The sequence below is a fragment of the Schistocerca nitens genome, chromosome 5 (assembly GCF_023898315.1).
Source record: "Schistocerca nitens isolate TAMUIC-IGC-003100 chromosome 5, iqSchNite1.1, whole genome shotgun sequence".
NCBI classification, from domain to species: Eukaryota; Metazoa; Arthropoda; class Insecta; order Orthoptera; family Acrididae; genus Schistocerca; species Schistocerca nitens.
Genome location: NC_064618.1, coordinates 447,325,889 through 447,614,246, shown reverse-complemented (window position 1 = coordinate 447,614,246; position 288,358 = coordinate 447,325,889). Strand labels below are relative to the sequence as shown.

Below are 288,358 nucleotides of genomic sequence, written 5' to 3'. Positions count from 1 at the left end.
ATTCAAAGAAAAGTAACCAACAAATTCGCAAGGTGTTGAACGTTAGCTTGTTCATTTGCTGTTACACAGCAGACGCCAATGGAGATGATCACAACGACACCGGTAGTTCTTGAATTACTTGCAAACTGTCTTTTCAAAGAACCATTTCCGTGTTCCAGTGGGATCCAAATGAAAGATAGGTGCCGAAAGCTTATTATCGAAGACAGGCATCTGTCGTTTGCAAGAAATTGAGATAAATGCATTTACTACAAATTGTGGAGGTAAAATATTCCTATGCTGTTTTAGGTACCATTGACATTAATACTGCAGGAATGGTTCTGCAAAGCACCCAATATCAATTTAACTAGATAAATCAGTTAAAATTGTCTCTGAAAATACAGATGTCCATCTTTGGACTAAACGTATAGATACCGACTTTTGATGGGAGCATATTTGCAGGTGTCCATTTTTTATGCACAGGGCTTTACTTTATAATGCTGTAAATCATTTACAAGAATATCAGCTGGGAAATTGTAGGAATTTGGACATAAAGTGAAACAAATTAAGTATTAAACTCTATTTTATTACAGAAAAACGTAACAAATACAGTAATCAGAGTGCTACCTACAAAATTAGATTCAGATTTTAATGATGTTTGAAATTTTTTTCTCACTTACAGGATTTTGAGTAGTAATGTTTATATTTTAACGTACTTGCATTATGATAAAATAGTCAGAGGAACTTAAAATGTTAACTTACATTTGAAAATCCAAATCCAAATAGGCATGAATCTGATCTCAAATAGATTTTAAAACGAGATCACTGCCAAAATCATCCTGCTGTGTTTCATATTCACATCGATCATCAGGCAAATCTCAGTCATGAGTTGGTCTCTGTAGCATACTTTTGTACCACTCCAAAATGTTTGACTAGCAGTGTGTCAACATATCTAACTTTTTCTGTCTTGCTTGGTGTACCAATGGGAATATTCTGGCAGTTTATCTCTTCCAGCTTGCTGTTGACTTTAGAAATTGGTCTCTCTGCTTCCATATCTATGTTGTAAGCAAGTTCTCCTTTGACCACCGCTTTGCCTGACTTGGTTTAACGAAGAATTAGGCGATTGCATGCTGATAGTTTTAAGTGGAGCTCACATGTTGGCTTCATATGCCACTTGGCTTGTGCTTTCCAATCTTGAGATATCCAATATCCTCCTGTCAGTTTCAGAGTTCCATACTTCTCAAACTATGTGTTACTCACGTTTATTAAAGATGGTGTCTTTTTTCCTTAGACCTCTGTCTATTAGGAAGGTAGGAAAGAGTGGCCAATAACTGGGAAGACTATTTCAATCATCATTATGCTTCTGGTGCATAGCTAGCCAGGAACTTGTTCAATATTGTTAACATATTGATATTCTTGTTTTGTCCTGCACATCCATCCGCCACCAGGAAGATAGTGTTATAGCCCGAGAGGTCAACAGCTTTCAACACATTGAATATGATGCAAGCCACCTCGTTTGAGAATTTCTTGCCTTGATATTCTGTTCAGCTGTATATTGATACGTCAGCAGAATTCAGACAATCACTTGACAAGCCTTGAGTAACTGAAAGTTTGTAGCAATACAGCTCTCTGGAGGTTCTTTAGACAGTCGAAACTCAAGAGGTAACTGCCTGGTGGTTCTATACGCAAATGATGGAAAAAAGCTTGTGCTTGTTTTTTCTGTAGCTCCAACTTAATTTCCTTTCCTGACTTTGCAGTCTCATTTTGTTCAATTGAGATTTTATTTCCCAGTTCATTACATTTGCTACACTCATCTACACTTGGGTAAGAAAATCCTATGTTAAACTGTGTGCAGAAAACGTTTCTGAAAACGGCTTGAATGACTTTCTCTTCATCAGCTCTTTCTGTATTGAACATTCTCCATAATTTACTATTTACTGAAACTGAGGTCTGTTAAACGCAGGACTTTACGTCCCCCCCCCCCCCCTGAATAATGCTGTTCATTGACATTCAAACTGCAAATGAACGTCTTCACTGCATATCTTGTTTTGTTGTTGTGGCCTTCAGTCCAGAGACTGGTTTGATGCAACCTACATCCTTCTGAATCTGTTTAGTGTATTCATCTCTTGGTCTCCATCTACAATTTTTACCCTCAACACTGCCCTCCAATATTAAATTGGTGATCCCTTGATGCCTCAGCATATGTCCTACCAACCGATCCCTACTTCTAGTCAGGTTGTGCCACAAATTTCTCTTCTCCCCAATTCTGTTCAATACCTCTCCATTAGTTATGTGATCTACCCAGCTAATCTCCAGCATTCTTCAGTAGCACCACATTTCGAAAGCTTCTATTCTCTTCTTGTCTAAACTGTTTACCGTCTACGTTTCACTTCTATACATGGCTACATTCCATACAAATACCTTCACAAACGACTTCCTGACACTTAAATCTATACTCGATGTTAGCAAATTTTTCTTCTTCAGAAATGCTTTCCTTGCCATTGCCAGTCTACGTTTAATATCCTCTCTACTTCGACCATCATCAGTTATTTTACTCCCCAAATAGCAAAACTCATTTCATACTTTAAATGTCTCATTTCATAATCTAATTCCCTCAGTACCAGCCGATATAATTCGACTACATTCCATTATCCTCGTTTTGCTTTTGTTGATGTTCATCTTATATCCTCCTTTCAAGACACTGTCTATTCCGTTCAGATGCTCTTCCAGGTCCTGTACTGTCTCTGACAGAATTACAATGTCATCGGCGAACCTCACTGTTTTTATTTCGTCTCCATGGATTTTAATTCCTACTCTGAATTTTTCTTTTGTTTCCTTTACTGCTTGCTCAATATACAGATTGAATTACATCGGAGTAGGCTACAACCCTGTCTCGCTCCCTTCCCGACCACTGCTTCCCTTTTATGCCCCTCGACTCTTATAACTGCCATCTGGTTTCTGTACAAATTGTAAATAGCCTTTCGCTCCCTGTATTTTACCCCAGCCACCTTTAGAATATGAAAGAGAGTATTCCAATCAACATTGTCAAAAGCTTTCTCAAAGTCTACAAATGCTACAAACGTAGGTTTGCCTTTCCTTAATCTTTCTTCGAAGATAAGTCGTAAGGTCGGTATTGCCTCACTTGTTCCAACATTTCTACGGAATCCAGACTGATCTTCCACGAGGTCGGCTTCTACCAGTTTTTCCATTCGTCCGTAAAGAATTCGCGTTAGTATTTTGCAGCTGTGACTTATTAAACTGATAGTTCGGTAATTTTCACATCTGTCAGCACATGCTTTCTTGGGGTTGGGATTATTATATTCTTCTTGAAGTCTGAGGGTATTTCGCCTGTCTCATACATGCTGCTCACCAGATGGTAGAGTTTCGTCATGGCAGGCTCGCCCAAGGCTGTCAGTAGTTCCAATGGAATGTTGTCTACTCCCGGGGCCTTGTTTCGACTCAGGTCTTTCAGTGCTCTGTCAAACTCTTCACGCAGTATCGTATCTCCCATTTCGTCTTCATCTACATCCTCTTCCATTTCCATAATATTGTCCTCAAGTACATCGCCCTTGTATAAACCCTCTATATACTCCTTCCACCTTTCTGCTTTCCCTTCTTTGCTTAGAACTGGGTTTCCATCTGAGCTCTTGATATTCATGCAAGTGGTTCTTTTTTTTCCAAAGGTCTCTTTAATTTTCCTGTAGGCAATATCTATCTTACCCCTAGTGATACATGCTTCTACATTCTTACATTTGTCCTCTAGCCAACCCTGCTTAGGCATTTTGCACTTCCTGTCGATCTCATTTTTGAGACGTTTGTATTCCTTTTTGCCTGCTTCATTTACTGCATTTTTGTATTTTCTCCTTTCATCAATTAAATTCAATATCTCTTCTGTTAACCCAAGGATTTCTACTAGCCCTCCGGTAGCGTTCTCGCTTCCCACGCCCGGGTTCCCGGGTTCGATTCCCGGCGGGGTCAGGGATTTTCTCTGCCTCGTGATGGCTGGGTGTTGTGTGCTGTCCTTAGGTTAGTTAGGTTTAAGTAGTTCTAAGTTCTAGGGGACTTATGACCACAGCAGTTGAGTCCCATAGTGCTCAGAGCCATTTTTCTACTAGCCCTCGTCTTTGTACCTACTTGATCCTCTGCTGCTTTCACTATTTCATCTCTCAAAGCTACCCATTCTTCTTCTACTGTATTTCTTTCCCCCATTCTTGTCAATCGTTCCCTAATGCTCTCCCTGAAACTCTCTACAACCTCTGGTTCTTTCAATTTATCCAGGTCCCTTATCCTTAAATTTTCACCTTTTTGCAGTTTCTTCAGTTTTAATCTACAGTTCATAACCAATAGATTACGTTGAGAGTCCACATCTGCACCTGGAAATGTCTTACAATTTAAAACCTGGTTCCTAAATTTCTCTCTTACCATTATATAATCTATCTGCCACCTTCCAGTATCTCCAGGCTTCTTCCATGTATACAACCTTCTTTTATGATTCTTGAACCAAGTGTTAGCTATGATTGTGTTATGCTCTGTGCAAAATTCTACCAGGTGGCTTCCTCTTTCATTCCTTAACCCCATTCCATATTCACCTACTACGTTTCCTTCTCTTCCTTTTCCTACTATCGAATTCTAGTCACCCATGACTATTAAATTTTCGTCTCCCTTCACTATCTGACTAATTTCTTTTATGTCATCATATATTTCATCAATATCTTTGTCAGCTGCGGAGCTAGTTGGCATATAAACTTGTATTACTGTGGTAGGTATGGGCTTCATATCTATCTTGGCCACAATAATGCGTTCACTATACTGTTTGTAGTAGCTTACCTGCATTCCTACTTTTTTATTCAATATTAAACTTACTCCTGCATTACCCCTATTTGATTTTGTATTTACAATCCTGTATTCACCTGACCAGAAGTCTTATTCCTCTTGCCACCGAACTTCACTAATTCCCACTATATCTAACTTTAACCTATCCATTTCCCTTTTTAAATTTTCTAGCCTACCTGCCCGATTAAGGGATATGACATTCCACGCTAAGACCTGTAGAACGCCAGTTTTCTTTCTCCTGATAACCGTGTCCTCCTGAGTAGTCCCCTCCCCGAAGATTCAAATGGGTGACTATTTTAACCTCCAGAATATTTTACCCAAGAGGACGCCATCATCATTTAACCATACAGTAAAGCTTCATGCCTTCGAGAAAAATTACGGCTGTAGTTTCCCCTTGCTTTCAGCCATTCGCAGCAGCAGCACAGCAAGGCCGTTTTGGTTAGAGTTACAAGGCCAGATCAGTCAATCATACAGACTGTTGCCCCTGCAACTACTGAAAAGGCTTCTGCCCCTCTTCAGCAACCACACGTTTGTCTGGCCTCTCAACAGATACCCCCCCCCCCCATTGTGGTTGCACCTACAGTATGGCTATCTGTATCGCTGAGACACGCAAGCCTCCCCCCCCCCCATGGTTCATGGGGGGGACTGCATATCCAAGTGGGCAAAATTTGATCTCTTGGTTATTGCCATCCTGTGTTTCTACTGGTAAGTGAGAGTTACCTTTCTTGAAGTTTTTGAACACCACTGTGATCCTATGCTTTGCTGTTGGTGTCAACGCCTTGAAGAATATTTCACAACAGAGTTGCATATTATTAGCGCATTGGTTGACAATACCGTATTTAAAAGTGATGGATTTTTCTGCAAGTCCTTGGTTCTACTTACTTTAAGATCGGGTCTCTCAATATGACAATATTTGAGAGTGACTGCATCTTGCTTACTCTTTTCAGGAATGGCGTAAAATGCATTGTGAATGTCTTTGATGTCAGACATCATTAGAAATAAACACTGATAACCAACTATGTGGTTATATGTCGAATCTGTGGGAGGCCTTTAGCGGAATACCTGGACACACAAAACAATGAAATCACTGCAACAACTGTATATTGTCATATAACGATAGCAGGTACATTTAACAGCTGAACCAATTATACAAAAATGGAGACAGAGTCATATAAAAATATCAGTAAACATCTGCATTTATCCATGAACATTACTAATTATAGACCTATATTGACAGTACTGACTCAGGAAACACATTTGCTTTTTTGTTTCAAGTTTTGCATTTTAATATTTGTTTTTCTTGTATTTTAGTATAGATTTTTAAACAGTGAATCTCTCATCCCTTCCCCTACATCCCTTCAACCAACAATTCAACCCACAACATCAGATTTTATCTACAGAATAGCAGAAGCAGTCAGTAATGATTAAGAATTTGTCCATCTCTCAGTCAGTAATATGGCCCATACTACTACTTTTCATAGCCCTGTATCTGAGAATTTCTTAGCATAAAGTCAGCTGTGCTCCCTATATACTCTGACAATATTTTGGACATCAACATTCTTTTCCTCAATTGAAGGGCTGTACCAGAGATAGTCACAAGCCACACTCCAAGCAATTTAGAGTTTTGTGAGTGGTTATGTTTTTAACCATTACATGTATCTATCTACAGATTTTTTGTGACATCTGGTGACTAAAAAAGTAATTATAAAAAGTCAGTCTTATTGTCTACTATACCATATCAGTCATAAAATTCTAGAAAGATAATCACAAGCCATAGTAAAATAGGTTTAGTTTAGAAGAAGCTTTCGCTTACATCTAGAGAAAATGAAGATTTAAGCATTAATTATTAATCAACAGAGAGTGATACTGATTTTTCTAATAGTGGAAGTTCATGGAATCATGAAACAACTGGATTAAATTTAGAATGTGAACCGGTACAGTATATTTTTATTACTTGTTTGAATATAACCTTAAGTGGCCTGTACCTTTGTTTTCAAAAATATGTGTTTCCATTATTCAGATGCAGTAAAATAATACTTAACAGAAGTAACAGACTAAAATTGTATACATATGTGTATATATAGACTGAGACAAGAAATAACTTGAAGTATTAACGTTAATATACTTGAAGTAGAGACTTCAAAAATCATACTACCTTTTTGTGAGTTTTGATCAAACATGGCAATGTGGATTTTCTTCTGCAGGTGGCTCCAATAATCATATAAAATGAAGTAACTACATCTAAACTTCCAAAAAGCAGAAAAGAAATGAAAATGTCAAAACTTGTTCTTAGGTGAAATACAAAAAGACAAGAAATGAAGGAAGAGCTTACGTGCCAGATAAAACCCATAAAAAAGATAGGCGATGTTCTTGGAAAAATCTGCTTTTGTTCAAAGAAGTGCTTCGAAAAAACTGGAGACACAGACACCATTTTTGATGCATTTTGGGATTTGGTTGATCCTAATTGTCAAAATGCATACCTTACGCATTCTAATGAAAATTGCTGAAGTAAAGAGAAGGTAAGAAAGCTGAGCACAGAGAATTTGAATATAATATTATATTTATTGATCACAAAGAGATAATTTAAACAATACAGTTTTCATATGAATAATTAATGCTTTCAGTTTATTTCAGGTACACCAAACAGAGAAAGACTGAAGTTTCTGGCAGGCGAGTTACAATTCAGTACAAAATTTGTAGTAGAAGTGTAGTAATAGATGTTTGCAAATAGGCATTCTTAAACATGCATGGTGTACAGGGTCACAACAGAAGAATTCGGAATCTACATCTACATACATACTCCGCAATCCATCATACGGTGCGTGGCGGATGGTACCTCGGACCACAACTAGCATCTTCTCTCCCTGTTCCACTCCCAAACAGAACGAGGGAAAATGACTACCTATATGCCTCTGTACGAGCCCTAATCTCTCTTATCTTATCTTTGTGGTCTTTCCGCGAAATATAAGTTGGCGGCAGTAAAATTGCACTGCAGTCAGCCTGAAATGCCGGTTCTCTAAATTTCCTCAGTAGCGATTCACGAAAAGAACGCCTCCTTTCCTCTAGAGACTCCCACCCGAGTTCCTGAAGCATTTCCGTAACACTTGCTTGGTGATCAAACCTACCAGTAACAAATCTAGCAGCCCGCCTCTGAATTGCTTCTATGTCCCCCCTCAATCTGACCTGATAGGGATTCAAAACGCTCGAGCAGTACTCAAGAATAGGTCGTATTAAGTGTTTTACAAGCGGTCTCATTTACAGATGAATCACATCTTCCCAAAATTCTACCAATGAACCAAAGACGACTATCCGCCTTCCCCACAACTCCCATTACATGTTTGTCCCACTTCATATCGCTCTGCAATGTTACGCCCAAATATTTTTTTTTTTTTTTTTTTAATGCGACTTACCTTCTGAGGTCATTAGTCGCCTAGAACTTAGAACTAATTAAACCTAACTAACCTAAGGACATCACACACATCCATGCCCGAGGCAGGATTCGAACCTGCGACCGTAGCGGTCACGCGGTTCCAGACTGAAGCGCCTTTAACCGCACGGCCACACCGGCCGGCCCCAAATATTTAATCGACGTGACTGTGCCAAGCGCTACACTACTAATGGAGTATTCAAACATTGCAGGATTCTTTTTCCTATTCATCTGCATTAATTTACATTTATCTATATTTAGAGTTAGCTGCCATTCTTTACACCAAACACAAATCCTTTCCAAGTCATCTTGTATCCTCCTACAGTCACTCAACGACGACAACTTCCCGTACACCACAGCATCATCAGCAAACAGCCGCACATTGCTATCCACCCTATCCAAAAGATCATTTATGTAGATAGAAAACAACAGCGGACCTACCTCACTTCCCTGGCGCACTCCAGATGATACCCTCAACTCCGATGAACACTCGCCATCGAGGACAACGTACTGAGTTCTATTACTTAAGAAGTCTTCGAGCCACTGACATATTTGGGAACGAATCCCATATGCTCGTACCTTGGTTAGGAGTCTGCATTGGGGCACCGAGTCAAACGTTTTCCGGAAGTCAAGGAATATGGCATCCGTCTGATACCCTTCATCCATGGTTCGCAAGATATCATGTGAAAAAAGGGCGAGTTGCGTTTCGCAGGAGCGATGCTTTCTAAAGCCGTGCTGATGCATGGGCAGCAAGTTCTCTGTCTCAAGGATATTCATTATATTCGAACTGAGAATATGTTCGAGAATCCTGCAGCAAACCGATGTTAAAGATATTGGTCTATAATTTTGAGGATCCGTCCTTGTACCATTCTTATATACTGGCGTCACCTGCGTTTTTTTCCAGTCGCTCGGGACTTTACGTTGGGCAAGAGTTACGCGATAAATGCAAGCTAAGTAAGGACCCAGTGCAGTAGAGTACTCTCTGTAAAACCGAATTGGAATCCCATCGGGACCTCGCGATTTATTTATTTTCAACCCATTCAGCTGCTTCACAATACCAGACAAGCTTATCACTGTGTCCTCCATACGGGAATCTGCACGAGACTCAAACGGCAGTATGTTTGTACGATCCTCCTGCGTGAAAGATTTCTCAAATGCTAAATTTAGAGTTTCAGCTTTCGTTTTGCTGTCTTCCGTTTCCAGGTCAGACTGATCAGTGAGTGACTGGATGGAAGCCTTCGACCCGCTTACCGATTTTGCGTAAGACCAGAATTTCCTTGGGTTTTCAGAAAGATCTTTTGCTAAGGTATGACGGTGGTAGTGGTTGTATGCATCGCGCATCGCTGTTTTTACAGCAGCACGAATCTCTACTAACTTTTGCCTGTCCTCATTCTTCCGATCTTTCTTGTACCGCGAGTGCAACTTGTCTTTGCTTCCTGAGCGTTCTCCGAATTGCGCTGTTGAACCACGGTGGGTCTTTCCGTCCGTAACCCACTTTTTCGGCATATACTTGTCCAATGCGTGATTTACAATGTGTTTAAAATTTGCCCATAATTCTTCCACGTCCATCGTACCGGAAGTAAATGAGGTCGATTCATTTACTAAGTGGAACTGCTTATCAACTCTTTCTAGTAAGAAGACTCTCCTATCTTTCTTGACCGACTTTTTAACTTTCGTAACCATAGTCGTAATGACAACATCATAATCACTAATCCCTGTCTCAATACTGACACCGTTGATGAGGTCTGGTCTGTTCGTGGCTACCAGATCTGAAATATTTCCATTACGTGTTGGCTGTCGATTTAGCTGCTCAAGACAGTTTTCGGATAATGTGTTCAAAAGTAATCCACACGACGGCTTGTCTGTACCACCTGTAATGAATCAATAGACATCCCAGTCTCTACTAGGTAGGTTGAAGTCACCTCCGACTAATATAGCGTGATCCGGGTACTTCTGCCATACAGAGTGTAGCCTCCCTTTGAATGATTCTAGAACTGTCACGGTGGAACCTGGTGGCCGGCAATAACACCCAACAATTAACTTTATTTCTCCTAGCCCTGTTAAACATGTCCAGTAACTTCACAATCACACTTTACTTCGACCTCAGTAGAGACAATACTTTTGTCAACTGCAATAAAGACACCACCTCCTACGGTGTCTAATCTGTCTTTCTGATACACGTTGCAACCCTCACTAAATATTTTAGAACTTCCTATCTCAGGGTTCAGCCAGGTCTCAGTCCCGAGAATAATTTGCGCGCCACACGCTTCCTGGAGGGCATTAAATTCAGGAACTTTATTCCGAACACTCTGAAAATTTACTGCTAATATCTTGATAGCTGATGTGTCTTTACACTGAGTGCGTCCTGATTTCCGTGCCTGCACGTCGACTGGTGAGTGTTCATCAGGACATCTCACACCACTGCCTAGCCTAAAAAAACCCCATGTGCACGCCACAAGTACTCTGCTACCCGAGTAGCCGCTTCCTTTGTGTAGTGCACCCCTGACCTATATAGGGGCGTCCTACAATTCCCCACCCAATAGCGCAAGTCTAGATATCTGCAGCCAAGACCGTCACAGAGTCGACGAAGCCTCTGGTTGAGACCCTCCACTCAGCTCCAAACCAAAGGACCCCGATCCACTCTGGGAACGATGCTGCAAATAGAGAGCTCTGCTTGCACCGCGCGTGCGAGGCCAACGGTCTTCACCAAATCCGCCAGCCGCCAGTACAAACTGAGGATCGCCTCAGAACCCAAGTGACAGGCATAATTGGTTTCGACGTGAGCAACTACTTGCAGACGACTGCACCCCGTATGCTCGATAGCGACAGGCAAGGCCGCCTCTACACCTTGGATGAGGCCCCCCGGCAGACAAACCGAGTGACCATTGGAATTCTTTCCAGCCCTGTACGCTATTTCCCTAAGGCGCTCCATCACCCGCCTAGCGTTGGAGCTCCTAATAACCAGCAAGCCTTTACCCCCGTGTCCCTGCTCAGGCCCTGCTGAAGGAGTGGCCACCTGCCCACTGACAGAATGAACGATCGAGGCCAGCCGGGCCGCCTCCACATTGGCCCTCCGCCTCGAGCGACGCGAACTCGTTGCAGTCCGCCACTCACCCTGAGGTGAGGGCAGCCCCAATGCGCCAGGTACACTAGAAGGTGCCTCGGCGGCTGAGTCAGGGGACGCAGCAAGTGACACCTGGGGTGTCTCAAGCGACGCGCCAGACCCTCCGCCGTCGCTGCACCTCGAGGCCTCAGCCTGAAGGCAGCTGACCTTGGCCAACAGCACAGTCAGCTGCTCGCGAACCGTGGCCAGTTCCTCCTGCGCCCGCACACGGCACACACACACTCTATCCATCCTATTGCTAATATCTGGACGTATAGAGTTGCGAAAACTGAAACAGCAATATGCGACTGCACAGTTGCATCACCAGCGCCAGATTGAGCTGCAATATGTGAACAGTTACTTACGAACTAAGCAATCAAATGACCACGACTACGCTACTATACAGATATTACAATGCGATCCTACCGCTGTCTTAGTACAAATGACAACCGCCTATGTGATGTTACACTCTACTGTTATTAAAATTTGATACTACCCCTTTCTAATACGCAAAGAATCGAAAAATTTCACCACACAAGCAAAAACACACAAAGTAATTTGAATTAAGCCTGCGGAACTAATAAGAAAAACTGAATATATGACTAGTTTCTACAGGAAAATCTAGGTCCAGAGTACCAGGGCACAAACTTTTTCAAGCCTAGTGCAGGTCTGGGTCAGGTAACAGAGGATGTAGGTGCTTTATGCAAGGATTTCACAAAGGAGGATGCCGTGGTTATAGTGGGTGGTCTGGGAAATAGCATTGACAGAGACTCTGAATATTCCATAAAGAGTGACCTGGTGAAGATAGCATCAGCAACGAAGCACACAAGAGTGGGATTTGTGTCTGTGTTGAGACGCCATGATCGGCCTCATTTGAACTCTTCCGTAGGGATGGTGAACTTGGAGTTTGAGTGGCTGCTTAGGACGGATATAGGGTCCCATATTGGTTTGATTCCTGTGGATGCTATCGATAGGTGGGACTACACTAGGCATGGCCTTCACCTCAATGGGAAGGGGAAGGGAAAACTGTCAGGGTTGATTGCAGAAAACTTAAGGGGGGACACTGGCACAAGTGGTAAAATACCAGTGGTCACAGGTGTCAGAGGGATGCCTTTTTTAGGATAGGGAAGGGGGAAAGAAAACGAGTTTTAAGAGAGATTGGCAGACACACTCAGTTTGAGAAAACAGATGAACAGGAGTCAGATTTTATCATACAGCCTCCATTTAAACAGTGTTTAACAGAAAGTAATCAGAAACTGCCAGTTCATCTTCGCCAAAGCAGTTACAATCCCATTAGTATGCAGTATCAGTTATCTTTATTACACCAGAACATTCCGGGACTTAGAAATAAAGCTGACGAACTACTCATTTTTATCGATGCAATGAATTCATCTAACCAAATTGACATAATCTGCCTCTCTGAACATCAAGTGACCACTGATATAGATATGTTAGACATTTCAGGACTTAAGCTAGCTTCCTACTTCTACAGAGTAGATATGGATGGAGGAGGAGTTGCCACATTTATCAAAAACTGCCATAAATTCAAGAACTTTGACATTAATAAATTCTGTTTAGAGCAGCATCTAGAAGCGTGTGCAACAGAAGTAGAGTTCCATAACAGATCCTATATAATAATAACTATTTACCGAGCACCTGCAGGAAATTATAATTTATTCTTAGATCATCTAGAAGCTCTTTTGGGTTATTTAACAGCAAGAAACAAAGAAATTTTGTTTGCTGGTGACTTTAATACAGATTTTCTAATGCAATCTTCCAGTAAACATTCACTGTAGTTAGTAATGTTGTCTTTCAATCTAACTCACAATGTAAACTTTCCAACTAGGATCACTAAATCCTCAAGGACAGCCATTGATAACATTTTTATAGACAAATCAAAGGAACAAAATCATATCATAAAACCTGTTATAAATGGACTATCGGATCATGACATGCAGCTCCTTGTTTTAGATGTAAATTCTAAGCAGATTATCAAGACTGCTAAATCTGAGTACAGGAGAGGAGTCAATCAACCAAAAATTGAGTGTTTTAGAAAACTGCTCAAAGATATGAACTGGAAAGATGTTTATAGTGCTCATGACATGAATGAAAAATCTAACACATTCATGAACAATGTCAGTACCATGTTTGAAAACTGTTTTCCTCTAAAAGTTACTCAAATTAAACAGAAGTCTATAATAAAACCATGGATTACACAAGGAATAAAGATTTCCTGTAAGACAAAAAGGAAAATGTATCTGTTGACCAAGAATAGCTCCAATGCTGATGATTTAGCTAAATACAAGGAATACTGTAAAACATCAAAAAAAGTAATTCAGACGTCTAAACAAATGCACTACGAGAAGAAGATAGCAATGTCAGGGAACAAAATAAAAACAATATGGGATATAGTGAAAGAGCAGATTGGTAGAACCACAAAGGACCAGGAGCAAATAGCACTAAGGGTAGATGACACATTAGTAACTGAAGGGCATAGTGTGGCAAATCTATTTAACAAGTACTTTATATCCTTTACTGACAGAATGGGACTTTCAGGATCAGTAAATAATGCCCTTGAATATCTGAAACTAACCCTCACAAATAGCTTCAAGTACATGAATATATCACTCACTTCACCAAAAGAAATAACTTCCATAATAAAATCATTAAAAACAAAGCATTCTAGTGGATACGATGAAATATCAGCAAAGTTAATTAAGGCATGTTCTTGTGAGTTTAGTACAATTCTAAGTTACTTGTGTAACCAGTCAATTATAACTGGGACATTTCCTGACTGGCTAAAATATGCAGATGTTAAGCCTCTATTCAAGAAAGGGGATAAAGAGATACCATCAAACTACAGACCGATTTCACTTTTGCCAGCATTCTCAAAAATTTTAGAAAAAGTAATATACAGGCATCTGACCACAGGTAACATATTATCAAGAACACAGTTTGGATTTCTGAAGGGTTCTGATATCGAGAAGGCTATTTACACCTATAGTGAAAATGTACTTAATTCATTAAATAACAAATTACAAGCAGCAGGTATTTTCCGTGATTTGTCAAAGGCATTTGATTGTGGAACCACAACATCCTTTTAAGTAAATTAGAATTCTATGGTGTCACGGGCAGTGCTGCAAAATGGTTCAAGTCATACCTTACTAACAGGAAGCAAAGGGTGTCAGTGCAAGGGACTAGTAAATTAAGTCATCAGTCATCATCAGAATGGGAAGAAATTACATCTGGTGTCCCACAAGGATCCATCTTAGGGCCATTGCTTTTTCTTGTGTACATTAATGATCTCTCATCAGTTACACTGCCAGAAGCAGAGTTCGTTTTGTTTGCAGATGACACAAGTATTGCAATAAATAGTATGTCAAGTGTAGTTCTAGAAAGATCTGCTAATGACATTTTCATGGATATTAATAAATGGTTTAAAGCCAACTCACTGACATTAAACTTCGATAAGACTCACTATATGCAATTCAGAACCTGTAAGAGGTTTCCACCCAGCATATGCATAAAATACGAAGAAGAGCAGATAGAAGAGGTTGACAGTCTTAAATTCCTGGGATTACAACTTGATAATAAATTCAGTTGGGAAGAGCACACCACAGAACTGCAGAAACGCCTTAACAAATCTGTATTTGCAATTCGAGTGTTAGCAGACATAGGCGACATAAAAATGAAAAAGCTTGCATACTTTGCCTACTTCCATTCCATAATGTCGTATGGTATAATATTTTGGGGTAACTCTTCAAGTCAAAGAAAAGTTTTCAGAGTCCAAAAGCGTGTAATACGTATTATTTGTGGAGTAAATTCACGGACGTCCTGTAGAAACCTCTTCAAAGAACTGGGTATACTAACTAGTGCCTCTCAGTATATTTACTCATTAATGAAATTTGTCCTAAATAATATATCTCTTTTTCCAACAAACAGCTCAGTTCATACATACAATACCAGGAACAAAAATGATCTGCACAAGGACTTAAAAGCACTTACTTTAGTTCAAAAAGGGGTCCACTACTCAGGAACACTCATCTTCAATAATTTGCCAGTAAACATGAAAAATTTAGTTACAAATAAAGATCAGTTTAAAAGGAGCCTGAAAGACTTATAGTGGCCAACTCCTTCTACTCCATTGACGAATTTTTTAATAGGGACAAATGATGTATTGCATATATTCATACTATTAGGATTGTTATTTCAGCTTTATATATATATATATATATATATATATATATATATATATATATATATATATATATATATATATAAGACATGTTCCACATCCACTAGGATCTCCTCAGCATGGATCTATGGAACGAAAAACTAATCTAATCTAATCTAATCTCCTACTGCTGCTCGCACACATCACTCTGCAAGCACAGATGAAACTGCATTGGCCTCTGTCTGCTGCTGACTGACTCTACGAAATAAACAGAAAGCACTGGCTGTCCTAAACAAACAACTGAATAATGACTCCACGAATTTATACTTTACAGCTATCAATAAGCAATATAACTCCTCTCAAATACGAGAATACGCAAGGATTTTATGTAATTAAATATGCAAGCGCACAGACACTCGGAAAGAAATTAAGAATCAAACTACAAAACAAATATGAAAGCTAAATCTGTGACTCACTACTGCACTGCTGCTGCACTATGGAAACAACTGAAAAGTGGCTGCTCTACTTCAATACTAAATCAGAGAGGTGAAGTAAATATTTATAACATTGCAAAGTATAAATACCTTCTGTGTTGCTAGTTAGTAACCTATAAATATTGCCTGTTTAGAAGGTGTTATTTTATATTTTGTTATTTCCTTGTCAGTATTCCAAAGTATTCCAGCCACTACAGTAGGTAATAAAATTCCAGAAAGCAGTATTTTGACTGTGACATGAATGTTTCTGTCCTGTACAAAAAATTATACTTTTATTATTGCAAGCAGAAGAACATCAGTGTCGTTCCAGAAGGGATGTTCAGAAAGATCATTGAAGCTGAATTCAATATTGGCTTTAAATTATGAAGGTCAGACACATGTGGTAAGTGTGACCCATAAGAACAGTGCAGGTCATAATAGCATACTTGGCATGTCTATACGGTGCTGCAGATGATGTTCCACATGTGGTGCAGTAGGCTCATTTTCAGTCATGTAGATGATAATGTAGCCTAACTAAAAATTGGCCTCTCTAGTCGTGATGATAAACAGGTCATTTGCAAGAGTGGGGTTGCAACCCTGCCATACTCACTCTATTCACTGAAGTGAGATAGTGAATGGATGAATATGTGTGTGTATGTGTGTGTGTGTGTGTGTGCATGTGTGTGTGCATGTGTGTGTGTGCAACAGTATGACCCATTTGTGGTACTGTATATACAGATGAGCTAGCTGTTAGATGTATTTTTCATACTACTGTATGAGTTAACTGCAAACTGTGTGTGTGTGGATTTGCTTTTATAAATCAGGATTACTTATTGGTTATTTTCTTTTTTTAGCAACTGTGCACATTATCAGGATGCTTCTGATTGCTGCCGGTGTGTTCTCAATGAAGAAATTTTTGGAAATTTGTGGTAAGGACTATGGGACCAAACTGCTGAGGTCATCGATCCCTAGGCTTATGCACTACTTAATCTAACTTAAACTAACTGATGCTAAGGACAAGACACACACCCATGCCCGAGGGAGGACTCGAACCTTCAATGGGGGGACCCTTGTGAACCATGGCAAGACACCTCAGACCGCATGGGTACACCACACGGCGTCAATGAAGTTTTAAAGTGAAGCACATCATCTGTTAACATATTTCATAGAAGAGAAACATATAGTAACATACCTTTACTTTAACAAATTGTTAAAGTGCAAAAATGTACTTGTTACTTTTGTAGTAGTGGTATGATGTGAATTCCTATCTAGCTCCCTGTGTGCCAAGTCTCTGATTACTACAGAAGATAGTTACAAAATCCCCTACAGCAACACTTTCGACTGGAGATACTGCTTCTCTTTTCTGCAGATACTGTAGGTATAACTAAATTTGTCAGTACTGAATCGTATTTAATTATGAAAATTTCACTATGATTGTAGGTCCTCAGAGAATACCATACTTGTAAGATGTAATGTAACAATACATTAGTATTCTTCAGCTTTTACTACTAGGAAAGCAATATGTACAAGATCATGCTAATTCTCAGCTTTCTTTGATGAAATGCTTATGCCTTCAGCTGTTGCAAATTATGTTTTCTTGAAATACTGTGTGGATATAATTAAGATGCAGCTTCTCATGGAGGTGCAGTTTGGGCTGTAATTATTACATGGCAGTGAAACTTGGTAGATATTCTAATGTGAAGTGCGGAGCCGATTTATGCAGGAAAAAATTAGTTCCAATTTTTACCACCTGCTCCTAATCTGGCGCTGTAGAGCATCCCCTCGACATCTCCAGTGATCATTTTGAACAAATTGTGTAAGTAGCATTTAATAATAAAATTAACATTATATCTTTCTCACTTGTTTGACCTTTTCTGCCCATGTCTCACTTCTAATGCACTACAAATGAAAACAGTCCTGTAAGTCTTTCTTGCATTCATAGCGCCAGATTTGCACCTGGTTGTCAGAATTGAACCTAATGTTTTCTAGTGTAAATTTATTCCACTTTAATGCATTAGAATGATTACCAAGTTTCCCTGCCATATGATATTTACAGCCCACACTTTACATCTATGAGTAGCTGTATTTTAAATATAATCACCTGGTACTATCTCAAATATAGATCTGTTGATAATTTTACGCCAAGCTCGTTTTCTTGTTACTCCACATAGCTGTAAGGCAAAAAGCAATACCGCTCAATAAGCAGAGATGATACATCCTATGACGACTCGCTTTGTATTAGAATGTCTTTTCTCTCTTTCTTCACAAAATATTTCCCTTCCATAACTTTCTTTCTTTGTATTACCACATGACCGTGGCCGATGTTTCTCGTCTCTACAATTCTCTTCCAAGTATAATCATTTTGTTATAAATTGAAGTACATAGATAGCTGCTTTTAAATATGGCTGGTGAAGAAACCAATAACGTTTCTACAGGGTCAAACTCCTATGAAAGTAAGGAACAATTAGACGAATTTCTGGTGTTATAATAGTGAAATGCGGACCTTTATTCTTGGCTAAGTAGTATATTTGTTCTAAATGAGTTCAACTTTGTCTCCAAATCTTATCATTTTATCTGCTGTAACAAAACGAATTCTCTAACTGCCACCACCACTTTCTCCATGTCCTTTCATTTATTTATCAGTTCTCGCCCTGTTCATTCGCCGGCCTCTACTCTCTGATTTTTTTATGTTATGGGAACTCGGTCCAGCAAATTGCCAAGTGTCTACAACCACTGTTCTCTGGCTCTCTATGGTTCCCTTCCATCCTGGTTTGGGGTGTAAAGGGACCAAACTACAGCGTCATCAGTCCCTTTTTCCTCATGCAAACAAGACCCAAGTTGACACCATTCCCAAAACGAGTCAGGAAAAGGAAAAGGGCGGAGAACTAATGGGGAACCACGTGGAAAAAGAAAACGAAAGAAGCTAAGCAAAAGGGGAGAAATGTACAGTAAAGGGAAAAGCAGTGGAAGGTACCAAAATAAAAAAGCAGATGGCCAAGCCTGTCTCATTACAAGAATAAAAAAGGATGAGGTAACCATTCTGCAATACACTAATACCTCCAGCTTAAATGAGAAGGCGAGATGAACACTCATAGAGGCAAGAAGAACACTGAGGCGAACAATAAAAGTGATGAATAGTTCAAATGGAGGGAGGGTCGAGGCCTGGCAGGGAAGGACAGATGCCCACCGTTAGATTATGTGATAAAAACACTCCTTACGAATAAAATGTAAAACAACATGAGCCACTGGGGCATTGTCGCCCAACACTGGAGGCAGGGCGCTGGAAAGGTTAAAAGTACGCCACAGCGCGGCTAAAATTGGGCGACAGTCATGTGGGTGCCACAGCGACACTGAGGTGGGTCCCTACGTGGAGGAGGTGACTGTGTATTAGCCAAGTATGGCCGATGTGGTGCCAGCAAAGAGCAATAGAGTCCCTGCTAGTGGCTTGCATGTATGACCGCCACACATTCTTGTTTCCTTGGTAACATGTAGTTTAATTGGTGTACTCAGGGTGCGCCATTCAATATCGCAGGTCTCGGAAACTTTGTGGTGGAAGACCAGTCTAAAATCAGTCATCGACAGGGCAATCTCCAAAGTTGGTTGACTGGTAGCCTGTTTGGCCAGGTGGTCAGCAAGTTCATTGCCCATGATCCCAACATGCCCTGGGATCCAAATGATGGTCACTGAACGTCCACTATTGACAAGCATATAAAGAGACTCCTGGATAGTCATTCCCAAAGGATGGCGAGGGAAGCACTGGTCGAGAGCTTGTAGGCTGCTTGGGGAGTCACTACAGATGATGAGGGGCTCACCAGCACAGGAACAGACATGCTCAAGAGCACAATAGATGGCTACCAACTATACAGTGAAAACACTGCAGCCAGCTGGCAATGAGCGCTGTTCAGTATGTCCAACGTGAGCATAAGCAAAGCTAACAAGATCGTCGACCATTGATCCATCAGTGTAGACTATTTCCGAGCTTTGGAACTCGCCGAGAATAGGGAAAAATTGTCGACGGAAGGCCTTAGATGCAACCACGCCTTTTTGGATAGGTGTTGACGAAGCTGTGGCCAAGGCAAGAGACCATGTAGGTGTACGTAAGTGGACCCACAGTAAAGGTGGTACAGGGAAAGTGTCGAATTCAGTAAGAAGCGACAGGACACAGACTGCAAGGGGATCCCTGTTCTGGGCTGGCGTTGTGGGAGATGGATCGCCATATTAAGAAAAAGGAGATGGTAATTGGGATGGTGAGGTGAACTATGAATGTGGGCGGTTAATCTGCAAGCAGTAGTTTCCACAGAAGCGACAATGGGGGAACACCAGCTTCCACAAGGAGGCTATTCAGTGGGCTCATTTGGAAAGCTCTCCTCATAAGACCAACTCCACAGTCGAGGACAGGGTCTAGTAGCTGCAGTGCAGAGGGCGATCTTGAACCTTACACCAGGCTGCCATAGTCAATACAGGACTGTACGAGGGCTTTGTACAGCTGCAGCATTTTAGGGCAATCAGCGCCTCAGTTGGTGTGGCTCAGGCATCAAATAATATTAAGATTCCGCCAGCACATTTCCTTAAGATGACGAACATGGGGAAGCCAAGTTAAGTGGGTGTCGAAGACCAGTCCTAAAAAGCGGTAAGTCTGCACTACATCAAGTAGTTCGTCATTGTGGTAAAGTTCTGGGTGGGGGTGGACAGTACAACAACGACAGCTGCTAAAAACTGAAAGCTGTGAGTGAGAGCCCACGACTGCATTTTTCGTATGGCTTCCTGCCACATCAATAAAAGAGGAGCAGAAGGAAATTGAAAAATCGTCAGCAGATAGGAGAGGAGATACTGAGGACCCCACTACTAGTAAAAAACTGTTAGTGGTAATTAAAAAGAGTGTGATACTCAGGACAGAGGTCTGTGGGCCTCCACTCTATTTGATATGGAACGCACTGTGGGAGGCACTGAAGCGAACTCTGAAAGTGTGCAGCGACAAGACGTTCCATATAAAAATCGGCAACAGGCCCCAGAGACCCCACCCATGCAGAATAGCAAGGATGTGGTGTCGCCAAGTGGTATCTTAGGCTTTTGTCAGATCAAAAAAGACGGCAATAAGGCGTTGTCGCCGGCAAAAGGCCGGTCGAATGGCTCCATGTGGACCAAGCTGTCGGTGTTGAAGCGCCCTTGGCGAAACCCTCCCTGGGACGTAGCCAGAAGGCCCCAAGACTCTAGAGCCAACACAACAGCTAGCTCACCATACATTCGAGCAGCTTCCACAGAACGTTGGTGAGGCTGATAGGACGATAGCTATCCATGTCGAGCCGATTCTTACCAGGCATTTGCACTGGAACGATGATACTTTCCCGCCATTGGGAGGACAATTCGCCATCACTCCAGATGCAAATGAAGACACCAAGGAGGTGAGGCTGGAAATCCGCTGACAGATGTTTAATCATTTGTGAAGGAATGCAGTCTGGGCCAGGGGATGTGTCTGGACAGTCGGCAAGGACACTGAGAAGTTCTCACTAACTGAAGGAGCATTATGTGGCTCAGGGTGACATGGAGCAAAAGATAGGTGTTGTCATTCCACCAGCTGTTTGAGGAGACAAAAGGCGGGCTGGTAATTCTCAGACACAGGGGTGCTAACGTAATGCTTGGCAAGATGCTCTGAGATTATGTCTGGATCGGCAGAATACAGCTCCATGTGTGGAAATTGCAGATACACTTGCAGGAATCTGATAGCTGAAAAGACATTGGAGCTTGGTCCAGATCCAGGAAGGATAGGTTCGTGTTCCAGTGGTTGATATGTATCGTTCCCGACAATCCTGCTTCCGTCGTTTGATGAGTAGGCGGACATAGGCACAGAGCCATTTGAAAGCAATGAGATTATCGAGGGATGGGTGGTGCTTAGGACATTGTAGGGCCTGCCTATGATCTCTAATGGCCACAGCGATTTCCGGCGACCACCAAGGCACAGACGTCTGCCAAGTTCAGCCTGGAGAAGAAGGTATGGCCAATTAAGCTGCAGCAATAATGGTAGTAGTGATGGTGTGGATCACCTCATCGATATTTCCAGGCAAAGGAGATTCAGTGGTGGTAGTGGAGGTGAAAGCGTACCAGTCAGCCTTGGAAAGAGCCCATCTGGGCAAGTGTCCAGATGAGTGATGGTGGGGTAGGGACAGGAAGAGTTGAAAGTGGCCACTACCACACAAGTCGTCATGAGCTCTCCAGGGGATAGATGGGAGAAGGCTAGGACTGTAAACAGAGAGTTCAATGCCATGTGCCATGTGACACTCTGAAATGTGTAGGGGCACCTATATTTAGGAGGCGAAGGTCAAGTTGAGTTAGTAGGTCCCTGATGTCTTCACAATGGCCAGTAAACTTGGTTCCACCCCACAAAGGGTTATGGGTGTTAAAATCACCTGGAAGTAGAAAAGGTGGGGGGGGGGGGGATAGTTGGGAAATTAGTGCAGCCAATACATGGAGCTGCGCTTCACCATCTGGAGGGAGGTAGATATTACAGATTGTAATTTCCTGTATTGCACTCACCCTGACAGCCAAAGCTCATAAAGATGTTTGAAGGCGCACAGGTTCGCTAGAGACAGAGGTAAGGTCATAGATACAAACTCCACCTGACAGTCTGTCACAGTCAGTATGGTTTTTGTAGTACCTCCGATAGCCGATTGCTGAAGGGCATTGCAACAAAGCAGGTGTAACGCTGAAGAGTTGTCGTAACTCAGCCAGGTGGGAGAAAACACTTCAGCAGTTCCACTGGAGGATGATGCTTTCTGGAGACGGGGTAGGCATGAAGTGACCAAGGAGGCAGATTGCCCTTCAGCATCACATGCTGCCACTGGTTGAATATTTGGATCCATTGCCATTGCAGGTGAGGCGTCAGCAAGAACCAGGTCCTTGGGGGATGCTGAAATCTCCACCTCGTCTTCAGATGCGGAACTGGTAGGGAGAGATAGTGTTGGGCGACCAGAGGGATCTGCTTCTTAGCAGACTTCTTCTTTGTCTGCTTGCTCTCTCGCTTCTCTTTAGGGGCTTGCTGGGAGGAGTACTCAGAAGTAGCTTTAGGCATGGAGGACGACTGTGAAGCTCTTTGTACAGCAGCTTGTGACTCCATCAGCCACTGGCGAGTGTCCACTGTGGCATTAATGGAGATCTTGAAAGGGAGAGTTGTGAGGGACCTCTTCTGTGTGAGAGGAGTCAGAGGAGTCTATGGCCTCTCTGACTTTGGGGAGGCGACTGATGTCCTCACGTTTGGAGGGGTATTGCTCACAAAGTAGGTGCTTTGGGAGCAATGGAGGAAGAGATGCTCCCAGCCACCAAGGGGGCAGATGTTATCGGGTGGCCCGGAAGCCCCACTGTATGAGGCAGAGATGTCGAAACTACCATCACAACTGAGGGTGATGTCAACGTAGCTGCAGCATATGCAGATGTCAAGCAAATAGTTGAATAGCGATGCAGTAAATAAAATGTAATATATAATGGAAACTGATTTATAATTACTGTTGAAATAATTTAAAAAAGAAATTGGGAAAGAATAATTGAAAAAAATTGAAAGTAAACATATCCTGAGTGAACTTTAACAGGCACTAATATCAACAGACCTTCAATATTCAATACATACATTCAGAATTTAAATTTATGTACTTCTTTTTCTTGTTACCGCATTTGTGCATAGAGCTTGGTATGCCAATACTGGTTCAGGATCTCCCCTCACCTACTCATGCAAATTATTCTTGTCTGCTTCGATCCTCTTGATGCAGGATTCTACGCCTGTCATGGAATGATGAATAGTTGGGTATGGTCATCATGAATGTACGAACAAACTTTTAAATGCTTTGCCTTTAGATATGTCTGCTTGTGTCTGTATATGTGCGGATGGATATGTGTGTGTGTGCGCGAGTGTATACCTGTCCTTTTCCCCCCTAAGGTAAGTCTTTCCGCTCCCAGGATTGGAATGACTCCTTACCCTCTCCCTTAAAACCCACATACTTTGTCTTTCCCTCTCCTTCCCTCTTCCTGATGAAGCAACCATGGGTTGCGAAAGCTTGAATTTTGTGTGTTTGTTTGTGTGTCTATCAACATACCAACACTTTCATTTGGTAAGTTACATCATCTTTCTTTATATATATATATATATATATATATATATATATATATATATATATATATATATATATATAAAGAAAAGAATGAGGAAGAAAAGATGTTACATTACAATTGCCCTCCACTGTGCACTGAAATCATATGGAGCTGCACAGAGTTTGCTTATTTCTCAATTTATGGGTTGATAACCCTGGCCAGTATGGGCATAGCCGTTTTCGGCCATTGGAGTTATCCTGTATGGTCACCAATTTATCTAGGGATATCAACTCCCTTAACACATACATACATAAGTTTTCCCTCGTAACAAATTGCTTGCTGTAGGCGCATAGTCCCATTATTATCAGTCAGTATCTGTCCAGTGTTTAGCTTGCATAGCATGTACGCACAGCTCGAGGTCCGTTACCGTCCCTGCTCTCTTTTACGTGTTTAACACAAAGTCAGAGTGCCCGTGCAGTGCGTTCACATCGTCTTCACTGCACAAATTCATGAAGCTCATGTTCAGGGCGTGATCCTTTGTGAAATCTTTGATGCAATAACATCTGGATTCCATATCAGCTATATTGTGCCCGTATCACACAGAGCAAATGTTTTAAGAAAGTATTTTTTTCGTTTTACCATTCGATGACATAGTTTATCGTAGAGAAATTGGGAAGAATGATGTATGTTATGCGGTTGAAATATATTTCTTACATTGGAATATTAACAGCACTACATTCCATACGACTAATAGGTCGGAAACTCAAGCGATCTAACATTAAAGGCCGTTTTTAAGTGCAGAACATTGTAACCTTAGGTGCGCATGTGTTTATGTTCTCTCTTAACAGTACCTTCCAGATACTGATCTTAGACTCTGGACTAATTCTTTAAAATTCATAGCTTGGTTGATTTACGGAAAAAATGCTTCGAACTCCATCCATCTGGAGCTCCATCGCACATAAAAATCACCCACTTCTTATTCATCTTAGCCATCCGCTACTACACCACAACACTTTCAAGTCTGCTACTATACATCGGTAAGGAGTGCTAACCTCCTCGACATGGGCGCATCTCGAGAAATCTTGTGCATTTGGATGGGCGAGGACTCGGCACGCTCCATCCATTCACGAGACGTGATATGTAGCGGTCTACTTCTGGTCGGTTGCAAATTAAATAGGTACCAGAGCTGCAGGATGAGTTGGTCAACGACAGTGTGAGGGGGATCTTTCAGTCTCTAATTTTACCCTAAGACAGCGAGAATGCTCTGTGATTCCCATCAGCATGGAGATAGATCATGAATTAAGCACTATGCTCGAGGTGTTAGAAATATGTAGAGCACTGTATGATATATCTTGATGATGCATGTGTTCGAGAATTAGCAATGAATGGACATACTGCACAGTCATCTATCCACATTCGCGATGGTACTCGCAAAGTGGAGAAGGGGTGGTTTAGCTACGATACTGTAACTGGGACACATGCTGTCACATCATTGGTCTGTGTTGAAATTACTGTAAAATTACTAAAATTGTTCACATAATCAACTGTAATGTTTGTTATCTCAGTACACTGGCAGTGTCTTTTCCATCCCATCTGTCAACTGGCGCACTGTTGGTTACCACATAATGATTGACTGACAACGCTTGTTTGAGTTGGAGAAGGAGTTTTGTGGAGGGGTGGCACCTTATGGGGATGGCTAGCACCGAAACAGTGATCGCATAACATGACTGCAATATGAGGAATCAGTCGAAAGGGAACATAGAGCCATCAGCCATTGCATCACAGATGAGTTTAAATGTAGATCTCGTGAATCACATTCGGACTGTAGTTTGGAAACCGACGCCAACGCCACAAAACTCTTCCAATTTCCTCACGTGGTAACTGACTTTTATTGAAAATCAAACAGTGTGCGTGGTGTGTTATAGCAACAGCACTAACAACATGACTTACACCGTGCGACGTTTAAAGGTAGCCCAATTGACCTACCTTCCCTCCAAAATTCAAACTTCCCGCCAGGGGGACTTGACAGAGGGGCTTAGCACTTTCCCCCTTTCTTGAGTGACGTCAATCGCGTCATCATCTGACGTCATGGCACCCATCTTGAATGACGTCAGTCGCTTCATCAGCTGACATCAATTGCATCACCATCTGAGGTCTAGTTTTCTGCGAGAGGGCGTGGATCAGAACGTGTTAACGTCAGTTTAGAATCTGACACAGACCTCGAAGTCGTGGCTGAAAACCAAAATGTTTGGCGGTGTACAAGGCGTATTAGAGCAGAAAAAAACAATGTTTCAAACAACGAGACATGGTCACAGGGCACGTCTCTTGCGACTTACAGAATAGTCCTCAGGATGCGATCATCCTCCTACAGTACATGTGATGAAACTTTAAACTCGTCTGTGTAGTTGATCAAAATCTGTATATTTAATAGGATCGGCACATGTGATCGATGTCTACATGCATGCAGTATTTGTTTTCGATATAAGTGAGGAGAGAATTCTCGATCGGATGAACTTAGTGGAGTTTTTATAGTTGGTAATTTTTCTCTGTTGGATAGTACAGAATAACGAAGATAGCTTGTTGGGAAGATAGATGTGAATGGACACGGATCTGTAGTAATTGTATGTAGTTTGGGAATGCAGTAGCTAAAATCGTTGTCCTTCTCGCAGTTCCCATTTCCATCGAATGGTCGAAACACAGTTGTGTCACAGTAACGCAGCATAGCCTGTTTCTAGATGGGTTGTAGAATGTGGTAGATATATTTTCCCCGACTCCTATTCATTTCCGACTTAAATTGGAACGATCACATGCGTAAAGCTGGAGAAATGCTTTGGGGAGGGGGGGGGCTACCTAAAACGAGGATAGAATTTTACTGTGGCAGATAGGTTCGAGAAAGGTGACTCGTTTCGAGATATGAGAGTGCTAGAAATATGATTCACTAGTAGCTCTAATCAATAAAGGACTTCTCCATAGGATGCTACGCGGGTATGTGCTTTAATGGGAGGACTTGTCTCCAAATCCCAGCGATCATCCACTATATTCAGTGTCACAGTATTTGTCTGGGCAAATAGCACCTCATTCAGAGGTAATGTCGTACCACGATTTATAAAGCGAGTATAGCTTTTGACATGGGTAATTGTATGCACCTTTAAAACCAATACCACTTGGGATGGTAATACGGTTGTGTGCTTTTTAACATTTTATGGTTTGTAAGACGATTACGCCTCTCTTTCTAAGACACAGTGGTATCACTCGCAAGAAAAACGTATGAGACATTATGAGACATGCCCGCCAATCGTTGATTTTCGGTCAGTATTATTTCGTCGTCAGCAGTCAGTTATGGAGGATGTATTATACTTAGTGGTAGGTTCGTCATGAGAATCAGGTTTATAAAATATGAGTTTGTGCTCTGACATGTGTAAAGGAGATGACTATGTCCAGTCGTAAGGAAGGTATAATTGCTGTAACGTAATATTTGCGGCAGTTCCCAAAAGATGTTGCTTGACGATATTTAGTGTTATTTTAAATCACCAAGAACACACGCCACTTGGCCTGCTTCTTACTTAGCAGCTATCCCAGAATCATCACATCTTTGCTACCAAAGAATAAACAAAAAATAAATAAAATTTTAAAGATATTATATCATGTTATCAGTAATGAACTATAACTATTAACAGTCTTGGCAACTTCATAAAATATAAAAATTCCATTTAGATTCATCACTGTTGCCTTTACACTACTCCCCCACCAGTAACATGGTTACGAATTAATACATGGTGATGAAGGAATTTTCTTAAAAAAGTCAGCACAACATTAACATAAAACAATTAAAAAAACATATTGGAATGACAAAAGATACACTCCTGGAAATTGAAATAAGAACACCGTGAATTCATTGTCCCAGGAAGGGGAAACTTTATTGACACATTCCTGGGGTCAGATACATCACATGATCACACTGACAGAACCACAGGCACATAGACACAGGCAACAGAGCATGCACAATGTCGGCACTAGTACAGTGTATATCCACCTTTCGCAGCAATGCAGGCTGCTATTCTCCCATGGAGACGATCGTAGAGATGCTCGATGTAGTCCTGTGGAACGGCTTGCCATGCCATTTCCACCTGGCGCCTCAGTTGGACCAGCGTTCGTGCTGGACGTGCAGACCGCGTGAGACGACGCTTCATCCAGTCCCAAACATGCTCAATGGGGGACAGATCCGGAGATCTTGCTGGCCAGGGTAGTTGACTTACACCTTCTAGAGCACGTTGGGTGGCACGGGATACATGCGGACGTGTATTGTCCTGTTGGAACAGCAAGTTCCCTTGCTGGTCTAGGAATGGTAGAACGATGGGTTCGATGACGGTTTGGATGTACCGTGCACTATTCAGTGTCCCCTCGACGATCACCAGTGGTGTACGGCCAGTGTAGGAGATCGCTCCCCACACCATGATGCCGGGTGTTGGCCCTGTGTGCCTCGGTCGTATGCAGTCCTGATTGTGGCGCTCACCTGCACGGCGCCAAACACGCATACGACCATCATTGGCACCAAGGCAGAAGCGACTCTCATCGCTGAAGACGACACGTCTCCATTCGTCCCTCCATTCACGCCTGTCGCGACACCACTGGAGGCGGGCTGCACGATGTTGGGGCATGAGCGGAAGACGGCCTAACGGTGTGCGGGACCGTAGCCCAGCTTCATGGAGACGGTTGCGAATGGTCCTCGCCGATACCCCAGGAGCAACAGTGTCCCTAATTTGCTGGGAAGTGGCGGTGCGGTCCCCTACGACACTGCGTAGGATCCTACGGTCTTGGCGTGCATCCGTGCGTCGCTGCGGTCCGGTCCCAGGTCGACGGGCACGTGCACCTCCCGCCGACCACTGGCGACAACATCGATGTACTGTGGACACCTCACGCCCCACGTGTTGAGCAATTCGGCGGTACGTCCACCCGGCCTCCCGCATGCCCACTATACGCCCTCGCTCAAAGTCCGTCAACTGCACATACGGTTCACGTCCACGCTGTCGCGGCATGCTACCAGTGTTAAAGACTGCGATGGAGCTCCGTATGCCACGGCAAACTGGCTGACACTGACGGCGGCGGTGCACAAATGCTGCGCAGCTAGCGCCATTCGACGGCCAACACCGCGGTTCCTGGTGTGTCCGCTGTGCCGTGCGTGTGATCATTGCTTGTACAGCCCTCTCGCAGTGTCCGGAGCAAGTATGGTGGGTCTGACACACCGGTGTCAATGTGTTCTTTTTTCCATTTCCAGGAGTGTATGATACAAAATAATTACAAAAACTTTTTACAGTGTCTGGTATGATATTTGATTAATTCTCCACAGAGAGAACTGCTCTAAGAATTCAGGTGGGAACCTTACAATCTGTCCTGACTTCGACACTCTGATATTTGGAGATGGTTCCTCTGTGGGATGTTGTGGTTCAGTGTCCTTGGAAAAGTATGGAAGTTCCTTCTCTGATTCCCATTTTTCTTGCAGGAGTTAAGCTGGTTTAAGTCTGTCCACTGACACATTTATGTGTTTGCACTTCCTTTTAATAGTGAAATATTTTTAATGTCTTGGAATGACAGGAAAAGGACCATCATATGTAGGTTCTAATGGTTTTCTAACCCTTTCACATTTCAGGAAGATATGGGAACAGGTTTGCAGATCTTTTGGAACAAATACTGATCTTGCTTTGCTTTGTGCGGGCCTACTAGGTCTCAGATAAAGCATTTGCTTTTGCAAATTAGATGCAAATGAATCAAGGTCAATCTTTGTAGTGGGCTCTTCAAAAAATTCACCAGGAAGTCTTATAGTTTTTCCATATACCATCTGTGCAATGGAATGGTTCGATGTTTCTCGCACTGCAGTGCGCAACCCCAATAGAACAGTAGGCAGAATTGCTGTCCAATTAGAACTGTTATGGGCCTTGATTGCAGACTTCAGAGTTGTATGTAGTTGCTCAATTTTACCATTACATTGAGGATGATATGACGTTGTGTGCTGAATTTTCATTCCACATACTACGCCCAAATTATTAAACAACTGCGATCTAAACTGTGTTCCTTGGTCAGTGATTAACTGTGATGGTACACCAAATCTTGCAATCCAGTGCTGGTAGAAGGCTGTTGCCACTTTTTCAGCTGAAATATCTTCAAGTGGTATGACTTCCATCCAAGATGTGAAACGGTCAGTACAAGTTAAACAATAAGTCATGCCATTAGAAGGAGGAAAAGGTCCGATGAGGTCAATGTGTACAACACTGAAACGTTCATCAGGTCCTTCAAACTTCTCTAGCGGTGATTTTGTGTGGCGAGTGACCTTGGTTTTCTGACAACTGACACAGGATTTAGTCCACTGTCGCACATCACTTTTAATGTTTGACCAAATGGCTCTGCTACTCAACAGTTTCACTGTTGTCTTTATGCCAGGATGAGCTAAACCATGAAAATGAAGAAATATTTGATAACGAAAAGGTTTGCAGTGGATGTGTCACACCACAATGCTTTCCCTGATGGAAGTTGATATGACTTGAAGTTTAAGGAGTTGTTCCCTGTTCGGAGTTGTTATAGTTCTTGATGTTGTTGCTGGTTTTTGGCAATTTCATCATAGTCCAGTATTACTGCAGTATTACTGCAACAATATTGTCATGGCCACTGATATGACGAATATCGGTCGAAAATATTGAAATGTACTGTAACTGACACACCTGTCGAGGAGCTGCCTTCACATTGATTTGCTTGAAAGCAAATGTAAGTGACTTATGATCAATGAAGATTATGAAGTCTCTTCCTTCCAGTAAATGCTTAAATTTTTCTACAGAAAGGTAAATTCCCAATAATTCTCGGCGATGGGTACTGTAACCCTTCTGTGATTTACTCAGTTTCTGTGAAAAGAATGCAACAGGTCTCCAATTTCCATTTTCCGGTTGCTGGAGCACAGAAACAACAGCAATATCTGATGAATCTGTACATAATGCTAGGGGTAACTCTGAGTTAGGAAAAGCCAATAATGCAGCATTTGCTTTATCTTGTTTGGATTTCTCATTTTCTTTGCTTCTTCAGTCCACTGAATTTGTCTATTATCCTTCCTTCTTGCTCCCTTAAGATAGTCATGCAAAACAGCTTGAGTTTGTGCCGCATCTTTAAGGTAGCGACGGTAGTAGTTGACAATGCCAAGAAATCTGCGGAGCTCATGCAGTTCGTCAGGTAACTAATACTCTAAAATTGCTTGCACTTTCTCAGGTAGTGGACGGGATACCTCTGATGTTATCCAGTACCTCAGGAATTCAATTTTATTTACTCCAAAGGTTGATTTTGATATGTTGATTCGTAGTACGTAATTAGACAATCGCTCCAGGACTAGTTTCATGTGTGTTCGGTGTTCTTCAATACTGGATGAGGCGATTAAAATGTCATCGAGGTAAGGAAACACAAAATCTAGCCAAAACATAACTTTATTAATGAATCGCTGGAATGTCGAAGGTGCATTCCGCAGGTCAAAGCTCATGACATTAAATTCATACAGTCCAAATGGTGTGATTACAGCTGTTTTGTGCTTATCTTCTTCAGCCATAGGTATTTGATAATAGGCCTAAAAGAGATCGATTTTAGAAAATATGTTTTTGCCTTGAAGAATACAATGGAAATCTTCTATTCTAGGTACAGGATAACCGTCTGGAATTGTTCTTTAATTTAACCGTCTATAATCTCCACGCGGACGTATTAAGCCATCCTTCTTAGATACAATATGGAGAGGAATTGCCCATGCAGATTTAGATGGTCTAAGGATGCCACTGTCTAACATGAATTTAAATTCTTGTTTTGCCATCGCCATGCGCTTTGGGTCTAATTGTATTGCCCTAGAAAACACAGGCGGGCCTTCAGTGGTAATATAGTGTTTGACATCATGTTTAATTTCACTAGATACCAAATTAGGTTTAGCTATGTCTGGATACTATAACAGTAGATCTGTATATTTTGTGTTTTGACTCATGGTGCTCAGGACGTTTTCCTCTGAGATTGACATAACTTTACCCTCAGCATTGAGCTTGGTTGCATCATCTATTAATCTTTTATAATGGACATCTACTAATAATTGAAATTTATTAAAAAAATCGGCACCCAATATAGCTTTATCGATCTTCGCAACTATAAATGGCCATTGAAATTGACGTCGCAGTCCCAGATCAATAGTACTAAGTTCGATTCCGTATGTAGGAATTTCGGTACCATTTGCAGCATAAAGTTTATATGGTGACTCACCATTAACATTTGCGTGAGCAGGAGTAACAGAAACATTCGCCCCACTGTCGACTAAAAATTGCAATCCCCCTTTTTTGTCGATTAAAAATAAGCGGGTTTTGCGGCAATGGACTTGTGCACAGAACTTGCCGCTAATTCATCTGCTGGGTCGCGTTTCCCTTTTCGGCCCAGCTACATGTAGGTGTGTATTTTTCAGGCTTGCAGTTCTGGCCAAAGCGAAAGTGGTAATAACAGTACTTGCCCTTGGGGTTGTATTTATTTCGAGACTTACTACGACTTCTTGTACATTGACGTTCACAGCTTCTGTTACGAGACCTGCCTTGATAACCAGTTGACAGTGAGGCTATTTGTTGCTCTAGCCCCAAAATTCTTGTCATCAAGTCACTCATGATTATCGAAACATGTTGTTGGCTACAAGCACCACTTTTTGTGACGAACAATTCGTTACGGGGATTGTGGTGTCACTGCCAGACACCACACTTGCTAGGTGGTAGCTTAAATCGGCCGCGGTCGGTTAGTACATGTCGGACCCGCGTGTCGCCACTGTGTGATCGCAGACCGAGCGCCACCACACGGCAGGTCTCGAGAGACGTACGAGAACTCGCCCCAGTTGTACGACGACGTTGCTAGCGAATATACGGACGAAGCCATTTCTCTCATTTGCCGAGAGACAGTTAGAATAGCCTTCAGCTAAGTTAATGGCTACGACTTAGCAAGGCGCCATTAGCCTTAAATAGCTTGTATATAAAGAGTCACTTGTATCGCCACAATCTCCAGATATCTCATCAAGAACGATGTATACAAGGATGTATTAAAAGTTAAGTATATTCCAAAGATACGTATTTTCTTTATCACATTCATTAAGTCTCCTGTTTCAGACCTCACTCCATCCTTCGTGAGTTAGCGCGTGCATCTTGGCCGCCTCTTTCAATTAGTGTGCGTAGTGTTGGCAAGTCTGCCGACACTACAGGGATTTATTTTTGTTATTCTATCAGCCATTATAACCACCTTTTCGAGTCCCTCGTCACTGACAATTAGAATGTTCCTTCTAGAATCCGAAAGTTTTTCTAGCCAAAGTGTCTTTAGCACTTTTTCTGGCACATCTACACCTGCCAAAGCTTGCATTTTGCGTAATAACTGCCTAGATTTTTGGTCTCCCCAAATCAATTCCAGTAAGTAATCTCTTAATACGCTTATCTTCACTTTCTTTGAAAATATTCAGTAGACTTTCTTTAGCTAACGAATATTTATTCGCATCTGTGCCGCAAATAATGTCCCAAATATTCACTATGTATTTTGGTTCTAACTGTGACACTAGGTGGTTAAATTTAGTTTTTTCTGTGACTATTTTGCAAATGTTGAACTGTGCTTCTACTTGATAGAACCAAATTTCGGGTTTTTCACTCCAAAAAGGCGGAATTTTGATGCTAACCTTGTTTGCTTCCTGGCGATCTTCGGAAACGCTCCCGTTTGTCGTCATATCTTCTTATTATCACGTCGGGGTCACCAAATATAATTGCTGTAACGTAACGTTTGCGGCAGTTCCCAAAATATGTTGCTTGACGATATTTAGTCTTAATTTTAAATCACCAAGAACACACGCCACTTGGCCTGCTTAACTTCTTCATTGACTTCTTACTTAGCAGCTATCCCAGAATCATCACATCTTTGCTACCAAAGAATAAACAAAAAATAAATAAAATTTTAAAGATATTATGTCATGTTATCAGTAATGAACTATAACTATTAACAGTCTTGGCAACTTCATAAAATATAAAAATTCCATTTAGATTCATCACTGTTGCCTTTACAAAGGTATTGATTTGACGTGGAATACTGTGATAGCAAAGTCATAAGAATGGTAGAGATATTTCTATTTCCAGAGCCACAGCTGTCAGCAGGGTGTATTGCCGGTACTTCGCTTATTGTCGAATGTGATTCAACTGAAACCACAATAGTAATATTTTAATTGTAAGTATAATGATCAAATATATATACGTGGTCGAATTCGTAGGACGATTCTGTCTATGTATGGCCTGCGGTGGGATTGATTCACATTCCCCACCAACAGTGGGGACCGTCCAAATGAAGAGGGCTGTTGCAAAGCACGAATGTAGTTGACTTAACTGTGTAGTCCTCTAGACGACCAAATAGCGAACTAATGCTTAGTATGTGTTGGGCAGGATTCGTGATTATGTGGAAATCTGACAAGATTCAATATGGACGTGTGTTTGTGCTGGGCCATTATTCCCCTATAATGTAAATTGTTCGGTTGACTGCTTCTTCACATTTGCCTTCTTTATTTAGTTGAGAGGAGATCGATTTTGTAAATTATAGGGGGTGATATTGAATCTGCTAAATCACCATCTGTATTAGCGAGTGGAAATTTCGGTTTCCACGTAAATGTCTTCGCAGATGGGACAAGTTTCTCTGTCGAACATGAAAAAACTACACTCATAAAATTAAATCAAACTGGACTTTGTCTGTTTTTGGTGGAAAGAGGACATATATCATGGTCAGAAGAACCTCTGGAGACCTGTGACAGCGGCTCTTTGTAGCCATTAGAGACAGCTGCCTCAGTATACTTTTAGACGAACAGGATGCATTTGGGGGGGAAAGCAAGAATTTCGCCTTGGCACCGCGGGGCATTTCTGCGAGGCCTCCGGCTGGGAACCGCACGGGCCGTGAGACTGTCGGCGTACTAGCTCCATCTCGTACTTTGCCATTGTATATGTGTCAAATGTCTGCGAAGAATGTAACTGAGGTGGGACATAGGGACCAGCCCAGTATTCACCTAGCGAGATGTGGGAAACCGCCTAAAAACCACATCCAGGCTGGCCGGCACACCGGCAATTGTCGTTAATCTGCCGGGGCGGATTGGATCCGGGGCCAGCGCATCTATCCGAGACCAGGAAGCAACACGTTAGTGCTCTCGACTACCCTGGCGGGTTTGATTTCCCCCTGGTACTGTGATGCTTTTTTCTGTGATAGTGTGTATTGGCTTCGGTTATGGCGATTTTTTTTGGTAGGCATGTGTAGTGAAATCTGATGTCAAAAAGGGATAGATGCTATATGCTCGCAGGTAATACACGTTTCTTAAACTCACCAGGATCTAGTCGGTTGTACGTTTTTTCCCCTAACTTGTAGGTGTAGGGTAGAGTCTGAGTGTTTCTGTCGCTGGTTTCGAGTGATATTACCTTTTTTTCCCAGCAGGATAAGACTAGTTGTTAGTTTTTGCGGAGTACTGCCGTTCTTGTGCAGTGCTATGCATATAGTTGTGTAATTAGGGCGGATCTTTGTCATTAATTACGTAATTAGGATAGATATTTGCGTCAGTTTCAAGTGGTATTGGGAATTTTATTTGACAAGCCAGATAAGGCAAGTTGTATGGTATAGTTAGTTTTTGCGATTTTAAGCCGTTCTTGTGCAGTGCTATGCATATACTTGTGAAATTACGACCGATCTTTGTGATTAATTAAGTAATTAGGATGGATAATTGAGTCAGTTTCCCAAGCAAATAAATCAAGTACACTAACTATGCGAGGTGCCGGGGCTAGCAATGATTTAACACTAATTCTCCTACAATCTTCATATGAAAATGATTCTTTAAGCCCCCCCCCCCCTCATCTTCTAACTCCGACATTTGCTGTTGCACATGGATTAAGAAGAAACGCGAACTGACGGTAATCGACCCTGCAAGTGGAGTAGAAAAGAGTTTGGCACCTGCAATAATTTAATTTGATAGAAATTAATTTGATAATGTAAAGTTTCATTAATGTAGTGAGAAATGAAAGGGTTGCTCTACCGATCAAAAGAATGAAAGTGCTGTCCAAAATAAGAATTTGATTTATTATGACTAAACTCAAAATAATAAACAAAACACATTAAACATTTACAATACGTCGAATTGGATACTCAAATAAATGCTGTGAAGGTGAAGTTGTCCATAAACTAGATTGTGACATTTATGATCAAGTGGTATGTGGAACCAATTCCTTGCAACTCAGATCTTAAGAGAAACACCTAGCTAACCCAACATTAATTGCTGCTACCTGTAATGAGAACTCAGACAATGAACACCCAAGACAGAACCATGTTAGAAAAGACGGGAACAGGCGCGCTCTGCTCAGCTCTGATTGTCACATAGCTAAATTCCCTAATCTTCCAGTGCTGCGGACATACATTACCAAGCTGTCTTCTTAACTGCAAGGACACCATCTGGCATACCGGATGCGATGGCTGGTTGCTTCGACGTCCCGTCGTGATGATGATAATGTCGCGAGTATAGCCTGAAACAAATTATCCTGGTCTGGTTGTTCCAGACTAAAAACTTCCTAGCAACCCAAATGCGCCTCTGAGGGAGACGAAGAGGGCTCGCTACACAATCACTGACAGTACAGTGATTGAGTTTAACAAGCGAAGTCACACAGTAACTGCGATACAGTCAACTTTAGCCAAAACTCTTTAAGACGGACGCTTGTACGCAGAACGCTCAATTGCCAACTGTACTCAGAAAGTTACCTTGAAGTCGAAACTTCAGCCACTTCGTCAAACAGTTACAATTAAATGAAAGTATATTAGACAGCCAACGGAGGGCAGGCTGTCCAGAGCAGCGAGAGCTCAGTCTTGTAACCCACTGCGACCGAAAGGCGAGAGCCGACTCCCTCAAGAGCACCCGTACAAGCTGAACACAGAACAGTCCCGCCCCAACGACAGTGGCCGTGGTTAAAACGTGCCAATCAACAACTCGAAAACCGGCGGAAAATTCCAGTCTATTGCCGAAGCACCACTATTCCACCAACGGAGATACTTGGCGCCAATTTCTGTGCCGATTTTGCTACGTCACGGAGCTATCCCGTGAGCAAGCCAATCACAGTTATGATTTTGCAGAAAACGCGGGGATTTGCCCTCCAAGACTGCCTGGGAACACAAGTCATTCCCACGCCTCGCTGGAAGTCCGTCAGAAAGTGTATTCAACTAAGTTTCTGCGAAGTAACGGAATCTCTAGCCCCAGCCGCTCCTTCAGGCCCCTGTGGGCGTGTCGCTCCCACTCTTATGACAATGTTGGCGTCTGGAAAGCATCCACTCTTCTCCCTCACACCCGACGGCATAACCCTTTCAAGGTCGGCAGAATCCGCCTGTCACTGGACCACCCGGGTGACGAGAGACACTGCGTTGCAAGTCCGCGTGTGAAGCAGTAGCAACTTTTCACCACATGCAATTAGAGAGGAAAATATTCACATCTTCTGAGTTCTCAATACTAGCCTTGTAATGACAATACTCGGCCATACTTCCCCAAATCGAATTACTCAGAGTAAGATATAAATATGACAGGGGTCAAGTTCAAGTGGTTCAAATGGCTCTGAGCACTATGGGACTTAACATCTGTGGTCATCAGTCCCCTAGAACTTAGAACTACTTAAACCTAACTAACCTAAGGACATCACACACATCCATGCCCGAGGCAGGAGGGTGTCAAGTCACTGTGTGCATCTAAATGCATGCCACCTCTCAACTTAACCTTCCTCTACCGCATCTGGACAGTTTCCATGTGTTAGGGGGTGGACTTAGGCTTTCCATCCAGTAGAATCAGGCTGATAAGTTGCGATTTTTTTATTTGCACTGAGTGTTTGTATTGAATTATTTTCGGGTATTTAAGCATTGTGAGCGTGATTGAATGCATTATTTTGGTGATCTACAAGTAGTTTGCACGTCTGCATGGTTTGTACTGGGTTATTTGAGTAATTTGAGTCTCTGCACATCAACATAATGTGTTATTTATGAGTAGTTTCCAGGTCTGTAAACTATATATTGCGACTCCAAGCACGTCAGAGTGTGTGTTTTGCATCAGCGTAATAAATTAGGAGAAATCCATGGCTAAATAAATTCTTCAAAAATAAATAAAGTACACTCCTTCTTCACTCCAAGAAACCAGAACAGGCTGATTCCTTTTTCACACCAATTTTCCTCCTCTAGACTGCTGGAAGGGTGAGTGTTTTATAATAGCTTAATAAATATATTCAGTGACAACCATCCCTCGATGCATGTAGGAAATGTGGTTGGATGACCTTGAAAAGTAGTTGAAACTAGGTATTTGAAAGCTTAGCGAACACTTTTTCCTACCTATGTGATAAGTTGCGTTTTTGTACTTGCACTGAGTGTTTGTGCACTGAATTATTTTTCGGGTGTTTAAGCGTTGTGAGAGTCCTTGCATGCATTATTTCGGTGATCTACGAGTAGTTTGAACATTTGCAAGGTGTGTACTGGATTATTTGAGTAATTTACGAGTTGTTGTGTCTCTGCACATTAGCGCAACGCATTATTTAGGAGTAGTTTCCAGGTCTATAAACTACATATTTTTGTGAGTCCAAGCACGTCAGGGTGTGTGTTTTGCATCAGCGTAATAAATAAATAAATTAGGTGGAACCTATAGTTAAATAAATTGTTCCAAAAATAAATAAAGTACACTCCTTCCTCTCTCCAACAGCCCGCAACAGGCTGAGTCTTTTTTCACACCAATTTGCCCCCCTCCAGACTGTTGGCAGCCTGAGTATTTTGTATCAGCATAACAAATAAACTCAGTGACATTTGTCCCTCGGTATATGTAGGAAATGTGATTGGATGACCTTGAAAGGTAGTTGAAACTAGGTATTTGAATGGGGAGCAAACCCCTTTTCTTACCTATATGAACACCGACAGCTCAATAAGCACTGATATCTCAGCCTCTTGTGGTAATGTCGAACTAAGTTGCTATTGCTGTAGGTAGATAATAAATTTAAACAAATTATATTAGAACTGAATTATCAGCCTCTAATATTAACTCGCCTCAGTGCAGGAGTAAGCTCTTAGAGCAAAATTCACACCCATTTTCCAAGAGGATGGTGAACACACTTGATGGTAGTACTGGATTTAATTGTTTAAATAAAGATGTATGTCGATTTCCTAGAAAGAGGTGACTTAGGTTACCGTAGGTAGCCCAAGTGCCCATTCTTTCTGGCCATTTTCTTAGGTGACTGGAGGTAGCCCAATTGACCTATCTTCCTGCCAAAGTCCAAACTTCCCAACATTTCCTAGGAAGAGATGGGGTCAGGCGATTTAGGTTAGTGGAGGTAGCCCAACTGACCCTTCTTTTCTGCAATTTTTTAGGTTAGTGGAGGTAGCCCAAGTGCCCTTTCTTTCTCGCCAAAATTCAAACTCCCCACCACTTCCTACGAATAGGTGGCGGTCAGGTGACTTATGTTAAGAGAAGTAGCTCAATTGACCTATCTTCCTTCCAAAATTCAAACTTACTGCCATCTTGATTGATGTGAATCACGTGACATCACGTACTTGCGTCACGACCGCCATCTTGGACAATGGTACTTGCGTCATCAGATGACGCCACGGTCGCCATCTTGGATAATGGTACTTGTGGTGATGCCCTCCCTGGGGTGACGCCTTCCCTGTGGTGATGCCACTATCTTGGATTATGGTACTTGGGGTGACATGCAGTTTGCCCTACTACTTACACCACTTGGCTATCCGTCAGTGTAGCAATTTACAAGTTAACAAAAACGATAGGGCTCATGGTCACAGTACCCTTCTGTGTGTTTACCACAAAGGAATTATTCAAATTTTTTAAAGGACCAAATTACAGCCAAACCCTCTAACTCCGTGACTGAATAAGAATGTTCCACTTTGGGTAAGGTGCAACTGGTGAAGCTAATTACTTTAGGGATGAGATTTCCCTCTTCTACCATTTGTTAAAGGCATGCACCCAGACCATGAGAAGACACATAGCTGCATAAACAAAAATCTATCATCATGTATGGTGGGGATAAAATATTAGTATTTAATAAGGCTCCCTTGATGCTTTCAAAATCTGTCTGACATTGCTTGTCCCACACCTGAGCTCTGTTTTTCTGGAGAAGATTGAGTAGAGCATCATTGTTCACAAGTTTGTTATGGATGAATTTGCTGAAAAAGATACTTGGTCTAAGAATGCCTTTAATTGTCTCTTGTTTTGTGGAATAGGTCAGTTCCTAATGGCATCAAGTTTTTTAGGATCTGGCAGTATGCCTTCTGAAGAGATTACGTGTCCTAAAAATTCTACTTTTTTCTGTCTGAAACTAGATTTCTTGAGATTTGCTGTTACTCTGTGTTCGGAAAAACTGCTCAATACTTGTTCAATTAATCTTAAATGTTCTACCTGTGGGTGTAGTGACTAAAAGGTCGTACACATACAGGGTGTTACAAAAAGGTACGGCCAAACTTTCAGGAAACATTCCTCACACACAAAGAAAGAAAATGTGTTATGTGGACATGTGTCCGGAAACGCTTACTTTCCATGTTAGAGCTCATTTTATTACTTCTCTTCGAATCACATTAATCATGGAATGGAAACACACAGCAACAGAACGTACCAGCGTGACTTCAAACACTTTGTTACAGAAAATGTTTAAAATGTCCTCCGTTAGCGAGGATACATGCATCCACCCTCTTTCGCATGGAATCCCTGATGCGCTGATGCAGCCCTGGAGAATGGCGTATTGTATCACAGCCGTCCACAATACGAGCACGAAGAGTCTCTACATTTGGTACCGGGCTTGCGTAGACAAGAGCTTTAAAATGCCCCCATAAATGAAAGTCAAGAGGGTTGAGGTCAGGAGAGCGTGGAGGCCATGGAATTGTTCCGCCTCTACCAATCCATCAGTCACCGAATCTGTTGCTGAAAAGCGTACGAACACTTCGACTGAAATGTGCAGGAGCTACATCGTGCTTGAACCACATGTTGTGTCGTACTTGTAAAGGCACATGTTCTAGCAGCACAGGTAGAGTATCCCGTATGAAACCATGATAATGTGCTCCATTGAGCGTACATACTGATGAAACTAAATGAGCTCTAACATGGAAAACAAGTGTTTCCGGACACATGTCCACATAACATATTTTCTTTATTTGTGTGTGAGGAATGTTTCCTGAAAGTTTGGCTGTACTATTTTGCAACACCCTGTAATACTACTATCTTACTCTAACGTTTAGACCCTAGCACTCTGTCAAGTGCAGAGATAAATATACCCGTACTTATGTTCAATCCAAACGGTAATACTGGAAATTCGAAGCTCCTGCCCCCAAAAATTAAGGCAGTATACTTCGACTTTCTTCATGTAGTTTTATTTGCCAATATGAATACCAGAGGTCGATTATAGTAAGAAATTTAACATTGTGGAATTTTATAAGCTGTTCCTCTAAATAGTCCAGAAGAGTTCAGACTGGCACAATAATCTTATTAATGTTATGTGCGTTAAGGACCAAGTGCACCTTGCCATCTGTCTTACTCACAGCCAAGATAGGACTTCAATAAGGTGAAAATGATGGTTGTATTATGTCCTATTCAAGCATCCTGTTAATTTCTTTTCCTACTGCTTCCCTCTTTGACCATGGTAAAAATTGCATCATACAGAAAACTGTCCTAATTGTATAGGAATTAGGGCTTGTATCTTCACTCCTTTCCATTTCTGACCAGTCGCAGTTTGTACCTTGCAATTTTGCACTGGTAGTGTGGGTATACGTCCACATTTCTTCAATTCTTGAAAGAATCCCTGTGACATCAAATTAGTCATAGCACCTGTGTCAAGCACAATGGGCACATCAAGGTCAAATATTTTGGCTTTAATAGTAGATGTACCTTGCTCTCTGTCAAGTTTTTCTGTGTACCCTAATTACCTTGATACAGATCATCTCTCACATCATTTCCATGATCGTATCTGATAAACCAAGTCTCTATCAAACTCGTGCCCCCACTCCCCTCCAAGGTCTCAGAAGGGGGCCTATCATGAGCGCTTCAAGTTATCCGGCGTCGCAGTGGTATCGATCTCTATGTTAGGCGTAACTTCCACTATGTTGACCATTGGTGTTTGGTTACGCCAATTAGTGTCCTGTGAAGCTCTCGACTGAAATTCTCTTTGCCTCTGCTTGTTATTCGGCATATGTGTGTTATTTTGCTGGCCAAATTCCGCTGTCTGTGGGATTTTCGGTTGTCTGTTATTGTTTTGCGCTTGCCAAGTGACCGACTGATTATTGCCGGTAGTTTATGTCTGAACATATTGTACAGGCTGGCCATATGCTATTCGCCCAATGTAACTGTTTTTGCTACATTTTTGCCCTTTTGTTTTATATCCACCTTTGCATTTAGGGCTTTCTTCATTGCCGTTGTGATTACCGTTACCATAGATATGTGTGGGGTAAGGTTGCCATCCGTGTTGTACTACGAATCCATTGTTTACTTGTTGGTCCATAAATCTCTGTGTCGCTATTGGCGTATTAACAGTACAGATATACAGTATTTGATGTCGTGTTCCGGTATGGTAGTGAATTTTTCCCTAATGTGGGCGGAAGACGGCTCTTTAAAATTTTCAGCACGTCTCCTTGAGTACCAGGTGTGTCCAGTATCTGGTTTTATTCAAATATTTCTTGAAAATAGCCCCTTAACCTTCCATACTTGCTATTGAACGGAACTGGGTTGAACGCTTCAAGTCTGAATCTCTCTTGTACGGCCTCAGACCAATGCTTATCCAGAAATGCTGTCTCAAACTGTTCATAATAGTGGCAACGTTCCGCCATGTCCGTAGCCCATAGCAGAAGGTCACTCTGTGTGTATCCAACAAGAAATCTAATTTTCTGGGTTTCGGTCCAGGTATGAGGTAAAACATTTAGAAATGCTCTGACAGAGACAACAGGATGTGTTCTATTCCCTTCAGAAGTAAATATCGGAAACTGTCTATGCCTCAGTAATCCCTGATCTTCAAATAATGTTCACAAACACGCAGCGCCGTCAGTGGCAGGCGTGTTTATGTTTCATTGTGAGTAGCGCATGGCAACTGCGCTTGCTCGACACGTGCAACTGCTGGCAAGTGTTGTTGTATTGTGCATCCTTCGCTATTTTCCTTCGACCGGCTAACTCCGTAATGTGTGTAACAAGTGAAGGTACCTAACCTCTCTAAAAGCATAGGTTTGTTTTCTGTCATATGTTATTTTGGAATATCAGTGCTTTTTGCAGCACTGCCTCGTAACCTTTCCTCTGCTCCCTTTAAATCGAAGTCTATTTTACCTAGAAGTTGGCTTTCTCTTTTAGAGCTTCTTCTACAGTATCTACATAAATTCTGATTCTGACACTACCTTTTCAGCAAGGGTGCTGCCCTTATCCAGCATCCCGGCTTCAGCTTTTTCAGTTATTTCCTTTACAGCTGCACATAACTTATCTCTCTGTTTTTTGGCAAATTCTGACTCTAAACTTAACTGATCTACTCTTAGACTCAACTTGTATATTTCTGTAGGTAGGTTTTGCATACATATTGCAGCTCGCTGACTGCATTCCTCACATTTTTTACAGACACATCCACTTGGGATTGCGTCGTCTGTATTTGAAAATATGCTTCAGTGACATTTTGCAACTCACCTGCAAGTTGTCTCTGTTTACAATCAACAGATGTTACCTTTTCCGTTAATGTATTTATATTGTGGGACATGTCGGTAATTAGTTCTTGTTTTAATTGTTTATTGAGCTCTGTCAGCTTCCCAGATAGTTTGTCAGATAACTCAGTGTGTATAGTTTTGCTCACCACACTGACCTGTTGACTAACACCATTCTTGAAATTGTGAAATGCCTGATTTTGCTGTGTAAGCTGTTGCCCTATATTTTCCTGATGTTTTGTGAACTGCTGTATTACACTCTTAAGCTGTTGTGTTACACTTTCTTGAAATTCCAGTTGTCTTGTACGCTTTTGTGTTATTAATTGCATGAGTTGTGTCAAATTGTGGGTGTCACTAGTATTTACAATGCTTTTTCGAACAGCTTCCTGCTCTTGCGTTCCCGACGTCGTGAGCGAATAATCAAAGGAATTTTCGCTGTCACGCGCTTCAGTTTCACTATTTGAAAAAAATGTTTCCCGGCGAGAACTGAGAAATTGTCTCATCAATCGTCATAAAAGTGACATCATGATTAGTTATATTACCAGTGTCATCATTTTTTTAGTAGTGAGACGCCACCCTAATTGTTTTGGTAGCTATCGAGCAGTTCACGAGTTGGCACGTTACTTTCAACTGTTCCCGAGCTCGGATTTCCCACATCTTGCACTTTGTAATTAGTTTTCCACAATGGACATTTCCTTAGACTCCATTGTCAACAGTGTTTGACAAAATTATGAAAAGAGAATGATTTTCAAAAACGAAAGTTTGTTTGTATCGGTATCTTTCAATTAAAGCAGTTTTATATGTATATTCGTTAATGAACCTGATATTCTCTGATACAGTCTTACAGAATTTGCATGAAGTATATTGCACTTTAATATTGACTTTACACAAATTTTAGTCTTTCCTATAGAAATGCACTTTCTGTAATGGATATTAATTGGAAGGAAAAGAGATTATTTATTGCGAGAGAGACAGTGCCAAGCTCGGCCATATAAGCATACAGCGTAGCAGCTTCCTACCTTAACCACTGAAAGCCGCATTCCCAGCGCGTCTCATTTGTAGGCAGAATTTAATTTTAATTTGCTCCTTCGAGCTGTTAATAGTTCCAGTCTCACAAACATGTAACAAATGCAACAAAGGCCTCATTAGTTTCTTGTATCGACAAAATGGATCATTTATCTCAAAAAAAATTTTTTTATCTCAACAGTTGGTAGGTCTCTTCATATTCCGCTCGGCGCCGCCCTTTGAAAGGTCGCCATTGAATAGTGGCAGGGGGAATAAAATGTTATATATAGTGGAAACTGATTAATAATTGCTGTTCAAATAATTAAAATATAAAATTTTGAAAGAATAATTGAAAAAAATTGGAAAGTACACATATCTTGAGTGAACTTTAACTGGCACTAATATCAACACACCTTCAATATTCAATACATATATTCAGTATTTAAATTTACGTACTTCTTTTACTTGTTACCGCCATTGTGCATAGAGCTTGGTATGACAGTACTGGTTTTGGATCGCTCCTCTTCTGCTCACGCAAATTATTCTTGTGTGCTTCGATCCTCTTGATGCAGGATTCTCGGCGTGTCGAGGAATGATGAACAGTCATCATGAATGTATGAATAAACTTTTCTATCTCGATCAGTATCTATGACACCTTTTAATGTACAATTGGAATACACATTTTTTTTAACATTATTAACTTGGCGGAACTCGTCATATGTTCAGTGGCTACCACTTACAGAGACGAACAGCTGAATATATGAACATTAAAAAAATTGAAGTGCTTATCTCTACTTGTTTTGTTTGTGACCCAATAGTATCGCTGGTACAAAATATATATATCTTATATGTAAAAAAAAAGAATGAGGGAGAAAGAAAATAATAATATGTTACATTACATAGGGTGCAACTGTTCAAATTTACCATTATCATCTTGATAACTCAGCCAGTCCAGGGTCTTGTACTCCATATTTTCCTCTCCTTTTAGAGTACGGCGCATTCTGGCAAGCAGGGGGTGGTGCTCTCCACAGTTGACACAAATGGAAGAAGGTGCACATGGAGTATTTGAACACAGTGGATGTCCGCTGCAAGAGCTCAGATTAAAATATATAAATCTGACAAGACAGTTCGAGTTAATAACAATAGCGAATATGCCCACAATAGTTAACTAAATTACATATTCGTTAAAAATTTTAAAGCACGTAAATATTTGACAAATCTTTCAGCTTTAAAAATAGCATCTAATTTGGTAACAATGTAGTAAATATGAATAGTCCAGAAGATGCGAGTTTTTTCGCCTCATGGGCCAATCCCAATATGTTAACAAACATACTAATTGATGAAACATTAGAATTAATTAAATATCATTCACTACAGCATAAAACTATGGCAGAAAGTGAGATTGTGGAGATGCTAGACTTTCGCAATTTTACTTGATGTCAGGTACTTTACTTTTAATGGAAAAATTTACTGCATGGGAGACAGTCTAGTGGCAGGTAATAGTTTGTCCACTCTCATATCAGAAATTTGTCTTAATGACTTGGAAATTGAATTTTTGATAAATTCCCCAAAACCATACTAACACTAGTATGCTGATGAAAGCGTAATTCTATTTAAAGGAACTAAGCATGTTTTGAACATGAAGCTGATAGTAGCATCACTTTTCTCGATTTGTCAATTAGTAGATCGAATGAGAAACATTTTTAAAGTTTGCAGGAAGCCTACATATTCAGGTATAATTAGTGGGAATAATTTAAATCTTCCAAACCAGCACAAAAAAGTATATTTCTATTCAGCTTTACACAGAATGTTACAATTACCACATACAGACGAAAATAAAGCTACCGAATTACAGACAAGTTAGCATTAAGGAACTATTATCAAGAACATGATATAGTAAAATTTTACCACACTATGCAGACAAATATTAAACGAAAGGAAAACAGTAGTATAGGCAAGTCAGTAGAAAAAAAGGCATATTACACGCACAGACAAAGGCCCAATAACATAGCGAGATGTTTTTCCTGACAGAAGGTTAAAGTAGCATTTAGAACTAGTAAGTCCCCTAGACGCACACTAATACACAAATAGAAAGTACATAATGACAAACAGAGTAATTCTGGATTATATAAAATGAATTGCCAAAATTGTCAGAGCATGTCCATTGGCCAAACTGTAAAAGCATTGAAAATACATTATAAGGAACACTACAATCTAAATTCGTATCATACAGCATTGGGTGAACATTTGAGAACAACTAAATATAGATTCAAGATAGTACAGTAATTATCCACACTGCACATAAAGGTCAGCTGTTAAATGATTTGGAAGAATTGGTAGTTTTCATAGTAAAGAAGAAAACCCACAAAATTTATTAAATGAACAAAATGAGTTTAATTTACGTCCGCTCTTCCAGTTATTATATGAATTGCTGTAGATAAGCAACCAATATGTAATACATGTCATATTATACTAACAGAAATATTTTTTTAAAGTAATGGTAGATTTTAATATATGTCTGTAAAGACATTTTAAATATGTAATTCCTTATAATGTATTTTGAAAGATATCTTAATTTTTACAGACATACTTGTATTGTTTGAAAGATAAGCAGATATGTACATATGTGAGATGTCCATGCACATGCCCATAAAAAAGGCGATTAAAACGTAAATTTTGGTTTCTGTAGTTGTACATTATTTTTGGATAAACTATACTATGGAGGTTACAGTACTGTTGTGTAGTCAGTTTCATCTTTGGCGCTGTCAATGTCATGATTGACTACTGAACTTTAAATGTAAGTATGGCCCGTTTAATCTTTAGGACTGCCAACCAACTTTAAATGCAATTATTGATGCTGTCAGCCAAAGTTCAACATAAGTCGCCATATTGGAAATACAATAAGTACTTTATGTATAGTCAGTGTAAGTCTTTAGTATTATCTCAGTTTTACAGTGTATATTCTTATGATGCTCTTGTTCATTTGAAGAACGAAATCGGTAAATAAAAAATACAATGTGCGATTTGTGGCTGTTTTCAAGAACTTAGTTTTAACAGTCGCTCCCCCTGCTGGCAATGCCTGGTCTTGCTAGAAATCTTTTGCACTAGAATTGAATCTGGCCATTGTTTAAATCTGTTGATCATAGTCAAGACAAAACGGAAACGGCGATAAGAAGAATGGTGGGGACTTACAACGTCTACATACATATGTGCAAATCTAGTGGATGGAAAGGGGAATGCATCCACAGGGGCCGATATATGGCAACTAATTTTGTACCTCTGACATTGCAACAACAGGCCCAGTATCGTCAACCCTGCTTGATCCCAATCCACAGAACATTGTCTGATACTGGTATGGCAGATGTAGTGATTCCAGGATGTGCCAAATCCTGGAATGTGTTGAACACCACCCATCACCAACATGCTAGGATGAATGGCCACATCTTACCATTTGTCATGTCGCACCAGACGAAAATTGAAATTGGAGATCTATGAAGCTGCAGTCATTGCAGTCATAACCTATTGGAAGCAAGTTTTGCACAGCACTTCAGAAGAAACAGATCGATTCCTATTCTGTGGCAACTGCCTCCCAATCTATCATCGTGATGGCTACACAGTTAGGTGACTAAAAATTGACAACAGTGTCTTGCATCCAGCAGGTGGTTTTTATAAGTGGAAAATAAGTTGGTTTTTATAAATGGAGAATAAGACAATATAATCTGCATTCCATACTTAGTGGGGCGAGTTTAGTACAGATATTCTTTGGAGAATCCAAAGTAAAGGTTCTAGTATGTTAAAAAAATATTCGGTTAAATATATTTTAATTCTTTCAATTTAAATCTGTATTTCATACTAGAATGTCGTGTTCCCAGTCTGGCACAGCTTTGCCACAGGAGACACGAAAGTGGTCGAAGACGTCCGTCTTCTGGTCGGCTCCTGATCGTTGTCAGAAGGAGGCTAGGTTTTGATTACGCAAAGACTTCTGTTATTTGGAAAAGTACAACTCGAATTTCTTTACGTAATCAGTATGAATTTTGAAGTTACCTAAGGGACCTTTAACAATGAACAGTAAGATAAAATGAAATCATTAATAAATGGGGCAGCTATGAGTTGTATAGAAGACAAGGAGCAGCCTTCTGTCTACGACCAGGATGCCGCAGTATTCTCTGCTGTAGTAGAGGCTGTTTGACATTTATAAAAATAATATGTCATGGAAGTTAAAAAGTATAAAGGAAAAGGCCAGAATAAGAAATCTGGTAAATACTAAATACATTCAAACAATTCTCACTAGCAAATTAGGGCTTATTTATAAACAATATAACTTACATAAGTACTTTTCTAACTGTATGGTGCGATCAGATTTCAGCCTGTCCTGTGCTGTCTCCTTGGTTCACGTTTCTGTCACAAATTAGTCATTACCTTTCTCCTTCGTTAAAGACAATTCTTGCACTGTTCAACGCCTTCATAACAATAACTTGCCGATTTACAGTTTCGAACATAAATTACTTTAATTTTATTAATTAACAGTGTTGTCTGCACGCTGGCAAGACCGCTCACTTTTCTAGCTTAAAGTCGACCACCTTTACGTTTTCACATAACAAGCAGATGCACATTAAAATCTGAAGATCTACAAAAGTTTTTTCTTTTTTTTACAGTCATCTTTTATTTAGATCGAAGCGGAACGTCAGTTCAGCTTCTGTTAAAATGTTTCTTTGACTGCGCAATCGATGTATTAGCGTCCGCGCTAGATGCGCAACTTTACAGTTCGTAAATTATATAAAACAAATGTCTTTCAAAGAATAGGTCTCATCTCATAAGTTGATCATTTAAAATAAAGATAGGTGAATGTCTTTCCAAGGGTACTCAAAGCATTCATAGGACGGAAATACCAATAACATTACATCGCTTCCCGCGTGAGGAGTAATGAGTCTGAAAGATCGTTACGACTCACGCGCAGTCGTAATATTATTGGATTCACGTACTTAGTGAATGAAGTATTTAAGGATCTCTCCTTGTAGGGAGCAAAACAAACATAACATAAGGCACATAGAATTATATACGTTTCACACTAAGTCGTCAAAGCTACTCACAGTTGCTTGATCATTAACAAATTTGGTTGTGGCATGATGCCATCATAAGTGTTCAAGGATTTAACATAGGTTCCTTTTTTTTGTGTTCTCAAGAATTATTCTCATTCAGTCAATTGAAACATTGAAATACTAACATAGATACAAGTACAAATTAAATACACATACAGATACATATGTACATAAATACTGACAAGAAGAAAAAAAAATCTATTACAGTATTGGTGCATTTCCGCCAATTGTGAACAGAACATAAAACTTTTATCAGTCTTTCTCGTAGCGACATCACTCTTCACTTTGTAGTTGGGAGTATTTCCCATGAACTCGGATGATTTTTACAGGGGAATTCTTTCATCACCTGTCACTTTTCACTGCACTAAAACTGGGGATCACCTTTTCACACTCTGGTGGAAAACACTGGGGATTTCACTATGTGAAGGGGGAAGTGATATTTCTTGACTCGACGATCCATTGGGTCATGTCGGGAAACAGGAAAGTTGATGACTGGTTCAATGACGAATGAGTCAGTTTGGTGGCTGTCTTAATCTCATTCCAATTCATGTTTCAGCAAATGAAAATACAGGAAAAAAATCTGTATTAGGACTTGCTCATTAACTAGCATCTTAATCTAAGGGAATATAGAGTAAGAATTTAAGACAATAAAAGTTACTACATAGACTATGTACATATACTTTATATATTATTCATATTTTGTGTCTAGGTTTTATATTCTTTCGTTAGCAAATATCAGCAAAACACGTTTCGTCTTGTACAGGTCTTTCTTAAGCAATGTATTTAGCAATATTGCCGTAGCAATTTTCATAGTTAAGGAAAAGTCATCATTAAGGTCCTTATATTGTAAATATAGTAAAGTCGTGCGTAGTTTATCAGAGTTTTATTATTTTTATGTCCATTTTCATCTCAAATCTGGAGCACGCTCGCGCCCGTTATGGAGAGGAATGCTTATTGTTGAGTACGGGCCGGCGAGCAGTCATTGAATGTTGCCACAGTGCTTCACAGTCACGTGGTAACGAACTGGCGTTTAACAGCGTTGGCACTCCGCGTCCTGCACGAGGCAGATAGTTCAGTGGCTACCAATCGTTTTATAACTTGTGCATTTTGTTGAATCATGGGTACTGGAGCAGCTCGTCAAGGTGACATGGTCAACCTAGACAGTAAATTGACTGCACCAGCGTCGAAGAACAGTCATCGATGAAAATGACTACTGTCACCTCTTACAGTGAGTACAATAGCTTGTCTATCCTGTGACTGATATTCACTGTATCGTCGTTGCAACGTGAGAATACTTGTAATGCTACTTCACACGCGGAACATCACTCGTGTCCATAGGTTTATTACAGTTTTGATTCACACAAGAGATAACTAGTTGTTCGTGTCCATACATGTGTCAAATTACGATTTTACACGAGCTCGTCACTGAGTCACACGCATCAATCCATACGTGTCCATTTAGGTGTCTTTATACTACAGAGTAGTACAGGTAATGCTAAAATTACTAATCATAAAAGGATCATTCACAAAACGTACACAGGTTTTTTTTTTTTTTTACTGTCCAAGACCTAACGAAAAACGTGTTTGCTATTCTGAATGATGCTTCTGAAGCATTTTAGCTTTTATATGTATCTTAAATCTGATTCTTTTCCTTTTCTTATTGTTCTATAACAGCCTTTTTTAATTTTCTTTTTAATTTCCTCGGTTACATCAATAATCAGTAAAATATACCCACTTTGGCGTGCCCAACAGTTCACGTTCAAAACTTCATCTAACAGAAATCGGGAAAATTATTCCTATTTCCTAGGATGCTTTTGCTCAAAGCAAATCAGATTTACATCACGTTTCGATAAGTAACTGCAGATACGCATTAACCAACGAGCCACGATCGTCAATACACACAATATACACACGTCAAGTCTTTTGAACCAATTTCCAAATTTCTTCCCCTACCGGGTAAGGTAGGAAGGTAAGAATCCTAAAGAAGAAAACTACAATAGGATAGTGCAAGGAAATGAAAGATACGAACATAGATAATAGGTGAAACAATCAGATGAGCAACTTCATTCTGCGGCTCCGCCGTTTTTAGTGTCATCCACGTGGCATAACTTGACTTCAGTATTAAAATATCGCACAAATCCGCTTCCAAAGCATCTTCAAATACATCTCAAAATCACGGCATGCGGACATAGCAGAAGAATATAAGCAGATTATCTCAGTCCTCAACTAGGTATCTTAGTATCGAAGGTTTCTGTATGATACTCATGACATAGGAATAGTCTCTCTAACTTTCTCCAATACAGGACCTAATTATCATTATAAACGCATATTTCTTGACTGGTTGACTCATAGTAATAAATAAATTAAAGTTGCTCTCCAGTTGCGAGTACCATTATTCATTTCTTTGTACATAAACTACACTCCTGGAAATGGAAAAAAGAACACATTGACACCGGTGTGTCAGACCCACCATACTTGCTCTGGACACTGCGAGAGGGCTGTACAAGCAATGATCACACGCACGGCACAGCGGACACACCAGGAACCGCGGTGTTGGCCGTCGAATGGCGCTAGCTGCGCAGCATTTGTGCACCGCCGCCGTCAGTGTCAGCCAGTTTGCCGTGGCATACGGAGCTCCATCGCAGTCTTTAACACTGGTAGCATGCCGCGACAGCGTGGACGTGAACCGTATGTGCAGTTGACGGACTTTGAGCGAGGGCGTAGAGTGGGCATGCGGGAGGCCGGGTGGACGTACCGCCGAATTGCTCAACACGTGGGGCGTGAGGTCTCCACAGTACATCGATGTTGTCGCCAGTGGTCGGCGGAAGGTGCACGTGCCCGTCGACCTGGGACCGGACCGCAGCGACGCACGGATGCACGCCAAGACCGTAGGATCCTACGCAGTGCCGTAGGGGACCGCACCGCCACTTCCCAGCAAATTAGGGACACTGTTGCTCCTGGGGTATCGGCGAGGACCATTCGCAACCGTCTCCATGAAGCTGGGCTACGGTCCCGCACACCGTTAGGCCGTCTTCCGCTCACGCCCCAACATCGTGCAGCCCGCCTCCAGTGGTGTCGCGACAGGCGTGAATGGAGGGACGAATGGAGACGTGTCGTCTTCAGCGATGAGAGTCGCTTCTGCCTTGGTGCCAATGATGGTCGTATGCGTGTTTGGCGCCGTGGAGGTGAGCGCCACAATCAGGACTGCATACGACCGAGGCACACAGGGCCAACACCCGGCATCATGGTGTGGGGAGCGATCTCCTACACTGGCCGTACACCACTGGTGATCGTCGAGGGGACACTGAATAGTGCACGGTACATCCAAACCGTCATCGAACCCATCGTTCTACCATTCCTAGACCGGCGAGGGAACTTGCTGTTCCAACAGGACAATGCACGTCCGCATGTATCCCGTGCCACCCAACGTGCTCTAGAAGGTGTAAGTCAACTACCCTGGCCAGCAAGATCTCCGGATCTGTCCCCCATTGAGCATGTTTGGGACTGGATGAAGCGTCGTCTCACGCGGTCTGCACGTCCAGCACGAACGCTGGTCCAACTGAGGCGCCAGGTGGAAATGGCATGGCAAGCCGTTCCACGGGACTACATCCAGCATCTCTACGATCGTCTCCATGGGGGAATAGCAGCCTGCATTGCTGCGAAAGGTGGATATACACTGTACTAGTGCCGACATTGTGCATGCTCTGTTGCCTGTGGTTCTGTCAGTGTGATCATGTGATGTATCTGACCCCAGGAATGTGTCAATAAAGTTTCCCCTTCCTGCGACAATGAATTCACGGTGTTCTTATTTCAATTTCCAGGAGTGTATATGTTGCTGCTTATACTCGTTGTAATCTACAGATTACAATGTATCAGTTTTGCATGGTACATGGTTCTAGCGACTTAAAATATCAATCCTTTGAAAACTTAACTTACGTTAATACTTCACATATACGGACATTCTGGTCTGAATGAGGGATTTAAAGAAAACCTTTACTACTTGGTAAAAAGGAGATTTGCCATAACTTAAAACTAAAGCAGAAGGTGGCACTTTGGCACATCCCTTACTCAATTCAACGACTGCAGTCTTCTATTGCTCAAGAAACTTGAAACTACCTTAAAACTAAAGCAAATCTTATTTTCCAAATACGTAGAGTACCTTCTTCAATCAGTTCATATCTTTCAAGGTCCATCATTACTTTGTGTCTACCTCACTGAAATGATTACGTCACCTGCGGAACACATGTACATTCTGTTGACTCACATACTTTCTAAACAGATCACACTCTTGTTTCAAGTTGCAGCTTAACATAATAAATGATTTTTTTAAAATGTTTTTCTTGGTACTTCTTTAGGTCTACATGGTGGTAAAGTCATTTTATTCGTCCACTAACTGGATCTGCCAACACGTAACATCCAATATGTGGCTTCCTGACTATAACAAACGGTCCTTCGTATAGGTGTTGCCACTTACAATTTTTACGTAAGATGAGAGATGGTTTGAAGTGTGTCCTCAGAAGAACACGCTCGTTCAGGCGATACGACAGAACTTTATTGACATGCTTGTCAAATGCCTTTTTTCTTAAATTGGCATAAGTTGAGAGAGAGATCAGGGCTTGTCTTAACTTATTATCTAGGTTGACTTCTGGAACTGGTATCTTGGGGATAGGATCAGTCCATTCATTGCTTTCCTTTTGGCTGGAGATTAGTTCGGAAGGTGTGAAATCGGTAGAAGTGTGCTTTTAGTTTTCCGCATGTTCATTAGATTGAATTTCGCTCACAATTACTTTTGAAGTACCGGGCGGTACGCTCGGTACGAAGTTTGCTTCCGTATTCCACTTAAGTTGCGAGCTATTTACCGGAATTTCAGTCGAGATGGTGTGTGTTGGCGGGTTTGCTCAGGCATAATAGATGCGAGAATTTTGAGGTTCATGATTTTGACTTTGATAGTAAAAGGTGGAGGACTATTCTTAAAGTTTGGAGCATACTGTTGTTTGTATTTCTTGGAAGGATCTGGAGCATTTCTCCCTTGAGAACAGTGCTGGAATCTAGGCTGGTTACCATACTGCTGTTGACTGTTGGTGTTAATCCAACGTCCTTTTCCATTGAAATTATTATTTTGGCGATCGTTGTTGTAGTGATAGCGATCATTGTAATTAACTGGTGAATTACCGTATTGCTGTTGTGTTGTCTGGTATATGGGGTGGTACCTGTTTTGATCCTGGAATTTATGTTTCTGCTTCCCATTACAGGAACACGACATTCTAGTATGAAACACAGATTTAAATTGGAAGAATTGAAATATAGTTAACCTAATAATAATAATAATTTTTATCATGCTAGAAGGTTTGTAGGCCATGAAATGTAGATCTGTTGCTCTTCTAGGTACTGGCAGAAATGCTTCACTGTGAGGTAAATAGGTAGCAACTTCCTATCAGTAACACTGCAACCCATTTGTTATGGAGAAAGATTATTGGAGAAGAATGCTAGTGGACTTCTGTAGAATACAGCTTCTAATGTAGACTGACTCGTGTCAACAATTAATGACAATGGATCTCCATGAAGAAGGTGTACCAAAAATGTAGTCCACCAAAGCAATCTTAAGAGCCTCAAAAACTTCCTTAGCAGTACTGTTACAGGGGACCTTCCTACTTCACGAAATGTTCTTTCCTTTCAACATATCACTGACTGACCAAATGACGCAAATTTCAGCTTTAATAACTTATCATGCCGACATTTCTATGAAGGTCTTCGTATATAACAGGTAAAGGCATATTTAAAATTTCTTAGACCTTTTCTGAGTCGAGAAAGATGTCATTTTGGGGAACTATGTAACCTAAAAAGTGGAACTCACCTTTGCTGAATGAACATTCATTTTTGATAATTCGTACGTCGTAATCATTTAAGGGGCTCCGGAACGCCCTATACTTGCAATGTTAAAATAACGCTTATAAATTACATCTTTCCTCACAAAGTATTTGAGGTAGGAATTTGAACTTTTTACAGATTATTTATTGGAATATGGGCTACAACTTAACACAGGGATTTTACAAAATTTTAGTTCAGTTATTAAAGATGATTATTTTTCAATTGTAATGAAAATTCACAACATTTTTTTGCAATTTTTTACTTATATATTCAAAAATATACAGTTTTTTGGAAAAAGGCTGTGTTAAATTATGCAGAAGGTACTGTGTAACATTTACTGAAACAAATGTTTGGAAGATCCTTAGAAAACATGTAATTAGTATGAGAAAATAAAAGTTTTGGGAATCGAGCGACAAAGATTGGATTAACTTTTTAGTGCATTCCAGGTCCATAGGATGGATTATCTTCATCCTCTGCAAACTCCTCCTCCAGCTTCCTCTTGTTCCTCCTCCTGTTTACTCTTGCTTGTATTTCTAGACTCTTTACAGCCCTGTCTGCAGCCCGAAGGCGTTCCTTGTCTAAAGCAAGCATCGCTCGTACCATGTTAGAACCTATCTTCTTTCCCACATTTCTAAATACCGTGCACCTTACAATGTTGCCATCATTGAAAGTCGCAACAGCATCATACACACCAAAGTGAAGTGTTTCTATTCCAACAAATACAGTCTTGGGGATTCTCGACCATATAACACTATTTACACTTTCATTAGGGTTTTGAGTTTTTCTGTGAATACACTTTTTCAACAGTTCAGGTGCTGCTAAGTCTCTGAAAATAGGTTTTATCACCTCCATTATTGCATGAGGCAGACTATGCTTATGAGTGTACACTTCACCAGTTAGCAATCCTTTGTTATATTTACACCAACTGTCTTCTTCTTTGGGACACAAGCTATGTTGGGGATTTTCATTTGTTGAAGTATGAAAAAAAAGCCCAAACAGCCTTCTTCATTTCGTCGACACTTTGTGTATTTTGCCTAAAAGCCATTCCATAATAGTTCTGTATTTTGTCAATTACACTGTCAGTTAACCTTCCCCTCCCCTCCAACCCTTTACCATCACTGAGTTTTTGTTTTTTGTACGAAGCTTTCAGTCGCCGAAGTCTTGTCCCCATTCGCTTCTGTACGTGTCCAATATACTCAAATTTCTGCACTACAACATCACCATAGGGCTTCAGTCCTTGAACATGTTTGTAACTTTTAGAATCACCGTCACCAAGGTAATTAACATATCACACTTTATCACACGCCTCAGAATGCTGGAATATACTGGCAACACCAGCCATTTCCATTCCTCCACTACTGCCACTATAGTTAGCTTTGCAATTATTTTCATGTGTACCTTTATATTTTTGTGGACATCTACAATACTTTGATATTACTGCTACATCTAAAACTTTCCCTGTATACATACTGGTGGCAGATACTACACCATGAAGAGATGTGTGTCCCCGTTTATACCAGGTACCATCGAACGCTGCAGTCAAATCTCTGTTACCATTATTTTCCATTACTGCCTCTTCCACAGCGTTCTTCATAGATTCTATACAGACATCTTCTACTTTAGACCCTATTAATTTATTATAGGTCGTAAACTTGGTTGGGGGATTTGGAAGATTCATGATGCCACAGAAAATTGCACCTGCAGTAGCACCCTTACCAACTGAACGCAAGGAATAAACAAATCTAATGTTATGTTCGTAGATTTTGCTACCATTTTCTTCAGTTGCAGTTACTGCAACACTCTTCCAAAAGGTGGTCATGTATGAACACTTATCACATTTCAGTTGTATTTCACTAGCAAGTCCTATGTGCTTTATTATGGAGAGTTCCAGACCAACTTCACTACAATGAATACATCTTACACAGTTTGAAAAAATTCCTTTGAGAACCGACATATCAAATATTTCATTCACATCCGATTCGCCCATAAAACATTCATAGTTTTCACTCATTGAACCAAGCTTCTTCTGTGAAGTATTTTCTTTCCCACTTTGACTGCTATGGGCAGGTGTACTTGAGAGGTTAGGTTCACTCACTTGGTTATCGTCTTTATTGTTTACAGTAATAACACATACCTTTGGCTTTCCAACATTTCTCCTTTTCTTAAAAGCCTTCAGAGGATTTCTAATAACTTTACTTTTACTCATTATTATACTTCAACAAAACAGAGACTCGAGAAACAATTAATTACGAATATTTTCGAGATAACGACAGAGTAAATAAACATGAAACAATCGACAATCACACCAGCGATATATATTGAACCATCACAGGTTAGCCACAACACATACTTTATCTCACATCACTAAAATGTACCTGATGAACACGGACGTTAATAATAACACCATTTGACAGCAGTTTAACAGCGCCACAGTGGGTCACGCCCATGTAGAACACATTTCAAAAAAATTTAAAAATAGTTGTAGTCTTCGGAATTGAATAAATTATATATCTATTAAAAGGTAATAGTCTGCAGATTCAGAAAACGCAAAAAAAGTAAAAATTGAACTTTTCATGATTTTGAGCCTTTCCGGAGCCCCTTAAGCGATGTATACACACTTGCAAATGGGAGACATACCTTCCACATTCCTTTTGAAAACCAAAACATCATCAACACAGCAGAATACACAGTCCACACTCTGCAGCAACTCATCCCTGAAACTCTAGCACATACTGGCTGCGTTTCTAAGCACAAAAGGCACTGCATTATGCTGCAACAAACCGAATGCGGTCATAATCACAATCTTGCACTTGTTTGTCTGGGACATGGGTAACTGTACAAATGTTTCGGCACTGTCTATCACACGAAAAACAGTATGACCATTCAGGTTTTTATGTAAGGTCTAAAAGATTCAGCACTGGATATACATGAAGAATTATTCTTTCATTCCTGTAATCCAGCATTAACACCATGATATATCTTTTTTCTTAAATATTTGCAACAGCCATGAAAGTTCCTGTGGAATTATTGCTGCTGATATGGAAAAATAAGTCAGAAAATTAGCACCTAGCATACACCCCATAATCTTTGCCACCAACAAAGACCATGTCAGAAAAAAATTTTGTTCTCAACCAAACGTCGCCATCTTTCTGCCAAATACTCAAGTGTGTGAGTTGTTAGCTGTGTTAATACTGGCAAACTACAAACTTGAGGCACATCATCAGCATTTCTTTGAATCACACACACCTCGACCCCCTTACCAACCAAGAACCGTAATCCTGCTGTCTTGTCAGTGACTAAAAGACTTGCTGAACCACTTACTGCCGAAACTGTAGCGTTTTTTAAACAAGGCAGGCGTTCTGGAACTTTTAAACGGGCTTGTGCGCATATACGCATCAATCAGTGTAGTTTGTGACGTTACAAGGCTTTGTAGACTGTCTTGCTCTTCATACAAAACATCTGTGGTACCAACACCATTCACACTGGCGAGGGGAATGTCGATATTCCTGTACTGCTGTCTTCTTGCTGCTGTTGTCGAACTTAGCATTGAGCCTAGCCAGTTCAATGAAACTTCTGCACATAGGTGGCTCTGTGATGCTCACATCAGCGCATAGAATGCACGAGTCTCAGCTACTCCAACCTGGTATGCCCTTCATAACCTTATCTGAAGCAACACATGAGTTACTAATACAGTAATACTAGCATAGTGATTGTTATCATGTCTGCTTTCTTTGTTAAATCATCAACTGATAGATAAGAGAAAGCAGATAATAATGCATGCACATCCTGATGCAATCGCTGCAGCCAAAAAAGTTTCCCATATTGATCTGGTATAAGTTCAGCTCCCAACAAAGCATGAAATGACGCAGCAGTAGAGACAGGGAACCGCCGGCCCCGAAATCAGTTTCCACAATTCGATTCGGACGTGATTCAGGTGGTATCAAGAAACGTTGTAAAATGATATCTTTAAAAACAGCAAAAGGATGTGATAAAATATCGTCCAACTATTCAATGAAATTCAGGTCCAACTGGGATATAACTGCAGCAAATCTGTCAGCGTCAGAGACGATGCCGTGAAGCTGGAAAATGACCTCTTTCTGAGCCAGCCAGAAGTTAGGCCTCGTTCGCCAGGAAGACGGAATTTTTACGTTACGAGTCCCGAGGTGTTGCGCCCATCAGAAGTATTGTTAAGAACTGCAGCAACAGTAGGTTAACGAGCAGATCTGGATAGCAGGAAATTCTGCTTTTCGGTATTCACTATGTGTGGTGGATTAGCCGTGGCACAAGAACGTATAAGTACACTGACAAAAATTTAAAACAAATTCACTCAAACTTGGAGTAACCACGTTTGAGTTTGCTATGTGTGCTTGGACGCATTCTTAATGTAAAATACTTTATTTTCTTGTAGAAAAACAGACAACCACACGTTTAAGCAACAAGCAACAGAATAGTCTTCAAAGAACATGAACACACACCAGAGATATATCACATATCGTTGACTATTTGTTAGTCTGCTGCAGACCATACTCTACGAGCGGTTCAGTCCAACTTCGAAGAACTCGTACATTTGACTCATCCTTCATTTGTTAGTGACTTCCATCTGATCAGACTTGGCATCTCAACTCAAAAAAATATATTTTGAAATGATAATTATAATTCGATTTCAGAAGTCATGTACAAGTCCACAAAATGGTAGAAAATATGCTCCTAGAACAGAATGTGTGATGTCTGCCATGACAAACTGTCACTCAAGCCTGTGTCGTAGGCCTAGGTTTAATGCTAATGCGGAACAACCATATGTAGCTATTGTAGAGCCATTGACTGTAAAGAGGTAGTAATCATCATTCTTACGAGATGACGGATGGGTGGATGGGTAGACTGATACATCTGCACTCATGTCTACTAAGATCTATAATTGACAACTGCCATTCAGAGCGCCAGAGACGATCATCACAGAACTCATGTTGTTTTATCCTGCCCACAAAGTGGGCTAGACTTCCATGCCTCGGATCCAAATCGGAGGTTGTACCAACATACTTTCATAGCAGAAGGGATCAGCTGTTTTTTCCAGGTGAACGATAGCGATGACGTCAGTGACTGTTGTTCTGACTTCCCAGTGCAGCGACTAGTTTTGTTAAGTTCGGTGATTTGAGCTTGTAGCACAGCAAACCTGCTGTCTGTCTGCAGTTGTGGGCTATCTGTTGCAACACACACAGACTGATACATTTCGCAGATTCTATCAGCGGTGCATCTAGATCGATGGCGCCCACAATTAAAGTCTTTTGGACATCAGGTGGCAGGCGTGACAGCCAAATGCTTCACAGAATGTCGTCGCTTACTGTGTCGGCATAGCAACTGCAATGGTTTGGAGTGGTCCAACTCTTCGATGTGAAGTATTTTCTCTAGTCTCTTCACAGACTGCAAAGTCATGTGACTAGGGTGTTCTTAGTCATTGGGTATCGATCCACATTTCATAAAGTCAGTTTACCGCAAGAATCAAATGTGTGTTGGCACAAAATTGCATCCTCCTTCCTTAAAAGGAGATAAAAATGCCTACATTAATTTGAGAACTAACTGTGCTATTATTGTTTAAAAGTCCTTCTTTCATACAGTTACTTATTCGGTGTAAATGACGTTTGCTAATAAAAATATTATCACTCCAAAAAGGCAATAGGAATGTCTAACTGATCGCTGCACAAATGTTATAAACTTCAGCGAAAATTCGATTTCTAATGTCAAAGGTGAATTGTGGCCATTTTGGGAGAATGTTATATCTGATCGATGGTTTAAGGTTCCGTGTAGACACTGCTGCCAGCAATTAATGTGTTGAAACAGCGACTGTAAAATAGGGAATATTTAGTATTAGAAATTAGTACAGTTAAAATAGAAAACAGTACCCACCATATGGACGCTTCTATCTCCACCTATATTTTTTAAAACTAAAAAGAATTAATCCGTAACCCGACCTTACTTGCATTTTGTGCTAGAGGACCTAGAGCAAAATGCAAGTAAGATCAGGTTATGGATAAATGCGGAAAAGACTGAGGTAATGGAGGTACCAAGAGAAGCCCCTAATGACAGCCCATTACAGGTAGGGATATGGAAATTTGCTAAAGTGGAAAATTTTAAATACTTTGGTACATGATTCAACAGGCAAAATAATTTAAAACAGGAAATAAACCAACGCATTGTGAATAGGTCTAAAGGTTATTTTAGTCTAGAGCAGATAATGTCATCTAAGAATCTGTCAATTAAGACCAAACTTAAAGCATACAGTGCCGTGACAGTGTCAGTATTGTTTTATGGGACAGAAACCCTAAGCACAACAAAGAAGGATGAAGAAAACTCGTTGGTCTTTGAAAGAAAAATTATGAGGAGGATGTCTGGACCTGTCTAGGAAGGGAGCTCATGGAGATGTAGAAAAAAACCAAGAATTGTATGAGCTGATGAGGCAACCACACATCTTTCAAAAACTGACAGCGCGCAGAATAAGCTTGGCAGGTCACATTGCGAGGAGACAAGACACCTCTAGGGCAAAAGCCGTACTTATGGGAAGACCTGATGGTACCTGTCTTATCGGAAGACCCAGTAAGTGATGGGGGGATGAGCAACAAAAAGATCTTTGCCAGCTAGGAGTCCATGACAACTGCATCCAAAGTGCACAAGATCACCTTCTATGGAGGTGCATTGTGAGGTCGGCGCATGATCTACAGGGTCCTCGATCGCCGATTTGATGATGATGATAGAAAAAATATGCACTGGTAGCACTCTTACGTTGCAACAGACAGTTAACGGACAACATGTGGCTTTGTGTACCATATTAACAGCTTGGAACAAGTGAATGGAGAGCGAAGTCTCGTCGGTCAGATGCACCCGCCGAGAAAGTACGGGAGTTCCCTTTGGGGGAACTGGCAACTGGAGGCCGGCTCTGCCGGCTTCTACTTACAAGGGAACCTCCCCATCGCACCCCCCGCTCAGATTTAGTTATAAGTTGGCACAGTGAATAGGCCTTGAAAAACTGAACACAGATCAATCTAGAAAACAGGAAGAAGTTTTATGGAACTATGAAAAAAATAAGCAAAATATACAAACTGAATAGTCCATGCGTAAGATATACAACATAAAGTAAAGAGGTTGAAGGAGCACCGTGGTCTCAGGGTTAGTGTGCGCACCTGTGGAATGAAAGGTCCTTGGTTCAAGTCTTCCCTGGAGTGAAAATTTTAATTTTTTATTTTCAGTTTATGTGACAAAGTCTTATGTTTTCATCAGTTTTTTGGGAGTGATTATCACATCCACAAGAAAACCTAAATCTGGCAAGGTAGAACAATCTTTTTACCCATTCGCCAAGTGTACAAGTTAGGTGGGTCGACAACATATTCCTGTCATGTGACGCACATGCCGTCACCAGTGTCGTATAGAATATATCAGACGTGTTTTCCTGTGGAGGAATCGGTTGACCTATGACCTTGCGATCAAATGTTTTCGGTTCCCATTGGAGAGGCACGTCCTTTCGTCTACTAATCGCACGGTTTTGCGGTGCGGTCGCAAACCACAGACACTAAACTTATTACAGTGAACAGAGACGTCAATGAACGAATGGACAGATCATAACTTTGCGAAAATAAAATTTTTACTCAAGGGAAGACTTGAACCAAGGACCCCACCTTCCGCAGCTGCTTACGGTAACCACGGGACCACGGCGCTCGTGTACTCACATTACCCTTGATTTTGCATATCTTGCGCATGGACTACTCAGTTTGTATATTTTGATTATTTTTTTCATAGTTCCACACAACTTCTTCCTGTTTTCTCGATTGATCTGTGTTCAGTTTTTCAAGGCCTATCCACTGTGCCAACTTACAACTAAATCTGAGGGGGGTGCGATGGGGAGGTTCCCTTGTTAGTAGTATCCCCATTGGGTACGTTCCTTCGCAAGTAGGAATACCTGCTGTTGTTAATGTGGTTCTGGTGTACAGACGTTTCGTATTTTAATTCGAACAGTCAGCTATACATTTCATTCTTAGGAGAGGATTAAATAATTTTGTATGCAGATATGGGGACATTGAAACGAATCCAATCAAAGCGAATTGGCTGAATTTGCCGCCCACTAGACATGCCGTCAGCGTGTGCCGCATGCCTTGCACCCCTGCTCCCAGTCCATAGAGTGAGTAAGAAATAGCATATCTTTTATAAATCACAGTGACTGAGAAGTCACAGATATCACTATAACAATTTTACAGAATCTGGCTGCGATTTCAGTCACAACTAGGAGTCGAGTCGCAAGTAGCCTTAAACATTTTATGCCATGTGTCATCTGTTGGCCGAATTTCGTCATTTTTCCTGTGAACCTCTTGTCTAGCTGCGATTTCAGAGACGACTCGCAACTAGAAGCCGCAAATAGCAACTAAAAAGCACAGTTAACATTAAATGCCGTGTGCCATCTCACGGCCCAAGTTCGTGCTACTGTTTTTTATTTTATTTTATTTTTTTTTTTTTTGTGACACACAATCGAATCTACCTGCGATTTCCGTGACAAGTCGCAGCTAGAAGTCGCTAGTAGCAACTAAAATGCACTGTTAACTTTAGATGCTGGAAGCCATCTGTTGTCCTACGTCGTACTCATTCTAAGAACCTTGTTTCTCACAATATGGATGTGTTACATTTTTATGAGGGAAGAAAAGAACCAAGAAGCTAATTTACTCTGAGAAAAGTTTTATGCAAGGTTGAGAATTGGTGCAGCTGAGAAATGTGAGGACCGAATAAAGGTTGTGATAATAAACAGACATACTGCATAGCCTGGGATTTTCGTGACATATTTAAACACGCTCGTCATCAGCAAAAACTGGAACGTTATTTCAAAAACAGATAGGCCTAATGGATATGTCGCCGACGAGTATTTTGATGCATATTACACACATATATAGTACATGAACTGCTAAAATGCTATCTGGTATCTACTATGTAAGTTTTACCGAATGTTTAACAGCTCTATTCACAAAACGAATATTTTTTCCGACAGTACAATACACAGTTGAACTTTTGTCTGTATTTTCAAATATTACATTAGTACTATTCCCAATACCAACTCGTAACTGTAAGATCAGTGCTTTCCATTGTTTTCACTTGCACATCATCAACCTTGAAACTGTTGAAGATATGTGAACAAACATTTTCCAGCGTGCATAATGGCGCACAAGATATGATGTGCAGAGTGCATTAGACTCTGTGGACTATACATGCTCTGTGTTTGTTGATGGGCAACGTAACATTTTTGCGTAAAATGAGTACAACACAGATACCACAAATAGAGCTGCTTGTAGGGCGCGAAAATTATGCGACCTGGAAATTTGTCATTGAGGCATACTTGCACTTGTATGACTTATGGGACGTCGTAAACAGTAAGTTGGAACCTACGGAATCAAGTTTTACTACTAAGGATTGGAAGGCGAAATCAAAACTAATCCTTTTGATTGATCCAGTGAATTATGTTCACATAGAAAAGGCTATGTCAGCAAAAGGAGGTATGGGACAAACTGAAAAACGCATTTGAAGATGGTGGTTTAACCAGAAAAGTAGGATTTATTTGTGAGCTGATAACCACAAGATTGAATAAGTATAAAAGCGTGGATGAATATGTGAATAAAATAATTTCAATCTCCAATCGTCTGAGGAATATTGGTTTTGAACTTGAGGATGAATGGATTAGAACTTTATTGTTAGTTGGACTACCAGAGAAATATTCGCCAATGATTATGGGTTTGGAAAGTTCGGGAATACCCATTACAGCGGATAGTGCTGAAGTAAATATTCTACAGGACGTGAAGAATGAACCAGATTCTAATGCTTCAGAAAAGGAAACAGCATCGCCTTTATACTCTAAGTACAAGAAGAAGAAGCCAATAAGATGTTCCGGATGCCAGAAAATTGGACATATTGCTTCACAGTGTAACGAAAAAGTTAAGTATAAAAGAAAAGTAGCATGTTAATTCTAGTAGTCTGAGAGAAAGACTACCCATAAAGGTAAGGCATTTTTTGTTTTTTACTCTTTTAATGAAGCGAGTGACGATCATGCAGAATGGTTCCTAGATTCAGGAGTATCTGTGCACATTACCAAAGCTCCGTCAGGTTTGTATGATGTTCAGTCAAGGACTGACATTAGAATTTCCACAGTTGACGGAAATAAGTTAAGGTGTGAATTCGCATGAAAAGGGAATCTTAATTTGCTTGTGAAGGGAGGAAATGAAATTGTTACTGCTCATGATGTACATTATGTAAAGAATATTGCAACTAATTTGGTTTCAGTAAGTGAAATAGTAAAGAAGTGTAATTAAGTTACCTTTGTATAGAGGGAGCCAAAGTGATACACTCTTGTGGTGCTATTCTAGCTACTGCAGGTAATGTAAGAGGTATTTACAAAGTTAATACAGTTCAAAATACTGCAGAAACAGGAAATCACACTGTTTATGCTGCAAAAGGTTTCTTGTGGCATAGGAGACTTGGACATTTGAATAGGAAGAGTATGACTTTGAAGCGGGAACGTGTTGTATCTCCGCGTACAGTCGCTCATGTGCAGTGAACCGGCTTTATCGCCGCGCCCACGCACTACGCTCAAGGGAGAGGCTTTGTGGCAATAAACGACTAGAGCGTTTTCGGGACAGGACACATTTATTTTTCCTACCGTTACAATAAATGACTAATAACATTCTTCGCTAATGTCCGTCCATACAGGCGCGTTGCACTGGCGGCACGGCTCGATCACCGATCCCGGAGGGTGTACACTCCAGTGACGAGCCGTGGCGCGACCGCGTGGACCGAGCGAGACAAAAGGCCGCGTCACAAAATGTTCTGCTCCTGGCGCGACCGGAGGCGCCGTAACGTCCGCGAAGGAGCGAAAGACAATTTAACGGCGACTGCGTTTACGACCGCGCGTACGCATTTACGGCGGAGTCACGTTGACTCGACGCACGTGGTCCGCGGCGGAAGAACTGGGGAGACGTGTGTCGTGTCGCGTCGCGTCGACTAGCTCGCACTGCTGGCAGCTTTGTTCCCGTGCGGTCCGGTGTGCGACGCACCGTTGCCGAAATTCCGCGTAACGGTACAGCTGCCCCTACTTGTGTCGGCAGTGCCGTAGTTCAGCCCTTCGTGCGTTGGACGGTGCTGCCGCCACAACTTTATTGAAGAATATGACAACTGGTATGGAAAATTATGGAATGAATAATGTCCAATGTGAGGTGTGTTTGCAAGGGAAACAAGCTAGATTGCCATTTAAATCGAGTCAGAGCAGTCTTGCAACTCATACACTCAGATCTCTGTGGACCTATGGAGAATAAATCGTTAGAAGGTAGCTTCTGTTTCCTGACATTCATAGATGATTTTTCTAGATACATGTATGTTTATTTTATAAGTAGCAAGGATCAGGTGAATGATGTATGCGTTGTTTATTGCAAAATGGTCGAAAGACAGATTAGGAAGAAAATTAAAATTATTAGATCAGACAATGGATCAGAATATGTAAACAGACAGTTTAAGGAACAGTTAAATGGAATGGGTATTAGGCATCAGACTACCATTTGCTACAGTCCTCCTCAAAATGGAGATGCAGAACAAGCCAACACAATCATTGTAGAAAAGGCAAGAAGTATGTTAAGCACTGATGAGCTACCTAAATGTTTTTGGGCAGAGGCTGTGTCAGCAGCAGTGTATTTAATTAACCGATCACTTACCAAAGCTGTGAGACACAAGATATCTTATGAAGTATGGACTGTGAAGAAACCAGATCTACAGCACTTAAAAGTCTTTGAATGTGAATCCATGGTTGAGATTCCAAAACCATGAAGAGGAATATGGGATGCAAAATCTCAAAAATATATTTTTGTTGGCTACTGTGAGGATTCAAAAGGCTGCAGATTTATAATCCTGTGAATAAGAAGATTCTAAGTAGTAGAGATGTAATATTTTTAGAGGATTATAGACCGAAAATAAAGGAAAGTAGTCAAAATGATACAGTAATGCAACCAAACATAATGTGTGATAGTGCTGAAACAGAGATGGAAACTGAAACAGAGGAATATGAGAATAAAGAGGAAGCTTATGTGCTAGCCGAGAATCAAATTGGCTCAAATGGCTCTGAGCACTATGGGACTTAACATCTTAGGTCATCAGTCCCCTAGAACTTAGAACTACTTAAACCTAACTAACCTAAGGACGTCACACACATCCATGCCCGAGGCAGGATTCGAACCTGCGACCGTAGCAGTCGCGCGGTTCCGGACTGCGCGCCTAGAACCGCGAGACCACCGCGGCCGGCAGAATCAAATTGAGGAAGAAGATTCAACAGAGGAAGTCAGTTTAAGGCGTTCTTCATGTATAGCGAAACCAAAAGAATATCCAGAGTGTGAAATGTATGTTGCCTAAACAATCAACAATGAACCAATCAGAGTTGATGAAGCTTTAGCAAGTTCAAATGCTCAAGATTGGAAAAAGGCTATTGAAAAGAAGCTGCAATCTTTTGTGGATAATGATACATGTGAATGGACTGACATGCGTGAATATAAAAAGTAACTAACAAGGGAACCTCCCCATCGCACTCCCCTCAGATTTAGTTATAAGTTGGCACAGTGGATAGGCCTTGAAAAACTGAACAGATCAATCGAGAAAACAGGAAGAAGTTGTGTGGAACTACGAAAAAATAAGCAAAATATACAAACCGAGTAGTCCATCTGCAAGATAAGCAACATTAAGGATAGATTGAACTCAAGAGCGCCGTGGTCCCTTGGTTAGCGTGAGCAGCTGCGGAACGAGAGGTCTTAGATTCAAGTCCCCCTTCGAGCGAAAAGTTTAATTTTTTTATTTTCAGGCAATTATCAAAGTTCAGGCACTCACTTATAATCAACTTCGCTCTCCAAAATTCCAGGACATGTTCAGATTTGCTTGGACATAGGCAGGATTTGCCGGTCTCACACGGAAAAATTTGAAACATATGTTTTGACAGAGCACAGGGGAAAGTGAGCGACTGCGAAACTGTTGGATTCATTTGTTGCAGTTTATGTGACAAACTCTTATGTTTTCATCACTTTTTTGGGAGTAATCATCACATCCACAAGAAAAACTAAATCGGGCAACGTAGAAGAATGTTTTTACCCATTCGCCAAGTGTACAAGTTAGGTGGGTCGACAACATATTCCTGTCATGTAACGCACATGCCGTCACCAGTGTCGTATAGAATATATCAGACGTGTTTTCCTGTGGAGGAATCGGTTGACCTATGGCCTTGCGATCAAATGTTTTCGGTTCCCATTGGAGAGGCACGTCCTTTCGTCTACTAATCGCACGGTTTTGCGATGCGGTCGCAAAACACAGACACTAAACTTATTACAGTGAACAGAGAAGTCAATGAACGAATGGACAGATCATAACTTTGTCAAAATAAAGAAAAACTTTTCGCTGGAGAGGAGACGTGAACCAAGGACCTCTCCTTCCGCAGTTGCTCACGCTAACCACGGGACCACGGCGCTCCTGGGGTGAAATTATCCTTCATGTTGCTTATCTTCGCATGGACTACTCAGTTTGTATATTTTGTTATTTTTTCATAGTTCCACAGAACTTCTTCCTGTTTTCTTGATTGATCTGTGTTCAGTTTTTCAAGGCCTATCCACTGTGCCAACTTATAACTAAATCAGAGGGGGGCGCGATGGGGAGGTTCCCTTGTAAAAACAAGATGGGTGTTTAATGTTAAAAATCCTGAGAGTTCAGTACCAAAATTCAAAGCCAGATTGGTAGTTAAAGGATATTCCCAGAAAGAAGAAATAGATTACAATGAAACTTTCTCACCAGTGGTGAAGTATTCATCATTAAGAAACCCTTTAGCTCTTGCAGTAAGGGAAGAATTATTAATTCGTCAAATGGATGTGAAAACAGCCCACCTGAATGGGAGGCTGGAAGAGGAAATATATGTGATTCCACCTGATGACGTTAAGTGACCTTATCAAGTGAAAAGGAGAATCTGGCATTTGAAGAAAGGCATATATGGATTAAAGCAAAGTGGCCATTCCTGGTATAAATGTTTGCATAAAACTTTGATAAAACTAGGCATGTTACAGTCATAGGCACATCCAAGTATATATGATAAAAGGAGCAATGAAGAAATTACAATCATGGCCATATGGGTAGATGATTTTTTTTTTATTTTAACAATAGTGAAAGCCAGATGGACTTTTTTTAAAAAACAGTTACGGTCAGAATTTAACATGCACGATTTAGGGGAAATTAATCAATACTTAGCATGAAGATTCTAAGAAGTGCCAACAGAGAAGAATTATGGACTGATCAATCTCTGTACACAAGGAAAATCTTAGAAAAGTTCAATATGGAAAATTGTAACCCTACTTCTACTCCTACAGAAAATAATGCAAAACTGCTAATAACTGATGATGACAAGAAGTGTAAGGAATATGTACACTATTTTGAAGCTGTAGGAAGTCTACTGTACTTAGCACAGACTTCCAGACCAGACATTGCATTTGTCACAAATGCAGCAAGTAAGTTTTGCAGTGATCTAAGAGAAAAGCACTTTATGGCAGTCAAGAGAATATTCAGGTATTTACATGGAACTGCTGATAAGTTAAAATATTCTAAAACTGGAAATGTAAATTTGGAACGATACATGACGCAGGATGGGGAAATGAGCTGGAAAGCAGACACACCATCACTGGAAGTTGTTTTAGACTAATGGGAGGATTGATATCATGGTCATATAACAGACAAAAACTGTTGCTTTGAGTACTGTAGAAGCTGAATATATGGTCTTGTCCTCCACTATCAAAGCTCTTTGGATCCATATACTGATGAGTGAAATAGAATCTCATCCAACATTAAAGCCAACTGTGGTATTTTGTGACAATGTGGGAGCTATTAAACTTGCAAAAAATGTCACCAGTGTAAGATCCAAACATATTGACATATGGCATCACTTTATAAGACATCGTATGGAACAGGGAAATATAATCTTCAGTTATCTATGCACAGAAGAAATGTTATCGGTTCTCCTAACCAAGCCTCTCAGTAAGGACAAATTTCAGAAGCTGGTGAAACATTATGGTTCAACCTGGGATATATAGTGTTGAGTATCTGAAAAATATTTGTTCAAGGAAGAGTGTTGGGGATATGTGAACAAACATTTTCCAGTATGCATAGTAGTGCACAAGATATGATGTGCAGAGCATTAAACTCTGTGAAATATATATGTTCTGTGTTTGTTGAAAGCAACATAATATATTTGCATAGCCAAATGTATTAATATGTGTTGTGCGAATAAAACAAAAGTTTATTTTGTCCCTTAAATAGTTGTTGCTTGTCATTTATCTGTGTTAATCTGCATAAACAGCAAGAGAAACACGAAACCTTCCAACCTAACCTAGACCTTGGGCTATGCTACAGGTCTGTCATCACAACCACGATTTAAGGTGGGAGAGGGGGACTGATCGGTATCACACTCTAGCAAGTCTTTATCACTAAATACACAGCAGAAAATTTTGGAGTATGGGATGAAAGATCAGAATGCATTTCCTTTATTCACTCAAAGTGCAGTTCACATTAATTTATCATCCCTTTCAAACCACACAATGACTCCTCAATGACACACTGCACCAATAATCATTTTGCATACTTATGTTATCAATTATGGCTGTTATACGTGGCGAATTCTTCAAGGGTCGTTTCGAATCTTCACGATTATCTCTTCTAGAGGTGGATGAATACATAGAGCAATCAGTAATTGAAGTGGGAACTACGTCTGGAAAATCACAAGGATTATTAAACTTTTATACTGCTACTAATTACTAGCAACATAATGCACATTATACAACTACTGAACAGTTATATGGGGGGAGGTTTCACACTTTTCTTAACCGATGCCCCTATGTTTAATTACGAACTTAGAAACTAATCTGACGAAGACGCCTTAATACTGACTGTTTTGTTAAGACGAAACCTTATCTGTGGGCAAGCGTATCTTTCGTATATCATGTAACAACTGAGGAAGAATCCTTGGAAATATTAACACTCTGCCGTTCGGCGACACCTCAGTGGTGTCGTGAGCGAAATAGTGTTCAACGGCCGTCGACACCACAGTGGTGTCGTGTGTACAGTATCGCTCAGTGGCCGGTGACATGACAGTGGTGTGGTGAGCACAGTATCGTGCAGAGGCCGGCGACAGCAATTTAGTACCTTTTGCATTCTGTTGGTGTTTTGTTTAGGTAACAATAAGTTACACACCTCAACAAGTTTTTTGAATTTATACATGCTTGTCCCCTTTCATCATGGCAGACGAAAGAGACGATACGATTATTTACGATGAATGCTCGGACGTTCCGGACGACTTGGCCGATTGGGAAGAAGACATTGGATTAAAAAAAAAAAAAAAAAAAGGAAAGTGAACCAGAATCGTCGGAGGATAGTGAAATACGTCCAAGAAGAATTCGGCGAACGCTACGGTTGCTAAGTGATTCGGACGAATCACACGAAGATGACAGTGTACAGTGGTCAGACTTTGATGTTCCAAGGACCAACAATAAATTTGAAAGATCTGCGGGTCCAAACATATTTCCCAAAGATAAACAGAGCATCGAGGATATCGTAGAATTATATATATATATATATATATATATATATATATATATATATATATATATTAGCAACGAAACCAACGAGTACTTCAGTCAAAGTTGCAATAGAAGGAAACTGGATAAAAAAAATGCCAAATTTGTCGACGTTACGGGGCCCGAACTTAGAAAATGGTTTGGGCTAGCTATCCTTATAGGAATTGTAAAGAAAGCAAGGTTCAATGATTATTGTTCAAAAAATCCGTTGATAGACACACCGATATTTCGCAAAACGGTTCAGATAAATATAATCAGTTCTACATTTGATCGACAAACAACAATACAGCAGATAATTCCGACCGGCTTTTCAAAATGCAATTCGTAATTGATTATTTTTCAAAAAGTTAAAGAAACTTTTAATCTAAGTCAGAACATCTAATTGATGAACCGTGGTGTGGTGTGGACGGTTAAATTTTAAAGTTTTCAGTCGGTCTAAAATTACGAAATATGGCATACTCATTTCGATGCTGTTTGATTCGAGTACGGGATACATCTCCTCATTCAAGATACACTCCTGGAAATGGAAACAAGAACACATTGACACCGGTGTGTCAGACCCACCATACTTGCTCCGGACACTGCGAGAGGGCTGTACAAGCAATGATCACACGCACGGCACAGCGGACACACCAGGAACCGCGGTGTTGGCCGTCGAATGGCGCTAGCTGCGCAGCATTTGTGCACCGCCGCCGTCAGTGTCAGCCAGTTTGCCGTGGCATACGGAGCTCCATCGCAGTCTTTAACACTGGTAGCATGCCGCGACAGCGTGGACGTGAACCGTATGTGCAGTTGACGGACTTTGAGCGAGGGCGTATAGTGGGCATGCGGGAGGCCGGGTGGACGTACCGCCGAATTGCTCAACACGTGGGGCGTGAGGTGTCCACAGTACATCGATGTTGTCGCCAGTGGTCGGCGGAAGGTGCACGTGCCCGTCGACCTGGGACCAGACCGCAGCGACGCACGGATGCACGCCAAGACCGTAGGATCCTACGCAGTGCCGTAGGGGACCGCACCGCCACTTCCCAGCAAATTAGGGACACTGTTGCTCTTGGGGTATCGGCGAGGACCATTCGCAACCGTCTCCATGAAGCTGGGCTACGGTCCCGCACACCGTTAGGCCGTCTTCCGCTCACGCCCCAACATCGTGCAGCCCGCCTCCAGTGGTGTCGCGACAGGCGTGAATGGAGGGACGAATGGAGACGTGTCTTCTTCAGCGATGAGAGTCGCTTCTGCCTTGGTGCCAATGATGGTCGTATGCGTGTTTGGCGCCGTGCAGGTGAGCGCCACAATCAGGACTGCATACGACCGAGGCACACAGGGCCAACACCCGGTATCATGGTGTGGGGAGCGATCTCCTACACTGGCCGTACACCACTGGTGATCGTCGAGGGGACACTGAATAGTGCACGGTACATCCAAACCGTCATCGAACCCATCGTTCTACCATTCCTAGACCGGCAAGGGAACTTGCTGTTCCAACAGGACAATGCACGTCCGCATGTATCCCGTGCCACCCAACGTGCTCTAGAAGGTGTAAGTCAACTACCCTGGCCAGCAAGATCTCCGGATCTGTCCCCCATTGAGCATGTTTGGGACTGGATGAAGCGTCGTCTCACGCGGTCTGCACGTCCAGCACGAACGCTGGTCCAACTGAGGCGCCAGGTGGAAATGGCATGGCAAGCCGTTCCACAGGACTACATCGAGCATCTCTACGATCGTCTCCATGGGAGAATAGCAGCCTGCATTGCTGCGAAAGGTGGATATACACTGTACTAGTGCCGACGTTGTGCATGCTCTGTTGCCTGTGTCTATGTGCCTGTGGTTCTGTCAGTGTGATCATGTGATGTATCTGACCCCAGGAATGTGTCAATAAAGTTTCCCCTTCCTGGGACAATGAATTCACGGTGTTCTTATTTCAATTTCCAGGAGTGTATATTCCGGCGCTGGACAGCCTTCAGCAAAAACAGTGATGGAACTATTGGCACCTTGATATGGAAAGTGGCATCACCTCTACATGGATAATTATTATAGCACTGTAGAACATGCAGAGAAGTTACATGAAAAGAAAATTTGAGTTTGTGGAATGATACGGCAAAATAGAGGATTTCCAGAAAAATTAAAGCGCGCAAAAGTCAACGTGTTTGAAGCTTCAACGGAAAGGTATGGAAAGCTTCGAAAACTAAAACGATACGAAGGATCTCTACAATACATAATGCCACTTTGACTGACTCTCAGAGAAAATGTAAAAAAAACCAATTACACAGTAAAAAAACCTGAAAGTGTATTAGACTACAACAAATACACGAAAAATGGCTCTGAGCACTATGGGACTTAACAGCTATGGTCATCAGTCCCCTAGAACTTAGAACTACTTAAACCTAACTAACCTAAGGACATCACACAACACCCAACCATCACGAGGCAGAGAAAATCCCTGACCCCGCCGGGAATCGAACCCGGGCGTAGGAAGCGAGAACGCTACCGCACGGCCACGAGATGCAAATACATGAAATGAGTGGATCGAGCAGACCAATATTTGAGACATTACCCTATATACAGAAAAACTATAAAATGGTCAAAAAAAGGTTAGCATTTACCTCTTTAATTGCGCATTATTTAATGCATTCCGTAAATGTCAATATTTCAATACGGAACACGAGAGTCTCTGATTTCACGATTTTTATTGAAAGTGTCTGATTCGTGGATAAAAGACCATATACCTGCTTCACTATGGAGACTGAAACGGAGGGTAAACTACTATTCCTTGACGTCTTGGTCATGAGAAGGCCTGACGGCACCCTAGGCCATGGGGTGTATCGGAAGACAACGCACACTGATCTGTATTTGCACGCAGACAGCTGCCACCACCCTTCACAGAGGAATGGGGTGCTTAAAACTCTAGTACATAGGGCGCGCATTATCTCTGACGCAGAGAGTCTACCCCAGGAATTGGAACATCTGAGAACTGTATTTCGGAAGAAAAAAATGGGTACTCAGAGTGGCAGATTCAACGTGCTCTCCGCCCACCCACTACAGCACAACCTGTGGAGATGGATGAAATCGCGAGGGAGGAGGTAGGCACTGCATTTATCCCATATACAGGCGCACTCTCGGGGAAAATCGCCCGCATTTTGAAGAAACACCGGGTCGGAACTGTGTTTTGTCCTCCGAATAAAACTCGTGCACTGGTGGGGAGCGCAAAAGATGACCTCGGTTTGAGGAAGGCCAGCGTGTACCAGATTCCGTGTCAATGTGGCAAGTCGTATATTGGTCAGACGATGCGTACCGTCGAGGATCGATGCCGTGAACACCAGAGGCACACTCGACTGATGTATCCGAGCAAGTCGGCGGTCGCTGAACATTGTTTGTCGGAAAATCACGCTATGGAGTATGAACGCACAAGGATTCTGGTACAGACGTCGAGATACTGGGACAGCGTTGTTAGAGAGGCCATCGAAATTCGCACCAATGACGACCTCATAAACCGTGACATTGGATATAATCTTAGCAAGGCTTGGGAACCAGCGATTGGGTTAATCAAGAGTAAATCGAGCAAATGTATAGTTGTGACGACCACGGCGGACAGAGCCATCACACCGTCGCAATCTGTTCCACCGCGCGACCGTGGCGCGGGGTGCGGACGGCGGAGTGAGCGCGCCACGGGCGGAGGGTATTTAAATCGGCCGCCGCCGCGACCGAACGATGTAAAGTACCTCGGCCTAAAATTTGACTCAAAACTGCTGTGGAACGCCCACATCACAGATGTGTGTAATCGAGGTTCGGGTAGTATTTATAACTTATACCCATTACTTAAGGGTAATGGATTAACCACCAAAACTAAACTACTAATATGGAAGATGGTGGTTCTTCCATCACTACTGTATGGTTGTGAGGTCTGGGGTATGGCAGCAGACACCCACTTAAAAAAGATCCAGATCCTGCAGAACAAGGCTCTCAGGATTATCACCGCCGCTCCTTGGTTCGCTTCCAACAGGGTCATCCACCACAATACAAACATGCCCACCATAACACAACTCATACAACAAAAAACACAATCATTCTACGCATCCTCTGAAACCTCACCCCACCTACTCATTTCTACCCTGGGCTCTGACCCGCTACACGCAAATTACAAACATCCAAAGAACACACTAACTCGCCATTTCCGAGTATAACAACATGCACACAATAGTAGATACACAGCACACACAACATAACACAAGGACTAACAACAACATCTCAAAACACCCTAGCTCAGACAGAAGGCATAATGGGAAAGTCCACTGACCCTTCAAAAATTACAAGGGCAATTGCCCACCATGTTAACGGCAACGGCAACGGCAACCGAACACAGTTCCCCCTGAGCAGCCATAGTGTACGGATCTCCGTGCCGGCACGTTCACAGCAGCTCAGTCCGTCAGTTCACCTGATGATGGTGACATGTATGATCGCCGAAATATTGTGCCCGTTGGACACTGTAGACCGGCAGTACACCCGTGGATATTTTGATTATCAAATACGCCGGGAGAAACTCAAGAATCACATTGATATCTCTGTTTCAAAAGGGTCATTCACCTGCTAGCGCACTTCGATGTATTAAGACTGACATTCAGCTTAATCATTCCGATTACCCATTAGTGCTGGGAGACAGAAGTCAGTGTCCATATGACAAGTTCTGCTGTAATTTATACAGGAAAACTCTTGAGAAGGATTATGGACCAAGGGATTTTAATGAAGGGGAGGAATTCCTGCAACAGATTGCTGAAATACAATACAGAAGTTGGAAATGTGTGTTGCAAGATGGTTATGAAAGATGCCGATTATATAATATGGCAAGAGACCATTTTCAAATGTTTGTAGTGATAAGAAGTGGTTTTTCATACATTTTGCCAATTATTTTATCAAAATATATTTTATGGCCTCTTAGGACCACTGTAGCTAGCATATAGCATATTATGGTTTTTTTTTTGCTGTGTCCAATATTCCCTCTATCAGACTGTGTGTGCGTGTGTGTGTTTTGCAGTATTCTGGCGTTGTCTGTGTTTTTTTAGACCATGTTATGTAATTGGAATTGCCTTAAATCTTCCTGAATTCTGTAATTTATTTAATGTTGCTCTTACTATTCCACAGTTTCTCTATTATTGTCCTACCAATTGTTTCCTTTTCATCAGATATCCAGAGAAAGATTTCTTCTATACTTCAGCATTTAAAGTCCCCTTTACTTGGTATTATTTACTTATGCATCTCCAATTTATTCTACTTTGTAACTTAAGTAGGCCTAAGTTACTGGTATTCTCTAAATATCTGCTGTATTAGTTGGTTTGAAGATGAATTGAGCTGCAAATGCATTCCACCTCACGTAACCCAATGAACTGCTTTTGGTATTTCATAGAAGCCTGGAAAGGCAAATCTCCGAAAATTGCTAGTGGAGTACTCGCTGTGTGGAAGTGTTAACTGCATCCACATAATTAAGACGTCGGATGTTGTTCATCTTGAGACTAGTTGATTGAAAGCTATGGCAGTTCTGCAGTGTTATTTATTTTCACTTCATTGTGAATGTAATAAGAGACAAACACATTTTACACTACCGAAATTTATACATGCTATAACAACCTACTATACACATATATATTTTTCTTATATAGACTCGTAGGTATTTTTAGCACTTTTTTAATGGTTGCCATCCGTTAAAAATGCACGCAGTAAACATTGTATTTCACCTGTTTAACGCTTTCAATATCCCCCTTTCCCAATTTTGATCAATCAAACGATAAACTGTTGCCACTTAATATTTTTTTGGGACCAATGAGTTATGGTAATTGTTTCATATTAGCATTTACAGATTTCTCAAACTTTGATCTCAGAAGAGCTTTGGTCGGTATATCTGAGAATCGTACCTCTGTACAACAATACTTTATCTCAAACTTTCTCTGTACTATTCACTAACATTGTGAAATTTCACGTTTCCTTTGTCTAACTAACTATCCTGATTTGATCATTTGGATAATACTTTGATTATCTACATGAAGAATGATCTCTGTGCCTGGTTAACTTTTGTAATAGGGTCTTCTGTTTGATTTCTTTGACGCATTCTACTGCCGAAACGTATTCTGCTTAATTGATCAAGTTACTGTTGCCACACATTGCTTGCATCTTGGAACTTCAAATGATCGGAGCACTATTATAAAGAACAATGTATGCACTTGTAATCTTCCTGTCTATTAAATCTTGTGCATTGTCAGCCTCACAATAGATATGTAGATGAATAGTATCACCGGCTTTTTTATTATATAAAAGGCCATAATTTTTGGAATTTAGTAGGTATCTGAGGTCTTTTTACAATGTGGTTAACCCTTTTCTAAGGTTCTTCTGTGAAGAGGCCCCCATAATTGACTGTAAATCAAAGATCTGGTCTCGTTTTACATGACAAATACAAAAGACTTCTTATGGCTTCATGATATTGAAATTTAAAGTGTTAATCGCTTCATATAGCTTCCCATAGAGAAATGATTTTTACATGAAATCAACACTCACATATAGAAATTTTTCTCTTTCCCTTTAAAGATCCATAACCGGTGGTCTAGGGGTAGCGTCTGATTCATAATCAAAACGTTTTCGGTCCCGGGTTCGATCCCTGCACTGCCTAAATTTTGATAAATAATCAGCATTGGCGGCCGAAGACTTCCGGCATAAGCAGTCAGCCTCATTCTGCCAACGGCCTTGTCAAAGAGGGCGGAGGAGGGGATAGAGGTTCAGGGCACTCTCTTGTCCTAGGGGTGGGAAATTGCCCCTAAAGGCGGAAGAATCAGCAATGATCAACGACATGAGGATGCAGAAGGCAATGGAAACCACTGCATTAAAGACACGTAACGTGTATCCTCAGGACATGTGGCCTGTAATTAAAGAAGTGTCATGATGATCTCTCCATTGGCAAAAGATTCCGGAATAGTCCCCCATTCGGATCTCCGGGAGGGGACTGTCAAGGGGGAGGTTACCATGAGAAAAAGATTGAATAATCAACAAAAGGATAACGTTCTACGAGTCGGGGCATGGAATGTCAGAAGCTTGAACGTGGTAGGGAAACTAGAAAATCTGAAAAGGGAAACGCAAAGGCTCAATCTAGATATAGTATGGGTCAGTGAAGTGGAAGGAAGACAAGGATTTCTGGTCAGATGAGTATCGGGTAATATAAACAGCAGCAGAAAATGGTATAACAGGTGTAGGATTCGTTATGAATAGGAAGGTAGGGCAGAGGGTGTGTTACTGTGAACAGTTCAGTGACCGGGTTGTTCGAATCAGAATCAACAGCAGACCAACACCGACAACGACAGTTGAGGTATACATGCCGACGTCGCAAGCTGAAGATGAACAGATGGAGAAAGTGTATGAGGATATTGAAAGGGTAATGCAGTATGTAAAGGGGGACGAAAATCTAATAGTCATGGGTGACTGGAATGCAGTTGTAGGGTAAGCAGTAGAAGAAAAGGTTACAGGAGAATATGGGCTTGGGACGAGGAATGAGAGAGGAGAAAGACTAATTGAGTTCTGTAACAAGTTTCAGCTAGTAATAGCGAATACCCTGTTCAAGAATCACAAGAGGAGGAGGTATACTTGGAAAAGGCCGGGAGATACGGGAAGATTTCAATTAGATTACATCATGGTCAGACAGAGATTCCGAAATCAGATACTGGATTGTAAGGCGTACCCAGTAGCAGATATAGACTCAGATCACAATATAGTAGTGATGAAGAGTAGGCTGAAGTTTAAGGCATTAGTCAGGAAGAATCAATACGCAAAGAAGTGGGATACGGAAGTACTAAGGAATGACGAGATATGTTTGCAGTTCTCTAACGCTATAGATACAGCAATAAGGAATAGCGCAGTAGGCAGTACAGTTGAAGAGGAATGGACATCTCTAAAAAGGGCCATCACAGAAGTTGGGAAGGAAAACTTAGGTACAAAGAAGGTAGCTGCGAAGAAACCATGGGTGACAGAAGAAATACTTCAGTTGATTGGTGAAAGGAGGAAGTACAAACATGTCCCGGGAAAATCAGGAATACAGAAATACAAGTCGCTGAGGAATGAAATAAATAGGAAGTGCAGGGAAGCTAAGACGAAATGGCTGCAGGAAAGATGTGAAGACATCGAAAAAGATATGATTGTCGGAAGGACAGACTCAGCATACAGGAAAGTCAAAACAACCTTTGGTGACATTAAAAGCAGCGGTGGTAACATTAAGAGTGCAACGGGAATTCCACTGTTAAATGCAGAGGAGAGAGCAGATAGGTGGAAAGAATACATTGAAAGCCTCTATGAGGGTGAAGATTTGTCTGATGTGATAGAAGAAGAAACAGGAGTCTATTTAGAAGACAAAGGGGATCCAGTATTAGAATCGGAATTTAAAAGAGCTTTGGAGGACTTACGGTCAAATAGGGCAGAAGGGATGGATAACATTCCATCAGAATTTCTAAAATCATTGGGGCAGTGGCAACAAAACCACTATTCACCTTGGTGTGTAGACTATATGAGTCTGGCGACATACCATCTGACTTTCGAAAAAGCATGATCCACACAATTCCGAAGACGGCAAGAGCTGACAAGTGCGAGAATTATCGCACAATCAGCTTAACAGCTCATGCATCGAAGCTGCTTACAAGAATAATATACAGAAGAATGGAAAAGAAAATTGAGAATGCGCTAGGTGACGATCAGTTTGGCTTTAGGAAAAGTAAAGGGACGAGATAGGCAATTCTGACGTTACGGCTAATAATGGAAGCAAGGCTAAAGAAAAATCAAGACACTTTCATAGGATTTGTCGACCTGGAAAAAGCGTTCGACAATATAAAATGGTGCAAGCTGTTCGAGATTCTGAAAAAAGTAGGGGGTAAGCTATAGTGAGAGACGGGTCATATACAATATGTACAACAACCAAGAGGGAATAATAAGAGTGGACGATCAAGAACGAAGTGCTCGTATTAAGAAGGGTGTAAGACAAGGCTGTAGCCTTTCGCCCCTACTCTTCAATCTGTACATCGAGGAAGCAATGATGGAAATAAAAGAAAGGTTCAGGAGTGGAATTAAAATACAAGGTGAAAGGATATCAATGATACGATTCGCTGATGACATTGCTATCCTGAGTGAAAGTGAAGAAGAATTAAATGATCTGCTGAACGGAATGAACAGTCTAATGAGTACACAGTATGGTTTGAGAGTAAATCGGAGAAAGACGAAGGTAATGAGAGGTAGTAGAAATGAGAACAGCGAGAAACTTAACATCAGGATTGATGGTCACAAAGTCAATGAAGTTAAGGAATTCTGCTACCTAGGCAGTAAAATAACCAATGACGGACGGAGCAAGGAGGACATCACAAGCAGACTCGCTATGACAAAAAAGGCATTTCTGGCCAAGAGAAGTCTACTAATATCAAATACCGGCCTTAATTTGAGGAAGAAATTTCTGAGGATGTACGTCTGGAGTACAGCATTGTATGGTAGTGAAACATGGACTGTGGGAAAACCGGAACAGAAGAGAATCGAAGCATTTGAGATGTCGTGCTATAGACGAATGTTGAAAATTAGGTGTACTGATAAGGTAAGGAATGAGGAGGTTCTATGCAGAATTGGAGAGGAAAGGAATATGTGGAAAACACTGATAAGGAGAAGGGACAGGATGATAGGCCATCTGCTAAGACATGAGGGAATGACTTCGATGGTACTAGAGGGAGCTGTAGAGTGCAAAAACTGTAGAGGTAGACAGAGATTGGAATACGTCAAGCAAATAATTGAGGACGTAGGTTGCAAGTGCTACTCTGAGATGAAGAGGTTAGCACAGGAAAGGAATTCGTGGCGGGTCGCATCAAACCAGTCAGTAGACTGATGAAAAAAAAAAAAATCCCTTTTAAGACTGCGGCTATCCTGCATGATGTGTTACTAAATGAAGTAACAATCGCTTCTTCTATTGCTTTTAACCAATATTCTTTTTCTGAACCATTAATACATTCGTCAAATGTAACTAATGCTGATTCCTAATCATATTTGAAATGTTTCTAATTGGTTGTGTGCCTAAGGATTGTAGTCTATGTCATCATTGCATTCCGTGATTAACCATGCTAGTCGTGTAAAAGCTGTCGACGCCATAACTAGACTCTCATTGCTATTTCAGTTGTATTGAGGGAGGGAGGGAGGATGTTTCTGGTATTCAGTTTACCTGTGTAGGTGCACTGCAGTTTTAAGGTACCAGTAATATTTTTTTTGTGTTGGGTTGATATAATTGTTAGAGTATTGGCTATTGCAGTTGGGTTGGGTGGTGGGGGGTTGGAGGTTATATTGAGGGAGCTAGGTTTCTGGTACCCTGGATTTCAGTTGACCTATATAGTTCTATTGTAGTTTGGGATCCAGTGGGTTTTGTTGAGGATTTGCATCTCATATTGTGCTAACATTTGTAGTTTTTGGTTCAATTATGGTGTTTCAAGTTGAAGTTGTGTGTTTGCTGGGCGTTTTTTAAGATTGTCCCCACCCAAAACCCCCGATTCCCGCAGTTGTCCCACTGGTTTCATTTTTGTGTATTTCATAGTAATTTGCGTGCTGTGTCTGTACGCGATTCGTGGGAATGTTGTTGTGATCGATAAAGGTGGTTTCGTCATGTTGTTGATGACGTTGGTCAAAGTAGGCCCTGGGTGGGTGGGTGGGTGGGGGGGGGGGGGTGTATCCCAGTCTTCAGTAATCCCAAGTGCCATCTTTTTAACATTTTAATGGGCTCCAGATGAATTTATTTATAAATTTGGAAGCAGTGCTCCATCAAAGGAGACAAAGATTGTTTTACTGTTCTGGTAGTTTATCTTTTAGTTTGTGTTTAAGATACTCACTTGTTTGTAACAGCAATATGCTGATTGTATTTTGCCCTGGGAAACTGAGTAGTTTTCTGCAGAATCTATCTGCAGAACACATTATGTTTCACTGGTATTAAGTTTGTTTCTTAATTCAGCAGCTTGAACATTGTTTATAACAGAAATTTCTGGAATACTGGAACCTGATCATTTTCAGAAACTTACATTTAAAAGGACTAGGTTTTTATTTTCCCTCTTCGATTTGACAGACTGATTCTTGTCAACACCTTCCCTTCAGGAAGAAACTGAAAAAAATCACAGACTTCACCCCAAGTATCACAGTGTCCTAAGATACCGGACACTTTCTCCATGTCACAAGAAATTAGATGAAACAAGTGCTAGCTAGTACTAGGAAAGTTTAAGCATGCCCTACTTACACCAACAGGTAATTAAAGTTAGCATGGTTGGCAGACACACACATTATGTGGAGTTCTGAAACAGGCAGTACATACGTGGGACAAAGCTGGTACCCGTTATGACAATTTGTGTTTATCGTTTAAAGACTTCATATGCCTCTATTAACAGTAAGCATCATATAGCCCTTGTGGTGAACTTCACGTTACCTGTACAGTAGTTCTTTGCAGACCTCGCGTCTTGCTTTCCTGCTGATTGTAAAATAATAATAAAGAAAAATCACGAATCATCTGTTTTATTTCTTCAGTGATCCTGGGCATACTGTGTTTAATTTCTTTGACAGTTGGCTCTGAAAAAAGTAGCTGCTATTTCTGGCCTGTGATTGCAGTGTACTTTTTAAGAATTATTCTCTTTTTGTGGGTATCATTGACAACTGTGATTATATCCATTTTTACAGCCTTTCCCAGGCTTTGAAGACACTTATGGGATCCTAAACTTGAAGTGAATGAGGTACTATTTCCAGTGGACTTTCTTTTTCAACCAGTATTTTTGCTTTCTTAGCCTTTTTTTCTCGTTTTTCATTTTCAAAGCTACAGTGTTCCTTAAGAGAGCCTGTTTTTCCTTAATACTTGCTGCTTTCTTCCTTTCTGTCCTCCTCCTATTACTTCACTGACATCAGATTTCAGACCATTATGATATTACTTTCATCTCCTTTTGTCATCCATTTTCTTAACATTCTTCAAAGATAGTAAAGCAGAAAGGACATGATCTGCTTTGATGCTGATAAATTGCACAATTCATTGCAAGCAACATGTCTCGCCTGTCAGTGTTTTTTCATATACAAACAATTTTCATTAAAATATAATTTACAGAGTTCAGTAGTTCTTAAACATTATTCAATGAAATTAAAGCATTTCTTTACTATTGAATAAATTAAGCATATAAACAAAACTAATAAACAATTTTGGTGATAGATGGTACAGATTGCATTCTCAAAGAGAAATGTAATGCGATACAGCTTATAAATTCTTACCAGCTTTCAGACTTTATAGAGGTTTAGTAGAAAGACTGCTCTATTGACAACAAACCCAAAAGTGAACTGTTTGTCAATAATCTTTGGAAATTCATTGCCAGTTTGACAGTCATTTTCTACTGGCTACCACCCATGAGCATACCTATTCTAAGGTTCATTAACTCCATTCTTCTCAAAGTGCCTTTTAGCTATGCATGCCTAGATGATATCCTGATTTTCTCCACCTCTCCCAAGGAGCACGATAAACATTTGACCGTGGTGCACACCAGCTTTAGATTTGCACAATGTGGAAATCAACCATGAGAAATCTCGGATTGTGCAAAACCATTTTCTTGGGCTTTGCAACATCCATCATGAGCACATCCCCCTGGCATTGGATATTCAGACACCCCTTGCAGACACTTTTGCAGGAAAATACACCACAGGGAAGAAGAAGGTTACATGGACAAAACTCATGCAACAGTCCTTTTCTGCCCCCAAACAGGTATCGGCTAATGCTGTCACATTAGCACATCCTGTGTCATGCTCACCTGTCCATCATGTCTGAAGCTAGTGGCTCTTGCATTGGTGCTGTCCTTCAACAACACATTGGTGACATTCTCAGTCCCGTCGCAGCATTTGAAACAAAGCTCCTCACTGGGTATGAGGCTACCCATCGGTTTTGTGACAACATTGATGTTTGGACTTTCACTATTTATACTGATAACAGACCACTCTCAGATTCTATCCACAACCCCTCACTCCACTTATCACTTAGACATTCTGAGAGCCAGCTAATCACAAGATGAACACCAGCAGGGAAGTTGCAATTGAAAGGAAATTAATTATATTTGTTCAGCAGTGGTGAGAAATGTTTTGGCTATGTTATCAATAATGCCAAGAAAAATCTTTTTGGGCTCATTACATCCAGAAGCACGCATTTGTTCTAAAATTAAACTTTATAGCTTCCGAAGCTTAAAGAATACTCTTCCAAAATACAGTAAGATCAAAATGATTAAACAACATGGACCCAAAAAATCCCTAAACATAATCATCTGTTTTCCAGGTGCGTGCATAGAGGTATGATTTATGGCTGTTATGGGCTCTCCAAGTAGCACAATGAATTTTCTGCCATTTTTGAGGAAGTGCAGCTGTCACCAGATGTATTTAGAAATCTAATCGCTAAACTATTCTTCCTCGGTACAAAATGTTATTTCATTATACAAAAGCAGGGGCATGTAACTTACCAGAACCTTTCATAAAAGTTATTCCTTACATGTTGTAAATTCCACCCAAGACATTGTGGAAACCTCCCATGAAACTGCATTACATTTTGAAATGGTACAGTTGGGACCACTGGTCCACTTGGTGTGGAATGATCCACTTGCAATACTTAATATTGTTTGGGTTATGCTCGTACCATTCTCACACTTTATATTCCAGTGCACAGTTGAATATTAATGGTTATAGGCAGTCACTTTGCCGTAAGACAATCTGTATGATAAATGGTTAATTAATCTCTACTGTAAACTTTACTTTTGATGTTTCTTATAGTAAATGATGTTAGTTTAAATAGTTTTGTATGTAGTCTGAGATTCCTTTAATTGTTAATACTGAACATCTATGGAGACAGGCACATGCTTTCTTAAAGTCATCCAATGTTATTGAATGAGGTTTTTTCAGTTTCCTATAGTATCCCATTAAAGTTTTGAAACCAGTGATCTGCTCTGCATGGCTTATCCGTGGTCTGAAACCTCCCCGGTAATCCCCTGACTCCAGTTGTAGTTATTCCTTAATACATCCAAACCCTTTTAGAAATTTTTGTCTGTACACACATGGCATAGCTGCCATTATCCATTCCTCCAATCTGCACATATCCTTATTTTAGGCTCATTTAGCTTCCCCTTTAAATATGTTGATTTGGATATAAGCTTATGCTCTCTGCAGAGTTTTACAATCTGTCAATATTAATGTTAATGTATTTTATTTTCAGCATTTGCTCACCATTGATGAAGAAAGTACATATGTGTGAAGAAATGGCACCAGAAATGGTCTTCATCGATTCAACAGGATCTTTAGACCACAATGGCAGTAGAGTTTTTGTGTTACTCACACCCAGTGCATGTGGAGGTTTACCACTGGAAATTATAGTAACTTCATCAGAAAGCTGTGAAGTTTTGCAAATAGGCTTCCAGCTATTGAAAGCGATAGTAGGAAAAGATATTTTTGGGGGCAACATTGATGGACCACATGTCTTTTTGACTGACGACTGCAAATCGGAACTAAATGCCATTATAAGATCTTTTCCCTGTTCAACAATCTTATTGTGCATTTTCCATGTGATGCAGGCAGTGTGGCGGTGGCTTATAAAAACCAAACAGGGAATACTGCAGGACAAGCAAATGCAGTACTTTAAAGACTTTAAAAAAATCATGTGTTCAAAAACCAAAGATGAAGCTACAGATAATTATAATGCAGCTAAAGCAAATATATGTGACGAACACAACAGTTATCAAACATACTTAGATGGGTATTGGGAAAGGCGACACCTATGGGCACTTCCTTATCGAACCCGTATGTTGATACAGGGGCACTACACTAATAACTTCAGTGAAGCATTCATGAGGATTTTGAAAGACTACATTTTTGAGAGAAGAAAATTGCTCAATATAGTGCACATGGTCGACATCATACAAGGGTGAATTCTTATTTTGAGATGAAGCTGCTTGATGCTGCTAACAGTGCAAGCCCAAAATCTTTCCACGAGACCATTAGGGTACCTACACTGGAAATTCTGAGTAAGATGATGGTGATTCAGGAAGGCATTCTGTTGGTTCCAAGTGAGAGTACAGAGAATCGCTACTATTTAGTCAACATGGCTGTGCTTGTTTGTAATTGTCTTGAGGGCAATACAGGCAAGAGATGTAAACATATTGATTGGGCTAGTATTGTTTACCCATCAGAAAAGTATGAAAAGGCTATAAACAGTGAATAAATTCGTCAAAAGTATTATTTTATAGCGACGGGTAAGCAGCCCCCCCCCCCCCCCAAAATTGGCTGGAGCCTCTTCATGGACCCCAAAATACCTTAACATTAACTGATGCTGATGTGGAGCACATTGATACAGAGGAAGAGAGAGATAATGTGCTCCAGATCAGCATAGATAATACAGAAGAGAGACATGATGCTGATGTGGGGCAAATGGATGCACAAGAAGAAAAACGTGATGTTTAAGAAGAAATACCAGACAAAGCACATCTCAAAAACATTTCCCACAAAACAAATATAAATCTATTAAACAGAGCAGTAGCTCATTTCACAGAGCTATCCAGTAGGTCACCGGAAGAGATGATTAAGAGCTTTAAGGCTTTCCACTTCCAAGTTGAAAAGAAGAAAACTTCACATCTGCCTGAACTTCCATGTTGTTGACACTTGGTGAAAGTACGTGCCGCACAAATGTACTTCACATTTAGAGAGAGAGTACAATTGCTTACTTCTTCCAGTTACCTTTTGTAATTGTTTCAGGCAAAGCGAGACATAATATGAGAAAACGCATTCCGATTCAATCTACATCAATTGGAAGAAGAAAGAAGGTAGTGAAAAGAAAAAATGCACACACCCAGAAATTTTGAATATTCTATCAAAGTGTGCTACTCCATACAAAAGCCTTGCATTTCCTATTTAGTGGTTGTACCCTATTTTGTCTAAAACATACAAAATGATTATTAAAAATATTTTCTACTTTTTGTTAACAAAATTTTCATTGTGTTTGATAGAAATACAGTCTTGCTGTCCTCTTGGTTGCCCTGTTTCCCTTTTAAACAATATTCCAAATTGTTTTAATTTTATCATTAGAGTTATTAATCTCAGACGTAATCCACATACTTCTGGACTCTTTAATAAATTTTTTCAATACAGTGCAGTAGTTCTTATAATGTTGGATTATTTCTGGATCATTACTCCTTCTAGCTATAAGATACTTTTCCCTTTTCTGTTAACAAGATATTTTTATGCCTTTAGTAAGCCATGGCTTTTTAGATGGTATCTTACAATTGTGTCTCACTGTTTTCTAAGGAAAACTGTTTTCAAATTTGCTCACAAAAGTATCATGAATTAGATCAAATTTTAAATTAGCATCAGGTTCCCTGTACACCTCATCCCAGTCTAACTGTTGCAAGCTTTCCCTAAAATTTGCAATTGTTAAATCATTAATTGAACACACTATTTTGGAGGTGTCATATACTGCAACAAGCTGTGCATCATGATCAGGAAGACTGTTCTTAACACGAAAAAAGTTGTATTTGATTAAATTTATCTTGGTCTATAAAAACATTATCTATCAGTGTGATGCTTTCTTGAACTACCCAAATAGGAAAATTAATACTTGATGTCAAATAAAAAGAACCTAGCAATACTTTGAGGTCATTCTTTCTATCAGATTCTTTCAGAAAATCTACATTGAAATTCCCACAAACAAAAATTTGCTTCCCTCTGTCTGACAGTGCACAACAAAGAATCCAAATTTTTCAGAAATGGCTGGAAGTTTTCCAGTGTGACCTACAGACAGCTACAATAATGAAAGTACCATTATTTAATTTCACAGGCACATGCTTCTATATGTTGCTCTACACAAAAATGTTTAGTTTCTAAATTTTTTAGACTATGATGAATTTTGAGATACATGGCAACTCCTCCTCTCTCCATAGTATCTCTACTTGTGTGTGCAGAAAGTTTATATCCGTTTATATTTACTTTTTCCATATCTGTGACTATATGATGCTCAGACAGGCATAGTGCGTCTATTGCACTCTCAATTACTATATCTTCTAAACAAACAAGAAGCTCATCTACTTTGTTTTTTAATCCCCTTATATTCTGGTGTAATATACTAACATTATTTTTCACTGTATTTTTCTGAGAATTTTGTGATACTTTAACATCTCTAGTACCTGCCGGCCTGAACTTCAAATTTCATTTAATATTGTGTCACTGGACCCTTATCTTAGCATAAAAAAGAGGTACTCCCATGAGTTACAGTGCCCCCCCCCCCCTCTTAATTTACCCTTCCCTTTCCTATTGAGGTGCATGCCATGCCTAGTGAAGCCTCACCTGCCAATAGTATCAACAGGAACCAAACCTATGCCTGACAAAGTAGGTGTCCGAAGCAGCTGACCTAACTCCATATTGACCCTCCTGACAGAGCTGTTCAATTAGGGCCAATCATACTGCAAGAAAGCCAACATTTGTGAAAAACTCTTATTGTTTTGTTTGTGGAATTATGTGACTGTACATGCAAAAGAGATTAATGTAGTATTATATACAGGACAAAAAAAATTCAGTACTGTTCATATTCACCCTGGTAATGGGGTCAAGATTAACACTCAGATATTTCCATATACTGCCACTTATTTAGTTAGTGATGTTCATGTTGACAGCTGGACATACTTTATGTCGTTGCTGTTTTTCCTTGGGACTTTGATCAGAAATAGAAAACTATGAGCTCTATTTGTGACATATTTGATAATTGTAATGTATTTCAACTTGTAGTATGAGTAATGTGTATTCATTTAAAAAATGCTGTGTTTTTAATAGAAAAAGAATATGTATATGGTTATTTTACTACACAAGCAAAACATTTTTATAACAAAAATAATGAAAATTTTGCATTTTTGTAAAATTAAATGAAAGCATAAGATATGTTTCTTACCATCATAAATCTTTTGAACAGAAACAGAAATTTAAACATGAATTTGTCTTATCACGTGTGTTACCCATTCATTCAAACTGTTAGGTACTGTATTTTCTTTTCCGAAAACGAAGCTAGATAAGATAATTTTGAATCCATTATTAAGCAGTCAAAGAAGACTGAAGAAAGTGCAATACCTTCATTGTCAGGCCCAGAAAATTTTGCTACCTTCTCGTTTCATAAATTTAACAAGGTACTCGTTTTTTGGAGCCCAATTCTTTTGCATTTAAATGTAAGCTAATCCTTTTGGTATGTTGTATTTGACATGTACAGCATTTAAGTAATTTTTTTTTTCTCTTATCTGATCCACTGCTTGATTAATAGTTTCTGGTAAGTAATCTTTTTCAAGTTTAATCTTTCTTACCAGGAGTGCATAAGTTTCTGTTCTGCAGAAATGTCTATGTGATACTGAAGAAGTCTGTACCTCTAAAATTATTATTAACAAGATGAAATGTTTTAGATAAGTTTATAAGACTCTAGCAGGGAACTGGCCTTGATTTAGGTCTGCAGAGATTATATTAATCAGTTCAAATGCAGGTGACAATGTAGATTTTCCACGTCAGTTACAAACTGCCTGCAATTTATGGTACAGTTTTTAATCAAAAAATGCATTTAAGCAAACAAATATTAGGCATTATAGGATCTGGAACAAAATGGGCAATAGTCTAAATGGTCTGAAATTATCTTGGTACTTGGGATCACCTTTTCTGAAGGGTAATACTCTAAGAATTTTCATACTCTCTGGGGACAGTCCCATTTTCCACACATGAATTGATTAGGTAATAGTGGGGTTTGCTTCATGGCATACAGTTTGAGCTAGTAAATAATATTACTTCAATTATTATATTTTTGTGGCATCTTCAAATAGTGGAACAGTCCGTAGAAAAAGTTCCTATTCTACTTTGATAAGACTCATCACACAGATAATAGAGGTAATGATGTAATCCCGATAAAAGGGCTTAACAACATGAAAGCTGAACTGGGTTCAAGTTTTGTTTGACTTTGTGAGGAAGACAGTGTATGTTCACTTTACATTTACCAATTAGTTAGCCTATATTAATCACTTGTACAGAGCTGCAGTCATAACCTTACAACTCTACATGCGCACTACCATAATTCTCTTAAACTGTAGAATGGATTATCTATTAACCAGCTATCCAACTTATTTGTAAAATTATTGAGAGATGTATTCAGTGCAGAAGATGGAAATTTGTTAAATGATAAAGTTCTTCTGAATGCCAGTGTTGTATTCAGTCTGTTCATATTTGGCATGTCTGCCTTGCCTTGTTTCACACAAATTCACAGTGCCAAAACAATTTTTGTTCCATGTAAATAAAGTTCAGCCTGAGAGTGCAATGTAAGTATGGGAAGTATGAAGAAAAAATCTAGGCCCAACTAGGGGTCAAAAACTAGATCTCTTTACTTCATAGGATGACAAACAATAGGACAACCACCAAAATAGTAAAATACAGCCAACCACAGTTAATGATGTATCAATCCTAAAACTGACCTGGTCACCCCTAGCTGCATCTTGCAAAAATTGGGAAATTTTGAATCAGAGGTGCTGCCGACAGCTGCATCTATGCGTATATAAATGAAAAGGGACAATATGTGGATATCTGAAATCCCAAGGCATTTGCCTACAGCAGGTCAGATACAAATATTTTAACAACAAATAGAGAACACATACTTTAAGGCACAGTCGATGAAACTACCAGTCACATAAAATCTTAGTTTGAGGCAAAGAGACCAGTAATAAACACTCTGAAAACCGTAAGCATGAACTCTTTACCTTTTTAACACCAGTAGAAACCTTAATGATCATACACTGAATGAAGAAAAGTACGTAAAATGCCTTGGGGTGAAGCTCAATAAGATGTTAAAAAAAAGTGTCAACAGACAGATAAACTAATACAGACATTGAGTTCAGGATGTTATGCCCTTAGAAGGACCTCCCATTGTGTGGACCCAAAGACAAGGTAACTGGATGTTTTCATGCCCTATTGTTATGGGTAATTATCTTCTGGGGCAATGCACCTAAAGTTAATAAAGTGTTTGTTCAGCAGAAATGAGAAGTAACAATATGATGTAAAGTAAATAATCACACATCATCCAGAAGACTTTTTAATGATTATGCTTATCCATTACAGATATTTTAGAACCGTGACTGTATATTAATATAAATAAATTATACACAACTGCAACCAGTCACTTTTTTCATTAATAATGCTTTATTACATAACCGGTTTTCGAACCCTTTCAGGTTCATCTTCAGATGATTTCGGGAGAATCCGGGAAGCTACATCATTATTGGTAGTAGCATAATGCTGGGTGCTGGTTCTATGGCAGAAAGATGGGTCACACTTTAATGTATCGCCATGACTATAGATTATCTGTCGATATGGGTGTGAATTTAGTTTTTACTTACTGCGACAGTATAGGCGGCTTTTTTCGTATCTGTCTGCATCCATTTTGAAGCCCAGAACACTTTCACACAAACTATATTAGTTCACACTTTAACAGTGACACTTCACCAGCATCCAGCATGCACTTTACAACTGTTGCTTATAACAAAGATCTTGACAGAGAGATATGGCATAAGCCTACTTTGTACAGAGATGAAATTTGTTGTTCTTTACATGTGTTAAAGTCGATATAAGGGCAAGTTTTTTCATCAGAATGGTGATAACATGAGAGCACTAGAGAAACTAATAATAAATTACTACAAGAATAAATTTCGGTGATCTGTTATGTTATTTCTATTTGTATGTTACAGGCAGTTTTTTTTATATATTAAACATGAACAAAATTCTTTAGCTGTTGACTAATTTTATTCTAATATTAGAGTGATCTGGGATATTGGTAAAGGCAGCTTATGTTTGTTCCAGCTAGAATTAATATGTATAAAGTACTGATTTATGTTAGCAGTGGAGGGCTTTAACATTTAGAGATATGGTACATGTCTTATTCTGTGGTAGTGTATTACATTGGCACCAGTGTGGTTAGGATGTAAGGAGAGGTGGGGGGGTGGTCATTGGGAGGGGGGGGGGTTGGGGAGCTGGTGTATGTTTTATTGGGTGGTTACTTGTTTTGAACTAGTAGATCTTCAAAGTTCTGAAGGAAAAATTTGTTTCTCAGTTCAGTTTGATCATTAAGTAGGCAGTCAGGTGCTGTATTTGTGTAGACAAATATTTCAATTTCTTCAAGAAGGTCAAGTATTGTGCCTTTGTTGGCAAAATGTAGTATTCGGAGATTCTGTTCTATGTTGTTTGCAGAATGATTGTGTTGGGCAAGATGTGAGGCAAAGCTGGATTTGTTCAGGTTGTTAAGACGGAGTGCATCCATGTGTTCTTTATATCTTGTTGTGAAGCTTCTACCAGTTTGTCCAATGTAGAAGCTTGGACATGAGTTGCAAGTGAGCTTGTACACACCTGACTTTTGATATTTTTGTATAGTGGTTTTGGTGGTGTGTATGATGTGATTTTGTACTTTGTTGGTGGTGAAGAAACTTATTTTTATGTTGTATGTCTTGAAGAGGTTGGCAATTTGGTGAGAAATCTTCCCTAGGAAAGGCAGGCTAACAAATGTGGTTTTCTTGTTTGTGGGTGGTTGTTCAGCAGTTGGTTGATTTAGTTTTGCTGTATGGATTAGTTTATCTATTATTGCAGGGTTGTACCCATTGATTTAATAATTTCTGTTTCTTTTTGTCTTTCATTTGTGTCCATTGGGATTTTCAGCATGCGATTAACCATTGTTCTGAAGAATGCTTTTTTATGTTGGTCTGGATGGCAAGAGGATTTGTGTATGGTAACATTGGTGGTTGTTGGCTTTCTGAAAATTTGAAATTTATGCTTCTGATTTTTATTTGAGATTGTTAGATCAAGATAGTTAATGCCTTCTGGTGTTTCATGTTCTACTGTGAATTGGATTTTATTGTGTATTTTATTAAGTTCTTTGGCTAGATTATTTATTTCTTCTGTTGCTCCATTGAACAGAATGAGTGTGTCATCAACATAGCGTTTGTAATAAAGCAGCTTATCTTTTAGTTGTGTTTGGGACCTGAAAAAGTTATTTTCAAGGTTATTGATATATATGCCTGCTAGCAAGCCTGCAAGACTACTACCCATTGCCAGTCCGTCTTCCTGAATGTAAAACTTGTTGTTGAACAGGAAGTAGTTGTGTGACAATATGAGTTCCAGGATCTCTACAAGTTCATAGATTTCGGCTCTCCCCATTGTCCCATGTTTCAGTAAGTTATTTCTTATTAAACTAATTGTTTCTTTGACGGGTATGTTTGTATATAGGTTTACTATGTCAAGAGATGCAAATTTAGCTGTGACTGGGATGGGGATATCTTTTATACTATTGATGAGCTCATAACTGTTTTTAATGGAGTAGTTATTTTCAAATACGTATGCCTTGTGGATAATATCATTAAGTTTTTTGCTGATTTTATAGCTTGGGCTATTGATAGAGTTCACAATGGGACGTATCGGACATTCTGGTTTGTGGATCTTAGGCTGTGATCTCAGTTTTGGTGCTGAAGGGTTCATCACTATACAGTGCTTTGCTTCTAATGGTGTCAACAAGTGACTGGTTGCAGTTGTGTATAATTTATTTACATTAATATACAGTCACGGTTCTAAAATATCCGTAATGGATAAGCATAATCTGTTGATACCACACCAGGTAATTAGAACAATGCGCGAATTTCGGCAATGTAAACTTAAACTAACGAAAACAATCCTTGCAATAAGATTTAACAAAAAAGGTCTCTCAGAAAACTTGACTCCAAATTATATCAGAATAAAAATAACGAGTCAAAGTATGTCAGCCAAGATAACAAAAGAACGATGTGAAATTATTTGGTTAAAAACTGAAATCAGGTCTCTTTACAAAAAGAAAGATCTGCTCAATTCAAAGCTGTATAATATGCACTTAGAACTTAGCCATAAACTTGTTGCTCATGTCTTCATGGTCTTCCTAGACTATGTCAATATATATGTAAACAAAGAACGTATTATCATCTCACATAGACACGAGAAAAAGATAAATGCTCTAATTTCAAAGAATGCAGTGAAATCCCCCAGTATCTCTTCTGAAACAGAACATAAGTTTTTTGATAAAGTGATAAATACTACAGAAATATGCTTCAGTAGTAATGAATTAAAGCTGTTAAACAAAGGCCTTAAGCACAACATTGCCCCCTCACTAAATAAAAGCAACATTAAAGACCTCATAGTTAACACAAAAATTGCATGTACAGCAGCTAAACTAAAACACAATGAACAAAATGCTGTAGTTCATAAGGCAAACAACATCATTATGAGAAACATTCACCAGAACAAAATGTACAATAAGATGAATACTGAACATAAGATATTATGTGACATAAATAAGAAACTTTCAGTTCAAAATGCCCTCATTGTCAGAGCAGACAAAGGTAACACAGCTGTTGTCATGTATGAATCAGACTATATTAGCAAAACTTGTGAATTCTTCAGAAATAATAATATAAAGGAAATAGCATATGACCCTACTCCCAAATTCCATGATAAAATTAAAAAGTTACTTAAAAACTGCAACTTCTTGTTGACACCATTAGAAGCAAAGCACTGTATAGTGATGAACCCTTCAGCACCAAAACTGAGATCACAGCCTAAGATCCACAAACCAGAATGTCCGATACGTCCCATTGTGAACTCTATCAATAGCCCAAGCTATAAAATCAGCAAAAAACTTAATGATATTATCCACAAGGCATACGTATTTGAAAATAACTACTCCATTAAAAACAGTTATGAGCTCATCAATAGTATAAAAGATATCCCCATCCCAGTCACAGCTAAATTTGCATCTCTTGACATAGTAAACCTATATACAAACATACCCGTCAAGGAAACAATTAGTTTAATAAGAAATAACTTACTGAAACATGGGACAATGGGGAGAGCTGAAATCTATGAACTCATAGAGATCCTGGAACTCATATGTCACACAACTACTTCCTGTTCAACAACAAGTTTTACATTCAGGAAGACGGACTGGCAATGGGTAGTAGTCTTGCAGGCTTGCTAGCAGACATATATATCAATAACCTTGAAAATAACTTTTTCAGGTCCCAAACACAACTAAAAGATAAGCTGCTTTATTACAAACACTATGTTGATGACACACTCATTCTGTTCAATGGAGCAACAGAAGAAATAATCTAGCCAAAGAACTTAATAAAATACACAATAAAATCCAATTCACAGTAGAACATGAAACACCAGAAGGCATTAACTATCTTGATCTAACAATCTCAAATAAAAATCAGAAGCATAAATTTCAAATTTTCAGAAAGCCAACAACCACCAATGTTACCATACACAAATCCTCTTGCCATCCAGACCAACATAAAAAAGCATTCTTCAGAACAATGGTTAATCGCATGCTGAAAATCCCAATGGACACAAATGAAAGACAAAAAGAAACAGAAATTATTAAATCAATGGGTACAACCCTGCAATAATAGATAAACTAATCCATACAGCAAAACTAAATCAACCAACTGCTGAACAACCACCCACAAACAAGAAAACCACATTTGTTAGCCTGCCTTTCCTAGGGAAGATTTCTCACCAAATTGCCAACCTCTTCAAGACATACAACATAAAAATAAGTTTCTTCACCACCAACAAAGTACAAAATCACATCATACACACCACCAAAACCACTATACAAAAATATCAAAAGTCAGGTGTGTACAAGCTCACTTGCAACTCATGTCCAAGCTTCTACATTGGACAAACTGGTAGAAGCTTCACAACAAGATATAAAGAACACATGGATGCACTCCGTCTTAACAACCTGAACAAATCCAGCTTTGCCTCACATCTTGCCCAACACAATCATTCTGCAAACAACATAGAACAGAATCTCCGAATACTACATTTTGCCAACAAAGGCACAATACTTGACCTTCTTGAAGAAATTGAAATATTTGTCTACACAAATACAGCACCTGACTGCCTACTTAATGATCAAACTGAACTGAGAAACAAATTTTTCCTTCAGAACTTTGAAGATCTACTAGTTCAAAACAAGTAACCACCCAATAAAACATACACCAGCTCCCCAACCCCCCCCCCCCCCTCCCAATGACCACCCCCCCACCTCTCCTTACATCCTAACCACACTGGTGCCAATGTAATACACTACCACAGAATAAGACATGTACCATATCTCTAAATGTTAAAGCCCTCCACTGCTAACATAAATCAGTACTTTATACATATTAATTCTAGCTGGAACAAACATAAGCTGCCTTTACCAATATCCCAGATCACTCTAATATTAGAATAAAATTAGTCAACAGCTAAAGAATTTTGTTCATGTTTAATATATAAAAAAAACTGCCTGTAACATACAAATAGAAATAACATAACAGATCACCGAAATTTATTCTTGTAGTAATTTATTATTAGTTTCTCTAGTGCTCTCATGTTATCACCATTCTGATGAAAAAACTTGCCCTTATATCGACTTTAACACATGTAAAGAACAACAAATTTCATCTCTGTACAAAGTAGGCTTATGCCATGTCTCTCTGTCAAGATCTTTGTTATAAGCAACAGTTGTAAAGCGCATGCTGGATGCTGGTGAAGTGTCACTGTTAAAGTGTGAACTAATATAGTTTGTGTGAAAGTGTTCTGGGCTTCAAAATGGATGCAGACAGATACGAAAAAAGCCGCCTATACTGTCGCAGTAAGTAAAAACTAAATTCACACCCATATCGACAGATAATCTATAGTCATGGCGATACATTAAAGTGTGACCCATCTTTCTGCCATAGAACCAGCACCCAGCATTATGCTACTACCAATAATGATGTAGCTTCCCGGATTCTCCCGAAATCATCTGAAGATGAACCTGAAAGGGTTCGAAAACCGGTTATGTAATAAAGCATTATTAATGAAAAAAGTGACTGGTTGCAGTTGTGTATAATTTATTTACTTTTTAATGATCTTTAAAATATTACTATAACTTCACAATATATTTACTCCTTAATGGTTTCTCTTGCTGATAACAGTAAACCAGATTCAACTGAACTGTGATATACACAGGCACAACCCTAGGACCAAAATAATTTTCAGGGGTTCTGAATGGAGTTATGTATTCTGGTGGTAATATATTCAAGAAGCTGCCACCTAACATGAAACAAGGTATTGGGAATCCAAACCAATCCATAAGAAAAGTATAAGTAATTAGCCACTCTGTCTACAAATTATCCGAATTTCTTGATGCGAGGATTTAAAATGTCTACCAGCAAGTTGTAAAATTTCTTATAAAGTTGCAAAACAAATAATAATAATGTACTGGTACCATAAATAGAACATAGTATTTGTAGATCACAAATATTTCTTTGAAAAATGCAATTATAATCAAATCAATGTTAAGGTACTAATAGCAGATAGACAGTGGGTATATAAAAAATCTAAGGAGGCAGCACCTGTTTTTAAAGTAGCAGCTTTTTTATTAATTTATGTGATTAATGGCATATTCATGAATAGCTTCAAGCAATGTTGTGATAGTTTACCATCAGTACAGTTTACAGATTAATTTTCTCTGATGTCTGATGTTAATGCATATCTTCACACATTCCACATCCCTGAAGAGTGTCATCCTTGATAGAAAGTACATAACACAAAGAACGAATGAGTGAGCTATACCCACTTTTTAGCTAGGCGAGCAGTATATATCCAGCTGTACACGAAATTAAAGCCGACTCCTTCGGCAATTTTGTCACAGACATTTTATTTTGAGCAATAAAAACATCGCAGTAGAAACTCATGTTCGCTACACACGAAGTTAATAAGAAAAATATTTATTTTGAGAAACAAAACGAAAAAAGAGTGCAAACTTTTGTTAAGTCAATTAATCTTCTAGGCTCTTTTTGGGCTGTACGTTTTTAAACAACTCGTAGTAAAAACCTGAAAAGACGTTCATTTCGCTGGTTTCGCTTACAGACACAAAGCAGGCGAGAGTGTGTTTGTTTTCTGGCGGGAAAGGTGCTGGCAGTCACGCCCCGCCTCCTATCCGTGTGGAGGTGGAATCACGTGACCAGCCTGTGGCCGTTGTGGAGGGGAGACTGCAAATTCCTCCATAGCCTGCAGTTGACTTCCTTCACCTTGATCTCCCGCTTGTAGTTCTTGACAATACATCCTAACATCCACATCACTGGTATGATCTGGAGGGAAAAAATAATAAAAATCAAATGTACTGCTACCTCAGTAAAGTATGTGTTATGCTTTTGTCAGTCAGGGAACTGATGAGTATAAATATCCTAACATCAGTTTACCATGCTCTTTCACTAAATCCTAACATATGGCCTCATATGCTGTGGCCACAGTTCTGAGTCCAATAAAATATTTAAGCTCCAAATAAAGCTGTCAGGATGGTGTTATTTAAAAAGCAGGGAGACTTAAACAAGTATTCCAAAAACTAGATATTCTTCCACTTCCATGCCAGTATAGATTGGAGATACTAAGCTTTACCAAGCTAAATATTGGCAGCCTGAAGCAGAATTTGGACTACCACCAGCAAGACACTAGAGGGAAATACTTGCTGACACAGTTTACCCTTTCCTTTCAGCATATAGCTGATAGTGTAAAACGTATGGGGATTAAACTTTTATCATCATCTACCATTAAACATAAAAACCCAGCACATTTTAAAATAAGGCTTAAGTCAATATTATTAAAATACTGTTTTTGTAACATGAATATTTTGAATGCTATTTTTCTATGTAATATATTTTCACACTTTTCTTTCTCTACTATAATTTACCTTCAAAACGTAAATTTCAATAAGGCCTAAACAACTGTTAAAGTTGATCTATTTGTATGTACTTATATTTATCCAGCAAATCATAACTATTGTATACATTGTGTAATGCTTATCTGTACTGAATTTGATTTTAAATTTATACACAAATTTTAATTTTAATTAGGCCTTGTTGACCTTAATTTCAAACAACTTTTGAATATATTAATACTATATCCTGTAATCTATAATTACCATACAATTGTGTAAGTGTAGGTGTATTTATTTGGTGTTGTGTATTTTTTAAATGCTTCAGAAGTATGACTTGTATAACTGTACACAAAATTTGTTGATCAATAAAGAATGAATGAATGAAATTCTTAGACACTGAACATTAAACCTTCAAATTTGTAGTAACTAAAACTGTTAATCAGAATGTATAATTTTATCCAATAGGGTTTCACTTACATTTGATGTTGGTGTTGTTTTAAATTTTTTTAAAGTTTTTTTTTTATTTTTCAATATTTTGTCGATTACAGTATACGTTCATTTTAACGGAACGGTAGGTACGTATTTTTACTAATTAGCCACAATCAAACGCCAGTGCAAAATTAACAAACTTTTAACTAAATTTAGCAAAATAAAAATAAAACGTAATCACTGTGCTGCTTCGGGATACACTAAACGAACGTGCTCAACCAAGTTATGAAATGCATCCTTTTGAAAACGCTGACGCCACAAAAATTCTGCCAAATAGTTATCTAGCATAGTACGATGGGTACCGAACCTGCGTTTGTTTTTTTCCTTGGCTTTCTGCCAAACAGATTCTACGTGATTGGTTGTAGTGTGAGTAAGGGAGTCACCGAAATTAACCGAATGGTTTACAGTCAAATGCTGATATCCCAGATTACCCACTGTGTTGTATGCTGCCCACAAATCCGAGACAACAGTAGTACCAGGGAGCACGAACTGTTGCAAAATAGGCAACAAAGTGCCAGCATCCCGTCTAGAGGTGGCAAAAAATAACGTAACTGATAGAAATAACCGGTTACTGAGAAGTAACGGTTACTGCGATAACAGTTCCTCTGATTCTGGCAGTTATTTCAATAACTGTTTAGTGTCAACAGTGCCTCGCGCCATCTGTTGACCGAAGATCGTACTGCGCATTTGGAAGGCGTTCTATAGACCATGGGAATAACTGTGAGACTGCGCGCCATCTGTTGATAAGAACTGTGTACTATTTCGTGGGCCTTCGTTACTTTTAGCATAAACAATTAAATAAAGTTAATATCCGAGCCGTGGCTGATAGGAGCTGCAGTACAGGCATTAACAAGTACAGTCGATCCCTTGAGCCACCGCCTTACGTATTAATTTAGCTTGGACGCGTAGTACAAGGAAAGTTACTAAGGAATTCGAGCGACTATGGAAATAACTGTCAGAGACCGGTATTCTCCTCTGGCAGTTATCGTTATTGGCTCGTAGTTCTAGTTCTCTGGCAGTTATCGGGCTACCACCACAGGTAACCTGGAAGCTGGTAACGGAATAACTGTGTGTGTAGACGTTCCTGACTCGGTGACTCCAGTTACAGGTCGTAGTTCCAGGTGATATTTCCAGAGAGGATAGTAACTGGAGCGAACAAATATTTTCGTACTGCTACGGAAACGACGGTGGGCCATCGGGGAGAGGGGATGGCAAATAACGGGAATCTATCGTCTCATTTCTCTGCAATTCTTGGTGTTCCGGAACAGGTGTCACTATTTTTCCGGCCTTTGGTTGCGTTACAGGGTATTGACTTTCGTTCCGCGTTCTTGTTTTTCTTTGTGTTGTTGATATTACTACCAATAGTTGCCAACATGAAGAGGTCGAGGACAAGCGAAATGTGGTCATATTTCGAAACTCTTGATCGAGAGTTTGCGAATTGTACTTTGTGCGGTAAGAAATTATCGTACAAATCGACGACGACGAATTTAAAAAAACATCTTCAGAAATCACATTTAATTGTGAATTTCTCTTCACAAAGGCCTTCGGAGCTAGATTTGGGTGAGTAACGAAAAAAATATATTTATTGCAATTACGGTTATTTCAGTGCATGCATAATCATTTATTTTTTATTTTATTAATTTTTTTTAAAATAAGAGCATACTATACAGTGTGGTGCTTTGTGCATTTTTACACGCAAGTTTTCATTTGTCGTGACTACTTAAGCTGTCGATACCACCGCACCTGTTTGCCTTGACATTTTGAAACATTAAATTATGTTGCATATGGTGCCGGAATACTTGATTATTTAATTGGAAGTTATTGTTGCAGGTGTAATAACGATAGTGCTAATAAAATGCCACTGTGTGATATATGAACTGTCGTCTCGCAATTATTAGTAACTAATCGGATAGCAGATTGTATCAGTGCTCATTCCTGTGTATCATTTGTTTTTAACCCTGACGATGCCGGGAGGGAGGGGGGGGGGAATTAGATACTGTTTCATATTTTAAAATTTTGAAAAGGATAATTGTTTTTAATGGAGTCTTCAACTGAATTCCATAAATGTTTTAAATTTTGTGGTTAAACTTAACCCAAAAATTTGACACGTTAATAGTACATGTGACTTTCCACAGTGACAGTCATATTGAATATTTTGAAGTTCAGGGCCCTACTTATACATCAGTATTTGTTTAAAATATATGTCAACAACAATTAAGATATTTTTTTAGGGTGGAAATACAGTACCCTCCCTTCCCCCCAATACACATTATTGAAAATGTGTTGGTGTTGCTAGGATTAAAGAAGAAACTTGAAGCTATAGTCATTACTAAAACTGAGTCAATTGTCAACTTGTTTGAAGTAAATATTCAAGCTGCAAGTACCATGTAGAATACTGTACGCAAACATTGTAATATATATCACCAAAAATAATATGGCATCATTTCTATTGTGCTTATGCTGATATGAAACCTATTTTTCTGTAGGTGAAACCCTTCCTGTAGAGGTGATCCTTGGCACCAGTAGTGTGGAAGAGGAGCGAGAGGCACACCAACACCAGCAGATGAGTCTCCGTTTAATACTTGGGATATTATAACAGTAAGGTAATTCTAGTTTGGGTACATTTTTGGCAGATTTGAACTCCCCCTTAAAATGGAGATATAACTGTAGGGCATAGCATATATTTGTTATGCTACATTAAAAGAGTACTAGTGGTTTTGTGTTGAAGTGTTTAATGTATATTGTCGGTCAGTAAGTCAGAGCACTTTGTTCCAGTTATAGCTCCAGAAGTCAGTCACCAGCAGCAGATGTCACACAGTTATAAAATAGGAAACTTGAAGAATAAGGTACTAGTGGTTTGGATACATGTGTGGGAAATTTCACCTTTCACTTAAAATGAAGGTACAGTTACAGTCCTTAAGAGTATACTGGCAAATGGTAACTCAAAGCTCTTTGTTTCTGTTACAGCTCCAGAAGTCAGCAGCAGCAGCCGCCGTCACACAGCCAAAATGCGAGAAGCTTGAAGAATAATGTGGTAGTGGTTTGGATACATCAGACATATTTCACCTTCAGTTTAAAATTGAAGTTTGTTTATATTGGCAGGTGGTAACTCAGAGCTCTTTGTTCCAGTTATGGCTCCGATACTCTTCGCAGCAAAGGTTACGCAGTCCTATAGAGGCAAACTTGAAGTATAAAGTAATAATGTTTTGCATACAATGGCAAACTTGACCTTTCGCTTAAAATGGAGGTACATTTGCACTGAGTTTAATGTTATGACACGTGAATGGATTACCAGTGATGTATATGTAAATACTGGAATTTGTAACTTAGAACTTAATTTCAGTATCGGCTTTGAAATTTGGTCACTGGATACAACTATATTATCTTTCATGTTGATAGCAGCAATCATCAGATTGCAATCCAGTTAAGTACCTGTGAGGCATGAGATGTCAAAAATACTTGTGGGTTATTGGTAGCCTGTGTCAAGGCATGTGGCACCTCAAAGTTTGTAAGTACAGTAGCATTTTGTTTTCTGCTTTACTTAAAAATTGGTAGCTGTAGCACCCATTCTGACATTCAATTATTTTGAATTTCAAGTTTCTTAGAATGATACTGACATCAGTTTGTTAATACTAATCCGTATATTATTGTTAATATATGCTGCTATTTTCACATCTTGTGCTCAATACTAAATTTCATTTGCAAAACACGGAAGTTTTCCTATCTTTGTGGTGGAACACAACAAATTCTCATAATTTTGCTAGTTTGTATTCTAGAAAGGGTGCCAGAAATGGAAGAGTATAATTTTTATTAAATTGGGCATTAAATGTAAGTAGGTTGGAGTACAGAAAGGGTGCAACTGGCCTTCCCCACTGTAGCCTGATGTGCTCCAACATGCATTTGTACTGATGTGCAGGTGGTTATAACACTAGTATCAAACTGCATGGTACCCACTTACTAATGTGACCTACCCTTCCATGATCTTCTGCAGACAGCAAGAAATCCGCTACTGCTCTTACTACCTGTCCAACAGTTGTGGAGGATTTTTTCCCCTTGGTGCTTGACATGACATGTTTTGCCCTCTGCCCTTAAAATCTCAATTCTTGTTACATTTTTCATCCATTTTCTATCTCCTGATGGACCTGTATTGATTAAAAAACTAATCACTGCAGAGGTGATTGTAGAACTTTTGCTAGTGGCAGTGTGGAGGGGCTCCACTCTTTAAAAAATAAAATTACATTGTAGGACATGGAATTATTATTAGATGCTTTCATGGACATTTTGTTTACTGAAAAAGTCAGTCATTATCTGAGGTATTTAAATGTTAACTTCAAATCTAAAACTGCATCAAAAGATAAATTTCAGTAAGTCTTTAACAAGTTTCAGTATCTTGCTTCACATGCTGGACCCTCCAACTATAAAAAACAGTGTTTTGCAGAGAACAGCTATTCAGATGTTAACATCCCAGAATTTGTGTAGAAGATATCCCTTACATTGTTAGTTTCATTGTGGTCACACTCTACAGTGTAGTGTTATCAGCATACATATAGAAGTTTGAAGAACATATTAAATTAATTGCTAGACATGCCTTAAGTGAATATGTTTACTACTAATATGAGTCAGCTAAGTAGTTGCTGCAAGTTTTTATGTTGTTTCTAAAGTGTCTTTAGACAAGGATATTTCTGCTGTTTGTTTCCTGTTCTTCTGTTTCAGATAACTACTCATATGCAGCAACTGCTGAAGCAGCCACTGGCAGTTTATTGAAGTTCCGTGAACAAAGTGTTGTGTGGTCTGTTTGTGTAAAGTGATAAAGAAAAATGTTAAAGTGTAATTGCATATGTAATTGTGTATATATTTAATCATTATTTTTGCTAGTTGTAAGATCTATTTTCATGTAAATCAGAACATTGTATAATAGGTAACAACCGAATGAGGCAGTGTAGCTATTAACAGCACTGACCTCATATTCGGGAGGATGGGGTTCGCACTGTCTGGCCATCCTGGATCGCTAAGGCAAATGCCGGGATGGTTCCTTCAAGGCCACGGCTGACCACCTGTCCCGCCCTTAAAGAGATCATTTAAACATTGTGTGTATACCTATATTTTGAATTATTGATGTTTGTTGTATTATGTTGAGATATTCTTGGATGAAATAAAAAAAGTTTATACACTTGTATTTGTGGTCACATGTTAAATTACTGAGAAAATTGCAGAGTGATTATGGCACCGAATTTCCATTCAGGTGCATTGGGATCCTTCACCTGTTTGAACATCCTGATTTACGTTTTATTTGGGTTCCCTAAATTCCTTTAGGCAAATACTTTTGTTGGTTCCACTGAATAGGCCATGGCAGATTACCTGCCATGTCCAATCTGAGTTTCTGCTCAGTCTCTTGACATGTTAACTATTTATTCATTCTCTTTATAATGCTGCAATGTTTTAAGTGTTCCATATCATTGTGAAAAAGTCAGAATAAAATTGATCATTTCACATGTACATACATTTGTGTTGGTTACCATTTTTTATTTTAACTTATCTTCCTTTTGTTCCCTGTACTCTTAAGTAATTTGTTAAAAACCCATGAGGTCAAAGACGAGCACTTACTACCATTTTAGGATATATTTTATGTACAAATAAGGTAATCTCTCATGTGGCATGGTAATGTCTTTGTTGAGGTGATATTACTATCTCATGAACGTAGGTGTCTTACATAGAACATACAGAAAGTAAACAGCTGTGCAGTAATCTTGTAAGAATATATTTTAATTTTGGGGCAGGATAGGAAACTCATCTCAAGTGATACATGTATCAAATCTCCTACCTTCTCAAGAAATGTCAAAATTTGTGGCACTACTGTGAGCACAAACACTTGCTGTCTCATACATAGTATGGAAAGCTATGAAGTGTAGTAGTGTGTATGCAACATGTTAATACTTTCTAGGGATTTTAAACTTACTGAAATGCCTTGAGTATTGGCGGTGATCTAAAAATGGAACATAGTTGAGTATCTTCTCCAAGTATACCTCATCACTAATGCTTGGTAGCATCATGATGAAAAAGTGCCAGTGCTGTATCAGGTCAACTTGAATACAAAGAAACTTATGTAATTTGGTGAGACTTAGCTTTGTGGCATTAGCGAGAGAAAAATGAGTTTTCTCAATTTGTACACATCCATTGCAAATAGGCTTTTTTCATTTAATTAGTTTTTGGCCATTGACTTTGAAACATTTTATACATAGTTTGGAGCATATCACTTTTATGCGGGAACAGTGTACACTTCAAACATAGGTATTGCAATTGAAGCATTTCACGGAGGTATATTTGTCATGATTACAATATGCTTACAACAATAATCACGTCAGATACATATTTACTTACATTTGGGCCTATTAGCACTTGTGCATACTACATGAACGTTTTTGAATAAAATATGCTTTTTTGTTTTCAAAGAGCTCAAGTCAGTTCATTTTCTATTATGTTAAGCAACGCTGAAAAACTCTGTTAGGTGCACTCATTGCTACGTTGAGGTTGTTATATGCAAGACTTAGCCCTTCATTTTGAGTGCTCTTCTTGTCTTGTTCATGAATTAGTCTTACCTATTCAGACAGTTAACTGTCATGATATTAAACTGCAAAAACATCAAAGCAGGCAGCTGGCATTGACAGATGAAGTGTTTCGAAAGGATTCGTGTTATTGCCTCGTGTGAGACAGAAAAAAAGCAAAACGTGGAATCCACAGGTAAAGCATTCCCCAGGAAAGGAAATTTTGTATTTCCTATAGATGAATATCTTAACAGGGACTGGTAGAGTAACTTAAGTAAAAAGTATTATTTCAGTTTTGACAGCACTTTACTGCAATAGACAAGATCAGATTTCTGAAAACTTACTGCAAATTTGTATTACCTACACAATACCATTAATTCATACTCTCACAATCTGGATATACAAAGAAGAATTGTATAAAACGAGTGAAAAGGTACTGTAATGACATCTGAGACATTAAGCCTTATGAGTTGTTAATCAATCATTCAGCACTGGAATTCTGTATACAATAATGCCAAACATGACAGATACACAACAAACTGAAGGCTTGGACATATGCATTAGTCATTCTCCCACCACAAAATCAAAACCTCACTGTAGATTGTTTTTGTCCCAGAGACCCAAAAATGAGATGATTCTCATGGATGTGCAACATGTCAAAGTATAACATAAAGCATTTGAATATAATACCACCATCATCATCTGTCACGAGATTGTCAAAATATGTGAATATATTGCAGTAAACTGGAGCTGCTAATATGTACAGTATTAATATACTGCCAGAACAAAACATAGTTATGCACTTTTAATAAATTTATCACACACAGAATACCTGATCTTGACTGTTGTGACCAAGTGCTGTCAAAACTGAAATATGCTGGTAGCAGAATTTTTACTTAAGCTGGTCTAACAGTCCCTGTTAAGATATTCATCTATAAAGTAGAAGTTGCCTATCAAAAAGTCTTTCAAACTCTCAGTAAACCGTGATTTATCTGAAACAAAGTTTTTAATGGTTGCTGGCAGTTTATTGAAAATGTGTGTTCTTGAATGTTAAACCCCTTTCTGGTCCAAGGTAAGTGATTTTAGATCTTTATGTAGATAGCTGTTCTTATTCCTAGTATTGATACTATGTATTGTGCTATTGGTTGGAAATACTTGCAACAAATTTAATTAAAGAATAAATATACTATAAAGCAGTGGTTAGAATAAGAAGTTCCTTGAACAGGTTTCTACATGGTCTTCTTGAATTTATACCACAAACGATTTTTATTAGGCCTACATGCTTTTACATGCTAAATACTTTTGCTCCGTTGATGAGTTACCCCAGAATATGATCCCTTATGATATAACAGAATAAAAGTACGTAAACTTTTTTACATTTGTGTCTCCTACATCTGACACCATTCTCACTGCAAATACAGATTTGTTTAGGAGCTTTAGCAATTCTGTGGTAAGCCCTCCAACTGAATTTATTATCGAGTTATAATCCCAGAAATTTAACACTGTCAATCTTTTCGATCTGCATGTCTTTATATGTTATGGGATTACAGAACCTTACGTCACGGGTCAAAGCAGACGGGTGGAATCGGACGCTTCCATTCATCCTATGTTATACACATGCTGCAGCTGGAGAAATCGAGCAGTTTTCCAACTAGCGTACTCACACTTTCAACCATATGACTATCTTGTAGAGGAGTAAACGAATCTTTCACATTACGTATATTTTTGTGTTTTATTACAAGGCAGTACACTTATTCTATTAAGTAAACAACACAAGAAATTAAGCTTCGAATTTAACCTAAAGTATTCAGTTTACATATTTCTTCAAACTTAAAAACGCACGTTGTTAACATTTTACTTAAACAGCGCTGTGGCGAAGTTCCGCGTACTTTCTGTTGCAGCTGCGAGGATAATATTTCTAATAGCGATCGATAACCTACATACATATAATCTGAAAAACTAATAATCGTTCTAACATCAACTAAAATGTACCCGGAGTTAATAAGCTGAGGTTATGACACGATTCATACGACATTCCTGCTATTTCACACTACTCGCAGTTATACTGATAACTAAACTGATGGATTCCAACTATGTCGTTATTTAACTGTCGGAGTTATCGGTATTCGCTAGCGAAAAATAACTTGGCAGTTATTAATAACCGTTAACGATAACGGTTATCAAAGAATAACTGGAACTGTGATAACGGTTACTCCAGAATAACCGTTTGGCCCACCTCTAATCCCGTCTGTCTACAGTCACCATGAAACTTTCCTTTGTTTCCACATCGAAACCACCAAAAACCCATTGTTCTCTAACACGATGACCACGTTCGTACTTTCGACGAACAAAACAACTTTCGTCGATCTCCACAATATGACCTCTGCCTCCCAGAAGGATCGGATTGAGCAAAAAATATTCGTGACAAATGTCCCTACAAAATTGTTTCCAATCAACAATCGTATGGGCACTTCCGATTTCCAACTCCCTCTGTAAAAAGTCCTGCTTATCTATATCATAAGCCCACAGATACATCAGTTGCAAGATCTTGGAAACTTCAATATGGCTTCCTGAAAAGAATGAAAATTTTCGAATTGATGCTTGTTTCCTACAAACTCGACCTGCTGAACAACGCCAGATGACACCATCCATAGAATTATTGTTTTCTAATCGCATTTCGTTGTATCCCACGCACTTGCCATCACAAATCATCACACTTTTCAACAATCCGTGTTGTTGAGCCCACTTAATCGCCTCCCTATTAGTGGCCGATATTTCGAATAAATTTTTGAGGCGAAATTCCGTAAGATTTGGAAATCTATTTGCCATATTCAAATGAACCTTTCAGTATATTGTCGACTAGCAAATCGTGTTCAAAGCAACGAATTCGACACGACAGACTACCAGTTCATTTGTTTCAGTTTAAACCTTTGCTTAGCGTATCCCGAAGCTGTAAACTAATCCGTTTTGTTTTTATTTCTACTTATTTTCGTTTACAATTATGAGCATCATATTCTCACCATCAACTCATTAAATGAAAATGGATGTTATATGGTGAATGATCACCAGTTCAGTATTTTCGAATCATAGGCGGCCGCTGCCGCGGCCGCATTCCAAAAAAAAAAAAAAAAAACTCCCAACCTAACCTCAAGTGGGCTACGCTACAGATGTGTAAATATACAGTGGGGGGAGTTTATTAAAAGTTTGTTAATTTTGCACTGGCGTTTGATTGTGGCTAATTAGTAAAAATACGTACCTACCGTTCCGTTAAAATGAACGTATACTGTAATCGACAAAATATTGAAAACTAAAAAAAAAAAAAAAAAATTTAAAACAATTTTTTTGATGTAAATAATTGACTGGGGCGAAAATAAATATCGTATTCGTAATCAGCGTATCACATTTGACTATAATCGATCAAATTTTGGAAAAAAATGAAAAATTTTTTCCGTACCTGCTAAACTGCATAAGTGCCCTTCTGTCATCCCTGTTGTAAAAGCAGACTACTCGTTCTTCAGCCGGTGCATTATCTTTTTCACCTGTGAGGATCATATACGTAAATACACACAAAACAATTAGAAGTTATTTGTATATTCAGCTTATGTCGGTAGCGTTTACAAAATTATTGAAAATGTAGTAAAACAATGAAATGATACAGTTATTGCTGTATGTACCTTCGTTATCTTCCACGGCGAGATTGTGTAGCACACAGCACGCCCGGATGAAGTGCGCCATCTCTCTAGCACTCCTCAATTTCAAATGATATAACTGTCGGAAACGCTGCTTTAACAGGTCAAAGCAATGTTCAACAACACACCTGTTTTTTGAGAGTGCCATACTGAATTCACATTGCACTCTGGACAAATGCCCTGTATTTCTAAATGGTGTTACTAAATTTCTGGTGCAGGGATAGGCACTGTCCCCAAAATATGAAAATCTCCACAGTCCACACTTCTCTTACAGTGTTTGGTAGAGTGTGGACGTCCTGAACACCCTCCCGTCGTGTACAGAGCCCGGATAGCCGACGAATAAGTCCCTAATCCGTCGATTATGGTCAGAAACTACTTGTAGCTGAATAGAAAAATAATTCTTCCTGTTCATATAGGACTGGGGATCTTTCTGAGGTCTATCAATTCTAGTATGTGAACCGTCGATTGCCCCAATCGCACCAGGCAATCCATTTCCCCGGAAATGAGCCTCAATCTCTGCTCTTTCTTCGGCGGATGGCCACTTTATAAATTCTCTTCCCAAATCACTAGTGAAGTTAGTAACCCTCTGTATAACGCATCGCAGAGAAGAAATACAGATGTTAAATCTATCTGCGACATCTCAAACCTGCAGCTTCGTGGCCAGCGAACCACAAAAAGATCAATATATGCTGCAGTGGGAGCAGTTTCCCATGTCCCCCTGCCTGATAATTGTAGAATCTGAAATTCCTAAACCTTTCACTAATATCATCTGCCACGTGACGCCGCACCCGAAAATGTTCTACAAATTCCCTGTCATATTGTGGCACCACATTCTCTACATAATTTTCGATCCTCTGTTTTTTTTTTTTTTTTTTTTTTTTTTAGGTTGGAACATTTCCAGATCCTCGTCGCTCCACAGAAAATCTGTCTCAGATTCGCTGGACATCTGGAATAAACAGTATCAATAAATTTCACGTTTCAACCAAGTCCTTCACACTCCTAATAAAGGTGACTTCATATGAGAATAAATAAATAAATAAAATGCTTACCTTACAATTCACGACGATGAAGTGCAAACAGCAAGACAGCAGACCTATCGCCACAACAGCATGCAAACCAGGGAATGGACACTTGGACAGTGAACACACACGCACGCACGTGGAGTCTGCCCCCACTCCAACTCACACAGCTCTGCGCATGCGCGAATCTGGCAGCTTGGCTGCGCCAGAAACATTTTTCCGGGTAGCGTCTGGCAGCTCGCTGCTACTGCTCATACGACATACAGCAAACAGCCCTACTTCCAGTAGCCAGAAAGCGGGAGAACGCGCTGCTCATACACGGTGAGGTTCGTATGAGCAGTTGCCAGCGGGCTCGTGCGCATGCGCAGAGCTGAATTCGCGTATGAGCAGCGCCTTCCTCCCGCTTCTGGCTACTTGGAGCGTAGCTGTTTGGTGTACGAGCAGTAGCAGCAAGTAGCCAGAAGCTACCCGGAAAAATTTTCCTGGCGCGCCCAAGCTGCCAGATTCGCGCATGCGCAGAGCAAGCTGAGTTATAGTGGGGGGGGGGGGGGGTCCTTCCTCACGTGACCCGTGGCCGTGTCTTCGTTTACAGCTCCCACGTCAAATGAAAACAAAACAGATTTCTGTGGCCGGGAGCCATCAAGTGAATTAATATACATTCTCATAACCATGAAAGACCAAAATAAGTTAGTAGTTTCAATTTTCTGATTTTATATTATTTCCAGGTTATTAGTAATCAACCATTAATGTCTTAATGAAGCTATTTCTGTCTGTTTTATAGAGAAATTTGATTCAGTTAATTTTTTTTCCGCTGAGGCAGTAAGTTTATTTGAAACGAAACGAAGTGTTTCATTCCGCGCTATTGGCTACTTTCAACCTCGTTCAATTTAAAGTGCAAATTTTCAATTTCTGGGACGAATGACGTTATACCATAATAAAGAACCAAATATGAGAATACAGTACTGGACCTCCAAGAAAATTTGTATCACGAGAACCACATGAAAAGCTGAATATCAGGAACTTCCGCGTGCATCTGGACATAGAAATGTGCAATTAGAGCGGAATGAAGCATTTAGTATGGTTTATGGAATTCCGATGCTGCTGGAGTAGTCTCTGATGTCCTGTTCCTTGTATGAGACTGTAAGATCTCTTAATGTTATATACGTACGAACGTACGTAAACATTGACTTGAAGCTAAGTAGGCAAATTTGGTCAGTGGTTTTGAACTAAATATTTTGTTTAAAATATAATGACAGCTGTAGCAGAATTTTATAGATCTGCCTTCTGTGAAAGTGTTTTTCGATCACAAGGCACTTGTCTCGGACTTCCTCTGGGCCTGAAGTTATTTCTTAATTTGTGTTTACGTCTTAAATTTATAGAATGCCATTCTATGCTAAATTTTAGACTGGCAGCATACCATGTTTTATCGTTTTAACTCCCCACATGGCTTCATATTTATTCCTAGAGTAGAATATAAACTGTCAGTTGTAGTTTCTTTGCCTCATAGACAACCATGTTAATTTTTTCACATTTTGAAATAGTCATGAAATTTATTGTCCTTCATTCCGGTGTAAGCTACACAAGAAACTCTCTTTTTTGTTGCAAGTAATTTGTATTCCATCCTAGTAGCTTTTTGCAGTGATGTGTAGATGTAAACGTGTTGGAAATGCTACATAACATTGCAGAGCACGAATTAAAAAAAAAAAAAAATCTGTCAAAAATTTTATGGTACTTCGAGCTGTGGAGTCTAATTTTGAAATGACTCAAAAGCCAAGAACTGCTTCCTTATTTGCATTCTTTATCTGTGTGGGATATGATAAAACAATTGCTGTAAGTACAATTCAGTATGTCCTCTCAGCAACATGCCGCACGGGCGACACAGCTACACATGGTCACGTGATGCCCCACCAGAAATACGACGAAAAGCGTATGAGCTGAGCAAGCACGGGCTGCCAACGTCATCGTAGCTGCGCATGCGCAGTACAGCCTGTTGTCTGGCGCATTCTGGTAACTGCTCAAACGAACCCAAACTGGCAACACTGGCAGCGCGCTCCAGCTCTTACCATGACGTCATTCTAAGCTAGACGTGACAGAAAATTCTGTTGGTGCTTGGTTGCGAACGGCAAAGTATTGCTCTGGTTGAATTGTGTTTTTGTTGCACAGCGAATTGTATAAACATAAACATGGCAGGAGAAGAAGGATCGTGGCGCACAGCAGCGTTTCGTCAAAGTGTTGTATCCAAAATGTAAGTTCCAAGCGCGTGATAAGTATTTCGACATAATTTAGTAACTTGCAGTATCGTAAAAGATTATTACTTTGCAATTTATTTTTCGGTTTGAATTTTGCGCCTAAGGTTACATTCATTTAGTTTGCAAAACCGAAGTAACCTAGAGTGCTGGTTCCGTAATGTGTGTTTTGAAATTGGTCGATGATCCAGTCATGGCAGACAATTAAAGCACACTTTATTCTTACAGACTATATTGTCAGTATTAGCAATTTAGTTACATGAAGATTCAATTTTTAACAGTTCGTCGTCGATTCCGATAACAGCACGTTCAAAGAAAACAATTACAATATTCAGGAACGCGATGAATGCTCTTTCCGTAGCAACTGTTAGGATATTTTATTCACTTGGAAAGTTTCGAGAGTTTTAAATGTGGGGGAACGTGATGGCTACTTTGTTCTTCACGGTTTAAGTTCGTCAAATGATTAATGTCGGAGCATGTGAACTTACCTTTTTTGTCAATCATGATATGGAATTCCCATATATCAGACTTAATCTATATATTTTTTTTCTGGATAAACCTATTCTTCCACGAATGACAACTGTTACGTATAGATAATGCTGAGTTTTATACAATTGCCATAAAATTTTGGAGATTTTTACGTTGTGGAATATGCATTGTAAAATCACAGGGAAATATTGCCTTTCATTTCTTTTTGGTGTATTCACAAGACTCGTTAATTCCAAACAGCAGATGTTTCTATAACATTGACCACATTGCCGTAGCTACACACAAGTATCAAATTTTGTAACGGTTGAGTGTAAAGTTATGCCTGCAGCTCAACGAAGACATATCAGACCATTAGGCGTACTACGCAAAAATGAGCTTCAATCTAAACGGACAGGTAGATGTTCTTCTATCTGTTAAGCAAATATGTTTGATGACGGTATTGTGTGCATTGTATTATGATTAAAAATCGTTTCTCATTACGAGATGGTCCCAGACCTTTTAGTTTCTTTTCCAAGTTTCGTCTTAGTTTAGTTTACTACTGATTGAATAATGTGAGGGATAGAGTACAGCTACGCCTACCCCACTCTTTCCCTCATTTCTCCCCCCCCCCCACCTCCACCCCCCCTCCTCCTTTCCCTTCTTTCTCCATTACTGACCAATTTTCATGTCATACCACAACTGCAGTCTGACTCCAGTACAACTTATAAACTTCCACTCCCTGTACCTTATCCCTAATAACTGTAGAATTTCAGTTGTAATGGGCAGGTATTGGTCTGTGCAACTGACAGGGAAAAAAAAAGTTATGAATAGCTATGGACTTAAATTTAATAAGCACTGCTTTACTTTTGTACTGATAACACCCCGGCTGCACTGTAGTGGGATACTTGGCTACAAACAACGAAGCACAACAGAAACAATCCTTGCTTTTCCATTTTGAAACTTAGTCGCCCAATTTTGGTACTGTGTGTCATACAAAGGCCCTCAGTGTGACAAGTGGAATAATAACAATATATTTTGTGTAGCAACCCAACACCCAAAGGAAGACAGCTCCAAGCACAGAGAGGAATAGGATTGACTTAAAAAGCAGTTTTCCTGTTGTACAGCCTTATATGTTCAGACTGGAAGTAAAGTCTAGGAACAGTTTGTAATTAATGACTCTGAAAGTACGATATCAGCCAAACTTACGCAAGCAAATATTCTCAGCATCACTGTACAGATAAGATGCGCTGAATGTCAGCTATCAGGTAGCTGAGAGGAGATGTTAATTGTGGCTGTTTGCATAAACTGATATAGGATGTGAGTAGGAGATCAGTACTAAATGATGCAGAGAAGACAATACAAATTTATGTAGGAACAAAATGTGAATCTTGAAGTGCAGCATCCAGTGTGAGCAAGAAAATTAATCCTTCAATGGTCAGTACTTCCTTGTTGTTTATGTGATTTTAGTTTTCTGTGCCAGTAGCCAGTGCCAGTAGCTACAAGAAACAGTATCAGCATAGCAACATTCTCCCGGCAATGTGGCCTGATCTTGGCTTTCAAGTAATTTGCTATATTCCCCAGTATTTCTCATGTACACTTTGTTGCAGTCAGCTATATAACCAGTAATGTACATCCATCTCTGTAAACCACTGTGAAGTGCATGGCAGAGGGTGCTTCCCCATTGTACTAGTTATTAGGGCTACATTACATTCATGTATTGACTGCAGGAAGAAAAACTATTTATGCATCTGTGTGTGCTACAATTAATCTAATCTTGTCTTCATAATCCCTACAGGATCAGTATGGAGTGAGTTGTTATTTATTCGTAGATTCATATTTTAAGCTGGTTTTTGAAATTTTCCAAGTCTCTTTTCTGGGAATAGTATGCCTACATGTCAAGTGTGCCATTTCCGTTCTTTCAGCATTGCTATGACACTTCCCCACTGGTCAAACAAACCTGCGACCGTTCATGATGCTCTTCTCTATATATGTTCGACATCTACTATTAGTACTACACGGGATAGGTCCAATATACTTCAGCAATACTGTAGGGAGAGTTACATGAGTGATTAGTAAGCAATCTCCTTTGTAGACTGATTGTTTCCTAGTATTCTACCTGTAAACCAAAGTCTGCCACCTGCTTACCTATGTTTGGCTTACATGATCATTCTATTGCGTATCCCAACAAACTGTCACACTAAGGTATGGTACCTCAGACACAAGACCAATGACTTGATCAGTGTTTAGAGAGAAATTACAGAAAGATCACTGGGGAGAAATTAATAAAGCAGACAGTGTTAACTGAAAAAAATAACACTTTCATAAACGTATTCCAAGTTTTGTTTGGTGCTAAAACAAAATGGGAGAAAGTTGAACAGAAGCATTGATAACTGCTGGGATTACAGTATCAGACATTAGGTAGAGCTCTATGCAATTCAGAGAATAAGCAGTAGTCAAGATTTTTAACTCCAATACCACCACTATTGTTGACTCCACTCTATCATTAAAAGAGCAGAAATCGTATCCTATGCTAAAAACAGTTCCCAGAATAAAGTAAAAGCTATTTGAGAATATTAGTAAGCAAACAAACAAAACAAGTCATCTGAATGAAATTGAACCCCCTGAAAATACATCTGCCAGAAATGGTGACACTTGCAAATTATTGCCCACAAAATTCAATGACTGCTTCCCCACATTCGATGTTGAGCGCCCATAAACCCCAACACACACACTCAATGACTGCTTCCACACATTACCTGCAAACATTGCACCGAGTAATAAACAATCTAACATGGTAGTGTGGACTGTAATTATGCAGACATTAGGTGCATCACAGACAGATACTAGTTTAAAGAAATACAACTCCTAAGGACCAACAACTAAACAGTAGTAATTCTGCTAGCAATAGTAGTGTTGCTAATAGAATATAAGTGTCTTGTGCTGGCTGTGGTAGGTTTACCTTCAACCTCTTCATCTACATCTATACTCTGCAAACCATAGTGAGGTGTATGGCACATTACATTTCTGACTCATTGATACTTAATCATATGATACTATGGTTTTTTTGTTTTGTTTTGTAAAGTGTCCAATGTTACATTTCTGAACATTCAAAGCAAGTTGCCAGTCTTTGTACCACTTTGAAATCCTATCAAGATCTGGCGGAATATTTGAGCAGCTCTTTCCAGAGTGCTTCATTGCGGATAACTGCATCAGCAGCGAAAAGCCTGAGATTACTATTAATACTGTCTACAATACGATCAACAGCCAGGGTCCCAACACACTTCCCCAAGGGGTATAAAGGACTGTTCGATAAAAGTTGTCTAATCAAATTGCAACTGGATTCGTAAGTTCCTGTCAAGTAGGTCACAGTTCGTAGTAATTGACAGAAAGTCATTGATCAAAATGGAAGTAATATTTGGTGGTCCCCAAGGAAGTGTTATAGGCCCTCTGCTGTTCCTGATCTACATAAATACGTAGGGAACAATCTGAGCAGCGCTCTTAGCTTTTTTGCAGGGTTATGCTGTCATTTACCATCTTGTAAAGTCATCACATGATCAAAATCAACTGCAAAGTGATTGAAAAAGATACCTATATGATGCAAAAAGTGGCAATTGACTCTAAATATCGAAAAGTGTAAAGTTGTCCCCATAAGTACTAAACGAAATCTGCTAAATTTTGGTTACACGATAAAACACACAATCTAAAGTCTGTAAATTCAACTGAATAATTAGGGATTACAATTACAAATAACTTCAATTGGGATGTTCGCATGGACAACATTGTGGGTAAAGCAGACCAAAGACTGAGATTTGTTTGTAGAACACTTATAAAATGCAAGAGATCAACTAAAGAGAGTACATACACCATTGCTGTGTGGTGTAGGATCTGCATAAGATAGGAGTGTCGGAGGACGTCAAAAAATTTCAAAGAAGGGGAGCTCGTTTAGTATTATCATGAAACGGGAGAGAGTGCAACTGACATGATGCGTGAATTGTGGTGGCAGTCATTAAAACACAAATTCTGTTTGCTGCAGCAGAATCTTCTCGTGAAATTTCAGTCGCTAACTTTCTCCTCCGAATATGAAAATATTATGTTGGCTCCCACCTACATAGTGAGAAATGATCATCATCATAAAATAAGATAAATCAGAGCTCACACAGAAAGATTTAAGTGCTCATTTTCCTGCGCGCTGTTGGAGAGTGGAACTATAGAGAAATAGCTTGAAAGACACGTAAATGAAGTTTGCGTCTATGTCCTGAACTCGGTATGTAGTGAACCTGTGCCCCTTCAAAACCCGCTTGAAGCTGTGGCCGTCAGGATACAGACGACACAGGAAATAACTGTCTGCAATGTCTATCTCCCTCCAGATGGTGCAGTACCCCTGAACATATTGGCTGCACTGATTGATCAACTCCCTAAACCTTTCCTACGTTTGGGAGATTTTAACACCCATAACCCCTTGTGGGATGGCACTGTGTTTACTGGACGAGGTAGAGATGTCAAAAATTTACTGTCCCACCTTGAGCTCTGCCTCTTAAATACAGGTGCCTCCACACATTTCTGTGTGGCACATGGCACAAATTCAGCCATTGATCTCTCGGTCTCCAGTCCTTGCCTTCTCCCATATATCCATTGGAGAGCTCATGATGACCTGTGAGTAAGTGACCATTTCCCCATCTTCCTGTCACTACCCTGGCGTCATGTCTATGGATGGGTACCCAGATGGGCTTTAAACAAGGCAGACTGGGTAACCTTCACCTTTGCTGCCACTGTTGAATCTCCCCCACGTGGTGCCATCAGTGTTGTGGTTGAGCAGGTCACTACAACGGTCGTTTCTGCAGCGGAAAACGCGATCCCCTGTTCTTTAGGGTGCCCCCGGCGAAAGACAGTCCCTTGGTGGTCGCAGGAAGTTGTTGAGGCAATTAAAGAGCTTCGGTGAGCTCTACAGCAACATAAGCTGCACCCTTCCTTAGAGCACCTAATAGCCTTTAAGTGGCTCCATGCCTGTGTTTGCCAGCTTATAAAGCGACGGAAACAGGAGTGTTGGGAGACGTACGTGTCGACCATTGGATGCCATACGCCACCTTCCCAAGTCTGGCTGAAGATCAGACATCTTTTTGCATACCGGACCCCAACACATATCCTTGGTGTTAACACGAATGGCATGTTATGTACTGATGCAAACATGATTGCCGAGCAATTTGCTGTGCACTATACTTGAGCCTCTGCATTGGAGGATTACCCCCCCCTCCCCCTCCCGAACAGCTTTTTGCACCCTCCAATGGCAGATGGAAAGGAAAGTCCTCTTGTTCACTACACTCCACAGTGAACCTTGTAAAGCCCCAGTTACTGAGTGGAAGCTCCTCAGTGCCCTTGCATATTGCCCCGACACAGCTCCTTGGCTGGATCGGATCCACAGTCAGATGATCAAACATCTCTTGTCTGACTATAAGTGACATCGACTCGTCATCTTAAACCGGATATGGTGCGATGGCGTCTTTCCATCGCAATGGTGGGAGAGCACCATCATTCTGGTGCTCAAACCCGGTAAGAACCCACTTGATGTGGATATCTATCAGCCTCACCAACATTCTTTGTCAGCTGCTAGAACATATGCTGTGTTGGAAATTGGGTTGGGTACTGGAGTCACGTGGCCTACTGGCTCCGTGTCAGGGCGGCTTCCACCTGGGTCGCTCTACCACTGATAATCTTGTGTTCCTTGAGTCTGCCATCCGAATATCCTTTTGCAGATGCCAACACCTGGTTGCTGTCTTTTTTGACGTACGTAAAGCATAAGACACGACCTGGTGACATCATATCCATACCACATTGTATGAGTGGGGTCTCCAGGGCTTACTCCCGATTTTCATCCAAAACTTCCTGTTGCTCCGTACTTTCCGTGGCATGTTGGTGCCTTACATAAGTCCCTCGGTAATCAGGAGAATGGCATTCTGCAGGGCTCCGTATTGCGTGTGCCTCTATTTTTAGTGGCTATTAACGGTCTGGCAGCAGCTGTAGGGCCGCCGGGCTCACCTTCTCTGTATGCAGATGACTTCTGCATTTTATATTTCTCCTCCAGTACTGGTGTTGCTGAGTGGTGCTTACAGGGAGCTATTCACAAGTCGCAGCCATGGGCTCTAGCTCACAGCTTTCAGTTTTCAGCTGCGAAGTCGTTGGTCAAGCACTTCTGTCGGCATCATACCGTTCATCTGGAACCAGAACTTTACCTTAATGACGATCCATTCACTGTAGTGGAGACATCGATTCTTAGGACTGGTTTTCGATGCCCGATTGACTTGGTTACCTGACCTTTGTCAGCTTAAGCGCAAGAGCTGGCAGCACCTCAATGCCTTCTGCTGCCTGAGCAACACCTTGCTCGACGTTTCTGCAGCTCTACAGAGCCCTTGTTCAATCCCACCTTGACCGTGGCAGTCTGGTTTACGGTTTAGTGGTGCCCTCAGTGTTGCGTTTACTTGACCCAGTGCACCACTGCGGTGTTCGCCTAGCAACGGGAGCTTTTGGAACGAGTCCAGTGCCAAGTGTCCTATTGGAGGCTGGAGTCCCTCCATTGCAGATTCGATGTGCACAACTGCTTGCCAGTTACGTTGCACACATTCATAGTTCACCTGCACATCCAAATTACTGTCTCCTTTTCCCACCCAAGGCAGTTCATCTCCTGCATTGGTGGTCCAGGTCAGGGCTCACAATTGCGGTTTGCGTCTGGTCCCTTCTCTCTGAACCAGAGTGCTTCCCTTTACCACCTCTCCTTGAGGTCCATTCACGTACATCTCCATGGTATATACGTAGGCTTGAGCTTTGCTCTGATCTTTCACGAGGCCCTAAGGGCTCCATTAACCCTGTGGCTCTCCGCTGTCTCTTCCTCTAGATTCTCGACACATACCGGGCCATGAAGTGGTTTACACCAATGGCTTGGTGGCTGATGGTCATGTTGGCTTTGCGTATGTACATGGAAGACATATTGAACAGCACTCCTTGCCCAATGGCTGCAGTGTTTTCACTGCAGAGCTGGCGGCCATATCTCCTGCTCTTGAGCACAACTGCTCATGCCCTGCCGAGTCATTTCTCTTGTGTACTGACTCCTTGAGCAGCCTACAAGCTATCAACCAGTGCTACCCCTGTCATTCTTTGGTAGCGACCATCCAGGAGTCCCTGTGTGCCCTGGAACGGTCTGGTCATTGTGTGGTGCTTGTGTGGACCCCCTGGCCATCTCAGAATCCCAGGAAATGAACTTGCCGACAGGCTTGTGAAACAGGCTACACGGAAACCACTTCTGGAGATCAGCATTCCCATAACTGACCTGCAATCATTATTACACTGCAAGCTTTTTCAGCTTTGGGAGATGGAATGGCATAATCTCAGTATGCACAACAAACTGCGTGACATTAAGGAGACTATGAATGTGTGGAAGTCCTCCATTCGGGCCTCTCGCAGGGATTCTGTGGTTCTCCATTTGATCTAAGTTTTAGCACATGTCCTTTCTCCCTGTGTGTCCTCCACCTGAGAGCTTTCAGGGTGGAGGTTTTAATGTGTTGCTGGCTTCTTTTTATTCTTATGGTCAGCCAGCAATGGTAACCTGCTTTCTTGTTTTAATCTCTTCTCCCTGTTTCTTGGGTCTCTGTGGATTTATTGTCCCCTTTTGTCCATTTAAGAGTTTGTTACCCTTCCATTGTTCTTGTGGTTTTTCCTTTCTTTTGTTTTGTGTTGTAAGTTTCGTTTGTCTTCTCATCCTTGTGGAATTGTTTTATTTGGAACAACGGGCCAATGACTTAGCAGTTTGGTCCCTTCCCCCCCCCCCCCCCCTTTAAACCAACGAATCAACCAGGACATGTTAAATGCTTTGGTCTGGCTTTCTTACTGGATTCTCCCCACAGAGAGCTATACAAGATCTTACAAATGAAGTGCTGCAGAGATAATCAAGAAAGTTATCCTCTGGGGTGTTCTATAACCTCGCCGAAACCTCCGAATGTGTGAATCGCACAATTCTGCTTGGCAAACTAATGTGTTGTGGCATTAGTGGCATCACCCTTGCCTGTATGAAATCTTCTCTTCCATGACAGAGAGCATAAGACCTCATTAACACACAGTATCTCTATCATGAAAATGACTTCAAAATAGAATAAAAAAACAGATGGTGAATCGGAGGGATGCATGGTAACAAGTGTAACAATTCCTTTTTATTCAAATTACTAATTGGTTATATTTCATCATATAGTGGTACCTGTTTTGTACTGATGAGGTGGACTGGGGTTCCCTATTTCCTTTTCATATGTCCAGTGTGAAAGACACTATATCAGCATTCAAAATTGTCTTGTAATGCATATTTGTAGGTTCAGATCTTCTATACTGCAACCACAAAATTTGTAGTAAAGATACTGTACACACAAATCCATTAATTTTGCAGTTAACTGCTGTCTTCTGCAACACTATCTTAATAGATATCCTTCTTGCGTCATCTGTACTACTGTGTTTTCACACCAGCCTGATGGTGTGTAGATTGTTCTTCCTTTTACCCAGAAGAAATGAGCATTGTTTGGCATATACAAGTGCTACTTGTAGTAAAAATATGATCAAGAACATCCACTTGAAGTAGTGGATCTGTCACAAGTTTGGAAGGGGAAAGTGCCATTTTCAGATTTCTATTTCGTCCAGTTAAGCCATTAATGTACATTATTTTGAGTTTACTGTTACTAGCTACTTCTTTTATGTATTTCACTATGTGTGATGAAACTTCCTGCAATCCTCTTGGAGTTGTAATTTTGCCCCTTACATACAAACATGGAAGAGGAGTCAATAGGTTATGAAAGCCAAGATTATAACAGTATAAATTGTATATGTAATGTGGCACTAACATTAACTCTGGAAATCCCAGGGCACTTTCCAAATCAAATTTAAAAATGAAAACATGTTGAGGGTTAGATTTTGATAATTCCTGATGCACTTTCATTGGATTTCATGCAAATTTGGCCCTCCTTACATGTAATTTTTGTTGCACTTGTAATTATTTTTTGTTTTCATCTTTAGCGACCAATATCTGCATCTGGTAATGTTGTGCATGTATTTCATCTTAGATTGAAATCGTGATTGGAAATATTTTGATACAAAGCCTCTGCCACTGATTAAATGTTACCTTCAACATATTTTTCTTTATATAAATTGGACACAACTCAAATTTTCAATTCAGGACTCAAGTAACACCTATTATGGTTTTCTGTTCGAGAATAATATGACTGATGACATGAAAAAATTTTAATCTAGAAGTGAATTTGACTAAATGTACCTTCTGGAACTTTATTGGAAGGTTTATGGGGACTTCTTAAATCACCATCAGGTTCCTCTTCTTTCTTTGCTTCTTGTGTACATAAAGTCATTCTGTCATTGGAAGTTCAAAAAGTTTGCAGAAAATAGTTTACAGACTTTAACTGAATAATTCTGAACATGTGAGTAGTATTTGTTAATACAAGCCTTTGGAGGTTGAGGTTGACATCTTGTTCGTGGTCTTCTTGCTGCAGGAGATTCTGATGTTATTAGTCCACATAGATAGAGACTTTGATAGTTAAAAAGATCCCATTTTCCAATAACTATCAAAAATTCCGTTCCTTATCTTCTTAAGTTATTTTTGAAGTATGTTGTAGTCTACAATGGCAATCAACATTTCAAAATATTTTGACAGGAGCTGTTTTACCTTTTTGGGTACTGTATGCGTCACCTTGATTCCTTTTTAGTTTTATCTGCTGTCTTCTATCTTCTGTTTCTCATTAGACTCACTTTGAGATGGATGATATTCTGAAGCAGGATCTGAAATTTCTCCCTCTTTGTTCATGATTTCTGTAAGCTTATCTGAATTATTCAGATTAACATGAGTGTAAGATCAGACAGACACCAGTAACAACTGCCAGATAATTAAGTTAATGGTTTGTATAACAATATTATAAAATAAAACTTGTCTGAAAACGGCGGAGACAATGTTATCGTACAAAATTTACCTGAAAACAGTTTAGACAATGTTATAATACAAAACTGGAGCTAGTCAGACTTACTTCAGTTTGCCATAACATGTATCATATAACTCATCTCACAGTAGAACTTATGGTGCCATCTGTGATGCTAGTGTGCATACAAAGACATATGTTATGTGGAATCCAAAAGACTGAAGTTTCCACTAAGGACATAGTAGTTAACATATTTTTGTCAGAATCTGACTTACACTGTTACACCATAAAGTCCTTCAAATAATATAATAAAACTGAGGAGGCAGCAGCTTTCAGAGTAGGAACTTCCTTACTAATTGTATCAGTTATATTTAGGTGACATAAGCGTGAACATCACGAAGCAATGTAGTGATGGTTTATTAATACAGTTTACAGCTTAAGTTTCTATGACATTTTCAATCTCATGAACACCTTAACTTGTTTTGAATTGTTAAAGCTTGTTGATGGAATCTGTACGGTTAGTGTTTCATGTTTCCATTTGTTCTATGCCAGGTTCTATGATTCAGTGGCCTCTTGTCCTTCCTAAGCACTGCAGCTATTCTTCTTCACATCTTTTAAACAGTTGTCCTATGATTTTGTCTGTGACAGTGACTCTTCTGTGTTACAGAGACGAAGCAATTCAGAGATCTGGTATGCCAACAGCGAAGAACAGTGTTGAAATGGAGAACCATGTCTTTCAGAAAGCAAAAACAAAGGTAAGCAGTATATAAGTAGAGTTACAGCATTGTCTCATCGATGGTTGCAATTGAAAGACTACAAGTAATGTTATAAGTAATTATTGCTGTATGATCACTAACTCCTTCATGTGAAGATTGAAGTTTTTCCTTATAAAATATGGCTCACAAATTTTTAGCGAGTTAAAGATGTGCCATGCCCTACGAAATTCTTCTACTGATATTTCTTTGGAATTGATTCAGTGAAATAATGACCTGACTGTGAGTACATGTGTCATTACTTGAGCAGAAGTGTAACTAATTGGAGTGGTAAGTTAAAAGATTATGGAAGGTGGAATTATTGGAAGAGGCTTGCATGCTAATAAAGGGAAATAGGACATGAACATCATTTGTATGTGAATTAGAATGTGAGCAATTAAGTACATTCTTATTGTTAGGAAGGAAATGCCTACAGCAATGAAAAATGATTGAAGAACATAAGGCTGTGGGAAAGTTACATAAAAAATGGTAAATGAATAAAAAATATGATCAGTGGATGGATGAAAGCAAATGCATTAGTAGTGGTATGTGATCATCAGTGTGGAATAGAAGAAACTGCCACATCCTCCCACCTCTTTTTGTGTATATTATTGTTCTCGACTTTATACACTTTTGGTATGTCTCCTTGAATTCGTGGCTTACTTTCCCTTTCCCTTTATCCTGCCCGATTCCCTCTTTCCACCATTGCAGAAAATTACGGCTAAAGAAAAGAGGGACAGGTAGTGCAAGTGGTTACTTAAAAATGTTGTGAACAGTGAATTTAGCCTGACACTGCATTTTATGATTGAGTAGTTAAGCTTGGTTTCACTTTTTTGGATTTCTTCCACTGAAAACCTTTGTTGTGCATCAAAATCCCCAATGTGATAAAAAAATCTGAGTTTGCATAGTGTCTGGTAATCAAATTATTGTTCTAGTTTTCTTTGCAACTTCTGACAACACGTATGTTTAGCTCCAGAACAAGAACTTCTACTCTCAGTAAAAGGAACAACAGTACAGCTTTTTCCAGAAACAAATTTCTTCTTTATCTCTTTCACTGCTTTTAGCTGCCATGACACATAGCAGAAGAGGAGTTGGCAGCCGTAGGATCCATAGCCCACAGTCTGTGGTTCCTTCAGTTACAGCTACATACCAAATGTCTTGTTAAATAGTATGTAACATTCATGAAGCTGTTACAGAAGAATGTACTATAAGAAAAGACAGGCGGGTGCTTTGTTTGATGGACTTGTCTGTATTTGATTTTTATCTATGAGTTACTTGAAAGGCAAAAGGCATAAAATAACTCTAAAAGTGTAACCCAACCGATTCAGAACTGGAGTATTGAAAGAATCGATACGGCAGTTCTATGTGTAATGAGTTTGAATATGATTTCACAAGTAAAAAAGTGTGCAAGGTTACAATTTTTAAAAATATTTTCAGGTTTTAAATAATTGTGTGTTTCTGTGGATAAAGGGGCGTATTACTGGCATGGATGCATTGTATCTTACACATTTTTTTAAAAATCAGTCAGTAAGCACATTACCTAACAAATGAGTGATGGTCTCTTGGCTTTGTGGCAAACGGTCAGTGCACCTGCAACTAGAAAGCTACTTAGCCACTCTGTACAGGTGTTGATCATTTGGCTACTTGGGAGTCAGGCCTATGTGACATGCATTCCCAAGAAACATTTTTGATTATAGAAAAATTGTACAATACTAATTAGTGGCACAGTATTCCTGGACAGCGTCTAACAGAAATGTATTTGTAGTCGGAAAATGCATGCAACCCATATATGTTTATGGAAGCTCCAGCCTGCCAATATCCATACAGTCCATTCTATCCAAATTTTATTTCAGATACCCAGATGATGATTAGAGTACAATAATGGTACTAATGAGGAAAGTGTTTTTCGTGCAAGTCTCTTGGCTTTATTGAGCCAGATGGTCCAGTTGTCGAGACACTGGACGTGCATTTGGGAGGTGCAGAATCCAGTTCCTCATCTGGCCATTCAGATTCTGGTTATCTGTGTCTTCCCTGAATTCCTTAAATCGATGATTTCTTTGAATGGGATATGGTGTATTTGCTTCCCAATCATTCCCCAGTCTTGTCAGTATGCTTTGTTTAATGACCTTGGTGTCGACGGAATGTTAAATGCAAGTATCTTTACCTTTCTTTTCACTTTGTTGTTGCTACTAACAGTATAATGCCCTTGAAAGTATTCCAGTACAGATATCTGAGTTTGTGAATAATTTTACTGTATTTTCTTTCTCTTGCAAACCTACAACAGCCATTTTCTTTGAAAAATTACCTCAAAAATCCAGGTCTGTCTTATACTTGAAATTAATATAAAAATGTACAGTGTTTGATTTATAATTCCTGCCAGTCTTAAAAATGGCCTATCTCTGGCAACATTGGATTCAACTGGCAGCAGCAGCGTGCTGATGCAACAACAAACATGAATTGCAAGGATTCACGAGCTTGCTAACACTGTCTCCCTCCCGCTCCACCATCACAAAGCCAGAACACCGTGTAGCCTATGATGCATTATTGCAGTCTACAGTGCCATTGAACTTGAATTGAAAGTAATTTGTGTTATCAGTATCAATATATTCTAATGGAGAAAAAGAAGGGTATTCAATGATGCTGGCTATAAATTGAAAGTAGTTGTGTATGCAGAACAACATGCAAACAGAGCAGGTGAGCAGCATTTCGGCCCTCCACCAACGGAAAAAACCATTCGCAATTGGCGGGCTAGTAAAGAATAGCTGATAAAAAGAGGAACACTAAATGTGCAAATAGAGTATTGAATGCAAAACGGCCAAAACTAGATGACAATTTTCAGGAATTTAAAAATGGTTTTATCAAAATTTTTTGAGTGTGGCTTTGCAGTCTAATGATAAAAATGGTAAAATTGTTATTTAAAAAATCGCTTAAAAAGTAAGGTGTGTCTTATAGTCCATAGCGTCTTATAGTCCATAAAACACAATACTTCCAACTCACGGTTACAGGATTGGAGGGAGTTGAAATTGCCGATTTTAACTATTTTTACAGCAAGTGCATGTGTGTATAAATTTCGTGTTAACCTGTCTCATAGTACTTTTTAACTGATCTAACTTTTCTGATGAGGAAACATAATACAAAATTTAAATGTTTGTGTAAGTTTCTGAGTCTGTACTTGACTCAAAGCTCATGTTAGTACCATACCTAAGTGACATGGAGGTCAGGCTTCTGGAGACCTGGAGCACACTGAAGTAACTTAGTCACACGCATTGGACACCAGGGAGACATGCCTGCTCCATTCTTACAAAGCTTTAGAGCACTTTATTAGTGGTTTGTAAAATTTTGTATGAGCTCTGCAATTATGTGACACTAACAGGTGAGTTCTAGGGGACACTGTTCGTTGCTCTGAGGTTCTCTTGTGCCAGTTCACAAGATCGATTTACCAAACTTATTTTATCAGTAGTTGTCAAAACTACTCAAGAGGATGTCGTTATCAGGAGAAAGAAAACTGGCGTTCTACGGATCGGAGCGTGGAATGTCAGATCCCTTAATCGGGCAGGTAGGTTAGAAAATTTGAAAAGGGAAATGGATAGGTTAAAGTTAGATATAGTGGGAATTAGTGAAGTTCGGTGGCAGGAGGAACAAGACTTCTGGTCAGGTGACTACAGGGTTATAAACACAAAGTCAAATAGGGGTAATGCAGGAGTAGGTTTAATAATGAATAGGAAAATAGGAATGGGGGTAAGCTACTACAAACAGCATAGTGAACGCATTATTGTGGCCAAGATAGATACGAAGCCCACACCTACTACAGTAGTACAAGTTCATATGCCAACTAGCTCTGCAGATGACGAAGAAATTGAAGAAATGTATGATGAAATAAAAGAAATTATTCAGATAGTGAAGGGAGACGAAAATTTAATAGTCATGGGTGACGGGAATTCGAGTGTAGCAAAAGGGAGAGAAGGAAACGTGGTAGGTGAATATGGATTGGGGCTAAGAAATGAAAGAGGAAGCCGCCTGGTAGAATTTTGCACAGAGCATAACTTAATCATAGCTAACACTTGGTTTAAGAATCATGATAGAAGGTTGTATACATGGAAGAACCCTGGAGATACTAAAAGGTATCAGATAGATTATATAATGGTAAGACAGAGATTTAGGAACCAGGTTTTAAATTGTAAGACATTTCCAGGGGCAGATGTGGACTCTGACCATAATCTATTGGTTATGACCTGTAGATTAAAACTGAAGAAACTGCAAAAAGGTGGGAATTTAAGGAGATGGGACCTGGATAAACTGAAAGAACCAGAGGTTGTACAGAGTTTCAGGGAGAGCATAAGGGAACAATTGACAGGAATGGGGGAAAGAAATACAGTAGAAGAAGAATGGGTAGCTTTGAGGGATGAAGTAGTGAAGGCAGCAGAGGATCAAGTAGGTAAAAAGATGAGGGCTATTAGAAATCCTTGGGTAACAGAAGAAATATTGCATTTAATTGATGAAAGGAGAAAATATAAAAATGCAGTACATGAAGCAGGGAAAAAGGAATACAAACGTCTCAAAAATGAGATCGACAGGAAGTGCAAAATGGCTAAGCAGGGATGGCTAGAGGACAAATGTAAGGATTTAGAGGCTTATCTTACTAGGGGTAAGATAGATACTGCCTACAGGAAAATTAAAGAGACCTTTGGAGATAAGAGAACCACTTGTATGAACATCAAGAGCTCAGATGGAAACCCAGTTCTAAGCAAAGAAGGGAAAGCAGAAAGGTGGAAGGAGTATATAGGGGGTCTATACAAGGGCGATGTACTTGAGGACAATATTATGGAAATGGAAGAGGATGTAGATGAAGATGAAATGGGAGATACGATACTGCATGAAGAGTTTGACAGAGCACTGAAAGACCTGAGTCGTAACAAGGCCCCCGGAGTAGACAACATTCCATCGGAACTACTGACGGCCTTGGGAGGGCCAGTCTTGACAAAACTCTACCATCTGGTGAGCAAGATGTATGAAACAGGCGAAATACCCTCAGACTTAAGAAGAATATAATAATTCCAATCCCAAAGAAAGTAGGTGTTGACAGATGTGAGAATTACCGAACAATCAGTTTAAGAAGCCACAGCTGCAAAATACTAATACGAATTCTTTACAGACGAATGGAAAAACTAGTAGAAGCCGACCTCGGGGAAGATCAGTTTGGATTCCGTAGAAATACTGGAACACGTGAGGCAATACTGGCCTTACGACTTATCTTAGAAGAAAGATTAAGAAAAGGCAAACCTACGTTTCTAGCATTTGTAGATTAGAGAAAGCTTTTGACAATGTTGACTGGAATACTCTCTTTCAAATTCTAAAGGTGGCAGGGGTAAAATACAGGGAGCGAAAGGCTATTTGCAATTTGTATAGAAACCAGGTGGCAGTTATAAGAGTCGAGGGACATGAAAGGGAAGCAGTGGTTGGGAAGGGAGTAAGACAGGGTTGTAGCCTCTCCCCGATGTTATTCAATCTGTATGTTGAGCAAGCAGTAAAGGAAACAAAAGAAAAATTCGGAGTAGGTATTAAAATCCATGGAGAAGAAATAAAAACTTTGAGGTTCGCCGATGACATTGTAATTCTGTCAGAGACAGCAAAGGACTTGGAAGAGCAGTTGAACGGAATGGACATTGTCTTGAAAGGAGGATATAAGATGAACATCAACAAAAGCAAAACGAGGATAATGGAATGTAGTCAAATTAAATCGGGTGATGCTGAGGGAATTAGATTAGGAAATGAGACACTTAAAGTAGTAAAGGAGTTTTGCTATGTAGGGAGTAAAGTAACTGATGATAGTCGAAGTAAAGAGGATATAAAATGTAGACTGGCAATGGAAAGGAAATCGTTTCTGAAGAAGAGAAATTTGTTAACATAGAGTATAGATTTAAGTGTCAGGAAGTCGTTTCTGAAAGTTTTTGTATGGAGTGTAGCCATGTATGGAAGTGAAACATGGACTATAACTAGTGTGGACAAGAAGAGAATAGAAGCTTTCGAAATGTGGTGCTACAGAAGAATGCTGAAGATAAGGTGGGTATATCACGTAACTAATGAGGAGGTATTGAATAGGATTGGGGAGAAGAGGAGTTTGTGGCACAACTTGACCAGAAGAAGGGATCAGTTGGTAGGACATGTTCTGAGGCATCAAGGGATTACCAATTTAGTATTGGAGGGCAGTGTGGAGGGTAAAAATCGTAGGGGGAGACCAAGAGATGAATACACTATGCAGATTCAGAAGGATGTAGGTTGCAGTAGGTACTGGGAGATGAAGAAGCTTGCACAGGATAGAGTAGCATGGAGAGCTGCATCAAACCAGTCTCAGGACTGAAGACAACAACAACAACAACAACAACAAGAAGTTGTCAAAACAGTGGAAAGTCTGGGATGGGATAACAATAATATGAAAAGATTTGATGTTACTCACCTCATAGATTGGGCTCTGAGTGGCAGACAGGCACTTTGGAAAGACAGCTAAATATTGTGTAGGAAAGACACAGCTAAATATTGTGTAATTGTGTAGCTATCATACTAAGTCCTTTGTCAGACATAGACAAAATAACAAAACCACACACACACACACACACACACACACACACACAGACACAGACAGACAGACAGACAGAGAGAGAGAGAGAGAGAGAAAGAGAGAAAGTTGTCTGTAGGTGCAGTTGGGCCTTACTGTCCAGAAATGACGTGTGTGTGTGTGTGTGTGTGTGTGTGTGTGTGTGTGTGTGTCATTTTGTCTACGTCTGATGAAGGAGTTAGTCTGATAAATTGTAGCTAGAAGTGCCTTTTGATGTGCCAGTCATCTACTCAATGATGAGATGAGTAGTGTATCCTTTTCATATTGTTGTTACCAGTAGTTATGCTTGACACAGTTATGTGTAATCTGGAGCTTGCTGGGGCAAAGGAGAAACATGCTTGATGCAAAAGTCCTTGTCTAGCAGACTCTCTGAGTGCTGTTAGAGCTATACAATGCATCTTCCCAGCTGATAAGTATTTGCTATAATCTTCTGTGTACAAAGACTTTGTACAGGAAGTATCTTTCTGCTGGGTCCCAGGGCACGAGACCTCAAGGAAACAAATTAGCAGATGTGCCAGTCAGTGAATATGCATGGGAAAATCCTGCACCTCATTGTGCCTCCTCCCTATGATCTACAGTTTCTATTTGCTGTAGGAACCACAGTCAAGACAGCAGAAATAGACTCAAAGTGACAAGACAGTAAGCTGCAATTGGATAAGTCTCCCCCACGGGGCTTGCAACTCTTTGCGAGCACGTCCATGGCTAGCATTACACTCCAAGCTTTTGAAGTACTTCTTCCTTTCACATATTGCAATTTTATTCTCTGACTGTGTCTTTTTTAGAACTTATCCTGTATGGCAGATTCCATGCTGTCTAACTTATTCATAGGATGTAGATTATGGCTTTTTCCCTTTATTTTACACCACACATTTTGGTTACTTATGTTTGGTTCCCACATGTGGGTTTGACCTCCACCTTTCCAAACAAAATTTACAGAAGAATTTTTTACAGAATTGTGTGCTGTGTGGGGAAGGAAGCATAACAACCATCCCATATTGGGGATCATCAGATACCTGTACAGTGGTAGCATCCTGACCATGTAGGTATCAAACTATTGATGCTTGAGCTGTCACTTCCTCTCGCATGCTGAGGAGTAGGTGCCTGTCCGTTTGGGGGAACTGGGTCTCCAGGCTCTGGTCATCTAGCCAGATGGCCTCTGGCTGGGTGGCACATGGGGGAAGAGCCCTCGTTCAGACTAAGTGGTACTGTGGTGGATATCTGGTGTCATGAAAAGACCGACTTTATCACTCAGTGACTGTGAGCCTCTGGCAGTCCCGTCTTACAACAGCAATAGTGCAGACTATGATGTAGCTAAGAATTTACCCTCCTAGGCCACACCACAGAAGGAAAACAAGACCAAGTGGTTTGCAGACACTTGCTTCCCTCAGTTCCTGGTTTGCATCGAAACAGGGGGAAGATCCTTTCTCTCTACTAAGCCAAGTGTTTTTTTTCCCTAGTAGATTACAAAGTGGTTCCATCATAATCAAGAAGTCAAATCCTACCCAATCTTGGGAATTACTGCCTTGTAAACAACTTGCTGGCGTACTACAGTATTACCATAACATTCTGTAAGAATCTAAACCTGGAAGGGGTTTAAATTTTCACCGGGACCTAACATAGTGGACAGATGAAGAACTATGCGAACATTTGTAGAAGTGATGGATCCTTCGTATGTCATGTACAGTCTTAGACATAAAAACTGACCGCCGGCCGGCCACCACAGAGACTAAGTTCGAGTCGTTCACTTAAGGTGGCCAATAAAACTGACCGCTCTAAGTTCAGCCATCTGCAGAATCTGGCAACACTGTAAGATGCGGAAGTGTTATGAGGAAGTGTTGTCTACTTCCGAGTCCATATAGCTGGAGTGAGCCCGTGGTCTTGCGGTAATCGTCGTGCATTCTAAACTTAAGAGTCGCATGTTCGCGTCCAACTGTTGTTGTTGTTGTTTTTTTTTTAACCACATTTCGGTCTAAAGTTATGAGTCTGATTGAACATCGAAGACAGTTCGCTTAACATTCTACTCACCCGCAATAACAAGTAGTCCAGAAACAATTTCGCAGGACAGCTCGTGGCTGCGTCGCGATCAGAACAGCATACGCTCGAGCATTTCCTCGCGCTGCAGCAGCTACCGGCCACCGGCCAGACGCCACCCGCCGCCTGAAATCCGGCGCTGCCCACGTGAAGGTGGCGCCACGCTGTCAGTGTATGTATGAATGCCATTTTCGCATTTGAAGTTCTAGTTATCATCTTGCAGCTAAGCATTGGATTTTGGAAAAATACATAACAAACATTCATTCAGAAATATATTAACAATTTAAGTTATTTTGCACTGGATGCATATGAGGTCTGTAAGGAAGCCATATATTTTTCCACAAATGAAAAAAAATTTCGGAGCCGGAGGGGTTTTGCCAAATTAGAAGAGTTCTGATTTTAGAACCAACGTAAAAGAATATTCCAGAAATAAAAAAAATGTGAAAGGACAGTATTCTACTTCTAATCAAAAAAACTGTTCACCTCTTCGTTGTCCACATAAAGCAATAGATAAAAAAATTTGAAACCATTCCTTATATTTGTTATTATTCTTCAGCTTAAAATGTTCTTCTGTAATATAAAACATGTACTCTTCTAAGTTCTTCAGTTATCGGTGTATGACTTTCTGCGGTTCTGCTGATAGTACTAATGTCTTCCTAGTCCAGTTCCAAATTCTGATTCTATTTTCACATAAGAAGATGTGCGCTACAGTTTCTACAAGCCGACATTTGTCGCAGTATGGAGATGGTCTCAATTTGATTTTCCATAATCGTTCCGCTGAGGGTATGGTTTCGTTTACAACGTCACACCATACGGCACTGACTCTAGTTGGTAGAATTTTATTGTTGATATTTTTCCAGACGTTCCTCCAGTATTTTGTAGGTTCGTTTACCGGAATTGGTTTGTGAAGACGATGTGTGGTAATATAATCATAGACGGTTCTAGTGTTGGTTTGTGCTGGTGGAAGTCTTATACAGCTCCAATCACCATTGTGCTTTCGGATGTAATCTAGGCTGGCATGCTACATTAACAGGAGCGTTCCTATCCCCAGGCTCTAACGAGAGGAACAGAAGTTTCGTGATGCCTGTCGTAGTGGCATGTATTAGTTTAAAAGCACGTCTTTAATTCCAAGTCCTCCATTTTGCCTCTGCAAAGTCGCCGTGTGGAGGGATACTTTGAAGATATTTTGTTTCCACACATACCAAGAGGCTACAGCTAATATTTTATGTGCAGTGACCTGCAGTATCGGTAAGACTGCTGCGACATGATATATTTTGCTAAGTATGTATGTATTTATAAAGTGAACTTTCTGCAGTCAGTCTAACAATCGCATGTCATGGTCCTTCAACAAGGTTCCGATGACATTAAGTTTCCGCTCCCAATAGTTCGTGGCCATGCGCTTGGGATTTGCCCTTAACCTCAAGCCAAGTTAGAGTCTCTCTTCAGTTACATCCAACCAGTGCACACCTGTTGCACTATTGTAAGAACCGAGACGCAGGTTTATTTGGCTACAAGAATGCGTATGTTCCTCCAGCATGACAGGGCTCCTGCACATTCTAGTAGTCAGGTGACACATTATCCAAACCTAACATTCCCTGGAAGGTGGATCATTAGATATGGGCACTTTCTTGGCCTTCAAGGTCCTCGGACCTTATCTCTTTGGATTTTTGCCTTCGGAGATGGTTAAAGGCGAAGTCTACAAATGAAAAGTAAACCCAAGAGCCAATTTGATCGTTCAGGTTATGAATAGTGCAGCCCTCATAAAAGAACGCAAAGACGACCTCAGTAAGGCTACACGTGGTGTTAACAAGAGAAGTCAAATGTGCATTGAAGTTGGTTGGTGAATTTTTGAAAATCAACTTTGAATGTCCTCATTTGCCTTTGCTTTGAGTTCGTCAGCATTACGTACTAACAGCTGTATCTCTGTACTCAATATAAAGTGGATGCATTTATATGGCATTTTTTTCGTCTGTACTACCACCTGCTAAAATATGTACTATTCCTCCTGAAACACCCAGTATATGGATATATGTGTGGTGTCTGTTCTTTCGGACATGTTCGAAAGAAATGCTTCATGGCATTCTGCAATGACCTTCGATCTAGTTGCAGGGGCTGATACAGATTTCAGAGCTGCTTGGCTGTCTGAATAAAAGTAGATGCTACAATTTTTGTAGGATCTATTCTAATTTTCCTCCATGCACATGCTGACAGAAAAGAAAAGTGTATTACTGTGGCCATCTTCACTAAAGAGATTCTAGGCAGTACCCCAGACCTGGTACATTCATCTGTTTTCGACCTGTCAGTAAACCACTGTATTATGTCTCCTGCACGGTGTTGTGGTTCGTTTTTCCACTGCTCCCTGCTTCCAACTGTTACATGGCAAAGTTTATTGAAACAGCTAGAAGTTATTGTGTAGTTAGTCGGCATCTCCCCACCCATCGCCTTACTGATTTGGGATTCCATATATTCTAACTATATCCAGTTATTTCCAATTTTTAGCCTTTATGTCCCTGCCGCTGCCTCCATTTTAAGCCACAGGTGTAAGGCGGGCATGTCTAGCATAATATCCATTCCAAGAGTGGATGTCCTGCTAATTCCATCTGTTTGCGAAAGCAGGCCAGTCTCTGCACTTTACCAGACTCCCTAGCAGCCACCTTCTGTTCGACTTTGTTCATATTATAAGACAATAAATTATCATTGGTATTTTTGCAGAGGTGTATATCCAGTACATACTGGGTTTAGACCCCCGTTTACCCTACAGCAGCTTCTAGTGCTTATAAGATTATCTTTCGCAGTGGAATATATTCTTTATATGAGGTGTTCATAATAGTTTTCCATCCAGGGCTACCTCTAGATACACTACAACCCTCTCTGAAGCTTCATCAAGAAACATAATTTTTCAGTATGTGTGCTGGACATGCTTCCCCATAAATAATACTACACCAATTTTCGTGGGGCTCTTCTTTAAATACTTTTTCACAATGTTCAGTGCACATAGGTTTAACAGTACTAGCAAATTTTGTAAGTCTTACTGTGAATAGATCGTCTACTTATTCTTTTCAAGAGTAGTCTCCCACATTCAGCTCATCTATGAGTTCATTCACCACTAGGTTCTTCATCTTTAAACATTTACTCGAAGGTCGTATTACTCGACATTCAGGAAGAGACAGAGAGCATCCAGAAAGGGTAGTGCTTTTTCCACCTTCCCAACAAGTTGTTGAAGTGTTACTTCACATGATTTGCTTCGCAAGTATTATGAAAATGTGACAATTCATAGATAAAATTATGTATTCACAACAACAAAAAATATGTCGTCAGAAAACAAAAACATGGCATTATGAATTTAGCAGTACCTCAAGGTTTTCGCTTTGACACAAAGGTTTGTTAAAAGAAGCAAGACGAATTTTGCTAGAGCGTTGTCTTACGATTCCCTCATTGAATTTGTATCTGCCTGCTTGTAGCTCTGCTACAAAACAATTAAAAATCTAGCTTTCGGCGAGGCTCGAAAGGCGAACAGAGGCAGCATGCACCTGACAGGCAAGCATGTTCCCTACGAGCTAGCGAATAGGCGCGGTGTCTTCCACGTACTTATTGACCCAGTAAGCGCTATGGCAGATAAACCGCAACATAAGAGGCGACAGTAGTTGTATTTCTCATGTGGAACGGCTTTCGTGGACTCAAAAGGATTAACTGATATCCTTATGTCACGTCTCAAGCGAAAATCACTCTGTATTAAATTGAAATCACGATAACATCAAGTGAATTTAGCAGGAGGGTTCTGTGCCATCAAGGAAGTAACTCGTTGGTCACAGAGTTGCCAAACATATTCTGCGCTGTTGCCAAGTTTGTTATACTGCCAGGAAGGATACCAGCTGATGTTTTCTGTGAGTGACCTCGTAAGTGACTATAGCTTCGTTTCAAAGTTGCGGGTGGCAAGATCCTCATTATATGTCAATGAATCTTACTCGCATTTCTGTAACTAGGTTTAGGGGCTAGAGTGCAATTACTTGTAATACATCGATGCACTGAATGCAAACTAAATGTCATAAATTAATAACTGCGGAAATTATTTGTGTTTTACTGACTTAATCAGACAGAAACCTTGAAAGCGTATTCACCAGGCGCGATTCACAGTTTTGGAACTTCTCCAGTGGTTGAGTTGGCAATGTATATTTGCTGTACAATATTGTTATTGAGATCACTGTCATTGGCACGTCCACCAGAAGACAGGCATGGCCTGGCTTATTGTTATCAGCTTTCCTGACGGATATTCTGCCTTTGTTCGAAACGTGAAGAAAGACTTAGGGTGAATTCGAACATTCCATATGGCGAAAATTTGATGTTTCTATTCTTCCAGCTCTAACATTCAAATAACAGTAACAATAAGCGGCAGAAAAGCGCCTGTGAATCAACAGTTAATAATGCAATCATAATTAGCGGAATCTGACAAATTCCATCTGTCATCTGATAATTGTGAAAAACTACTTTTTTCATCTTCACAGCACCTTGTATGAACTCAAGGGTTTCATAGGATACCTATACTTAATTTCGTTGTGATCGTTTTCAATGACAGTACGGGAGGAGCAAAACAATCTGACTTGAAACATATTTTTCAAGCGGGATTTGAATCTTTGGCTACAGTTGCAGTAGCACGTCCAGTGAGGTATCAAGAATGTGAGCAATCACTCATTGCTATAGTATAGGCTAGGGCAGAGAGAAGCAGATTTCCTACAAAGTAAACGATGAGAGACACTGTCGCTGTCACTTATTAAACAGGAATTGTTCAGAAAATTACAAATATATCTAGTGAAATGAGTAGGTTGATGCAGCTCCAGTCCGGCACTATCACTGAGTTGCCAAACATTTTCCGAATAGCACTGAAGATAAAAATGTGTGTGTGTGTGTGTGTGTGTGTGTGTGTGTGTGTGTGTGTGTGTGTGTTCTTTTGGACATTTCCGAAAGAACAGACACTACGAATCGAAATAGACAGCCTTGTTAATCAATTAAAGATTGAAGGACAGATGTCCAGGCTGTCATGCGCATTAAAATAGAACAACGGCGTGAGATGAAAATTTGTGCCTGACCAGGTTCGAACCCGGATTCGTAGTGTTTTTCCTTTCGGACATTCCCGAAAGAACCGCTCATGTGGTATGCGGCAAAGATGGGAATTCACGTCTGGCGAGGAGCGTGTGTAGATAGGTGCTGAAAAGAGGTTGGCTGCTGCGTCCCGACAGTGCCCACCGTCGGAGGTTCGAGTCCTCCCTCCAGCATGGGTGTCTGTGTTGTCCATAGCGTAAGTTAGTTTAAGATAGATTAAGTAGTGTGTAAGCTTAGGGACCGATGACCTAAGCAGCTTGGTCTCATAAGTTCTGACAACGAATTTACAAAATTTTAAATCCAAAATACTGCACCTCGGTTCTTACAATAGTGCAATAGATGCGCACTGGTTAGCTGTAACTGAAGAGAGCTCCAACTCGGATTGTGGTTAAGAGCATAATAACTTAAATTGTGAATTATTTCTGAATGAATGTTTGTTATGTATTTTTCCCTTACCCTTTTCACTGTAATAAGTTATGTTCTACAAGGAACGCACGCCATTGGAGGCGGCAATCTGTAATTTATTTTACCTTAATTACTACTTCAATTTCTTTCCACAATTTAAAGGTATATATGGGTGCAAACATGGAATACATGGGAATAATGCAGCTGCTCAGTGACAGGTATGGGGGAGGCATTGAGGCCAGGCCTCGGATCTTAGACCTCTGCCCTCTTTGCCTCCGCCTACCTGGTGCTGAAAGACTTCTCAAACCTTTAAAAAAAGAAAAAAAAATAGTGCAGTGATCAGCATGTCTGCCTAGTAAGCAGGAGGGTCCAGGATCGAAGACCAGTCGGTCACAAATATTCATCTGCCATCTTAGCTGTATTTCAACGCCCTGTGACAGTGTGGACGTCGGTCCTTCGATATTTAAGATGCAATTGTTTTTTGAGGCAATAGAGGTGATTTGCGAACATTTGTCTTGCCATCAGTGTAACGGGACTTCAACGGCATTCAACCCTTAGTCATTGCTTTGTGCCGGCCATGTCATATATATGCGAATCAGATTGTAGTTCATATTTAGCCAAATAACGAATGGTCAGTATACAAGTATGCCGGCCGGGGTGGCCGAGCTGTTCTAGTATGAAGTGCACGCACAGTTGTGTTGCCTGCCGCATGGATTCTGCGAAGTGTTGTGGCAGCTGGCAGTCATTGCTGAATACAGACATTTGCAAATAAACCCACTGCTTTAGGGGAAATCGTCTTTGTAGCATTTTTTCTATACCGTAATTAGCACAATAACATAAGGCTCGTTCTGTTGAACTTGATGCCCACAAGTCATTAAATAAGAATCTCCTAGCGGGAGTAATGCATGAAAGGAAACAGACTGTTGGACAAAAGAATGGACAGCTCCCTGCTTTTTGCGTTTCCGATAGCGCCTACGATAAGAATCTGGTGTCATACATAGACTTACTAAGGTGTCATATTATGCTTCACAACTTTAAACTGTTTATTTTTTTACTTCATTCTAAAACAAAAGTTATGATATGAGAAGAGGAAATGACTGATATGCTTCTCAGGAACTTTAGTTTTTCGTGTTTTTTTCTCACTTCATACTAAAACAAGGGCGTTACTATGAGAAGAGGAAATTAAATATACGCTTCCAAGACATAATATTTCCTTGTGTGCTACTACTGCATACATGAAAGCCCTGCAGTTAATTTTTGTATGTTGAATAAATTTTGATATCACCTCACATTCCTTTGTGAGAAGGTTCCTATTTTCTTGGGATTCAAATAGAGTGGACATTTCATCACTGGTTAATATTCTGATGACTAATGACATGATACCCGTTGCAATTGCTCCATGGCACCTGTGAGTAGAGTCTCACATTGGTTACTATAAGAACACGCAGGCAGTGATATCCGCTCACTGCAGTCAGAGCCAAGGTGATTTCTTTCTGTTTATGGCGAAGCGTCTGCTGCAGTGTCCACGGTCAGCCAGCATAAACAAATCGCGGCGGCATTGGGCACTACTAATCGCTGCACTTGTCGCGAGCCTCGACAACAAGAGCGCACTGTCTCTAACGATACTATGGAGTTAATACATCTTACTTAACGTAACGTAATATGCAGATCGTGGGTTGGGTAAAAATTCAGTTTGATACTTCCCATCGCATTAAAATACTTTACAGTCATATTTGATGCAATATTTATTGTTGGTTGTCTCTCTAATGTTAATAGTAATGATTCAGATAGTGCGTGAACACGAAACACACACACACACACACACACACACACACACACACAGTCATTGATTCCAGTGAGGGTGACAACTACTGTGTGTTGAACAACACATGCACCAGTCAGTTCCTCAGTTGGCGTCGAGTGGATCAGATTTTTCAATTACCTTGCATTGAAAGAATTGTAAGGAGGAGACTGAAAGTAAATGGACTTGTATCTTAACAGCTGCGACAAAGCAAAGCTTGACCGACTATCAGATAATTGTCCACATGGGTTTTGTGGACGAGTATACTTTTAGTAACCAACCCACCCACGATCGTTACGTAAGATTTCTCGAAGGCGTAGGGGCATTGATTTCATTAAGTCGTCGACAGTGTAGCGTGATGGTTTACTTCCCACCATAAGTTTTCTATATCCGTCCAAAGGTCGCTTGTATTTGTAGGTCCACATGGCAATGACCTTGTTACCTCTGCCCACATATTCTCTATCTGGTTGATGTACGGTGATCGTGGAACAAACGGCAACAGCTTTATCCTCTCTTGGCCCTGAAACCAATCTGGCACTGCTCTGCTATGATGGATGGGGTCTGCTCCTGTAAATAAACTGTTATCTCGTTCGTTCATATATTTATATTTAAATAACATATTAGTAATAAGCACATTGTATTATTATTTTCCACAGTGTTTAAGAATTCAGGCCCTGTCATAAATAAGTGATCTAGATTCAACCGTCCGATTAAGAATGTGGTTTACCCAGTCTATCAAATGATGAGAGTCGTATTCGGATATCCACATTAAGCCTGACTGGCTGAATCCGATTAGAACGATCTGGTATCGAAATGAAATTACAGAAATCGGATAATTTGAACGTCTGTATTGCAATAATGCTGCGCACATAAATTCCTATGATGGAGTAACAGGTAGCAACTGCTCAAGAAAAAGTGAGAAATATGTCTACTAGCAGCAATGTAACGTAATTATAACCCATGTTTATGTGATGGAAATACTGAGTCGAACAATGCACATCTATTTCAGCGGTGGGAAGATGCACCATATCGGATTTGCTGATGACAATGACAATAATAATAATAATAATAATCCCGTGGGGCCGATAGGGAAAACCCTCCCCCATATGGGTGGCACCGAGGAAATCAAATACTTGGGGTGAACCAAATACCAACACAATCCTCAACGACTACTCAATCCTTTGAACTCAAAATCGACGCACGCCTGAGTGAAAACCATCGCTACTCTGGTCACCGTCTGATAGCTCAATGAGCTCGGCTGAAAATATTTGCTTCCAAAGGCTGGTCCTGTCAGGTCCTGGAATCACCCAGGCGAAACCAATAAAACACAAGCAAACATGAACTGTGCAAACTGTCGACAGGCGGCATTTGGAATTTCGGATTCTGGGGAGGCCAGGTTAGCATGGCAGAGAATATTGAAGACCTCTTGTAGATTTCCCTACAAGCAAGAAACATGCATTTGAAAACTGTATGCCGCGCGGGATTAGCCGAGCGGTCTAGGGCGCAGCAGTCATGGACTGTTCGGCTGGTCCCGGCGGAGGTTCGAGTCCTCCCTCAGGCGCGTGTGTGTGTGTGTGTGTGTGTGTGTGTGTGTGTGTGTGTGTGTGTGTGTGTCCTTAGGATAATTAGGTTAAGTAGTGTGTAAGCTTAGGGACTGATGACCTTAGCAGTTAAGTCCCATAAGATTTCACACACATAAGAACTTTTTTTTATAACAAAACATCTATCCATTGATCCAAATACGAAAACAAAATAATCTCACATAATAAATCGACCGAAAAAAAATTCTCATCATTGCTCTTCAAGAATCACGACTAACTGACAATGAAACCTCGCATTACGGAAACCATTGCATCTTCAAGAGCAAAATGCAACAAAAGGTCGCGAAAGGTGTACCAATCTTAGCCATGGCATTTCTCGAACACAGATCTATCATCAGTTCTGTCAAAGAAATCACATCCGTCAACAATCGACTTATGACTGTGCTCATCAGAGCCCCAGTAAAAAATAAACACTCATCAATGCACATGTCCCCACCAACATCGAAAATAAGAAAAACACCAAAAATGTCGAAAAATTCTAGAACACACTCGAAAATACTATGAGCAAAGTTCACCAAGATTACGGGAAAATACTAAAGGGAGACTTCAACTCTCTATTTGGGACAGAAAAAACCTGTAGAAAAATCATTGGTAGAAATTCATCACATCGAAACGCTTAGACCAACGGCACACGTCTGACTGATATTTGCCAACAATTCAACCACAAAAGGATGTCTTCCCACATTTCTCAGGTAACATGTTTGGCTACCAGGTGCAAGCTGCTGTCGGTCGCCTTTCTAGACTCGCTGAAAGCCAGATTTTTTATTCTTTTGTAGTAGAGCTACAAGCAGGCAGATACAAACTCAATAAGGGAATCGTAGACAGCACTCGAGAAAAATTCGTCTTGGTACTTTCAGTAACCATTACTGTCAGAGCGAAAACCTTACGTTACTGCCAATTTCATAATGCCACTTTTGTTTTCTGCCTACATATTTTTTGTTGTTGTGAATACATAATTTTATCTATGAAATGCCACATTTTCATAATACTTGCGAATGATACAGGAAATGAAGTACATACAGATCTTTTCGAAGTCAAAAGTCGGTAATATCCTACTAATTCGTGTTAAAATAGGATCAATCGTCTTACAGACACTTAATGCTTCGCTACAGTCTGGAACCACGCGATCACTACGGTTGCAGGTTCGAATCCTGCCTCGGGTATGGATGTGTGTGATGTCTTTAGGTTAGTTAGGTTTAACTAGTTCTAAGTTCTAGGGGACTGATGACCTCAGAAGTTAAGTCCCAGAGTGCTCAGAGACCTTTGAACCATTTTGGAACTTAATGCTTTGTTAAGATAGACTGCCGTCGTGATGTTTCTGTAGTAAGCTGAATTTAATTTCTGTTAGTAAAGTGAATATTTTGTTTGCATTTTACATTAGTTTACTAAACGCAACAGTAATCATGAAAGAGAAATTAATCAGCAGCTGAATTTTCTTTCACGATATCTACAACAATCTGACAATTCAACAGTTGTTTACAAATTCTACGCCCGTAGAAACCTACTTCTTTTAACGATGTATTAAACCATAGTAGTTTTAAGAGTATTTTCGTCTAGAAATGAATTGCATTGACGGTTGAACGATCAAGTGCGCTAAAGGTAATATTTTACGAATATATGACGTGAGGGACAAGTGCTTGAGAGAGGACTTCCCTATCAATACAAGTGTCCGAGAGACGACTTTCCTATTAATCTCCTGGATAGTTATGTTTCTCAGATCAACAGAGTGAGTTATGCAGTAGCACAGGTGATGTAGTTTTGTTGCTCGACTTTCTTACACTGCGACCGAAAGGTGTCTCAGTTGTTGACAACAAATTCCAGCTGTGTTGCACACACCCCTTGGGGCAGAATTCGTAGTCCAAAACACACGTATGGAGCTATCAAATGTAAAATATGATGTTCACACTACTCTTTGCTCTAGTCTACGTCTTTTGGTGGGGCTAAGCCTTTCATTTCTTCTTAGGAAGTTAACGATAACGGCATCATAACACGTCACCAGTGACACTACTGCAAAGGAATGCTCAATGAACGACCTGATGACGTTCAATAATAGTCACTCCGTTGATTTTTGTTGTTTCGAATTAGAGCATGCAGTACTCCTACACCAGACTTTGAACTTTGCCTGTTGAATGCAAATGTCGCATGATGGTAAAATGTCACATATATCAGTAGTCGAGACTTCCTTAATGTGGAAAATCATTCATGCCAGAACGATTTTTGTTGAAACAAGAATATCCTTTTCTGGCGTATTTTTCCCAAAAGCACTCGCTCCACGCTCAGTTCAAATCCTTCTAGCTGCCTCCTCTACATTCACCCCTCTGTTATACCAAGAGTAAACGTTGTGTTGCAGATGTTACACCTTTTTCCACTTGCGACTCAATTTTACAATGCTTAACTGTAGTTCATGATTTTCAAGTATGCAAAATCCAATGCTTAGCTGCAAGATGATAACTAGAACTTCAAATGCGAAAATGGCATTCATACATACACTGACAGCGTGGCGCCGCCTTTCACATGGGCGGCGCCGGATTTCAGGCGGCGGGTGGCTTGTGGCCGGTGGCCGGTAGCAACTGCAGCGCGAGGAAACGCTCGAGCGTAAGCTGTTCTGATCGCGACGCAGCCACGAGCTGTCCTGCGGAGTTGTTTGTGGAATACTTGTTATTGCGGGTGGGTAGAATGTTAAGCGAACTGTCTTCCATGTTCAATCAGAATCTTAACTTTAGACCGAAATGTGTTTAAAAAAAAAAAAAAAAAACAACAAAAAAAAAACATTTGGTCGCGAACATGCGACTCTAAGCTTAGAATGCACGACAATTACCTCAAGACCACGGGCTCACTCCAGCTATATGAACTCGGAAGTAGACAACACTTCCGCATCTTACAGTGTTGCCAGATTGTGCAGATGACCGGACTTAGAGCGGTCAGTTTTATTGGCCACCTTAAGTGAACGACTCGGACTTAGTCTCTGTGGCGGCCGGCCGGCGGTCAGTTTTTATGTCTAAGACTGTACATCAAGGTCTGCCAGATAATAAGTTCATCTTCAGAATGTCATCCCCACTTTTGAAGGGAGCTTGCTTCTACAGGAGGTCAGAATCATAGTTTGTGTGTGTGTGTGTGTGTGTGTGTGTGTGTGTGTGTGTGTGTGAGAGAGAGAGAGAGAGAGAGAGAGAGAGAGAGAGAGAGAGAGAGAGAGAGAGTGACCAATTCATGAAAATCTGCCATGTGTGTTACCACTTGTCTGTGTCAGTTGCGGGAATGACCATCCTCCCCAAAACCAGTGAAGTGTTCTTCCTTAATTAAGGAACTCAAAATACAGGAACTGAATATCTCAGATCACTTCTCATATTTTGAAACTTAAAAAAAAAAAGATTGTTTATATTCTGTCACCATGGTATCGACTTTTGTCATAGTAGTGGCCAGGTCACTTTTGGTACTTGCGTAATTAGTCACTGAAATTAATTGACTTCCAGCAGTTATCAAAATAATTTTGGCTGTGGGGTTGTATTGGCATTCTCCTCTTATGGTTCCTGCAGCACCATCTGTGGGAGCCATTCCTCTACCCTGCCAGAGAAGCAACACCCTCCTCTGGCATCTACATGCCAGTCTGTAACTGAAGGAACCGCAGACTGTGGGCTATAGGTCCTAGAGCTGCCAACTCCTCTTCTGCTCCTATGTGTCATGGCTGCCAAAAGCAATGAAAGAGATAAAGAAGAAGTCACGGGAGAAGGCTACTCAGAATATCCTGGAGGCACCACATCCTCTACGCAGTCATACTCAGAATCAGTATGAATTGATGGTGTGTGCCGCCCCCCACCCCCCGCCCGTCCTCTTCCCCCCTCCTCCTCTGATGAGATGTAGTTAACCTGGGACATGAACTGTCGTGGGTGCTCCACATCTATCTATGACACCCTTTTATGATGATTCAGTGGAGCTGCAATAGATATCATTGTTACCTCTCAGAAATGAACTAGTAATTTCATGCTGTACAGTAATCTGTGTTGTTCTATGAGGGTTGCCTAGAAAGTAATGCACTGCATCTTTTTCTCAGCTGAAAACAATGCTATGAATGTGAATCATTACGTATGTATTATTTGAAGTCTCCTGGGCTAGTGCATCAAGTTTCTGTCACTTCCGACAGATACCAGAACTGCAGGACAGTTTCCAAATGTTGTCTATAAGTGATGTAAGTTACAAGCAATGTGCTGTCACTGAATTTCTCACTGCAGAAAAAGAAACTGTGGGGAATATTCACAAATGCTTGTGCAAAGTCTATGGAGCATCTACTGTCGACAGTAGTACAGTTAGTCGCTGGGCACGGAGGGTGAGGTCATCAGAAGGTGGTGTCACACCTGACCTACCCCCTTAGGACATCCATTTGCTTGGGCCATTACAGAATGCCATTCGGGAAGACATTTTGAGAATGATGAAGTGATTCACACAGTGAAGCACTGATTCCGCCACGAGGACAAGGATTGGTACCGACAGGGCATACACACCCTTGTTTCACGTTAGAGGAAGGCCATAGAACGGGGTGGAGATTACATGGAAAAATAGGGTGTGTAGATAAAACACCATTCTCTGTGTTTAATTCTCATTATATTCAATAAAGAATTGTTTTAAAAAAGTGGTGTTTTAAAAAAGCGGTGCATTATTTTCTGGGCAACCTTTGTACCCGTAACATGTTTTCCTGATGACCATTCTCCCAACTCTTTGAGGTTACCATGCATTTTGTCAGTAACGTACTGGCCTCAAGATTACATCCGCAGGTGTCCGTACATTGGTTTGTACTCTCGTACAGTCGATTCCTCTCTGTACTACATCAGAAGCAATAGCTATGCAAGTGTGAGCGACCATAGCGATTGCCATTTGTGTTGTTTATTTACCGTCAGCTAGGGCACTTTCATACATTCAGATGGAACAACACTCCTCCCTCTCCTCCCATTTGGAGATTTCGTTGTGCACCACCCCTTGTGGGGAAGTACTATGTTGTCTCATTGACCCTCTTCTTTCCGATCTTATTAATCTGTCTCTCCTCAATGACTGTGTTCCTACCCACCTCAGTGCTGTCCATGACACCTTTTTGGCTATCGAACATATGATGTCTTCTCGTAATCTTGTGGCTTTGCTTCACTGTTCACAACATGACAATCTCTGTAACAGTGATCACTTAGTGGTAATTCTATCACTAATTTGTCACCACCTGACAGTCCAGTTGCCATGTTAGGCTCTTCGAAGAGCCAGCTGGCAGTTGTGTATCTCTGCTTTCATCTTTGCCAGATTGCATTGATGAGTTCGGGCTAATCATCTTCATTGTATTTATCTGTGCTGCTGGAACTACTATTCTCTTTCCTACAGGGCCTCCTCCCCTACTAGTAGGTGCTATGGTAGATCAAAGACATTGCCACAGCTATTTAGGATTGTTAATGGGCCCTGTAACATCTCAAACATCATCCTTGACAGACCATCCTCATGATCTTTAAGCGACTTTGTGCTAAAAGTATGGCTCATCATCGCAGATTTGGGCCAAGTTCCATAGTCTGCTGGGCCTCCAAAGATCCAGAAGTGTTCTGGGCTGTCTCCTGTTTAACAGCTGATCTCTACTGATGCATTGGTTCTTGCTGAACACCTCATAACACACTTTTTGACAGTGTTGGCATCTTCTTCTTAACCTGTCTACATTTCAAACACATAAAATAAAAGTTGAAGAAATCATCTATCCTCTATCTCATCTGACCTCTGTCCTTCCAAATTACTTTCCAGTGCCTGGGAACAGCTTCAAGCTCTCGACATGTCGCATGATATCGCATGATATGGCACCAGGCCCTGAGGGTCTTCTGTCATATTCGCCTAAAAGGTATTTTTCCTTCAGGATGTTGAGATAGTATCACCACCCCAATTCTTAAATGAGGCAAAAATCCCATGTCCATAGACAGCTGCTGACCAGTTAGCCTCACCAACATGCTATGAAAACTGCTTGAAAGCATGGTATCCCAGTGATTTCACTGCTTTCTTGAATCACGGAACCATTTGACATCCTATCAGTGTGGTTTCTGAGAGGGACAGCTCACAATGAAGTATCTGGTTGTGTTGGAAACAGCAATTTGACAGGCTTTATGTAAATGCCATGTCATCATAGTACTTTTTTGATCAGCGTAAGGCATACGGCACTGATTGACATTATCCAGTTGTACTTACATTCCAAGACTGGGGCTCTTGAGGCTCATTGGTGATTATTTGTCAGTGTTTGCCCCATCAGTTGTGTGTTACAGTTGGTACATTACTCAGCCCCCCACAGGTCCAAGAGAATGGTGTCCTGCAGCACTCTTGTGTTGAGTGTTACACTGTGACTCATTTTCGTCAGTGAGTTAGTGACCACTGTCATGCCAGCGTTCACCCAATCGCTGTATGTCAGTAATTTTTACATGTGGTATGCAGTCATGGTCCTAAGATTTTCTGTTCATTCAACTTACCAAATTGTCCTTGCATACAAAGAGCATAGACCCCCTGACTACTCCCTCGTGAGGCTTGTACCTCGAGGCCCTCAGCTGTGACCTTCACTTAGTCCTCTTAGAAAGTGGTTACTCATGTGTGCCCCCACACCTTCTAGTGGTCAGTATCCAGATCACAAATTAGGACAGCTCTGTTTCAAGGACGTATAGTTTAAGTGACACCAGTTTCCTTTCGGTGTCTGTTACTTTTAGTTCTTCAGCAGTATGAGGGTGCTACTGTACTTACACTAATGGCTGTAAAACAATGGGTAGGATGGAATGTGTTTTGAAATGTCATGCCAGTCAGGAAGGTCGCAGTTCGTAGTAATAGACGGCAAATCATCGAGTAAAACTGAAGTGATATCAGGTGTTCCTCAGGGAAGCATCCTGGGACCTCTGCTGTTCCTGATCTATATAAATGACCTGGGTGACAATCTGAGCAGTTCTCTTAGGTTGTTCGCAGATGATGCTGTAATTTACCGTCTAGTAAGGTCATCCGAAGACCAGTATCAGTTGCAAAGCGATTTAGAAAAGATTGCTGTATGGTGTGGGGCAGGTGTCAGTTTACACTAAATAACGAAATGTGTGAGGTGATCCACATGAGTTCCAAAAGAAATCCGTTGGAATTCGATTACTCGATAAATAGTACAATTCTCAATGCTGTCAATTCAACTAAGTACCTGGCTGTTAAAATTACGAACAACTTCAGTTGGAAAGACCACTTAGACAATATTGTGGGGAAAGCAAGCCAAAGGTTGCGTTTCATTGGCAGGACACTTAGAAGATGCAACAAGTCCACTAAAGAGACAGCTTACACTACACTCGTTCGTCCTCTGTTAGAATATTGCTGCGCAGTGTGGGATCCTTACCAGGTGGGATTGACGGAGGACATCAAAAGGGTGTAGAAAAGGGCAGCTCGTTTTGTATTATCACGTAATAGGGGAGAGAGTGTGGCAGATATGATACGCTTGTTGGGATGGAAGTCGTTAAAGCAAAGACGTTTTTCGTCACGGCGAGATCTATTTACGAAATTTCAGTCACCAACTTTCTCTTCCGAATGCGAAAATATTTTATTGAGCCCAACCTACATAGGTAGGAATGATCATCGAAATAAAATAAGAGAAATCAGAGCTCGAACAGAAAGGTTTAGGTGTTCGTTTTTCCCGCGCGCTGTTCGGGAGTGGAATGGTAGAGAGATACTGTTCGATGAACCTGTGCCAAGCACTTAAATGTGAATTGCAGAGTAATCATGTAGATGTAGAACAACATTTTCTGCTTGGAAATGCGTATTGTTTTCACAGCAGAGCTGGTAGCTGTTAAGGGAGCCCTATGTTTTGTTAGACAGATCTCTCTTGAAAGAGTCTTTGTTTGTAGTCTCTGTGGCCATCTCCAGGCTGTTGATCAAAGTTACTCTTGTCACCCTGTGACATTTGCTATTCACAATCTTTTATCTGACCACAGTCATATTGCTTGCTCTGTTGCCTTTCTCTTGGTCTTCTGGGAAATTAACTGGCTGATCATTTGACTGGAGAAGTGATTACTCACCCAGCATTCACTTTGATGATCCCAGATGCAGATTCAGAGATGGAACAACATGTCATGGGCTGTCTCCTCTAATAAACTCTGCATCATGAAGGAGACTTATGCTTTATGGTGCTGTTCATTGTGTTCCACTTGGGAGGAGTCCACCATTCTGTCCCTTCCTTATCAGTCATGCCAGATTAAGCAGCAGATTTATCTTATATAATGAGCTGCTTCTACATTGGGCTTTTGGAGCCTCAGAGACAGTAACACTGACATCCTGGTGGATTGGCCCCTCCTTCTTGCTCTCCATCTAAGCATGATCTTCCAGATGCTTTACTTCCAATATTGGCAGACTCTGTTCGGGTAGTTGAACAACTGGTTCTTCATTTTCTACAGGAAAGTGGTTTTTATTCTCAGATGTAATGTTTTAAACTATTGTTGGGATGGGGCCAGGGTGGTTGAGGTCAGTGCATGACCTGCCACATGCTGAGTCTAAGGGACCCTAGACCCTACCTCTTCTGCCAGCTTCCTTGGCCAGCCGTCTTTTTTCAGTTTTAATTGCTTTTAGATGGAGTTAGCCCCTTTTTTCTGCCACACTCTATTTTAAGTTTTAGATGTAGCACAACAATGAAGGCATGACCTTAAGCATTCCTTATCCTTGACAATAGTAAGTTGAACAGGTTTTTATGATTTCTCTAAGTTAGCGGGTTCTGTCTCCATCTTTTAATACTTAACAAACTGATCAGATAGAAAATTGCATATATATGTGACAAATGAACCACATTCCAAATAGATGTGAAAAGGTAGCAAATGCAGTAGTACTACAAAGTTCAGGTGTGTGTGTTGAAATGAACATGAAATTGAAGCAGAAGAATGGTAAAAGTATTAAAGTTCAACTAGTGATTAAAAAAAAAAATCTTGACAACACACATTAGTGGCCATCCGTCATACACCATAATGTGACTTGTGAGGTGTAGATCTGGATGTAGATACTTGGTACACTGGTGATGTATTCCACTTCTTTCATTTTATATGGCATCAAAAGAAATTAGTTTAAATCTTTTCTTCAGAGCAATGTGCAACCAGTGTATAACAGGATAGCTATGGAAAAATAAGGTAATGCTCTTATAAGTTGACAATACAAGACGTACTTGTAAGGTTAGAAGGTGTTGAAGTTTTTGGTTATAATTTCTGCTTGTTTGAAATTACATAAACTCAGTTTTTGTGAAATTAAGACGTAAACCATTTGTTGCTGAACTGTGTCTGATTAAATTGAATTTTGGCACTTGATGTGCTATGACATCAGCAAAAATTACAGCTTTTGAACTGTCATTTAAGGGTGTGGAAAGACCATTAATTTTTTTAAGTTAAAGTGAGAACAGACCGTATTGGTCCTTTTGGGGCCTCACATATTTTCTCTGTCTGATGTTTGATACTTTTGTGTGACACAGTGCAGCATTGTAACCTTCTTATTTCTGTTAGGAAGGGAAGACTCGATCCCTGCTGGAGGAATGCCATTGTCATAACATTTTAGTTTCCTACATTGAATTTTGTGGTTCACAGAACACAACAAGGTTGCAGAATATGCCAATAGGATAGTTTTTCTTGTTTTACTAGGACATCACGTGTGAATGTTTTTCTATGGAGAAACTGTTATGAAAGCCAAGATGAGTATATTCTAAACATGCAAGTTGGTTAAGTGCAAAGATAGCTTTATAGGTTTAAAATAATTCTGGATTTATGAAAATAAATTCTAAAGCCTGGTAAGCTATGCTCCACTTTCAAAAATCTTATTACTTACATTTAAGGTTTGTTACTTCCGCAAGTCAGTGTTAAAAATTGAAAATAAGTTCCTCCAGATTTTGTCATTGTATTCATTTCTGTTTAGAGACTGTGAAAGAGTCACTCTCAGAACACTTTTTCTCTCTGTTTCAGGAGGAATATCTGAGCTTTGTCGCAAGACTTATTCTTCATGTCAGAGAACTGAGTGAGTAAAAGTATGTATTCTGATAAATTATTGTAGCTTTTTAATATGATACTGATTTGATTATTGTTGTTTTTAGATGCAAAGAAAGGTCAAGGGATGAATGGCCCTGCTGGAGGAGCAGGGCAAACAATGCAGGATCCCATAAATGCACTCCAAACATTGGCAAGGCAAGGTAAGAAGCAGCTCGTACATTACCACCCAGAATACAAACTGTAACTGATGTCTCAGAAGTTCAAAAATGGTCAGACTGAAAATTTTAAAACTATATACCGTTGAAGAGAAGTATATCCCTAAAAATTTCAGGAACAGGAACACTCTGGAGCAGTGCAGAGAGAAAATTTGATGCTCTTAAATTTTGTAGCTTTTTCCTTGTTCCTTACAATGCTCAAAAACTTTCATAATCAAAATATCAGCACTATACAGAGGGTCATATGAATGTTACCTTAAACATTCTCTGGGCAAGATGTTAAATTTGCTCCAAATTGTGGCACCTTTAGTGTGGGCAAAGTAACTTTTGTTTGTGTATTGTTGCCATATTGCTATGGATAAGATAACCCATCAGTGCTAATTCATTGCTTCCATATATTGACAACACTATATGGTTACCCCCTGCGGGTTTGGGGGTTAGAATAGGCCCGCAGTATTCCTGCCTGTCGTAAGAGGCGACTAAAAGGAGTCTCAACTGTTTCGGCCTTTAATTTGATGGTCCCCATTAGGTTTTGACCTCCATCTTTCTAAATTCTTCCGAAGAGAGAGCCAATTGGGGAAGGGCACCTTACTTGGTGCACAGTATCCGTCGTGTGTTGAGACCTTTAGCTGGCTTTCTCGTCGTCACAATGCTGTCCCACTCGTTTTCCACCTCTTGGGCGAGGATACGTTCCTGGGTGCGATTTCCACAATGCACTGTGCAGTGTTGCTTTTTGCTGAGACAACGAGGTTGGACATTTTTGCGCCTAGGATCCAGCACGGTAGCCAATCCGTTGTTGTGGGGCCGCCATGTACCCTGTTGGTTGTAGCCCCCTGACAACACAGGGATCGCTCTGCTGATGCCTGCGCCGTTAACCCCCCACGTATGCCAAGGAGTAGATGCCCATCTCCCTGGGGCATCAGGACTCCCGGCAATGGCCATCCTGCCAGATGGCCCTTGTTGAGGCAGAGTGGCGCCCGTGGGGAGAGCCCTTGGTCGGAGTGGGTGGCATCAGGGCGGATGACCCTCAATGAAGCGTGGTACATCATCTCTCGCTGGTGACCATCTGCTAGGAGTCTCTAAGCGTTCTCGGGACGTTCCCCTCCCTGGCCACACCGTGGGAGGAGCGTAAGTCTCAGGATGGCGGTAAAGTTATTTGCCCCGGTTCCTAGTTTGTACGAGAGCTGATGGGGAGTCTTTCATGTCCACAAAGCCTCAGTTCTTCGTAGAGCATTTAGAGGACAAGTTTGGGGAGGTGGAGGGATTGTCCAAAATGCGCTCTGGGTCAGTTTTGATAAAAACGGCATCCTCTGCCCAGTCACGAAGGTTACTTGCTTGTGACAAGTTGGGGGATGTTAACGTTACCATCACACTACATAAGAGTCTAAATATGGTCCAGGGTATTATTTTCCATAGGGATCTACTTTTGCAGTCTAATGACGAGTTGCGCTCCAACTTAGAGCGTCGAGGTGTTCATTTCGTCCGGCGCGTTCATTGGGGTCCGAGGGATAATCAGGTTACTACCAGTGCCTTCATCTTGGCCTTCAAGGGTGATATATTACCGGAGAAGGTCAAGGTGATGGTCTACCAGTGTGATGTCAAGCCCTATATTCCTCCCCCAATGCGGTGCTTTAAGTGCTGTAAGTTTGGCCATATGTCTTCCCGCTGTACTTCCATACTTCCAGCCTCACGTCTTGATTGCGGACGCCCATCACATCCCAATACCCCATTTTCCCCGCCTCCCATCTGTGTCAACTGCGGAGAGCATTATTCACCTTGCTCGCCAGACTGCAGGATCTTACAGAAAGAGCACAAAATCGTGGAATATAAGACCCTGGACCGACTGACCTATACTGAGGCTAAGAGGAAATATGAACGACTGCATCCTGTGCGAATGACTGCCTCATATGCCGCTGCAACAACAACTGTTTTAGCCCCATCTGTTCCATGAATTCCAGTGGGATCGCCGAACTGTACAACACATGCCCCCTTGCCCATAGGGGGCACCTTCCCCCCTGTTGCTCCTGCGCCACCTACCTTGGGAGCAACCCCCCCCCCCCCCTCGCGCCCCTCCCCCCCACACACAACGGGGATGTCTGTCCCCGCTTCTAAGCCAGAGAAGCGTCCACCTTCTTCGGCTTCTCTTGCTCGCAAGGGGTCCCTTGGGTCCCTCCCTTCCCTGGTTTCCAAAAGCGGGAAGGCTGACGCCCGACAGTGGCATAAGTGCCCACAACCAGCTGGTCGTAGGGCTTCGCGATCCTCCTCTGTCCCATAGTCTGAATCGGTGAAGCCCTCCCAGCCAGTGAAACCGAAGGAGCAGTGTGAGAAATCCAAGAGGATGACCTCTAAGGCCAAGGAACTTGCGGTGGCACCCACCCCACCGCAACCTTCGAGCTTTGCGTCTGAGGATGAGGTGGAGATCGTGGCGTCCGCTGAGGACCTCAATCTCGCCGGTCCCTCAGACAGCACAGGTGCTCAATCGGTGGCAGCAGGTGACTCAGCGGCGTAATCTGCCTCCCCAGTCCCTTCACACATTTCTCAGCCATGGACAGTATCATCCTCCAGTGGAACTGCAGCAGTTTCTTCCACCATCTTGCTGAGCTCCGACAACTTCTCAGCCTTCACCCTTTCCTCTGTGTTGCTCTTCAAGAAACTTGGTTTCCGGCAATGCGAACCCCTGCCCTCCGTGGCTATCGGGGTTATTATAGGAACCGGGCAGCTTATGACAGTGTATCTGGTGGCATCTGCATCTACGTCCTTCACTCCCTTCACACCGAGTCTGTCCCTCTACAAACACCTTTAGAGGCTGTTGCTGCTAGAGTGTGGATGCCACGGGCTGTTACTGTCTGCAGTCTTTATCATCCACCAGATGGTGATGTCCGCAGTATGTCCTGGCTGCACTGATAGCCTAGTTGCCGCCACCTTTCCTGTTACTGGGCGACTTCAATGCCCATTACCCTCTGTGGGGTGGGTCAGTGGCAACAGGTCGAGGCGCCACTGTTGAGAATGTATTGACGCAGCTCGACCTTTCCATTTTAAATGATGGTGCCTTCACACATTTCAGTGTGGTGCATGGCACGTACTCCACCATCGACCTTTCGATTTGCAGCCCTAGCCTCTTACCGTCTGTCCAATGGAGTTTGCATGACGACCTGTGTGGTAGTGACCACTTCCCGATCTTTCTGTCACTGCCACAGCATCACTCTTCTGGGCACCCTTGCAAATGGTCTATGAATAAGGCTGACTGGGACTTGTTCTCCTCCACTGCCGCTATTCAGCCTCTTTCTAACGAAGCCATTGATGTGGTGGTTCACTTGATCACCACCGGCATCGTTACTGCTGCAGAATCTGCCATTCCCCGTTCTTCTGGGTCCCCTTGGCGGAGGACTGTGCCTTGGTGGTTGCCTGCGATCGCTGAGGCGATTAAAGATCGCAAGCGTGCGCTCCAGTGTCACAAGCGGCATTCCTCATTAGAAAACCTTATCGCCTTTAAACAGCTCTGTGCGCGGGCCTGCCGCATCATTCGCCAACACAAGCAGAAGTGCTGGGAACGGTATGTCTCCACCATTGGCCTCCATATGTCTCCATCGCAGGTTTGGGCCAAGATTAGCCACCTCTATGGCTATTGGACCCCTGTCAGAGTCCCTGTGCTATCACTGAATGGAGCAGTTTGTACTGACTCCGACATAATTGCAAACTGCTTAGCAGACCATTTTGCTCTGAGTTCCGCTTCTGTGAATTACCCACTGGCCTTCCGCTACATTACAGAGGGGTTGGAACGTCGGAGCCTTTCATTTCACACCTGCCGTCCTGAATCCTACAATGTTTCATTCTGTGAGTGGGAATTCCATAGTGCCCTAGCCGCTTTCCCTGCTACAGCTCCCGGGCCAGATTGCATCCACTGTCTGATTCTGAAACACCTCTCAGTGGAATGCCAGCGACACCTCCTCGACCTTTACAACCGTATCTGGGTCAAGGGTGAGTTTCCGTCACAATGGCGGGAAAGCATTGTTATCCCCGTTTTGAAACCTGGCAAGAACCCATTGGAGGTGGACAGCTACCGCCCCATTAGCCTCACCAACGTTCTTTGCAAGTTGCTCGAATGCATGGTCAGCCAGCGGTTGAGTTGGGTACTCGAGTCTCAGGGCCTTCTGGCTCCGTCTTAGGGTGGGTTCCGTAAAGGCCGCTCTGCCGCTGACAATCTGATATGGCGAACCTCTTGCTGTGGTGGAGACACATGGGTTTTTGGGTGTGGTTTTTGATGCCCTGTTGCTTGGCTCCCACATATTCGGCAGCTTAAACAGATGTGTTGGCGGCATCGTAATGCTCTGCGATGCTTGAGCCACACCAGCTGGGGCGCCAACCGATCTACCCTCTTATGGCTCCACCAGGTGTTAATACAGTCCCGTCTGGGTTATGGGAGCCTGGCTTATGGTTCAGCACCCCCTTCTGCGTTGCGGGTGCTGGACCCAATCCTTCACAGCGGGATCCGACTTGCCACTGGTGCTTTCTGGACCAGCCCTGTGAACGGCATACTTGTGGAGGCAGGTGTCCCTCCACTGCAGTTATGGCGCCAACGTCTACTGGCCCCTTATGCTACACATGTTTGTAGCTTGCCTGGGCATCCTAATTATCGTCTCCTGTTCCCTCAGTGTGTCGTCCATCTTCCAGAACGTCAGCCCTGGTTGGGTTGTTCGATCGCGGTTCGCGTCAGAGAGCTTCTCTCTGGGCTTGGGGTTTTCCCTCTGCCACCTCCTTCCTGGGCCCCCCTGTGTACACCCCTGTGGCGTGTGCCCCGCCCTTTTCTTCGGCATGAATTGGCCCAGGGCCCGAAGGACTCCCTCCCTCCAGAGGCCTTCTGCTGCCGCTTTCTTTCCATCCTTGCCACGTATCAGGCTCTGACGTTGTTTACACTGACAGTTCAATGGTTGCTGGTTGTGTCAGTTATGCTCTCACTCTAGGGGACTATTACGAACAACGCTTATTGCCGGCTGGCTGCAGCGTTTTCACTGCTGAGCTGGTCGCCATCTTTCGTGCCCTAGAGTATATCCGCTCCTGCTCAGGTGAGTCCTTCGTTATCTGTAGCGACTCCCTGAGCAGTTTAAGAGCTATCAACCAGTGTTTCCCTCGCTCTCGTCTGGTGATGGCTGTCCAGGAGTCCCTCCATACTCTTGCCCGTTGCGGCCACTCTGTGGTGTTTGTGTGGACCCCTGGTCATGTCGGCATCCCGGGCAGTGAACATGTTGACCGCCTGGCCAAACAGGCCACCAGTGAACCAACTCTGGACATTGACCTCCCGGAGACTGATTTGCAAGCAGTCTTATGCCACAAAGTTTTCGCGCTTTGGGACGCTGAATGGTGCGATCTGACCACACTCAAGAAACTCCGTGCTATCAAGGAGACGATGACTGTGTGGCGGTCATCCATGCGAGCCATTCGCAGGGACTCAGTTGTCCTTTGTCGGCTCCACATTGGCCACACCCGGCTGACGCATAGATACTTACTGAGCCGTGAGGGCCCGCCTCTGTGTCGCTGCGGGGCGGCTTTGACAGTGGCCCACATTTTGTCGGCCTGTCCGCTCTTAGCTGTGCTCAGGCAGACATTTGTGCTGCCTGATACGCTCTCTGCCCTTTTAACAGATGACACTGCCATGACAGGCTTAGTTTTGCGTTTTATTCGGGCAGGGGTTTATCACAAACACTCTGAGTGTTTGTCATTTTTTTGTTATGAGTCTGGCCTTTGGCCTACGAATTTATACTGGGTTATTTTTTAGTGTGTTTCTAGGTGGTTGGCTTTTCCTTTTTTGTCTCTATGGTCGGCCAACCATTGTCACACTCTGTGTGATTTTAATTCCTTTTGTCTGGTCTCAGTCTGTGTCTTTCTTGTCCTATGTTCTCTGTTGTCGTGTCCATTGTTTGTTTTTATTCTGTATGGATGTTTTTAAGTTTTGGAAAAAGGGACCGATGACCATAGCAGTCTGGTCCCTTTAATACCACAAACCAAACCAAACCACTAGATGGTTAAAGCTTCTGATTACTGCTTGTAATTCCATGACAAAATTCTGTTACTGTGCTTGTTTTCTCAAGTACATGTAGCATTTTTTAGAAAACTTCTCGGTGTTTTTTGAGATTGAACTGATTCACATTATATTAATGGTATATTTCAATGCTATTTTGTATTTTGATCATTGTATTAACATAAGCATCCACTCTGACTGAAATCAGAACTACTGACCAAAGATGACAATTAAGATGATATAATTGGTGAACTTAGTTGATGCCATATGTATCAAAGTAGTGCAACAGATTTTATAGGAACTCCAATGTTAAACATTGTTTGACTGATAGTTTCAAAATATTTCATCCAAAGATAATTTTGAGCAATAATACTCAATGTAAAATTGGTAAAAATAGCATTAATGTACTATAAAGCACTGATACTTTCAGATAATTTGAAAACATAATTGAAGCTGAAGGGAACATTTTGCTGTGCATATACTGACAACTTTTGAGCAAAAGCACTCAGCCTTGACTGGTGTTTACAGAGTACAATACTGACAATTGCTGCACTAAACTTGTAGCAGTGAAACAAATTACCACAATAAGAGCTGAAAACTGGAAGTATGGAATAACAACCAGGGCAGTTAACATGTTAGATGTTAGACTGGGAGAACAATCAAGCAAACACATTGAAAACTCAGAAGAGAGAGAGAGAAAAAAAAAAGCTTGGGTGAGGTGTAAGGAGAAACATACACTGAGGACGGGTGAATGAGGAAAGGGAAGAAAGAAAGTGGAAAAAGTGAAATTTGATAAAGTGTGTGAGACTGACAGAGAGCTGATGAAAGAATGTATAGAAAGTAAGGAAGTAATGTTCATTTGTTGTCTCAGCACAGTGATAATTATAGATGGAAAATTGGCTTACATTGCAGAAAGGTGACACAAGCAACATGCTGTTGTCTTGTTGAGCGAAACGTCAAAACCTTTCTTGAAGTTTTGATTCAGTTAGTGCTGTGCAGTATAATTTGATTTTAGAATAATTTATTATTCACACATTTGCACAAGTGTTGTTTTGTAACAATTAGGCACCTATAGAAAAGTCAAGTAGACAATGTAGGTTATACTTCCTTGTTTTATGTCTTGTGAAGGATAATTATTTCTTTTTGAAAACATGGTTGTGTACTATTATATTTCAGGCACTGGAAATGCTCAGATGATTGGACTGGGTCCACAGGCTGCAGGCATGGTACCACAGCCGCCAAATCAAATTCCTGCTAGTAACTGTAAGTTGTATGTGGAAAAAGTCCAATTAGACAAGAACTTACTGTCTTAACTCTTCACTCTATACCATCTCCTAATCCTCTTCTTCCTCCGTTGAATCATATCTTGTACCCAATGGTGCAAAGTTTTGAACTGAAAGTCTGCATATAGATTATAAGGAAATGCTCACCTACAGACAGGCTGTACCTATTTTATTTGTGTGCTGTTGTGCTTTTGTTGTTGTTGTTGTTGTTTGTGTGTGTGTGTGTGTGTGTGTGTGTGTTTTGTGAGAGTACTTGTATTTTTCTATGTTTTGAGGCTACATAAGAAAGAGGAGATGTGACCATCTTAAAGTACATCTTTTTCAAAACAATTTCTTAGATGGGCAGTGAAAATAATTGAGTGTGCATCCTTTTCAGCAACTGAGATGGTGGTGGTAGGTAGCTGAGAGAGGAAATGATGTTTGGGGAAAGGATTTGGTAGCAATTACAAATTGAATTAGTTAGATATAGGGATCAAGGTGCAGACATCATCAAGATGGGTGGAAATGATGAGAGGAAAAGTTGTGTTTGAGGTAATGAGAGGTTGGTGATTTTATTGACATTTACTAGTATTTAACAGGCACGAAGATCTTTTGTTTGCTTACAGTCTGTCTGACAGACACATTGTATATTGTAAATAAGAAATAAAATCCTGTGGGAGAGGGTTATTGGGTTTTGGGGAGGAGTAAGATGTCATTTAGAGAAGGAAACCATCAATTGTTCTGCTCATATTGCTTGGTAAAAGAGTAGCTGTACAAGATGTTTCGAAAAGATTCATCCAATTTCAGAAGATGATACGTTTTACACGAATGAAAATAGAAACTTAAATCAGAGTACGAAATCAAGCAATATATGTGGTGATGGATTCAACTCTGAAGGGAGAAAAAGAAATATTTGAAATAAAATAGTGTTGGTTCAGTATCACAGTAATTTCACGGGTCAGCAGTAATTACAACTTTCAGAATGTTTCCAGTGCTTTGTTAATGAAGCTATATAAGAAGTTTGAATATATTTTGTTACATGAATTATTAATTTTTCTTCAGAGTTGTACCTAGTTTTATTTAGGTTAAACAAACAGTTGTATAATAACAAGTAAACAAATTATTATTAATATTTTGGTATGGAACATGTTGGCTTGAAAGTATCCTTTGTAAATTGTGTTAAGAACATTTTGTGTGGAAGAGCTTCTACATTAGTTTCAAAGTAAGACAGCATCTCCCATTGTGTGATACGAAAAAGCCCCAGATTAGTTTGATGTAATGTAAGTGGCTTTAGTATTAAAAATGAAGGAATTGTTTGCCTTACTTCTTGTACATCATACATTCGTTGTACCCTTGAATTCATCATCTGAGTGGGGGGGGGGGGGGTAAATTCTTTATTTTTGCTGTAAGATGATCTAGATTTTAGTGAATTTTGAAGTTTTTGCAATCAGTTACCTGCCCCATATTTTTTTCAATTCCAGAACTGAATAATTTACTGACAGACAAACTGTATTTAAAAACTAGGGTCTGCTAGATTATGTGTAAGAGAACTTTGGTGGATTAGTAAGTGTTTTCTAAAACAATGAGTGCGCAAAGAGATGTGAAACATAAAACATTCCTTCACAAGGGCGGAACTGTTTATGACTGAATAATTGACCCAGGAAATGATGATGCAAAAAGTTGAAGAGTTATTTTAAACACTTGATAAGGGTGGCAGTGAAGGTTTTCTGGACCACCTTAATGGTATTTATTGAGCAGTTTAAATTAATTTTTAATGCTGTGTTGTAAATGTGAGACCACAGTCTGAAATATATAAAATTAGGTTCACTCTTGTTTACCTCGTGTGACGTGTGGATAAAGTAGGAAAACAAAACATTAATTTAAGACATGTGTGAGCTTATATGCTGTAAGAGTTTCAACTTCCAGAAAATGTGTTCTGCTATCATTTTGTTTCCTTGATGGTAGATATTCCTGTTTGTGGTTGTTCAGAATACCACATCCAGTAGCACTTACACTGTAAGAAATTACAGTCATTAAATAAATTATGAAGAAGTAACTATTGTGTCATTGTTGACAGTAAAGGAATCTTCATTGGGGCTTCTAAGGAGGAACTCTAAACTTATTGACAAGTGGATAAGTATGGCTGTGTTCCTACCAGTAACCTGCGCTTCTCCCTTCCCAACTTCCAGTTCCTGTTTCATCATTTCCAAACGTTGTTGTGGTACGTAGTTAAATAGTAGTGTTAATTTGATAACCTACACTCGTGTGTAATAGTGAAACTTTTACTGATCTGTTTGCTTATTTTGCAGTTATTTTCTCGTTGACCGAAGGTTGGCTGTAGTTGAGAAGGGAAAATGTATAAAAGATTAGATTAATTATTTATCGGTTTTGTATTATTGTAATTGTGAAGAGGGGAACTGTTTAAAGAGTTTAGTCTTAATAAGTTTGTTTAGTTTTGTTAAAATGTTTGTCATGGGTACTGGGTGATAAGCATATCTGTTAGTAAGGCAGGGTACAGTATTTCGTATTACCTAATATGAATTCAGTTATTAATCTCCACGGCAGCTAAAATGATGAATTAGACAATTATGTTATACTCATTGCTAACTTTTGTTGCTAATATACTTAGGATCTTTGTAGTTGTCAGGGAGGGGCATTAGTATTTGATAGTAAATCAGTTTTATTGTGTGTCTGATAGTGGATGAAACCCAGGAAACTGAAATATGCAGCAGTTACAGCTCCAATAATATTAACAAGCTTTTTAGACATGATGATGCATGGCATGAAATGTAAAGAAGTGTAACAAATAAAGAAAATTAAAGGACTAAAAGAAAAGTTTTGAACATGTGTGGAGTAATGTGTTGATGATTGTCTTGCATAATAAAAGCTTTTCTGTTGTTGGAAGCAGACTACCTTTCTTCTTTAGTAGCTGAAGTTTGCACATACCTGACATCAGATGTTAGGTTAAATATGTTTTGTAGTGGACTTAACAATGGTAGTTGTTGCTTTCATTTGCTTCGTCACTAGTGTAATGTAAAACTTAAATTATATGCTGTAGATGCTGTAATAGACGTTTAAAGCTACAGAATTTACTCCTGACTGTAGAACTGTATAAACGTGGGATGACAGAGCTGTTTTCTGCGTTGTTACAACCTGCTCCATAATTAATTGGTATCTGCTTCTGACCTCTTCACGTGAACTGCAGGTGACCTTTGTTGTATATTTTTAGTTGACAAAGTGTTAGTCCAAGAGGCATACCAAGGAAGGAATTATATTTGGTATGTTGCAAAGAGAGCTTTGACATTTTGGGCAAAACATGCTGATGCATTGTTATGGGTGAATATAGGCCCTTCAGTGTGCTAAAGGGAAAGTATAGCTATTAATTCTAAGGCTTCTCTGTCTAGGAACTGCTTTCAACACTGCTTCATTTTGTGGAAGCCAGTACTGACAATGCTAACTAAGGTGTACCCAGCATTTAGTCCTACCATTTGCTCAATAAGAAGCTTCAAAATTTGTACAGATATGTAATTTGACCAACACGTTCGTGGTCATTATGCATGACATTTTTCCAAGAACGTGAGAATATTTACCAGTTTATACACAAATGTGTTGACATGAACACAGTAGTTTGAGGCACTGGAGGAATATTTTGCTCTGTTTATGTTTTGAAGCGTCATATTGGACATGGGTTGTAGTGATAGCAGTTGTCATTGTTGACGGCTGTGGATTGGTGAGTTCATTCAGCAGAAACTGTTATCATGTTGAACCGCTAAAAGTTTCTTGACATTCGTTTAGCAAACTGTTGGCATCACATTTAAGTAACAGTGTGTCCAACCACGTTTTGACTTGGAATATTGATGTGTTTTTTGCATTGCACTAGAAAATGTATCTTCTTTGACATAGCTGAATCTTCCCTTGGTGCTTGACAGAACTCGACAGTAATATTAAAAAGGGAAACACTTTCCTGACCTTCTGCTAATATTATCACCAAACAGTGGTCTAAGAGGCTCAGATACAATACATGAACAAATAAATAATATTTGCAGAACTTAAGGAAAATATATTATTTTTAATAATTGTTGTTTGAGTTACTTGTTTGTCACCATTCATCCAGAAAGTTGAGAGATTGATTTTGTTCCCAGCATGTAAGTAAAGCCAGTACAGTAACTACGGTGACAGCTTGAGCTAACAACAGTAAAAAACAGAAAGCTTTAATTAGTGGGGTTGCAGCTATAGTGTGTCAGTGCTGTTGTCTCACTAAACACAATGGAGCAACATGTCTAAATAAATTCTTCAAAATGTGTTGAAGAAGTGTGCAAAGTTTGTCCCACACAACTCGATTCCCAAATAAAAACGAACTGTGGACGACTGCCACAACTTCATTGAAATGCAAAACTTGGACAGTTCTTTTCAAGAAAAAATCATCTGCATCTACATCACAGACTTATTGCTATCAATATTAATCTGCCATGAAAACCAATAAGTGGAGAAATTCACATCAAAGGTAAACATTTTGATGACATTATTGACATCCAAGCCAGTGTGGGAGGCTATTTGAACAACATTCCAAAGAACAACTTTTTCATGTGGTTGTATAAGCAGTTAACATGCTGTGCATTGTACTAATGTGGGGGAGGGGGTGGGGACAGACACTACATAGAACACCTGAAGTGTTAGAATAATCTTCTTAACTGTCCCCTATTTTTTATTCATCAAATCTTGAAGCTTTTTAGGGTGAAGAGTTATATGTGAAACTTTGTGGCAGATTAAAACTGTGTGCTGGACCGAGACTCGAACTTAGGACCTCTACCTTTCACGGGCAAGTGCTCTACCAACTAAGCTGCCCAAGCACGACTCACGACCCATCCTCACAGCTTTACTTCTGCCATTACCTCGTCTCCTACCTTCCAGACTTCACAGTCTCCTGTTATGTGCATCTAACTGGTTATATATACCTGAAAAGTTCATTTTCTCTGTATAGCACTAGCCACGTGTGGTGCTCATTGCATTTTCTCTTAATCTTGCTGAATTACTTAATTAATTGATTAATTTTTGGTATGACAGTGACCCAGTAAATAGTTTTAAAATTCATTCAAAATATTTTAATGTTAATTCCTCATATTTTTCTCTAACAACAAGTTAACACTTAAATTAACTGCCAACTTTGGTATTTTAACCAATAAGAAACTAATAACTGGCATTTACACGCATCATAATTTTTTTTTATTTCTTGTACATATTTAGGAATGATAGCTCCATCAGCAAGTTTTCAGAGATTCACTTGAAACTTCAGCTGGGCGTGGTGAAGGAGCCACACCTGGGAGAGATTGTGTGTTATATCATCTTCATCATCATTGTATGGCCCCAGTTTGATGGATACTGTTAATGAGCCTCTCTCTCACTTTCTCCTGTCTATGTATAACCTGTCATGAAGAATATAAATGTGAAAAATTATGAGTGCTAGTAAAGAAAAACTACAGCACTGTAAAATATTTGCATATTGTGAGAACCTGCTCCACTGGCAGTCTATGGTGAAATTGCCCCAAGTTTTTGGAGTTTTCTTGCACAGACGTTGTCAACTAACTGTGGTATTAAAACATTGAAAAGGAACTTGTATGTGACCAAAGATGTTCACTTAAAACAGCCTGACAAAAAATGTGAAGCACACATAAGACGTGCTTGAATGTCAACATAAATTCATACATGTACGTACACTCTGTGGGTATTTAAATGACAGAGATGCAATTCTGTGTGACAGAATAGCCACCGGAGTGCATTAGTGTTGTTAATGTTCAGTGTTGTTCTCAGGGCTGGTGGGGTATATAAGGGCTGTGAACAGCATCAGATGTTGAATGATAACAATGAAGTACACAGAGATGCCGCATATGCATAATAGACTGCATTATCAGAACCCGACAGAATTTGAAATGGGTCTCATTGTGGATTTACATTTGGCAGGCTGGTCAAATCATGGATTATAAAGATTTGTGGGGCATTTGGATGTGACAGTTGCCCCTTGTTGGACTGTATGCGAGGGCAGCACACTCGTCATCAAGGTTCTGGTTGATGCCATCTGACCACCACAAGGGAAAATTGTCGAATTGTGCACTAAGAAACTTGTGACTCCTTCACATCTGCACCTGCCATCTGAGAACAAGTAAATGGACTCCCTGCAACTTTCTGTTTCATCCTGCACTGTTGGCCAGAGACTAGTAACAGTTGGACTAGGGAATTACTGTCCAGCACAAACATTTGTATTTGGAGTAGGACTGTGACCAGGAAGAATGGACTGTTGATGAATAGTGTCGCACTGTATTCAGCAATGAATTGTGACTCTGCACAATATGGGAGGACATAGAGTGAGGTCTCATTTTTCAATGTTTTGATGAAGTGCATCAGTGTTGCATGTGGTGTATGGTGTTGGGAGCCATGTGGTACGACTTCAGATAATGGCTGTCACGGACATCCTACATCCTCATGTGTTTCTCTCGCAGGACAGTATCACTGTGCCATTTTCCAACAGTGGAATGTTTGTCCACACCTGGCCAGCAAAATCCTCAGATCAGTCCCCAGTAGAACATATGTGGGACCAGCTTGGGCAACAACTTTATCCCAGAGCCAGTATCCAGGATGTCAAGGCCCAGTTGTATCATTTATGGACCATTGTGTGTCTGAATAGGATACAGTGTCTTGATGACCCCCATACTAACTAAATAAGCACATTCATCAAGGCCAGAGGGGGTACAATGTCATACTGGTAAGTGGGCTCATACTGCCAAGTTCCTCATAAATTTGACTTGATATGTTAAGCACCGAAATAATACCAATTACCCTGTCAAATGGTGAAGTTTCATTTTCTTTCCTCCTTCCCTTCTATACGCTTCACATTTTTTTTGCAGTGTAGTTCTACTGATAGGTACACCACATTGTAGGTACAAGACTGCTATCAAAGACTATAATTTTCTTAAAACTATTAGTAATTATGTAAATTAGAATGAAATTAGGTTCAGACTGTTTATACAACATGTTTATGATGAGATTTTTATCAAGGAACAGAAGAAGAAGAAGAAGAAGAAGAAGAAACCACGAAATAAGAGTTTACAGTAGGTGAGCTATTTATAGCCAGAGTCCCTTGAAAGTATTGAGAACTGTGGTCTTGACATTGAATGTGTGGTGTGAATGTGTAATTTTGTGCCTAAAACTTTGTAACTGTTCTAAATTTACTCTTTTTTTTTAAATTTTGTTTTGAATAAAGAGGATCTTATCATTTCCTGTATTATCAACCGTGTGCCCAGTCTTAAGCAAGTAGGCAGCTTCTGCCAATTTGTTTGCTTGTTGAAGATGTAAAGCTTCAAGATGTTCAGTAAAACTTGCTCTAAACTTGTTGCCACTTTGACTAGAAATTGTTGATCTTTAATGTGCTAGTTTGTCTTTTATTTAACTTGTTTAGGATCCAGTGCAATAGTTTATTTTTTGTACAAAACCTAATATTTATATTGGAGTGCTGGAAAATGTTAACTAGTATATATGAGAGGTTTCCAACACATTCAAGACTGTGATAACATCTTCTTGACACAGTCAGAAGTGTGTCAGGTGGTCAGCACTGTGAAATTGTTTTGTTCAATTTTTTGGTAGAGGGTATTGTTTTGTGTGAAGTGTGCCCATTTCTTTGGGCTGTTTTAATTGCCAAAGATAACTAATTTAACCACTCTGTGTACCATGGATCTGAAAGCAGAAAGTTTGTGTGAGTGGCATTCGCATGATGGTATTGTGAACAGTAGCATGTGTGGTGGTAATGTTCTTATGTGTCAAAGGTATATTTGTTATTTCAAATGCCAACCTTCAGGATGAGAAAGTTCACAGTTCGTTTGTTAAAGTTGAGCTACAAATTTAATGTTCTCGTGTTGGGAACGGAACACCTTTTACTTATTATTGTCTTTATTTTCCTCCTAGCAATATTACTGTGTCATATATGGCAAGCTAAAAGAATATCTATTACACTAGATAAGCTGATGCTCACAGTTATACTGTTAGTATTTACTTGTTGTACCATTAAATAAGAGTTCTGTAATTTCAGAACCTGAAATTCTTTTATGTATGCATGGTGTATGTTATTATATCTAAGGTGGTTTTTATGTGTTTGTGTTACAAAATAAATATGTTATGTCTAGAGATGCTATTCTACAATTGTTAGGTATCTGTACAGCTTACTCAGAACCATTATTAACTGACCTGTTGTTTTCAAATGCATGAACCTTCTCTAGTATTTCTTTTAGTATTTTATTGACCCTGTATTCTGTGCAGTTGCATGAAATTATCGTCAGCCTAATTGTCGACTTTATTAATTTTGGGCAGGGACCCGAGTACAGACTCAAGTATTGTAGTTAGTTTGTTTTTACTAGTGTTCTTATGTTTTTCTGTTTATATATAGCAAAACTTCATTCGGGCGCAGCTGCTTAAAGAGAACGTGATGAAGTGCCTCAAGTGAATCTTCAAAACTCTTATGATGGAACTCTCACTTTGAAATTTACAGGGTGTTCATTTTAAGTGAAGACATTGAAATGTCTCAAAAGGTACACATCAGGTCAAAAAAGTTTATAATTCCAGTTCGTTTATCATCTTGGAGGGGGACATCAAATCATATCACACACAACTACCACCCCACCCTGTGTGCGGGTGGTGGGGGCAACTTTGAAATCTTCAGTTGGGACTTCCATTTTTATTGCAGATTATGATTTTATGGAAAAATCTATATACATTTTGTCTGAAGCATTTTCTTCATTTCGCCGCAGATGGTGCTGTAATGGGCGGAATAGAAATGGCTACACAATTCTTATTTATGAGATGCCATGTGGGAAGGCATGCCATCAGAGACGCTGGCCATCATGTAGGATTTTCTCACAATGAGCCACTCATTATCTCTGCAGTCAATATCTACAAGAAGTAAACAGAATGAGACTCCTGATTCAAAGACCCACCCAGTTGCACCATGGTTCCTCGTGGTTTCACGTACTGAAGATGGTCAGTCCTTTGCAATGATAAATCCATTTCTTATTCAGAAAAGTGTTTTTGCAGTTTCCGGCTCTGTGAAATCCTGCTCTTTTTTACACAATGGCACTTTACTTTTGGAGACTACTTCTGATTCTCAAGAACAGCAGCTGCCTGTTGCTTTGCTTCTCCACAGCTATCATGTTCATGCTGAGGCCCTTAGAACCCGAATACTTCCGGCTGCTCAATGGTCTGACTGAGGCAGAAATCCAAACGTACCTCTATGATCAGGCTGTCATTGCAGTCCATTGGGTGATGAAAAAGGTAGATACATCCTTGGTGCCCACACACACTCTTTTTCTCACTTTTGATAGAATGGTGCTTCTGTCCAGGATCAAGGCAGGCTATAAAGTTATCACAGTCGTACATTCCAAACACAATGCACTGCTACCAGTATCATCATTTCAACCACACTCAAATATCCTGTCAACATCCAGCCAAATGTGTAACCAATGGTGGGGATGTTCATGAGGACAATTGTCCAGCTCCTTCTGTTCCCTGTATCAACTGCAGTGGCAACTATGCTGCCTCATCTCGAGATAGTCCTGTGTATCTCGATGAGTGGGCTGTCCAGGAGATATGGGTAAAGGAAAAAGTGCCTCACCTGGTCGCTCACAAGTTATTGGCTAGTCACAAACTCTGCATTCTAACGTCTGGCACTTGCAGTACTGTTCTTGCTACATCTCATTCCATGAAGGACATGACCACGCAGATATGTGACCCCCAATTCAGCATTGCAGTTGTGGAACACCCAGTGTCATGGTATCATCGCCATCTCCTTGTCCAGCTGTGCAACAAGCCACCAAACTTTCACCTCGTGGGGTGAAGCCACCTTCTACACGATCAGCTGGCCGGAAAGGATGGAAGGAATACTCCCACAAAGACTTTAGATATCCCTCCAGCCAACAAACACCTGAGTCTTCCTCTGCCAATTGGAAAGGCTCCGAGAAGTCAAACAAAGGCAAATGGTCTTCTCCTTCGCCCACTCGGAGATCCTCTTTCACGGTGTCGCCCTTGCCCAGCCGACCTCGGTGTCACCGGTACGCACCACCAACTGTTTTTCTACCCTGGACTCCACAGATCGACTAAGAAGGAGAAGGCCGGCGCCTATGTAGATCTCATGGAGCAGGAGCTCTGTGCCCTGTAACAGTGAGTCTTTGAAGGCTGGCACTCAGCAGCTGCCGAGGTGGCACCCCTTCATGTTTTCCCTCCTCCACTTTTCTCGTGATAATGCTCCTTCAGTGGAACGTTCATGGCCTTTTATCAAACAGAGGATTTACAGCTACTCTAAGAATCACAGTGTCCACTTGTTCTCTGCCTCCAGGAAACAAAATTGTCCCCTCACAACCACTTTGAGCTCTTGCATTTCTTCCCAGATCCCCCTGTGGGTTCGGGGGTAAGAATAGGCCCACGGTATTCCTGCCTGTCATAAGAGGCGACTAAAAGGAGTCTCAACTGTTTCGGCCTTTAATGTGATGGTCCCCTGAGGGGTTTGACCACTCTATTTCCAAATTTTTCCGTTAGTGCGTACCATTAGGGGAAGGACACCTTACGTGGTGGATCTTAAATCCATCTTGCCCTAAGATCTGGCACACCTGATATTTTCATGGAGTTGGACTTACATTGAGCTTCCGGCCACATCTGCTGCAGTGTGTTCCGGATAGCATCCCTTCCTTCCATTGTGCACTTCCATCCTTGCCCTCGTGATGTACATGGATATTTTGACACCCGACATCCAGCACGGTAGCCAGTCCGTTGTGGTGGGGTTGTCATGTACCCTCTTGGTGGTAGCCCCCTGACTACACGGGGATCACACTGCTGATGCCTGAGCTGCTACCTCCCCACGTATGCCGAGGAGTAGAATCCTATCCCTTTGGGGCATCGGGACTCCCGGCAAAGGCCATCCTGCCAGGTGGTCTTTGCTGCGGCTGGGTGGCGCCCGTGGGGAGAGCCCCTGGTCGGAGTGGGTGGCATCAGGGCGGATGACCCGCAATGAAGCGTGGTACATCATCTCTTGCTGGTGGGCCTCCACCAGCAGTCTCTAAGCGATCGAGGTCTAACCTCAATGGAAAGAAATTTGATCAGAGATCATTTCCCTCCCTGGCTACTCCATGGGAGGAACGTTTGTCCAAAGAAGGCAGTGGAGATTATTCACCCCGGTACCTTGTGTGTACGCGAGTAGATGGGGAATCATTTTATGTCGACCAAGTCCTAGTTTTTTGTGGAGCATTTAGAGGACAAGTTCGGGGAGGTGGAGGGCTTATCCAAAATGCGCTCTGGGTCAGTTCTCATCAAAACAGCATCCTCTGCCCAGTCATGGAGGTTGCTCACTTGTGACAGGTTGGGGGATGTTTCCGTCACCTTCACTCCCTATAAGAGTTTAAACATGGTCCAGGGTATTATATTCCACAGGGATCTTCTTCTGCAGTCCGACGAACTACGTGCCAATCTAGAAAGACGAGGTGTTCACTTCGTCCGGCGCGTCCATCGGGGTCCGAGGGATAATCGGGTAGCCACCGGTGCCTTCATGTTGGCCTTTGAAGGTGATGTTTTACCCGAAAAGGTCAAGGTGATGGTTTACCGCTGTGATGAGAAGCCATATATCCCTCCTCCGATTCGGTGTTTTAAATGCTCCGTGGCAGCTTATGAAAGGGTGTCTGGTGGCGTCTGCATATATGTCCTTAACTCTCTTCACAGCGAGTCTGTCCCTCTACATACAGCTTTAGAGGCTGTCGCTGTTCAGGTGTGGATGCCACAGGCTGTTACTGTCTGCAGTCTTTACCTTCCACCGGATGGTGGTGTCGCGCAGCATGTCCTGGCTGCACTGATAGCCCAATTGCTGCCACCTTTCTTGTTATTGGGCGACTTTAACGCCCATAAGTCTCTGTGGGGTGGGTCAGTGGCAACAGGTCGAGGCGCCACCGTTGAGTATTTATTGGCGCAGCTCGATCTCTCGATTTTAAATGATGGTGCCTCCACACACTTCAGTGTGGCGCATGGCACATACTCCGCCATAGACCTATCGATCTGTAGCCCTAGCCTCTTACCGTCTGTCCAATGGAGTGTGCATGACGACCTGTGTGGTAGTGACCATTTTCCAATCTTTCTGTCACTGCCACGGCGTCACTCTTCTGGGTGCTCCAGCAGATGGGCTATGAATAAGGCTGACTGGGACTTGTTCTCCTCCATTGCCGCTATTGAGCCTTGATGCGGTGGTTCACTCAGTCACCACCAGCATCGTTACTGCCGCAGAATCTGCCATTCCCAGTTCGTCTGGGTCCCATCGGTGGCGGACTGTGCCTTGGTGGTCGCCTGAGATCGCTGAGGCGATTAAAGATCGCCGGCGGGTGCTACAGCATTACAAGCGACATCCCTGCGTTGAACACCTCATCACCTTCAAATTGCTGCGTGCGCGGGCCCGCCGCCTTATCCGCCAAAGCAAGCAGGAGTGCTTGGAGCGGTATGTGTCCACCATTGGCCTCCATGACTCTCCATCGCAGGTCTGGGCCAAGATCCGACGCCTCTATGGCTATCGGACCCCCCGTCAGCATCCCTGCACTCTCACTGAATGGAGCAGTTTGTACAGACTCCGACGAAATTGCCAACAGCTTGGCAGAGCATTTTGCTCTTAGTTCCGCTTCTTCCAATTACCCACTGGCCTTCCGCTCCATTAAAGAGTGGATGGAACGTCGGAGCCTTTCTTGTCGCATCCACCATTCTGAATCCTACAATGCTCCATTCAGTGAGTGGGAATTTCACAGCGCCCTTGCCGCTTGCCCTGATACCGCTCCTGGGCCAGATCGCATTCACTGTCTGATGCTGAAACACCTCTCAGTGGAATGCCAGCGACGCCTCCTCGACCTTTACAACCGTATCTGGGTCAAGGGTGAGTTTCCGTCGCAATGGCGGGAAATCATTGCTATCCCCGTTTTGAAACCTGGCAAGAACCCATTGGAGGTGGACAGCTACCGCCCCATTAGCCTCACCAACGTTCTTTGCAAGTTGCTCGAATGCATGGTCAGTCAGCGGTTGAGTTGGGTACTCGAGTCTCGGGACCTTCTGGCTCCGTCTCAGGGTGGATTCCATAAAGGCCGCTCTGCCACCGACAATCTGGTGAGTCTGGAGTCGGCCATCCGTACTGCCTTTGCCCACCGTCAGCACCTGGTCCCTGTCTTTTTCGACATGCGGAAGGCGTACGATACGACATGGCGTCATCACATACTTTCTATGCTTCATGGATGGGGTCTTCGGGGCCCTCTGCCGCTCTTTATCCGAAATTTTCTGTCGTATTGTACCTTCCGCGTGCAAGTCGCGGCCTCTCATAGTTCCTCCCGAGTCCAGGAGAACGGGGTACCACAGGGAACTGTCCTCAGTGTCTGCCTGTTTTTAATCGCAATAAACGGGCTCGCTGCAGCGGTGGGAAATTCTTTCTCTGCTTCCCTGTATGCTGACGACTTCTGCCTTTACTACAGCTCTACTGGCATTGCAGCTGTTGAACGTTAGCTACAGGGCGCTATCCGCAAGGCGCAGTCTTGGGCTGTAGCGCATGGTTTTCAGTTTTCGACTGCCAAGACGTGCGTTATGCATTTCTGCCGGCGCCGAACGGTCCATCCTGAGCCGCGGCTTTATCTTGCCGACGAACTCCTTGCTGTGGTGGAGACCCACATGTTTTTGGGTGTAGTTTTTGATGCCCAGCTGACTTGGCTGCCTCATATTCGGCAGCTTAAACAGGCGTGTTGGCGGCATCTAAATGCTCCGAGATGCTTGAGCCACACCTGCTGGGGCGCCGACCGATCTACCCTGTTACGGCTCTACCAGGCGTTGATCCAGTCCTGTCTGGATTATGGGAGCCTGGCTTATGGCTCAGCATCCCCATCTGCGTTGCAGGTGCTGGACCCAATCCTCCACAGCGGGATACGCCTTGCCACTGGTGCTTTCCGTACCAGCCCTGTGGACAGCATACTAGTGGAGGCAGGTGTCCCTCCACTGCGGTTACGTTGCCAACATTTGCTGGCCGCTTATGCTGCCCATGTTTCCAGAACGTCGACCCAGGGCTGGAAGTACGATCGCGGTCCGCGTCTGAGAGCTTCTCTCCGGGCTTGGGGCCTTACTTCTTCCGCCTCCTTTCAGGGCACCTCTGCGTACACCCCCATGTTGTGTGCCTCGCCCTCGCTTTCAGCTGGAATTGGCACAGGGCCCGAAGGACTCGGTCCCTCCAGAGGCCTTCCGCCACCGCTTTCTTCCCTCCTTGCAATGTATCAGGGCTCTGGCATTGCGTACACTGACGGCTCGATGGTTGCTGGTTATGCCGGTTATGCGCTTACTCTAGGGGACCATTCCGAACAACGTCCATTGCCGGCTGGCTGCAGCGTTTACACTGCTGAGCTGGTCGCCATCTTTCGTGCCCTAGAGTATATCCGCTTCTGCTCAGGTGAGTCCTTCGTGATCTGTAGCGATTCCCTGAGCGGTTTACGAGCTCTCGACCAGTGTTTCCCTCGTTCTCGTCCGGTGATGGCTATCCAGGAGTCCCTGCATACTCTTGCCCGTTGCGGCCGCTCTGTGGTCTTTGTGTGGACCCCCGGTCATGTCGGTATCCTGGGCAATGAATATGTTGACTGCCTGGCGAAAGAGGCCATCAGTAAACCATCTATGGACATTGGCCTCACAGAGACTTGATTTGCGAGCAGTCCTCCGCCGAAAAGTTTTTGCACTTTGGGACGCTGAATGGCGCGATCGGATCACGCCCAATAAACTCCGTGCCATTAAGGAGACGACGACTGTGTGGCGGTCATCCATGCGAGCCAACCGCAGGGACTCAGTCGTCCTTTGTCGGCTCCGCATTGGCCACTCTTGGCTGACACACAGTTACTTAGTGCGTCGGGAGGACCCTCCTCTGTGTCGCTGCGGGGTGGCTTTGACAGTGGCCCACATTTTGTTGGCCTGCCCCCTTTTAGCTGTGCTCAGGCAGACATTTGCACTGCCTGATATGCTCCCTGCCCTTTAACAGATGACACTGCCATGACAGGATTAGTTTTGCGTTTTATTCGGGCAGAGGGTTTTTATCATTTAATTTGAGTGTTTATGTTTTATTTTATTGTTTTGTGTTGATTCTGTCCTTTGGCCTACGGTTTTAAACTGAGTTTTTAATGTGTTCTCGGTGGTTGGCTTTTCCTTTTTTATTCTATGGTCGGCCAACCACCGCCACACTCAGTGTGATTTTAATTTGTTATGTCTTTTCTTTGTCTGGGTTTTTCTTGTCCTGTGTTGTCTGTTGTCTCTATTATGTGTGTTTTTTTTACTCTGTGTGGTAGTTTTTAAGTTTTGGAACAAGGGACCGATGACCGTTGCAGTCTGGTCCCTTTAATCCCACAAACCCCCACCTTTCTTCCCAGACCATTTTGACCTTCTCTTCGAGGAAAGAATTCCATCTCGTGGAGGAGTCATCCTGCTCTTACAAGATGACGTCTATAGTCCGCCTTCAAGCTGTTGCAGGTCACCTTTTCCTTCCTTACATGACCTTTCCCTTTGTACCGTTGACATCCCTCCGTTATTCGATGTCACCAGGGCAGACTTCCTCTAGTTTACTGGGCAGCTACTTACCCCTTTTTGCTGCTCGGTGACTTTAATGCGCACCATCCCCTTTGGGGTTCTCCTACTCTGGGAGGTGCTCTCTTTGGCTGACCTTCTCAATCACCTGAACCTTGTCTCCCTTAGAACAGGAACACCCACATTCCTTTCAGATTCCACGCACACCTATTCCCATTTGGACCTACTGCTCTGCCTAGCTTGCCCACCATCTCAAGTGATCCATTCTCTCTGACACATACTCTAGCGATCATTTCCTGTGCACTCTCTATTTTCTGACTCCTACCCCACCTATGTGCACACCCAAATGTCAGCTTACTGAGGCTGACTGGAGACTTTGCTCCTCCATGGCGACCTTTGATGAACAACATTTCCCCAGTTCTGATGACCAGGTAGAATATCTTACAAACATTGTCCTCACTGCCGCAGAATGTTCCTGTCCTCATATTTTCTCTTGACCATGCTGTATCACAGTCCCTTAGTGGACTGAGGCATGCCGTGACGTAGTTACCATGCGGAGACATGCTCTCGCCATCCTACGATGGCAAACTGCATTCATTATAAACAGTTGCATGTACAGTATCGTCGCATTCTTCGGGATAGCAAAAAAACCAGCTGGATTTCATTCTCTAGTTCTTTTAACAGTTCCACTCCCTCTTTCATTGTGTGGGCCAACCTCCCACAGCTCTCTAGGACCAAGATCCACTTCCCAATTTCCGGCTTGACAGTTGGAGACAATGTCATAGTGGACCCTATTACTATCTCCAACACATTGGCTACAATTCTGTGGAGATTTTGAGCTCCTCCACTGTCACCCAGCGTTCCTCCATCAGAAACGAGGGGAGGAGGCTCGGGTGATACCCTTCTCTACTCAGAATATTGTGTGCTACAATGTCACCTTGACTATGAGGGAGCTAGATTGTACTCTCACTTCACCTGATCCTCCACGTCAGGGCCAGACGGTGTTCACAATCAGATGTTGCAGCACCTTTTTCTTATGGGCAAGCACTTTCTGCTTCATATGTGCAGCCAAATCTGGGCAGAGTACATGTTCCCCAGACATCGGCGTCCTCACCCCTTTGTATTCATTGTGTTCAACCTTTGACGGTCTGCCATTTCCTGACTGAATGCCCTTTTTTTAACCACTTACTTACTTGTATGTGTTTGCCGTCTGAGGTATTGACCGTTTTAGCAAACACCACGTGGGCTGTCAACTGCGTTTCACTTTTCATCTGTTGTAGCAATATGGCAAAGGACATTTAATTTTTAGTTCAGTACCTCTGTTTCTCTATGGCATGTTTTATAGACATTTCTCCACGTCCCTGTTTCTAGCTGTCTTCTCTTCTGTTGATTGTGATTAACGTGTAGTCCTTTTTAACTCCTCTCTTTTTCTTCGTATTCTACAGTTTTGACATGGGTGCATATGACTCTAGTTGTGTTTGCGTCCTAAAACAAAACAAAAAATTTCTTTCTGTGGGGATATTTAAAATATAAGGTGTACCAGCAAGTGCCAACAAGACCGCATCATGAATGCCTGTGCTGACTTTCCCGAAGATATGCTTCTGTCCTGTGTACAGTCATTTGAAGAGCACATCACTATGTGTATAGAAGTTGGTGGTACTATGTTTGAACACTTTACTCCAATTGGAAAAGTAGAGTAAAGTTTGTTTGAGCCACAGCCACAGTGGCACATTGAGTTGTCCCCTGTTTGATATCTTGGAGAATATAATGTTGCGAATGGGATTTCCAATTAGAAGTTACGAAACACTGGTCTTTCCTACCCTTGTAGCATTGGAGGTTGGATCCCACGTGCTTTTGGTTATTCAAGGACTATTGGATAGCATGTTGTAAATTGCTGTTGTGTACCCATTTCTATTCCTTTGATTACAGCATCATCTCTGGTGAAATGAAGAAAAAGCTTCAAACAAGACATATGTAGATTTTGCTTAGAATTGTAATCTGCAATAAAAAATGGGGGTTCCCATTGAAGATTTCAAAGTTGCCCCTCACCCATGCACAGACGGGATGGGGTTGGGGGATGAATGTGATATCATTGAATGTCTCCCTCTGAGACAAACATTTTGGAATCATAACGTTATTTGATCTGATGTGTGGTTTTCGAGGTATTTAAATATCTTCACTAAAATGAACAACCTGTATATTGGACATAAAAACCTAAAAATCCAAGTATAGACCAACGAAATTTTTTTCATAAAATATATATCTGTGGATAGAATGACATTTTTAACGAGAAGTATCTGATTAATTGATTATGGTGTTTTATTTTCTTACGACACAATCACAAAAGCATTTCCCAATCCTGTTACTGGATTTGACCAGCCTGTGGTCATCATCAGACGAAAAGTATGTGCTGCGAGCAATGATGTGATATGACGTACCCATTGTGTTGTCAGTACTTGTCTTCAGCAAACAACAAAGTATTTTATTACCACTTACATTCCTCACTAAAGGAAGTCTACTACAAGATATTGTATGTTGCCAGTTTACACCCTCTGCCTGCGTCCATTCACCCTAACTGATGACTCGGTGGTAGTCATGCTGATGTAAAAGGCCAAACACTATATACATAACAGCTGGTATATGACATGTATCGTTTCACAGGTGGATCTCCCTTTGAGAGAGTATATTGAGTGGCAAATGGTGTGCTCTAAAGTTGATTTTTGGAGGGACCAGCAATACCAGGGCTGCTTTCGAACTAGGCTGGTGGGGTAATTACATCCAGTGAAGGCTGAGATGAGAATGGTGGTGAATTGCTGTAAGGAGTTAGCATCCGAACAAATATATTTGCCTCGAATGCCAAGGTTGTATGGAGGAGAATGTTTCACATGGAAAGGATGGCACCTGTCATAATGTAAGTACTGTTGTCTGTTAGTAGGTCTATTGTGGACAGAAGTGTGTAGCTGGCCCTCAGTGAGAATGAGATCATCATCAAGAAAAGTGGCATGGGATTTGGAATGGGACCATGTGGAATTTAATAATTGAGAGAAGATATAAGAGATTCCAGGAATTTTAATAGGTCACCTTCACTGTGAGTCCATATGGTAAAGATGTCATCAATGTATCTAAACCAAACCAGTGGCTGAAGGCTTTTGGATCCTAGGAAATCTCCCTTGAAGTGACACATGAGAAGGTTGGCATAGGAAGGAAACGTTCTGGTTCCCATGGCCATATCACTGATCTGTTGTATGCCTGCCCCTTGAAGGTGAAGTAGTTGTTGGTAAGTATAAAGTTGATTAAGATGAACAAGAAGGATATAGGATTGAAGTCAGTTGGACACTGACAGGAAATTTTCATCAGCTGACAGACCGTGTACGTGGGGATGCTGGTACAGAGGGAGGTGGCATAGTTGGTGACAAGCAAGGGGTGTGATGGGAGTGGGACGGGCACAAATTTCAGACGATCTAGGAAATTCATGGTATCTTTAATAGAGGAGGGAAGTCTTTGTACTATGGGTTGCAGGTGTTGATCAATCAAGGCAGGTGTATGTTCAGTGGGTGCTTTGAAGGCAGCAACTATAGGATGGCCAGGATAATTGGGTTTGTGGATCTTAGAAAGAAGGTAAAAGGGGGTGGGGGGTTTGTAATCTACCCCTCCCTCACATCATTTGTTGATTGTCACTGACTTCGCAATTAACTTTTCTAATAAGCGTAGAGTGGAGTAAGATTTACAATAAACTTTGTACTTATCTTCTTTTCTCGTAGTTCTCTCAAGTTCTTCACATCTAGGGGCTGATTATTGAAGCTGAATTTTTTGACATTGTATGTTCTTAAAGTTTAAATTGACGTAAATAATGCTGAAGTATTGCCTGAGTGGTAATTCCTGTTTCTGTAATTTTTATTCTTTCACATTTTTCTATATCACACTGTCTTTGCATTTTCCACTTCAAAACCAAAAATTACTTTGTTATTACCAAAAATAAAAACATCAGTGGCATGCCCACTACTAATCCATTGTGCAGTACTAACAATATTCCAGAACTTACAAATTTTCTTGAGAATGAATCTCCACCAATTTAGATCATTATTTTATAAATGAATTCAGAAGGAAACATAATAACTTTTGTCAGATTGCACAATTAATATTAGGAATTTTAAGTGTGCCAGATCTTTTGTAACTTCAAATATTCCAAGGCGGGGGGGGGGGGGGGGGGGGAAGTAATTTTAGCTGTACATACAGAGCTAGTACATATCGAATGTAACAACAAAAATAATTTCTTTTTATGGATTATAGCCTGAAATATATCACATTGTGTTCAAAATCATGTGAAATTCTTTCAGAAAAACAGCTGAGGTAATATTAACCTGTTTGAAAAGTTGTAATTATTTTTGGTATCGACTAATCCTGTTGAAGAAAAGTAATGCTGAAGGAGGGTGTCCTTTTACAGGGTGCGTGGTTTGGGTCGGGTAAGAAGTTTTATAGATTGAGCTTTTAGGCAGATAGGTCACAGATTAGTCAAGTAATTGCAATAGATAGCTCAAGTGCCAATTTCCACTCCATCAAACTTGTCTCCTACAAAATTCTGCAATTACTTGCCTCTCATGTTTCCTTGGATGGTATTATCCAAGAAGCCAACTTCAAATTGCAACAGCAAGCCAGACTTAATCTTAAAAAGCTATCCCCTCATCTCCGTAACTACCTCAACAGTGGTATTTTCCTTCCTGTCCATCTGCAACTCTGTAAACAGCCATGCCATCAACCACTACTCCTCTCCTACAAACCAAGCTTGGCCAACCTTTGTAGTATCCCACAGGGTTCACCACTACCTCCCAGACCAAAAATAACTCATAATCACAAGAACTAGTCACAATAGTATAGCATTTTTCAACTTTTTATCAAAAGCTCTCTCTCTTCCTTAATTACCTGTATTATCTGTGGCTCTCACTTTCAGCCCTAAACCCACATTTAATCATGCTGTTTTGGTAAAGGACCTACTTTCACATGTAATGTCAACTGCAAATATCACTTTGCAACGCAATCCCAAAACCTTTACAACAGCTAACCTGGCTTTGAACCCTGCCTTGAACAGTTCCAACCACAATACCAACTGGATCTACCACCACTACTCAAAATCATCCCGTACAAGCCTTCCGAGAATTCCTCATGTGCAGCATTGCTTCACTATGCTTCCTCAGTTCTCTGCAACATGACCCTAAACTGTCCTCTACAGAACTTGAGGCTCTTTGTTCCGTAAAAGCTGATGACGCCGTCATTATCCTCCCAGCAGTCAAAGGGTCTACCACTGTGGTAGTTGACCAACAGGAGTATGTTAGTAAAGGTCTATGCGAGCTGTCCGACAACTCTACATACAGCACCTGCCATCAAGATCCCATCCCTGTGATTCAAACTGACCTGCATTCCCTCCTTAAAATACCACAGAACTTTTTACCCCCACCCAAACCATGAACCCCCACCTTTTAACTTTTAACTAAGATCCACAAACCCAATCGTCCTGCCCATCCTGTAGTTGCTGGCGTCTAAGCACCCACCAAATGTGTGTCTGCCATTGATCAACACCTACAGTCCACAGTACAAAGACTTCCCTCCTACATTAAAGACACTATCCACTTCCTAGACCATCTGAAATCTGTGCCTGTCCCACTCCCACCACACACCATGTTCATGACCATTGATGTCACCTTCCTCTGTACCAACATCAGCACCCACTTGATTCCAAACCTGTGACAACCTTCTTGCTCATCTTAATCAACTTTATACTTACCAACAACTACTTTCCCTTTAAGACTTTGAGTTCCCAACCCTTTGCAGCATGCATGTAACAGAATACCGGGCATAAGACTTTGAGTTCCCAACCCTTTGGAGCATGCATGTAACAGAATACCGGGCATTTTTGACGTTGCTTTAATTAACTACCATTTCATTCTTATAGCCTTATTTAAAGATATGGAAACATTTTTTTAGAGGGAAAGGTTCCTATTTGATCAATTTGTAAAATAAAGCACATTTAAATACAAATTTAGGACGCAAATGTTATTTACATTTCAGTATATATTTAGTGAAAAAAAATTCTGCGCAGATTCTTATCGGTACATTTAACAATAATTTGCCCTTGTATGGTACAATTTGAAACACTCTGGCATGCACAGTGGAATTTTGCAGTCAGGGCACCAGCATACTGTTTCATTTCTTGAAGACTTTCCGTTGGACTGCTTTGTTTTTTTCTGCAAAATGCTTTCCTGAAAGTCTGCTGCTACACACATTTTGGGGAGTAGCAGTATGTTGATGTACAGCACCTTTAATTGAAAATTCTTCATCTAATTGCAGAAGAAAATTTGCCAAATGGCAGCCTTTGTTCTGATTGTTTCTTGTTTACAATACAAGATGAAAGCATTCACTGCCGCCATTATAAAAAGATGGAAAAACAGTTTCTTCCACCATTTCATTTGTCTTCTCTTGAAAGGGTAGTAAGATATAAGTTGGTCATTTCTGTCTATACCTGTCTTGTTGAGGTTGTAGTCTAGAATGGCATCAGGTTTCATTTTCTTTGTCAGCCCCGTTTCTATTTCTGTTTTGGTCATCTCGTGAAGAGTTGACAAAAACAGAACATCTCTTGTGTCCCTCCACTTCAGGCACAACAAATGTTCCTTCCTCATAAATATACAGTCACCTTTTTTTGTTTTTTTTTTCTGACTGCACCTTGCTTAGGAAGTCCTCTATGATTAGGCATGCAAGTCCCCAAAGCCTTCATCTTATTCTCCCATGGAAAATCAAAAACAGTAGGTGAAGTGCAGTATCTGCCCATATAAACAGTATGTCCTTTTTTGAGGTAGCCAGACAGAAGTCTATGAAAAAGGGCAGTGACTGAATTGTCTTGGGGACTCAGTGTTAAGGGGCAGACAAAACAAACAGATCAGGGGTATGGCCATGGGAATCAGTATGGCTACGTCCTATGCCAACTTTTTCGTGGGTTGCTTGGAGGGAGATTTCCTGGGATCAATAAGCCTTAAGCCCCTGGTTTGGTTTTGATACATTGATGACGTCTTTGCCATATGGACTCATGGTGAGTCTGACCCGTTAAAATTCCTGGAATCTATAAATGCCTTGTCCCAATTAATTTCCACATGGTCCTATTCCAAATCCCGTGCTACTTTCCTTGATGTTGTTCTCATCCTCACCGAAGGCCAGCTACACACTTCTGTCCACAATAGACCTACTAACAGACAACAGTACTTATATTTTGACAGTTGCCATCCTTTCTATGACAAAAGTTCTCATCCATACAACCTTGGCATTAGAGGCAATTACAACTCGTACAAAATTGATATGTGTTTCAAAGTTTTACTGACCTACAAAGTAGTTACCAGCATTGTGCATAACCCGTTGCTAGTGATATGGAAGTCGTGGGATACTCTTAGCAGTGCTAGTTGTGTTGACAGTTTGAGTGGCGCGGTCTATTGCCCAACGAATTTGTAGCAGTTCTGAAGCGAATGCCGTGAAGTGTTTCCTTCAGTTCAGAAATAGAATTGAACTTATGAGTGTTTAAGTCAGGGGAGTGCAGTAGGTGGTATAACACTCAGCCCCATCAGTCAAACAAATCAGTAACGGCTTGCACTGTACGTGCTTGAGTGTTATCCTGCAAAATAATGGCCAGATCCTGCAGATAGTGTCATCACTTCTGTCTCTAAGCTGGTTGTAGGTTGAGTTCCAAAAATAAACAGCCTACTTTATACGGATCCCTATGAGAGTGAAGAAGGAATGGAACTTTTCTATGTCAGTGAACATTAACAGTTTAAATATATTATTAAATTTTTGCATAGCATACAGATGCCCACACCCCTCCATGCTTGGAGAGACACTGCATGTGCTGTATCATCATGCGTTGGGGTGGTTGGAGGTGGTGCACATCACAAGCTATGCTCACCCCAAGAGGCAGATGATTGAGACCTTCTGACATTATTCCATATACAGCAGCTTACTTACCATCACTTATCATAACAAAACTACTGATATAGGAGTGCAGCTGTGTATAACTGCTAGTCAACAGTATGAGGAAAAGGACAGATTGCTACTCCCTGTAAGAAATACTCGTTGAGTTGCAAACAGGCACATTTAAAAGGCTCTTACACATTAGGGCTTTTGGCCAAAGCTTTCTCCAGCAAAGAAAACACACACACACACACACACACACACACACACACACACACACACCATGCAAACATGACTGCTACCATGGGCAGCTCTGACCAAAATCAGGACAGAGCTGCCAGTAGTAGCAGTCATGTGTGTATGAAGAGTGCTTGCTTTTGTGTGTGTGTGTGTGTATGTGTGTGTGTGTGTGTTTTGTTTGCTAAAGATGGCTTTGGCTGAAAGTTCTAATGTGTAACAGTCTTTTCGTTATGCCTCTCTGCAACACAGTGGGCCTCTTTACGGCGAATAGCAATCTGTCCTTTTCCCAAAATTGTTAACAGTTAGTCATATTGGCAGATTCATATTATGTGATTTTCATAAATGTTATTAGTATGCACCATAACCAATCACAGTGTTTGAGGATTATTAGTCTTACACGCATCCTATAATAGAAACAGATGTTGTATTTGAACAGACTTGAAATAAGCCATGTATGTTGAACCATTTCCTAATTTGTTTTATTTGCTTGTAAATAAATCATTATAATTTATTAATGATTTACTGAACATACAATATGCAGAATGAACTGTGACATTCTGGTTTTATTATGTTTCACATTCTAAGACTAATGTTATGTTAACTAACAAAAATTTCATCCTATCCTTTAACTGTAACATTATTACCTACTACTTTTTGCATATGGCAAGTTAATTCCTTTTAAATAATTTTGTGACTTCTGATGTATTGCAAAAAGAAGGAAAGCAGAGATCCAGAGTTATCCATGCTTAAAAAGCACCAGACCAACTAGTTCTATACAAGCAGAACAAATACGTGCAAATATGGGGCACACATTGAACAGTACAAAACAGCATTATTTGGAAACAGGGTTGACAAAATTCGATATCTTGAACGTTAATGGCCGGCCAGAGTGGCTGTGCGGTTCTAGGTGCTACAATCTGGAGCCGAGCGACTGCTACGGTCGCAGGTTCGAATCCTGCCTCGGGCATGGATGTGTGTGATGTCCTTAGGTTAGTTAGGTTTAATTAGTTCTAAGTTCTAGGCGACTGATGACCTCAGAAGTTAAGTCTCATAGTGCTCAGAGCCATTTTTTTAAAACATTAATGATGTTTATGACTTGTGCTCAAAGTCTGTTTTTTGTTTTGTTTGATGTCTATTTGTCAGCTTTTTGTTGTTGAAAAACTTCGTACCACAACATCCCAAGCTTCTTTAGGTGATAGTTTAGAGCTTCCTTTTACCAGCATGTATGCATATTTATGAAATTGTAAGATTGCACTGTTGCCTCATAATTTTATATTTTTTTCTCAAGTGAATTTTCTTTGTGATACATAAACATATTCAAACTTTTTTCTTACAATTTTTGCTCTGAAGTTTCTAATAGCGCCTGAACATATTTCATCTGGAGGAAAAAATTTTCATCGTTGACTGTTTTATTTCTGATCATTCAGTACCAGAGGTGGCTTTTAATGTTATGCAGAACCTCTGAAAATTTCATTCATTTATCTATGATAGTTTTTGATATAATGCGGCATATGTACTGAAAATTTTAGTTTGCGGGAAATTGATTTCAAAGAAAAAGTTTTTGAAATTTGTTACTTACCGTTAATTAAAACTGTCCTGCTGCATATGATGGCCCTTCTTTGGCCTCTATCAGGTCTTCCAGCTTCTTTTTCACCTTCCTGGATATTTGTCTTGCTTTCTGGGCCATATTAGATTCAGACCTGTCTGCATTGGTTATCCTCATTTTATCGCAGTGTTGCAGCCCAGTGATAATCTTTTCACCAGGATTAATTCCAAGCTTTTTCAGTACCCAACACTTTCCAACATTGCAACAATTGTATGTAATAACAGCATCATGATCTCCTAGTTTCATTTTATGCATGCATACAAATACAGTTTTAGGAAGGCGGTTCCAAAATATTGCTGTTGAAACATTCATTTGAGTTCTGTGTCTGCCCATGCAGACATTTCCTTAGAAGGTCAGGATGAGCCAAGTCTCTGAAAATAAGTTTAATTGCTGTAATAACAGTAGCAGGAAGAGAATGCTTGTAAGAATAAGATTCTCCAGTTGCCTGAGCCATATTGTATTTCCACCATGAATTTTCTCCTGATGGACACAATCCATGACATGCCTTATCAGTAGAGGACTTAAGGAAGAATATGGCCCGAACATCTCTTCATTGCCTCCAGATTTTCTTTATTTCTCCTAATTGCCTGCCCATAGTATACCTGCAAGTTTTCTATAACTACTACTCACAATCACACTTGAACAAAACTAACTGTGTGTTTGAAAGCGTGTTATTTACAAACAGCATTCCAAGGATAGCCAACACACTCAGGAGTAAAAAAAAATTCCCTAATGTGCAATGTAGGGGATATAAAGATCTAAAATACGAGGTGTGGCTAGAAAAAAACCGGACTAGTACTGGTGAAACAATAAAACGAATGCAATAAGGCTGAAAGTCGCGTGGCCTGTCACGTGACTCTCGCTCCGCCTACTGCTTGAGTTTCATCTGCCTCCTGCACTCAGTCTGCCCGTGGCGTCTGTTTTAAGTAGTTGACGTTTTGTCTGTGCGTCGGAAAATGTTGAGTGTACAGAAAGAACAGCGTGTTAACATCAAATTTTGTTTCAAACTAGGAAAATCTGCAAGTGAAACGTTTCTAATGTTACAACAAGTGTACAGCGATGATTGTTTATCGCGAACACAAGTGTTTGAGTGGTTTAAACGATTTAAAGATGGCCGCGAAGACACCAGTGATGACACTCGCACTGGCAGACCATTGTCAGCAAAAACTGATGCAAACATTGAAAAAATCGGTAAACTTGTTCTACAAGATCGCCGTTTAACAATCAGAGCAGTGTCTGAGTTAACAGGAGTTGACAAGGAAAGTGTCGAACAAGTTTACCGATTTTTTCAATTTGATGTTAACACGCTGTTCTTTCTGTACACTCAACATTTTCTGACGCACAGACAAAACGTCAACTACTTAAAACAGACGCCACGGGCAGACTGAGTGCAGGAGGCAGATGAAACTCGAGCAGTAGGCGGAGCGAGAGTCACGTGACAGGCCACGCGACTTTCAGCCTTATTGCATTCATTTTATTGTTTCACCAGTACTAGTCCGATTTTTTTCTAGCCACACCTCGTATATGCAGAAAAGTGGGCATGGCACATAAACACACGTGGTAGGAAAATGCTCTTTAAATCCTTTTCAGAGAACTTAAATAAAACCTTAATCTATCGAAATATGATGAAAACCGAAAATTGATTTTTTTCAACCTGAACCACGGTGTGGTTCCCTTAAAACAATGTCAGGGCATGACATATTGTGTGCCATCTAATAATATTTACCAAGTTGTCTATAAAGATCATTTTGAACCCTGTTCATACTCTGGAACAACATACAAAAACTTGTCAGCTTTTAATCTGTTTGAAAACTGGGTGCTAACATTGTGGTGAAAGAAGAAAAATAATTAATATTTCAATTCCTATTAAATGAAATAAAACTGAGAGAACTGGACTGAATTGCAATTGTGACAAATTTCAGTGGTGAGACTCATCTACTAACAGATGCCACTAAATTGTAAGGTGATGGGGAATGTGGGCTAGCCCGAGATTCCTAAGGCTTTGATGTGAACTGCTTGAGCTGTTTGAGACTTGCTTGACCACAGCACTAATGATTGTATTTTGGTTATGAGTCAACAATGTCCTAGTGTGTTGAAAGTCTTTTGAAAATGAAGGAAGACAGAATCTAATTGTTCACCTCCATCTATTAATTGCAAGAAATTGTGTGTGAAAAAACTAGCTGTGTTTCATGTTAATATTTTCTTCAGATTCTGTACTGATTCTTTTAGACGAGCTTCTTTTCTTCAGGAAACATCGTAACATTTGAACTTAAGATTATGGTTTCGGAGCTAGAAAGACAGAGTTTGTAATTGTTTGTATGTATTCTTTCACCCTTTCTGTAAATAAGTGTGACCTGTGTGCTCTTTTCTAGTCTTGCTGGACCATTCATTAGAACAAGATATTTACAGTAAATATGAGCTAGAAAAGTGAATCATTCCACTGTCATTCCCTGTCATTGCTTGTTGTATTGTTCACTCTGAGGATGTTTTTCCAAACCAAGAGTGCTTATTTCAATATCACACATCCAAACAATGACACAGTAGCAAGATCCTGATGTGTGAATCCGCCTTTAATATGGAATCATATTTTGAAGGTTTGTCTCATGTAAAGTTTCAGCACCAGACTTATCAACAAGTGACTGTATGGAACATTGTAGGCCTCAAACATAGGTCATCTTACAGATGTTTTCTCTCTGATAATGTACATTCTTTTTGTAGCAAGAGTGTAGCCATTTCTGTTTTTACAACACTCTGTCTACCGCAGAATTAAATCAAGATGTGTTTTTGCTGTCTCTTGTTACCATACTTGGTACACATTCATCTACTGTGCAATATATGATATGTTTGAGCTGCAACCACATCTCTTCTGTTTTTTTTGGAAGTATATGTTCTAAATTAACTTTTTAAATGTACCAAACACAATAGTTTTCTTGATGAAGTTTTTGTTTCTGTTGTCTTATCATTGATCATTGATGAAATCCTTGAAAAGATCAGGTCTGCTTGTAGATAGGTGTTCTAAACTATTTCTTTTGCATGTTGGCTTTTTGCCTAGATGTTCCAGGCAGTGTCTGATAGCACATTCAGACGTAGTTTGCAAGATTGTTTGTGTTTTATCGCCTGTAATGCAAGAATAGGTTTCTCAGTCAGTATTAGGTAAAGTCACTTCTTCTGTGTTCGTGAGTCTAGACTGTCTTTGGTTGGCTGTACAATTGCTGCATCTGACCCTGGCACTCTGTAGAAAGTAAAAAAAAATGTTTACCTGCACCACCAATGCTGACTGTTGGATGCAGTGGTTGTTGCATTCAGATTCATTTTAGACCTTGCTAGACCTAAACATTTCTGCACATTGCTGTAAACACACATCATCAAAGGGAGACTAACTTATCTTGTCAGTATTGATTCCTTATTTTTACCAGCTTGGGTGTTCACCAACTTTCAGTTCTTGTTATTGTGTAATTGGGAATTGCTGTGAAAGCTATCTGGCTGGTTTCTGAGATTTTTTCCCCTTGTGGCTCTCAAAATTGTGCCAGAGCAAACAAATGGACAGGGTGCATTTCACATGCACTCTGCTGTTCCGTTGTTTGAAAAACACTTCTTCTGTTCAGGGAGACCCTCTACCATGTAATACTGGTCAAGAAATGTCACCCTGTTCTAGAGAAGAGTACTCCAGCAATTCCTCTGAGTGATGGTATAGATAGATAGATGTGATGTGATGTGATGTAATTCGATCAATGAGATTAGTGATCTTCAGTTGTCCTGCCAATATATGGAGAGAATGGAGAATAGGGTCCATTTCGATGCCAAGGTGAATGACAATCTGCAGTTGACCATAATCCATGCTTTGTACTGCTCCCTGAATATTCTCTTCTACCTGGTAAATGACATCTCCTGCGATGAAGCCAGAACGTAGATAGAATTCTTTCCTCTTCTTGTGAGCTGTTTCCCTAAGAGACAGTTGTTCAGGAATGAGACCAGGCCCATTGACTGTCTGATTGTCTGTGGGAGGCTGTGTCTGAAACCTGTTGGTTAGAACTGAGGTCTTTATCCACGACCCATTTACCAAGTTTGCCCTTTCCTGCGAAACAGTTCCAGACTGAGTTACAGTCTGAGAGTTATCATATAATGCTGAATTGTGTTCTCCAGACAATTTCAACAAAAGTAGAAATTGCCATTTTTGTCAGAAAAGTTCCAGGACAGTTTTTCAGGAAAAATAGAGAACTGCACTTACCAGTTAGTGAAGTGCACTTCGAGGTTAATGATCCAAGCTCCTCTCAAAGTAGTCACCTTGGCTGTCTATACACAGTTACCAACATTTCTTTAGGTCGTGGAAGCAAGCAGGGAAATTTTCAAGTGCGATGCTTGTAAGCTCATTTGTCACAACCCGTTGGATGTCTGCGATATCTTGGTGAAGCTTTCCTTTCAGTTGCCTTTTCACTCATAGAAATAAGAAAAAATTGTAAGGCAAGAGGTTGGGCGAATATGGTGGATATGGGATGGCAGTAACAGAATGTCTGGCCAGATACTCGCTATAACAGATAAAGCAGTATGGGGTCTTGCATTGTCATGCAGTGCAGCCATGTCACGAGAATGATACAAATTAGGGTGGTGACGTCAAATTGCTTTTTGCAAACAGTTTCAAGATGTTAATGTTAAGAATTTGGTTCACTGTTTGACCTAGAGGAACATACTCATGGTGAACTAATCCTTTACTATCACAGAATGCGATGAACATTGGCTTTGTTCTTGAAGGTTCTCTTTGACTTTTTCGAAACTGATGAGGATCTCCACGATTAAACTAATTGATGCTTCATGTCAGAGTCATACTGGTTGCACAACTTTCATCCCCAGCAATCATCTTCAGCTGAAATATGGGATAATGCCAGGCTATATGTAGTAGTTCAGAAGAAATTCTTTGTTTTTCCTCATTCTGTTCATCTGCTAGTTTGTGGGGGAAGGGTTTTGCATTAAGTTTTTGTTTCCCTAAATTCTTGTGTAAAATTGTATGACACACACCACAATTCAAATTAAGTTCTTCTGATATCACATGCATAGTTACATGATGATCTTCTTGCAGTAACTGCCTTACACGCTCCACATTTGCATTGGTATGTTTTGTAGGCAGGTGACCAGCTCTGGGATCATCTTGCACTGAATCTCTTCCCTCGCAAAACCTTTTGTGCCACTCAAAAACATGACTTCTTGAACATGAGTCCTTGAAAGTGCCTCACCTGCATATGCCTGCTTAATCAATGCCCATGTTTCGCTGCAAGTTTTCCCAAACTTAATGCAGAACTTAATGTTCACTCTCTGCTCACAGTCAGCATCCATTGTGTCACTGTAACTAATGCACCAGGAACCTAAACAATGTGTTGGTAAGCACAGCCCTGCCACCTAGCGAGTTTGTGTGGAAACATGGCCAAGGTCATTTCAAGGATACATATGTACCAGGTAGCATTAAAAACAACAATTATTCCATTTAGTATTGCACTCCCCCCCCCCCCCCCCAAATAAAAAAGTGCCCTGGAATTTTTCTGACATAGGAAGTATTAAAGTTTAACAATGTGTTCGCCACAGGAGCCAGTTTCCCTCAGTCCCTTAACTCAATAAACTGCTGCATTATGAAGACACCGGACAGTTCCTGTTGCACGTAGCAGCTGTTTGCAGATCGCAAATTCTTCCATTAAGTTCCTGTAGTAGCCACAGTTAATATCTATGTCTACAGTTAATAGTAGCATTTACAGTGTTGTGAAGAAACCCCACAGCATTCAGATATGCAATCATTGCTCTTGTAAACTCATATAAGAGAAATTAAATAAATGAAAATAAACTGCCACAGCACACAAACTGAGGTTATCACACATTCCGTTTCCACCCTGAAATATGTAACAAAATATATTAGCAAATTGTTCTAACCAAGTAATGTGGCCTGCTGCTACTTCTAAAGTTGTAAATGTACTAGCCAAAATATATTATATGTCTCTTTATCTGGTTCAAATAATTTATTGGTATTGTAATTCTAAAACAGTTTCTTGTCATCTATACAGTGATGGAAGTAGGTTAAGTGTACTGTAGTAAGAAAAAATGTCACAGTAAAGCTGTGTGCTACTACCTGCAACTTAAAGATGCACTTGACTCTTGAAAATTCTGTGATAAAGCAAGCAATTTCAACTTGATGATGAAGCCTATCCAAATTTGATTGCAGACAAACCATAGAATGCAGTAAACTTGGATATTTTCTCAATTTTCAGATGCAGCTCTTTATAGACGAGTGATGCTTCTTGTCTTTTATGCTATTGTATCACTGTGTATCAGATGACTCTATCATGTTTTAATTATTTGTATGTTTATATAGTGTTACAGACTTTGAATCAGAGACCAGGACAACCATTGGGTGGTTTGACTTCATTGCAGAATAAAGTTCCAGACCTAGGCCTGGGGCCAGGTGCACAAGTAAGAAAGATTGCTTTTCAACGTAGTGTAATTTGAAAATTCTTTTACGAAAGTAATACATTTACACAGCTGGCATCAGTTTGTACATTTTTATAGGTAATACAGAAGATGTTTCTAAGTCTGTTTTAGTTTTCTTGTATCCTTCCCTATTCACTTACAACGAATGACAAAGTGAGAGAGTAACAATTTCTAAACACAAAACTGAAAGGAACCAACTGACTTAGTCTAGAATGAATTTTCATTCTGCAGTGGAGTGTACACTGATTTGAAACTTCCTGGCAGATTAAAACGGTGTGCTGGCTGGTACTTGAACTTGGGACATTTGCCTTTTGTGAGCAAGTGCTCTACCAACTGACCTAACCAAGTACAACTAGTGACCCACCTTCGCACCTATACTTCAGCAAGTAACTCGTACCCTAATTACAAAATCCACAGAATAGAATTCTGCATACCTTGTGAAAATAGGACTCCTGGAAGAAATGATATTGTGGTGACATGCCTTTGCTGCGTTCTGGGGCATCGTTTCCAGAATGAATGGAGGAAGATTCAAATTGGCGTATACTTCACTGCAATGTGAAAATTCATTTTGGAAGTTATCCCCATATGCCATGGGTATGCAATGTTTCCAATGCGTTTATTCTGGGAGTGCTGGTCCTGCAAGCTATGAAGGAGAACATCTGTGAAGTTTGGTATTTATTCCACTTATTTAGAATAATTATCAGTTCTGTTTTTCTGACATTGTATAGCTGACTGTTGCTCATTAACATTGTGTTAGTTGACAATTCTGTGAGATGTACTTCTTCACTAACTTCGTATGTTACACACAAAATCAGAAATTTATAGTAATGGAAGTGGACATACAGTGGAAAAGTTGGCCTTGGTTTCTGAATGCTTTGAAATCAAATATGCATCTGTCAGGAACTAAAGTAATTACTTCCAATATCTGGCTTTCACAATTACTTGTTGCTGTTTGCTATTAAGCCACACAGTAATGGAAAGCAGTATCTGCAATGGATACTCGCGTTTTTCACTTTTGAGTGCAGTGCAATTTAAATTTCATTTTCATTTTACTAGCTCACCATGCTACACCATGAAGATGACGTGCTACAGACGTGAAATTTAACTGACAGGAAGAAGATGATGTAATATGCAAATGATTAGCTTTTCAGAGCATTCACACAAAGTTGGCGCCAGTGGCGACACCTACAACTTGTTGACATGAGGAAAGTTTCCAACCGATTTCTCATACACAAACAGCAGTTGACCGGTGTTGCCTGGTGAAATGTTGTTGTGATGCCTCGTGTAAGGAGGAGAAATGCGTACCATCACGTTTCCGACTTTGATAAAGGTTGGATTGTAGCCTATCGCGATTGCGGTTTATCGTATCGCGACATTGCTGCTCGCGTTGGTTGAGATCCAATGACTGTTAGCAGAATATGGAATCGGTGGGTTCAGGAGGGTAATACGGAACGCCGTGCTGGATCCCACCGGCCTCGTATCACTAGCAGTCGAGATGACAGGCATCTTATCCACATGGCTGTAACGGATCGTGCAGCCACGTCTCGATCCCTGAGTCAATAGATGGGTACCTTTGCAAGACAACAACCATCTGCACGAACAGTTCGATGACGTTTGCAGCAGCATGGACTATCAGCTCGGAGACCATGACTGTGGTTACCCTTGACGCTACATCATACAGGAGAGCCTGCGATGGTGTACTCAACGGTGAACCTGGGTGCACGAATGGCAAAACTTCATTTTATCGGGTGAATCTAGGCTCTGTTTACAGCATCATGATGGTCGCATCCGTGTTTGGCGGCATCTAGGTGAACGCAGATTGGAAGCATGTATTCGTCATTGCCATACTGGCGTATCACCCGGCGTGATGGTATGTGGTGGCATTGGTTACACATCTCGGTCACCTCTTGTTCGCATTGACGGCACTTAGAACAGTGGACGTTACATTTCAGAAGTGTTACAACCCTTGGCTCTACCCTTCATTCGATCCCTGCGAAACCCTACATTTCGGCAGGATAATGCACGACCGCATGTTGCATGTCCTGTACGGGCCTTTCTGGATACAGAAAATGTTCGACTGCTGCCTTGGCCAGCACATTCTCCAGATCTCTCACCAATTGAATACGTCTGGTCAATGGTGGCCGAGCAACTGGCTCATCACAATACACCGGTCACTACTCTTGATGAACTGTGGTATCTTGTTGAAGCTGAATGGGCAGCTGTACCTGTACATGCCATGCAAGCTCTGTTTGACTCAATGCCCAGGCATATCAAGGCCGTTATTACGGCCAGAGGTGATTGTTCTGGGTACTGATTTCTCAGGATGTATGCACCCAAATGGAGTGAAAATGTAATCACATGTCAGTTCTAGTATAAAATATTTGTCCAGTGAATACCCGTTTATCATCTGCATTTCTTCTTGGTGTAGCAATTTTAATGGCCAGTAGTGTATATCCAATTAGGAATATATAATCCTAGTACTGAAGCTGGGTGTTAATTGAATCTGCACAAATAGAAATATAAGATTGTCAGCTTATCCAATAGTGCTATGTACTGGCCATAAGAAAAAAGGCAATTTCATTTCCTGCACGTAAAAAAAAAAAAAATAGATTCAAAGCTTGGACCCGAAAGATTAAATAATGCAGTCTATTGGAATCTCTTGTGCTATTTAGTTTCTGTTTAAAGCTGGTCCACATGCCATGATCTGCCTGCATACATCACATCTTTGCAGACAGATCATTGCGTCTGGACAAGGGTGATTTGCACAGATCTGATATGCGTGCAAACATGGAAGATGATGGAAGTTCGAACAAAATTACTCATATGTTGGTACCAATCGCATCTGCATAGGCAAATTGTAGGTTTTGGACAGGAGTTTGCCATAAATCTGGTGTGGAATGTTTTGAGTCAGCTGATTTGTTCAGTTTAGTGTTTCTTGGCTGCATGTGCACAGTGGATTTTAAACTGGCAGATCTGTGTCAGTGGTCTAGGGAGTTCATTGCTGAATTTATTCAAATGTAGAGGAGTCACATATGATTGTGGAAAATTAAGAGCAAGAAATATAGCATTGAGTTAAGAGAGCAGCTGCTTACAATTCTATAATAGAAAAAATACAATCAGTTACCTGAATGGCAAACAGGAAAGCCCTAATAAAAAAATAAAATAAAAAAACTGTTGCTGGCTGTTTAGCACAGAGAGCTAAGCAAGAAAACAGTCTTTTGATACGATGTCAAAACAAAGAAGTATATAAGCAGACTTTGTGATATTTTGACCATCTCTTCTTTCTGAGTAATGAAGAAACATTTAGACCCAACAGAAACACAATTGAGGATAAAATTTAGGAGGCAATGTGAGAGGTAATTCAACACTAGAAGCTTATTCAAAGGCATATGTGTTGCATACATATATGATTAATAAGTTGAAGGTGGTTGTATGCAGTTAATTACTGTGATAAAAAGAACATAAATATACTTGTTCATGTTGTACAGTTACATTTAGGGAGGGAAAATTACCAGTACACGAATCAGTTCTACAGTGGAACAGCTCCAACAGTATTGAAATAGTGTTTGTATTTGTCTCTAACAGTTTTTGTGTTTTCAAAAATTTGTCTTCTCGTTCCACTTTGACGTGGATGCATAACTTCTTGGTTACACCTTTCACACAATTCAGCTTCCTCAAAGAGTAGTGCAAAATGCAATAAATTAATGCAACAGTCTCCATATTGTCCAGCTTCAAATTGATGGTTGTGTGGAGAGTACAGCATCTTATCGCCGATATTCCAAATGTATTTTCTACAACATGGTGTGCCTTTGATGGTCAGTAATTTAAATTTTTTTTCCCTCCTTGTTCACTGTTTCATGATGATATGGCTTCTTTATAATGTGCTGCATTGCAAAATCATTATCAACAACAAGAACATATTCCACAATTTCGGTGAAATTTAGAATTAATTGAGGGTGTGGAATTTTCAATCTATTATTGACAACTAGTTCAGAAAAATTTGTGTGTTTGTCTTCTGTAGAATACTTCCAGTAGAGACTCTTCCATTTGTTTCTACATCTCAGGGCATAGTTTCACAGCTCACATCTGCTGCAGCCACTAACACAACACTGTTAGTTTAAGAAAAGTGATCCACTCCCTTTAGATGGGACAGTTCTGACTCATATTCCATGTGTAGCTCCTAAACAATGATGAAATTGCCATTTGCTTTAGATATCGTGTTTGAAATGTTTCAGTTCGGAAATTCGGGATTTCAAAAAACCCCAGAACAAAAAATCATAAGGCACCAAGTTGGGAGTGTGGGCTGGCCACTCAAAACAATTGACACCCTTGAAGCGTGAACCATTGCTCCGTCCTTTTGAAACAAAATCTCTCCTTGAAATGTTCACCAAGTCCAGTTCATCTATTTGTGGGGGGGGGGGGGGGCAGAATTTAATCACTGTGATCCTGTTATCTTCAAAAACCCGCTATCCAACAATCTCAGCTGAGGAAACAGCACACCACACTGTAACTTAAGATGACTACAAAGGCCTTCAGTGCAGTTTTTGGGGATTGGTCTTGGCGCAGTAGTGCATGACTGTTTGTTGACACATCCGGTCAAGTGATAATGGGCTTCAGCATTGGAAATAACAGTTGTATCCTCAGGAATGTTTTCGAGAAGTGCTTCACATGGGTTTCTCCAAGAATTGAAGTCACATTCGAAGTGGCCAGCCCGATTTGGTCCTTTGCAATTGTGTGTGTGTGTGTGTGTGTGTGTGTGTGTGTGTGTGTGTGTGTGTGTGTTTCCCACCCCACCCCACCCCACAATCCCATGTTTACGTCAATTGTCCAATGACCCTGCAAGAACTGAAGGCCAATATCCAGGCAGAAATTGCCAACATATCAACATATCTGCTGCTATGCTGGTAAGGGTCATGGGAAATGTCATAAATAGTTATTTGGTCTATGGGAAATGGGGGTGTCACCTACCTGATATGATTTTCAAAACTGCGTAAAACAAAACTTTAGATACATACTGACAGTATTAAAAAATTAAAAAAAAAATGTGATCACAAAATGGGTTTTATTGCATTTTGGGATCTGGAAATTATGTTGCTGCATGCTGTATTAACAATTTCAATTTGTCTATGTAAGTTTCAGTTAGATCATATAAAGTCATCTACCTTCATAGTACCGTGTCTTGTCTCATAGCATACTGCACCAATTCTGTGTCTTATAGTATGCATATCCATTACAAAATTATTCACAGGCCCTATAAATAATAATAATAATAATAATAATAATAATAATAATAATAATAATAATTACAGCACAAATCAGTAACAGGCACTGTTTTTTCTCCAGTTTGAGGAGGGCAATAATACGGAAAATGAGGCCATTGAAGACACCAACTTGAATCCACATACACCAACTGCATCATCATCATCATCATCATCATCATCATCATCATCATCATCATCAACAACAACACCAGTAACACCGACTACTCCGAGATCCTCCAACTCAAATAAAAGTGTAACTGAAGCACCTTGTAGGAAGCGGAAATGTCCAATGGATGACAGAACAAGTGAAATATTGTCTATGGCAGGAAACAAACTGAATTCAATGCAGGCACCAGATACATTTGACACATTTGGGCAACATGTGGCAAACAAGTTACGTGCATTCACCCTCCAACAAAATCTTCTTGCGCAGAAATTAATCAATGATGTACTGTTGGAAGGAAATAAGGAATCTTTAAATGAAAACTTCAAGGTTGTTGAGATTGAGGCTACCGCAAATATAGAGGGCTAAAACATGGTGCAGTTTCTTAAAAGTTCCCAATAATGCAAAATGTGCATCGTTTTTACTTCCTGTTTGTTAGTTTCAACAAATGGGTGTAGTTCCGACATAGTGAAATAAGTTCAGCAATGAATCTTGCATCTCTGAGTACTCTGTAAACATCTTTTTATTAAGGCAAAAGTTACATCATAGTGGTGGATTTAAAATTGTTGCTTTTAAATTAATGTGATTTAGCTAAAATGTGTTGCACCTGTTCTTTTTTATGTCGTGTTATAAGTACTAGTGGTGCATACTGTGAACGGCTGATGTGGTCAATAAAGTTTTATTTCCAAACATGTCTTATTGGCTCATAAATGTTTGGTGCCATGTCTGTACTTATTGTGGCACACTCTTTTTTTTTTTCTATTATAGGTGTATAGTTGTTGCTTGATATATGGAACCCATGTGGAAAAGACTTATGTAATTTCTTTTATTATAATTTTACTTTCATTGATAAGCACATCATTTATATTGTCATAAATTTATATAGTTTTTCAAGCATTGTTAATCAAGATAGGTATCGAGTTGGGAAATATGGGAGAAGGTCATGACATACAGAAGGCCAAATGATTATTGGCTGTTCAAGAAACAATTTGAATAGGGTCTCAACTCTTTTCTTTACTTTCAGCCTCAGGGTGGGTGTGTGTGTGTGTGTGTGTGTGTGTGTGTGTGTGTGTGTGTGTGTGTTTTCACTGACAGTGAACCAAATTAAGAATTTATCATGATGCATTATTGGCTACTATGAACAAAAAAAGAAAAGACAGCGTCATAAAAGAACACAGAAGTCCTGTTAGGCCTGAAAACAATAACTACCAACCATTAAGAACAGGTAAAACAAGTGTAGAAGCAGTCAAAATATAACTAGCTTAATAAAAGCGGGTGCAAAATTTCAGGCAGGACTTCTGTGAATTATGATGTTTTGGGAACAAATGATGTAGCAAGAAAAGAAACAAAAGACCTAGGGATCTCTCTCATAAGATGACTACATGATCTGATAAGGTTAAAGGTAATTGGCTTCTCTGTCCCATGTTGCCATCATCATCATCAGTTATCTGCTATATTAGCAGGTCATTTGCCTCTCCATTTTCTGCGATCCATTGCTTCCTTCTTAAGGCTGCTGTATGTTGTACCGTCCATCATGTCATCCAGTATCTGGAATCTCTTCCTTCCTCGCTTCCTTTTCCCTTCTACATAACCTTCTAAAACGGTTTTTATCAGTCCGTCATTCTTTCTTAATATATGCCCAATCCAATTTCTTTTTCTTCTCTTTATTACATCTAGTAACTGTCTTTGCCATGGCTTACAGAATTGGTCATTTGTAAAGGAAGAGATGTAAAGTGCAAATAAAGATATCCAAAATGTATGCAAGAGATTTTAAAATGTAAAATCTGTTGACATAAGCTGCATAGAAAGAAGATTCCACATACCTCTGGTCTACAGTCTACAGATGAGGGAAGGACTTAGTAGTAACATGGGTTCTAGAATTGGTAAACAGTTATTTGAGTGTACAGTGTTATGCTACAGATGTCAACCTTCTCAAGGACAGAAATCATGAATTTTTGTGAAAATCATTTGCAGAATGCCAGGTCAGTGCAGCAATGGTTCTGGAGGACAAGTGTGATGCTTTTTAAGGCAGTGAAACTTTCCACCAGTGCTACCTACCAGCTGCTGTCTCATCCTCTGCATTGTGGCATCATGTGGATGCGGCACGGAAGATCATGTGGTCAGCACACGGTACTCCTGGCCGTTTTGCAGACTTTCCAGACTGTGGAGCCAGTAGCTCCTCATTTCACATCACAAGGCTGAGAGTATCCCATACCAGTCCTCCGATCAAGTGAAAATCCTTGGCAGTACTGGGAATGTGATTTATTATTCCTCAACAATATTATGAAAAGGAGAGATTGCTACTCACCTTATAGATGACATGTTGAGTTGCACACAGCGACAATGAAAAGTGTGTTACACATTGAACTTTCAGCCAAAACCTCCTTTTATTCTGAAGAAGGCTTTTGCTAAAAGCTCAATGTGGAACAGTCTTTCCATTGTGTATGCAACTCATCACGTCATCTTTGTGGTGAGTAGCAATCTGTCATTTTCATAATATTGTAGATTCCAACCTGAACTTTCCATTGTTTCATATATGCTTCACACAGACTTAAATTAGTACAAGAGTAATGTCATTTCTGCATTACGAGGTCTGTTAAAAAAATTCCAGAACTTCGGCCACAAAATTTTTCTACGGTTACCTTTTACTTATTGTACATGGTCTGCTTCAAAATAATTTCCTCCACGATTGACACATTGCTGCTAATGCCATTTCCACTTCTGGAAGCAGTCTCGATACGTCTCTTGCTGTATCATGTTAAGCACCATCTGCAAATTTTCTTTTATCTCATCTATAGTTGCAAATCTTCGTCCTTTCAACGGGGTTTTCAACTTTGGAAATAAAAAAAGTGCATGGGACAGGCCTGGAGAGTACTTAGGATGAGGCAACACAGTGATTAAGTTTTTTGTGTTGGAGAACCTTTCCCAACCCATTGTGAAGGTTGAACCTTGGTCTCAAAATCATAACCATAGACCCACGTCTCATCAGTTATGATTCTGTTAATGAACATCTCATTCTCATTTGCATGATCCGAAAGGTCTTTACAGATTGTGAGGCAAAGGTCTTTATAGTCTTGACTCATGAGCTGTGGTATGAACTTGGCAGGAACATGATGTATTCCAAGGTGCTGTGTCAGGATTTCATGACATGATCCAGCTGAAATGTTACATTCTTCTGCAATCTCATTGACAGTCAGTCTTTGATTGTCATGCACAGTTTTGTTGACATTCTTGACAGGAATATTGTTGGTAGACATCGAAAGGCGTCCTGAATGAGAGTCATCTTTAACTGCCATCTGATAATTTTTAAACTATGTGAACTATTTGTAAGACTGAGTACGCGTTAAGCACTCATCACCATAGGCTTCCAGCATCATTTGTTGAGTCTCTGTAAAGGTTTTTTGAGTTTCATGCAAAATTTAATGCAGATGCATTGCTCCTCTGACTCTGCCATCTCGAAATTCACAAACTTTGTGACACAGTGTTCTCAATATAGCACTGAACCACAGCTAACAGGTATACAACAATGAAACTTCCAGCAGTTACACAGTACATTAAACACAAACGTGCACAGGGGTGCCAACTGCATTTCGCTCCAGCACACTATTGGCACGAAATTACGAATGTTCCAAAATTTTGTGAACACTCCTCGTATAGAGTACAGGGCCAAGGAACCAAAATGAATTTTTGAATTGTTTGTGGCAGAATTGACACAATAAGTTGTAGTTGTTACAGAACACCAGATATCAATAGATTGCATTTATTATTTCAAATTACACTATCCAGTCACGTTAATGTAACCATTTGTCACAGAGGTCTGAATAACCACCACTTACAGTGCAGACCACTGTGAGACACGCAGGAAGACAGTCATTGAGGTTCTGGGAAGTACTGACAGGGATGTGGGCCCATGCCGACTCCAGTACTGTGGCACACTAGGTTTCACGGCTGAGGATCCGTAGTGTGTACAGCCCAATCAAGGTGATCTCATAGATCCTCTGTTGGGTTTAAATCCAGGGTGTTTGGCGGCCAGGGGAGTACAATAACCCATCCAAGTGCTCTTCAAACCATGCACATGCATGTGAAGTGTCTGACCTGTGGCTTTGTCCTGCTGGTAGATGCCATCATGTTGAGGATAAGCAAACTGCATGTAGTGGTGGACATGGTCCCCAAGGATAGATGTGTCCTTTGGGTCATCCATTGTGCCTTCTTGAATGATGAGATCATCCAGGGAATGCCATGAAAACTTTCTCCAGACCATGATGCTTCCTCCTGTGGCCAGGACCGGACTCTTCTGACAATTGTTGTGGGGCGGTTGCTTTCAGATGTTTCATACTGTACACGTCAGTGGCCAACTGTACGATGGTGCATCAAATGTGATAATTTTTTTATTTTATTTTACTCATCTATTTCCGTAGTAGCAAATAACCTAGTCAATGGAACGTGTCAGTAGATGAAATTGCAACATAAAGTAATAATAGATAAAATAAAATGTTTATAAACCAGAAACGATGAGCCAATAGTTCACGTAGATGAAATTAACAATATAACACAGAAATCAGCCTAATTTTTCATGGAACTCCTTGACAGAATAGAAGGAATGACCCATGAGGAAACACTTCAGTTTCGAGTTGAGAGTGTGTGGATTACTGCTAAGATTTTTGAATTCTTGTGGTAGTGTATTGAAAATGGATGCAGCGGTACACTGCACGTCTTTCTGCACAAGAGTCAAGGAAGTACAATTCAAATGCAGTTTGAATTTTTGCCTAGTACTAACTGAAGCTGCTAATTCTTGGGAATAAGCTGATACTGTTAACAGGAAAAATTGAGAGGCCAATGTCAGAATACCCAGACTAATGAAGAGGGATCAACAAGAGATTCATGAACATACACCACCTACTGCCCAAACCGCCCGTTTCTGAGCCAAAAAATACCCTTTGACAATGGGAAGAGTTATCCTAAAATATAATACCATACAATATGAGTGAATGAAAATAAGCAAAGTAGACTACTTTCCATGTCAAACTATCACTTACTTCAGAAATCTTTTGAATAGTGAATAAAAGTGACAGCATTAAGCCTTCGTAAAAGATCCTGAATGTGGGCTTTGCATGACAGTTTACTATCTGTCTGAACACCTAGAAAGTTGAACTGTTCAGTTTCACTAATCATATGCCCATTCTTTGAAATTAAAACTTTGGGTTTTGTTGAATTGTGTGTCAGAAACTGTAAAAACTGAGTCTTACTGTTATTTAGTGTTAGCTAAGTTTCTACAAGCCATGAACTTATGCCTTGAAATGCACTATTTGAAACAGTGCCAACAATGCACACAACATCTTTTAGTAAACAGAAATATTTTAGAGGGCATGTCATTTATATAAATAAAGAACAGGAGATGCCCCAACATTGATTCCTGGGATACCCCCATTCAACCATGCCCCTTTCAGAGCCATTCTCACACTGTGGAGAATGGCCTTTTGCTGTCTACTATCAAAGTAAGAAGTGAACCAATTGTGAGCTACTCCCCGTAAAACATAATGGTCCAATTTCTGAAGCAATATTTTGTGATCAATACAATCAGGTGCCTTAGTTAAATAAAAAAAGATGCCTACTGTTCGAAATCTTGTGTTTAAACTATTCAGTACCTCACAGAGGAAAGAGGATTTTCAGTTGTTAAACCACTTCTAAAAGTAAAGTATACATTTGATAGCAAATTATGTTAAATAAAATGATCAATTATCCTTACATACACAGCCTTTTAGTAACTTTAGCAAACACTGATGGCTTAGAAACAGGTCTAAAATTGTCTACATTATCCCTTTCTCCCATTTTACTACTGAGTACTTTTATCGTTCAGGAAACTTACCATTCTTAAAGAAAAAATTACAAATATGGCTAAGTGCAGGGGGTAGGGGTAATATGTGCAGCAGAGTACTTTAATATTCTGCTAGGTACTCCATCGTGTCCATGAGAGTCCTTAGTCTTCAGTAATTTAAGTATTGACTCAACCTTGCCCTTGTCAGTCAGTATCGCAGAGGAGTATTTCATACACCAGTCTCTGAATGACCTTTTCCTAGATAGTTACATGATTCTCTGTAGAAACTAAGTTTTTATTTAATTCTCCGGCAATGCTCAGAAAGTGATAATTAAATATTGTACATATATATGACTTATCAATAGCAGAAACATTTTTACTATGAACTGACTTTACATCATTGAACTTGTGCTGCTGACCAGACACTTCCTTCACGATTGACCACATGGTTTTAACTTTATACTGTGAATTAGCTATTCTGTTTGCATACCGCATACTCTTTGCATTACTAATAACACTTTTTAACCCCTTAAAAAACTGTTTGTAATGGGCCACTGTAGCTTCATTGTGACTACTTCTAAAATTTTACGTTTTGATATAATCCCCAATTACTGCCTTTTACTACTAGTAAGTAACCTGTTTAGAAAATTCTAATGGAAACCAACTTTCAAGAGCATAAAAAATGTGTTCAGGAAAGCTTCATATTGGTCATCTTTTTTATCGGCACTATAAACATCCCGCCCCTCTTGTTCCTTATCGAGATTCTGCAAATTCGGAAGAGGCAAATTGCGGACCATTATCAGTAACAAGAGTAGAGGGGAGGCCTTCCAAAGAAAAAATGCAGGGCGAGAGCACTGGTGGTTGCCGCGGTGGTAGGCGACGTGCAACCGACAATAAAAGGAAAGTTAGAGTAAGCGTCAATTACGAGGAGCCAATAAGTACCTAAAAAGGGTCCCGCAAAGTCAGCATGAATGCGCTCCCAGGGCTTCTCAGGCCACGGTGACAAAGATGACTTCGGGGCAGCAGCCTGTGACGCACAAGGGCCGCAGGCAGCGACCACGTGTGCTATTTCAGAGTCGATGCTAGGCCAGTACACATGACGGCGCGCCAGAGATTTTGTGCAACACACACCCCAGTGCCCTTGGTGAAGGAGGCGCAAGACAGAAGCACGCAAAGACGCAGGTACCACAACACGTGGCGAAGCATCGTCAGTGGAAAGGAGGATAACACCATCCCTAGCCATGAGGCGGTAGCATAAAGCGTAGTAGTTCCCCAACGGATCAGAAGTCTTAGCGGACGGACGATCTGGCCAACCCTTCTGAATACAGTGTAACATCCGGGAGAGGGTAGGGTCAGAACCCATAGCAGCCACCAGCCTGTCCCCAGTGATTGGGAACCCGTCCACAACCCGCTGCTCGGCAACATCCAGGTGGAAACACAAAAGTTCGTCCCTATCGAATGCCTGATCAGGACCCATGGGAAGGTGAGACAGAGCATCAGCATTTGCATGTTGAGCCGTTGGCCGGAAATGAATCTCATAATTGAAATGAGACAAGTAAAGAGACCACACCCAAGGCGGTGTGCAGCCTTGTCGGAAAGTGACGTTGATGGATGAAACAAGGAAACAAGTGGTTTGTGATCCGTAACAAGGTGAAATTTTGAGCCATAGAGAAAAACACCAAACTTATGAAGAGCATAAATAATGGCCAAAGCTTCTTTCTCAATTTGAGAATACTTTTGTTGGGCATCCGTGAGCGTTTTGGAGGCATAAGCAATGGGTTGTTCCGAACCGTCAGAAAAATGGTGCGCAAGGACTGCACCGACCCCGTATTGAGAGGCGTCTGTGGCAAGAACAAGATGTTGGCCAGGTTGATAAGTAGCCAGGCACGGGGCCTGTTTCAGCATAGTCTTCAATTTCTGGAAAGCCGCATCGCATGACGCGGACCAGTGAAAAGGCATGTTTTTATGCAACAGGCGATGCAACGGCTGAGCCACCGAAGCCGCAGACGGTAAAAACTTGTGATAGTATGCTATTTTCCGCAAGAAGGCCTGCAGTTCCTTAACAGATGTAGGGTGAGGAAGGGCATCGATCGCAGTGACAGTTTGCTGAAGCAGACGAATACCATCCCGAGAGAGTTGAAACCCCAAGTACGTGATAGATGCCTGAAAAAATTGTGATTTCTGTAGATTACACTTAAGACCGGCAGTCTGTAAGACATGAAAAAGTGTGCGGAGATTTTGAAGATCTTCTTCAGTGGTGGAGCCGGTGACAACAATGTCGTCCATGTAATTGATACACCGAGGGACAGGGAGCAATCATTGTTCCAAGAATCGCTGAGAGATAGCAGGGGCGCTAGCAACCCCGAATGGCAAGCGTTGGTATTGATAGAGGCCGAAAGGCGTGTTAAGGACCAGAAACTGCCGGGAAGCAGCGTCGAGAGGAAGTTGATGATAAGCTTCTGACAGGTCAATTTTAGAAAAATACTGGCCTCCAGCAAGTTTAGTGAACAATTCTTCAGGACGGGGCATAGGGTAAGTGTCGATGAGCCATTGAGCATTTACAGTGGCTTTGAAATCGCCACAGAGACGAATATCACTATTTGGCTTAACAACGACAACAACAGGAGAGGACCACTCACTGGAAGTGACAGGAAGCAAGACCCCTGAAGTAGTGAGACGATCCAACTCCCGTTTTACCCGATCACGAAGGGCCAGGCAGGAATGGGCCGAGCCCGAAAAAACTTAGGCCGAGCAGTGGGTTTGAGCGTGATATGAGCTTCAAAGTCGCTTGCACGGCCTAACCCAGGAGAAAAAAGGGACGAAAATGTCGTCGACAAGAAATCCAGTTGAGCATAAGGAATAGCATCAGAGACAATATTGACAGAGTCATCTATGGAGAACCCAAAAACGCGAAAGGCATCGAAACCAAAAAGATTTTCTGCGTTGCTCTGGTCGACCGCAAATATGGGAACAGTGTGAACGACGGATTTGTAAGATACCTCAGCATGAAACTGTCCCAAGAGAGAAATCTTCTGTGTATTGTACGTCCGTAATTGCCGAGTGACAGGTGACAGGAGTGGAGAACCCAACTGAAGATACGTCTGAGAATTAATTATAGTGGCAGCAGAACCGGTATCCACCTGCATGCGAGCATCTCGACCAAGGATTTGGACAGTGAGGAATAACTTCCCTGAAAGGGAAGAAGTGCAATTGACAGACAACACAGAATCAGAATCAGCGTCATGTTCATGAACATCATGTATGTGGTCGGATTTGCAAACGGAAGACACATGACCTTTCTTTTTGCAATTGTGACACACAGCCTAACGTTGAGGACAATCCTCGCGTGAATGTTTCGTAAAACACCGCGGACATGAAGGAAGTTGCGGGGGGTTTTGCTGCAGTTTCTTAGCGGGTTGTTTACGGTTAGGCCGAGGCTGCGTGTGGGAGCGCACTGCGGCCACGTCGGGCGCCGGGGACGCGCCGCACACGTCGTGAACAGCGCACAGAGTTGTATTTCCCCGACATCACCCCACGCCTCTATTTGCGCCCCAGCGGCGTGAGAAATTTCAAAAGACTGCGCAATGGAGAGAACTTCATCTAGAGTCGGATTTGCCAACTGAAGGGCCCGTTGCTGAACTTCTTTGTCGGGCGCCGACCGGATAATAGCATCCCGTACCATGGAATCGGCATAGGATTCTTTGTGAACGTCAGTAACAAATTGACACTTTCAACTGAGGCCGTGAAGTTCAGCAGCCCAAGTGCGATAGGATTGATGTGGTTGTTTTTGACAATGATAAAAGGCAACACAAGAGGCTACCACATGCGTTTGCTTTTGAAAATAGACAGACAGTAGTGAGCACATTTCAGCAAAGGACAAAGACGCAGGATCCTTCAAAGGAGCCAATTGCGACAACAACCGATACATTTGAGGTGAAATCCAGGAAAGGAACAGAGACTTACATGGTTGCTCGTCCGTGACATGAAATGCCAAGAAGTGCTGTCAAAGACGTTTTTCATAATCAGACCAGTCTTCCGCCGTCTCGTCGTAAGGAGGAAAAGGAGGTATAACCAACGACGAGAAACGCCCCGCATTTGACGCTGCGACGAAATCGCAAATTGCCGCTGTTAGAAGCGTTTGCTGTTCAAGGAGATTTTGCAGTAGTTGCTCGACAGTAGCCATGGAAACCTATGGGTCAACGGTGAGAAGGAAAAATCCCATTCTCGTCGCCAATTGTTATAACGTCAAGTTTAACACATATATTTCAGAACGACACAACACATAAAAGTCACAGAGTAAGTTGACAAGCAAGACATGTGTACACGTTAGCATTCGAATGAGCACTGAGTCCCAGTCTAGCGGCCGCTGCTCGGCTGGCCGCTTAGGTGGCGCAGCTGCTGCATGGCTGGCAGACAGCGCCGCACGTAGAGGATGCGCGTAATTGTGCGGCGGCGCTTTGAATGAATGATCGGCGAGTCACAACAGAAGGCTGTTCACCCTTTCACTAACAGAATGGCCATCTGGTAATAAAGAATGGATCAAAATATTGTACATGGCTGTGCTACTGCTTTCCCGCACACTGGTTGGTAAAAACAGTGTGGAGATGTTCCAACATTCTTTTTCTTGTACAGTCATACACAAAATTAATATTGAAGTCACCACATACAACTAATTTGTGGTACTTCTTGTAATGGGAACCAAGAACCATCTCTAGTGTGAGCAGAAATGCTCTGAAGTCAGAATTAGGAGACCTTATAAATAACAACAATTATAAGTTTAATTTCACTAAATTCAACTGCCTGAGCACAACATTCAAATATCTGTTTAGTGCAGTGCCATGATATATTTACGGACTCAAATGGAATACTGTTTTTCACATACATGGCCACACCCCTACTCTGCAAAGAACTCCTTGAAAAACAACCAGCTAATCTGTATCCCAGTAAAGGAAGCCTCTGGATTGTCAGATTATTTAATTGGTCTCTGATATACTTATGATGTCAGTCAACCTCTATAAGCAGTTTGCTAACTTTATATCTAATACCTCTTATATTTTAATGAAATATGCTAATTCCTTCACTACTTGGAGGATACCTAACCTCCTTTGAAAGTGATTCCTTTATTAGAGATACTTCCTTTAAGCAGGGGATACCTATCAGCTGACTGCCATCAAAAAAGCTGCAACTCTTTAACACCAACTACTACAGGAATTTTCCCAAAATTGATCCCACCACTGCCCACTACACTGTTACCTATACGTTTTGCCAGCCTCCCCTTTCCATACCTATTAAAATGCAGGCCAAGCCTAGTGAAACCTGATCTATTGATAGACTCAGCTAGCAGCAATGCAATGTGAGCCATGCCCTCTGCCATCAGTGCCTTCTTCGGCACCATGTTAATATACCTAACAGCAGCATTAAGGTGAGGCTGATCATACACATCTACATGATTACTCTGCAATTCACATTTAAGTGCTTGGCAGAGGGTTCATCGAACCACAATCGTACTGTCTTCTCTACCATTCCACTCCCGAACAGCGCACGGGAAAAACGAACACCTAAACCTTTCTGTTCGAGCTCTGATTTCTCTTATTTTATTTTGATCATCATTCCTACCTATGTAGGTTGGGCTCAACAAAATATTTTCGCATTCGGAAGGGAAAGTTGGTGACTGAAATTTCGTAAAATCTCGCCGTGACGTAAAACGTCTTTGCTTTAATGACTTCCAGCACAACTCGCGTATCATATCTGCCACACTCTCTCCCCTATTAGGTGATAATACAAAACTAGCTGCCCTTTTTTGCACCCTTTCGATGTCCTCCGTCAATCCACCTGGTAAGGATCCCACACCGCGCAGCAATATTCTAACAGAGGACGAACGATTGTAGTGTAAGCTGTCTCTTTAGTGGACTTGTTGCATAATCTAAGTGTCCTGCCAATGAAACGCAACCTTTGGCTCGCCTTCCCCACAGTATTATCAATGTTGGGGCATCTCCTGTTCTTTATTTATATAGGTATATCATGATGCTGAAACAGTTGCACAAAGTGCACATTTTTGTGCCACCAGTTTGAATAGCTACCTTTACCAAGTTACCGCCTACGTAATACTCCCCATCCCTATCAAGACCAACTCCACCCACAATCACTACTTGATCCTCTTTTGTAAAATTCCAACATAACTCCGCTGTGTTAACAGTCACCCGAGCCGACCCTGCACTAGGCTTTACATCGCTAGTGACATGGTATTCACTCACCAAATTTGCTGCAACTGCTGGCCCACACCTCTGCCATGGAAACTACCATGCAGCAGAACCTTCTGCTTAGTTTTAGAATTTGCAACTGACTTAGGATCCATAATGCTGAGGACTTCTGCATCTTTCCTACACCTACAAGAGGCTCCTTTCCACTAATCTCTCACAGTTGGTCAAATATATTGCTAAGTACAGCTGTCAGAATATCTCCTCCTCCTAGCTGCCTTCTTGCCAATTCCCATATCCCAGTGCCATTCTCCCTTCTCATCCTATCCAGTTCCTCCTTTGCGTTTTGTAAGTGAACCTGAAGGGCACAGATCTTACACCTCTTCTCCTCTGTCACCTTATTTCTGCTACAAATTCTGCATTTCTCGCTAGAATGCCCACTGGCTTCCCCACAGCATTCCCCCAATGAAAATACTTTGAACAAATCTCACACCGTAACCCACTACTCACAAAGCTACAACAAAGCCCACACTTCTCAATCATGGAAAACATTAACAATTACTGTAAAAACTAAATATCTACATTGCCTAAGGTCAGTTACTACAGAAGAGCTATTTAAAGAGATAACGCAGGGTGTATACAATCCGGGACAACTGAGAGATCTGGGAAAAAATGTGGGAATTTTTTCATCCTGGAGAAAACTGGGAAAAACTCAGGAATTTTTTTGAATTCCTGGAATTTTTCATTGTTTTTTGTTTTCAGTTAAATTTTTGTAATTTTGACTGGAAAGAACTTCTAATCTAACAAAGGATATTACTGTATCCTGCTACTGCAAATAATACTGCAGCTATAAAACATGAGAGAAAACACAAAAATAAAATTTAAATTGCAAAGTAAATGCGTCTTATACAAAAACAAAACACAGTGCTGATACAAACGTCTACCAACAACAAAATGTATCCAAGACTTTAGGAAGACTATGCAGTGCTTTTTAACAAAAAGTTGCCTCTGATGAGCAAGATGTCACAATTGTTAACATTAGATTCATTTTAGCAGTTACGAGCGAGATCATGCGCATGCGCAGTTGAGTAGTATCTTCTCCCTCTTCTGGCTAGAGAAATGTGGCTGTTGGCTGTGTACTACACGCGCAAACAAAGTTGACACTCGGCGCAATGGCAGATGGGAGCGACTGTAAAGGCATTTCTCATTTACAGTTGCTCCCATCGCCCACAGTGCCGAGTGTCAACTTTGTTTGCATCAACAATAAGCAGTCACGGCAAGCAGTTAGATGCTACCGGAAAAATTTTACTGGCGCTCCCAACCTGCCAGATTCATGCATGCGCAGCAGGCTCGGATCAAGGAGGGGGGAAGGGGAAAATTCATATTCTTGAGGAAAAAACCTGGTTTCACAAAGCGCCTAGCATCCAGCGCACCTTGGTCTATTGATTATTCATATGACTTTGAAACACATCCCTGTCGGTTTTTGAACATTTTTGAACACATTCTAAGTTGATTTCTGAATGAATCATAAGTTGATTTGTGAATGCATGCATAGTGTATGGGATGTGCCTGTCAGTGGACTCCTCTTCGCACTAGAAATAAACTTTCCTGCAGACAAAAGGGGCTATACGAACTGAGCAGAGTATAGCCGAACGAAAGAAAGCCAACTGCTGTCTAATTATGTGGTTGATTCGGCTTGCGAATGATGAGCATTGTTATAATTACCATCAGAATACACAGAGTAAAACTACCAGAGTGGGAATAAACGACTTAACAGGAAAAAGGTAAGAAAGATTATGTATTATCTTCTCAGTGTATCCAAGAAAATAAAATTTTGACAGAAAATTTTTGGCCAGATTGCTATACTAGTAAAGGCCAGTTATACAATCCCCGGATAGCAGCTGCTTTAAGTTCTATTCTGTAAGTAGCGCAGAAAACGCGTTGTATGAATATGTAAAAATACCTAAGAGGAGAATAATCGTGGGATAACTAAACCGGTGATTCTGGCAGAGTTAGTGAAGTTAACCAGCGAATAAGCTTTGACATTGGCAGGAATAGTCACAGAATTAGTGATGACAAGACTGTTTCTTAGAACGAGGAAGGAGAAGAAACGGGGACATCACACAAATTACGGAAGAATATGACGATTCCAAATTTGTATAAAAATTTTGTACTACAACTTTTTGATCTCATGCTTGAGAATCTGGAGTGTGTGAATGAAGTGTGAAACTATTTCCTAACGTAAAACATTTTGCTTGTAGTAGGCCTAATAAGCATTTGATATTGGTACTTTGTGAATTATGTTCTGCCATGTTATAAAAATGACCATTTGTGCCAAAACAGTCTCATTTATTTGGTGTGTGTTACAATTGCTGCAATATTAGAAAGGCCTATTTTGTTTTATCTAGGAGACAATCACAAAATAGATGTAATCAGGTCAAGAAACCACACCAGTCTTGGGTCCTATTTGCATTAACAGCTTTTTCAGTATTTGACGACGACATTTCGATTTTTCATGTAGCAAAACATTTGACGAACTTTGAGGTAATATATTCTTTCGCAGAAAGGAAAACACGCCATGTAAAGTTGTAGCAAGATTAGAGAGAGAAAAATTCTAGGAGCTAAGGATTGAAGAAATATGTACTGTCTTGCTTGTCTCTTGTCTTTACTGGTATTATGTATCCTATACTTAATTTTATGTCACACAAAGCAGCAAGTTGCTAGCTAATAGGGAATAAAAAGTGCAAATTTTCTGAAGAGTTTTAAAGACCGGCTGACTGGAAGCAGGAGAAGCACCACAGGACATTTTAATTTCCACTATCCTGAATATAGTTTGATGGCATCCATTACAAAATGTATACATTTCAATTCCCCAGAGTGAAATACAGTGACGTGCAATAGAAGAATGCTGTGTGTTGAGGTGTGGCACTGCACTTTGGCACACTTAAGACCAAATAACATGTCTTACATTTCCTCAAACACGTATGTTTTATGCATCACACTCTTCAGAAAGATGTGCGCTGCAAAATGAACATATTTTTGAAAATTTGATTTTTTAAAAAAATTTTACATCCTGTCCCAAACACTCAAGGGAGCGACAGGGCTGATGCACAGAGCAGTCTGAGTTATAATGCGGAAGTGGGTTGTCTCCACGTGACCCGTGTTTACATTTAGTGATTTTACTGTTTCCTCTTCGTTTACTGCTCTCACGCCAAATGAAAACACAATGGATTTCTGTGGCTGGGAGCTATCATGTGAATTAAAATACATTCATATAATTACGGAAGGCTAAAATATGTCAATAGTTTCAGATTTTATTTTATTTCCACCTTTCTGACAGTAAAGCAGAACAGTGAAGTTATTTTTGTTGGTTTCCTAAAGAAATTTTCTCTTATTAATCTTTTTCGCTGAGGCAGTCAATATATTTGAAACAAAGTGTTTAATTCCACACTATTGGCTGATTTCAACCGATAGGTGCATTTCAAGTGTACGTTTTCATCTTCTAGCACGTATGGCATTATGCCATAATAAAGAACCAAACATGAGATAACTTCACTGGGAATCTGGGACTCTCGTTTAAAAATCAGCTCTTTGGTGACGAGCCATTTAGAACAATTTTGAGCCCAGAAGATCAGACATTTATATCATGTGCTATGACTGGCTTACAAAAGCGCATCGAAATCTCGATTTCAATGCTTCGGAAGGTAACATGCGGTGTTTGGCGGAATTCAAATTTATACTTTCGTAATATGAAAATATGCAGCGTACATGTTGCTGCACATCAAATATCTTTCCAAAATGCGTTTTTTCCCCTGAGTTTAGTTTTCTAAAGTGCTGGGAAATTCTATGCCCATGTATAAAACCATAAACATTCAAAGGATTGAGAAGTTATACAGTTCCGAGAGAAAATGTACTGTCAATTAACAGGGAAAAAGTATTTTTTCACGTGGGAGAAAGTGTGTTGTTAGCCGGGAAATCCGGGAATTTTTTTTTTCCTTGTCCGCGTATACACCCTGTAACAATAGTGATATTGAATTTCACTCTCTACTAAGAAAGCAACTACTTTTATTAATACTACTAAACCACAACTAATACGAATAAAACTTCATACAATATATTATCTAAAACTAAAAATTCAAGTGACCACTGGAACACTCAGGAAATTAAACATAGTGAACAAAAGTTTTACTGAAATTTTTCACTGCAAATATAAGAAACATCAGCTGAAAACAACCATGCTAAATTTAATAAATGGCTACCACGCACAAACAACTCTCTAAAACACAATGGGTGAAAGTTATTAAAATGTTACTTCATCAGAAACAGCACGAGACACCATTGAAAACCACTAAATTTAATAACAGAATAACAGTGAAGAAACAACTCAACTTTGTCAGTACTTATCTTGAGAACAGTTACAGCTGCAGCTGCAACTGCACACCTTGAAATGCAAACACACTGCTGATATTTGGATGAATGATTGAAAACTGCTAAATTTAATATTTGAATACAGTGCACAAATAAATTTGGCAGCATTTAGCTTTAGAGTCGCTACAGTTGCAACTGCATGCTGCGAAATGTAAGCACAATGCCAACACTTCGATAAAGACAACTTGAATCAATAACAGGCAAATAAAGATTGAGATGAATGAAAATCCACTGATAACTTCCTGTTACAGGAAATATTAATACCATTAATCTTTAAAATAAGTATCTGAAGTCTAAAACTTTATAAAATATTGGCAAGTGATTTGAACAGCAGTCCAGCTCATGTGATGTCACACCAAAAATGTTTCATCCGAAAAGGCCACTTGTCACCACTCACTGGATACCCAGTTGCGATATCGGTGTGCAAATTCCAGTCTTCATCACTGAAGAACAGCAGTCGACATGTGTGTAAGAACCAGGCACCTGATGCGGAGGAAAAGATGCAGCAACTTTCCCTGAACAATCTTTAATTTATCTGGGTGGTCAGTTGCTCAGTATTTGTGCGTCTATTTGCCAGCACACATCTCTGCAGCCGTCATTTACCCCTGTCATCCATGGTCCATTGTGCGCCACAGTTGACTGTAGGCCTGTTTTAGATAGCGCCATTTTGTCGTGCATTGTATACTTAAACCAAGGTGGTACATGAACAGTTAACAAACTTAGCACTTTTGGAAATACTTACACCCTTGGTTCAAAAACCAATGATCATACCCTTTTGGATGTCTGATAAATCACTCAGTTTCCACACTACAACAATGACTGCAGTATTTTCCACATCTGACCCTCTTTTATGTGCCCTCCTCTGCTAGTACTGCCACCTGCAGTTTGCTAATGGTTACTGCATGTTGATGTCGAGTGATGATCACAGTACTGTCTCTGGACTATGTTGAAGCCTGTAATGTAGCAACATTTTTCTGTAAAACAATAATTAAGGGGGTGGTGTTGCCATTTACTTGAGAATATGCAAGTTTACAACCACCACAGAAAAAGTGCAGGAGTGAACAAGTTTTGCGCTTACAGAGGTTTTGAAATTGCAGTTCTCAAACTTGTGCTCACACTGTTTCCTTCTTTATTATAAGTGAATGTAGAGCCCCTTCTAGAAATTTTGGTACTTTCCTGTACTCATTAGATGGAGTTTTGAGTAAATTGTCAGGTCATAGAAATGTCAGTTTTATCATACTTGGCAATGTAAACAGCAACACTTTACGTAACTGCGAGGAAAACAGATATTTTACAGATTGTATCCCTTCTTACGAGGCTAAAGATCAAAATGGACTAGTACTCAATAGTATAATTAACATGCATAATAGTCAAGTAGATCATGTTGCAACAAATTATGACAATGTCATCTCAGCAGGCATTGTAAATGGTCACCTCTCAGATGATTTCAGTAATACACTAGCGGTAAAATGTAATACCAAATTCAAACCGAGAAAACTGTACTGGTACAAGAGAATACTATTTGCAGACAACATTGCTATGCTGAGAAGTATGATTGGGAATCAGTAATTAGTACCAGGGGTCTACAATAAATGGAACATGTTCTTAAAAGTCTCTACAAGTTAGTACAAATATCAGTTCGACAGAGCAGTCAGGATAGTAAAAGCAGAAAGAGATAGCCAACATATATGAAACTTCGACAGTGTTTACAAGACGTGCTAGTCGGTTGTAAATAAAATCATAAACGGTGGACAAGGAACTAAAATTAATAATGTAGAATTAATTGTGAATAATATTACAGAAGGAAAGTTGCTACTCACCATATAGCGGAGATGCTGAGTTGCGATAGGCACAACAAAAAGTTTCACACAATTATAGCTTTCAGCCATTAAGGCCTTTGTCAGCAACACACATACACACTCGCTCAAATGCAACTTGCACACACGTCTGCAGTCTCGGATGACTGAAACCACAGTTGGTTGTGTATATTGCTGACAAAGGCCTTAATGGCCGAAAGCTAAAATTGTGGGAATCTTTTTGTTGTGCCTATCGCGACTCAGCACCTCCGCTATATTGTTACATTCCATCCCAGATTTTCTATTGTGTAATTGTGAATGTCATTTCTGATCCGCTTCTAGTAAGAAATATTTTTGATAATTACTGCATAGATACTGTCGAAGATTATGTTGCTTTAAAACTGGATCGAGAGCATACATTTGAGTCACTAACGAACAAAACTGTGGTAGATTACCTGCAATGTGCACGGATAACATCCCTTACATAGCTTATTGATAGTTTCAGAAACAAAAAATTGGTTGGAATAGTAACAATTCTACCCTTGTAATAGACCTAGACATCCTCCCACCACCACCACCACCACCACCACCTGCTCCAGTCTGGTTACAAGCATCACCTATCCAATCAAAGGCAGGGCTACCTGTGAAACCAGTCATGTGGTTTACACATGGGCATGACAACCAGCAAGCTGTCTGTCCACATGAATGGCCTTCAACAAACTGTGGGCAAGAAACAGCTGGACCATCCAGTCACTGAGCGGGCTGTCCATCACAATATTCTTTATTTTAATGACTGCTTCACAGCCTGTGCCATCTGGATACTTCCTACCAACACCAGCTTTTCTGGACTGCGCAGATGGGAAACCTCCCTGCAATTTATCCTATGTTCCCATAACCTTACTGGTCTCATTCTTCGTTAGTCATTATCCTTCACTCACCTAGTCATTCCCTGTTACCATTCAATGGCTTTCTATTCCACTAGTGCACTCACAGCTGTTTTATTTTTTCCATTTTCCTCCTCCACCCCACCCTCCATCTAATCTCCTAACAGCACCTAGCTGCCCTACTCTCTCGCCTCCTCGTCCCTGTTTGCTCCCACAAACAGCACTTGACGGTTCCCCACCTGTAGCCTGCTCTCCCTCCCATTCCCCGCACTGCAGTCTGACCGCAGAAGTGTATTTTATCTATTTCAGAAGTAGGCTTTCTGGCCAAAAGCTTGTATGTTTAGTAGTCTTTTTGTTTTGTCTGTCTGCGACTCGATATCTTCGCTGTGTGTTCAGTAGCAGTCTATCCTTTACATAATATTGTCGTTATTCCTTCCTGGATTTTCCAGTGTTTAAAAATCAGTTGGATTAGATGAAGAAATGCTAACATGAGCTATTGAAACCATTAGTTCATCTGATAAACTGTTTTCTTGAAGATTGTGTATTCCCCTGACAATTGACACTAGCTGTAATCAAGCCCTTGCACGAAAAGTAAATAACGCTTGTTCAGGACTACAGGCGTATTGCTCGAATCTCAACATTCAGCAAACTGATTGAGAAAATAATGTTAAAAGGCAACTTGGAACATTACAGCAATGCCGGCATGTCAGCTGATTTCCAGCATTGTGTTGGAAGAAGTTGGATGTACCACATTAGCAGCAGTATAATTTGTTCATTATGTACTTAAAGAAATAAATGGAAAGTTCCAACCAGCAGGAGTATCTGGACCTCTCAAAAGCTTTTGGATAGAATACATCACAATGTGTTCTTATCAAAAGTTGTGATGAGTTGTGTCACTGGAAAACTTGTGCAGTTGCAAGAAAAATCTCTACTCAGAAACAAACTAAACTGCTGCTCATTGGCCACATCTGTAATTTATTTGAATATACTGGATTTCAGACACATGTAGAAACGTAAATATTATTATCTGTAAATTGTCACAATTGATATGTAACAGAATGAGGTACTTTACTTGCCTTCACGAAATCCTTCTTCAGGATAAGATTCATTCAGTGCTTGTTTCAGAACTGAAGATTTGTGGCAATGTGTTGTAAGCACAGATATTTGTGCAGGTACCTGCACAGACAGATCATTGCTTGTGGATCGGCCTTAACTTGTTAAAAGTGAGGGAAAGGAAATGTGGTTTTGAGTTTCCTTTCCGTATTCTATTATCCATTGCAGCAGAAACAAAGTTCTTTGTGTCTCAATTAAAACGTAATCAGATCAGTTTTTATTAAGAAAAAGCCTAGAACCCACAGTTGTGATATTGTAGAAGAGAGCTAGTGACATATGTGTGAAATGGGCTGCTGAAAGCCCAGATTTCCGTAAATCAAGTGAAGAAGATAACAATAAATCAAAAAATTTTGTATTTGTTGTACTGAAAATGCAGAATATGCGACACGGCATAAATACATCATGAAATCATCTCTAAAATATAGATTATGATGATACTGCATAACAATCATACAAAAGTAACACATCTAGTGATGTATGTTATTCCATTAGAAGTTTTAATGTCTCTCTTCTTGGACAGTCTTTCTTCCTTTTCTTTGCTTGAGGTTGGCAGAAGAGGACAATGGGTAGATATGCCTCTTGAGAGTGTTTTAAACATGGCCTGTCATTTTAAGTTTGGAAGATAGTGATCCACTCCATACACCAAATAGCTCACTGTTGAAGGTATCTGTCTATGATACAGTCCTGAATGGCTGTCATCTTGCATTTTGCAACCACCACAAGTGAAGGTGATATAAAATGCTTCATGGGTATCATCCCTCTAGATTGAGTCATATGCCCATGTTAGCCGTAATGGAAGATTCTGCATCTATCTTAGGATGTGTCACCATATAAATGACATCACCTTATCCAAAGACATTTAGTGTTGTCTCTGTTTGCTGCATGATCAAGAATTTCATTTTCTTTCCAAATTAAAATGTTTCTCATGGCACTTTGCGAAATAAATTCCAAAATGTGATGAGGGCAGTCATCCATCAGTTTGTAATTTAGTATACATGTGATAATCTTATAGCAGACTATGCCTCTGTGAGGAATGGTAGATATGTGACCCGTCACTTATTCCATACATACTCTTATGAAGCCTTCTGTGCATAATACTTTCTGAATGGTTTCACTCTTCTGGTGGCTGGACCAAAGACAGTTGTTTTGGATGTGGTTGTGGTTCCATTCTTTAGAGTTTTTTACAAGAACTCAGTTATCAGTGATTGTCATAGCTCCTAGGCCTTGATGGCTGAGCCTTCTGGATTCTGTACCTGCAGCTAAAAATTGTTGTCCCTTTCTTGCCACCTCTGAGTTTGACCTTCCTCCAATCTGTCAATGACTTTTCATAGGATTTTACGCAGCACTTGTTGCTTGAATGCTATTCTACCAAGATGGTTATTCCAACTGACTTATCCTAATCTCCTATTATGTCTACACTTGCGTCTGTACTCTATAAGGCATCACATGGTTTGCAGCAGTTCCAATCTTGTATTAAGACTGTCAGTATCCTAGTGGGCCCAGACTGTCAGTATCCTAGTGGGCCCAGTGTTCTCTAATTTAAGCATTGTGTTTGTAACGTGAGATAAATGTTAGAGAATGTAGTATGTTTCTCACTAATTTTGGTATGTGGCATCACAGAACTCTGTGAGTATGGCTTTCCACAATGATATATCATCTCTCTTGTAACATCCTCCACCGCAGTTTGTTGAGTTTCAGATCATTCCGTTACACTGCCTAAACAAACCATGACAGATTGTGCCATTCTTCTTTGAATCTTTTCTGTTCTGTCCATAAGCTCAACTCCGAAAGGATCTTGAACTGATGATCAGTGCTTGAGAACTGATTGAATGATTGCCTTCTCTTGTAAGCAATCTCTTCCATACATGAATTACAGTTCTTAATGATTTTCTTCCATTAACTGGTTGTGTGTTGTAACATCACTTTTTTTGTGACAGTGTAGAGGTGAGATTTTGCACCTGAATCAACTGAACAGTTCTTACATAACTGTACTTATGTTTGTTTTGACTATATCCAGCTTTTGCTTGTTAGCAAGAGCTCAGCTCTGTTTGAATCTACTATGGAGCTCTCTCTACTTTGGATCACAGTGTCCCAGGTTTGATTCCCGGCTGGGTTGGAGATTTTCTCTGCCTGGGGACTGGGTGTTTGTGTTGTCATCATCATTCATCAAAGTGGCTAGATTGGACTGTGTAAAAATTGGGACTTTGTACGGGTACTTATGACCGCGCAGTTGAACACCTCACAAACCAAACATTTTCATTATACCTCCACTTTCGTAGTAACATCACTATTGAACTCTGGTGGTTCATTCCCATCATTTACTATCTATTTCATGCTGAGATCCTCCACTCTCTGCACCCCAATCATTTTTGCATTCAACCTATCTTGACTTTTTATTCGGTAGTGGTGGTCTATGATGTTAAAATAGCCTTTTGGTGACTGATCTCTAGCTATACAATTACTGAATTGATAAGTATTGGCCTAATTCTTGCCAGCGGATGAATGCGTTTCCCTTAAGTTGGGCTTGCTCACTAACAGCTCCAAATAATTTTCAGAAAATACGTCTTAGTACAGCTTTGTAAGGTTATTTGTCTTCGTTGTTTTAAATGTGTTTGTCAGTGTGTAGATGGCTGACAAGGAGAGATCCCCAGCAGTAGTATTGACTTTTTGAAACCATCTATATATGATGATGTGGCTTAAGATTCCATATATCACATCCTGCAGCCATTCACCCTGGTGGGCCGTTGTTTGCAAGTAATTGACGAAAAAATTTTGGAATTTTGCGTGATGCTTAATAGCATTAGAAAAGATTTGTTGTATGGTTGTTTGGTGTAATTGAATAGGATAGGGTGATCATGTACAGTAGATTGTTGACTTCGAATTTTGTCAGGTGCTTTATTTTTGTTTATTTATTTTTTTTTTATCAATTTTTATCAAAATTACATTGCTCAATATTTTTGTTCAATTAATTGGTTTAAATGTAATTTTTCTATTTCTCTTGCTTTGTCGCATTTTAATCATCATATCAACTTCAGTTGCTCTCATTTTTTTTCTTATCATTCTTTTTCTGCTTGAAATATTTGTTCATGTGATTTTAATTAATTTGATGTATTAATTTTGATTTAATTTCTTTCGAATTATCATTCAGTTTTTTCGTCCATGTTTGCTTGAATTTCATTTAAATTTTCATCCGTACCCATTGTGCAGTAGGAATCTAGGCTATGTTTTAAATGTTTATGTGATGATTACCATAAAAAATACATAACAAAAAATACATTTTTTGCACCAATGCACAGGAATATAAATAGGTTATGTCGTCTTTCATTTTTTAACCTGTAAGTCTGCATTTTCAAAGTATTTTTTAACTGACAGATCAGTTAATAATATTTAAATATTGTAATAGATAAATAATAACTAAATTCACATCCACAAAAGTTCAAAGTTGAAAAAGAATTATTAAAGAAAAAATGAAAACAAATGAAAAAATCATACACTGATTAAAATGTGATAAAGGAAAAGAAATTGTTTCATTAAAACCAATTAATTGAATAAAAATAATGATCAGTCATTTTGATAAAGATTTAAAAGAAAAAAAAATTAAAGCACCACATTGGATTTGAACCTATGATCTTTTGCATGTGGTGGCCTTACCCTACCCATTCCACCTCACAAGCAATCTAAAATACAGTGTATTACTAACGCTATTGACTGTTGTGTAAAAATCCCCCCTCCGAAATTACTTGCAAATGAGGGACCACCACGGTTAATGGCTGCAGCGTGTGGGAACCTCTCCTTGTGAGTGAAATCTCCCCCTATTGGCATGGCTTGGTCAGGAATTGTATGCACAATATTTTTCAAATTTTCTCCAAAGTATTCCACTGCTTGAGAACTTATAAAGGTGTGTGTGATGTTAACAGCTGGCTGTTCTGGTGCTTAACTTCACCCATGTTACCTCACATTCAGACATCACAACATATTTTATAGCAATGAATATGTACGTTGCTATAATTGGTGTCCAGTCCATTCTGTTACAGCATATTTTATTTTGAGTTTAATATTTCATGGCTATTTATTTTTGGTTTCAACCAACTTACTGTTTCTGTTTCAAATATCAAAAGTTTCCTGTTACTGCTAATTGGTAACTGTCTCAGAGATTTTACTGTTAACACTTCTGTAATTAAGTGGTACTAGATTTCTTTTTCTGACTGAATTTGAGTTTTACTCCCCTTTGTAACTGCTATGTACATGAGAATCAAGAACATGGAACCACTATTGGTTTGCATGTATCTTGTGCAGCACTACTATAATACCATGTTCATATAATTTAATTCTTCATTTGTCTAGCCACGAAAGTATTTTGGATACATCTCTGCACATGCTAAACACAATACAGAGATTCAAAATACATAAAGTAGTGCTTATGTCACTTGCTACATCTTACAGCAAGTATTGTTTTTTATTCCTAAGTTATGTTAAACCAGGGCACATGTTCTCTAAATAAATTACAGCTAAATGCAATTTTTGAATATACTCTTACAGTTTAGCTTATGTGAGGCATGCTGGTTTGACTGTTAGTGGTACATTCTATTATTCAGAAATTATATTCCATCAGGAAATGTGTAAAGAAGTTGGCTGACAGTTCATTGTAGCACATTTTGACAGTGAGCTAGCGAGCATCCAGTATTAAGTTCTGATTTTGAATATTTGCACACAGAACTTGAATATACTGATTATGGCAATAATTATGCTGAAGTATTGCTTCCAGAGGACAGTCCAGCTAAATTTGAAAAATATTTGTGAAGATTGAGCCCTTAAATGCTGCATCCATGAACCCATCTGATGAACAACACTAATGGGTAATTGAATTAGGGATAGCTGCAACATTGCAGAGTACACTCTTGTTGCTACTGTGAAAGTAGCAGTCAGATGTGCCATGCAGCTGGTTGTCAGTAGACCTTGCACTGGCTGTTAGTGTGAAATGGGCAAGATACACAATGTCAGTGCATTTGAGTGCAGCCAGGTGGGGCATGCTATCTGAGGCGGTTCCACATGTTACTGTGTTAATTACGTACTGTGTGTGCCTCAGTTATGGGGCTGCCTCTGCTAACATAGATCACTTGCAATGAGCAGCAATGTGTTCATAGGGGCTGTTGCCCCCCAAGTCAATTCAGTGGTGGACAGAAATCATTGAGCAGCCATATTATCCAGAACCCACCAGCTCTTTATGAGGTACAGAAGCCACCCCACCACTATGTCACTCATTTGAAGATACAAGATGTTTTCAAGAAGTAAAGGGAATTTTATAATTGCACTTGTTGGATTAGTCAAATTTGCACTCCTCCCCCTTTATTTTTTTTTTAATTTTTATTTTTTAAACAGTAAACATGGCTGAAAAGTACCTGTACAGTGTTAGCCATGTCGGATATGGAGACTGTTATTGCCTACAGATACGTTACATGTGCTTTGGTAGTATTGGCAATTATTTTGCATAAAAGTAATCAAAGAATTTGTTATATATTTATTTTATGTGTGTGTGTGTGTGTGTGTGTTTTTTTTCCGCATCTCCTCTTAAACCACAGGTCTGATTTCAACCAGACTTAGTGCACATACTCCTTACTGCCAAGGAACAATTGTTGTTGGAGTAAGAACCACCTGCCTACCACAGTTCAAAAGATACAAAGTCGTAAACAGTGAGGTGTGTGAAAAACTGCTGCATTGTGCATGGTCTTTAAATTTATTACTCCTGTCCTACTAACTATTCGCAACACTTTTTGCAGGCAGTATCAGCATATAGTACTGAATGTACCAACAAAATTATATCTTTGTATGACACATAGATCAGGAGATATGATGTCATAAACACTGAGCTGCATGAAAAAATGCTGCATCATGCATGAAGTTTTAATGCATTTATTCTTTACGACAGAGGCACTCCTACAGTCGAGTAAACTTAAGAAAATGCCTGACACCTGGCATTCCTTTGGCAGCTTTCAGCTATGAAGCACAAATGACTTCAGGTGAAAACAGTTGCCGTCTATAGAGCTATGAGAAAGCATTCCTTAGGGATATTTACAAAATCGCTTGTCTACAATGTGAAGCAACTGTGCCCAGCATATAGAAACTATCTGGGATATTACATTACAAAGACAGTTTTTTCCCTAACAGAAAATTTGCAAAATAAATACCCTTGCAATGTTGGGTTTGGCAGTTTTACTATGAGAAAGGAATTAAATGAAGCTAAGTTTTAAAAATGTTAAGTATTGCTCATAGTGAATTCCTACAGTTGAAACAATAGTTTTCGAGTGGTAGGAACATTTCGAAGAAGATTGTGTAGATACTGAAGATGATGAGCATTGTGGACATCTCAACACATCATCGAGTGATGAAATTGTGGAAAAAGTTAAAATAAAAAAAAATTGAACAATTGCCAAATTACAATCAAAAATTTAACTGATAATGTTGGTGTATCAAGTATCTCATGCCGTGAACATTTTTTTGGATATTTTGGGAATGAGACGTGACAGCGAAATTTGTTCCCTAGTTGCTGAATTGTGAAAAGCAACAGCGGGGAATGCACGTTTCTCAGGCAACATTAGCTGAAGTGAAGAACAGCTGTGTAGAGCTACTGAAACATGGCTTTCAGTTATGACTTTGAAACTAAGGCTGTTTTACCAGTGGAACCATTTTGAACGCCAAGAATGGAAAAAGCTCGGCAAGTGTGATCTAATGTGATGGTTGTGTTCACTGTGTTCTTCCATTTTAATGGCATGGTTTCTGCCACAAGATGGAACAAACAGCAAGAAGCACTACTAACAAATTCAATGTTGTTTGTGTGAAGCAATCTGAAAAAAAAAAGAACCTGGATTTGTGACAAAGTAATACACCTGTTCACACTTCATTGCCTGTTCATGATTTTTGCCCCAAAACAATACTGAAAAGATGTGCCAGCTTCTTATTTACCAGGTAGATTTTTTTGTTTCCTAAAAATACACTCCTGGAAATGGAAAAAAGAACACATTGACACCGGTGTGTCAGACCCACCATACTTGCTCCGGACACTGCGAGAGGGCTGTACAAGCAATGATCACACGCACGGCACAGCGGACACACCAGGAACCGCGGTGTTGGCCGTCGAATGGCGCTAGCTGCGCAGCATTTGTGCACCGCCGCCGTCAGTGTCAGCCAGTTTGCCGTGGCATACGGAGCTCCATCGCAGTCTTTAACACTGGTAGCATGCCGCGACAGCGTGGACGTGAACCGTATGTGCAGTTGACGGACTTTGAGCGAGGGCGTATAGTGGGCATGCGGGAGGCCGGGTGGACGTACCGCCGAATTGCTCAACACGTGGGGCGTGAGGTCTCCACAGTACATCGATGTTGTCGCCAGTGGTCGGCGGAAGGTGCACGTGCCCGTCGACCTGGGACCGGACCGCAGCGACGCACGGATTCACGCCAAGACCGTAGGATCCTGCGCAGTGCCGTAGGGGACCGCACCGCCACTTCCCAGCAAATTAGGGACACTGTTGCTCCTGGGGTATCGGCGAGGACCATTCGCAACCGTCTCCATGAAGCTGGGCTACGGTCCCGCACACCGTTAGGCCGTCTTCCGCTCACGCCCCAACATCGTGCAGCCCGCCTCCAGTGGTGTCGCGACAGGCGTGAATGGAGGGACGAATGGAGACGTGTCGTCTTCAGCGATGAGAGTCGCTTCTGCCTTGGTGCCAATGATGGTCGTATGTGTGTTTGGCGCCGTGCAGGTGAGCGCCACAATCAGGACTGCATACGACCGAGGCACACAGGGCCAACACCCGGCATCATGGTGTGGGGAGCGATCTCCTACACTGGCCGTACACCACTGGTGATCGTCGAGGGGACACTGAATAGTGCACGGTACATCCAAACCGTCATCGAACCCATCATTCTACCATTCCTAGACCGGCAAGGGAACTTGCTGTTCCAACAGGACAATGCACGTCCGCATGTATCCCATGCCACCCAACGTGCTCTAGAAGGTGTAAGTCAACTACCCTGGCCAGCAAGATCTCCGGATCTGTCCCCCATTGAGCATGTTTGGGACTGGATGAAGCGTCGTCTCACGCGGTCTGCACGTCCAGCACGAACGCTGGTCCAACTGAGGCGCCAGGTGGAAATGGCATGGCAAGCCGTTCCACAGGACTACATCCAGCATCTCTACGATCGTCTCCTTGGGAGAATAGCAGCCTGCATTGCTGCGAAAGGTGGATATACACTGTACTAGTGCCGACATTGTGCATGCTCTGTTGCCTGTGTCTATGTGCCTGTGGTTCTGTCAGTGTGATCATGTGATGTATCTGACCCCAGGAATGTGTCAATAAAGTTTCCCCTTCCTGGGACAATGAATTCACGGTGTTCTTATTTCAATTTCCAGGAGTGTAAATAAAACCTTAAAAAACTGTCGCTTTATGAGACTAATAGATTAGATTAAAAACCCATCACCGAGAGAGATAAAATCTATCCTAAAGATAGAGATCCAAAAGTGTCTTGATCGTTGGAAAAATTGATGGAAAAAGGGTATAATATGTAATGAGGACTATTTTGCAGTGCATAACTTTGATGTAGGCATTAAATAAAATCCTTTCCAAACAACAAAATTCCTGAAATTTTTTGAACACACCTTTTATGTTCCAATAATTGGTTAATGACAATATCAAGAGCTGTTACTGAGATGTGCACAAGCTTCCCAACGGAGTGTGTGTGTAGAGCAAAATCAGCTGTATTTATTAATGTTAAATTTGCACGTTATACTATCCAGAGCCAAAACGGTTCCCTTTTCAGGCACCTTTCAGGATGTAGAAATCAATTTAAGTTCACTATCAGAACAAGACAGCTTACCCTATTTTACTATATCATAGATTCTCAACTAATATTAACTGTCATAGTTTTAAGAACATAGAGTGGCTTCTGAAAACTCTCATGCAATTCATTTTATCATTAGAAAAATTACTTTGAAAATATTTAGTCAAAGATAGAGAGAGAATTTCTTAACCACATTTAAGTTCATTACTTAGTTAGGATGTAATTAACATGTTACTGGCTTAACATGTTATTGATTGCTGTTTTGCAAACAGACTGGTGTAAGTGTAAGGGGCATAGCAGCATGTTTGCGGCCATGGGGTCACCAGCAAGTGTCGATAGTGTCTGCGGCAACGAAGTGAAAATTTATGTTTATATTATAAGGTATTGTGAGAGAATTGTTTGTAAATCAAAGAACGTTGTACAATTAGGACCAACAGAATGAGGCAGTACAGTTGTTAATACACTGACTTCATGTTTAAGAGGATGGAATCTGTTCTGTATGGCCATCCTTACTCAGGTTTTCTGTATTTTCCTAAATGATTTCAGGCAAATGCTGGAATGGGTCCTTTATCAAGGCCATAGCTGACCCTGTGCTCTGTCCTCATAAAAGCGCACTCATATCTTTTGTGTGTGTGTGTGTGTGTGTGTGTGTGTGTGTGTGTGTGTGTGTGTGTGTGTGTGTGTCACAAGCCCTACATCATTGAGAGATGATGCGTTTCCATTATCTCTGAGTTCTTGAAATATAAGGGGCGGTCAGCAGGGAGAAGTAGGAAAAATAAATAAATAAGTGAAGTGTTTATTATGTCAAAAGTAATGGCCTTAATTGTTAATACATTTATCACACTGTGAGACAAGGTGGTCAGTTCCATCATGGAAAAACATTTGTGGTTGTCTATGAAACCATGGTTGTACCCAGGCATGCATCTCTTCAATAAAAGCAAATTTCTTTCTTGGTGGCACCGGAAGGAAATTGCATGGAAGGGGTTGGTACTGTATGGAAGATGTGTAAAGGCATGTGTCCACTAGCAAGTAACTTCTGCAAGCACTTGCTGAGATTTTTAAAATAGAGCAAAAGTTTGTGCAAGTTTCTTTCACCACATTGCTTCAACAAGTTAATTTCAGGAACTTGTTACAGGGACTTGCAGAAGTGTTTCTGCTAGAGCTGGTGGAAGTTTACAGTGTTGTAGTTAGAAATGGATGCCACCATTGTTGCATTATTGTTGTTGTTATTATTAATGAAGGAAAAATTGTTACAAAAAAAACAAAACTAAGAAAACAAAGTGTGTTCGTAGGGATAAAGAAGTGTACATTTTTCAGTTATAAAGAAATTTGAATGAAATAAAATCAGAGGTTGTTCTTCAGATTAAAAACTTTCAGAGAATTTCATAAGCCAATTTTTAGATTGCTGATCGATTTTTGCAAACAGTACCAGTATTTATTACTTTTTTTACAAATGTAATGCATTTGTGTTCATGCTAAAATTAATAATCTACAAAAATTTGAAGACATCTGTACTGCCTTGATACTTCTCCCTGTGGTGAAACAAAATAATATGTAAATGATTATCTCACTTCCTTAGCTGTGGTGATCAGTTTTAAATGTTAGGGATTCTCATGGTCCATTTGTTTTGGCCCATCTGTCTTCATACTGGTCTCCTTTCCAACACTGACATTTGTGTACTAGTATTGAAAACACACAACTTTTACAGCGTTAGGAAAAACTTAAAGCAACTGGCAAATTTGGTGAGTACTTGCAGCAAGATGTAAGAAACTGTTTCCACTAACTTGCAGAAGGTACTTCTGCAAGCTGATGAAGCTTGCAGAGGTTGACTTACTGGGAATGTTTCCCCATCAAATAACTTGCAGAAGTAGCTCCTGCAACCGACTTGTGGAAGTTTATGTGCTAGAGGACACACATCTTTAAGGGCTTTGCAGAAAAACTTCTGCAGCATAGTCAAAACAGCCTTGCTCGCCTGCATATGGCCAAGGTTGTTTCGACTATGGTACAGAAGTTTCTCTGGGAAGCCCTTATGCATGCTCCATAGAGTCTCAATCTCTCCCTGTGTGATTTCCATATTTATGGTGCCCTCAAGGAAGATATTTGTGGTCATTGATTTGCTTCAGATGAAGAAGTGCTCACTCGGGTAAAACTGTGGTTCCTTGGGTGTCTGCAGACATTTTTCCATGAAGACATTGACCATCTGGTCTCATAGTGGGATAAATACACTAACAGTTATTGCAATTACTGTTAAAATAATAAACTGTTTATTTACTTTTTTTCCATCTGTCTCATTTTCATTTGACTGCCTCTTATAATAAGTATATTGTTGTCAGTGTTATCTCCTTTTAGATGGTTGTCAATGCTTTATTGATTTTCTTTTTTCATTTTGAAGGTTGGTGCTATAGGCCAGATGGCTGGACAGATGCAGGCGCAGATGCAGGGAGCCCAAATGGGGCCCCAACTAACTGCACAGATTCAGCAACAACAGCTTTCAGGACAGATGAGAGTGCAAATGGCTCCTGGTCCACTGCAGAGCCAGATGCAAGCACAGATGCAAGTCCAAATGCAGACACAGATGGGTACCCAGATGGCTGGTCAATTACCAAGCCAGTTGCATGCGCAGATTCCTCACATTGCTCAGATACAGGTATTTATTATAAATCAAAGGTAGGTCAGAAATAGAAACCATAACAAAGTATCTCTGCAAATTGCTTCCTGCCTTTTGTGGGAATCTCTTTCACTTGTTAGCAAACAACAGGCACTTATGATCAGCTGTTGTTTGAGTGTGTATCCTTTTGTTCTCTGTTGTTTCTATCTTCCAGGCAGTTTATCATTGGTAATGATGTCTTTTGACTTGGAAGAGTGGGCAATCTAGTTTATTGAAGATTACAGGGAATGAGAATTACTTTGAACTTCACAATAAAAGATTACGTGAATAAAACTTTGAGGCATGATGCCCTAAAGGAACTCAGGTATATACCTGACTTGGCGAGAACAAAACCCAGTCTTAATAGTCTCCGTTCATGTCACTACATGAAGCACGAAAGATGCCAAAATAGTAAAGTGGAGTTGGGGCAGAACAATATTGTACATTGAAGTGATTTGCTTCTCTTGCATTATCGTTTCTCAAGGACACACTGCTAATTCCCATGAGGCATACGGTGCTAGAAATCAGAATAGATGTTATGACTCATGAGAGAGTAAAATTCCAATTTATTCATATTGCGAACATATTTACGTCCTGGACTTCCCATTGTTAGATTTGCATTGTTTTTGAGATCTGTGTTACATTCATGGTAAGTCTTACATGTATTTGTCCTGCAAGGATACTGATTTCTTTTCCCTCCTAAAATATTCTAAAACCTTGTGTCTTTTTTGCGACAGTTGATGGTTTACATGTAATACCAATACAGGCAAAAGACTTACACGAGATGAAGTAATGTTTCTCCATAATCTTGCAATTATCTCCTCTAATCTAGTGTCCTCAGTATCCAGCGACCCAAAAGCAGCATAAAAGTTCCTAGATATTGGTTGCTTTTGGAGAAAATTCTGCAAGTGAACACAACATTCACATCAATAACATGTTCATTTCATTGCTTTCCGAAACATCCTAAGAACAGACATCTTTAAATGGAAAGTATCAAACAATGGAAAATCCAGAATAGAATAATAGATTGCTACTCACCATACAGTGGAGATGTTGAGTCGTGGACAGGCGCAACAAAAAGACCGCTAAACAAGTAAGCTTTAGGTCAAAAGGTCTTCTTCTGAATTAGCCAAAACACACACACACACACACACACACACACACACACACACACACACACCGCCCCCCGCCCCCCTCATGACCACTGTCTCTTAAGAAAGAAACAGAAAGGGAGAATACTGTTTCGATGAAGTACAGCGTAAGGAAAAAAGTGGCCTGACAGTATCTGTTTGTGCCACAACACTTCAAAGTCAGCGACATCCAAATACAGGTATCAAAGGGAACAAGTTCTAGAGAAAAAGAAACAGTTAATAACAAATCAAAAGTTGCATGAATGTCACGCAAAGAGTTCTTTGCAGTAGCAATAGCAGGAAAATCCAAATGTGATAAAAGTGAGTTTTGAGAGACAGCAGATCACTCATGATGAAAGCACTCCATAGGTGATCTATTCTATTCAAGACAGGTTTGGCTGTATAAATTGTGCATTATGATTCATTCCCCAGCACAGATCAAGGAAGGGAGTTCTTTTTATGTGTGACTTGAAACAGGATACTATAAAGTTCTGGCACAACATAGCATTGTCAGGATATTAAATAAAGATTGATAGCAGTCAATGTCAAGTCCAGTGCAGTAAAAGCCCTATGATCAAATATGACTTTCAAAATAACTGCTCAGTGAGTGATGGCTTTTGGACAGTTTAAGAAGACTGTATAGTTGTCCGTACGGGACACTTATAGTGGAAGTACTATAGAGGTTGAGGTACAGAAATTCAAAAAGTACATCCAGCGAGGAAAGCCGCCACTTTGGAAAAGAAAAATATGGTCAACAAGGAAAAGAAAAAGTATGTCTTAAAAAACTTGTGAGGCCTTAACTTCCCTCTTTGCATGTATCGACTTTTGAAGAAACTTGGTAACTTTGTCCATCCATTGCCAAATAAACAATGAAAATTTTAGAATGCACATATTCAGAATCGTGCCTACAAAAGCTGTGTAAATGTTAAATCATGTCTTACAGTATGATTTATGAACAATGTGTTTTCTCAAAAATTTACTTTTTTGTATGTGTCAAGTTATTAAAAAACACTCCTAAGTTATTGTTAGTAGATTACAAACAATAAAATTTATTGTCAAGAGCAGTACTCTTTGTGAACACTTTTAAACATGCACAGCTTAGTAACCTTTGGTATGGCACTAGATGACATTGATCTTTTCACATTGAACAAATGTGGTACAAATGATCATATTACAAACAAATTAGGAATTTGAGAGCAGGCCTGCGCATGGTGTCAACCCGACCATTCAGCTCGGATGCCCGGATAAATTTACTCTCAAATGCTACTGATATTAGCAAATATCTTGAATTGTGAAAATATAGGATCCTAACAGTCTTTATTTGGGCTCACATGCAAACTTCAGTCCAGGTGAAACCAACCTATAAACGATTCATCCACTTTGATACCTGGTACGCTTTTCACAACAAATGTTTCTACCCTTTCAGCTTAGGCATCTGTGGTAAATACCAGGTGTTCCCAAATGAATGTCAGTGTTTTAAGGCTGGCATTTATTACATTCAACTTAGAGCTATAAACAATACATCAGATGAAAGAGTGACTCAAAACAGTTTTGTTTATGAAAGTGCTAGTAATAAAATTGGTGAATAGTGAACATAAAGCTTTTTATGTTTTATAGTTCACAAGGACTGAATCTATTGTTACAGTCCACTGTGCATTCCTTATTAAGTTCCATTGTAACTCTCAAAGTGGTAATAACATCCATAGTGTGAAGACACTGGCTGTCTTGCAAGAAGAGGAGTATGATTTGACTAAGAGTGAGTGAAGAACATGTTGAACAAGTGAGAGTCTTTCATGCGTCGCCCCAAGAAATCATTTTGGAAGACTAGCCATGAATTAGCAATTCCAGTTACGTCTGTATGGAGAGTGTTAAGGAAATGCTTACAACTAGGCCCATTCCGTTTGTAGTTGTTACGAGCTTTGAAGCCTACAGATTATGGTTTGTGTGCTACCTCTGCAAACAGTACTGAGTTATGCCAGTGATGTGGTACACCATCTTGCTTTCAAATAAAGAGTTGTGGTTCAGCTTCTTCCAATTGAGGAAAGAGCCATAACTCTAATGCAAGATAAGGTGCACCACCTAGTTGTTTCACCAAGAAAGACTGGCTCATAAACTTTCTAATGGTGTGTGGCGCAGAAACATCCAACTTAGCAGAGTCCCGTTGCATCAGTACGATCATTTTCTGGATTGTCTAGTCATCATAAAGAATTCACATTTCACCAAAGTGGACATGTGAACAAACATATTGTGTGCATCTAAGGGTCAGCAAATCCCCACAAGATGGTATTGTTGCAACAGGACTCCTCTAAGCTGAATGTATCTGTGTAACATACTGTCAGAAAGTTTAAGGGTCAGTCTTTTTTTGGTCAAACAAGTGTAACTGGTGTTTCTTATCTTGATGCGTTAAAACTACGGCTCTTCCCTCAGTTGTAACAAGGTGAAACACAAAACTTTATTTGACAGCAAGATGATCTGCTACATCACTGGCATAACTCAGAATGTGATTGGTTAAATGACATTTAATGTGACCACTGGACTGGCCACAAGGGGCTCGATGACGGGTTATTTTGCATGACTTCCATATTCACACACGATCTTATGGCATGAGATTTTAGCATTTGGGATTTCATAAAGGATCATGTGTATGTGCCTTTGGTACCAGATGATCAGCCCAACTATGGAAATAGAATTGAGGCAGTTGTTGTAACAGTTACCGCAGACAAAATGATAAAGGTCTGGGAAGAACTCACCTATCGACTTGATGTATGCCATGTGACAAGTGATGCTCATAATGAACACCTGTAAGAAAAACTGTTTGAATTTCTCTTTTACTTAGGGTATTATGTATTATTGTGAGTTGAATGTAGTAAATGCTACAAAGTCTTCAAACCCCGATATTCATTTTCAAACATGTGGTATATCTGCTAAACACCAAATCATTTAGTGCCCGTATCAGTAATCTCTTTCAGTTGTTCTCATCCTCCCAGAAATGTGGTTTGCACTTTCAAAACGATCGGTCAGGACAGGCCTGCCCCCACCCCCTAACCCCACCCAGACATAAACTGATACTATCTTACTTGAGATAATTTCAACCCCCTGCCCTGTACCAGCCACTAAACTTTTCTCCTAGCAGTCCCATACCTTACCATTACAGCTGTCCCTGACCCTGAACCTGTCTCCCTAATGTGTGTAAGCCATATACACACATGTATTACACAAACACAATCTTTTGTAATTCTTACACACACACACACACACACACACACAAAAACCTCGTCCCTCCCCTTTCTTCACCCAGTGTCCATTCCATTTCCCCATAATCCTCCCAACCAAGAGACTTCTCTCCCTATTTGGGTAATGAAAGAAAGAGAAGGGAAGAGGACCGAGGATATGCTGTACCCTTATGGATGTGATAATGATCAAATCTGGAGTTTTAATTTGTCTGCATGTACTGCTCCAACTTCTGCAAGGACTTATGTGGATTACTGTTTTGTAAGAGCTATATTTCAAACTGTTTGGGAATCCAGCGTAATTTTAGAATTATTTCTCAGTCTGTTTAGTTTGTAACTGTGTACCTTTTTGATTTTGGTGGTGTTATGATGATGCCAGTTCAGTTGAGTTCGGTTCAGGGCAGTTGTATATGAATTGTCTGTTCCAGGGAAATGATAATATGATGATGGCAAATCAGGCAAGTGGTTTCGCTGGTTCACGACAGTTTTTAAGACAAAGTCCATCACCATCCGCCCCTTCACCAGCAGGACTCACTGCAGGGCCTGCAAGGTATTATGATGACCTGTAAGAAGAAGCTACAAAAATTTTGCAATTTGGCATTTATGAATTCGTGAATTTCTATTGTATTTTGTTTAGGGGACAGTGAAATAGAAAAAGCCGCTGTTGAAATTAATTTTATGCTATTTTTTATCAGCAATCAAATGGCAGCATCTCCAGCATTGGTTCCATCACCAAGTTCTCAGCTTACACCAATGTCAGTGCCTCAAAGATCAGTTGGTAAGTAGACCTTAATTTTTACCTTACCTTTGGTCTCTTACCAAACTCAATATCTTTGTTGTGGTTGTTTCATTTTATGAATTTCCTTCTTGATTCATTACTTCACAAAATGATGCAAAACTCACAAAACTAGATATCACAATTTTGTGTTTTGTAACATGCCCCTATGATGATTGTCGTGATGTGAAAATTTAGACTGATCATTTCCTTGTATGTTGCAAGTAATGTAACTACTGGAATTCTTTTAAAACATTCACCTATCCTTATTTCAAGCATATTATTCTTTGATGTATAGCATCGTCATCACCATCATCATATTAAAAAGCAGTTACATGCTATATTAAATGTTTACAGCCAATTTAATATTGTTTTTCCAAATGGTGTCTGTTTTTAGAATGTTCCCTGTAAATTACAAAAAGTGTAGGTCCTTTTCAACAAGGATGAAAGAATTCTGCCCTCCTACTATAAGTATATTAATTAGCTGCAGAGGGAGGGATGTGAGTGGTGGTGGTTGGGAGTTACTAGGCAAAGAAGCCGTGACTGCCATCTGTTGGCTGTGATACCAGTTGTAAAATGCAGCATATTGCATGTATGTCGGGGGGGGGGGGGGGGGGGGGGGACTGAGTCATTGGTGTAACAAGAGCTGAAAGGATTTGGAGACCACATGTTGTTGCGTGTGTTACGGTTCCAGGTATCACACCATGCAGTCACAATTAATTGAATAGTGGCAGCTGATGACAACTGTTTTTATAAAGGTATAAAACGAATTGATGTAATGGGATTTATACCCATTACCTGCAGCATATCAACCGAATAACTTAATGACTATATTGGGGTGTGGTTTCATAAACCAATTTTGTTATTGTAGCTTCAGTTGTTATCTAGTTGACCACAGGAAATTATTTTTTGTTGTTTTCTCGCAAACAATGGTTCACCAGGGAACGTGGTTGCAGGGTGTGATATAAAACCTGGGACCCTAACCTACACAACCACATATATAGTCTCAAAATGTCTATCCCACCTCCAGGGACCTCTACTTGTAAGGAGAGAAGTTTTAGGATAGGGTGCATACGCTGTGGGGAATCTGAGAAAAACCCGGTAATTTTTTCATCTGAGAGACAACTGGGAAAAATGCAGGAATTTTTTAGAATTGTTGGAATTTTTCATTGTTTTGGTTTTCAGTTAAAATTTTTTGTAATTTTGATGGGTAAGAACTGATACTCTAACAAAGAATATTGCTGTTTCCAACTGCTGCAGAATAATTCTGCAGCAATAAAACATAAACAAGGAAAAGAATATAACTTAAATTGCAAAGGAAATGCACTATTTACAACACAAAACTCGCTGCACACACAAGCATCTACCAACAACAAACTGTGTGAAAGGCTTTAGGATGAAGACAATGTAATACTTCATAACAAAAAACTGCTTCCGATGAACATGACATCAAAACTGCTTACATTAGGTTCTTTGGAGCAATTGCCAGTGGGCTCACGCGCATGTGTAGTTAAGTTGTGTGTGAGCAGTACTCCTCCCGCTTCTGGCTACTTGAGTGTAGCAAGGTGTACACGATCCGGGACAACTGGGAGATCCGGGAAAAACCTGGGAATTTTTTTAGAATTATGGGAATTTTTTGTTGTTTTAGTTTTCAGTTAAATTGTTTGTAATTTTGGCTGGTAAGAACCGATACTGTAACAAAGTACATTACTGTATCCCGCTTCTGCAGAATAATACTGCAGCATTAAAACGTGAATGAGAGGAAAAATGAAAACAAAACTTAAGTTGCAAAGGAAATACGCCATATAAAATAACAGTGCTCGTACAAGTGTCTGCCAACAGCAAAATGTGTCAAAGGCTTTCGGAAGGCTATGCAATGCTTCATAACAACAAATTGCCTCCGATGAGCGTGACGTCACAACTGTTTACATTTAACTCATTTAATCAGTTACAAGTGGGCTCATGCACACACGCAGTTGAGTCGCATATGAGTAGTACCTTCTCCTACTTCTGGCTACAGAAATGTGGCTGTTGGCTGTGTAAATAGCAGTAGCAGCAACCAGCCATCTGGTGTACCCGGAAAAATTGTACTTGCGCGCCCAAGCTGCCAGATTCACGCATGCGCAGCAGGCCCGGATCTAGTGGGGGGTGGGGGCAAACCAGGGTATCTGAATTGGGTGGCAATTTCAGGGGGAGGGAGCAAATTCATATTCTTGAGGAATAAAACCTTGTTTCACAAAGCACCTAGCATCCAGCGCACATTGGTCTATCAATTATTCATATGATTTTGAAACGCACATTCTAAGTTGATTTCTGAATGAATTATAAGTTGATTTTTGAATGCATGCATAGTGTACGTGATGCCTCTGCCAGAGGAATCCTCGTCACATCTAGAAATAAACTTTCCTGCAGACAAAACGAGACGGGGCTATATGAGCTGAGCAGAATAAAGCCGAACCAGTGAAAGCCAACTGCTGCTTGTTTATGTGGTTGATTCGGTTTACGAATGTTCAGTGTTGTTATAATTACTAGTGAAATCCGTAGGTTCAGACTACCAGAGTGGAAATAAACGACTAACAGGAATAACAGGTAAGAAAGATTACATGTTATCTTCTCAGTGTATTCAAGAAAGTGAAATTTTTACAGAAAATTTTTGGCCAGATCACTACATTAGACAGGGCCAGTGGTAGTCCCCAGCTAGCAGCTGCTTAAATTCCATTCTGGGAGTAGCGCGAAAAATGCATTGTACGAACATGTAATAACGCCTAACCGGAGAATAGTCACTGCATTACTAAACCAGTAATTGTGGCAGGGTTAGTAAAGTTAACCGGAGAATGAGTTTTGACAGTGGTAGGAATAGTTATGGAATTAGTGATGACAAGATTGTTTGTTAGAAAGAGGAAAGAGAAGAAACTGGGGCATCACACAAATTATGGAAGAGTATGATGATTCCAAATTTATACAAAAATTTCATTCTACTACTTTCCCATCTCGTGCATGAGAAACTGGAGCGTATGAATGAAATGTGAAACTATTTCCTAACATACAGCTGTTTGCTTGTAGTAGGCCAAATAGGTATTTCGTATTGGTACTTCGTGAATTATATTGTCGTATTATGAAAATGATGATTATTGCCAAAACAGTCTCGCTTATTTGGTGTGTGTTACAATTACTGCAATATTAGAAAGACCTGTTTTGTTTTATCCAGCACACAGTGACAAAATAGACGTAATCAGATCGAGAAACCACACAGTCTTGGGCACTATTTTTATTAACAGCTTTGTAGTATTAGACTACAACATTTCTATTTTTCATGTAGGAAAATGTTTGACGAACTGTGATAGGATAATTGTTCTTTTGCAGAAAGGAAAGCGCACCATGTAAAGCTGTAGCAAGATGAGAGAGAAATGTGTACCATTTTGCCTGTCACTTGTCTTTACTGGTTTTAGGTATCCTATATTTAATTTTATGTCACACAGAAGAGCAAGTTACTAGCTAATAGGCAATAAAGTTTCCAGATTTTCTGAACAATTCTTGCTCTCCTGGTTACAAATAATCCTATCCAGTAATAATTGAGAGGGTGGGTTCCTGTCCCCCCCCCCCCCCCCCCTCCCGCCCCACCAGTTCCACAGAGTGAAATACAGTGGCGTGTGCATGCTTGAGACCAAATAACGTGTCTTACATTTCCTCGAAGATATGTTTTATTTATCAGACTTTTCATAAAGATGTGCGCTACAAAATGAACTTATTTTTTTCTTTACTGCTCTCACGTCAAATGAAAACAAGGCGGATTTCTGTGGCTAGGAGCTATCAAGTGAATTAAAATACATTCACATAATTACAGAAGGCTAAAATATGTTACTAGTTTCAGATTTTATTTTATTTCCACATTTCTGGCAGTCAAGCATTAATTGCCTCGCAGAACAATAAAGTTATTTTTGTTGGTTGGCTAAAGAAATTTGGCTTTTATTAAGCTTTCCTGCTGAGGCAGTCAATTTATTTGAAACAAAGTGGTTAGTTTCAACTGTTTGCTGCATTTCAAGTACACATTTTCATCTTCTAGCACGGTATGGCATTATGCCATAATTAAGAACCAAACATGAGGTAATACACTACTGGTACTACAAGAAAATTTATGTCCCGAAAACCACACTGAAAAGTTTCATATTAGGTCAAGGCCTATGTCATTGGGAATCTGGATATATGTGCACTGTATGGCGTACTATGCATTTTAGTATGGTTCACGAAATTCCGACACTTTTGGAGTATCTTCTGATCTATTGTTTCTTTTATGACATAATGTAAGTAAGATCTTTTAATGTTTCACACCTACGAACATACGGGCTTCCTACACAAGCATGGTGACGCCTCTTATCTGGCGCTCTCTGGCAACTGCTGAAATGAATCTATTTCTAACAGGTTGTGGGAAAATATTACGAAGTACTGTTCGAAAAGCGTTATTTTCAAAGTAAATTTCCTTTTATGTAAGATGAACTATGTGCGAGAATGTATGATTAATTTCTTAAATCGCAGAGTTTACTCTCTTTAAAAAGTCAACTCTTTGTTGATGAGCCATTTAGAAGAATTTCGAGCCCAGAAGATCAGAGATTTATGTCGGTTTTAAAAATTTTACTGGCGTATTTGTGTGATGTATCTTAAAGTGTAACATGCTCTAAACAGATCAACATTATATGTGAAAGCTTAGCTTCTCTTGTAGCTTATTAATCTTCGAGACAAATATTATATGCGAAAGCTTTGCTTTTCTTGTAGCAACACTGTGTATATTAATTTAAACCATTAACTTTTCCTGTTGGTGGAATTCAAATTTATACTTTTGTAATACGAAAATATGCAGCGTACATGTTGCTGCACATCAAAGATCTTTCCAAAACTTGTCCCCCTACCCTCCCCTCCCCCTCCCCGAGTTTCGTTTTCTAAAGTGCCGGGAAATTCTACACTGCTGTATAAAACCATATTCATTCAAAGGATAAGTTTTACAGTTCCGATGGAAAGTATTCTGTCACTTAACATGGAAAAAGTGTATTTTCACCTGGGAGAAAACGTATTTTTAATCAGGAGATCTGGGGAAAATCTGGGAACTTTTTTTCCTTGTCTGCATATACACACTGGTGTAGCTGTTAGCTGTATTGGCAGTGGCAACAATCAGCCAGATGCCAATAAAAAAAAATTTTCTGGAACGCCCTAGCTGCCCGACTCGCTCATGCCCAGAGCAGTCTGGGTTGAACTGGGGAGGGGTATACTCCCTATATGATCCATGTTTATGTTTAGTAAATTTGCCCCCCCCCCCCCCCCCCTCCCATTTTACAGCTCTCGTGTCAAATGAAAACAAAACGGATTTCTGTGGCTGGGAGCTATCAAGTTAATTAAAAAGCATTCACATAATTGTGGAGGACTAAAATATGTTTTTAGTTTCAGTATTGTGATTTTATTTTATTTCTATGTTCTTGACACTTGAGCATTAACTGCCTTGCTGAACAATGTCGTTTTGTCAGTTTGCTAAAGAAAATAGGCTTTTATTAATCTTGTCAGCTGAAGCAGATGTGTTTCATTCCACACTGTTGGCTAGTTTCAACTGTTCTTTGAATTTTAAGTGCATGTTTTGATCTCCTGGCACATATGGCATCATACCATAATAAAGAATCAAACATGAGATAATACAGTACTGGTACTACAAGAAAATTTACAACTCGAAAACCATACTGAAAAGATTAATATCAAGTTGGGGTGTACTTTATTGTCAATCTGAACATACAAATGTGCATGTCAAGCCAAATTATGAATTTTAGTATGGTTTATGAAATTCCGATGTTCTGTTTCTTTTATGGCGTAATGTAAGATCTCTTAATGCTTTTTATGTACAAACACACGAGCTTCCTATGTCATTGTAGCTGCGCATGCAGTAATGCCTGTTTTCTGGCACTCTATAGCAAATGCTGAAATGAACTTATTTCTAATAAGTAGTGGGAAAATATAGTGAATCGTGGTTTGAAAAACGTTTCTTTGAAAGTAAATTTTGTTTTGTGTGAGATGGACTATGTTATGTGTGATCACTCTCCTAAACCAGAGAGCATTTGATTCTCATTTAAAACTTTGCACTTTGAGGACCAGCCACTTAGAAGAATTTTGAGGCTGGAAGACCAGAATACATTTATGTCGTTATTTAAAATTTTATTGACATATTTGTGTAATGTACCTTAAAGTGTATCATGCACAAAATAAGACTGACATTATATGTGAAACCTTAGATTTTCATGTAGCTGCTCTGTGTACATTAATTTAAACCATTAACTTTTCCTATTTGTGTATTCACACTATATATATATATATATATATATATATATATATATATATATATATATAAAACAAAGATGATGTGACTTACCAAATGAAAGTGCTGGCAGGTCGACAGACACACAAACAAACACAAACATACACACAAAATTCAAGCTTTCGCAACAAACTGTTGCCTCATCAGGAAAGAGGGAAGGAGAGGGAAAGACGAAAGGATGTGGGTTTTAAGGGAGAGGGTAAGGAGTCATTCCAATCCCGGGAGCGGAAAGACTTACCTTAGGGGGAAAAAAGGACGGGTATACACTCACACACACACACACACACACACACACACACACACACACACACACACATCCATCCACACATATACATGACATTGTTCCGAAATGCACCCCCAACCCCTCTTGAAAGTTATGTACTACGCCAGTGTATAAAACTGTAACCATTCAAAGTATTGATAAGTGTTACAGTTCCGAGTGAAAGTATATGTCACTTGACACGGAAAAAGTGTATTTTCACTGATAAAAAATTGTATTTTTTAAACAGGAAATCTGGGAAAAATCCGGGATTTTTTTTTTCCTTGTCCACAAATACACCTTGTAGGAATTCCTACAATAAATAACGGTGCTCTTACAGACAGACAGACAAATAGATAATTTTAAAAGTAATTGAGACGGTGGGAAAGCAGTTTTAAATCCCCTTAACTGAAAAATTTGAATCGAAGTTTGCCTGTTTTGTCCAGAGTTTCTGGTTATTTCTCAGGCTTAGCTTTGCAAAAATTCCAAATTCATCTCTCACAAGGAGATGTTCCTAGTGGTGCACTTGACTTTCTGAAACTATCTATACAGTGATCTAGGTTAAGATTCCAGGTATCACACACCTCAGCCATTCACTGTGGTGGGCCTCATTTACGAGTAATTGGCAAAAAAAAATATCAGAATTTTGTGTGACACTAAATAGCATTAAAAAAGTTGCATTACATAGTCTGGTTGCATGATGTAATGGAGACAATAACAGCTCTCTTGTTGGTGATTGAGAGTTCAAATCTTGTCAGGTGCATAAATTTTTATTTTTTTAAAATTTTTAAATCTTTATATCAATATTACTTCGATCATTATTTTTATTCAATTAACTGTAATTTTTATTTCTATTCCATTGTCACATCATTTTAGTCTCCATATGAACATCATTTGTTTCATGTTTTCTGTAAATAAGTCTTCTTCTAATCAGAATTTTTGTGAATATGAATTTAATTATATTTATCTGTTATAATATTCAATTATTTGAAAATTCTGATTTATGAGTTAAAAAATGAAAGACGAAACAGTCTTGTTATGTTTTTGCAGTGATGTGAAAAATGTATTTTTGTTACAAAATGTACAATTTTTTTGCATGGTAATCATCAAACATACATTTGAAACATAACCTAAATACCTATCACTGTGGACAAAATAACACAAATGAAAATTTAAATGAATGACGGGTTCATAAGAAAATGAAATTCAAACAGAATGAGAAATAGTTATAATGGACAAAAATGTGAATGAAAAAGAAGTGATAATAAAAAAGAAATTAAATCAAAAGTAATACACAAAATTAATGAAAACATGTGAATAGAGATTTCAAGTGACAAAGAATGATAGTAAGAAATATGAGAGCAAATGAAAAAGTTGATATCATGGCTAAAATTATGTGACAAAGGAATGGAGTTAAAAAATTACATTTAAAGCAATTAATTGAAAAAAAATCGTGATTAAAGTCATTTCAATAAAGAATTAATAATAATAATAATAATAATAATAATAAAACACTTAAGACATCTGACGAGATTCGAACCCATAACCTCTTGCATCCGGAGCCGTTATCCTATCCATTACAGCATGCAATCAGACTACATAAAGCCACTTTTTTAATGCTATTGAGTCTCGTGCAAAATTCTGAATTTTTTCTTCATCAGTCATTCGCAAACAAGGGCCTACTAGGGTGAATGGTTTTAGTGTGTGGTAGATGGGATCTTAAGAATCACCATATAGATAGTTTCAAAGAAGTCAGTCGCACTCAGTCATATCATAGAGAGAGAGAGAGAGAGAGAGAGAGAGAGAGAGAGAAAAGATTATGTATGACACAGGGCATTGATTGTGGTGCCAGTTGATAGTACTGTCATGAATCTGCATTTTGAGGGATGTATTTGAAGAAAGACAGCTATGGAGTTCTCATCATATCCAAATTCATTGGGCTTCACAAATGCATAATTGTAAAAGTGGTATCTGATTCTTTTTTCTCCCACATACCAGTCATATGGTTCTGTTAGTGTTGGGTCACAGGTTTTGTTAGAGTAGGCATCCCAAAGAAAGCAGGTGTTGACAGGTGTGAAAATTACCAAACTATCAGTTTAATAAGTCCCTGCTGGAAAACACTGACACAAATCCTTTACAGACGAATGGAAAAACTGGTAGAAACTGACCTTGGGGAAGATCAGTTTGGATTCTGTAGAAATGTTGGAGCATGTGAGGCAATGCCAACCCTATGACTTATCTTAGAAGATAGATTAAGGAAAGGCAAACCTATGTTTCTAGCATTTGTAGACTTGGAGAAAGCTATTGACAGTGTTTACTGGAATACTCTCTTTCAAATTATGAAGGTGGCAGGGGTCGAACACAGGGAGTGAAAGGCTGTTTACAATTTGTACAGAAACCAGATGGCAGTCATAACAGTCAAGGGTAGTATATTGAGCAAGCAGTAAAGGAAACAAAAGAAAAATTTGGAGTAGGAATTAAAATCCATGGAGAAGAAATAAAAACTTTGTGGTTTGCTGATGACATTGTAATTCTGTCAGAGACAGCAAAGGACCTGGAAGAGCAGTTGAACGGAATGAACTATGTCTTGAAAAGAGGAGATAAGATGAACATCAACAAAAGCAAAACAAGGATAATGGAATGTAGTCGAATTAAATCAGATGATGCTGAGGGAATTAGATAAGGAAATGAGACACTTAAAGTAGCAGATGAGTTTTGCTGTTTAGGGAGCAAAATAACTAATGATGGTTGAAGTAGGGAGGATATAAAATGTAGACTGCCAATGGCAAGAAAAGTGTTTCTGAAGAAGAGAAATTTGTTAACATAGAGTATAGATTTAAGTGTCAGGAAAAGTCGTTTTCTCAAAGTATTTGTATTGATTGTAGCCATGTATGGATGTGAAAAGTGGACAATAAATAGTTTAGACAAGAAGAGAATAGAAGCTATCGAAATGTGGTGCTACAGAAGAATGTTGAAGATTAGATGGGTAGATCATGTAACTAATGAGGACATACTGAATAGAATTGGGGAGAAGAGGAATTTGTGGCACAACTTGTCTGGAAGAAGGGATCGGTTGGTAGGACATGGTCTGAGGCATCAAGGGATCACCAATTTACTATTGGAGGGCAGCGTGGATGGTAAAAATCGTAGAGGGAGACCAAGAGATGAATACACCAAGCACATTCAGAAGGATGTAGGTTGCAGTAGGTACTGGGAGATGAAGAAGCTTGCACAGGGTAGAGTAGCATGGAGAGCTGCATCAAATTAGTCTCTGGACTGAAGACGATGACAACCACAACAACAACAACAACAAGCAGCATAAAGTAGGTTTCAGACTGAAGTCCTCTGTGAAAACAGATGTGAAAGATATGTGTAATTGGGGAGGAATTCCACCTTACGAAAACACCTTCATAGTTTCTTCTCCCTATCGTGTTTCAGCACATTTTGTGCTATCTTTAGTGGGTTTGTTTATTTTCCTTCTGCAAAGCTGTTACGTGTTAATCTTTAAAGAAACTTTTGGTACAAAATACTTACATTTGTAAAATGGGCTATTATTATCAAATGTTTTTACATTAGTTTGCATACAGTACATAGTTTGCATACAGTACAGAGTGTAGACGTATATTACTGACCTGGGGCGTTATGTGTTGTTTATTTACGATACGTCTAAAGTTTCAAGTTTTGTGGTACATCTGAAATAAAGTGTATGTATGCATTTGTTTACATAGCTGACATCGAGCTACTGGATTTTGTGCTTGTAGATTTAGGTCTACGACACAATCTACAGCTTGTCATCTGCTAAAAGTGAAACGTTATTTTATTTCTCTGTTTATCGGTGTTTCCGACTAAGAATCACTATGTATCATGTTGTTTGGTGCATTACGTAAAGCTTTTTTTGATGCTGAGGTGGCTTTGTGTCTGGATATCACACTTATTTCTTTTGTTTTTATCGTTACACATTCATTTTATACAATTGCTTGCCAAACAGATATTTTGCCACCATTATGTGTTGTCGTGACTGTGTAGTGTTCACTTGTTTTGTGGCATAGTTTTGTGGATGTGGCACACAGATTTGAAGTTTTGTCGACGTTTATGGCGCTTTGTGTGTGTGTGTGTGTGTGTGTGTGTGTGTGTGTGTGTGTGTGTGTGTGTGTGTGTGTGTGTGCGTGCGCGCGCGCGCGCGTGTGTGCGTGCGCGCGCGCGCGCGTGTGTGTGTGTGTGTGTGTGTGTGTGTGTGTGTGTGTGAGCGAATAGTGTGATGAGGGGAGAATGAATTTAATTTTAGAAGCTGATTATATGCAGTTTTGGGGTAGGTGTTATTTATATAGTTCATCTGTTGTGGCGAAGATGGTTTTATTGCACAGTGATGTATATTCGTTTAGTACTTTCTTTCCCTGGACTATTAATTTTTGGATGTGATAATGGAAGGGTGAGATTGCTTAAACAAGCTCATTCTCTGTTTCAATCCCAATCCTTGTATAAGCTAAGTAATTGCTTAACAGTTGTTTGTAATTACGATGTTACTGATTGGATCATAATTTTTGATGAGAGTGAGTATGAGGGGATAATAATTAAGATGCTGGAATTCCATTTCATTTGGGGCAGTTCAAATACTCGTCAGCCTTCAGGTTTGTTTTCCAAGAGTACTTCAGTTAAATGTTAGTGCTCCATTCCTCAGATTCTGATGACAGCGGAATATTGAACTCTCTCTTTGTCTGTTGAATGAAGAGATTACAGTGTAGTTAATTTTATGTTTAATCAGCTGCAATCTTTATTAAAAAGAATATGGCCAAGAGTGCAATGAAGTATTTAAATTTTTTACTGTTTTGTAATAAATAATAATTTTTGTTGTTGGAAAATAGTTTTTGAGGTATCCATTTTCACAGCTTTTAGTGATCTGTCATTCAGTTTAATGTAAATTGCATACACCCCTTGATAAATATAATTGTATGCATTAGTGTATGTGTATAACTGTAAGGAAGGGAGAAAGATAATATAGGTGGATATCTGTTCACTTCTGTTTAATAATATCAGTGTTTTGTTTAAATCCTTCCCACAGGAATGGCACCCTCGCCAAGTAGTTCCTTAAACACACCTGGCCCTGCAGTACCTACCCCAAGCCCCTGCAGTCAGCAGGAGGATCAAGCTTATATAGAGAAAGTACGTCAACTTAGTAAATATATTGAGCCACTTCGCAGGATGATTGCCAAAATGGGAAATGATGGTATGTCTGCTTGTAAACTAAAATGAATGTTTTAATAGTGATAAAACATGATTTTGTAGCTCATTTTGATTAAGTGTTAGGTTAATAAGCCAGAGAGTTCATGTTTGATTCTACTGGGGTTTAAGATTTACTGTGGCACTATATTGCCTTTCCCTTGTGTACCTTGCGTGTTTACTATGGTTTGAATTCTTCTTCAAAACTATAGTCTTCAACAGAGTTTTGTTCCACTGTGTAAGCTTAAATGTGAGCAGCAAATCTAATTGATATGGTACATTTTTCTCAAGTGGTTTTAACAACTGTTAAATTATGCTAACTGGTTAAAATGAGCAGACATGAAAAAGTAGAGATTGATTCAATGTATAAGTGCTTTGTTAGGTGTGGGTCCTTGTGAAGAATTGTGCCTCGACCTTCCTCCAAAATGAGAACCACCTTACCCTGCCAGCCATAGGATGACATGCAGTTTAATATTATTTCCAAATCTTAATTTGACTTTATAATTTTAATTACAAAACACAGTGTCATGTCTTTTTGTGCACTTTGTAATTGCCATCTAGCCCTGAAAATTGTGTTAAGGGAAATACGGTGAAACACTTTTTGCACTACGAATAAGGTAAACATACCAGCTAATACCAGTGCTGTCACAGTGAAATAATATGGAATACTGGTCTTAACTTGACTCTCACAATTAGATGCCTGCATAGACTCATCCTGTAATTGCAGAATATGTTGTGAAATAAAGAGAATCTAAATAAAATTCGAACATCAATTGGCGTACTTCAGTTTTGTTGTGCGTGAATAATTTAATGTCATTTATTAATATTCATTTCCACTGTTGGACAAAAAAGCTAGTTCAGAAAGGAGACTTTTGATCTCTGCCACTTTTGGGCAATGAAAGAATTCACTGACGACAAATGAAAATTTGTTCCAAGGCGGGGATTGAAACCCAGGTCTCCTACGTACAGTCAGGTGCATTAACCATCTACACCACATTGTCAAGAGTAATGCCTGATCTCATGCATAAGTATGGCTGGAATCTTAACAGGAGGCTGCTGCTACATGGGGGGGGGGGGGGGGGGGGCAGGAGTAGAAATGAAAACTAAACTAGCAATCTGGTTCAATCACCCGATCACCAATGCACTCTCTTGCCCTATAGTGCATGTCAAATCGAATGCAACTTCCATGTACATTACAGTGCCTTGAAGACATAATTCTACATCTACATTTACATTGTTACTCCGCAATCCACCATATGGCATATGGTGAAGGGTACACCATATCACTGCTGTCTATTTCCATTCCTGTTCCACTCACAAATAGAATGAGTGAAAAAGACCGTCTATATGCTTTCGTATGAGCCCTCATTTCTTGTATCTTATGTTGGTGGGCCTTACATGCAATGTATGTTGGAAGCAACAGAATCATTCTGCAATCAGCATCAAGTGCCAGTTCTCTAAATTTTCTCAGTAGTGTTCCTCGAAAAGAATGTCACTTCTCTCCAACGATCCCCACTGAAGCATCCCTGTAACGCTTGTTGTTTTGATCTGCCAGTAATAAATCTAGTTGCTCTCCTCTGAATTGCTTCAATGTGTTCATTTAATACTACCTGGTATAGATCCCAAATATTCGAGCATGTGTGTAGCAAATGCTGAGCCGTTAATTGCAGAACAGCTGAGCGTCATAGAAACCTCCCATGCCAAGTGGGTGGGAAAAATTAGCGCTACCACTACGAGACAAGATCTTCCAGCTCGTCTATCACCAGATCTCACTAAGGAACAACAGAAGAAGCTACTTGTAATTCTTCAAGAGTTCTCTGAATGCTTCAATCCACAGGTGAAGAGCAAATTAGGCAAATCAACGGTGAAGTACTGGATTAGCACTGGAGTCCATCAACCAAAAAGCCAGAGAGCATACCGCGTGTCAGCAACGGAACATCGAATAATTCATGATGAGGTAGAGAAAGCGATGAAGAATGACATCATTCAGCCTTCGCAGAGCTCATGGTCATCACCAGTGGTTCTTTCGGGAAGAAGGATAGGATTGCAGTTAGCACTTTTGTGTTGATTACAGGAAGCTTAATAATGTAACTAAAAAGGACGTTCACCCTCTTCCACGAATTGACCATACCCTAGATTGTCTGAAGGGGGCTAAGTTTTTCTCAACCATGGACGTGTACTTCGGATACTGGCAAATCGAAGTAGATGAGGCTGGTCATGAGGAAACTGCATTCATCACCCCTGATGGCCTGTATGAGTTTAAGGTAATGTCATTTGGTTTGTGTAATGCGCCAGCAACTTTTGAACGGCTGATGGATAATCTTCTAAGGCACCTGAAGTGGATGATTTGTCTTTGTTATTTGGATGACATTATAGTGTTCTCAGAGACATTTGATGAACACATAAAAAGACTGAGGGTTTTTCTTAAGTGTCTCCTACAAGGCGGACTGGAACTTAATCCAAGAAAGTGTCTCTTTGGAGCAAAAGAAACTAAAATACTTGGAAACCTCGTCAGACAAAGGTGTGCGACCAGACTCAGAAAAGGTGAGATCTATAATGGAATTTCCTATTCCTAAAAGTATTAGAGATGCGAGAAGCTTCCTCGGATTATGTTCTTATTACCGTCGTTTTATCAAAGACTTTTGTATCAAAGCCAGGCCACTCCAAGAGTTGTTAAAAGCCGATGCTAAATATATCTGGGGTGGTGCTCAGCAAGATTCTTTCGATGTGGTGTGAATAGCTCTGATGACTGACCGTGTACCTGGTCTGTATGATGAGAGAGCAGCTACAGAACTACACACAGATGCCAGCGGGTATGGGATCGGTGCTGTTCTGGTGCAGATTTCGTATGGAAAACAGGAGGTTATAGCCTATGCTTCTAGGAGAAACTACTCAACTATAGAAAGAGAATGTCTTGCTGTGATCTGGCCCATGTGCAATTTTCGCTGGCCCATGTGCAATTTTCGACAGTATCTCTACTGGAGGCCATTCACAGTTGTTACAGACCACCATTCACTTTGTTGGTTGACAAGTCTTAAGGATCTAATAGAACGACTCACCAGGTGGGCACTACGTCTTCAAGATTATGACATTACCATAGTGTACAAAAGTGGAAAAAAACACCAAGATGCCAACAGTCTCTCAAGAAACCCTGTGCGAGACTATCAAGACTTTGATGAAGATAGACTGTCTCACTGCACTCCAGGATCTCTCTGCAGAGCAGGAGGAGGACACCAAGATATCTCAAATTATGCTTGCCTTAAATTGGTCAGGGGATGTGAAAGGAAAATTTAAGGTAGTTAATGGATTACTTTGCAAGAAACACATTGATCCATTTGGAACGAGGTGGCTACCAGTGATTCCTAAACACATGTGCTTAGATGTTCTACCGAAATTCCATGACACACCTAAGGCTGGATATTTAGGATTTGTTAAGACATACGATAAGATCTGCAAGAGATTTTTCTGGCCAGGTTTATTTAGGAGTGTCCGTCACTGTGTGTTGCACTGTTGAGAGTGCCAGAGGTGAAAGGCAGTTCCTCAGAAACCACCTGGCTAACTCATACCAGTTCCACCAGCTGAAGCACCTTTCCAGCGTGTTGGGTTCAAAATGGCTCTGAGCACTATGGGACTTAACATCTGAGGTCATCAGTCCCCTAGAACTACTTAAACCTAACTAACCTAAGGACATCACACACATCCATGCCCGAGGCAGGATTCGAACCTGCGACCCTAGTGGTCGCGCGGTTCCAGACTGTAGCACCCAGAATCGCTTGGCCACTTTGGCCGGCCAGCATGTTGGGATTGACCTCCTTGGACAATTTCCAACGTCTGCTAGTGGCAATAGATGGATTATTGTTTGCACTGATTATCTGACACGCTATGCCATTACAAAAGCCGTGAAAACAGCTGAAGCATTCGAGGTAGCCAAATTCATCATGGAAGACATTGTATTAAAACATGGTGCCCCAAGGTTGTTAATTACGGATCAAGGGAACGGTTTTCAATTGAATCTTGTGGCAGAGATAAACCGTTGGTGCATCATTACTCATCACATGACGACTGCCTACCATCTGCAAACTAACGGGCTTACTGAACTCCTTAATAAGACCTTGGCCGACATGCTATCAATGTTCATCAGTGTTGAGTAGAGCAACTGGGATGAGTTGCTACCTTTTGTGATGTTTGCCTACAACACTGCCAAACAAGAAACCATAGGATTTACACAATTTTTCCTGGTGTATGGACGAGATTCGACGACGACAATGGACACTGTGTTTCTGTTACATCCTGATGATGTGGACGACGACTACATCGGCCAGGTGTTAATCAGAGCTGAGGAAGCTCGGCAGTTAGCTAGACTCTGCACGCTTCAGGCTCAAGAAAACGATTGCCGAAGATACGACCTGAACCACTGCCCTGTTGTCTACCAGTCTGGTGACTTAGTCTGGATCGTCACTCCTTTTCGGAAGGTTGGTCTCTCTGAGAAGCTCCTCAGGCTCTGCTTCGGATCTTATAAGGTTGTAAAACAGTTGTCTGATGTTACTTATGAAGTTGACGATTTCGACCCCAACACAAGACGACGAAAGATCAGAGATTCGGTCCACATCCTTCGAATGAAGTCCTATAATGATCCTGCAACCCAGGGTAAATTCGAAGTTCCGATGACAGGCAACAAGCGGAAAGGTGACGAAGAGCCTAGTTGCAAAGGAAGTTCTAAGAAGATCGCCGCCAGTGCGAACATCAGTCATTGGGAGTCATCGTATGCGGGACCGGTGACTCGTTCCCGGACTACGAGGACAAACACCGAGATGCTGTTCTCTTAAGGAGGGAGCAATGTCGCAGAAGAGGCTGAGTAGAACAGTCACCATGGTATAGTGGTTACGATACTAGACTGTTTCATGGAGGGATGCGAGTTCAAAACTCACCTGAGCTGTAAAATTTTAATTTCTATATTCACCTAGAGTACATTCTAGAAGTATCCACACATGTCAAGAATCATTGTACTGGAATGTTCTGTAATTGTATATATACCGTATGTGTTGTGCCCGGAGACAGTTCGCTCTGCACTCTGGTATGTGCAAGTGCTGAATAAACCTTCGTTAAGTGAAGTTAGTGTTCATCATTCATCTAATTGCACCTTCTTCTATGTGACAATATGCTCTTCAGTACAGATAAACCACACATTGCTAAAATACTCCCAGTAAACAAAAGTCAACATTTGCCTTTCTTACCATAAGCCTCACATGCTCGTTCCATTTCATATCATTCTGCAACCTTAAATACAGACATTTAGAGAGCATGACTGTGTCAAACAGGACAGTAAGTGACTGTGTCAAGCAGAAGAGTACTAATGCTGTATACAAGCATTACAGATTTGTTTTTCGTACTCATCCACATTAACTTACATTTTTCTACATTTAGAGCTGACTGCCATTCATCACACCAACTAGAAATTTTGTCTAAGTCATCTTGTATCCTCCTAAAGTCACTCACCTTCGACACCTTACCGCACACAACAGCATCATCAGCAAACAATCGCAGATTGCTGCCCAACCTGTCTGCCAAATCATTTATGTACTTAGAGAATAGTAGCAGTCCTATCACACTTACGTGGGTGAGCATGGTTTGCTGTCAGTCACACTGTGGAGACACTGCTGCCCCTCCTTTTGAAGCCAGGTTGCTGCTCCTGCCACCCAACAGCTACAGTGGATGAATCTCTCCGAATCCTTTTCTTTGTGCCCATGTCTCTTTCTTTGCAATTAAAGTATCAGTTGTAATTGTTTAATATTTCTATAATTAATGGACACCTCAGTCCGAATTTTTATCTGCCAATACCCTTGTATGTCTGTACTTTATATGACTAGTTTCCTTTCCTATGTATTAAACACTGTCAGATTCTGATATTAAGTTTAAAGTTACTAATTGTTGTGGCGGCACTAATTACTTTTAGTCTGTAAACCCAGCCACATTAATTATACAATAATTCTGGATTTCCGAATATCACCTGCTCGATTGCGACGTACTAATGGTATACTATTTGTTATCTGTTATATCTTCCTCTCTGTAGTTTTCAGCAATCACAAGATTATGAATCAAATACATATGTTAGTGAAGATGGCTGTGAGCTTTCTCATGAACTACTTCACTTTTAGTGTTTACCTAAAAATATATCAGCTATTAGGTGGAATCATTTAGCTGTAGTTATAGCTTTTTTTTGTCTGTGATAAACAAACTAAAAGCAACGGTTGTTAAATGTTTCAATATTTGAACCTGCTTGTTTTTAATCTACAATGCTTGGATAGTAGTATTGTATTAGGTATTCTGATGCCGTACTTACGTATCTGACTGTCACTTGGGTTAACTCTAGAAAACATTTGGCTATTTCCTTACATTAAAAATATTATTTGGATTGTTGTTGTTCGGAGTGATTATAACACCCAAATAGCATTTTTGTCAAGGCTGACACAAAATACCTGTTATTTTTTATGCAATTAAAGCTTAAAAGTCATCTAATTTCAAGTTTATGTTAGATGATCAAAAACCTCTGTTATTGGCTGAAGCTCTGGTGATATCACAGACCAGGTGTAAGATGAAGCTAAACATCTGTTACTTAAGTGTTAGAGTGTTTTTGCGGAATTTCTCTGTAAACTGTTTAGCTTTTTAGTGATGGAAAATGCTTTTACAACTTCAAAGAAACACCGTAAAGAAATTTTGTGAACACTGATTGTGGGAACCTCCTGAAAATTTATATGTTAATGCTCTACCAATATAGAGTGATGATATTTATAGATTTCCAGAAAGTATTTGACATGGTACCCCATTGCAGGCTGTTAAAAAGGTACAAGCATATGGAATAGATTCACAGATATTTGAGTATCTCAAAGACTTCTTAAGTCACAGAACCGAGTATGTTGTCCTTGTCGGAAAATGTTCATCAGAGACAAGAATACCATCAGGAATGCACCAGGAAAGTATGATAGGAGCACTATTTTCTCTGTATACATAAATGATTTGGTGGACGGTGTGGGCAGAAATCTGCTGCTGTTTGCTGATGATGCTGTATTGTACGGTAAGGTGTTGATGTTGAGTGACTGTAGGAGGATACAAGACGACTTAGACAAAATTTGTAGTTGGTGTGGTGAGTGGCAGCTTGCTCGAAATGTAGAAAAATGTAAGTTAGCACGGATGAGTAGGAAAAACAAACCTGTAATGTTCAGATACAGCATTAGTGGTGTCCTGCTTGACACAGTCACGTAATTTAAATATCTGGGCACAATATTGTAAAGTGATATGAAAGTGAACAAGCATGTGAGGATTGTGATAGGAAAGATGAGTAGTCAGCTTTGGTTTATTGGGAGCATTCGAAGAAAGTGTGGTTCATCTGTAAAGGAGACTGCATATAGGACACTAGTACGACCTATTCTTGAGTCAAGTGTTTGGGGTCCGCACCAGGTTGGATTAAAGGAAGACATCAAAGCAATTAAGAGGTGGGCTGCTAGAGTTGTTAGTTACTGGTGGGTTTGAAAACATGAGAAATTAGGGCTCATGCAGAGGCATATAGACAGTCATTTTTCCCTCATTTTATTTGTGAGTGGAACAGGAAAAGAAATGACTAGCAGTGGTATGGGGTACCCTCTGCCAGGCCCCATAAAGTGTGTTGCAGAGTATCGATGTAGATGTAGAAGGATGGGCCTTCTTTTCGCTGCTAAACCCAACATTGTTAAACTCGCTAAAAAAAGTGGACCCATATCTTACATGTAGATTTCCAACTATCAGATTCATGTGGAATAAACTGTCAGAAACTAAGAAGAGTTTGACCTATAAAATGAACCATCTTTCACTGTCACTGCATTCTTGAACTATGATTCAAAGCAGAGGAAAATTTCCTTGTGTTCAAGAACATTAGCACAGGTAACTCAATGTGGGTCAAGTCTGTGGGCAATCAGTAACACATCTTACTAAGGATTAGAAGATTCCATATTCAAATACTGATGACATCATAAATTTGTAAAAGTTGCAAGGTCATAGAATTTTAAAATGTTACATGAAATATGGTAATAGCATTAGAAAGAATTCGTTGTGGCCGTTGTTTCAATAACTTGGCAATAATTTGTCAGAGGAATAGGCAACTGAGGATAAATACATTTAATTTGCATACACATAAATGCCCACATTGCAAGGAGCTGTAGGGTGATGAGGTTTAGGTAACATAAACATATGGGAGGGGGATATTAGTGAGTGTAAACAAACGACAGTGTGTGGAGGAGACTTGTTTCATCTTTATGTAAGACGATGAAGCTTTAAACAGTAAGAAGCCAGTCAGACAGTAAGAAGATATAAAAAAGGATTGTTTCCAACAAAATAAAAAGTATTGGATCACATTAACTAGAAATCTTCATGAAGGTTACACATGTGAACAGTGATTGTAAATGTGAGCACGTGTAAATGGAAGCAGGGAAAACTCAACAATACTATGTTTCTGATCAGTGTTGTGAAATTATACGAATGTGATTTGGTTTTCAAAAGAGTTGAGTCGTTCATAGATAACTTAAAATTTTCGTTTAAACCGGATTTGAACCAATGACCAATAGATAGCTGTTTATAAACTGTCATAGTCCACTGCTCTACCAACTGAACTTCCGAATTGTGCATGTAATGTTGAATACAATGACAGTCACTTTTTCCAATTTTCTCTGCAATTTTAAGTTCATTGAATGACACCATATGTGCTTTTAACAGTGGGAAGGCATAGCTTGGAGATAAATTAATGTTAACTTCAGAGTGCAAGACAATCTTTGGTTAGGGAATTTGTACATCGACGTGGCATCATTTTGCAGGTATATTGCAGCCACATCTTCTCTTTCTTTGGAACACAAAAAACAATATTTCAGGAGTTTTTGTATACGTATTTGTACACTGTGGTTAGACACCATTTGTAAACCATTTCCTGAAATGTAAATTCTGAAACAAGCTATCACTATGACTGAGCTTTATGGTTGTAGGAACAGCAAGCAGCCAGTGATTTCACAGGCATAACGCAACTCAAATGGAGCATTTTAAAGGGCATTCAAATGATTTCAAATTTGTTTCCATTTATTTTTATTAAATAACACTGAAATTCAAGAGGAAAAAAGCATTTTAGAAGCAGAAAATGAGATAATTAATGAAATAAGATGATTTCCAGAAAACAGTCGAGTACCCAGTTTAGACGTTACTTATAGATAACGTTTTTGATGTAGTGTCGTTGTTGTTGGAACAGTCTGAGTAACAATTACCTTTGAATGTGGAAATGAGTCTCATTGCTACTCCATATCACAGCATGGTGAAAATTAAGAATTACAAGTAATTATTCATGAAATGAGTTTACATTGAACAAAATCATCTTGGGCAACATTTGGATAGTTATTTTTGTGCAGATGAAATTAAACTAATCTTTTAGAATACACTGTAGCAGGTGTCGAGGTAACCCCTGAGGTAAAATGTGCTACCTTGTTTAATGCGAAATACCCCGAATTTCAATGTCTTTCCAACATTCCATGTATTTTTGGGTGTGAGTAATTAATTTCTCTTGATAATTGACCTAGGTAAGTAAATTAATCCATCCATTTGCGTGTTATTTTACCACCAGAGACTCTTTCATTAAGTGGAAAAATTGACTGTTGACAAAAAAGGTGTTACAGGATAACACCAGAATCATTATTTCAGAAAAATAGCTCATTTGCTTAAGCAGGATTTCCGTGTCCCGTGGTACCATGTGTAGTAATCTCCACCTCTGAAGTACTCCAAGGTACTGGAGAGTACTGCCCATTTAGAAAATGTGCATTCTGTGCCACCCTATATTAAGAATCTTCACGAAGTCTATTGCAAAATGCAGTAAACCTTCATTACTTTGGCAGCACTGAATTTTGCATGTGGATTGGCACTTACACATTGCTGTTACTTATAGATGTGGTTCACTACATGGTATATACAAGATTGTCGTTGTGTAAACTTTAAAAACAAGGCAGCTTTATATATAAAGACAGACACACACACACACACACACACACACACACACACACACACACACACACACACACACACACACACACAGCATGTTGTATTTCCTTGACATACTGGTACCATAGTGAGCCAAAAATTACATAATATTTCAGGTCCTATCATTGAAACAAATTTTCAGTCAGTTCATTATGTGAAAACTATTTCTTTACGAAGCAAAATCCCATTCAGTCTTCATCTTTATGAATTATTTGGATAGGATGCTATAGACAAAAACTCTTCTATGATGCTGTTTACCTAATATGCACACTGCAATAGTAGTTTTAAAAAATTAATCTCTTTTGAAACACTGCAGCAGTTATTTGGAATTATATAGAATGATGAACTGTGCCACCATTGTAACTTCTGCTCCCAAAATACCTATTTTCTTTTGTTCTACACTCTTTTTCTCATTAAAATATTGAGAGAATAAAGAAATACATCTCACATGACTTCGGTAGTAAAATTATATCATCTTTGTATTAACTGCAATTGAAAATAATTTGTGGATCTAATCCATAGAAACAGACTTTGCAGTTATGTATGAGTTATTATGTTGTAATTTTCTGTAAATAAGTTGAATGTGTGTGGAATAAAATAATTAAACAAATAATAAGAAAATAGTATAAAAATCAACAGCAAGGTAAAGCAGAAGGAAATATAAATACAAAAGTTTCTGAATTGATCAGATGCACGTGTTCGGAAAAGTAAAGGTACTCACATTGTGTGGTTGTTCAGAATTGTAAAGAAGGTTCTTTTTTTGAAAGTTTCACAAATTGCACTACCTCTTATGCAAAATTGCTTTCATTTTATATCATCAGTATACAGCTGTGGTATTTGTTTTTGCAAGTAAATAATAACAAAAATTATTTTTAGCCATACTCTCTCATTTTCATAGAAACATTTTATAATATCTGTTTCTGTTTGTTGTAGATGTTGAAAAGTTGAGCAAAATGAAGAAGCTCCTTGAAATATTGTCAAATCCTAACAAGAGAATGCCACTAGAAACACTACTGAAGTGTGAAGTTGTTTTAGAGAAGCTTGATTTTAAGAGGGTAAGAAGTAATATATATTCTGGAAAAATATTGTTTGTATCTACTGTAGAGGGACAAAAGTGTGAAAGTATGACTAAACACAATTTGTGTGTTAACACTATGATTGAGTTAGGTAACACAGTTTACATTTCTCCCATCTAAAGCTAGAGAATATATTTCAAGCTCAACAGTAACACTAGAAAAACTAGTTAAAACTGGAACATCCATAGTTGATGGTTCCCTTGTTCAATACTGTGAAAAATCAGGGGAGAAGGAAAAATGTAGAGACAAAAAGAGTAGAATAAATTACTCATGTTACCATGGTGGAAGATGCAAAATATGCTGATTAGAAATGAAGTGTAATATTGAAAGTCTTAAATGCTATGGAATTTGTGTTGGTGGACAAGGATTGTGAGCTTTTCAGTGAATAATTCATAATTTTATTTTTTGATTTTTATGTTAAGATATTTATTATTTGTTCACATGTTTGTATCCTGTGGTAAATTACAGAGTATCCCAGCATCCTGGAAAACTTTGGGAAACTTTTTATTCTGGAAAACTTTGGAAATTTTTGCATTTTACATGCCAGCCCTCAGAAAGCCACAGCACTGGATTTGATTTTGGGCAGAATCATTTGTTTACCTTCTGTTTGGCTCAGTGCAGCATTGTGTTCAGTATTCACCCTCAGCTAATGAGGATGGAATCCCCAACGATGGAATTGTATTTTTGAAACCAAATATATTGTGATGTAGATTAAGATGCCAGGTATCACCCTGCAGCAGTTCACCCTGGTGGGCCCTTGTTGGAGAGTAATTGACTAAAAAACTTCTGGAATTTTACGTGATGCTCAGCAGCGCTAAAAAAGTGGTATTAAATAGACTGATTGTGCAGTGTAATGGGTAGGGTAAGGGTTTCTGATGGAGGAGGTTTTGGGTTTGAATCTCGTCAGGTGTGTTAATTTTTTTATTTTTTATTTTTTAAATCTTTATCAAGATGACTTTGGTGATTATTTTTATCCAATTAGTTGGTTTAAATGTAATTTTTTATTTTTATTCTTTGTCACATTTTAATCACCGTATGAACTTTTTCATTTGTTTCATTTTATCTTTATATCATTCTTTTCCAGTTGGACTTTTTGAGAGTGTGAATTTATATTTGTATACTATAATATTCAGTCATTTGAAAATTCTGATTTGTTGGTTAAAAAACAAAAGACAAAATAATATATTTTAGTTGACTGTGCAGTGGTGTGAGAAATGTGTTTTTTGTTACAGGATGGGCAATTTTTTTATGTGATAATCATCATAGAAACATCTAAAACGTAGCCTAAATTTTTATTGCACTATGGACAAAAAACTGCAGATAAAAATTTAAATGAAAGAAGGGTTTGTAAGTAAAACAAAATTCAAGCAAAATGAGAAATAGATATAATGAATGCAATAACCTGGATGAAAAAAATAGGACGATAAAAACAAGAGAAATTATACTGAAATTAATACAAAAAGTTAATTAAAAATGTGTAAAGATTTCAACTCGAAAAAGAATGATAGGAAGAAAAATGAGAGCAAATGAAGAAGTTGGTATTATGAGTGAAATGATGCGACAGAGGAATAGAAATAAGAAAAACTACATTTAAATCAATTAATTGAATAAAAATGATCAAAGTCATTTTGATAAAGATGTAAAAATAATAAAAAAAAAATTTAACGCTTGCGACAAGATTCAAATCCACAACCTACTACATGTGAAGCCCTTACCCCAACTGTTACACTGTGCAACCAGTCAATGTAATACAACTTTTTTAACACTATTGAAAGTCATGCAAAATTCTGAAATTTTTTTGTCAGTTATTTGCAAATGAGGGCCTACCAGTGTTTGATACCTGGGATCTTAACCTACATAACTGTATAGATGGTTTCAAAAATTTGATCCCACCACTAGGGACCTCTCCTTGTAAGAGCTGTGCCAGAACCCGTCACTAGTGTTTCGGCATCCCCCATCCCCTCCACCCGCACATTCCAATGCAGCAGGCAGCCAGCCCACTCTGGCTGTAACTGGCCAAACTGAGTGTGCCGAATGAAACTGAGCAAATGTTTGTTGTGGACATGGAACTGCTTGTACATCTGTCTCTGCACCTTGGCCACACTTCCCTGGTTTATTGTTGTGCTGCTGTTTTGTCAGTTTGTGAGGCAGTGTGACCAGCAAGTTGTGTGAAGTGTATTTGATCTGGTCTACATTTACACCTGTTCAAATGTAAATATTGCTTTGTTTACTGGACAATGTGATGACAGATATGTCCTTTTAGGGGAGTCTGTGGACTCCTTGAATCCATTTATTTTGAACCAGGATAAGCCGTGATAGGTTTGCCTACAGTACACTTTTGAGATGTATGCTAAAAATTACTATTATAGTTTGTAAACAGCTGTTAAGCTGATCGCTGTAAATACTTTTAAGTAACAGTAAAGGAGACCAGGACCATGCACTGAAAAGCAGAAATGCTGAGTTGTCAACAGACACAAAAAAAAAAAAAAAAAACCCTTGCTGGCTTTCAGAATAAATCATTTCTCAAAGTAGTACAATAAAACACACACACACACACACACACACACACACACACACACACAAGCGTGCGTGCACCTCTGCCCTTATGTCGTGCCGGCAAATGAGGGCCTACCAGTGTTTGATACCTGGGATCTTAACCTACATAACTTTATAGATGGTTTCAAAAATTTGATCCCACCACTAGGGACCTCTCCTTGTAAGAGCTGTGCCAGAACCCGTCACTAGTGTTTCGGCATCCCCCATCCCCTCCACCCGCACATTCCAATGCAGCAGGCAGCCAGCCCACTCTGGCTGTAACTGGCCAAACTGAGTGTGCCGAATGAAACTGAGCAAATGTTTGTTGTGGACATGGAACTGCTTGTACATCTGTCTCTGCACCTTGGCCACACTTCCCTGGTTTATTGTTGTGCTGCTGTTTTGTCAGTTTGTGAGGCAGTGTGACCAGCAAGTTGTGTGAAGTGTATTTGATCTGGTCTACATTTACACCTGTTCAAATGTAAATATTGCTTTGTTTACTGGACAATGTGATGACAGATATGTCCTTTTAGGGGAGTCTGTGGACTCCTTGAATCCATTTATTTTGAACCAGGATAAGCCGTGATAGGTTTGCCTACAGTACACTTTTGAGATGTATACTAAAAAAATTACTATTATAGTTTGAAAACAGCTGTTAAGCTGATCGCTGTAAATACTTTTAAGTAACAGTAAAGGAGACCAGGACCATGCACTGAAAAGCAGAAATGCTGAGTTGTCAACAGACACAAAAAAAAAAAAAACCTTGCTGGCTTTCAGAATAAATCATTTCTCAAAGTAGTACAATAAAACACACACACACAAGCGTGCGTGCACCTCTGCCCTTATGTCGTGCCGGCAAATGAGGGCCTACCAGTGTTTGATACCTGGGATCTTAACCTACATAACTGTATAGATGGTTTCAAAAATTTGATCCCACCACTAGGGACCTCTCCTTGTAAGAGCTGTGCCAGAACCCGTCACTAGTGTTTCGGCATCCCCCATCCCCTCCACCCGCACATTCCAATGCAGCAGGCAGCCAGCCCACTCTGGCTGTAACTGGCCAAACTGAGTGTGCCGAATGAAACTGAGCAAATGTTTGTTGTGGACATGGAACTGCTTGTACATCTGTCTCTGCACCTTGGCCACACTTCCCTGGTTTATTATTGTGCTGCTGTTTTGTCAGTTTGTGAGGCAGTGTGACCAGCAAGTTGTGTGAAGTGTATTTGATCTGGTCTACATTTACACCTGTTCAAATGTAAATATTGCTTTGTTTACTGGACAATGTGATGACAGATATGTCCTTTTAGGGGAGTCTGTGGATTCCTTGAATCCATTTATTTTGAACCAGGATAAGCCATGATAGGTTTGCCTACAGTACACTTTTGAGATGTATACTAAAAAATTACTATTATAGTTTGTAAACAGTTGTTAAGCTGATCGCTGTAAATACTTTTAAGTAACAGTAAAGGAGACCAGGACCATGCACTGAAAAGCAGAAATGCTGAGTTGTCAACAGACACAAAAAAAAAAAAAAAAACCTTGCTGGCTTTCAGAATAAATCATTTCTCAAAGTAGTACAATAAAACACACACACACAAGCGTGCGTGCACCTCTGCCCTTATGTCGTGCTGGCAAATGAGGGCCTACCAGTGTTTGATACCTGGGATCTTAACCTACATAACTGTATAGATGGTTTCAAAAATTTGATCCCACCACTAGGGACCTCTCCTTGTAAGAGCTGTGCCAGAACCCGTCACTAGTGTTTCGGCATCCCCCATCCCCTCCACCCGCACATTCCAATGCAGCAGGCAGCCAGCCCACTCTGGCTGTAACTGGCCAAACTGAGTGTGCCGAATGAAACTGAGCAAATGTTTGTTGTGGACATGGAACTGCTTGTACATCTGTCTCTGCACCTTGGCCACACTTCCCTGGTTTATTGTTGTGCTGCTGTTTTGTCAGTTTGTGAGGCAGTGTGACCAGCAAGTTGTGTGAAGTGTATTTGATCTGGTCTACATTTACACCTGTTCAAATGTAAATATTGCTTTGTTTACTGGACAATGTGATGACAGATATGTCCTTTTAGAGGGGAGTCTGTGGATTCCTTGAATCCATTTATTTTGAACCAGGATAAGCCATGATAGGTTTGCCTACAGTACACTTTTGAGATGTATACTAAAAAATTACTATTATAGTTTGTAAACAGTTGTTAAGCTGATCGCTGTAAATACTTTTAAGTAACAGTAAAGGAGACCAGGACCATGCACTGAAAAGCAGAAATGCTGAGTTGTCAACAGACACAAAAAAAAAAAAAAAACCCTTGCTGGCTTTCAGAATAAATCATTTCTCAAAGTAGTACAATAAAACACACACACACACACACACACACACACACACACACACACACACGCAAGCGTGTGTGCACCTCTGCCCTTATGTCGTGCCGGCAAATGAGGGCCTACCAGTGTTTGATACCTGGGATCTTAACCTACATAACTGTATAGATGGTTTCAAAAATTTGATCCCACCACTAGGGACCTCTCCTTGTAAGAGCTGTGCCAGAACCCGTCACTAGTGTTTCGGCATCCCCCATCCCCTCCACCCGCACATTCCAATGCAGCAGGCAGCCAGCCCACTCTGGCTGTAACTGGCCAAACTGAGTGTGCCGAATGAAACTGAGCAAATGTTTGTTGTGGACATGGAACTGCTTGTACATCTGTCTCTGCACCTTGGCCACACTTCCCTGGTTTATTGTTGTGCTGCTGTTTTGTCAGTTTGTGAGGCAGTGTGACCAGCAAGTTGTGTGAAGTGTATTTGATCTGGTCTACATTTACACCTGTTCAAATGTAAATATTGCTTTGTTTACTGGACAATGTGATGACAGATATGTCCTTTTAGAGGGGAGTCTGTGGATTCCTTGAATCCATTTATTTTGAACCAGGATAAGCCATGATAGGTTTGCCTACAGTACACTTTTGAGATGTATACTAAAAAATTACTATTATAGTTTGTAAACAGTTGTTAAGCTGATCGCTGTAAATACTTTTAAGTAACAGTAAAGGAGACCAGGACCATGCACTGAAAAGCAGAAATGCTGAGTTGTCAACAGACACAAAAAAAAAAAAAAAAACCCTTGCTGGCTTTCAGAATAAATCATTTCTCAAAGTAGTACAATAAAACACACACACACACACACACACACACACACACGCAAGCGTGTGTGCACCTCTGCCCTTATGTCGTGCCGGCAAATGAGGGCCTACCAGTGTTTGATACCTGGGATCTTAACCTACATAACTGTATAGATGGTTTCAAAAATTTGATCCCACCACTAGGGACCTCTCCTTGTAAGAGCTGTGCCAGAACCCGTCACTAGTGTTTCGGCATCCCCCATCCCCTCCACCCGCACATTCCAATGCAGCAGGCAGCCAGCCCACTCTGGCTGTAACTGGCCAAACTGAGTGTGCCGAATGAAACTGAGCAAATGTTTGTTGTGGACATGGAACTGCTTGTACATCTGTCTCTGCACCTTGGCCACACTTCCCTGGTTTATTGTTGTGCTGCTGTTTTGTCAGTTTGTGAGGCAGTGTGACCAGCAAGTTGTGTGAAGTGTATTTGATCTGGTCTACATTTACACCTGTTCAAATGTAAATATTGCTTTGTTTACTGGACAATGTGATGACAGATATGTCCTTTTAGGGGAGTCTGTGGATTCCTTGAATCCATTTATTTTGAACCAGGATAAGCCATGATAGGTTTGCCTACAGTACACTTTTGAGATCTATACTAAAAAATTACTATTATAGTTTGTAAACAGTTGTTAAGCTGATCGCTGTAAATACTTTTAAGTAACAGTAAAGGAGACCAGGACCATGCACTGAAAAGCAGAAATGCTGAGTTGTCAACAGACACAAAAAAAAAAAAAAAAACCTTGCTGGCTTTCAGAATAAATCATTTCTCAAAGTAGTACAATAAAACACACACACACACACACACACACACACAAGCGTGCGTGCGCCTCTGCCCTTATGTCGTGCCAGCTGGTTGCACAATGCCAGGGTTGCAGTTCAACATAATAGATGGACTGGGGTTGGGTTGGGTAGAGGTAGAGAGAGGTGATAAGCGAGAATAGGTATTGTGGGTGGGTAACTAGTGGCTCAGAAGCAAAAAGCCTGTTCGCTGGCTAGGAATGAAGAAGTTAGGGGTGGCAGGTGCACAAGCTAGGCGTGTGGGTGTCAGGGCTGGTGGAGTGTGGTCCACAATGAAGGTGGTGTAGAGACATGAATTAGTTGGGGCTGATAGGATAGAGGAAGGGCAAACTGTTGAGTGGAGTTTGTGGTGACAGAGGGTTAATGGAAATTGATGCCTGGAAGGTCTGCATAGTTCAGCAAAGATGGTGGTGTAGGGAAGGATTCAGATGATTTAGGTTGTGAAGCAGTTATTGAAATAGAGCAGATGGTTTTCAGCTGCGTGTTGTTCCACCAGATGGTAGTCTTTGTTCTTGGCCACAGCTTGGCGGTGGCTATCCATTCTGATAGACACCTTCTCTGCTGTCATATTTACATAAAAAGCTGTTCAGTGATTGCAGCAGAGTTGCTATATGACGGGGCTGCTTTCACAGGTGGCCCTGCCGCTGGTGGGGTAGGATAAGCCTGTGCCAGGACTGGAGTAGGAGGTGCTGGGTGGATGGACTGGACAGTTATTGCACCTTGGTCTTCCATAGGGATATGATCTCTCTGGCAAGGAAGTGGAAGTGGGCATGGTGTAGATATAGACAAGGATGTTGCATGGGTTGGATGGGTGATGGAAAGTGCTTTAGGAAGCATGGAAAGGATCTTGGGTTAGATGATAGATAATCAAACCTTGGCGAAGTGGTTAAAGTCCAAGCTGATATTGGATGACGGGTGGGAAGGGGGGGGGGGGGTTGTGGCTGATTCTTGGGGTGATTGGTTGGTTAGAGGTGTGTAAGGATACAGCATGGTAAATCTGTTTATGGACTAAATCTAAATTTGGGAGACAGTGCTTGTATGTGTAGACTCTCATGAGATCTTCAGCATACTGGACAAGGGAGTTCTGAGTTTAATATGGACAGAGATGTGGATGAAGTCATTAGAGAGGAGGAGGTCAATGTCCAGGAAATTGGTACATTCCACCCAACAGTTTCTCCTTCCTCTGTCCTATCCCCACCTCGCCCTATTCCATGTGTCGAACAGCAATCCTGACACTTCACATTTAGCCAACACTGTCAGGGGCACAGGTGTGTGTGTGTGTGTGTGTGTGTGTGTGTGTTTCTTGTGTAGTTCAATTTATACCAAAATTCAGCAAGTTTTTCTTCCTGTTTCGTGTGTGCCTGTTGACAACTCAACACTTCTGCTTTTTCTATGAGTGGTCTCCTTTATCCTTGAAGTATGTACATTCAGCCAGAACTGAGTCTGTTTTGGGCGAATAAGATTTATTATACGGCTCCAGTGGTAGGCATAAAATAATGTCATTGGTATACTAATAAGCATGTCTTGGGCTTCCATCATGCTGTGATTGGTTGTGTTAATGTTGAGTTTACACCTGCAATGGGAGCAGTGCAACACAGGTGGCCAGATGGAGAGTGGGGATTGTAGGCAGTACGGGCAGCTCCATGTGTTGTTTCTCTCTTTGCTCACCGACATTTCCGATCCTGCTGTGGCTCATATTCACTGTAAATTACTTTCACTTACATGCACACAAGAAAGATGTTGCCTTCCTTTGCACCTAGTCTATGAGTGACTTAAATGTGGGATTGGGTGGAGGTTGCTCACAGGAAATAAAGTAGTCTGGGTTACGAAATGTTTTAGTGGCTTTCTGTCTTCGTGATCTCTTAGTTACATCTTACTATATTGTTTAGTTGTGATCCTATATAAATAATGCCTATATTAGCTTCGACTTCACTCAAAGAACTGAAATTGTACATTCAGCGTTCGCTGGACTGAGGATCCAGAATTTTTGTGGTTCGCAGAACACACATCTGAGAAATTCTATTTTGAATACAAGCTGTGTAAAACGAGCTTCTCCCTCAGTAGTATGGGCAAGCAGGCCTTGTCCAGTCATACAAGGGGAAAGAAGCACACTTGGCTCTAGGCTGCTAGGAAGATGACATTGCCTTTATCCATGCTAACTGCCACAAACAGCCATTTCTCCAATCCTCCTGCATCATATGTAGCTTCTGCAATGCTGCCTGCCAGTGCTGGATGCACTTGACCAATCGTCTACTCCGATGATAAAAAGGGTAAAACCGATGTGGGAAATAAAATTACCAATTTTAATGAAGAAAAGTATATTTATAATAAGTTTGTGCATTTTTGTTGCGTGTAATACCATCAATCAGGTCCCACCTCAAGGCAGTCGCTTTGAGCATCAAGCTCCTATTGCAGGAACTTCTGGGGAACGGTCAACAATGCTAGTTGATGTACAGAGGGACGCCATGATGAAGGCAGAGATTTGTTTGCACCTGCTGTTGTGAGACACCAGTTTTCTCATGACACTTGCAGCCTTGTCAGTGTTCTACTGGGTGTGTTTCCAGACAGTGTCATAGCCTCCAAGGGTCAAGAACAAATTACAGCATTGTGTTTGTACTGGGGCCATTTTTTGCTTGACAACTACAGGATAATGTTGCTGTATGTGACATGGTTGCAATTGTGTTTGATGAAGTTTTGAATAAGGTTAGCCAAAACAGCAGATGGATCTGTTTACATTTCTGTGATACTTCGTGAAGCTAAGTTTTGAGTAGGTATTTCACTTCAAATTGTTTTGGGAACTAGTGTAGCAAAATGTTAAGTTGACGAATTTGTGGCTGTTAATCCCCATCTGAGGTAAATATGGAAAGTTAAATTGTTTGGTGTCCATGGATGGCTGTAATGCTATTAAGGCATTCTTAAGAGAACCGAAAAGCAAGCATAAAGTTGAGGGTAATCCAGAGGATCCTGTGCGTTTGGACTCGGGACATGTGGCCAACATAGAGTGCGTTAAGCCGTTAAGACAGTGTACTAACATTAGTTGAAACCCTGTTCATTTTCTGAGAGGTTTTTTCTTGCCAATTTGATTTCACCACTATTGCAGGCACCTTTGTTTTTCCACAGGATAGTTTTATGCTTTCAGGTTAGGTTGGTGGAAAATAAAATGGTTTTAGTCTGGGCTTGAAAAATATTAGTGAATGTTGAAACATACGTGAAGGGTAAACTGAACGTTAGGTCACTATTGGAATTCCTGTGAGTCATAGCTATCAAGTATTGCGCAAGTCTTTGAGGGACAAGATGTTGAAAGCTCAGCTTGTGTTTTAGATTATTGCTGCTCAGGTTGAGCCGTTTCGGACTACATTTCAGTCAGATACCCCTCTTAGTTCCTTTCTTTTATAGCTCCCTCCAGTCTGCTATGAGAGAATTAACAATAAAATTCATCAGACCAGGCTATATTCGAAATAGATCTGAGTGATCCTGGAAAGTGTACGTTGTGTATGAAATCAAAAATGGCCAGGGTCAGTGTGATTTATAAGAGAAGATATCTTGGCATTCAGGATGGAGTGCCTTCCATTTATGAAGTCTGTCCAAAATTTTGGATAAATTACCTCTGGCATATTCCTTTATGAAAGGGCATCACATATGTAGTCCCAGTAGTGCCAGTTACTGTTGAGCTTGCGATTGGATGGTTAGCCATAGCAGGGACACCATCTTACATTTTAAATTGCATTGGTTGTCATGAGGCTGATACCATCACCTATGATCTTCTAGAGATCAGTTCAGTAAAGGAAATAGCCAAAGAATTTCATGAGGATCATGATTCTGTTGTTTGACTGTGGATGAAAATCATTGGGAATAGGAGTGGATGTGAAAATTTGAAGAGATTTATCAAGCTCGCTTACATTCTCTTCCATGGCAATGCCAGCCTTGAAAGAGATTTTTCTGGCAGCTCCCCGATTCTGGTTGAAAATCTTGACTGAAGCCTATGGCAAAAAGTAAACAATGGAAAATCTTGGATGAAATGTAACAATATTATGAAAAGGAAAATTGCCACTCACCATATGATGGAGATGCTGAGTTGCAGATAGGTACAGGAAAAAACAACTCACAAATAAAGCTTTCGCCCCGTAAGACATTCGTCAAAAATAGACGATACACACACTCACTCACTCACTCACTCACTCTCTCTCTCACTCTCATGCAAACGCAGCTCACACAAACGACTGTAGTCTCAGGCATCTGCAGCCACACTCAGTTGCCTGAGATTGCAGTCGTGTCTGTGAGTTGCATTTGTGTGTGTGTGTGTGTGTGTGTGTGTGTGTGTGTGTGTGTGTGTGTCGTCTGTTTCTGACGAAGGCCTTACAGGCCAAAAGCATTATTTGTGACAGTCTTTTTGTTGTGCCTATCTGTGACTCAGCATCTCTGCTATATGGCGAGTGGAAACTTTCCTTTACGTAATATTGTGACTGAAGCCTCTGTCATATCCCTTTGTACCATTTCTGGTGTGATCAGAGTCGCTGAGGGTGTTGGATTGGTACCCATCACAAAACAGTTAAGCCTAGTATTGTAGACCTCTGAAATTGTCATATGAAGTGCGTACCAGAGTAACAGTGATAGTCAGTTATTTATTGGAGATATCACCTGAAAATAGAATATTTTATTATGAATTTGGACTCTCATGTACTAAACTCATTTTGTTTCATGTCTCTTGTGTACTTTTAAATCAGTATTAGTGTTAATGCATCCAAAATTTGAGACTAAATAAAAACTGTCTTGGAAACTTTTCAGTGAAGATACATGAAAATGTTCTGGATCTAAAGACTTTATTTGCAGTTTAATTAGATGAAGATAGTATTCATTTAATGAAGTACATGTATTACACAAATATTTTGAGGTGTTCTCAGTTATTGATAAATTCACAGGATGTATATGCCTCGGGACAACTGGGAAATCCGGGAAAAACATAGGAACTTTTCGTCCTGGAGAAAACTGGGAAAAACCCAGGAATTATGTGGAATGCCAGGAGGTTTTCACGGTTTCAATTTTCAGTTTTTTATTTTTTATTTTTATTTATTTATTTTTTTGACTGGTAAGAACTGATACTCTAACAAAGAATATTACTGTATCCGACTACTGCGGAATAATACTGCATCAATAAAACATAAATGAGAGAAAAATACAAAAATAAAACTTTAATCGCAAAATAAATGCATCATTTACAACAACAGAACACCGTGCACCCACAAGCCTCTGTCAACAGCAAACTGTGTTGAAGGTCTTAGGACAAAGACTATGCAGCAGTACTTCTTAACAATAGACTGCTTCTGATGAGTGTGACGTCACAACTGTTTACATTAGGTTCGTTTGAGCAGTTGCCAGCTTGCACATGCGCATGCGCAGTTCAGTCGCATATGATGAGTACCTTCTCCTGCTTCTCTGGCTACTTGAAGCCACATGCTAGCCGGAAAAAATTTTTTCTGGTGCGCCCAAGCTGCCAGATTCGCGCATGCTCAGAGCATTCTGAGCTGTAGTAGGAGGGGGTGGTCTCCACATGACCCTTGTTTACGTTTCATGATTTTGCTATTTACAGCTCCCGTGTCAAATGAAAACAAAATGGATTTCTGTGGCCGGGAGCTATCAAATGAATTAAAATACATTCACATTATTACGGAAGGCTGAAATATATTATTAGTTTCATTTTTCTGATTTTATTTCATTTCCATGTTTTTGGCAGTTAAGCAATAATCACATGGCAGAGCAGTGAAGTTACTTTTGCTGATTTGCTAAGGAAGTTTGGCTTTTATCAATCTTTTCCCCTGAGGCAGTCCATTTATTTGAAACAAAGCGTTTCATTCTCCTACTGTTCGCTAAATTTCAAGTGCACATTTTCAACTTCTAGCATGTATGGCATTTTGTCATAATTAAGAACCAAACATGAGATAGTAGAGTACTGGTACTCCAAGAAAATTTACAGTGTACTTCAAGTTGAATTATACAATTTAGTATGGTTTACGAACTTCCGATGCTCTTGGAGTATCCTCTGATGTCCTGTTTCTTTTATAACATAATGTAAGACATCTTAATGCCTTATATGTACGACCATATGGGCTTCCTACGCTATTGTAGCTGTGCAAGTGCCATAACGCCTGTTTTCTGGCGCTCTCTGGCAACTGCTGAAATGAACCTATTTCCATTAGGTCTCGGGTGGTTTGAAAAGTGTTGAAAATGTAAATTTCCTTTTATGTTAAGTGTGAGAATGTGTGATTAATTTCTTAAACCACACAGCATTTGACTCTCGTTAAGACACGCATTTCATTATTTTAAATTTTACTGGCACATTTGTGTGATGCACCTTACAGTGTAACATACACAGAAAAGGTCAATATTACATGTGAAAGATTAACTTCTCTTGTAGCTTATTTTATAAGTGAAAGCTTAGTTTTTCTTGTAGGTACACTGTGTATATTAATTTAAACCATTAACTTTTCCTATTTGTATGTTCGCATTACTTAACAGTGATGTTGTTATTGGCTGACTACATCACGTGTCCTATGCTCTGAATATCTGCTGTCATTGGCTGGTGAGATCACTTGACACGAGCTATGATTGGCTTACAAAAGGGCATCGCAAACTCAGTTTCAATTCTTTGGGAACTAACGTGCTGTGTTTGGTGGAATTCGAATTTATACTTTCGTAAACTAGTCAGAAAATGTCAGTGGAAAGTTCTACTCCGATGATGTATAAAACGTTAACCATTCAAAGTATTGGTAAGTTTTCAGTTCCGTGGGAAAATATACTGTATCTTCACGTGGGAAAAAGTGTGTTTTTTATCCGGGAAATCCAGAAAAAATCCAAGATTTTTTTTTCTGGTCCATGTATACACCCTGATTCATTCATTATTACCACACTGTTGGAATAAAGACTACAATGTTATCAGCAGTAGGCCAGCCCCTCCACTTACAGACAGCAATGATCATGTGTACTGTGGACAACAGTAATTTCTTATTGCTGTCTGAAGATTCGGCAGACTACTCAGTTTCACCATTGTCCATATCTGCTGCTGGAGCATCAGCCTCAGAATTACTTTCATCATGAAAATCATCTATGTCATTTTCACGGTTGAGATCCACTAACTATGCTCCCCGTATAGCTTGTTCCATTAGTAAAATATCATTCCCCACAAACCATGTCCACATAAATGAACATCATACTAAGTGACAGAACAGTTGCACAGTGTGTCAACACAGTGACTCTTAAAAATATTTCTGTCAAATTAATTAAACCAAAAATGCCTCACAACTATGAATGACTGTCCTCTACTAGATCTGACTCAATCCTGAATTTATTTTGGTGACAGCAGGCTGGGTACGTGCAGTGATGCATGCACAGTAACAAACAGAAAGCTCCTGGTGTACACTTCTAGGGTTAATACACAACTTTTGACATACAGTGAAGCAGTGTTAGAGAAAAGGACAGCCGAGCAGTGCTCAAGTTCTGTCACTAAAAATATACTTGCTTTTGACTTCATTATGTTCACATAAGTGTTGTGATCAAACTACTGTTACTCTACCTCTCATAATTGTTTTGTTAAAGTTGAAATTTAATTTTATTTCTGAATCTCTTTGTAAAAAGAGTTTTTTTTTTTTACTAAAGTGATAATTTTATTTGTTTTTCCCACTGTGTGGTTCCAACATCTGATTGTTCCTAATGAAAATGTTTTGTTGATTTTGTTGATAATGTTTTTCTTCCTTTACAACCTAGTCTCATTTTAGGTTTGCTGTAATTTTTTTTGTTCATGGTACTTTTGACACTTTATTCATTGTCAAATACAGGTATATTTATTTCTTGGTTTAAGTAAACCAAGTTCACTTTAACTGCTTTTAAATCAAGTATAGCCCCCTCCCCCCCTTTCCCGAATGTGTTCCTATACATTGACAAAATTTGTCATAAAATTGATCAAAATTGGGTAGGGCCTAAGTTATCACAATCTGAATAATTACAAAAATTGTTCTTTTTTTCTGGTATTGGTACTTTCAGAATCTGAAAACATGATGGAATCAGGTGTACATTACTTAATGGAAGTTTTCTTACAGGGTGAGGGAATTCTTCCTCCTCCAACTCACATAAGCGCTTTGAAGGAGCATAGCCTCTTCAATCCTTTGTTGGAGGCAGTTAGCAATACTTTACAGAGTTCTTTTGCAAATCACACTCTCCAGCGAACATTTGGCCCATGTTTAGAAGCATTGTACGGGCCCGAGATTAAGTAAGTGCTTACATCTGATATAATTTTTTGTTTCATTAAGTTTATTTTAAATATAGTATCCATGGCTACTCAAGTAGCATCCTTTTGTTTGTGTCGGTGTGGATGTCTATCCATCTGCATGTCCATGCATTAGGGGGTTGGGGTGGTTGGAGAGAGAGAGAGAGAGAGAGAGAGAGAGAGAGAGAGAGAGGTGTGGCATGTATAGCTGCTATACTATATGTGGTCCTTCATGCACAGTGCATTTTTAATAGATAGAGACAAAGGAGATGCAAGATTCTGAGTGGTCCGCGTGGGGTAGCCATGTGGTCTGCCGCGCTTTGCCACGGTTCAACCTTCGGAGGTTCGAGTCCTTCCTCGGGCATGGGTGTGTGTGTTGTCCTTAGCATAAGTTAGTTTATGTTAGATTAAGTAGGGATCGATGACCTCAGCAGTTTGGTCCCATAGGAACTTACCAGAATGAATGAATGAAAGATTTTGAGTGAAAAATCAGCAGAAAATTGGGCAATAAATGCTACCTTGCGAAAAAGGAAATCTGTTGGTTTGCATTATCAGGAAACACTTGTCGTGATATGTTACTGCATTATTATTTTTTTGAATTTTAACTAGGCCTTTGAGATTTGATAAGTTTCATGAGATCTTGACATTGTAATTCTGTCAGAGACAGCAAAGGACTTGGAAGAGCAGTTGAATGGAATGGTCAGTGTCTTGAAAGGAGGATATAAGATGAACATCAACAAAAGCAAAACGAGGATAATGGAATGTATTCAAATTAAGTCAGGTGACGCTGAGGGAATTAGATTAGGAAATGAGACACTTAAAGTAGTAAAGGAGTTTTGCTATTTGGGGAGAAAAATAACTGATGATGGTCGAAGTAGAGAGGATATAAAATGTAGACTGGCAATGGCAAGGAAAGCATTTCTGAAGAAGAGAAATTTGTTAACATCGAGTATAGATTTAAGTGTAAGGAAGTCGTTTCTGAAAGTATTTGTATGGAGTGTAGCCATGTATGGAAGTGAAACATGGATGATAAATATTTTTGGACAAGTAGAGAATATAATCTTTCGAAATGTGGTGCTACAGGAGAATGCTGAAGATTAGATGGGTAGATCACATAACTAATGAGGAGGTACTGAGTAGGATTGGGGAGAAGAGGAGTTTGTGGCACAACTTGACCAGAAGAAGGGATCGGTTGGTAGGACATATTCTAAGGCATCAAGGGATCACCAATTTAGTATTGGAGGGCAGCGTGGAGGGTAAAAATCGTAGAGGGAGACCGAGAGATGAATACACTAAGCAGATTCAGAGGGATGTAGGTTGCAGTAGGTACTGGGAGATGAAGAAGCTTGCACAGGATAGAGTAGCATGGAGAGCTGCATCAAACCAGTCTCAGGACTGAAGATAACAACAACAACAACAACAACAACATGAGATCTGTGGCAGTGGTCAAGCAGCTTGTGATAGAAGTGTTCTTGTGTTTCTTTGGAAGGCAAATATGATGGTTTCTAGGTAGCTGCACAGAAAATGACATTATAAAGAAAGGAACACAGATGTACCAGCTGACTATAGGTGTTTATGACAAACAATCCCATGTTCTTTTTTGTGAAGTTCAGCTGCTTTTGTGCAGTCATTTGACTAGAGGCTCTATACACAGCAGCCTGCTTTGTGATGAATAGGAAATGTCTGAATAAGAAGGTATGAAGAAAGGAAATAAATATGCTATGGAAGGTATTAGGCTTGATGAGAGACTGATTTGTTTAGAAGGTGGCATAACAAAGACCTGCATTTGTATGTGGAGAAGGTGACTGACACTTTGTGGAAAATGAGGACTACATTCTATGTTAACATAAGATGAATGATCCAGAATAAAATGACCAGTAGAATTTTTTCTTGTGATCTGATAAATGTGAAGTTAGAAATGTTCGTCAAGTAGTGGAGATCATGAATGAAGACAACCACAATTGTGGCCTTTTCAAGAATGAATCTGAAATACACCAGTATTTACAAGAAAAGCCAAAATTGAAAATTGGCAAGATATTGAAGAAGAAGAAACTTCACATGAAATAAATGCAAACATATGTTGTAATTCATGGGTGCAAGTTAAAGCTTGAGGAAAGACTGGGTTGAAATAAAGTGGCCTACAACTGGGCAAACTGAATGAAGAAGGAGGAGGAAGAGAATGAAAATATGAAAAACAGAGCTTCACACAAAGAAACGTGTTTGAGTGTAGAATATACATTTAATACGAAAATCAGAAATGTGAGTATAGTATAGCCCAGGTGACATCAAGATCAACTATGGTTACCTGGAGTGGGCCATAACACATTTATGTGTGATGCTGTTAACGGTAATGCCAGTGAGACCTATAGGAAGCGAACACGTCTTTTTCCTGCAAATCTCCTATCCGCGCAGTAAGGATCTGGGGCAGAGGCCTACAGAGACCAGCAAAGCTTCAAATTAACTCTCCTATTGCTTTAGCATAAGGATACACACAACCATCAGGGACAATGTCTCTGAAGATCTGCACAGCCAGAGTTTCATGTGGGCAGATAAAAGAGGTCCATTTGTATACAGCTCCATACATTGGGGCACTGCCAGGACAAAAGGCATATGTTCTTTGGATGTTTGATGGAAAATTATTGGTGCTGGCTTCTAGGTAAACATGGCATCGCTACTGTTTATTGTTGTGTTAAACTGGAATTTGCTTGTTTGATGAATGCTGAGTGTAGATCTGTGGCTGGTCCCTGCACATACATACATATGACCTTCATGAAATCTTCCCTGCACAGTTCTTACAAGGGAACCTCCCCATCGCCCCCCCTCAGATTTAGTTACAAGTTGGCACAGGGATAGGCCTTGAAAAACTGAACACAAATCAATCGAGAAAACAGGAAGAAGTTGTGTGGAACTATGAAAGAAATAAGCAAGATATACAAACTGAGTAGTCCATGCGTAAGGTAGGTAATATCAAGGAAAGTGTGAGCTTACAAGCGCCGTGGTATCGTGGTTAGCGTGAGCAGCTGCGGAGCTAGAGGTCCCGAGTTCAAGTCTTCTCTCGAGTGAAAAGTTTAATTTTTTATTTTCAGACAATTATCAAAGTTCAGGCACTCACACATAATCAACTTCGCTCTCCAAAATTCCACAACATGTTCAGATTTGCTTGGACATATGCAGGATTTGACGGTCTACACACGGAAACATTTGAAAACGTAATAAACATATGTTTTGACAGAGCACAGGGAAAACTGTGCGACTGTGAAACTGTTGCATTCATTTGTTGCAGTTTATGTGACAAACTCTTATGTTTTCATCATTTTTTTGGGACTGATTATCATATCCACAGGAAAACCTAAATTGGGCAAGGTAGAAGAATCTTTTTACCCATTCGCCAAGTGTGCAAGTTAGGTGGGTCGACAACATTCCTGTCATGTGACGCACATGCCGTCACCAGTGTCTTATAGAATATATCAGACGTGTTTTTCTGTGGAGGAATCGGTTGACCTATGACCTTGCGATCAAATGTTTTCGGTTCCTATTGGAGAGGCACGTCCTTTCGTCTACTAATCGCACGGTTTTGCGGTGCGGTCGCAAAACACAGACACTAAACTTATTACAGTGAGCAGAGACGTCAATGAATGAACGGACAGATCGTAACTGCGAAAATAAAGAAAGTAAAATTTTCATTCGACAGAAGACTCGAACCAGGGACCTCGCGTTCCGCAGCTGCTCACTCTAACCACAGGACCACGGCGCTCCTCAGCTCACGCAATCCTTGATGTTGCCTATGTTGCCCATCGACTACTCAGTTTGTATATTTTGCTTATTTTTTCATAGTTCCACACAACTTCTTCCTGTTTTCTCGATTGATCTGTGTTCAGTTTTTCAAGGCCTATCCACTGTGTCAATTTATAACTAAATCTGAGGGGGGTGCAATGGGGAGGTTTCCTTGTTAGTAATATGTCTTCTGAGGACCTCAGCATTTGTGGTCCGTAGTTGAAGTGAGTGTGTTGCCCTGTGTCTTTGAGTATGTAGAGTAACATGTTGTGCATAATTTGTTAGGATCACTGGAAGCTATGAGTGCTGTTACACCAATAGCTGTGTGTAAGCGATTGAATAAAGAACTGAACTGTTGACAGGTAAATTACTTTCAGAATATATGGGAGCAACTGTTATATTTTGTAACATATTTTGTAATTTGCTGTTAGCTTACAGAAAGCAGATAATTATTAAAAGTATTTGTTACATCATATCAAACAGGACAAGAATTTAGTACATTCTCTATTACAGTATATTTTCTTGCTAAGTACGGTAAAGATAAAAATAAAACGATTTTTTTCCATTTTTTATTGGCACATGCCCATTAATTTGTACAACTTTGCAGAAAGCACCATTGCTTCACTAATATTTTATGCTTCACTCATTTGCAGTGATTATTTGGTGTACAAATAGTAATGCAAAATATAAATTTGTTATTAATACGATCTTTTTCCTATGCAATTGTCTTAATTATTCTGCTAGTGAATGAAACAATGTGTGTAATTTCTGCAGGATGATGCCACCACCATTGAAGAAGAAGAAAGTGGAAGAGCAGCCAAATGATATACCAGATGTTCTGCAAGGCGAAATTGCTCGACTGGACCAACGATTTAAGGTTTATGTCTTTCTGAAAGATTATTTTATTTGTAGTTAATGTAAATTTATTTTGTGAAATTTAAATAAGGATTATATTGTGAAAAGAAAAGTTGCTACTCACCATTTAACGGAGATGCCGAGACCACACTGAATCTTCTGAGAGTCTGGCCTTGGCAGCCAGAGACTGTGGTCTTGTGTGTGTGTGTGTGGGGGGGGGGGGGGGGGGGGGGATGCGCAGATGAAAGTTTGGGAGGTAGGAGATGAGGTACTGGCAGAAGTAAAGCTGTGAGTACCGGGCGTGAGTTGTGCTTCGGTAGCTCAGTTGGTAGAGCACTTGCCCGTGAAAGGCAAAGGTCCCGAGTTCGAGTCTCGGTCGGGCACACAGTTTTAATCTGCCAGGAAGTTTCATATCAGCGCACACTCCGCTGCAGAGTGAAAATCTCATTCTGGCAAGTTTAATATTGTGTCTGCTGGTAATTTGTATGATTGCCCCTTAAGTGAACCAACTATTAAGATGGAAATTGCATGTCACTTTTGACATTAATGTTCCTTTTTTAATGTCGTTTGACGGGAAATGGAAAATGCTAACAACACAGTCACAGCAACAACTGTGATATTTCATAATTTGAATTTTTTTAGTGTCTCATAACATTTACTCTGTTTTTGTAATGTTGATGTTCTTAAGCTTGTGCCTGACCTCGTTGGAGATATTTACTATAATTTACACATGGAGAGCCATCGGATTAGATATTTTGTCTTGATTTTGTAGTGTGTTGCAAAACAGTTGTAGGAAAGCCTGTAAAATATACCACACTTGGCTTGGATGGGAGTCTTTATTGTTGAATGTGCAAAGCATATTTGCTTTGTGTCCATTTGTCATTTGTTTTGCATATACGTCTGTGTGTACATAATTGCTCTACAATTCACACATAAGTATATTGCACTGAGTGCAAAAAATGATTTTCAGACTATTTATCTACTGTTCCACACTCAAATAACACTCAGGAAAAATGAACATCCCAATCTTTTAGTGCGAGATCTGATTTTTGTTATTTTATCATGGTTATCATTTCTCCGTATGTAGGTGGAAGTCAATAAAGTGTCTTGGCATTCAGAGGAGAAAACTAGTGATTGAAATTTTCTGAAAACATCTCTCCACAATGAAAAATGCCTTATTTTAAAGATTGCTATCCTAAGTATGGCATCATTTCTGTAATGCTCTTTTCCCAGTTTTGTGAAAATACAAAACGAGCTCTCCTCCTCTGAACTTCTTCGTCACCTCCATCAATTCTTCATCTCCTCCATCAATTCTATTTGGCAAACATCTCATGCCATGGAGGAATGGTCCAGATGAGGATGAACGAATATAGTGTAGGCACTCTCATCAGTAGATTTAAACCGTGGAAAATCCAGAATGGAATAACGACAGTATTATGAAAAGGATAGATTGCTGCTCACCATGTAGCAGAGATGTTCAGTCATCTGCCGAGGTTGAGACTGACAAAACCTAAATTGAATGAAGACCTACAATAAGCAGTTCATCAGAGAAAAAGCTGTGGCATATGCATTGCATTTGGGAATAGTGTGAAAGGAAATGTAATGTAATGGAAACTTGATTTTTGTGTTTTTTTTAAAAAAAGAATTGTTTCCAAGTTTTATATTTCACTATCACCTATGGTCATATTGAAAAATTAAGTTACTTTTCATTCCAGTTACTTAAGTTTTGCTAATTCTGAAGTTCATAACAAAACCGCAATAGCAAAAATCTGAGGTTAGATATCAATTTACTGTCCAAAACACCATGATATTAAGCTATTACCTAACATAGTGTAACAATAAAAAATATAGTTTGATTGGCTTGTGTAGTTATTTACACCCAGGCAGCAATAATGTATGTATCTACAAGTCTTGCACGTACGAGAGGGTAATTGGTAGTTTCACTGGTCCTCAGACATGTAGAGAAGATAACAGTATTGCATTTGAAGACAGAGATGTTTTTAATTTTTTTTGATAAGTATTAGCAATTTTGTTTAACAGCATTTTCACTACCCACACTAGTTTTATGAGTAATTATTTGCCTGATTGTATTTTGGAAATTATGTGGTTTTTCTTCTAAATACAAAATTAATATGTAGTTGAAAAGTGTGGTTTGTTATATAGCATTGGATTTGACAGATGCGAATAAACATGGTACAAAATATTTTTAATCTTAGTTATAGTTGTGCAAAATGTCACTGAAGAGAAATGAAAACAACTTGTTTTGAATCTTTTATCAGGTTAGCCTTGATCCAACACAGCAACCAGGTTCAAGAGCAGTGCAGTTGTTGTGTTGGCTAGATGACAAACATCTACCATGTGTGCCACCTGTATCACTATCAGTGCCTGAGGATTATCCCCAAACACCCCCTAGATGCCATATGGCCCCACATGAATATGGCTCCACGGGGTTCCTGGCAGCAGTTCGAGAAGCTTTGGCATCACGCATCCTGAAACTGCCTGGACGATTTTCTGTGTCACAGTTACTTGATACATGGGAGATGAGTGTTCGTCAGGCATCCGCTCCAGCAACAGTTGCATCCCAAACACAAAGCACGTCTGCTGCTACTCTTCTTCTTGGCCTTTGAATGACATTTTCTGAACCACTTAGGCTGTTATGATTCGTTTTGTGTTGGAAATTTTGTTGTATATAGTTTTCTGTGTGATATATGTACGTTTTACACTGTTCTGTGTCAGCTAAATGTTAATGTATATTGTTTCATTTTATGCTTTCAGAATTGTTGTGAGCTTCAGTTATGAGAGATCTATAATTAATTTAAACTAATTTGGAGGGAAGGTAAAGTTAATTCTATTGGAACTGCTGTTTTATTTAGGAGAAAAAGGGCTAACAAACTTTTGGAGGCGCTGTGCTATAACTGTATTATTTTGTATATATGTAAATATTATCAATAAAGTTGAGAGTACATTACACTATATTGTGGAGGTTCCTGATTTGTTTTCATTTCATCCTTTCTTCCATTAGTTCCTCTAATTTTCGTAATGCTTGTTAATGTTTCTGTTACTCAAATTCAGTTTGTCCAGTGAACAAGTATTTATTGGGTCTTCAGAAGTAAGGCGTAGTTTTGTAATATTCACAAATAATTGATGTCAATCTCTACATAACCTTTTATATGTATTTGCTTTATTTTGCTGGTTATTTATTCACAGTTGTGATGGAAAATTGTTCATTCTGGTGAAGAGTTTTATTCTGCTAATAGAAACAATATTTTTTAAATTGCTTGCATACGCTGGTTTGTAATGATTGATATGTTAAATTATGACACAGAATTGCAAGAACAGTTCTTACTTCTGGAGCGAAAATATACATTGCTGCTGTAGATGTGTAAAAGTAATCGGGGTCATTACCTAGCTTTTGTGACTAGTATTTCTGTTGTCGGTGAGGAGAGAGGGATATATTATCAACAACAAAGACAGAACTTGATCGAAAAATCTATTTGACTTACTGAAAAATCACAATGCTCAAATTGTTAATTTAAAAGACAATTGTGATCAAAATAAGGATATTAAAATAACTGGTTAGTGGTGTCCAATAACAATGTTCCATCTTGGAAGCAGCTGTACAACAATTCTAGAGATGATCAGTAAACACTTCCGGGCTAAGTTGCCGTGGTCAATCTGTAGAACTACTTCTCCCTGACGTTTCGTTCTCAACTACGGAGAACATCTTCCGAGGTGAGTCAACGACTGGCTGCTAGGAGCTGGGGCTGCCGCTTATATGGATATCGTAGGGGGCGCCATCCATATAAGCGGCGGCCCCAGCTCCTAGCAGCCAGTTGTTGACTCACCTCAGAAGATGTTCTCCGTAGTTGAGAACGAAACGTCAGGTAGAAGAAGTTCTATAGATCGACCACGACAGCTTAGCCCGGAAGTGTTTACTGATGAAGACGCCGGCCGTGAAAGCCTACATGGAATGAATTCTAGAGATGACTATCAAGCATGAAACATGTTCACAGGAGTGTATTAAAGAGCTTTTATGTAATAAAATTGATTCTGCCCTGAAATATGGGTGCCATGAATTTTCGTTCTTAATTCCAAGCTCACTGGTGGATAAGAGAATAAGTGTCTTGTTATTATCAGGAAATGAAACCCAGTAAAGCAATCCACATGGTGGCATTTATTTTCCAGTTTGAGAATATGTTCTCTGGAGCAACAAGCAGTAGGCATATGTGTGAGTTACATGTGGGATGACATGAATATAGGAAAAATACATGTCTTATACAGTTTCTAAAATTTCAAATGCTTTGAAAATTGTCTTTCTCAATAACTATTGGTTATGTGAACAACACTGTACTGTGTTGTCAACCTTGCTGATACTGAATATTATACATTGTGTGATCGAAGAATTTCTTCAAAGGTACTGGGAGTGGAACATTTATTCGAATGAATATTATTGTTGTTGTTAGAGTAGTAGTTAGTTTTAACTCAGCACAAATACGCTGAAGGAATTTACCTAGTAGTTGATCACCCTAAAGCATTAGGAGAAGAATGGTGTGAACGTGACAATAGTTTCAAATCAACAAATCAAAGTTCAGAACAGCTGTGAAGAAGAGAGAGGCATTATGGATCACTGAGTAGTTTTGGATGAGACTGCCCTGAAACTTATGAACCGGAGAATATATTTATTACAGGCCTTGAGACTTAATGTGATAAATTATTAATCTGAATGTGACATAAGTTGTTTACTGTGTGAAATAGGGCAACAATGGACGAGTCTCAATGCATTTGCAGTATCAGTGTACAAGGGATTGGTACTGATACATGCTAGGTACAGTTAAGCAGGATTTCAGAAAATTTGTTCATGCAGCTGGAACAACAAGAGAAATTGGATGAATATGCCTGATTCACAATAACAGACTGATTGACAGTGCACACTATGCAAAGATCTCTGTAAACTGGTTGACTTTATGTAATAGTGAAAGATTTACAATATTATGAAAAGGATAGATTGCTATTCACTGTAAAAATTACGTGTTGAGTTGCAGGCAGGCACGACAAGAAGATTGTTCATATAAGCTTTCAGCCAAAGCCTTCTTCAGAGCCCCCCCTCCCCATCCACTCCCCCCCCCCCCCCCCACGCTCACAGAACCACTTTCCCTGGACATAATGCAACAGAAATGTGTCCAACGGATGCAACAGTGGAGTGTTACGGGAAGGGGGGTGGGTTAGCAGGGTGCGGATGGGAGAAGAGGAATCAATGCTGCCTGGTGGAGCATGCAGGGACTGGAGGTGGTAGGACAGGGCTGCCATTATTTCCTTCCCATGCTGCAAGCTTATGCTTCCACTACCCCTTTCCCCCTATGCCCCTCCATCGGGTGGTTTTCTTAGTGCAGACTCTGCTTGGACCTGTGTTATAATTTGGAACTAGAGTTTCCACTTCCGGTGTTTCCTTCAACTTTTCATTAAACAAAAGCATGGTCCCCATTGTTGAGTTTGACCTGCCACCAATTTTCAAAATTCAAAGTGCAGATTGTGCAGGGAACATTGCTCAATGCGGTGTATGCTCCACCTTTGTGCCTTTCCATCTCTGCACCCTTCCCTTTACCTAAAACCCAGCACAGTAGCCATCCTGTTGTGGGGGGAGGGGGGGGGGGGTCGACAAGTACCTGCATGATGGTAGCCTGACCATGCAAGGATTGCACTCCTGGTGCCTGAGCTGAACGCTCCCCATGTGGGCCAAGGAGTATGTGCCTGTTGTGACTGCGACACGAGGACTCTGAGCAAAAGTTTACTGGCCAGGTAACCATTGGGTTGTACCCATGGGGAGAGCCCCCATTTGGAGTGGGTGGCACCATGGCAAATGAACCACAAGTGAAGCGGATGAAGTTATTTCTTGCTGGGGGCCATACAGCCCCACCAGCCTCTATGGAAGGAAAGTCCTCGTTTAATGAAGAAATATGGCATTAAAATGTTCCCTTCCCTGGCTACATAGGGTGGAATCTAAAGCTAACTGGCAAGCAGAGAAATAATCCCCACAATATTTGGTTTGCACAATGGACTTATGGGATTCCTTCTTGGCCACAAAGCCCTTATTCTTTGTGTAGAACATAGAAGACAAGTTTGGGGAAGTGGCAGCAATCTCTAAAATGAAAAGTGGATTTTGATTGAAACAGCATCCCATGCCCAGTCATGGGTGCTGCTCACTTGTAACAAATTGGGTGACATACCAGTTTCTGTCACTCTCCATAGTTTTCTAAATATGATCCATAACATCAATTTCCACTGAGATGTGCTCTTCCAATTTGATGATGAGCTATGTGCTGTCTTGGAACGATGGGATTTACACATTGCCCGTTGCGTACATAGCTGACCAAAGGACAATAGGGTTGGTATTGGTGCCTTCATCTTGGGCTTTGAGGGGCAATTCATTGCCTGAAAAGGCTAAGGTGATGACACACCAATGCGACCTGAAAACATATGTTGTCCCCTTCCCCTCCACCCCTTCCCCTCCTTGTGGTGTGCTTCAAGTGTTTGAAACAGGCACATGTCATCGCAACACTAGCCGCCAACTGTAGAAGTTGTGGATGGCTGTAGCATGCAAATGTTCCTTGTGACCTCCCCCCTTATGTGTCAACTGTGTGAAGCACCATTCTCACTACTCGCTAGATTGCACTGTTTCCTAGTACAAGAAGAAAATAAAGAACATAAGACTCTGGACAGACAAACTTATCAAGAGACAAAGTAGTAGTATGAACGGTGGCACCCAACATACACAACAGTGTCAAATGCGGCAGGTATATCTTTGTCGCCTCCTTTGCCAATGGTACTCCCACCTGTTAGACCTCCTACAATGGGACCAGAGAGCCGAAACAAGCTTTCGCCCCTGATGGTTGGGGGATCTTCTCTTGCTGCTTCCCCTACACCTACTTTGGGACCATTGGCTTTCCACACACTAGTGGCCCCCATTTCCCAGAGACAAATCATCTTCCTCCAGTGTTTCTCACCAGGAAGGGTCCCTCAGGACATTTCCTTTCAAGGCTTCTGCTGGTATACAACCATATGCCAGCCAGTGGCTGGAGGAGCCATAGGCTGTTGGTTGCAGGGCTTTGCAATCATCATCTGAAACTGATTCAGAAAAGCCCTTACAATCATTCAAATCCTCTAAGTAGAGGAAAGATAAGAAAAAGTTCTCCAAGAAGGAGATTCCGTTGGTCTCCAAGCCACCAGATGAGGTGAAGATTCCGGCAGCAACCTGAGGGCCCCAGTCGTACCACATGACAAAACCTAGAACCTATGTGTGTTGATGTTTGAACTCCTCAACTCGTGGCAGCAGGTGAAATCTAAAACACAATGTTCTCCGTAGTCCCTTCATGGCCTCACAGTACATAGATGCCAATATTCTCCAGTGGAAGTGCAGCGGATTTTTCCACCACCTGGCTGAGCTTTGAAATCTTTTAAGCATTTCCCATGCCTTCTGCATTGCTCTTCAAGAGACTGTTTCCAGCAATGTGGACACCGGCCCTCCATGGATACCGGGCATAATATAAGAATATGCTACCTATGACAGGGTGTCAGGAGGTGTTTGAATGTATGTTCTGGACACTGTATATAGCAAATTTGTGCTGCTTAATACACTTCTGGAGACACTAGCAGTTTGGATAAGGGCATTTCAAAATATAACCATTTGCAATGTTTACTACCCTCCCGATGGTGAAGTGTCTCGGAGCATTTTATTTGCATTGGTTTCTCAGCTCCCCCACCTTTGCTAATTTTGGGCGATTTCAATGCCCGTAACCCTCTGTGGGGTGGAACCACGAGTGCTGGCTGCGGTCAAGGCCTCAAAAACTTACTGGCACAACTTGACCTTTGCCTCTTGAATACTGGTGTCCCCACACACTTCAGTGTGGTACACGGAACTTTCTCAGCCATTAACCTTTCCATCTGCAGCCCTTGTCTCCTCTCATCTGTCCACTGGAGAGTCCACTATGATCTGCTTGATAGTGACCATTTTCCAAACTTCCTGTCCCTCCCTCAGTGTCGCTTCTCTGGACACTGGCCTAGATGGGCTCTCAACAGTGTTGACTGGGGTGCTTTCACCTCTGCTGTTGCCCTTGGCTCCCCACCACATGGATGTATTGATGAGGCAGGCCAGAATAAAACTACAGCATTTCTTCTGGCAGGTGTTATAGCCATCCTCTGTTCCTTGGACCTGCCCCGACAGAAGACAGAAGTCACAGATGCTTTTAGAGATCATAGGTGGGCTCTCCAGAGCTATAACCAGAACCTATCGATGCAGCACCTCATTGCTTTTAAGTGGCTCTGTGCCAGGGTCCACCTCCTTAAAGGTGGAAATGAGAATGGTAGGAACAGTGTGTTTCAAACATTGGACAACTTACATCTCCTTCACAGGTTTGTGTGACAGACGCCTGTATGGACACTAGGCACCTGCAGGTATACATGGTATTCTATCGAATGGTGCTGTCTGCACAGACCCAGATGCCATTGCCGAACATTTTGCTCTGCATTATGCTTGAGCCTCAGCATCAGAATTGTCAACCTGGCTTTTGTGTCCTAAAACAGTGGGTGGAGCGAATGCAATTATCTTTTACTGCACACAACCCGGAGCCATATAATGCTCCATTCAGTGAATGAGAATTCTTCCCACTTTCCTGATATAGCCCCAGGGCCAAACCATATCCACAACTAAATGATCAAGCACCTATTCTTGCCATCTTTAACCACATCTGGAGTGAGGGAAAGTTCCCAACGTAATGACTAGAAAGCATCATCATCCGAGTACTGAAATCTGGTAAGCACCCTCTAGAGATGGATAGTTACTGCCCAATTACTCTCACCAGTGTCCTCTGTAAGTTGCTTGAATGCATGGTGAGCCGGTGGCTTTGTTTGATCCTTAAGCTTAGGGGTCTTCTGGCTCCATCCCAGGGTCATTTTTGCCAAGGCCATTCTACTACTGATAATTTGGTTTCCCTGAAGTGTGGTATCCAAACTGCTTTTGCCTGACGTCAACACAGCAATCTTCTTCAACCTGCAAAAGACTTATGACACCAAAATAGTGACATCACATCCTTGCTACTTTACACAAGTGGGGCCGATCTTTATTCAGAACTTCTTGTCACTTCATACTTTCCGGGTTTGTGTTGGTGCTTCCCACAGTACACCCCCCCCTCCCCTCCCCTCCCCACCCCCCACCCCATGTCCAAAAGAATTGTATTGACTGTCCCACTCCTATCTCTATTTACCAGCAGCTTTGGGGTGTATCACTGAACATTGACTGCAACACGCCATACGAAAGGCACAGTCATGGGCTCTCACACATAACTTTTGGTTTTCATCAGCCAAAGCTTGCGCATTATGCGTCTGTCAGTGTCATACCATTCACCCACAATCAGAACTTTTATCTCGAAGGCCAGCTACTAAGTTTGATGGAGACTTATCGCATTTTAGGACTGGTATCTTTTTGCTCAGTTGTTGTGGATTCCCCAGCTTTGCCACCTTAAGCAAAAGTGCTGGCTGAACCTTAACACGCTGCCTGAGTAACATCAGCTGGGGGTGCAGATCGCACTATCCTTCTGCATCTTTGCAAAGCCCTGAAACAGTCTCATGTTGATTATGGGAGTCTGGCTTACAGTATGGCATCGCCCCCAGTATTGCAGATACTCAATCCAATACACCACTGTGGCATCAACTTCTGACAGGAGGCTTTCAAACAAGCCCCTGAACAGCTTAACCGTGGAGGCTGGAATCCGTCCATTGCGCATCACGCACCAACAACAGCTTGCCAATCATGCTACGCGTGTTCGCAGTTACCCAAAGCATCTGAACTATCGTCTCCTCTTCCCAAACACAGAAATCCATCTCTGGCAATGGTGGACCAGATCAGGGATTACGATTGCAATCTGCATCTGGTCCCTCTGCCTTGAACTCCAATTATTCCCTCTACCACCCCTCTCCCAGGCTCGCTACCATACACCTCTGTGGTGCATCTCTTGGCCAGAGCTTCATTTTGATGTATCACATGGTCCGAAAGACTCGGTTCAGTCCAAGGCCCTCAGACACCAATATTTCTCCATCCTGGGGTTCAGAAGTAGTCTACACTGATGGCTCTATGGTTGCTAGTCATGTACGCTTTGCTTATCCTCACATGGGACATACTGAACTGCACTCCTTGCCAGATGGTTGTAATGTTTTCATGTGGAGTTGGTAGCCATCTCTCGTGCCCTGAAGCATATCCTTTTCTGAACCAGTGAGTCCTTTCTCTTATACAGCAACTCCTTGAGTAATTTGCAAACTCTCGACCAGTGTTACCCTCACCGGTCATGGCTATCCAAGATCCCCTGTATGCCCTTCAACAGTGTGAACGCTGAGTGACTTTTGTATGGACCCCAGGCCATGTTAGGATCCCAGGGAATTAGCTCGTTGATAGCTGAGCCAAACTGGCTACAAGTAAGCTGACTCTTGTGATCGGTATTCTGGAAACAGACCTCCAATTGGTAAAGTTTTAAGGATCTGGAATGCAGCACTGCACACTCCATCTTCACCAAACAAGCTACGGATGATAAAGGAGACTAGTAATCTGTGGAGGTCCTCCATGCAGGCCTCTCTCAAGGAATCTACTGTCCTTTGCCGGCTCCGCTTTGGCCATACTTGGCTGACTCATGGTCATCTCCTCTGTCACAAGAACCCACCCCTCTGTTGTTGTGGTTCCCGTTTGATGCTGGTCCACATTTTGCTGGACTGTCACAGCCTAGCTGCTCTGCGGCGGACACTTAATCTCACTGACTCACTGTGCCTGTATAAGGAGACAATGCTGGAAGGGGTCTTTTACCACTCTCTTTAAGGGTCAGCCACTTAACTTTATCGACCTATTGAGGAGTTGGCAGAACACTCTGTTGTTGCCTCTGCCCAGACTGGGCTGCAGCTGTGTGGACTTGGTGGACCGTCCTGGCCTTCACCCTACCTGCCCTCTTTTACTCTTTCCCCCCCCCCCCCCCCCCCCCCCCTCCTGCTCTTGCTTGGTCTGTTCAACTTGTTCGTCTTATGTCTATCTGTGCTTCTCTTGCCCTGTCCGCGTTGTTAGTCTTTCGTAGGCAATTTCTGAGTACTGTGGAGTACTTCTGGCGATGGGTGGCGGTGTATGTCTGCTCATTGCATTCTGGTCTTGGGGGCTTCTGGCTGCTCTGTAGATGGGGCACCTTGCCTCCCTTTCCTTCTCTGTCTCCCTTTCTTCTTTTTTTTCCCAATTATCTGGCCTTCATTGACCTTTGGTAGACCTTGGGGCTTTTCCCCAAGGTTTGGCGCAGTAGGCCATCACTGTTATGTAGATCTGTCTGTTCCAGGAGGAGGAGGGAGAGGGGTGAAAATGAGGAGTAGAGAAGGAGAAAAGTTAGAAACAGTTGAGTGGAGGTTGTCGGGTGCCATGTTACCATAGGTTGAGATAAGGATGATTTTGGGAGTGGAGAATGTGTTGTAAGGGTAACCATCTGTGCAGTACT

The 288,358-nt window shown here is 40.4% G+C and overlaps 1 protein-coding gene, 2 long non-coding RNA genes and 1 other non-coding gene across 5 annotated transcripts; 3 read left to right on the top strand and 1 right to left on the bottom strand.

The window, feature by feature from the left end:
- Positions 1-101,598: 101,598 nt before the first annotated feature.
- LOC126260260 (uncharacterized) lies at positions 101,599-106,161 on the top strand. Of its 2 annotated transcripts, none has more exons than XR_007546635.1 (5): positions 101,599-102,256; positions 103,183-103,299; positions 103,472-103,542; positions 103,664-103,727; positions 103,826-106,161. It is a non-coding gene; the product is annotated as an uncharacterized LOC126260260 (long non-coding RNA). The 2 variants fall into 2 exon arrangements; XR_007546634.1 differs by having other exon boundaries at positions 103,664-103,730.
- A 4,527-nt stretch (positions 106,162-110,688) lies between these two features.
- LOC126260261 (uncharacterized) lies at positions 110,689-112,048 on the bottom strand. Its single transcript, XR_007546636.1, has 3 exons — positions 111,977-112,048; positions 110,913-111,873; positions 110,689-110,777 (listed from the first exon to the last, which is right to left on the bottom strand). It is a non-coding gene; the product is annotated as an uncharacterized LOC126260261 (long non-coding RNA).
- Positions 112,049-114,010: 1,962 nt separating this feature from the next.
- LOC126260257 (mediator of RNA polymerase II transcription subunit 15) lies at positions 114,011-279,821 on the top strand. The gene is made up of 14 exons (XM_049957585.1): positions 114,011-114,191; positions 125,278-125,365; positions 152,858-152,909; positions 152,986-153,081; positions 160,289-160,375; positions 192,111-192,208; positions 229,110-229,364; positions 234,153-234,274; positions 234,420-234,502; positions 246,167-246,331; positions 257,299-257,420; positions 272,053-272,222; positions 276,768-276,870; positions 279,128-279,821. The coding sequence occupies exons 1-14, from the start codon at positions 114,130-114,132 to the stop codon at positions 279,473-279,475; spliced, it is 1,851 nt and encodes a 616-aa protein (XP_049813542.1). The 5' UTR covers positions 114,011-114,129; the 3' UTR covers positions 279,476-279,821.
- On the top strand, positions 277,158-277,232 carry Trnas-uga (transfer RNA serine (anticodon UGA)). The gene has a single exon. It is a non-coding gene; the product is annotated as a tRNA-Ser (tRNA).
- Positions 279,822-288,358: the final 8,537 nt, after the last annotated feature.

Coding starts and splice junctions, on each gene's coding strand:
- LOC126260257 (XM_049957585.1), top strand. CDS start 114,130: ATGGCAGGAGAAGAAGGATCGTGGCGCACAGCAGCGTTTCGTCAAAGT. Junction 114,192..125,277: donor CAAAGTGTTGTATCCAAAAT/GTAAGTTCCAAG, acceptor TCTGTGTTACAG/AGACGAAGCAATTCAGAGAT. Junction 125,366..152,857: donor TTCAGAAAGCAAAAACAAAG/GTAAGCAGTATA, acceptor TCTCTGTTTCAG/GAGGAATATCTGAGCTTTGT.